Raw genomic sequence first — 288358 nt, forward strand, 5'->3', positions numbered from 1 at the left:
CTTTGCCCTAGGATGTAAATGGAAATTGCTCGCCAAAGGCACGCGCACAGTGGGAGGCCCCATTAGCGAAAGCGCACCTCAGGGTAAGAATGGTTTCAGGTTAAGAACGGACCTCCGAAACGAATTAAGTTCATAACCAGAGGTACCATTGTAATTAAACTCCATTGGTGCAGGTCCTATCCTCTGGGGCAGCCCAAAAACAAGCTTTCTCCATCTTTCATGGGACAACCCTATAGATATTTGAAGAGGGCCATTAAAACACCTCTCAGCCTTCTCTTCTCCAGGCTAAACATGCCAAACTCCATCAACCATTCCTCACAAGGCTTGGTTTCCAGGCCCTCTTATTATCTTGGCCCACCCTCTTCTGTACATGTTCCAGCTTGGATTCAGACCACACCTATGTCCCAAACGCCTTGTTGAGCAAATACGTCTTCAGTTGATGTCCGAAACGGCTGTACTTTCCCAGGGATGGGTGCCAGCATACAGAAAACCCTATTCTGTTTCACACACCAGCTATGTCAAGGGCAGGAACTCCCTAGCCCTTCTCCAAGATGAGGTGGTAACTATTGGGAGAGGCAAGTACTGGGAGATCAAAAAGTTGGGTACTAAAATGTTTAGGGCTTTGTATGCCACTACCAACCCCTTGAACTGGGCTTGGGAATTCAGAGGCAGCCCTCATGGAACATAGACATATTTCACCTAGAACATCCAAGCTCTTGCAGCAGTGGGACATGCTGGGCTTAGGTTTCCCAGAACATTATTTTGTCTCTTAATCTTGGAAAAGCTCTGATCCTGACTCTGACTTGCTCTAAGGCCCTGGGAGAACCACCTTGCCTTATCTGAGCCAGCTTGCCTATCTATAAAAGCTACTATATGCTTACCTCCATCTTATAGATTTTATAGTGACTATCAATTTTAAAAAAACGCCTCTGTTTATTGCTTCTCAAAAGCTAGAAGTCAGTGCAGTGTGCCATTCTCTCTTTGTTTGGCTTGTATCTTCTGCTGGCGTGTATATGAATTATTGAGTGCTTGATAAACCGGAGAGTGCAGTTCATGGAGAGCTGCACAGAGTTGTTGTTGTTGTTTTTTTTTGCTGCAGTCCCTGCTGCCCCCGAGTCACATATCTTAGCTGAGCCTCTTTCTGTAAATAGTTGCAGGACCTCTCTATCTCCAGGCCTAGGCTCTGGAGCCTTTTCAAGTCAAACAGGATGTATGTTTGCTAATTAATTAATTTATTTATTCTACTCTGGCTGACACTCCGGTGTGCCATCTCATCTCACCCTCTTCTGCAGCTTTTGGCTGGAGTGTTTGTTTTCTTAACTATGGGTGAATGTAAATGGAACAGCTTCACCAAGATAGAGCTGAGCAGGTTTCTTTCAGCTCCACCTCAATATTTCAAAAACAGAGCCATTGTTTATTCACAGGGCAGAGAGAGAGATTCCTGGTATGGGATGAAGTGGGAGGAATTAGAGGTAACAAATACCGACAAACCTCCGTGTTACTAAGATCTCAGAATAGAGACGCGTCAGATGTGATGTTTCGTAACTGTGAAACTTCTCTTGCCCTCCTCTAAAGCAACCCTGCCATGAGACACTGTGCCCTCCAACATTTCTCTGATTAAAATAGGGATGTCTCACGCCATCATAATAATGATGATGATGATTTTATTATTTGTACCCTGCCCAACTCACTGGGCTGCCCCAGCCACTCTGGGCAGCTTCCAACATATATAAAAACATAATAAAACTTGAAACATTAAAAAAAACTTCCCTATACAAGGCTGCCTTCAGATGCCTTCTAAAAGTTGTAACTTATTTCCTTGGCTCCTTGCCTTCAGATGCCTTCTAAAAGTTGTAACTTATTTCCTTGGCTCACATAACTCCATACCCTCCAACATTTCTCTGATGAAAATAGGGGTGTCCTAAGGAAAAGCAGGACATTCCCAGATAAAATCAGAAACTGGGATGGCTTCTGTAAATCTGGGACTGTCCTTGGAAAATGGGGACACTTGGAGGGTCTGTGACAGCCAACAGCAGTCATCATTTCAAAACTTCAACATTTCATATGGTTTTTCTTTGGCAATAGGGGGTTGCTATCCTGATCAAGATTTGTTCTATTTTAAAGCAGTGAGGTCAAGAGAGGAAAGGAGTATGGTCCAAGTAGCAGGGGCGCTGACTTGCCCCCCACATTGAATTCACAACCCCTGAATTGAATTATGTTTATCTGTATTGGGTCACTGTTTGGTGGTGATGGTTTTATTTTAATAGCTTTTGAAGTGATGGTTTCTGAATTGATAACAATAGTACTGATTGCCTTTCATTTCATGTTCTATCAACTAATATTTATTTTAAACTAAGTGAAGTGACAGCATCCATATTGATTACTTTGGAGTTTAATATTTGTGAATTAGTCTAAAAACTAAGTGTTTTTAATAATAATAATAATAATAATAATTTTATTATTTATGCCCTGCCCATCTAATAGATAAAACATATTATTGAATTATCAGTCTTTGAATTGTCTGTCTTGGACTTGAGGGAATGGGAATCTAGTTTTGGAGTGAATTTTGAAATGGTTATTGAAGGGATTGTTGTATTTTATTTCATTTGCAGTTTTGATCACCATCATATTAGTTGTGGGCGGCACAGCCATAATTTGAGTTGGCTGATGAACTTTTTTTTTATTGTGGATTTCATCTTTACCATAACTTATATATCAAGGGTGAATATGAGTAGTTAATTGAGCCACCAAAGGGTTTTTTTTCCTGATAGAGTTTGTCCATTAATATTATTAATATTATCATTTGTCCATTAATATTATCGTTTGATTAGCTTATAAAAAATCAGAAAGCTGAAGCTCAGATCTGAATGTATTTAGAGAAAATGGGTCTGCAAATGTTGATTTAATGCTTGAAACAATGTTGATTTAATGCTTGAAACAATGAATGAAGTCTTCACAAATGATTGCAATAATTTGAAGAAAGAAGCAAGCAGAAATGTTTAGAGAGTCAAGGAATTAGAACAACAATGTTAATATGATAAAGGGTGGGGTTCACGTGATGTGCCTCATCTGTGGAAGCCCTACTCAATGATTTCTGCTTGTGCAGTGGGCTTTCTGCTCTCCCATCCCCTTCTTTCCCCCAAATTGATTGGGGGAAGTGTATTAGGAAAACCCTAGAACAGTGTAGGGGGAGGTAGGGGGAAAACATCCCGTCTGGTAAGCTGTAATGCTAGCACAGCTGGATCGTTCGTGATAGCGAGACATTGAATTCCACCCATAAGGAGATTAGATGCTAAATAAAATATTGCAACCAAAAAAACAGAGCAAGGCAGGCTTGAAGTTGAGAGAACTGGAAATTAAGATAGGTAATCAGGGAGTGCTCACTGGAAGGACAGATCGTGAAGCTGAGGCTCCAATACTTTGGCCACCTCATGAGAAGAGAAGACTCCCTGGAAAAGACCCTGATGTTGGGAAAGATGGAGGGCACTAGGAGAAGGGGACGACAGAGGATGAGATGGTTGGACAGTGTTCTCGAAGCGACCAACATGAGTTTGACCAAACTGCGGGAGGCAGTGGAAGACAGGAGTGCCTGGCGTGCTCTGGTCCATGGGGTCACGAAGAGTCGGACACGACTAAACAACAACAACAATCAGGGAAGTAAAATATAAGACTGTGAAGGTAAGACACAAACAATGGGGAACAGTAATTAGAGAATTGAAAGCAAAAAGTAGAACTAATGAACTAGAATTGAAAAAAGGGAATTTTGAGAACTGATAGTGAATGAAGAAAATATAAGAGGTGTTTTTTCCCCCGGAAGGCAATTTACAGCTATATTATATGGACTGTTGGCATGGAAATGCCTATCACATTTATTCTAGCTATTCAGTGTGATTGGATAAACCAAGAGATGATTCAGTTCATAACATTACGTGTGAGGGAGGCATTATATTCAGAGGAGGAACAACCGCTAGGAGGAGTGCAGAAAGAAGAAACGCCATAGTGCATCTGCATCAGCACAACCGAACGCCTTCATCTGCCCCAGCTGCAACAAAACATGTCTCTCCTGTATTGGTCTTTACAGGAGACCAATGCAGGTACTGTATACTCCAACAGTTTGACTACACCCTGAAGTCTTCCATTTTCTCCTGAGACAAGACGGATGTCAACCAAAGGGTTGTTGCTGTTTAATGAAAATGCTGCAGAAAGCAAATAAGCAGTATAAACAAGGAGTTCCTTCCAAATTGTGGGCCTTCTCTAAATGAGAATTGGTGGCCATTAATGCAATTGAATTAATACCACTTCACCAGATTGTCCACTGAATACACAAGGAAAAATATCGGCCCTTCAAGAATACATCAATTTATGGGGATGGGGAATGGTTGTTGTGAACCCAGGATGTTGTTGGCAGTCCACTTTGGGGACCCTTGGAGGGGGCTGGCTGCAATTTCTTCATTCTCCCATTCAAGTAGTTCTCCTGTGAAATGAATTGCTGAACAGGTGTTCTGTTGATATTGTTGAAAGTCTGGGTAGCAGAACAGAATAACCAAGAACAGACAAGCAGCAGTTTATGTTGCTCAGTGCCGAGTCACAAAAAAGAACAGTAGTCAGTGCACCTGCCCTTCGGGGAAGAGTATTGTTCTAAGCTCATATTCTACTTGAGCCAGCAGGTGCATATAACACGCTGTGATGCGCAAGAATTGAGGTTCCTCATCATTTAGTTTCTAGCTGCCACTGATGCACCTGTTATTCTTATCCTTGACACCATCCGATTCCTTTTTTTTATTTTACTAAGCTGTTTAAGTCAGTGATATCCCATGGTGCTAAGTGCCCAGTGTTAATTACATGCTCCATACAAAGTCTGACCTATCGCTTAATATCTGGTCTGTTTTAATGTCAAGCAGTGATATAGCTCCTGTGCCCAAGATCAGGCAGTACACCTGCTTGGCATCACTTACTGTATAGGTTTTGTGAAATATTTTGGGCTTCTGCCCATTAATCCTTCAATCCCAAGCATGCGTCGTTGGGAGTAGCCTCCAAGGAACATGATGGAACTTATCCCTAAGTAGATAAACTTAGGATTTCACGGCAAGGAAGGCTGTCACCTTTGTTCGTCCGATGAGACTGCATTGCCTTTGCCTAACAGGCAGAAATTCAGCAAGTATATTTCCCCATCATGATAATGTTGGAACTTCTGAGAATTGAGAGGATGGCATGTGACATCTTTGCTCCACCTAGCACCTCCTGCATCAGCCACCAGGGCCAGGTCTGTGTCAGACATCAGCCACCCCACAATGAGGATGTCCTGTCCTGTCATCTAGCTGATTCAACAGCCAGTAGATTCAGCTGAAGAACTGCATTTGTTGGAACATCAGAGAACAAGGGGAGTGGGGGACTTATATACACCTTTGCCCTGCTGTAATGACAATTGTATTATTGTGTTTTAAATACATTGCAAGCTGCCTTAGCAGATGGGTTAGAAATGCTCCTGAATAAATAAAGCAATGACGAGAGATAACTTCACCTGCTACGTTCTAGAGCATGGGTGTCAAACACAAGGCCCGGGGGCCAAATCCGGCCCGCCAGACCTCGTCATGTGGCCCGCCGAGCGCCCCAGCCAGCGGGACCCAGCAGCGGGACCTTGCTGCTGAAGCGCCGCGCCGACAAAGCACCGACAAACAGCTGGGGCCTGGGGGGGTAGAAAGGCGGCTGGAGCAGTGCTGCATGGAGCACCCCGAGCCACAGCAGGAGAAGGAGGAGGTAGCTTGCCAGGTCAGCGCCCAGCAGCGCCTCACGGAGAGTCCCGATCCTCTGCGACGCAGCAGTGCTCTGTAGCACTTTGAATCCTCCTCCTCCTGCCACGGCTCGGCGCCTGGAAACGGCTGCTGCTGCTGCTGAAGCACAGACAAAGCACCCAGCAGCGCCGCGTGGAGGAGCAGGAGGATTCAAAGTGCAGCCAGCAGCAGCAACGCTCCCAGAGACTCGGGGCGCTCTGCGCACGCTGCTGGGTGCCGATCCAAGCCTCTGGGAGCCGGCAGGAGGAGGAGGAGGCTTGCCGGGTCGTCACCCAGCAGCGCGCACGGAGCGCCCTGAGTCTCTGGGAGCGTTGCTGCTGCTGGCTGCCGGAGGCTAGGGGCGCTCTGCGCGCGCTGCTGGGTAACGACCCAGCAAGCCTCCTCCTCCTCCTGCCGGCTTCCTGAGGCTTCGGGGCGCTCTGCGCGCGCTGCTGGGTGACGTCCCAGCAAGCCTCCTCCTCCTGCCGGCTCCCAGGGGCTTGGGTTGACACCCAGCAGCGCACGCAGAGCGCCCCGAGCCTCATTCAAACCAACTTTAAAGAACACATTTTTTAAAAAAAAATCAGCAGTAACATGGTCATAAAACCACATCTAAAAAGTCTGGGGTAATTCAACATTTTCACCTGGTACCAAAAAGAAGAAAAAAAGACTCAGGTCCAGATGAACCTCTGCGCGTGCTGCTGGAACCACTTGCAGTAATAATAATAAAAAGACACCCACCGAAAATAAGCCACCCTGTGTGTTTTTGAGGAAAAAAAGTTATAAGACGGTGTCTTAAAAAAGGGAAAACACGGTAGGATGCTGCTTTATACTTCTGGCCCTTAAACCCTGGAACCAGGAGAACAGCTCCAGTGAGTCAACCTCAGCCAGTCAGGGTGGTGGCTCACTGGCAGAACATCTGTCCTGCATGCAGAAGGACCCCAGCATCTCCAGGTACTAGTAGCTCTGCAAAGGTCCTGCATGAAACCCTAGCGAGCCTCCACCACCCAGTGCAGTTACCAAAAATCATTTTTCAATAAATTGTACAATAATTGTACATTTGAATATCTACTTGCCATTATTCTGACTGTTGTTGTTTAGTCGTTTAGTCGTGTCCGACTCTTCGTGACCCCATGGACCATAGCACGCCAGGCACTCCTGTCTTGCACTGCCTCCCGCAGTTTGGTCAAACTCATGTTCGTAGCTTCGAGAACACTGTCCAACCATCTTGTCCTCTGTCGTCCCCTTCTCCTAGTGCCCTCAATCTTTCCCAACATCAGGGTCTTTTCCAAGGATTCTTCTCTTCTCATGAGGTGGCCAAAGTATTGGAGCCTCAGCTTCACGATCTGTCCTTCCAGGGAGCACTCAGGGCTGATTTCCTTAAGAATGGATAGGTTTGATCTTCTTGCAGTCCATGGGACTCTCAAGAGTCTCCTCCAGCACCATAATTCAAAAGCATCAATTCTTCGGCGATCAGCCTTCTTTATGGTCCAGCTCTCACTTCCATACATCACTACTGGGAAAACCATAGCTTTAACTATACGGACCTTTGTCGGCAAGGTGATGTCTCTGCTTTTTAAGATGCTGTCTAGGTTTGTCATTGCTTTTCTCCCAAGAAGCAGGCGTCTTTTAATTTCGTGACTGCTGTCACCATCTGCAGTGATCAAGGAGCCCAAGAAAGTAAAATCTCTCACTGCCTCCATTTCTTCCCCTTCTATTTGCCAGGAGGTGATGGGACCGGTGGCCATGATCTTGGTTTTTTTGATGTTGAGCTTCAGACCATATTTTGCGCTCTCCTCTTTCACCCTCATTAAAAGGTTCTTTAATTCCTCCTCGCTTTCTGCCATCAAGGTTGTGTCATCTGCATATCTGAGGTTGTTGATATTTCTTCCGGCAATCTTAATTCCGGCTTGGGATTCATCTAGTCCAGCCTTTCGCATGATGAATTCTGCATATAAGTTAAATAAGCAGGGAGACAATATACAACCTTGTCGTACTCCTTTCCCAATTTTGAACCAATCAGTTGTTCCATATCCAGTTCTAACTGTAGCTTCTTGTCCCACATAGAGATTCCTCAGGAGACAGATGAGGTGATCAGGCACTCCCATTTCTTTAAGAACTTGCCATAGTTTGCTGTGGTCGACACAGTCAAAGGCTTTTGCATAGTCAATGAAGCAGAAGTAGACGTTTTTCTGGAACTCTCTAGCTTTCTCCATAATCCAGCGCATGTTTGCTATTTGGTCTCTGGTTCCTCTGCCCTTTCGAAATCCAGCTTGCACTTCTGGGAGTTCTCGGTCCACATACTGCCTAAGCCTGCCTTGTAGAATTTTAAGCATAACCTTGCTAGCGTGTGAAATGAGCGCAATTGTGCGGTAGTTGGAGCATTCTTTGGCACTGCCCTTCTTTGGGATTGGGATGTAGACTGATCTTCTCCAATCCTCTGGCCATTGCTGAGTTTTCCAAACTTGCTGGCATATTGGGTGTAGCACCTTAACAGCATCATCTTTTAAAATTTTAAATAGTTCAGCTGGAATATCATCACTTCCACTGGCCTTGTTATTAGCAGTGCTTTCTAAGGCCCATTTGACTTCACTCTCCAAGATGTCTGGCTCAAGGTCAGCAACCACACTACCTGGGGTGTACGAGACCTCCATATCTTTCTGGTATAATTCCTCTGTGTATTCTTGCCACCTCTTCTTGATGTCTTCTGCTTCTGTTAGGTCCTTACCACTTTTGTCCTTGATTATGGTAATCTTTGTACGAAATGTTCCTTTCATATCTCCAATTTTCTTGAACAGATCTCTGGTTTTCCCCATTCTATTGTTTTCATAGTCATTCATAGTCATTCATAGTCATTATTCTGACTATGTTACTTATTACTTACATTATTACAAAAAACAGTAATAACTGAATGCAGTGACAATAATTTATGATAATAAAGAGTGGACACATAGTCCTACAGATACTACCGGCCCTTTGAGGGTGACCAAACTGCTGATGAGGCCCCCGATGAATTTGAGTTTGACACCCCTGTTCTAGAGTGTTGCACAGCTATTAAAAGCATAGGAGCACTGCCAAATAAAATACAGTAACCTTATTTATCTGCTCCGTGCAGCTTGGCTGAGTTCCTAAGCTCACCATTCGGATGCCAAACCTCGGTGGCTGATGCTGGGAAACAAATGAAGATTTGCATGATTAAGGACAAGATGAAATATTGGGGCTCTCCAAATTACTTGCACAAGACACTTTGTGCAAAACTCCTCGCATCAATGAAGGAAAGGCGATGTGACCTTTTAACTCAGATAATAAAGTTGCCCCTGCAGCATAGGGATCAGCAGCTGGATGCCTTGTGACCAAGTTTTAGAGTTCTGAAGAGTCCCACTTTGGCTCCTCAGCTCTCAGAGAGATATAGGTAGGGAGTGCAAATAGAATGGCTCTTTGGTAAAGCAGTTGCTGACCAGCACTCCATTTGCCTAGCTGGGCAACTAGGTAGGTAGTGTATTCCTTGTTCATAAGGCCTGATACCTTCAATTAATTAAGAGTGTACGTAAACCCTTGTACTAGGTTAGAAGCACACACATCTCTGCAAGTTAGCCTGCCCAGAGCAATGTTCAGGAGCTGCTAGCTAGAGTTAAAGTATATCTGATGTAAAGAAGCCCTTCTCTGGAAGGAATCTGTGTCCTTACGTGCATGCCTTGAAGAGCAGGCTCAGTCCCCTCTCACTAGGTCAGTCTCCTAGATTGCTGGAGTAGAAGAAGAAGAGTTTGGATTTGATATTCCGCTTTATCACTACCCGAAGGAGTCTCAAAGCGGCTAACATTCTCCTTTCCCTTCCTCCCCCACAACAGACACCCTGTGAGGTGGGTGGGGCTGAGAGACTTCAAAGAAGTGTGACTAGCCCAAGGTCACCCAGCAGCTGCATGTGGAGGAGCAGAGACACGAACCCTGTTCCCCGGATTACGAGTCTGCCGCTCTTAACCACTACACCACACTGGCTTCCCACACTGGGAGTAGGAAGGAAATGGAGCATGGAGACCTGCAGAAGGGAAAGAGGGGGACATAGACGGCCACTTGATGAACACCAGTTCCTTGAAAGCAATCGTTTACTTTTCTTTGTGGTCTCTGTGCAGGCACACAGTCTGCACATACACCATATATGTAAAGCAACCCCTGCCGCCCCAATAATTATGGGAACCATTGTTTAAGGGTGCTCGGAAACGTAGCTCTGTGAGGGTAATCTCCAGAAGGCAGTGTCCAAGCAGATTTTGACATCCAAGCATTTATAGAAAAAGAGGTGCCAGAGCTCACCCTTGTTCTCTTACAATAGTGATGGCATCCACCTGAGAGGTGCTGGGACTGAGTTCTGGTGAGTTCCGGCTGAGGGAAGAAAAAAAAGCCCCAGTGTTTGAATATGGAAATCTGAGGTCAGAGAGCTACTCAAAACAACTTCCAGGACCAGAACCCCTTCACAGATGGTGGTAGAAGCAGTCACAGAGGTGGTAGCTTGTAGGATGGCAGCAATGGTCTGTCAGGCCAGTACACAGCAGAAGTCTGACCATTGCAACAATCCAGGGTGCCAATTGCAGAGGTGAAATTTAGTAGTCCTTGCATACTATAACCAACGAAAAAGCTGGAATCCTTATGAAAGTAGGTGTGCTGTTCTATGCAGGTAGAGGCGCTAAGGCCCTCCTGACAGCCAATAAAATGGAAGGAGACGTCTTGAATCCTTATTGGCCTGGTGATTATTGGCTTGTGGTAATGTGGAGGTGGGCATTATCCATGATCCCTTGACATAAGCTTCCAGTTTTAATTGTGTTGTCTCTCTATGTGTTTTCATCGTGAATACTTATATTTTCATGGCCATGCTACAGATTTTTTTAAAAAAAAATACTTTGTAAACCACTGAACAGCCTATTCTGACAATAAGAAGTGTCATATATATATATATACTGGTAATAAGGGGTGAATCAAATCCTGATTCAGGTAGAAAAGAGATGATTATGGCTAGAAGAAATATAACATCTGGTTGTAACAGAGATTCAGCCTTGTAAAGGGAAAGAGAGGACAGATTGGTTTGTACAGTCCATTTGCTCATCTAACTGATGTGAGTGCCAGTGGCAATCTCCAATCACCAAGAAATGAGGTTTTGGGGGTCCCAGCACATACCCTGGGCTTGGTTTCCTTGAGTTAAGGTCATCAGAGAATTAAATAAACATAGTTTATTTAAAGATATATATAGGCCGAGTAAGAGATGGGAATTCGTAGCATTAATGCTCCCATTACATTTTTAGGGTCCCCCCCACCCCCCAAATGCCATAGCACAGGACTACTGCAAAGAGCAATATTAAGCATGTGACTTTGAGAATCAATTTCAGGATTGCCTATTACTTTCTGACCATTAGCTTCAATGGCAGTAAATTCCCTGTACTTGGCAAGCTCTTCAGTTTTGCAGAGAGAAATTCTCCCAACAAAAGGGTATCTTCTTCCGCAGAACAATTATATTAAAAAACAGGACTGGAGAGATCTCACACCCACCCACCCCACACGCTGACTAAAATGTGTAACGCCCATGCCTTTACCCAAATGTTTTGTTAAAACATTTGTTTGTTTTTATGGAGAAGGGGACTACAGTTCAGATTTTTGCCCCCTATGGCAAAGCTTATAGATCTAGCAGACCCCTACTGACCATAATTGCTGTGACTAACCCCCCCAGGCCCCGTTTTAATCCATCACTTAACTAAAAACAAAGTAATCTGCACATACTTGTCAGAATATAAGGTTGATAAAAAAAGAGATGGGGATAAATAAAAACAGCCTTACTGTGTTAATGTAAATGTTACTATTTTGAAAAACAAAACAAAAAAACAAAAAAACTTAGTGTAAATGCTAAATGTTATAGTTGCAAAAACTTAAATTTTGCTCCCTGTGGTTGAGAAAGCTCATTTAAATGGTAGTGGACAGTAGGGTGAGATGGGATGGGGAACTGGCCCTGACAGGAGTGATGGATTGGTGTCTTTTCGGCACACTAACCTGACTTCTGCCTTGCCCTTCCCACTTCCAGTAAGCAGAAGTGACTCACCTGCCAGGAGGTGAACTTCCTTTTCAAAATGCAAGTAAATTCTAAAACACAGGAACAAAAAGCCCTCCCTTTAAGAGAGGCAGTCTGGAAATTGTAAGTTAAGGCACCCACCTTAACTTCCTATGCAGCTAACAAAATTCCTTCAGTAGCACCTTAAAGACCAACTAAGTTTTTATTTTGGTATGAGCTTTCGTGTGCATGCACACTTCATCAGATATCTGATGAGGTATCTGATGAAGTGTGCATGCACACGAAAGCTCATACCAAAATAAAAATAAAATATAAAATATTTTATAAATAAAATAAATATAAAAATAAAAACTTAGTTGGTCTTTAAAGTGCTACTGAAGGAATTTTTTTATTTTGTTTCGACTCAGACCAACACGGCTACCTACCTGTAACTTCTTATGTAGCTGTAAGTAAGCACATTCTATCATCTCAAATGTAGTACAATTTAGTGTTTTCAATTTGCATGAAAAACAAGGAAGAGCCATTTGGTTGTTTTTTTTTGAGCAATTTTATAAGTTCGATAAGAAATTCTCTTCTCTAATATGGAAAATTAGCAGCTAAATAAAAACAGATGAAATTTTCATTTTCTTTGGCTACAATAATGGGGGGGAAGTGTTGGGTTTTTTCTTTCTCTGTCTACGTGGGCCTTTTGGTTTGTGGCAAGTTCCTTCAACCTTTGTGTTTCCACTTTTCTCTGCTGCTCCTCTTCCCCTGAACTGGATCAGGGTTGCTGTACAGGGGAAGGATATTATCTTTTTATTATTATTTTTTATCATTATTAACATATAAAACACATACATTTATATTTACACAAAATACATACACATACACAACACACTACTGGTACCTTATATTCATAGCATAAAACATACCTACATTGTTGTTTAGTCGTTTAGTCGTGTCCGACTCTTCGTGACCCCATGGACCATTACTCTATATAATACCTGCCTATACTATACATAGGGACCCAGGTGGCGCTGTGGGCTAAACCACTGAGCCTAGGGCTTGCTGATCAGAAGGTCGGTGGTTCGAATCCCTGTGACGGGGTGAGCTCCCGTTGCTTGGTCCCATCTCCTGCCAACCTAGCAGTTCGAAAACACATCAAAATGCAAGTAGATAAAATAGGAACCGCTATAGCGGGAAGGTAAACGGGGTTTCCATGTGCTGCTCTGGTTTGCCAGAAGCGGCTTTATCATGCTGGCCACATGACCTGGAAGCTATACGCCGGCTCCCTCGGCCAATAATGCGAGTCGGTCACGACTGGACCTAATGGTCAGGGGTCCCTTTATCTTTATACTATACATATCAACATACCTACCCCACACGGACACCCACCAACTAACTTAAACACATTTCATTATTTCTTTAATCTCTTCTTCTATCTTGACTTTACTCTCCTTTCACTCTAGTGTAATCATTTTCTAGATTCACTCAAGGATATTATCATGATGATGACGATGACCATTTCTTTCCACACTGCTTCCCCAGCCCTAAATTCTTATTCTCACCACCTTCCCACTGCTGCTTCTATCTTAAAATGCACCAGACAGGTCTTGCTTCATATTTGGCACTGAGGTTGTACATCCCACACAATGGTTTCGATTATTTATTTTATGGTTTTGTATTTTGATTTTGTTCTGTGAACCGCCCTGAGACCTCCGGTTATAGGGCGGTATATAAATTCAATAAATAATAATAATAACGGTTTACCACTTCTGGTGAAAGCTCTGCACAAAAAGCTACTTAAGACCCGATCTGGCTTTCTAAAAGGCATCTGCTGCTTTTCTGCAGTTGCTGAATTTGCCGCGGACTGTTATTGGTTAAATGCTGTTTTCCTGGGTCGGATTATCGTGGCGCTTCGGCACTAGGTTTCATTCTGCATCCATTAGAAAGCCACACCAAAAGCCCTTTTGGCTGCAGAGCAGGGTTATTTCATATGTGTGCGTGTTCCATGATCAACCTCATTGGCTACGATACTGCCCCTGCGCGAGATACAGAACTCGTTTCAAAATAATTGCGCGGGTGCCCTCTGCACCTGACCTGCTCGAGTGCCACCAGCTCCCCCGTTTGCAGACCCTGCTCTGTCGGAGAAGCGGCTTGGACAGCCTTCCTGTCATGGCAACGGCGTTCCAGGCGACGAGACCCGCCCCCTTGCCCCCTCCCCCGCGTTCACCAAGGCGCATCCCGTCCAGGATATGCAAAGCCAGAGTCACCAAGCGCCTGCAGCCGTCTGCTCTCGCCGGATTGGCGCGGGGAACCAGCGCGAGGCAAGGCTGCGGTTCGCAGCCTCTCGTGCGCGCGCGCATAGCTTAGAAAGACGGCGGGAGACAGCGGCGCCCCTCCTGCCAGTGCAAAGGGGGGGGGCGCCAATTCTCTTTAAAGCTCCCATGGGGGGGGTCAGATTGTGTCCTGCCCCACGTTCTGGTGAGCGAGGTGGCCAAAAAAAAAGCTGAACTTTCGCCTGGAAGTTTTTAAGCAGAGGTTGGATGGCCACCTGTCATGGGTGCATTGCAGGGGGTTGGACTAGACTAGAGGACCCTCAGGGTCCCTTCCAACTCGACCATTCCACGAGCCTCTATAGAAGAGACTCCTATCCGCCAACCTCCGAAGCGACTTGAGGAAAAAGCGGCTGCCCGTCGCCTCACGCCTCAGAGAAGCGCTGCCGCCTTGCGCTTTACTTGGTAGCGACGCTCGCCGAGCTGAATAGCGCTTCCATTCGAGGAAGCTCCGCGCGCGACCAGCGTACTGTATCTCTACCTCCTGTCTGTGAGGCGGAAGGCAAGCAGTACTTTGGGCTGCCGAGACTGGGGAAGGCGGGCTCCTTCCCTGGGAGGAAAGCGAAGCAGCAGCAGCAGCAACCGCTGCCGCCTCACGCAAGCGCAACCCGCGCCCAGCTCCTCCCTTGCTGGCGAGTCTGCCCGCGCTCCCTCCGGCCACACCTATGGGGAGGGAGGGCTGGCTGGTAGGCGGAGGCAAGGAAGGAGGGCGACGAGACGAGGGAAGGAGGCGGCGGCGGCGTCTCCTCCTCGACTCCCTCCCAGGGAAGAAGATCTCGCGGTGCTGGGCGCGCTCAGCCTCCGACGCCGCCTCCTCCGCCTCCTCGTCTTTCTGCGGGGAGCGGTGACTGTGCGCAGTGAAGCGGGCGGGAGCGCACAGCTGGGCGGAGAGGCACGCCGGCACCAGCTCCGCGAGGAGGAGGAGGACGAGAAGGTGGAGACGGAGGCCGAAGTAGTGAGAGCAAGGGAGGAAGAGAGGAGCAGCAACTCCTGCAGGAGACGACCGTCCCAGCCCGCGCAGCCCTCGGAGCCTCGCCCAGTCCGATGTCCCTGCGGCGGCGGCGCTGAGCGTGCCTGCCCGCCGAGCCTGCAACGCCTTCCGCAGCGCGAACATGGCCTCCCCGGCAACGTGCACCCGCTTCACCGATGAATACCAGCTGTACGAGGAGCTCGGCAAGTACGCAGCCCAGGCGTTCCTCGCCGGTGTCTTTCTCCTCCTCCCTCCTCGCTTTGGCGCAGCTCCTGGCAGCCGGGCTGTTATTGCGGCCGGGCGCTGCTCCGCCTTCCCCCTTGGATCCTCTCTCGCCCCTTCTCCGTCGAGCCTAGATCCCGATCCTGGAACCCCCCCCCCTTGGGGGGCTTCTCTTCCCTTTCCCTCCCCTCCCTTCTGGTGCTACTAACTGTAGTTTCTACTCAGGAAGTCTTTCTAGCAAACTCTTCTCTGCTCGGAGCCTCTCCCTCCCTCCTTCCTCTCCGATGCGGACTTTCCCTTACCTGTTATTGGAACGGAGCCTTATAGCCCGTGCCATCCGCGCACATGTAGGCCGTCGTGTTGCGGCTCCGTTAAACCAGAGCAGAGGCGCTTGGTCTCCGGGCTTTGCAAAAGCGAGCCCGAGAGGAAATGTGCTCCGCGCTATGTTATGCCAAGGCAGTTGGAGGAAGTAGCTCGAGGGAGGGAATGAAGCCGGGGCAAGCAGTCCAGAGGGTCTGCTTCCCCCCACAGGATGGGGGCACGCTCCGGGGCTATTTCTGCCCCGAGAAATATGGGATTCCACCTATTGCTGAGCTGGATACTGCTGCTTTAACCCAGGAACTGCTTTTCCGTCTGAATGCCACCCTCCCTGCTGTTGCTGTTGCTGCAGCCTGCAACTTCCAAGATTCTTCCTTCCCCCCCTCCTCATTTCTGCAAGGGACATTGCTGCATTTCTCATGCATCAAGGGAGGTTCCCTGTGCCAGTGCTCCCCCCCCAAAAAAAAATTACTCCAGAACTGATCTTAAACAGACACTGTTTTTGTTTTTCCTTTCCTTCAGTATTCTGCAGGAGATTTGCCCAATATTCTGGTTGGGATGAATACATTGTGTGTGCCGTTGGGGGTAGATGCACCCCAGGTACTGCTGCATTTGAGTCCTCCTCCTTTCTTGCACCAGTCCCTGAGTACTGCTGTATCTCCACACACACACACCACCTCTTTTAAGCCACTTCTCATCTTCCTTACTGGCCTTGCTTCTTTCTGACTTGCATACAGAAATGGATGTTGGTGAGGATAGGTGGAAAAGAAATGTATCTCCTTCCTGCCCAGACCAGGCCATTTCTGTTGGTCTTTGTTTCCATGAGTGTTTGTGCTTGTCTGCTGTTCTAGCTGGTTTCTCGTTTCAGGGTGCAGGCAGGCTGCCTTCTGCACCTGAGGAACGTTCCCCCCTTTGAAAAGGCTCTGGTGGATTCCCCCCCCATCTTTTGTCCTGCACTTACTCTGTCCTCTCTGTCACCATTCAATGGAGGCTGTTTTCCAGACTCTGTTGCCACATCTCCCTTCTTTTCTGGGAATTGGCATCTTTTCCTTACCAGCACACCTACTCACCTTTTCCTCTCTCTTCCCCCCCCCCACAAACACCTTGCTGAACTTGCGTTGATAAATATGTATTAATTAGAGTTGCGCTACAGAAGAGGTAATGCAAACACTAGTAAAGTCCTTCCTCTTGTCTGCGTATCAGATTACCATTTTTATTTAGATTTTACATGTATGATGCTGGCGTGTGTCTAGGTGATGTAATGAGCTCCTGCAAAATAACTTCATAATCAAAGCTATACTCTCTGTGGGAACCAAATCTTCTTGCACCCACCCTAGTCATCCTTTCATGCTCCTCTGTTCTTCCTCTTCATTTGGAATTCTTGAAGTGCTGTGTTTTCAATTCTTTTAAAATACTTGTAGCAACTCTGTAAGGACTTTGGCTAAATACTTTGATGTCAACAATGAGTTTTTGGTTTGCCTTCAGTTTATAATTATTGATTTGGACTTCATGTTTAAACCAGTTTCACAGGTTCAGCCTTTCTTTTTTGTTCCAGGGGAGCTTTTTCAGTGGTCCGGAGATGTGTGAAAAAAACATCATCCCAGGAGTATGCTGCAAAGATAATCAATACCAAGAAGCTGTCGGCCAGAGGTGAGTGCATGAACGCTGTTTTTGATCAAGTTGTCCTGCAGCTCCGTGACATGGAATGGATCATTAAAACTTCATTTGCATCGTGTGAAAAGCGCCAGCTTCTGGCCCTTCTTTGTGTCATTGTTTAAATTTAGGGTTTTTTTTTGTGTGTGTGTTTTTTCAGATTTGATAGCAAATTAGATCTGGAATTAGGTCTTTTACTTTGGATTGGCACCTATAGTATTGCACTAGTACTGCACCAATAGCGCGTTGAACATAAGACGAACCTGTTGGATCAGGCCACTGACCAACTTGTTATTGCAATGGCTATCCCAGGGATCCCCAAACTAAGGCCCGGGGGCCGGATGCGGCCCAATCGCCTTCTAAATCTGGCCCGCGGACGATCTGGGAATCAGCATGTTTTTACATGAGTAGAATGTGTCCCTTTATTTAAAATGCATCTCTGGGTTATTTGTGGGGCATAGGAATTCGTTCATATTTTTTTCCAAAATATAGTCCGGCCCCCCCACAAGGTCTGAGGGACAGTGGACCGGCCCCGTGCTGAAAAAGTTTGCTGACCCCTGGGCTATCCTCATTGCCTGAAGCACAGCCTGAACACTCCCTCTTCCAGCGGTTTCCGGCAGCTGGTATTCAGAAGCATATTTCCTCTTAGGTTGGATGTAGGGATGTCTGAGATGCAGTAGTAGTCACTGAAAACCTTATCACCCATGAATTTGTCGAATCTTCTTTTAAAGCCATCCAAGTTGGTGGGATGTGAATTCCATCGTTTAACTATGTGAAGAAGTATTTTATTTTGTCTGCCCCAAGTCTTCTCTTAACATTCAACTTCATTGGATGCCCTTTACTTCTAGTGTTACGAGAAGGGGATAAAAGCTTTCCTCTGCCCTCTTTTTCTCCATGCCCCATGCATAATAGTTTATACACTTCTATCGTGTCCCCTCTTCTCAAAGCTTAAAAAAACCCCAAATGTCGTGAACTTTCCTCATTTGGGTTGCCATTTTCTGATCCTTTTCCAACTCTCTGATATCCTTTCTGTGATGAGGCAACCAGATCTGTGCACCACATTCCAGGTGCATTTGCGCCATAGATTTGTATAATGGCATTGTGGTACCGGCAATTTTATTTTCAGTTCTTTCCTGTTCACCCCTAGCGTGGAATTTGTCTTTTTCACACCTACCAAACACACTGGTTTGACATTCATTGAGCTGTCCACTGTGACCCCCAAGTTCTCATTCCCGGTCAGTCACTGCTAGTTCAGACCCCATGAACGTTACATGTGCATAATACAAGACTTTTCGCCCTGATGTGCATCTCTTTGCTCTTGTTTGCATTGAACTGCATTTGCCACTCACCGTTCCCTCAGTTTGGATATATTCTTTTGGAGCTCCTTGTAATCCCTTTTTGTTTTAACCACCCTGAACAATTTAGTATCACCGGCAAACCTGGCCACTTCACTGCTCATCCCTAGTTTTAGATATACTTACGAATTGAAAAACACGGGACCTAATACCGATCCTTGGGGGATTCCACTTTCTACATCTCTCAATTGGGAGAACTATTCATTTATTCCTACTTTCTGCTTCCTGTTGCTTAACCTGTTCTTGATCCACAAATGACAATTCCTCTTATTCTCTGACTGCGAAGCTTACCTTGGTGTCGTCTTCGTTGTACTTATTCTGAAAGTCCAAGTACACCCTGTCAACTGGATCACCTCTATATGCTTGTTGGCATTCTCAAATATATCTTAATAGGTTAGTGAAACAGAACTTACCCGTATGGAAGCCATCCCTGTTACAGAGTTAGTGCTGTTTTTGTGGTTATTCTGCACTACATAGGAATTGAGACATTTGTCTTGCAACTAATTGCCACTGAACAAAGAGGGACCTACTTCTGAGTAGGTATGTATAGGTTGGGTTGAAAGTATTTATGGAGTTGGCACATGCAATTCAATATGTGCTCTCAAGAACTGCACCTAGGCAAGGTAGCATGAAGTAAAACACCCGTGCATTTAACAAACAAACAAACAAACAATTGAAGCAGTCCTCCCTGTTGGCAGCAAAAAGAGAAGCTCCTCTGAAGGAATCTAGGTTTATACATAGTCTTTTGTGGAAAATTAATTTTATAAGGGTACTAATCTTAATGGTGTTGAAAGCGATGAGCTTTTTGTTTTTCCCAGATCTAATGGATATAATTCAGCATTGTGGTGCATCTTTTAAAATATATATTTAAGCATGGAGACTTATTTCTATGTCAAGAAGTCTGTATCATGTTGTGCATGAAGGGCTCAACGAGTCACCGTGAAGCATGCATATTATATCTTCCAAATGATTTAACAAACTTGTCCGTAGCCGTAGACCATAACAGCAAAGGACTTGCACTAAAACATTCCAATAAATCTCCCTGGAAAATATAACAGGTGAAATAGATCTTGTGTTATGCCTTTATAAATGGTGGTATTATTCTTATTCTTATTTATTCTTATTTATTGCATTTCTTTATCACCCTTCATTTGAGGATCACACAAAAATACATAACATAATAACAAACAAAACAATTACCTTCCCCATCCCATTTAAAAGGCCATTGATTGTTTAATTAGAGGCCTGGGAGAAGAGGAAGGTTTTTGCCTGGCACCTAAATGTTCTGTAACATTTGACCATCGATCCAGGATCTGCTGCCTGTTCCTCGTAGGGTAGATACATTGGTGCAACCATATTAATCAGATGCTAGAAATTATGCAGCCTTCTTCCACTGTCATTTATGGCAAACTGTTATTTGTATTGTCCAGTAATCAGCTATGTGTGGCAAGCATGTTTTCAGTTAAAGTCAGAGTATATATTGCCAGCCTTGATCCGAGTTAATTTCAAGAGATGAGAACATTCTGGATGAGAAGCAGGCACACACTTCAGGTTTTAGTGTAACTAAAGACGTGCCGCAGCCTTCATCTTCCGCAGAAGGCTTTGCCTTTTGTAAAATACCGTTTCTATTCTCTTTGCAGTTGCCCCGCAAGTGTTCTGCAACTGCACTGCTTCCATTTAGGCATTTGGATTTTCTCCAGGTTTTTAAGCAGCTCCAGCAGTTATAGCCTTGGCTCCTTTTGCAATGGAAGTTGCCTGACTTGAGCTCCCCGCCCCCCCCCATCCCCACCCTGGTCTTAAGAACTGGCTTAATGGCTCGAAGCCAGGAAGCCCCCATTGAACTTAGTGGCCTTAGGCTAACTGCTCTTCTCCCTGCTTCAAGTCTCACATCAGCAACATGGGAATAATAAAGCTGTACTTAACAAGGTTTCTGTAAGAATTCCTCACAGATCGCATGTGAAGCCCTGTGAATACTCAATAAAAGTGCTATTATAAATGCTAAGTTGTTATTACTGAAATGAATCCATGCAGGTGTTAGAAGAAGATGGGGGACTTGGACCAGAATTCTGGATCTGGTGCTCTTGTGGCAGAGGAACCACTGTGGGCTGAATTTGATGCAAATGCTCTGTCTCGGTCTCCTATTGCAAAACAGGAATATTGTTGAACCTCTCCCACTGGTACTCTGAAATGCTTATGAAATGATGATTTACAGGGCAAACCTAACCATATCTACTCAGAAGTAAGTACTACTGAATTCAGTGGGGCTTACCTCCCAGGTAAGCAGGGTTAGGACTGGAGCCTTGGCATCTCAGTGTGCAACTGGATAGTAGTGCTGTGTTGCATTCCCTTTCCTGCTTTCTCCAACATAACTTGCTCACAGAGATATTTGTAAAAGTGGGAAAGGGAATACAGTGGTGCTTCGCTTAACGAATGCCCTGCTTAACGAAATTTCTGCTGAACGAAAGTTTTTTTCTAACGGAGGTTGCCTCGCTAGACGAATTTGTTTTATGAAAAATTCATCTAGCGAATCGCGGTTTCCCATTGGAATTCAATTAATGCGTTCCTATGGGCAAAAAAAAATTCAATGCATTCCTATGGGATTCGCTAGATGAATTTTTCTTTATAAGAAAAGACCTGTGGAACGAATTAAATTCATCTAGCGAGGCACCACTGTAGCTCAGGATGTGCCGAGTGATAGTGGAAATAGCAAGTAATTCTCATTAATACCTTGGTATTTTAAGTGTAACTTTGGGTGACTGAATCTAAACCAGGGGTGACTAGCCCTTTTTGGCCTGTGGGCCACATTAAACCATGGCCAGATCTCTGGGGCCACATCCCCCCCCCCCGGTACACTAGCTAAGTAAAGGGCTTTTTGCCATCTTTCCACTAACCAGCTGATCAATTTGATGGTGGTGATTTGCATCTCCATCTGGGTGCTGGTATAGTGTCGTGGCTATTTTAACCTCCCTCCCCTTTTTTCTTTCGGTGCTGTTGTCACCAAAATCACTATGGTCTTGTTAGGATGGGGGATAGAGAAGAAAATTGCTTGAGGGGTCAGGGACTGGCTCGGCTACCTGAACTGGGCTGGGTGTCAGCCACCCTTGTTCAGAAAAGGATGGTGTCTTAGCCATATTGCAGCAATGCAGAGCAGGGGTATAAGAGAGATAGCCTGAAGGGTATCGCAGTCTAAAATTAAATGGGAGTCTTCATGGACACCAGTGACAACGGTACAAAGGGAAATCGGTAGAATCCATGTATAGCCTTGGGAACAGTGAAGAACGAGGGTTGGCATTAAAGGATCCCTTTAATTTAATTCATAATTCAGTCTGAGCAAAGGGAAAACTGGAAACCAGTAGAGCTGTGAATAAGGGAAGAATGTGTGGATGTTTGGGAAAGATCCTGTGCAGCAGTAATGGACATCCTTTCCATATTGAGTCACCTTCTCTTGCATAGGCAATTGCCTGGGCTTTGTGGTGGAGTTGAAGAGATGGGCTGTGTTGTGGAGGTGAGGGATTTTAGTAACTTGGCGTGTGCTCTTTTTTTTTTTTAAACAGATCTCAGTACGTGTTTTGTTTATAGGTTATGAGGTGTGGAAAGCTACTTTTTTTTGCTAAAGTAAGCAGCTTCAACAGACAATTGGTTTTGTTTTTTGTTTTTGTTTTTTAAAAATGGCTACATATGAATTCAATAAAACAGACGATGCAGCACAAAGCAATACATATTGTAACAAAGCAGTCACAAAGCAACTCAAAAATCCAGCCAAACGTGAGAAAATAAAATAGTTTTAAAATCACCTACCTGTATTCTATGAAGCAGGTGCCAGGCAAATATCATTTCATGCATTCTTAAAACATTGGCAGTACATATAGGTTTGTGAGGCTGGTGGGAGAGCCTTCCTTTCTTCTTCCCTTTTGTATAAAAAGAAGGGAGACCAGGTTTCATCCAAAGCATTTTCCTTTATAACTCCATTAGCAATTCTTCTAAGCCCACTTAGTTCTGAACTAGCTCTGTCCCAAATATTATTGAACCACATCTCAGACCGTTGTAAAGGGGAGAGGGGAATAAAGATGTGACAGATATTTAAGAATGAAAATAAGAATATATTCTCCCAAGCAACTCCCGAACATTTAACGTGTTATTTATCATTTAACTGTTGTGCATACAACAAGACATTGGGTAAAATGACAGATTGCCTATGGCAGCAAGAAGCATGGACCTGACCTGTCTGCTGTGCCCCTGGATGGAGGAGGGATAGATAGAAAATCAGAGGGTGGCAGCAGCGCAGTCCTTGCTGAAAATATTATTCCAGCTTTTCTTGCCCCCTTCTCCCCAAATAGTGACGTGTTGGATTTAGCATGGTGTATAAGAAGTTTTCCGTGCGACTGTTCCGTGTGAATCTCTGATTGCAAAGTAAACCTCAGGAAGGTTGCCTGAGTCCACCCTGGGTGAATGTGCAAGTTGGGATAGGAGCGTAAAAACTGGGGCGATTCCAGGGAAAGTAAATATCTGTCACTCAGTTGCCATGGCATCCGAAACCATCATATAATGTGCTCGCCTAAGATTTTAAGTACCCAGACAGCTGTTGGGTTGCAGCAAACTGCGGCCCGTCAGCGTTTGCCAACTACATAGAGGGCAGACTAATGAGCTTGAAATCAGTGGAAGCAACCAGGGCAGGATGGCTTTGAGGGACAGCATCAGTGTCATAGGAAAATTCTGTGTGATGGTGACTGTGAGTTAATTAAACTGAACATTTCTGAGAATAGCTGCATGGGGCTTGTGGGTTTTGTGGGTGCCATGTTTGGAATGGAAGGGAATAAAACAGGAGAAGTATAAGGCCGGCAGAGGAGGGAGGCAGAGAGAGAGGGAGGGAGGCTCCTTGAATCTGTGTCTAAGGAACCTGTGCTGGAAACGAATGGAATCTGGCAGAGTATGTAGGATCAGATATAGCTCTCGGTGACCTAAGAGGTGTTCAGTTTCTGTGGTGCTGCAAGGCAGGCATGTGAATCAGGGCAGTGACTAAATATTAGGCTTGGAAGGTATTGGAGCAAAAGTGACACCAAATAATGTGGTCAAACTGCATACTGGCAGTGAAGGAGGCCCCAATTCACTGTCCCTATGAATTGGAATGGCTTCTAAGTAGCTTTCTAAGAAAACTACAGAAGCACAGGGCTATGTCTCTAGGTCATGAATTTACTTTGATGGCTGCTGGTTCCTTAAATAACTACCGTTTCCCATTGCTGTAGCTTGCTGCATCATAATCTAGCTCTGTATTATTTTATGGTGCACACCTATGGACTTTCTTGTAAAGCTACACAAAACCAGTTTAGAATGGATCAGCTTATACCACAGCAAATGTTTGAGTGCAGATTCTCAGGGACACTCAAAAAGGAGATGATAGCTTGCTTCACTTGCTTCAGCCGTTGTAATCTTTGTTCCAAGTTCTGACTGACTAGAAGTTAGAGAAGGCATGGCTGAAGACCTGTCAGCCAGTGACTTGATAAAAAGAGATGGGGAGGTTGGCGGAGGATCTCCCTGGTTTCTGGGCTGGCTCCTGCTCTCTGCTTGACTCATGCTTGCAGCCAGGCTTCCCCTACCGTACGTATGTCTACCCGCTATAGTTAGTGCTCAGCTAGGACCAGGGACAACCAGGGTCAGATCTGTACTTGACCATGAAGCTCATCCGGTGACCCTGAGGCCAGTCGCTCTCAACTGAACCTACCTCTCAGGGTTGTTGTAGTGATAAGACACAGGATACAGCGGGAGAATTAAGCATTATGCACATAGCTGTCAGCCACTTGGAGGAAAGGCAGGATATGAATGTAGTAAAGAAACATATACAGTGGTACCTTGCAAGACGAATGCCCTGCAAGACAAATGCGTCTTGCGATTCTATGGGTGACTCGCAAAACAAATTGAGTCGCGGAATGAATTAAGTTCGTCTTGTGAGGTACCACTGTAATTAATAACATAACAGCACAGAACCTCACACTGCCAAAACTTAAAAGAGTACCACCTTCCAGAATTTGAACCACCAGTGACCTTGGCACAAAACCTATTGCTTGGCTTAACAGAATGTTGTTGTTTACACTGCAACATTGCAGCAGATAAGGGCAAGTTCTTCAGCAGCATCTAAAGCAGCCTTCTCCAAGCTGGTGCCCTGCAGGTGATGTTGGAGTAGAATTCCTGTCATCTTTGAGCATTGGCTGTGCTGATGGGAATTGCAGCCCAAGATGCTTGGAGGGCGCCAGGTCTTGGGGGAAGGCTGGTGTTAAAGTGTATGGACACTTATTTGGTTTGTGATGCTGCCCTGGTGATATGGGTGGGAGAAGCACATCACAACTCTCTTACAAATTCCTTAATACCAGCAGAAGCAAGATGTAACTGTGTGGAATTAAAGATGGCCATATTTATCAGCATTTTTTTTCTTACCAAGTAGGTCTGCTGCTTGGATAAAGGGGAATGACCCCAACTCAAGTCTTTATTGGCAGCTCTACTCTAAAATGAAGCTGCCCCCCCCTACTGACTTTCAGTGTAAAGCATATAGGGCCTTTCCCACTAATAGCTATGCCTCTCTTTGCCCACAAGAGAATCGTGGTCAATCGTGGCTTTCAGTTTTTGCCCAAAATTCTAACTGTGTGTGACTTTAGGCTCTTCTTTTACACACACACACACACACACACACACACACACAAAGAGAGAGAGAGAGACAATCTCTGTGGCTGGTAGTTTCCAGCTTTTGGCCTGGATGTGGGGCCTCTCTGTTCGTTCTGGTTGAACTCAGCTCAGCTGCTCCATCCCTGCTGAGCTTTGGCGAGCGTCATTTTGGAACGAACCTGTGGGGGCAGAGGGGAAGGTTGTGAGTTTTTGTTGCTGGAAATCAGCCTTTCTCAACTCGGGGTGTCAATATGTTGTTGTACTACAGCTCCCATCATCCCTAGCCAGCGGGACCAGCGGTCAGGGATGATGGGAGTTGTAGTCCCAGCAACATCTGGGGACCCAAGTTTGAGAAAGGCTGCTCTAAATGGTTTTCTCTCTTGGTTCTTTTATCTGCTGCCGGGGGCGGTGGCGGTGGCAAGGCAAACAGTGGTGGAGGGGCTGCTAGCCTGGGTGTGTAAGACCATTAGTGCTTAATATGGCATACAGACTGTCATGAAAACATATGAACCCAAGAAGAACCTGCTGGATCAGGCCAATGGCCCATCTAGTCCAGCATCCTGTTCTCACAGTGGCTGAGCAGCTGCCCATGGGAAGCCAGCAAGCAGGATTCAAGCACAAGAACACTCTCCCCTCCTGTGGTTTCCAGCAGCTGGAATCCTGTGTTCAAGCCTTGTCTGCCTTTTTCATCTTTTAAGGAAGGTATGGAGAACCTGTTGCCTTCCACATGTTGTTGGGCTCGAATTCCCAAAACTCCCAGTCGGCGTGGCCACTGGTCAAGGATTATGATAGTCGGGAAACACCTGGAGGGCCAAGAATTCCCCATCCCTGTTTCATGGGATGCCAGACTTGCTTCTCGGCCAGTCAAAAGAACACTGGTCACTTTGCCACATGGGCAGCAGTTGCTGCTTGTCCAGGGCACAATTACAAGGCAGCATTATTACTCTGTGGTGAAACAAGGGTTCTGGTGACTTCATGTTGCTTTTTCACTTTTTTATTTTTTTATCAAATTTGGGTACCGTTCTTCATCTGGAAATCTCAGGGTGGTTTACAACATAAAAATACAATATAAAAGCACAATATACATCATAAAACAAAACAAAAAACAAACAAACCAATAACCCCCCCCCCAAAAAAACCTCCACATTTAAAAGGGCTATAAGACTAATCATCCAAAGGCCTGGTTGTATGTGTGCTTGTTTGTGGAATCCAGTATGTGGAATCCAGTATTTGTAAAGTGTGAACTTATCTGGAAGTGAGCAACTGGATTTTGTTTGCCGCCAATAAATGCCTGAATGTAAAAGGGAGTATACCGTGTGACAGAATCTCAGGAATATTGGATAGAGGAAATGACATCCATCTTGGGCGGTCAATAGATGACTTCTTATTTAAGGAGCTTTGTTTAATATGCACGTTAATATCAGAAGTCATTGTGCAGCAGTAACTTGCCGCTCTTTTTGTAGCACTTTCACCCAAGCCCTAACAGCAAATATAGTACTGGGGTCTTAAAAAACAGCGCTAGGAAGCTAGTCTGTTCAAACTTGTTCTCTTGACGGAATAATAAAGCAAATTTTGAACTCAGTAGGGAGGAACATTCAACTATCCAGATTCTGCTGTTAAGCAACTAGAAAATGTTTACTTGGAACAAATTTTTGGCCAGCCACCTAATTTCAAAGTTAGTGGGGGACAGGGGCACCCTAAGTTTCACCTGGAGAATGTCTGAGCCAAGGATGCTGAAAAAGTTCATTTATGAAGTAGTTTTATACAGGTTTGTATGCAAGGGATAAAGACCCACTTTGCAGAATATTTGGCACTTAGCTAGTCCTGAGACTGACTTAGTAAAATCGAAAGTTGGTCTTGGGAACATCTGCAAATCAACACGACTGCATCTTGAGTTTAGGAAGTATAAACGAAAGTCCATGACCTACACTGAAATTGTGGGGAAGCTTCTTGCTGAATTGCACGCAACTTCTTTTTGAAGGTGGCTGTCAATGTTTGGTAAATGCATGGAACAATAGAGCTGGCTGTTGGATGGTAGTGAAGGGCGTGAATTGCCAGACCTCCATTGCTGTTGCTTGAGGCTCAGGTGGCCTCAGTGGCGCAGAATGCCTTCCATCAGTTTCAGCTGGTGACCTTGCAGCACCCATATATGGACAGCGATAGCCTAACATCTCTTGTCTATGCTCTGGTAACCTCTAGGTTAGATTATACGTGGGGCTGCCTCTGAAGACGGTTCGGAAACCTCATCTGGTTCAGAATTCAGCAGCCAGGTTGCTCACCAGGGCATATTAACACCGATCTTCAATATCCAGCCAATATCCTGCAGCATCAGCCCTTACCTTCTGCAAAATGGAAGTGACGATAATGGTATACCTTATAGGAGAGTGTTGAGGGTCTAGGAGAGCATGCGAAAGGGAGCTGAGGTTGGTGTGGAGCTTATCTTAGCTTATCACCTTTAGCCAAAAGGGTCCCCAGGCAGCTGGACTGGGAGAGACCTCCATTCAAGTGAGCCACAAGCAACCAGATCAACGCTTGGCCAGAGGCACCAGAGGTCTGAACCAGTTCAAGGAAGCTTTATTTGCTTGCGGTCCAGAAAAGTGCTCTCTAAATCAGGGTGTAGAGCACCCTGAGAAATTGCACCTTTTTGGCTTTTCTTGAAATGCCTCAGACCTTATTACCCATACATACTATTTTTTTTTTAAGTCATATTTGCGTTACTGCGGGACCCAGGTGGTGCTGTGGGTTAAACCACTGAGCCTAGGGCTTGCTGATCAGAAGGTCGGCGGTTCGAATCCCTGTGACTAGGTGAGCTCCCGTTGCTCGGTCCCAGCTCCTGCCAACCTAGCAGTTCGAAAGCACGTCAAAATGCAAGTAGATAAATAAGAACTGCTACAGCAGGAAGGTAAACGGTGTTTCCGTGCACTGCTCTGGTTCGCCAGAAGTGGCTTGTCATGCTGGCCACATGACCTGGAAGCTATACGCCGGCTCCCTTGGCCAATAATGCGAGATGAGCACGCAACCCCAGAGTCGGTCACGACTGGACCGAATGGTCAGGGGTCCCTTTACCTTTTACCTTTACGTTACTGCAAAGCATATGGTAACTTTTGGGGAGGAAAATTATCCATTGCTAATCCCCCGCCCCGGGAAATGGCTCCATTACGTTTAAAAAAATATTGCATTGTTTCATAACGCTAATTAATAATATAACAAACACATACAACACCAGTTTATTTTAGGCTTTTTTGAAGTTGTGATTAGCTGTTGACATGGCTGGTAGGAATTAAAGTGAAATCTGGGCTGAGTATTGGGAAGTGGGCGGGTGGCGGAATCAGTTTGCGATCCCTTCCTTGTCGATAATTCTGTTACAAGGCTGGAGTGAAGTCAGCCTGTTCCCCTCCTCTCTCTCTCTCAGTGCACACACAACTGAATTGGATGCAGGCAACAGTGTGCTACACTGCAGGTTAGTTAGGCAAGTCTGCCTTGGAAAAAGAATCCACAATACAAGTTTGCAGAAGCCTGAAACACAGTTTCTAGTACAGTATTAGTGTCCAGAGTGCAAGGATACAAGCTGGTCTGCATACAGGGAAGCCGGGTGGGAATAATGTTCTTTGCCGATAACATACCAAACCTGCCCACCAATTTACACACTTGTGCCTTAGATGCTGTCTTAATTCTCCCAAGATGAAGTGCAATATTGGCTTGTTTGTCAAAACTGCCTTGCAGTCGGTGTGGTTTGCATTGCCCCCCTGCTGCTCAGCCTCCTCCTAGCTTGTGGAGCCCGTGTAAGAGCTGCCATAACATTGGCAGATGAGTGGATATTTCCTTGGGCTCAGCCTGTGTGTTTCAAGAGGACGAAAGCAGAAACGGCCACAATAGCGTTTTCTCGACTTGTGTGTGTCTTGGGTCTTTTTGGCTTAATGTTAGCTAGAGCAGGAATGGATACAGGTCAATAAGCAGTGATCGTGCTGTTGGGCAGTCTTTTTCTTTTTCATGGGTACACTGTGTCGCTGTGATGCTGGAAGTCTTGTGCTTTGTGTTTTGTTGCACACACCTCCCGGCTCCAGGGATAAATGTATGTGAGGGTGGAAGGGGGGGGAGTAGTAGTAATAAGCTGATGTCATAAACTGCAGCCTTCCCCTTGTGCCAGCTGCCTTTTGCCTCAACTCTCTCCCTCGCCTTTCTGGGGTTGCCTGCTTATAACGCAACGTTGCAATATGATGCACACTGTAGTGATAGAATCTTTATTTATTGTTGGAACAAATTGACTTAGAAGGGATCACTGCAATAGAAGAGCTTACGTGATGGAGCTCCTGACCTTGCCAAAAGCTCGGGAACATATTTAACGGAAACGCTATCTCTGTGGTGCTGGGAATGACTTTTGCAGAGAACCAGGGGTCTGGGCAAGGGAGCTGCCGCGCTGTGGTCTCTCTCAGCAAGGAACTGGTGCTCTCTCTCTCTCTGTATAGTGAAGTGCGTGGGCAGGATCAGCCTGGCTTACAAGTTGCCTCTCGGTTTACGCTGTATATTTTATAAATGTGCTACAGCAGGCAGGATTTCAGTCTGGTGTTTGTCTGTCCTGTTTGCAATCGTGTCGAGTCTAGGATTACCTGCTCCAGAAGTGGGGGGCTGAAGGATGGGGACTAGTATCCCTTGCACCGGGTTTTCTAAATTTTTGACCAATACAGTCTAATAAGGCTGATGGAGGGCAAATAATTCTTATTGCAAACCTTTTTCTCCTGGTTAGATTAGGTTTGAACAGGTGCCCTCCTGTTCATTCTGGAACTAATCCAGAACACACAGATTACTCAGGATCTGGGTTAAAAGCCCTGGTTTGAGACAGTGGCATTCTACTGATGCATTGTATCCAAGAAGAGTAGCACCCCCCCCACACACACACGTGAGCTCATGATTTGCTAGACTTGTGTTTTGTTTGCATAGATATGTTTGTTGTTATGGTCTTTATTGATGGTGCTTATTGTAATTGGTTATTTGTATTTCTCTAGTGCAGGCTTCTTCAACCTCGGCCCTCCAGATGTTTTTGGCCTACAACTCCCATGATCCCTAGCTAGCAGGACCAGTGGTCAGGGATGATGGGAATTGTATTCTCAAAAACATATTGAGGGCCAAGGTTGAGGAAACCTCCTCTAGTGTTTCTACATTGCTTTGAGTCATATTTATGAGTAAAGTAACAGGACTTGGTGCAGGGATAGGAAACAGTCCAGGCAGGGATAGGAAACAGTCCAGGCGTTGTTGACCAGTGGCCAGGGATGATTATAGTAGTAGTGCCATAATATCTGGAAGTTACCCTCAGGTACCCCATCCCTTCCATTCTGACCAGTAGTGATGTTGCTTCAGGCTGAGGGATAGAGATCTTCAGTCGGCCAAGCTCTGTATTATGAATGAGATGCAAACTGCCAGCAGTTTGGGGTCAGATCTGAAATGGATGCATGGCTTGCTCCTGAAATTTGGTTTAAAAAATGAGTAAGCCTTGGTTTGCTTCAAAAATGAAACTGGAGACAATGCTATTCAACCCCTAAGTTGGGGTTATCTAACCAGGGCCCATTTGAGTGGGCTGGAGATTACTGAGGCCCACCAGTCACAAAACGTTAGTGGATGGTGGTGGAGTTTGGCACAAATAGCTAGCAATTACTTATATCATTTTCTGCTGTCTAATCCCTCTTTGGACCCCCCTCATCTTGGCCAGAGCTTACTGGTGAAGAGGCATTAAAAGGCGGCTTCATCTCCTTCTTGCTCTTTTTCACATTCACTTCCTCCCCCTGGAGCGTCTTTCCCCCTCATGTCATCCTTTTCTGTTCCAAACTTTATCAATTTTTCTAAAATGATAACTTTTTTGTTCCTCTTTTCTATTTCCTTCAGTGTCCCCTCTGGCCCTTTCATAGGGAGGAGAGGCTTCCTGTCTTGACAGGAGACTGTGCAGGAAGGAGGAGGAGAGAAAGAGAGAAATTGGGGTGTGGAGCAGCCACTGCCTGGGCCCTTCTCAATTTCCTTACCCTCAGCCGCCCCCACACTTTCTCTTTCTTCCCTCACACTCAAAGGGACCCCCCCCCTGCTTAGCATCCATTTCCTCCCCTACTTAGGGTGTTACTGCCTCACTCTGCTCTCTAACCAGCTCCCACATGTAGCTATGGATTGTGCATGTGGGGAGCTGGGAAGTTGCTGGTGTTGACCCAACCAAAAGGCTAAGACAGGGCAGGGGGGGAAGCAAGGGTATGCTTTGCTGAGACCCACCAGTGGTCCACAGTCTGAGAAGCACTGTGCTGCCTCATAACTATTGCGAGTAGGACCTGCTCAAGCCGCATGCTTTTTGGCTGGTTATTGTGCAGGCACTCTCTAACTGAAGAAAAGCCACTGCCTGGTAAACATTATGGGCGCTTTAAGTAAAGTCAAGCTTGTCGCTTTACCCTCCCACCCATCTTGGTAAGTCAATTATAACTGTCCACATGGACTTGGACAGTAGTGTTACTGCATGATGTCATTAAGCAATGTAACTCAGCAGCCTTCCAGGGAGAGGAGATAGTTGTAAGAGGAAGTAGATATTTGAATCTATATTGTTGTGTTGGTGGCCCAAGTCTTGTACAATTCAGCTTTAATGGAAACACATACAGGAGGGCAGACAAGGAGTGTGCACAAATAGGCTTATGGTCTTGAAGAATTAGGTACAGTGTTTTATTAGTAGGGCGATTCCCCCCCCCCCCCCCGTGAACAGAGATGCAATAAAAAGAGCTCCAGACTATTATGTACATTGATATACAGAGAGTTGCTGCTTGATTGACACCATAACTTTGCTCAATGTATGACATGTAAAGAATGGGTACACCCTTGTTGGGCTTTTCTTACTGCTTATGGAAAGAGGGTGCCTTTTCCTGATAAGGACAGGGATCCACCAGTCCAAGATGCCTTTGTTGGAGAGATTCATATGTACACCTTTATGTTGTTGTTGTTGTTGTTGTTGTTGTTGTTGTTGTTGTTGTTGTTGTTGTTGTTGTTGCTGTTATTTTCTCTTAATGAGATAATGTTAACTCTGAAAAGTTTCATCTCTGAAAAACAGTAGGAGTTGTAACGGATAACATTGCTTGACAGGCTAGGACTTTTTCTGCCTTTATTGCCTCTATCTGTGCAGTTTTCCCAAAGCCTTCAGTAGAGGTCCCACACATCTCGGTTGATTATGGTCACTAACTGTTGTTGCTGTGACTATCTACCCCTCCCACACCTTGGGGGAGAGTTTTCTTTCTGACTCTCTGCTGATGTTCTGAAATGGTCAAGTATCCCCAGAGGATTGGGCATGTTCCACTGCCTTCTGTCAAGCTCAGGAGAAGAACGGGGGTTTCTCATGTTCTCCAGTGTCTCCAGGGAAGAGCCATCTGCCATGGAGAGTTAAGATCTGGCACATCTGTCATATATGTCAAGACTTTGGAGTCTTTGGTATCTAATATGTCAAAATGATATTATTCCTGGTCCACCCTCTGCAGCAGAGACAACTTCTTGGGCAACTCCAGATGTTGGCTCATTATATCCTGTACTTAGGAAATATAATCTTTTCCCATTGACTTTTCTCTTGAGGTTGTTAGCCCCTGGAAAAGGCAGCTCCTGAGCCAGTTGTGGTATGCAGGTTCACTCTGAAGCTGTTTCTCCAATCATGTTTACTTTGGAGTTTTCTTGTCTTGCAGCAGGAACTGCTTGGTACCTATTGATTTACAGCTTACCTTTCTTTGTATAATGTTGAAACTGGTGACGTTTGGCACAAAGAAAAAAATGTCTGTAAATTACCATTTTGGGTTAGTGTGAATGCACAGCGAATAACTATTATTTACATATTACTACATTTGTCCTTGATATAAACTGTCCAGAAGAACCAGACATATTGGGGTGGGACCAGGGAGTGGGACTTAGAGAAGTATAAAATTTTGCATAGAGTTTAGGCGCACCAGTTAGTACATATGTATGTTATACCTGTACGCACATGTGTGAGGATTTGCAGATGCACACACACACACAAATATTTTAATAAATTCGTTACATGCTCCCTACTTATAAGTAACAAGGTATTTCAGGGAAATGACACAAGATCTTGTTTTCTTTCTGGTGAGAGAGGACAGGGGCATGTCTTTGTTATATTTGTTCCATTTACAAATACATAAGCAGAGACAAACAGTCACCCCTACAGTAGGCAACATTTAAGACAACCATTCAGCACCTTGAAGCATTATCTTCCTTCCTATGTTTGAATTTAAAACTTCAAATAGGCCTCCATACATTTTATTTGCCCCTCCTGCTAAATAAAGGTGTCGTCTTCCAAATGTGGAGAACAGAGAGATTCTGCAGCCATTAACATTTTTTAAATATATTCCTGGTATAACCATTGAAGGTATATAATTTCTGACACTATATATGAGAATGAAATATTTCCAGCAATGGCCTGTGGGTGTTCTGGGGGTGTTCACAAGCAGAAGGCTCTTCCCAGTATCTGCCATTCTTTGCCCCCCCTCCTCCACCCATGTCTATGAGATGAGACTGCAAAGGAAAGGGTCTACTTGGTGGTGGCTCCCCTTGTGTTGAAAGCTTGTTTGGCACCTGTCTTTTTGTCACTTTAGTTTCAGGCACAGAAACTTTATATTTATTAAGTGTTCATTTTTAAATTCTGCTGACTTCTTTTTATTCTGCCTCCCTATAGTGAGGAGTGGTTAGAGTTCTGGGTTTAATTTGTTTTATTGTAATTTTAACTTGCTGTAGTCCACCCTGGGAAACCTAATGAAGGGTTAGTTATAAATCAAATGAATAAAAAAATATTCATGGGTGTACTGCCACTAAACATGATGGCTCCATTTAGTGCATCTGATCACAAGGGCCTTAGCTCCTGATCTTCCATTGCATCTTTTATGAAGCCACATGTCTAACCTTTTTGTTGTTGTTGCATGGGTCTTTGGCAGGGCAGAGGGAGATTGGGATTGTGCAAAATGTTCTGCCTTGGATGTATTTAATCTCCAGCATTGCTTAACTGGTTGCTGCTAGAGGAGGCTTATCCCTCTGATGCATAAATGACATTCCTGAAGTGATTTTCTTCTTCCACCAAATGGCATGTCATTATCACACAAGTTCTTGAGGAAGTGATGTGTTGGGCTTTTTTAGCTCAAACCCACCCTTGGTAATCCCCCCCCCAGATATATATATTTTTTAATTCCCTCCCGATAATATGATTGAAATGCTGCCTGCATTGAATATTTCATTGGTTGGAGGGACCACTGAAATGATTCTTGCTAGAAAGAAAAGAAAAGAAAAGAAAAGAAAAGAAAAGAAAGAAAGAAAATAACTGAATGAACTCATTCTACATCATGGATAGGCAAACTAAGGTCCGGGGGCCAGATGCGGCCCAATCACCTTCTAAATCCGGCCCGCAGACAGTCCGGGAATCAGCGTGTTTTTTCATGAGTAGAATGTGTCTTTTTATTTAAAATGCATCTCTCGGTTATTTGCCTGGTGTTTTTACATGGGTTCTTGCATGCAGTCATTTTGTGCTGTGACTCCAGGCTTAGCTATTAAGTCAGTAAAGCCTATCTTTTCTGACTGCTCCCAGATTTGTATGGCTTGCCAACCAAAGGTGTAAAACCATTGGTTTTGTTCATTTTGATGCAGGGGACCACTATTCCAAAAAGTTCTTCCCCATTGCAGCTTGGAACTAGAGCTGCAGATGGACGTAAATAGGAGGCTGCGAATTAGTTTCTGGGCCCAATTCAAAGTGCTGGTGCTGACCTATAAAGCCTTAACACGGCTCAGGACTTCAATACCTTAAGGACTGCCTCTCTTCAAACGAACCAACCCAGACCCTACATTTGTCATGCGAGGCTCTTCTCAATGTCCTCCCTCGGTTCGGAGGGTGGCAAGACGAGAACAGGGCCTTTTCTGTGTTGGCTCCCTGTCTGTGGAATGCATTCCCCAGAGAGGCTCGTCTGGCCCCGTCATTACATCTTTAGGCACCAGGCGAAAACATTCCTCTTTACCCAGGCCTTCAGCCATTAAATAATCTCTAGCTTGTTAAATGCGGGGACGACGATGACGATAGTTATTATGATTATTTTGTTATGCATTGTTTTATGCATAAATTATGTTCTTAATGTTGTACACTCCATTGGGATGTTTGGAGATAGATAGATAGATAGATAGATAGATAGATAGATAGATAGATAGATAGATACTTGGCAAGAACCTGGTGGTAGAGAAACACATCTAACACATCTTTTCCAGAAAGTTAACTGTGGGGTTTGTATTGTCATTGAGTTCAACATGTTGTTCCTTTATTCTGTGCGTTGGATCTAGACTGAAATTGGTTGACTTTCATTCCCACTAACCTTAGTTCCTGTGGAACAAAGTCCAGCTAACCTTGGCCACCCAGCAAGGGAAGTGTCAACTACTTGACCTCAGATTCAGGGGAAACACCTTCCCTATTCCACATTCTTTCACAGAGGTTTCACTTTTCTCCCACCATCTCAACAAATGGTTGAGATTTTAGGCTCCGTAGTAGGCAAGCACCTCTGTCCGACAGCGAAGAAATCCCACCAACTTTCCCATCCTACCTTTTAATTAACTTTTGTTTTAGGGACGTTGAGGGTGCTATTCTTGGGCTGTGACTGTTTCTGTACCCAATGCACTTGTAAAAGTTCAGAAATCGCACATCCTTGGCTATAGTTTAAAAGTTGTGTTTGTTCCCCTGGGGGATGGGAAGTTAGGTAAGAATCTGTAGTTCTGTTAATCTATGCTTAGATCTCTCTAGAAGAGTAATGATACTGGGTTTGGATTTGGAGTTCATATGATGGGTGCCATAATTGTGGTGTGTGTGTGTGTGTGTGTGTGTGTGTGTGTGTGTGTGAGAGAGAGAGAGAGAGAGAGAGAGAGAGAGAGAGAGTGAGTGTGAGTGTGTGAATTAGCTAACCCAGTGTTCAAAATTAGCCAGGTGCCAGGCACATTTTGCACCTGACTTGTCGGCCACTTGTGGCCAAGTGAATGCCTGGGCACCAGGATGTGTTTGGCTGGATGTAAGGTAGATTTTCTTTTTTTAACATTTCCCCCCTATGTATTCAGGTTTGTAGTCTATTTTTCATAGTCCTTCTGTTTTTAATACTCCTTTTATTCCACATGGGCTTGCAGTTGGCAGGTGAGACAGCATCTGAGGGATTTCCTTTTCTGTGTTGCAGTTTGCGGCATGGATATATAGATGACGTGTGTTCAACCCTTCTGGCTCCTTGCCTGGGACTTGATGCTGTGCATCTGATCTGATGAGTGAAGCGTGACCTGAGGGAGAACTGTCAGTCATGTGTTCACTGGGAAAGAACACATGGAGAAGAGCAATGGGCATCTCTTAAACCCTCCCTGCAGTCTTAGTGTCCGGTGATTGCTGGATATGTTTTAGTGTTTCTGCTTCAGTGCAGCTGTCCTCTGCTATGATATTGTGCAGTTATGTCAAAAAGTAATATCATTTCATGGGTAATAGAAGTAGCATTTCCTCTGGGCCTGTGGAGGTTAGGGAATTGCAACCTTGCTGTCCTGTTAGGACACACTGAGTTTAGCCAGAGGGGTTGTTCCTTTAGGCTAGAGTTAATTGTTAATGTACTCTGGAAGGTTTTTCCTGCCCTGGAGCTCCCAGGGAGTCTGTATGCAGTTCGGGGATATGAACTTTTGGGCAGTTAAAGTTGCACTAGCTCTTAATTGCTGACCTTTAGCAGCCCTTTGTTTTTCCTGATGAGGATGTATGCTGTGAACTATGGGTCATGCATTTGTTAGGGTCAGCCAGACTGGAAGGATAAGTTGTCACCTTCCATTCAACTATTCATTAAGAGTTGGCAATATATTTATATGAGTATAAGGGTATGGGAAAATATGACAGTACAGTGGTGCCTCGCAAGACGAAATTATTTCGTTCCGCAAGTTGTTTTGTATTGCGAAAATTTCATTTTGCGGTTTTCCAATGTAAGCAAAGCAAAAAAAGGGGGGGGGATTCGTCTTGCAAAGCGCGGCCATAGAAAACTTCGTCTTGTGAGTCAACAAAAAGATCGCAAAACGCTTTCGTCTTGCGAGTTTTTCGTTGTGCGAGGCGTTCGTCTTGTGAGGTACCACTGTATTTGGTCAGTTTTTCTCTATATAAGCATCACAGTTGACAGTCCAGTTCAGAGCAAATCAGGAACTTTCCTTTGAAGTTTGGTCACCTGATGTCATTGTGATGGCTCCACTCACCAGTCAGTGGCAGTGGAAGCTCAGAATTTGGCCCACTGGCCAGATTGAGCTTCCCACCCTTGACTACCCCTTGAGCTGTAGTAGAAACTGCCAACATAGTACTACCTAAAAATACTTAGGGCTGTGGCCAGGGAGATTCCCAAGGATCAGACAGAGAGGCCAGGAAAATTGCACACACACACTCCGAGCTGAAGTTCCTCACCTTGCCTTTATGAAGACCCACCAAAATTCTGCCTCTGGGACATACCAGCATATTCACAGTTCCTGATTCCATTTTCTGATTTATCTTATGCTCTCACAAGGCATTATTTAAACAGTCAAAGTGACAGGTAGCTCCCTAGCAACAGGGAATTCTCCCCACTTCTCTAAGGAACCGTTGCTTTCAGTTGTGGTGATGTGATAATTTGTGCGCTCACTACAAAGATTAATATAAAAACCTAAACCATTTCAGCCTAATTGGCTATCTTCAATAGCAATACATTTAAAACAGCCATATTTGGATAGGTTAAGTCGGTAGAAAAAAAATATTAATGCTAAGCTGAAGCTTGTTTAATAAACCATGAGTTAAACTACGGTCTGTCGCATGTCAAACCATGGCCTTTTCTTTCATGGTTTGATATGTTTTCCATCGGCTATTACCTTGTACCTTTGTAGCTTAGTGAGTATCTGAGGTGGCCAAATAAACCATGGTTAAGGAACCATGATGTGGGGTTTGCATATAATGGCAAGCCATAGTTAAAACAACCATAAGCTAACAGCAAACCATGGTTTCAAATGTTGCTTTGTTGGCATTGTAGTTAAGTTGCTGGGAAGATTCAGATGGCCACAAAACCAATGGTTTAATAAAACCTGGCTTAGCAGCATTTGTGATCCAGGCCATTGATTCGACTAACTTATCTAGGTACTTGGGCACAACAGTAGCAAGATATCAATTACTTCAACCCATACGTGTGGCTTTCCTTCTTTCCCTTAAACGTGCTAAAAGCTTCTGAACAGTTATATTTTTATGCACCTCTAGAGGCTTCCATCCATTCTTGGTTTGTGTAAAGCTGTGAAAGGAAGTTTTCTGAAATAACCATATTATTTCAGGGTGCGGCAGTCTTTATTTTTTGAATGCCCCACTTCTTGCCTATCAGGGAAGGGTCTTCATGCAAGAAAATTACACCCAGGGTTGGGTGGGTGGGGGGAATCACCTGCTTATCCTATACCAGCCTTGCCTATAGGATTAGGCATCTTTTGTTTCCAACCCTTGTGATGCCTTACATTTTCTTTCTGAACATTTCTTCTCTATCCTCTCTTTCTCCCCCTACCCATTTTAGGCAGGGTTTTAGGCTGTGAAATTCAAAGATACATAGTGGGGGGGGCATGAAGACAGATTTTCCCATAAGATTTCCAGCTGAACCAAAGGAAATAAAGGACGCTCCATCTAGCATCCATCCAGTGACCAGTGATAAAATCCCATATAATTCTGCATTCTCAATTTATAAATTATAGCTGCCATAATTGGACGTTGTAGTTAATAATAATAATAATAATAATAATAATAATAATATATTTATAGCCCACCCTCCCCGGCAAAAAAAATAAATCAGTAGCAAGCGAAGAACTGTAAGATTTCTACAGTTACTCATTCCGTTTCCTCTTTTAACCAAACTCCATATATAGATGCCAAAATAATTCTCTCACACAACTGGCTGTTCATCTGCCCATTATTCATATAGTCAATATCGGTGCACCTGAACCTAAAATCTTTCTCTATATGAATTTTAAATCCACAAAAATGTTTCCCAGTACTGTGGGTATATACCTTGCTGTAGTAGAATTCCTGTGTTCCAAAATCTGTGTTTCAAATTATATGGGATGACAGTTTGACCCAGACCACATGGGCATGCTATCACATAAATTGCCATTGTAGTGCCGTGGTTAATGAACCCTTTAATACTGTATCCTGTTCTTTAGCATTCTGTATTTGTTTTGGGATGTGTCTGTTCACAGTCATTGTGCTCTTTTGAGGCATTGTTTGAAAGTCAGACTCTGAGATGGCAAGAGAACTCTGAATCTGTTGGTTTTTGGAAGGTGTTCTACATGAGATGACAAATGGGTGCACGGTCTGCTCGTGGTGGTTTGGATGAGATCAGGATTACTATGCTTATTTCAGGGGGGGGGGAAGCTGCCTGCTTGCTTTGCTGTAGCACAGTGCCCTGCTGACTGGCTTAACAGTGTGTTTGGCCACTTTAAGAGGGTTCATCTGCAATGCAGCTGTTAGCTGGGAAGTTCTGTAAACCAAGAAGGAACAAGCGAGCCCTGCGTTTGCCTGCAGTCGTGGCGAACTCCTTATTACAGCGCACACACACAGAGGGAGAGAGAGAGAGAGAGACTGGCACACAATACGTTTTCCATAGGCCTGGGGGAGCATTAGCCAGAGCCCCCTACTTGTGCATATTCTGCACTGGCTGAGCAGACTGAAAGGTATTTGAATAGCTTGGTGGCCCATAGTTGTGGAACTGGGAAATCCTGTTGCGCTCAGTGCTTCTCTCTTAATAATCTGGTATCTTGATTTTTAGCTGATACGTCAGGATTTCTGTGGCACCCATATTTCTTGGAAACTGACTACATATCCGATCGACCACATCAGCAATTCAAGCAGCAATTGGAGAGTTCCTTTCATTCTCCTCCCCCCTCCGAGCCCCCCCCCCCAGTTGACAAAAGAACATTGAGAGCTCTGAAGCTTTAGGCAGGAAGTCTATTGCCAAGAGTGTTGTGGGGCCTTGGCAATGCTGTATGTTCCCATTTCTGCATGGTGGTTGCATTCGCCCTTGGCCCCAGTGATGTGGGGAATGGCAAGGGGTGATTGCACATATCAGCTATAACTACTTTTGGGTTATAGGTAGGTAGCCGTGTTGGTCTGCCGTAGTCGAAACAAAATAAAAAAAATCCTTCCAGTAGCACCTTAGAGACCAACTAAGTTTGTCATTGGTATGAGCTTTTGTGTGCATGCACACTTCTTCAGATACCAGATACTTCAGATATTTCAGATACGTAGCTTGGGGGTGGTGGGGATGAGGAAACATGAGAGAGTTGCACTTCCTGTTTTTTCCTGCGGCTGGTTCAGTGTTCAAAGAGGAACTTGTGCTTGGAAGATGTTGGAAGTTAAGTGTCCCTGTGAAGAGTGAACACCTCCCTGGTTGAGAGTTGATTTTTGAGGGTTATCATAGGCATAAGGTAGCAGGAAGTGCAGCTCTTTCAAGCTTCCATCTGCCTCTTGCAGCCAGGTAATATCCAAAGCTGATCAGAGAAGTGGTGGTTAAAGTCACTTAGGTTAGTATCCACCCCAACGTATAATGCATCTGTGGAGATAAAATGGAAATGGGGAAGCAGTGCTGAGTCGGTGTCTAGCATTGGTAATGGGCTGGATGAGAGTGAACAAACAGAAGCTTCATCCAGGCAAGACAGAGATGCTTCTTGTCAATAGGAAGGCTGGTCAAGGAATAGGGGATCTATCTTGCTTTGGAATGGGTAGTTTTCCCCATGAAAACTCAGGCTTAGTCTTGGATTCAGCCCTCAACTCAGATGCCCAGGTTTTGACAGGAGCTTTTTGCACAGCTAAGGCCCAATGCAACAAGTCCTGGGCACACTTCAAAGCCTTGTTCATGACTGTAGCTTCAGGACCAGGTTAGAAAAGCTGTATTCCTCCATATGAACTTATCTGGGTTTTAAGACAATCTTCCATCTGTGAAACTCCTTGTCAAGGGAGGCCCATCATTCCCCTTATCTGATGACCTTTTATGAGCAGGCAAGCATGTTTTCAGACACGCCTTTGGCCTTGTGAGCTGACATGTTATAGTTATTTAACTGAGAGTTGGTTTTATTGACGTGTTTTTTACCTGCCTTCTTTCTGTGTATTTTATTGTAACCTGGCTGGGGCACCATTCAGTGGAAAGGTGGGCCATAAATGTTACCAATAATACCAGTCTAAAATTCTTGAATAAATGTAAACACAGTGCTGTATTCTTGGTTTTGTGTGCTCTCTTAAGTGCAGAAATTTGGGTTTTTCTTGGTACTGCCTTGTAGTGGAATGTTTATCATAATGGCCCCTCCATATTTGTTTTGGGTACGTTAATGATCTTGTGCCATGCTCTGGCAATACAGAATTAAGTGTAAATTGGGCTGGGCTGTATATAAGCCACATGCCCCATTCTCTCTTCCTCCCCCCTCCCACTTTGCCGTAAGAGGCTATTTTTAGGATCTGCTTCCTGGGATATGCTGTTCACAGCCGGCTATCTTGATGAAAATGTCACCGAGGCATAGAAAAGGGCTCCTAAACCTTTTGCTAGTAGCTTTTCCTTCCAAAATATATGTGTGTACAATGGCAGTACTGGAGAGAGCTAATGTTCTACCAGCAGTTGGAAGTTGTAACCCAAAATGGCAAAGACCCTTTGCATGCAACTAGAGATATGAAATTAGGTACAAACATTACCAAGGAACACTGATTACTAGGAAAATTGAACATGAAGCTTACTTTGTTCTCTGCTGCACAGGATAAGTTAACATTATTCTATAGTTTGCTCTACATCATGTGCTTAGTTGGTGAAATAAGCAGTGCCAGTTTTCTGCTAAAAGTTGCCACCCACTTGGTTGCTATTTGCCCCCGAAGTTCCCATTTGCAGTAAACAGTTCATATAGAGGCAAAAAGCAGCCAGGAGGGAGTCATTTTCAGCAGAAAGCCTGCATGGGCCCCCGATCCCAGTTGGGAAGATATTCTGGATCAGGGTCCCACAAATGCCTTTTCACCAAATAAAAGCAGCCACCTTAAGCACACTGGTTTCAATGTGTGACTAATGGCATGTGTAGTTTGGCCCTTATGTGCATGGATAGGAGGTCTGTTGCACCTTCAGCACACTTGAATTGGCACACTGGGATAAATTTATAGATGCTTCCCTCCCTGCTAAATTTACTGCTGTGCATATATGCTCATGTGCGCAACCCCTTACCCATCCCTTAAGTCTATATCACACCTTTCCTTCCACGTCATTCAATCAAATTCTAAACTACCTATCGACCAGTCTTCTGGGCTGCTTACAAAAAATGTAGCTTAGACATGAAGTCATGTGAATGATGGAAATGTGTTGTCTACTCTCACCTACCTCACAACTTTCTTTGCGGGATTGTTAGTGACTTGTCTGAAGCCAATGGCAGTGAGCTTCATAGATGAGCAAAGACACCTGATTCAAGCCTACCACCTTTTCCAGTACACTACAGTGGCTTTGGCTCTGGTACCCCCTATTCACTTACAAGCCAAAAGAGGGGGGGGAGAGATTACCGTACATTTATTCTGAATGTTTTGCACTAAAAATCCAGAGATCTGAAAAAGAAACTTATGCCTTTGATACGCTTTGGGCAGTGTTCAGAGGTGTTGGGGGGGCAATTTTTAGCTTGCTTTCTCTCATTCAGAAAGGAAACTCATGGGCATTGCTTGCAGGACAAGTATTCAGAGAGAAGACCAGTGCTGACCAAAGCAAGTCTTGTTCCTTGAAAATCCCAGCTACATGCCTTTTCTTGTTTCCAAGCATGTAACATAACAGGTTTATTGAAACCTTCAAAGCTCAGAATCGTCGCTGTTCAGTGGTAGAGCTCACATTTTGTGCCTTGACTTCTGTGTGCTCGTTCCTTTCCTCAGCCGGCTTTGTAATGTTTTTCTCCAAGCCTGTAGAAGTGACTTCACATTCAAAGCACCTTTTAGGCATTTTTGTTGTTGTTTGATTTTATTTTTAAGGTGTAAGTAAGAGTGGTCTTTTGAATTGTTTCCAATCTTGCAACCACTCATTTTAATGAGGATAAGGTCTTTTCCAAGAAAAAAACCTCTCATCCTAAAGCTGTGTTTAAAATGATTGCGACACTTGGTAGTATTCAGAAGAACGTTGGCTGGCTGAGATAAAGCCTTGCCATCTTTGGATAATCTATAAGTCAGATATTTGGGAGTTAAAGTCAGAAACATCTGGATAAACGTGAAGATGGTAGTGACATAAATTGCATAACAGCTCAGATCCACATAAGCAAGTAAAAACTCTCATTTTGGCTATTACAGTGCATGCTGTGTTGGGCTGTCCTTGAAAATGGTTCAGAAGTTGTAGCCGGCACAAGATGCAGAAGCCAGAGTCCTGCTGGGTCTGACGTCTAGGGACCATATAAGACCATTTAATTGGCTGCCAATTAACTAAGGTGCCCAGTTCAAGCTTGTGGTCTTTCTGCAGAAAGCTCTAAATCTCTTGGGACCTAGCACCTGAGAGACAGCCTCTGTCCATATTCACCCTGCCATGGCTTAAGATCTACTGGGGAGGCCTGGCTGGTAATCTAGCTTTAAGGAAAGTTCCTGTCAGAAGGCTGTCTCAGTAAGAGGACCCAGGTTGTAAAACACACTCGTCCTGGAGGTTTGTGCCCAATCGTAGAAAGCAGAAAAAGGTTATGTTTTACTATATTATTCTTAAATTATTTTTTCCCTTACTGACTGTTTTATATATGTACTGTTGTCATTCATGCTGGGCTCCCAGGGCAAAGGGCAGTTCACAGGTTTAAAAAAGCATAAGTAAAACAGCCCAGACTCCTGGCTTCCCAAGTTTGACATCCATATTTAAAGACTCCTCAAGGGGCTCTTCGACTTTTCCCTTTTGCTCTCTGCTCACAGCTTCTTGTACCTTTCAGTGAAGATTCATCCCTTCTAAATTGCAGTATTTCAAGGATAATTTTCCTGGGAATTTGCTCTGTATTTACAGCAGAGTCCACTTAATTTGAAACAACCCAAAGCTGCTCAGGGAACTCTGCCTTAAGGAAGATGGCACGTTTTGTTTAATTACAGCAATCCCCCAGAGATTTCTCTCCCAGGCTTGCAATTGTCTTGATTATGCTCTGGCAGACTTGTGTCTTGTCTCTTCTGAAGGATGGAAGTGGAAAACCGGTACACTCTGCTGCGGGTGTATGTTGTGCAAGTTACATCTACCAGTGATGGTGTTTTATTTTTAGAACCTAAGAAGCTGTTGGAGCAAATGTCGTGCCAACAAAACTTTTTCCTTCTTACAAGAGCTGAACCTAAGCTTCCAATATGTTTTTAACACTCCAGCACAATCCTTCTGCATCCTTTTGGCCGGGACTTCATTGTACATCTGATACTGGGGATTGTGTCCTTTCTTTGGCCTTTTGACACAATAAACTACAGCCAAGAAGAGTGCGGTGCTTTGCAGAAAAATGATCTCCTCATTGAGCCTGTGGGTGCACTTGAGTAGCTTCTCTGACTGCATCCTCAACTATGTTTCTGTAATAATAATTCTGTAGAATTGTTTAGAGCAGGGATAGTCATCCAGCAGCCAGCAGGCCAAATCCAACCCACAACCCCATTTCTTCTCCCTTAGTAGCATTACCAAATTTTAATCAAACTAATCAAAAGTTTGTTCCCAGATCTACATGCAAGGGAGAATGCCATGCGTCTCCATGTATAACTTAATGTGAATTATGTATTGCTATTAAACACATTCTGGAAAGGCAACAGCTCCCGCTGTCAATCTGCCCCTTGAAGGAGACCTTACATGATAGACATTTGTTCACCAGCCCCTACAGTTGATGACCTCTTGCGGTCCAACTGTACATGCTCAGAATCTGTAGGTGTGCATGTCTGGAACTGTGGGTTAAAGCAGCTGTCTGTAAGAGTTTAGCATTTGGAGCAAGCAAGCTTATCCTCCTTATTCCACACCTTGAAATATGTACTTACACACACACACACACACAAACAAACACACAATTCCCCCACCCCTCTTCCAGTCCCAGAAACACTCACTTTGACCACCTACAATTTCTAACTTTAATTCAGGCATCTAATCTTACGTGGTTATGCTAATTAATGTGACATTTTCTCTACTAAACAGATTCTTGAAACACCCGTTCAACTTTTGTGACCAGTAGATTTGCACTGCAGAATTAGTCGGCCAAATAAAGTAAGAGGGATTCTATGGCTTCCTGCCTTTCATTGATGATTGTTCAAAATAAGTTTGTATAAATTGTGGCTTTGTCGAGCAGAGAAACTGTGTGTGAGGGGGATGGCTCTCTTTCCTTCTAGAAATCTGGTTGTCATCAGCACTGTGGAGCATACATGGGAGAGATGCTACTTGCAGCATACAGAGCCTTGTATGGAAATCTGAGCCTTCAATAATGTAAGAGTTCATGTGGGGTGGGGGTGGGGAGCCCTATGGCCGAATAATTTCCATTGGTTGGAAATCAAAGCATGGTTCACTAGTGGTTCCAATAATGGATGAACTTCACCACTCCTGTTTGTGCAAGTCACATCCTTTTTATTTTATTGTCCCTATTGTTCTTCTGCATTATATGATTCATCCTTCTTGCTCAGCCCAGGCCTAAAGAGACAACCAAACATTCCTATTTATCTCATTCCTCTTTTCTGTTGATGGTATATGGTATATTTGTATTTATTTATTTATTGCATGATAAGTAAAAAATAAAAACAGTTGCATGCCCAAAACAGTACACTGAAAACTTATATGGCCTCCTTCAGCAGGAATTGGAAACGGAGCACTCCCAGCAATTACTTTGGACTCTTAACTAAGTGCTCGTGTCTCTATTTGATAAAGGTGCACCACGTAGCTATGCACTGCCTTTTGGCACATTCTTTTGGAGTTGCACTTTCAGAGAAGGATGTGTCAAGTTTGGGTTCAATAAACTGGATGCCAGTTAGTAACATGGGTTGGTGTGTGCACATGAATGTACCAGTTTAATGTGTTTTTTAAAGGAGGTAAGAACAGACAGAGTCCCAAATAGTGGAGGAGGTGAACTTTGCCAAGGCCATGGGATTGCATGGGTGGGGTATACAAGAATACTCTGCTGGATCAATCTAAGCTACAAATGGAGGAAGGACTTGGAAATTTCCATAAGCATTTTCTTCCAGTGTGAGGGGGAAATGGTGTAGCTTTCATTTCACCTCAGTGGATCCAAATTTGGTACCAGAAGAAGAGAGGGGAAGCTGAGTACATCCCAGGAGATGTTTGATAAGGAAGCACAATTGAAATTGCACACATTTTTGGCTTGAAGGCTGTTGGTGCTATTTGTTACAAGTGTGAAGATACTTCCAAATTGGATTAGTGGGGTTGGGTATACAGTATATGCCAGGCATCCCCAAACTTCGGCCCTCCAGATGTTTTGGACTACAGTTCCCATCTTCCCTGACCACTGGTCCTGTTAGCTAGGGATCATGGGAGTTGTAGGCCAAAACATCTGGAGGGCCGCAGTTTGGGGATGCCTGGTATATGCTGTTGCTCTCTTCATCCCCATATAGTGAGAAGATACAGGACTAACACTGCTTTATTTAGTTTCACTTTGGAAATAAATACACTGGGAGACTTGTAGCATCTTTGTAATATTTGCTTTAGTTACAAATATACAGAGCATAAGCAGAGATAAAAGGATCTCCTGAAAGGCAACATTAATGCTACCAGGGATCATATTTCGAGACACACTCAAGGTCCCTTCAGCCAACTTGCAGTCTCTCTCTCTCTCTCTCTCTCTCTCTCTCTCTCTCTCTGATCTGGTTTTCATGTTAAAAAGTCCTGTTCTCATGAATGCTACATCTTCTTACACACATCATGATCTGTAAGTTTCTGGTAGTATTAGTTTGCTGTCTAAGATATAGAATGGCAAATGGGAGATATGAGTGAGACCTACAACACCAGGATGCATGATCATAGAGTTCATTAATGTTAATGCTAAGCCATGCCTTTCACCTACACCTTGAGTTTTAGGAAGGTATAGATCAGACACACAGATATCACCGTACAATCATTGGAAAACCATCTCCTAATGGTTGGGTCCCATTGAAGAGGTATTGGCCAAGCAGTTTGGAGCAGTCTGACTGACCAAGAAATGGTTGGCTAGCTGTCAGGGTAGGGGAAAAGAGGCTGTATGCAGAGACCCTGGATCCAGCAAGTGTTTAAGTATGGCTAGCTTCCTGTTGAAGCAATAGCCTGGGTAATGGGCCATTAAGGGAACAAAGGAAGTGGATCTGTGTGAGAGCCTTCCACTGCAATTGGCTGGTAGTTAGGAAAAGAAAAAAAAGTGAGAGTTGAGAGTTTGCAATGATGTGACCTAGAGGTAAAGCAGCAAGCTGGAGAGAGAGAGTGTCAGAGTAATGTTTGATTTCTGTTTGAATCCAAGACTGCAGCTATGGGAGAAACAAGACCCCTTTGGGGTGTTGATGCTATGAGCCCCTCTATTGCAGGCTCAGGTTGTGTATATGTGCTAATAAACCATAAATCATAAAGACACCACATTCTCTGCTGTGCCTCAATTCCAAAAGGAAACACAAATTCTGGGTAAGCGCCTGGAGTCCCTTGACTCTTGTATGGGTCAAAGATTGGAGTGGCGTACAATGCTATTTAAATTGTAGGTCTTGAAATAACAGGAGCAAGCTCTGTGAATTCAAAGGGTGGCAGGGCTATTTGTCCAAAGTTTCCAATAAAATTCTTACCAAGGAGTCTACAAATTCATGCTTATCATGTCCCACTCTCAGTGTCATGAACTATTGTATCTGACACTGCGCTGAATTACATTGGCAATGAAGCGTAATAAAAAGTTGAGGATGAACCTTCATCTCTCTCCCCAGCTCCAAGCTGAACAGAAGGTTGAATGATTGCACGTGCCACGCTGAGGTCTGGACAGCAACCCACAAATTCTGACCAACCTTGGTAGCCAAACCAAACTTTCCATCTTTCAGGACCCTGCCCCCTCTTCCTCAAGGGGTGGGTTATGCGCTTTGCCTCAAAAATCCATATACAAAGTGATTGTCCTGGCGTATACAATGTATACTCCAGGGCAATCACCTTCTCCCCCTTGCCAGTTTCAGGCTTGGAGGAAATTGTTCCTGCAGTTGTTACTGCTCAAGTTCCACACTGCAGTTCCCTTAAGTTTGGAGCTGGGCAGAACTACGTTGCTGCAGTTGTGGTGTAAATCAGAGCCCCCACGCCCCACCGCCAACTCCCTCCGTCGGTGCATGAAGAAGGCCTTGTTACACTTGCCAGAGGGGAAGGAAACTTCACCGTGGTAAGCAGACTTTTGAATCCTCAGGGTAATATGCAACACTAGCTGATCTATATCAGCTAGTGCAAGGACTTACAGGTGCACAAAGGAACTTTCCTTCCCTCTCCTCTCCCTTTGTGCATATCCCATGCTCCCTAAATCCATTTTGGGTTTTACCCAACTTTCTGGGGGGGGGGAGCAGAAGTTCCTTTGTGCAAGCGGAAATCCTTGTGCTTGCAGTTCTGTTTGGTTGAGTACTGCCTCTAGGCTTGTGCTCTTAAAAAAAAAAGTATAGGATTTCACCATATTGGTGACTTCTCTTGTATGAAAGGATAACAATTTTAACTCGTTATCTGGTTTCCTCCAGTAGGCACTTTGTTGACAGTTGACTCTTTCTTAATAAGAGATTTTGACATAGCCCCAGAGGCTCAATACCGTGTAGTGGTAGGCTGTACCTTATAGTCCTGTGGTGTTTTAAGCTGCATGATAAACACGAGTACAGATGCTCCCCCCCCCTTAATTGATAACTGGAATTCAGAGAATGAGCTTCGTGTGTTGTTTAGAGGTGCAGAGGAAACCCTCAAGTTTTTTCGGGGTCAGGCCTTCTGGCAGACCTTTGGAAGGCTCAGAGCTGAGTACCATCTTCTACGTCAGGTGAAATTCAAGGTTCTGAGCAGCAGAGGGGCCAGAAACTGGCAAGTAGTTACGGCCAGGCAGTTTTCAGATTCTTTAAGGTGGCAGTTTAGGGGAAGAGAGATCATGCAAGCGGAGTGTGTGTGTGTGTGTGTGTGTGTGTGTGTGTGTGTGTGTGTCTATCTGGCTACTTGGAGCAACAGGTTGCTCAGATTGACAAAGCAAGCTTGACGTAAGTGGTATAAACAAACCAGCCATGGCCCCTCCTGCTGTTTGCTCGGATCACTTGCTTTGACTGGGCTGATGTGCAGTAGTAACCCTTGTTGTTATTTGCATGATGCTGCAGTGCAGCAAAGATCGGGCCAATAACTTCCTTTGCCTGAGAGCTGCCTCGATGGTGCAGAGGGTAAGCCGCCTCCTGCCAGAGTCCCCAGACAAATTACAGAAACTGTGTTGTAGGCCCCTCAACATGTAGACCAAATGAGCCGATGTTTGTTTTGAATTGTTGACTTTCCCCCAAAGCAAGAAAAACAGTGTTTGCCAGTGCTCCAAATCTAGTGGTGTTTAGGTACCAACATATCCGTATTCTGTTGAACTGTATTATTAATTTGTTTGGATTCATGCTCCTAAATATTTAACTTCTATCCATGGCCAGCTTTTAGCAGGTGATGATTTGTAAAGCAGAATGTGAGATGAGTTCCTAAAGCAAGCTGTTCAGACCTTTCCCACTTAATAGTTGAAAATCCAAATTTTGTGGGGAGCTGTAATACAATTTCAGGGTTAGAAGAGGGAGAATTTGAGCAAGTTCGGAATCCACCATTGACACAGAGCAGCAGCAGCAACACAAAACTGTGAGTCTCTTATTTTAACCCCTCACATCTTCATAGCCTCTAATTGCACATGCTGTGAGCTCTAGCGCAAGATCAAAGAATAGAAAAGAGGTAGCCCTAATTCTTAATTGTATGCAGTGAAAATGATTTGGATAATCCATTTATAACCACTCTAGATAATGGAACACTGTAGTAGAGTCCATTTAATGAACTGTTCAGGCAGACATGGCACTCAGAAAAGAGAACTTGTCAAAATGCTTTCTTAGCATCAAATGTCAGAGATGCTGAATCTGGCCTATAAGTCATACCATCAAAAGGATCATAGACTGGATTGAGAATGATGGATATGTCGCCTACAATACAGATTGAAGGGAAGGTGCTTAGGTTCCAAGGCCTCCTTGAATGGTGTTTTAGGTATGGGCACCTAGTGAATAAATGAAGCCCTTTATACAATTCTTGCTCTCAACCATCAGAGCTTGACTACCATTTTTTAGGCCCTTTAATTTTGATTTTTTTTCTTTAATTAAAAAAAATCTGCTGCTGTGGGAATGGCCGGAGAATGCCCACCCATGACTTGCTAAACCAGGAAGAGAAATCTTTTGAAGAAACTTACCTTGCCTTTCTGAGAATTTCGCCTTGGCAGAATTAATTGATTCTGAATGCATGGTTTGAGCATGGCTTTTTTTTCAGCCCGCAATAGTTTTAAAGCTAGTTCTGTGCTGAACCTGCAGCAAGAAGTTCCATAAAATTCTTCATTTCTGGTAGTTTTTTCTGCTTCTTTTTAAGAAAGCGGTGACATTTTTGGATTCGCTAATCTTTAAATCATTACGAGGTGGCTGAGAGATGTGGGTATTCTTGTTTTTAATTTTTTTTAAAAAAATAGCACACACACACCTTTGGTGCCTTTCAGGTCCCGTCCCCACCCCCGGCTAGCAGACCTCATGAAATGCACATGGAAAGATGTTCCATCAGGGCTCTTACTATATTGTTTTTCCCAATTTTATATTATCTGTAATTATTATATTATATTTTTAGCTCTATATTTCTTTTTATTGGTTGTAAAGCAAGTATGTCTCGTCGTGCCTATTTTCATGTGTATATGAGCTTAAAGCTGGAATAAATTATGATGATGATGTTCCATCAGGAATAATAATAATAATATAATAATAATTTATTATTTATACCCCTCCCATCTGTCTGGGTTTCCCCAGCCACTCTGGGCAGCTTCCAGCAGAAAAATAAAACACAGTAATCTATTAAACATTAAAAGCCTCCCTAAACAGGGCTGCCTTCAGATGTCTTCTAAAAGACTGGTAGTTGTTTTTCTCTTTGACATCTGATGGGAGGGCGTTCCACAGGGCAGGCGCCACCACCAAGAAGGCCCTCTGCCTAGTTCCCTGCAACTTGGCTTCTCGCAATGAGGGAACCGCCAGAAGGCCCTCGGTGCTGAACCTCAGTGTCCGGGCAGAACGATGGAGGTGGAGACGCTCCTTCAGTCCTTCCACAGGCATTCAAGGAAGTGTGTTGGCTGGTGGGCTTCCAGGAGATATGCTGGCTGGGGGAAGCAGTGGAATGGTACTCAGATTTTGGTGGTGGTTGTTGTTGTTGTAAAAAATAAAAGTAAATGCCCACACCTCTTGGCTACCTTGCACCATTAATTATGAAAACCTGAAATTTCACAGGAATTCTCTCCACCATCCCCCTCCTGAGTGATATCTTCTTTTTTTACCTCTCCCCCTGCAAATGATAGGAAAAATTCCCGAGTGAAATTATTGGACCCACTCTAGTTTAAACTAGCCACAGTTCAGCCTTACTCTGATGAAAAATTGCAGTTAGCTAATACAGGGAAGCAAATACTTTCCCTTCCACCATGTCTACCTCTGAGGGGGGGAGAGGAAGGATTAGCACAGGAGCTCAGAGCACGACTGTCGTTTAGTGCGACATCTAAAGGCGGCGATAGTCGTAGCATTCACCACATTTCCCCTTCCAGGGCAACGGTGGGAAAAATATAATTTGGAGTAAAACAGTGCAAAGCTGAGATGGTAGAAAGAAATCTGCCTTCATCATCTCTGACGTTGAAACTTGCTGTGATTGGCTCTTTGCAGCCTGAGGGTAGTAATGCAGAGTCAACGGTTCTTGATAAGTGTGATGTTATGGAGCCCTTTGTGAGGGAAAACTTTTTTAAAAAGCTTCTACTGTTCGTGAAATATCATTGCAGGTGGGTGGGTGGGTTGTCAGCACTAGCATTTGTAGCTGGTGTTAGCAGTGTATGAAATTTTAGGCTTGCATGGATGGCGGTGGCCTTTTGTGTGGACGTTGTGTATGTGGGAGGGTCCTTTCAAGCAGGAAATGTTCAGTGGCAGTAACTGTGGTCTGGGTGCTGCTCTAAGAAGAACCGGGACCCCTTTTGTGTGCTTGCCTGTTAAATGCCAGAGCTGGGTAATAATAGCACATACAATGCATGGTGATCCCATTTGCTGAGCCTCACATGCTTATTTGATTAAGGATATTGATTCCAGAAGATTCTATGCCTGCGCCGAGGCTTCGCAACCTCCAGCAGTTTCTGCCTACAATTTCATGGTTGGATTGATCTGTGAGATAGGAACAGTACTGCCCTTTGAGACAAGAAAGGATTTTTTGAGCCTAGGGCTGGTCACAGTCCATTTTGAGAACCCAAATTCAAGTGGCATTTTTGTAGCCTTATATATACATGTGTGTGTGTGTACACACACACACACACACACACACACACACACACAAGCTTAACTTGCAGATTTCATTGGCATCTCTCCCTCCCTCTCTGTTTCTCTTTGCTTGTAAGATGCAATATGGTGGCAAGACTGACACCACGGAAAAGGCTAGAGACACAACGTATATTTTTCGCTCCCTAAGACGCACCTGACCATAAGATGCACTTAGTTTTCAGAGGAGGAAAGGGGGAAAGCCCCGTTTTTTTGGGGGATCAGCTCACAGTTGTGCAGCTTCTTTTGCAAAGAGCAAAAGCCCCGTTTTTTAAAGGATCGGCTCAAAGTTGTTGAGTTTACTTTGCAAAGGGAAAAAATCCTGTTCAGCTCACAGTTCTGCAGCTTCTGATAATCTAATCAGCCAGATAATCCAATCAGCCAGTCACATGTTGCTGGGGAAACAAACAGCCTCCCTCTGCAGTACATTCAACAATGGAGGCCTGGGCAAGGGGACGGGGCAGGGAAGGGAGCTAGCTTCCCTTATCTCCCTCCCCTATCTCTTGCAATCAACTGCTGAGCGGCTTCCTTTCAACATCCCTCTTTCCCTCTTGTTAGCCTTTAGCTCTTTCTAAAAAAAAAAAAGCATGATCTGCCTTTTGCCCCTGGGCAATTCAGGGACCACACATTCACTCCATAAGACGCACAGACATTTGCCCTTACTTTTTAGGTTGAAAAAAGTGTGTCTTGTGGAGCAAAAAATACGGTACTTGATAGACTGCCAATACAATTTTCTGCAAGAAGGTCTTGGTTGTAAACTTGTTAACCCTGTGAAATCTTAACTTGATGCTCCATACAGGGGAAAACCCTCATTTCATTGCATTTTAGAGCCCCTCATGTACACTATCTCACCCTTACAATAACCACAGTCATCCCCACATTGCAGGTGTTGTTGGCCTGAGGCTGAGAGTGTTATTTAGGGAGGTCATGGCAGAGGTGAGATTTTAAACTACTTTTGTAGCACAGGCTTCTTGCAATGCCACCGCGTTAGCTGCTACGGCCACTACCTTTTATCATTAACATTTTGAATAGAGAACTTGCCATCACTAAATTGTGAAAGTAGTTGGCAGGACCACCTGTCATCTTTATAATGGTGGTGGGGAGCTAATTGCTTGTAGCTTCCTTGGGAGAAATAACAATCTGGGATACTTTGGGGCATATTCAGGCTCCCCACCCCTGCCATGAAGTCTCGAGTTCACAGGGAGCTTAGTTAGCTGCAAAGGGAAAGTGTTTTTTGTTTCCTTTGCTTCAACTCTTAAGGTGAACCTAAAGCAGTAAAACCTTCTCTAAAGCTTATCGCCGCTGCCTCAACTGGGAAGTCGAGGAGGAGGAAGTTACACCAGCCATGATAAAGTGGTCTCAAGACTTTGTGTATGCTATAACAATGTCCCAATGGGAACACGTGTGGAAGAAGAGTTGGAAATTTACTACATGCTATGCCATAAAGGAAAACTTGTTAAAAATGCAACACCGGTGGTATTTAACTCCATGGAAATTAGCCAAAATGTACAAAGGAGCCAAAAGTAATTGTTGGAGATGTGGGGACCGAACAGGCTCACTGTACCATATATGGTCGCAATGTAGCAAAATAAAGAAATTTTGGGAGGAAATCCACTTTGAACTAGAAAAAATGTTAAGAATCTCATTTATTAGGAAAGCAGAGGCATATCTGTTGGGCATTACTGATTCAGATATTCCTTAAAAAATTAAAGATCTTTTTTTGTATGCAACAGTGGCAGCGAGGGTTCTTATAGCTACAAGGTGGAAGAGCGACATAATTCCTTCTAGACAAGAGTGGATACAAAAATTGACTGAATATGCTGAATTAGATAGTCTAGATAGACTCTATCTGGAAAAATAAACCGAGAATTGAAATTGTATCAAAATGGGAGGCCTTCAGAACATATCTTAAACAAAATGATACCATGTTAAAATCTGTAGCAGCTTTTGAGTGATCCCAGCAGTTTTTATTAATTGCTTATATAAATATAAACATTTAAAAATTGTGAAAATATTAATATAAAAATGGCATTTTGATATGGCAGTAAAGTTATGTAAAAAGAATTGCGGAATAAATGGGAGGTTGGGTATAAAAGATAATGAGATTTTCATTTTTATTGTAACATGAAATTGCAATCACAAATTTATGTCATAATTTTTATCTTATTAACAGAGTGTGTAAATTCTATTTTCTTTACTTTTCCCTCCCCTCTTAAGTTGTACCCTTTTCGGTGTTGTTGTTTTTGTATGTAATAAGTATGGAAATAAGCATGAAAAAAAGAAAAAGGTGAACCAAAAACAGTAGCAAACAATTGCAGATATAGTTGTATTTGTCCGCGAAGTCCACCCTTCACCATAGCTACAGCCTTGTCACAAAGGCCATGAAGCAATTATGCACCAACTTCCCTTCATTTTCTATTTTCCAAAAGATTCTCTGTGCTTGCTTCTGACCCTTATCTGTGGAACAACCCCAATGAACCATTTCTTAGCTTTGGAGCAAGCCACTTGCTCTATATCAGTGTTTTCCAAACTTGGGGCTCCAGCTGTTTTTGGACTACAACTCCCATCATCCCAAGCTACCAGCGCCAATGGTCAGGGATGATGGGAGCTGTAGTTCAAAAACAGCCGGAGGACTGAGTTTGGGAAACTCTGCTCTATATGTTGGTAGTGTGGGGGCTTCTGGCATATTCAGTTGAGGAGTCTTGAGGAACACAAAGGAGATATTTTCACCGAAGAGCTGCTGTTAGATAGAACTTCATTCAAGGCGGTTCTTTATCCAAGGCTGTTGATATCTTTACTGATAACATGCAAGTTCTTTATTTACATTTACACTGATAGCGTCAATATACAGTTCATAAATTTGGGAGTTATTGGAAGGAAGCAGTATGGTACTTGGAAGTGTGTCCAAGCGGATAAGGGCAATATTTATTATTACCATATTATTATTATTATTTATTTTATACCTTCCTTTCCTTTGTAGAGCTCGGGGTGGCTCTGTTACAACTAAATGAGAACATGATTGAAGGCTGTTTGGGAAGGAGTGCAAAGGTAGCCATGCAAAGCACATAACAGCTGTCCCCCGAGCTGCATAATCTTAATTGGATTCCATGCTAGATCGCAGATTCTTTTGCATAGCCCCGTATGGAGGACTGCCAGAGATGAACATCCTGGCTCATATCATAACCTTTTTCTCTGTTCTTTGGCACCCAGGTTTTTCCTCCTGTTTATTCTGTAGAAGTGGATGTTTGGTGCCTTGATAGTTGAAACTATAAACTTGTATCTTCCCCTGCTGCCTGCCGAGAACGCTTGTCTGCTTGTTTTAATCACTTGATTGTGTTACTCAAAAAGCTTCCATATGTATTAGTCATACAGCCAAGTGAAGAATCACTTTTAATAATCTGATTCACCCACTTGCCTGGGGACTCAGTCCATCCCTTGTAGGGAGATTAGGCTCAAAGATGATGGTCTCTTGAGTCCCAGAGATGATGGTCCGGTCAATCCCCAGAAAAGTACACAATGAATTCCTTTAAGATCCTGTTCATCCCACTTAAATAAGCAAATAATGAACATGTATGTGTGTATATTGTCTGTATGCCAGATGGCTCTGTTTACATTTTACTTGACTACTTGCTCATAGAGAAGTACCGTGCCAAAAGAAAAGCAGGTTTTTCTCCACTTCCAACGGACCTATTTAAAACTACTTCAGCTTGAAACTATTTTACTGTTTGCTACATAGCTTTTTTTATGCAGTGTTACCCTTTTTTATTATTTGTTCTAATGCTTTTGAATTTTAAAAGGTAAAGGTACCAATGACCGTTAGGTCCAGTCGTGGACGACTCTGGGGTTGCATGCTCATCTCGCTCTATAGACAGAGGGAGCCAGCGTTTGTCCGGAGACAGCTTCCGGGTCATGTGGCCAGCATAACGAATCCGCTTTTGGCGAACCAGAGCAGCACACGGAAATGCCGTTTACCTTCCCGCCGGAGTAGTACCTATTTATCTACTTCCACTTGACGTGCTTTCGAACTGCTAGGTGGGCAGGAGCTGGGACCAAGCAATGGGTGCTCACCCCGTTGCTGGGATTCGAACCGCCGACCTTCTGATTGGCAAGCCCTAGGCTCTGTAGTTTAGACCACAGCACCACCCGCATCCCTGCTCTTGAATTTTAGCTCATTTTATTCCTTCTTGTAAGCCCGCTTGGCAACTGTTTTAGAGCAGCCTATAACTGCTGTTATTTGGGGGGGGGGCACAGAGCCATTCTGCAAACTGCCTCTTTTGGCTATAGCCCTCCATTGAATTTACTTGTGGGTGAATGGCCCCTCATGGGGGGGGGGATTCTCCCCATCCCCTGCTTTAGCTTGTGCTTCCTCTAGCTGCAAACTTGGTGGTGCTGGGGGGAGAGCAGGACCTTTCTGGGTTTGGGCAGCACCTCTACCACCCAAAGAAGTCCTAACCTTTCTCTCTGAAAGACAGAAGGGAAGGCTGGGTTTCTGTGTGTTGGTTGGGCACAGGGCCGACTCTAGGTATAGTTCCGGTGGTGCAGGGTGCTAGGGCACTGGGCCGGCAGGCGGGGCACTGCGCGCTGCGAGGGGGGGCGCCGGAGCGATCTCCATGTCTCAGCGCCCGGGCGCCCGACCTGCTCGGGACTGCCCTGGTTGGGCATTAGAGAACCTGCACGGACAGCGAGACTCAACAGCTTTTGGCAGGGATCTTCCTGGAGTTGGGTTGTGCTTAGGAACCTTCTGAAGCTCACTGCAGCTGAGGTGGGTGTCTCTATCCCTCCCCAACCTCAAGCAGGGGAGGGGGCATTTGCCTAGGAGTGTGACATTCTTCCTGTATTGGAAAGTTTTTAATGTTGTTGTTTTATTATGTTTTTAAATGTGTTGGAAGCTGCCCAGAGTGGTTTGGGCAACCCATCTAGATGGTCGGGGTATTCCTCTCCTCCTCCTCCTCCTCCTCCTCCTCCTCCTCCTCCTCCTCCTCCTCCTCCTCCTCCTCCTCCTCCTCCTCCTCCTCCTTTCCAAGCAGGAGAATAAGAGGATGGAGTTGCTGGTGCTGCCCTCACCAGAGGGCTAAAGATCATTCACTACTGAGGATGGGGACATTAGTAGAATAAAGGAAGGTTGTGTATGTGAACCATATCAAAATAGCTAGCCTGCATATACTCTGCATTTGTCTCTCTTTTTTAATTAAAAAAAAAGACCTCCGTGCACTAAGGAAAGGTGAAATACTGCCACCTGTGGAGATTATACAGATTAAGCAAGTTTTCCTAAATTGCTGTGTCAGCTAGTCTCAGGGAGGGGCACTGAATCACACAAACACACACACACACACACACACACACACATGCCCCGCCCCGGCCACCGCCCTTTTCCTAGAACTGACCACCGGAAATCCTGTTCAGTTAAATTCTGTGCCCAGTACCAGTATGTACACTTGTGCAATGCCACTGGGAACTACATGCTCTGGGAATAGTAGCTCATTTTTTTAAAAAATCTAGTAGTATAGTATATCCTCTTATGTGTTTTACCTGTGAGATCCCGGGATTTGATTTCGGAGAATGCCTCTGTTCTGTACTCTCCAAGAACCCTATACAGCTTTTATGTACCCTGTGAGCTTCTTTCCAATATAAAGGTACAGTAGTAGCAGAAGGGGCAGAGGCTAGATTTCCCCCTCCCCACAGCACAGAAGCAAGCGTGTGGAGCGGCTCTATTTTGATTTTTCTTCCTGTCTTTAGGGAGATGTTCCCTATGTGCCTCGCAGCATTAGCCTCTGGCAGGGAATAGGTTTGTGTTTGATCCCTGATAGTGTCGCCACCCACACGGTGAGTCACTGGTAATGCCTTAGCTCTTATTTTTAGTCCTGTTGCTGCCATCCGTCTGTAACCATTAGCCAGTAAGAGACGTAAGCATTGCGATAAACATGTTAATCTCTCTCTGCCTCCCCCCCCCAGTTACTTTTATCTCCAGATGCAGTTTTTTCTGGGCTCTAATCACTGGCCTGGGCATCACAGCACAGAGTAATTTGGGGCATTCACAGCAAAGGTGCTGAAGCTCCTCCAAGTCCAATAGTGGCATTAATAAAGGGAGAGTGATTTTTCACAGTTAGGCGTAAAGCATTTTCAGACTAGCTTCCACCAAAATAGTACTTCCTGCTTGGATCCTTGCTGCTTTTTTTTTTGATAAGTTGCCCGTGGAATTCCACAATTCTTGTCTTGTTTTCTAATGTAGATGATTTCTATAAATTTTCATTTAGGTTCTGATACTGGTGGTTTCCTTAAATTGCTGGTTTTGTCCTTATAGCAGGGGTCAGCAAGGGGGCTGGTCCACTGTCCCTCAGACCATGTGGTGGGTCAGACTATATTTTGTGGGGGGGGGGAGGAATGAACGAATTCCTATGCCCCACAAATAACCCAGAGATGCATTTTAAATAAAAGGACACATTCTACTCATGTAAAAAACCATGCTGGTTCCCAGACCGTCCATGGGCTGGGTTTAGAAGGCAATTGGGCTTGATCCTGCCCCTGGGCCTTAGTTTGCCTACCCATGCCTTATACTATTACATTTTTTTTATGTGGGTTTTGTTTTTTTACCATTTGACGGTAGATGATGGGAAGGAAGGAATGTCTATAGAGTTCTGAATTACTAGCAATAATTTAGTTTCTATTAGTATTGATAAATTCAGTCATGTACACACTCATGCATGTGTAGATTACTGTAGGTAACAGGTGGGGTAAGTGAAATATATATACCCTCGTTCTTTTTGGCATACTGAAAGTGGGGGCACAGTGTGAGGGAGAAATAGAGAGATTGTGTCACTTCCTCAGACCATCTAAAAGTCCGCAACTGAAAATAGGCAGACAACCTGTGCATGACAGGGTTGGGTTAAGGACCGAGTTTGCTAGCCTGACAGACAATGGCACAACCATCACTATCTGGGTTTTTATCCAAGCTAGGGCTGTGTTTCTTGTATTTAATTTAAGGGTATAAAGGTAAAGGTAAAGGGACCCCTGACCATTAGGTCCAGTCGTGAGCGACTCTGGGGTTGCGCGCTCATCTCGCATTATTGGCCGAGGGAGCCGGCGTATAGCTTCCAGGTCATGTGGCCAGCATGACAAAGCCGCTTCTGGCAAACCAGAGCAGCACATGGAAATGCCGTTTACCTTCCCGCTGTAGCGGTTCCTATTTATCTACTTGCATTTTGACGTGCTCTCGAACTGCTAGGTTGGCAGGAGCTGGGACCAAGCAACGGGAGCTCACTCCGTCACAGGGATTCGAACCGCCGACCTTCTGATCAGCAAGCCCTAGGCTCAGTGGTTTAACCCACAGAGCCACCTGGGGTATAGTAGGCATGAAAAACCTCCATTGTGCTTTATCGGATGATATTTGCACTGTGTTTTGTATATGTTTTTTTTAAAAATGCCACAAAGCAGGTATGGCGAAATGGAGAACTGCAACAAGGGGAACTCCAGATGCTATAGGCTGCAAGGTTTGTAAAAACGCAAGTCAATGAATGGCAGCAGCTCCAATCTGAACTGCTAGTGTGGAAGCAACCCAGGATGTGGCCACCACATCTAAAAGAGCAAAAAAGGAGACAAAACCACCACATGTGGCCGACATGTCTGCTCCCATCAAGACACCATCAAAGGTGTGGGGGCAAAGTCGCTTACCCTGCCATGCTCATGCGCAGAGGGAAGCCCTTTGTACCTCTCCAGAATGGCATCCAGTGAAATGTGGGCTTGTTTAAGCAGGTGCAAACAGGAACTGAGCAGGAAGAGCAAACACTATTTTATGCACTATGAGTTTTTGATGGGGTATTCACTGATGCTATTCATGTGCTGGTGGGCACACTGGCACCTGTGGGTGTCAGTTTGGCAGCCTCTGTTGAATGTGGGACCTTCTGTACCCATAGCATATACTCCACAAATGAGCTATTGCCTCTTCCAAGAATCACCCATCCCCAGAATGTGGCAGGTAAAATATCTCTGGGAAAAGTTCAGAGTGGTAAGTTCAGAGTGAAAAGTTCAGAAAAGGTAAGTTCAGAGTGAAAAGTTCAGAAAAGGTAAGTTCAGAGTGAAAAGTTCAGAGTGGTAAGTTCAGAGTGAAAAGTTCAGAGTGGTAAGTTCAGAGTGAAAAGTTCAGGCAGGTAAAATATCTCTGGGAAAAGTTCTTACTACTGAATAGTCCTGTGTCTCCCTACGCACAAAGTTTAGGAGCAAATTTGTGGGCAGAGTTAAGGGACTGGTCACTGGATGGCAAGGCTTTATTGTGATATGATGTCCCCCGAGAAGAGTGGAATAGTTTACAGTGCTTTCAGACTATGTCCTGGTTCTTGAGAAGTACGGTATGTCTCCTTCCCCCTCCCCACCTTAATTTATTTGTTTATTCTTCTTTGATGGTGAACTTGATCTCCGTTGACTGTTTCTCTGTTGTCTGATTCCGTTCTTGTTGCTTTTAGGAGATCTTTTTCAGTACTGCTAACTTGGTTGGTCCTAGAGGCCAGCCATCAATCAACAGCATTTAGTTAAAAGTGAAATATGAATGGAAGAGGGAAGGGTAGTCATGTTAAATGATCATGGGTGTGCACTGTGCATAGCTGCCAAGTTATCCCTTTTTAAAAGGGATTTTCCCTTATGCTGAATAGGCTTCCTCGTGAGAAAAGGGAAAACTTGGCAGCTATGGCACTGTGGCTCAAAGTATTTTTGTGGGGGGAGTTCAGTGGGTTTTAAAGCTACATGGCCCCAGGGTGTTGGCTCTTCAGAATTGTTTGGCCATATTCAGCCTTGAGCTAGGCAGTGGGTAATTAAAAGTCTCCACACACTTAAGTTTACCTCCTGCCAATTAGCATTCTTTCCCAGCATCTTGCCTCATACTCCCCTTGCTTCCTGCTTCATTGTGGCCTTTCTTGCTTTCACTGACAAGCTTCTGCTTCAAACTTTCTGTGCAAAACAAAGCCACTATTGGCTTTGAAAAGATCTGTAGGGTGTGTGTTGGTAAATCTTCCCTAGTTATTGCAAGAAGAAAAAGGTTAAATCCTCAATTGCCCTTCATCCTCCTCCTTCATTATTCTCTGATGTTTCCCTGTGACTGGGCAGCCACTCTGAAGACTTGAGACTTTTCTTATATTGCTATTGAACAAGGGCATCTAATTAATTGTAGAGCAGATTTTCCTAACTTTTCAGGTGTTTTAATAAATTGGATCCAATTCCATGTCTAGCCTTATTTTCATTTCAATAAATTGTTGTTGCTGCTGTTGTTGTTAGGGCTTTCTTTTCTTTTCTTTTCTTTTCTTATTGCCAGAGTTCACCGGAGCTCTGACACCTCTCAGGTGTGTGCCATTCCTAGAGAGAAGTTCATGGTGAGATCTGGCACCTCTTTTTCTAGAAAAACAGCTCTTGATGTTGTTGCTGTTATTATAAAAAAGTGTATGCTGCCCTATATCCCTAGATCTTAGGGTGGTTCACAACATTAAGAACTGCAATATAAAGAACAAACAATGCATAATAAAAACATAAGCAAAGACAACCCAATAACCCCTGCTTCCACAGCACATTTTTGAAGGGCATTAGATGTCAAATCAGCCAAAAAGCCCGGTTAATTATAAGTAGTGTTACCATTTTTTTCAGTAAGTACATTTGTCATCCTTTATCTGCCTGTTCTCATCTGAAGGATAGCAGCAAGCCTACTCATTAACATAACGTGGCAAGCCTTCCTACACCCTTCTTCCACAGATGGTTTAATGTTGTTCTTCCAATTCTTGGCTATAATTATTTTGGCAGCTATTAACCAAAACAAATTCAGTCTCTCTCTCTCTGTTGCATACTTATCTCCATTTAGGAGGACATGTGGTACAAACAGAACTCTGTTTTGTCTTTACCACCTCCTTTTATAACCCCATATCTCCAACCATTACCACAAACATTTATTTATTTTTTAAAAATCTGGGTTTTCAGTGCCTTATTTACCCATCCACAAGTGGTACTGTTTGCATATTTTTATTGTTTTAAGTGTTTGTTGTTGTTTAGTCATTTAGTCGTGTCCGACTCTTCGTGACCCCATGGACCAGAGCACGCCAGGCACTCCTGTCTTCCACTGCCTCCTGCAGTTTGGTCAGACTCATGTTTGTAGCTTCGAGATCACTGTCCAACCCTGTCGTCCCCTTCTCCTAGTGCCCTCAATCTTTCCCAACATCAGGGTCTTTTCCAGGGAGTCTTCTCTTCTCATGAGGTGGCCAAAGTATTGGAGCCTCAGCTTCAGGGTCTGTCCTTCCAGTGAGCACTCTGGGCTGATTTCCTGAAGAATGGATAGGTTTGATCTTCTTGCAGTCCATGGGACTCTCAAGAGTCTCCTCCAGCACCAGAATTCAAAAGCATCAATTCTTCGGCGACCAGCCTTCTTTATGGTCCAGCTCTCACTTCCATACATCACTACTTGGAAAACCATAGCTTTAACTATACGGACCTTTGTAGGCAAGGTGATGTCTCTGCTTTTTAAGATGCTATCTAGGTTTGTCATTGCTTTTCTCCCAAGAAGCAGGCGTCTTTTAATTTCGTGACTGCTATCACCATCTGCAGTGATCATGGAACCCAAGAAAGTAAACTCTCTCACTGCCTCCATTTCTTCCCCTTCTATTTTCCAGGAGGTGATGGGACCAGTGGCCATGATCTTGGTTTTTTTGATGTTGAGCTTCAGACCATATTTTGCGCTCTCCTCTTTCACCCTCATTAAAAGGTTCTTTAATTCCTCCTATATAATATCACTAGAGAGCATCTTATCAAAATGTTCTTTATTTGTAAAATTTAAGGAAGTTGTTAGACTTGGTTTACAAATATAGTGTTCCTGTATTAAAATATTAGTTCGCGGATTCTGTTTCCTTCTGTATTTATCATTTAGCTGTAACTTTTTTCCAATGAGATGTATGTGTCTTCTTAAAACCCAGTTAAAAACATACAGATTTGCATGTAACTTTTTGCCACCAGGTATATTTGTGGGTACTGGAAAACAAAAGATTGTTTGCTTCTCTTCCTCACCTTGTTACATGTTTGCAATCTCTCCCCCCCCCCCCCCGCCTTCAATCTTGTTGGTTTAGTTGGTTACGTTTTTTGGCTACAGAATAATCTCTCTGAAAATTCACTGACACAGTCAGTGCCGATTCCTTTTGATAGTTGTCCCATAGGTTTATAATAATCATCTTTTTTATTATTGTTTGTGAATTCATGTTTTGATCTCTTTCTAACATGACCTGAGCTTTTAAATGCAGGAATATCTTGCTGTTTTGTAACCCAACGAAAACACATAGTCTCTGTTTCCCAACTATGACACATTGCAGTTAGGATTTTCAGGGTGATAATGTTTTGTAATATTTTGCATTGCCAAATCGTCTTCTAAAACCTTCTGCTGTGTAGCACTCATTTTTAGCTGTGAAGGCTTATTTTTTCCTAAATGAAATGACTGATTAGAGACCGAATTAGTTTTAACTTCTGCTGTGGCATTCTTGTTACCATAGTTGGAAAAAAAAAGTATAGACATTTTGGCAGTACATTCAATTTTTTTGCAGCACTGCAGCCTTTTCCCCAGCCATTATATTTTTAGCTTCTTCAACTATGCATTTAAATCACATCTTACCAGTGTTTCTATATCGCCTTTAAGAAGATTATCCTTATATACTGCAAACTATCCAGTTTTCCTTACCTTCTGCATAGCACTATTATTCCGTCCTTTTGCTGCAATCCTGTGCATGAAAGCCACACTGAAAACACTGGGAGTTGCTTAGAAGGCATCTTTGGAAAAAGAGGGTTAGGCCCTATGGAAACCCTGCTCCAACTGAAGAACCCACAGGAGACCAAAAACAGCCCGAAGAGCCGTATTTCAGAGATTTCTCACCTGGACTCCTAAGGATGCCATTCCAAGCCCTGTCTAGATCCTATATTCTCCCCCATTACCCCTTCCCCAATTACCCCTGGACCCAATGCAAAGCTCAGGGTCATAGAAGGTGTACCTGTTAGCTGCCAGAGTGTTCTATTGTCAGGGCTGTAACATGGGAGAGAATCTTGGAGTAACTATACTCAGTCTCTTCTGGACCTTTTCTGGGTGAACATCTCCCTAGCTCTCTCGTTCCTGCTCTGGAACTCACTGGTTAAACCCCAGATCTTCCTAGCTCTGTTCCTGCTTGCGTTCTGACTCCAACCTACCTACCCAGTGCTAGTCAGGGACATTAGGGTTGCAGCCTTATCTGTATGCATTCATAACCAAAACCTGACCTGTTTACTTTTAGACCCAGCTGTATTTCCAGATGCAATGACCTCATGGTCCACTTTTTGTCCTTGAAACTATAGTGGTACCTCTGGTTAAGAACTTAATTCGTTCTGGAGGTCCGTTCTTAACCTGAAACTGTTCTTAACATGAAGCACCACTTTAGCTAATGGGGCCTCTTGCTGCCGCCGCACCACTGGAACACAGTTTCTGTTCTCATCCTGAAGCAAAGTTCTTAACCCGAGGTACTATTTCTGGGTTAGCGGAGTCTGTAACCTGAAGCGTTTGTAACCTGAAGCGTTTGTAACCCAAGGTACCACTGTATTAGTCTTAATCTACATCCAGTGTTTTCGAAACTCCCCTTGTTCTAGGCACAAGCAGTTTGAGCTCTGGGCGCAGTAGTACGCCTAAGATTTCAGATTGAAACTGCAGAGTGGGAGGAAAGGAGGACCTTTTTCTGCCTCTCCACTTCCAGCTGCTCTCTGAAGACTGGAGAAGAGACCCTCTTAAAGATATTAGGGGGGTGGGCATGGGAAGGACTAGGCCTTGTGAAAAATGAACATAATATTTTAGCTGTAGTACATTCATTTTCAGGCTTGTATTCTTATTATAAAAAAGCACGCCTAGACATTCAGTTGTTGCACCCTAGGTGCCATTTAGCTCCTAGCTTTCATATCTCAGTTTCTAACACTGTCTATGTCACCCACACAGAGCACTAATTTCATAGCTGAGAGCACTTGCATATGGCAATGGAGAAGGCAGTTTAAGCATAAACAAATTGTGGGTTGCCTGTACCGGTGCGAGTTGGCAACTTAGTAGAGTTTGAAATAGGGATTTTGAAAAGAAAATGTGATGCCCAGGTGTTGGCAAGATGATCGTGAATGTAGAATCATATGAAATCTTCTTTAAAATGGATTTCCTTGACATTGGTTTTCCCTGCAAATGATGATAATTGTTGGGTTGAAGAGAGAGAAATCATTAGAATGCTGACACAGCCAAGTGTAAATTCCTGTGGGCATTGCAACTTCCCACATGGACTTGGTGCAAAGTTGCAAATTGTGAGTGCATAGTAGACTGATGTATACACAGGGTCTTGCTTTGGAGGCATTTGTTTGATTGTGTCTGGATTGTCAATGAATTTTCACATGTTATGTCTGTCATGTTATATTGGTCACAGGCCATTTGCTAGAAAACTCTTTCCCCTAACGCAGTTTCAAATAAACATTACCATGAATTTGACACTTGCCCCTTAAAACGTTAGCTGTTTATATATATATATTGCTGCAGATGCATACTTTAAGAGAATATAATTGCCTGTGTTACAGATGAATTCTTGAGGTTGCAAAACTGTTGTGTTGGTCACATCTTTTAAAACAAAATAAAAACATTTAAACTACCTGTGGCACGCTTCTTGATTATTTTTGTAGGGAAGATCTATGTTAACACACAAATAGTTTAATGTTCATTGGAGTTCAAATAATCTTAACACCCAGTGTGTTATGTAAAGTTTAGTTCTGAAGGGTGGAATTGCTTTCTGGTTCTGTAGATAATTATCATGTTTTTACTGCTGCTGCTGTGGTATGGAGGTCTGAAACTGAATAATTTGTTTTATTTCATTTATTTAATAATTTGTTTTATTTCACTAAGCTTGTGCCATGCCCTGGGATCAATTTTTGATGAAGGGTGGGCTCAAAATACTTTCAAATAAACAAATACCACTGTCTTTGCCTGGGTGGGTACAGTTGCAGAACACACAGAGTCTCTCACACACATACACACAGCCATATTACAGTTGGGTGGAAGACCTGACCTGACCTGTGAGATTGCTCTCATTATAATCTCTGCTGTGCTGTTCTTGCTGCATATTGCAGAATTGGACAGAATGCAACTGAAACAAATCCCCCTTTGGTATGTGTGTCCCTAGGTGGGACTCATTTTTGCCTCTGTTCCTTGCAGCAGCAACAGAAATGCTACTAGTGTGTTAATGAGGAGCAGGGTGCTTTGGTTTCTCAGGGGGAGCCGACAAGAGCTGCAGACTCCCAAGAGGTTGGTAGCAAGTGGATTGTAGGTTAAGAAGTTCAAGAGAGCAGGTCGTAATCCATTTTGCTGTTTTTAAACTGTTGAGTCTGGCGAGGCGTGGAAAGCAGTTGTTGTTGTTGGGCAAGTTTAAGAGCCCTCTTGCTCTGTCTGTGCGATGGTTTCCAGCTGTCTCTTCTTTCATCTCCCATCTACCCCTGCATTTTCTGAAATGCTTCAGAAAGGTGCTGCATCTTTGTTTCTGAAGAGCCCTTAATCTAAGGTTACCAGATTTTTTTCAATGAATCCGGGGACACATTAAACAAACAAATAAATAAATACTACATGTTCGGGACATCGATGCTGCAGCGATGGTGGTGGCAGAGGGGCAGCCGCCGCCTTGACCTCAACTGCCACGTTTCCCCTTCCTCCGAGGCTTCTATCTCCTTTCTCCATGAGCCTGGGCAGCCCCTGAGTTGTTGGTTCTTCTGTGGTGGTGGTGGTGGCGGCGGGGGGGGAGCGGTGTGCGGTGGGTACCTAGGATTGCATGGAAGGTGGAGGAGAGGGGCCGAGAGTGGCGGTGGCAGCGAGGCTCGGGCAGCGCGATCCCTCCCTTCCCATCGGAGCAGCTCCAATCCCGTTCATACTTGCGTGCAAGCAGGAGGGGGTGGAGATCCCTCAGCTAGAAGGGAGGTTTCCCGTTGCCTAACTGAGAGAGCCCTGCCCCCTCCTGCTTGCACACAAGCTCTGATAGGCAACGTGAAGCCTCCCTTCCCAGAAGTTGGGAGGCTGCTCCGATAGTCTGCATTTCCCGGGGACATTAGATGAAATCCGGGGACATTCTGGGGATGGAATTTGTCCGGGGACTTATTCGCAAATCCAGGACTGTCCCCTGGAAACTGGGATGTGTGGTAACCCTACCTTAATCCCATCCATCCTTCAAATGAATGTGTAATTGCACTGCTTTTTCTTAAGGGCAGAGTAAAATGATTTCTTTCTTTGGAAGCATGTGGAGGAAACAACAAACTTGAATTTGAGCTGTGGGTTAGTCAGGTGGGAAGAGAGATGCCTGCAAGCAGCTACTCACACCTGGTCACCTGCATCAAATGCGAGAATCGGCTCTGAGCAGGGGAACTGTACAAATGGAAGAACCAATAAAGTCGCTGCCCTAATAGGGATTATTTTCTTTATGGGCCAACATAGTTAGCTTTTAATTTTCGCGTGGCCAGTAATGCCAACTTTAGTCATAAAGCAGCAGGATTCTAAAGCTCAGGAAGAGGATTTCATGCTTTCCCTCTTATTGCAAGATGAAGCTGCCCAATTTGGCTTATGTTGACTTTTGTTTTTCAAACTTAGCACAACTCCTAAAATTATTCTCTACCGTTGTTGTTGTTGTTGTTGTTGTTGTTGTTGTTGTACACACACACAGGTTTCTCTTATTCTTTTTCTACCTGCCAAGACATTTGTATGCTTTGCCTAAAGATGGAGACAAACCAGGATGACAGTGGGGTTATATATTGTTAAGGATGGAGAACGAGCCATTGTTATGCTCCTCCTTCCCAGCACCCATAGGTGCAAACTCAGACCTGTGCAGCACTTAGCAGAGTCCCTCTGTCCCATCCCTTCCCATGCCATCCTAAAGCCTGTGATCAGTGGCAGACACTACGACTTCACCATCAGCCAGCCGTGTCTCTCTCTCCCATCACCCTCTTTGCCATCTATCCCAGTGAGGAGTTCTGGAGAACGTGAAGAAACTCCCCAACACTATTTTGTGACATTTATTTGGTTGGCCTAATAAATATATTGCCCTAATATGGACGCGCAAGAGTTGTTTGCTTTTGTCTCTCAGGCTGCAAATGGTTGGTGGCAGATGGGCTAGGAGAAATAATTTCCCCCCTTTTTTTCCTGTGGGCGAGGCCTGGCAAATCCTGTTTGCCTCATCCTTTCCCCCAGTGGTTATCCCGCACAGAATCTGTTTATGTGGAAATGTGCGGGCCTAGAAAAGAGCAGACTTTGAGAATCATCAGAGAAGGTAGAATTAGTCACTGTAGCCAGAACTAGAGAGAAGATGGATGTAGGAATATTTAACTTTGCTTCCCCCCCCCCTTCCAAAAAAGGATTTGACAAATTCTTGAAGGGTAAGGCTTTCAATGACCACCAGTCATGATGCATTTTGCTTTGTATGTGAAAAGTCCCAGGTAGGGGACTTTCCCAGGTAAGGCAGGGAAAGATTCAGGGGTTGCCTGAAACCTTGGAGAGCCACTGCCAGTCTGTGCAGATAGTATTGAGCTAGATGGACCAACGGGTTCCAAGTGGTGGACGTTTAAGTCCCTAAAAGTTTCCTTACTTGCTTCTTCAAAGGCTGCAGCACAGGGTGGGAAGTCTTGAGCAGAGAAAAATGGGAGGAATATATTGTCTCTTTGTATAATGTGTGTGTGTGTGTGTGAGAGAGAGAGAGAGAGCCAGTGACAGTCCATGGATGCCAGTATGGCTGCCAGTACCTCCTGTGGTGTCTGCAAAAGGTCTCAGTAATTGTCCCCTCAAAAATACAAAACATTAAAATTACCTCAACTTCCTAAGCATCTGGGTAGGCTTGTTTAAACAAAGGTGTTTTTAGTGTTGCTGCTGACCTTTAAAGCTCTAAATGGCCTCAGTCCAGTATACCTGAAGGACCGTCTCCACCCCCATCGTTCAGCCCGGACACTGAGATCCAGCCCAGAGGGCCTTCTGGCGGTTCCCTCATTGCGAGAAGTGAGGTTAGAGGGAACCAGGCAGAGGGCCTTCTTGGTAGTGGCGCCCGCCCTGTGGAACGCCCTCACATCAGATGTCAAGGAAATAAATAACTACAGTCATACCTCGGTTTAAGTACGCTTCGGTTTGAGTATTTTCAGTTTAAGTACTCCGCAGACCCATCTGGAACGGATTAATCCACTTTCCATTACTTTCAATGGGAAAGTTCGCTTCAGGTTAGGTACACTTCAGGTTAAGTACGGACTTCCAGAACCAATTACACTCATACTTTGGGTTAAGTACGTTTCAGGTTGAGTACTCCGTGGACCCATCTTGAAAGGATTAATCCACTTTCCATTACTTTTAATGGGAAAGTTCACTTCAGGTTAAGTACGCTTCAGGTTAAGTACAGACTTCCGGAACCAATTGTGTGCTTAAACTGAGGTACCACTTTTAGAAGACATCTGAAGGCAGCTCTGTTTAGGGAAGTTTTTAATGTCTGATGTTTTATCGTATTTTTAGTATTCTGTTGGGAGCCGCCCAGAGTGGCTGGGGAGGCCTGGCCAGATGGGCGGGGTATAAGTAATAAATTTTTATTTTTATTTTCATTATAGCAGGTGCCGAAAAGAGTACAGTGAAAGCTCCTGCTTGATATCAACAGGCAGGGAGTTCCAAAGTGTAGGTGCTGCCACACTAAACAACCCAAGTTCTTAGAAATGCAACATGTTCTCATGCTGCTCCTGAGGATCAATGAAATAATATTGATTGGTGGCCTTTGTTTTAATTAAATGGCTTATAGATTTCTTGGACAAAATGCTTTCCAAAATGGTGTACCGAATGTCTGATGCAATGAGCTACTTATACTCTGAAGGCTAGAGCTGGTGGACTGGAGGCTGGGTTACATAATGGGGTAAACTAAAATCTCGTGGATGGTTTATCAGATTTCTGCATTGCAGGGAGTTGGGCTCCTAGCTCTATGATTCTAAATCGTTATGTCGCCCCTTAGTGGTCAAGAAAGGCGTGTCTCTATGTAACTGAGAGCTCCTGTAGGGTTATTTGTTCAAATTGCTTCTAAAAAGTTCAGATTTGGACAGGCGCTGGACAAGACATTTATGTGAAGATAAAGAAGTGTGGTAACATTGGATGTGGTTTGGGAACAGACCCAAAGCCGGAACTTGCAAGCAGCTCCTCATGTTGCAATTTTAAAAGCTTTCGTGCATGTCCCCAAGTCACACCCTCCCCTGAAATTATGTACAGATGTAATGTGAGAACAAATCATCTGAAAAGATAAGACCCAGGAACAGAGTTGTTTTCAGACTCTCCCTATTCACGAGTCTTCTCTTTGAGCTTGTTTGTACATGCTGTTCCTCTGTCAGCTTGCTTTTCTTTGCCGCAGATGTCACTTGCGTGCGTTTGAAATATAAGACGAGCCCTCATGTGTAGTGACAAAAGTGTGGCCATGAAACAGGAGGGCCGGCCAGTGTGATCTATAAAAGTGGTCCAAGAGAAAAGGGTACTCAGAGGTTAGCCCCACTGAGTTCAAAGGCAGCGACTCCTAGGTAGGTGCTTATTGGACGGCAGCCTTAGCAAAGAGAGTCTTGCAACAGTGATAAACATTTGCAGTCTTTGCTATTGTAGGCACAAAGATGGAAATATTAATTATTATCAAGAATGGAAGAATGGTTGTTAAAATTAATGGACCTAGCTGAGATGGCCAAATTGACATGTTTAATCGGAGAAAGGTTAACATTTACTAAAGATTGGAAACCTCTCATAGACTTTTGCGTGAAAAAGGAAACGAAACAATGATTTGGGGATTGAAGATAATGTTGGTTTATAGAAGGTGGTTTTGTTGGGCGTTATATTGGGGTGGGTGAAGTTTCTATATAGTGGACAGATGAAAAATCAGAAGTTGTTTAATTTCTGTATTTAATTTTTTCTATTCTCTTAAGTTACGGTATGTTCTATCTCTCTCTTGTCGTTTTTTCTCTTCTACGGTACCCCCTTTTCCTTTCCTTTTCCTCTATGTTTTTATTTTATTTAATGTTGGATTTAAAAAAAAGATATTTGGTATTCAGGTTTGTATCTCTCTTTATAAACACTAAGAAAATATATACCAAAAATAAATTTTAAAAACCATTTGCAGTCTTTTCCTATTACTTGTGTAGGCATAGGAGAGCCTAGGTCTAGTGTCTCTTTTCAGAGAATACCTGACCGGTGTTGCTTAACTCCTGATGTACCTATAAGGAGGAGTGCTGTGGGGTTTTCTCCTCCCCCTTCCGCAGGCAAGCTAATACAAATCTGCCTTTAGCAACAGATGTGTAATCACACTAAGATCTGGTGACGTGTGTTCCGTGTTCCCGAGGCAGATGCAGCAGAGAAGTTTTAAGCACAGATTAAACTGCATTGCGATTGGAGGAGCCAAGTCATCTGACAGGAATGTATTGCATTTCAGCCCCCTGCTGCCGAGCTAGCGTGGTTTTTTTCCCTGCCATCTGGCACTTCCGTCCTTTTCTCAGTGGCAGCAAAGGGGCAGGTTCTAGGATTCTGTGATTGGCTACTAGGCTCTTAATTGCTTTGGGATATGGCAGGGTAGTATTTAAGCAAAACGGACACTTCCCAAACCATTACGCGATTTCAATCAATGCAGAAGTCCACAAATTTTGGCTGGGCTTGGTAGCCTGGTAGTGTTTGTAGCAGTTGGTGCAGCTTGGTGTCTGCTTCACAGAAGCAAGTGCAATCTCTTTCGTACCTGTGGCTGGATAGTAGAGATGGGAGAGGTTGTCTGGCTCATTCCTGCCTTTGCTTAGCTTGTGTCCCTGTAATAAGATTCTTTTCCTACCAGCTTTCTGTTGATGTGCTTGACATTTTTATATGTCCCCCCTCCAACTTATATATCACCTTGCAGTACCGTATATTCCAGCGTATAAGACGACTGGGCGTATAAGACGACCCCCAACTTTCCCAGTTAAAATACAGAGTTTGGGATATACTCGCCGTATAAGAACTACGACCCGGCGTATAAGACGACCCCCGACTTTTGAGAAGATTTTCCTGGGTTAAAAAGTAGTCTTATACGCAGGAATATACAGCATTTTATATGAAAGTGCATCTGACAAATATTTAAATAAAAATAAATACACTGCTGATCTATCAAGAGTTCCTCTATCTCTGTGGATTTGACTTTCTTTAAGCTTCTGCTGAGGCTGTGTGTGTGTGTTTGTGTGTGTGTGTAATGTCAAAGTGGGATTTTATGAGGTTCACACAATTGTTCCTGTGTGAGTGCGAGTGAGTTGGGCTTTCCAGGCTTGCCCCCTCCCCCCAACTTAGAAGATGTATTTGTACTTAATGGGCGGCATCTAATTTACTTGCTCTGTCAACACACAAGGTCTCCCCCCCCCTCTATGCCCAACCCACATCTACTCCAAAGGATTGGGGGAAACCCACAGAACAGATTTAGGGGGCAGAAGGAGAAGTGGGGAGAAAGTTCTGTTGTGGAAGCAGAAATCCTTGCACAGATTGAACAAGTTGGCTGGATACTGCCCAGTACCTTCACATAATCGCACCTGGTCCTCCTTTTGCGATACTGGTTTGCTTCTGTTCATTTTGCATGCAGGCATTGTCCACTGCCTGCCCCGATTTCTCTCTTCCACCCAACCTTTCCTTGTGTACAGCTATTCCATAGTCATCGCTCTGCACCATATAAGAGTACGGAAGTTGCTGTGTTTTGGTAATAAGGCTCCGGCCACTTCCTCCTGTACAGAAAGGTACACCAAGCACTTACTTACAAATCCTGGGGCCACAGTGTGCCTTTTAAAAATACTCATTATCCTAGGTGTCTTGGAGCTGCAACTGGAGTGTTAACTTAATTGCATATAGTGCTGAAGTGCAAACTCTACTCTTAGGAGAGTTGTTTCTGTCGCTGTTCAGGAACAGATCAGTAGCATGAAGTTAATGCAGCCCTACAAATAAGTTTGCAAACGGCAACGAGTTCATAGGATGGGTCATCAACTGCCCATTCCCATATTAGTTGTTTGTGGTATGTCAACTGCTTGAAAATGAAAACGACAAAAACCACCACAACTGAAACACCAGACTTTGTGCCTGCATATCTGGAAGCAATTCTGACTTGCTACCATAAGCAATCTACCAAGGAGCCATTTATGTGCCTGGGCTACTTAGTTCCTTGGGTATTATTGATATCCATATGGCTTCCTTAACTTATAATCATGCACTTAACTATTTCTGAGTAAATTCCAAGAGAAGCAACAACATGAGAAACAGGTAAAAGTAAAAAAAAAAGGACGCTTGGATGTTTAACATCCAGTTGAATTCGACTATGGGATGTGGAGCTCACCTCCACTTTCAGGCCGAGGGAGCCGGTGTTTGTCCGCAGACAACTTTTCGGGTCATACGGCCATCATGACTAAACCGCTTCTAGCACAGTGGGACACCGTGACGAAAACCAGAGCGCATGGAAATGCTGTTTACCTTCCTGCCACTGCGATACCTATTTACTTTCGCTGGGATGTGAGGGACAGGGGATACCGGGAAGTCCCTCCCATCTTAAGTTCCAGCCCATCCCCAAGCGCTGGAGAGAGTAAGGAGAGCTCTGCCTCCAGCGGAGAGTCAGGAAGTGGTGTCCGAGGCTCAGGCAAGGTTGTGGAGCCCATGCCTCAGGTGGGACAGGAAGTTGGACGCACGGGGGGGAGGCCAATCCCCCCAACTCCCGAATTGCGACGCAAACGTAGGGGGAAGAGGTTGGGTCTGCCAAAGCTTTGGTGCTGGAAGAAAATGCGCCAATCGCCATTTGGAGGTTCTGACACCTCACCTTAAGGATGCATTTTTACTGCTCTGAACACTGTAAATAATCAGCACTTAATAAAAGCCTTAAAAGACCATGCTGGAGTCGTTACTCTAGAGTAGCCATATCAGGCCCTCTGACAGTATGCTTTTGAACTGCTTTGTTGGCAGGAGCTGGGACAAAGCAACAGGAGCTCATACCATCGCGCAGATTTGAACTGCCGACCTTACGGTCGATGAGTCCAAGACGCTCAGTGGTTTAGACCACAGCACCACCCACATCCCATTATGAGAACCAACCCTTATAAGAAATTTCTAGTTCTCAGAAATAAGACCCACTGATTTCCTCTTAGGACATTGCGGATAAGTTTGCAGCCACAGGTTGTTCCTAAGGTCAAAGGGCTGTTAGCATGGTCATGTCTGGTAGCTAGTGGATGATGGTGTCCACACTGGGAAAAGGAAATGCTGCAGCGATATGGATGAGACCTGGATGTACATTCTTCAGTTTTTCGTCACGAGAAGACTGATAACTTTGTGTGAATATGCCTGTTAGCACCAGGAGTTCCGTTCTACAACTGGGAGCTCCATTGCTATATATCTTCAAATGGTCTCCTTTTCTACCTTGGTCCTTACCACTCTTGTTTTCATCCTTCTGAAAGACAGACTTCTGAGGTCTTAGGAAGCGAACTTTTCTCGGCGCCTGCCATCCGTGGCTTGGGTGAAACAAAGAATTTGCTGTGGGCTGACGGCTAATGTGCCTCCTGCTGCTGACTCACTCTTTGTTGTGGAGGGCATTGTGTGGGCCTTGGGCTGGCTGGGAGAGGAGCAGCTAGCATGCCACAGGCTAGAATAGTTGGTTCACAACTCCCTTGTTGAGTGGCAGCAGTGCTAATCTAGGCCAGCAAAGGGATTCGGGGGCTGAGTGACTCATCATAGGAACTTGCGTCTTTTGCTGTTGCAGCAAAGATTGGCCTGCTTTATTTGGTTCCTGCCGGCAGTTGTTAGCTGCAAGGGACTCCTGAACCAAAGGGGAGCTCTTTTTAGTACTTCCGCTTGGTCGCAAAGATAATGCCATCTTCATTCCATTCCTTTATCACTGGTAAGGCAAGCCAACTGTGGAAGTAGGACGACTTGAGGTCACCCCATGTTCCATAAGTGGAGATGGCTTCTTCCATTCCTGGAATGGGTCGCAGGCAATGCACTTGAAAATCAGGCTGTTGTTAGCAATGGCCTCAAAAATGGTCGCATCCAGTGAACTCTGAGGTTGGTGGGGCATGGGCGGAACATAGTGAAGTTGTTTTGTACTTTTAAGCCACTGGTTATGACCAGCGGTGACTCTCCCAAGTTGTTGGTCACAACTTCCTTTGCCAGCTCTGCTATTTGGAGAGCCTACCAGGATATCGTAATGGTTTTGCTTGGGGCCTTCTGTGTGCAGAAGGGATGGCCTCTGTTCTGAACATAGCTGCTAGATTACTCATGGGTATTACTCATGTGTAGGGCAATCATGTATCAGAGCGGAAACTGTGTCCCTCCCTCCCCTGATGTGATACTTCCCTAACCCCCACAGGTGAAGATGTCCACAAAGAGACATCTGTGCATGTGCAGCTGCTTCTACATAGGGGTTTTCATGCAGGTGCCAGCTAGGCACGGTTAGCCCAGGTATGTGGACGTGAGTAATGCATGAATAGGACTACTGTAACTTTGCATTTTCCTCGGTACACTGAGTCTCTGCATGACCCAAAAGACAGAGTGGAGCTAAGAGGGCCTCAAGCTCAGCGCAGTGCATGTGCAGCCTGGTGAGAGAATACACAGCCCCCAGCATGTTTGAGGAAGAAAGCAAACGCTGTGATATAAAATCCGGGAAATGCAAATATATAAGCAACACCCAGGCAGAAATAAGGTATCATCTACCCAAAGCTAAACGGCCTAGAGATGCAAACCGAGCACCACCTCTGGTATACATTCAGCTAAGGGCTCCTGAAGTTCAAAAGGTTCAAGTTGTTTGCCTCTGAGAGAGCCAAATGGGGGACTAAGCATTTTGTAATAATCAGGCTATGGAAGGCCTGTGCTGAAATAATTATTATACTTGATTCTTAAGTAGAAGTGAGATTTACCTTCTGATTGTGTATGCATTTTGTAGTTAGTACCTCAGAGCTATGTGAAAACTTGAGTGTTTCAAGATACAGGTTTGCCCTTTATCTCAGTTTTTCTTCTTCTGAGTAACAGGTGGGAATGATGGGGCTTGCTTCCTTACCTTGCTTGGAAACTTCTGAAATGAGAAATGAGCACCTTCCCATTCGTCCTTCTGTGGATTTCCTCCTGATAATTCTCCTTCGGCTGTACGTGTCTGTTTCCTGGGCCCACAGCGTTTATTTATTTCTTACACTGCTGCTGGCCTTAAAGGTGAGGTCCAGCCTAGTGTTGATCACCATGATTTGTGTGTAGAGTCCAACAATAACTATTAGATGATTAGGTAGGTGTTTGGAGAAGGGAGGCAAGATGGGATCCTGTGCAGCCTCTTTAAAGTTTTCTCTGCTCTGCCTATATTCTGCCTCGAGAAGAATTTGACTAGAAAGTGGTGCTTTGTATTACAGCTGCCCCCAAGCAGTAATGAAAACCCTCCTTTGCCATCACTCTGAGGAGATCCATTGGGGCATTTATGAATGAACTTCTGGCTGGGTGGGGAGAGCAAGGCTCTCTGTATGAATGCATGCAAGGGCCTTTATTGTGTGGTGTGTCATGGCAGGAAGGTCATGGTATCGCCAGTTCACCTGACCAAAAATCTGTTCCCCTCTCAAGTCATTTGAGCTTGGCCTCATTTTGTGTGAGATTGATCACTTTTTATTGTGACTTTCTACTTTTAACTCGGTTCACCCTTAGGGAAGTGGGAGGTGGCCAAGATGGATGGCTTTTACTTGTCCTTTTTCTCCAGCCATACTTGTGTTCTTCTCCTCTCCTCCACATGACAGCTGATTAGGCACACTGACCTTTTTCATCATATCTCTTTATTTGTGTTACATAAATGTTCCTAGTTGACAGCTCTGAGGTCATCTGGGGTTTGCAGATGGCCACTGATTTTGTATGTCTGTCTGAAAATATTCTGCCCCAGGCTTCCTCCCACCCCATTAAAAGAAAAAAGAAAAAGCTCTCTAAGGAACTCCGGTATGCTTTTTTGCAGCTAGAATGAGGGCTTCAGAATTAAGGATTCGGTGCTGCTGCAAACCACCTTCACCAAAACTTTGACAAATTTATATTGCTATTCGAAATACATAATTAAATAGACGGTTAATTTAGTGTCCAAATCCTTATTTTATATGAAGTTTCGTATTACTGCAGGTCATAACATAAAGCCTGAATGTTGAATGTGTTTAGAGTTATGAGAATGAGCCACTGTGAGACTTAGGCTTGGGTGCTCCCTCTTCCCTTTCTTCTCTAAGGAGGAGATTGAATGCTTTTATCTCCTTTTAATTTAAACATAGTTTAGCATGTTATCTGAACTTTAAACTGTTGTTAATCTTAGTATGAATAGTTGGAATAAGCCACCTTCATAATTTATGACTTGAAGTTGGCTTGTTTCTATTAACCATAGTTAAGATTAACTACAGTTTGTCCAGGGATGGGCTTGGACATTGCTATGCATTTATTTTATTTATTGTTTCCTAGCAGAAAGTGCCCGTTATGGCCTGGTAATTTTAAGAAACCAGAAAATATAGAGGTTTTTAAATGGATTGTGTAAGTTGTGAGTTTTAGGGCTGTGTGCAAACACCCACGCACCAACCCAGAACTCTGCCCTGACCCAGGAAGCACCTGGCTTGGCCCCAAATCAATGTGTGTGTGTGGGGGGGGAGAGAGCTAATGTTTAATTAGGCTTAATTTGGTCCGCCATCTTGATTCCACAAAGACCTCATCCTCCACCTTGGGAACCCTCAAGCTGAGTTTAGAGATGATACCTTGAGAGGTGGTCAAATGTATCGAGAACACGTGGGCAAGCACACAAACCACTTTGCAAAGTATGGTTCACAACAAAATTATAAAGAGGAATTCAAAGTTGCATGAATGCTCTGTTAGCACAAGAGTTTAATGCACTAAACCTGCATTGTCATAGGAATATGGCTGTTGTGAGAATTCAGACCTGGGTGGTCGCATGCCTTGTTTCTGACAAGAAGAAACAAGGTATGCTCACTTCCATCCTGCTCAAACCTCTCTACAGCTGCCCTGCCCCACTCCTGTCCCAGGAATAAATCCATAGATCCCAGGAATAAATCTATATTGGTCGATTGCTTTAATGAAAATAAAAGTTTGCAGGTGGCAGCCTGGGCATGAACTGCTCAGTCCATTGCAGGAGCTGGGATGGAACCCATGGCCCTCCCAATATTCCTTTTGTGGGCAAGTACTTAAAATTTGAAATGCGTTGTCTCAAAAGCTGATATGGAAGGGGGCAGCCGAGTGGCTTGTTCTGAGTTCGGTTTCAAAGTCTATAACTACAGGCATTCTGGTGGTCACATGAGCTTTTGGAATAAGCATTTGGATTGATGATCTGTCTGCATTCCAAGTGAGTCAGTGATGGGGATCCCGAAACCATTTTTTTCTTTTTGTGCCTGACCTTTTACAGTGCTTGGTGGCTGATGCCATGGAGTTCCAGGAGGAGTCCCGCACAACCAGAGCGAGCTTGAATTCTTCGCTTTGTGCTTGTCCGCCTGTTTTGTTGCCCTGGAGACAGAACAGCGTGGAATTCTTTCCCCCTGACCAGAAATAGTTTTCCTGTACCTTGTGACTGGAGTGCTTTCCTTCTTGGTTTGCAGCCAGCTGTGTGTATATGTGGGGGCATGCATTTAGATGAGGTAGGTTTCAGGGAGCATAGAGGTCATGGCTCCTTGTTGTAAGCTGTGCATGTGGGTATCGCTATATTCTACCCTACATCTCTTGCCTCCTGCGTCTCAAGAGGGTGTAAGGTTCCCTGTAGCAATTGCTCTTGATTTACATCGCCTATGGCATTTCACTGGTTATGTCATGTCTGCTGAGGCTGTGAGCTGGTCAGCTGTCCATCTTGGCTGGCTAGCTGAACAGCACGTGGTGAGTCTCCATCCCTCTCCTGATCAGCTGTTTGCTTCCTTGCATTGTTGCCCTAAGAAACAGGTTCACTGCAAACATAACTCTCTCATTGGGCCAACACGATCGCCATCAGCTTATCGGAAATTAGGTTTTAAGCAGTGGACATCATCTGCAGATTTTTGGGTGGGAACAACAGGCGCAATTCTCCTCTAGTGAGAGAAGGGTTTTACAATTGATCATCAGTTTCATCAGCGAGATTCTTAAAAATGGCAGCTGAGTCTTGACAGGTGAGCATTGAGAGAGGGTTCAAAGTTGCAATAATAAAGTTTTTAGGAGTAGGTGGGTAGAGACTTCTTCATAAAGTGCTTAAAGTCATCCCTTTAGCATGTGCTGTATTTTCTAGACTTCTCCTTTCACGTGGCTGGCATGTACTGGTTAAGTTTTTAATCCCCTTACTGTCCAGCTCTCCTTTGGCCCAATCTTATTTATCCAAGGAAAACCTTGGAAACGTTCCCTTTTATGGCTTTTAAAAAAATAGCTGGGTGTAGGAAGTAGGAAATAATAATGCAGAGGACAGATTTATATGCAGGTGCATGTTTCACAAAGGTTTATAAATAGGAGCTCTTCATTTCTGTAGCATATTTCTTGCCCTTATAGTTTGTGTGGTTAATGACAAATAGAATATGCAATTTTAAAAAAATGTTTGGTAGGTTGTGGGACTCTTGTGGCCTGTTGTTGGCGCATGATCACGTCTCAGTCCCTAATCTCTCTTTCCATAGAAGCAGGTTTGCATTTGTTTGTGCATGCAGACAGAAAAGGTTGCGGGGGGGGCAACATTTAACCCCCAAGAGCAGGTTGAAGATGCAGGCCATGCACAATGAATTAGGATGCTAAGATGACCACATCAGATTCCGGGTGTGGGGAGTGGCATTAATATTTTTGCAACATTCACACTGGCTACTTCCTGCCTTAAGAAAACTAACCCACGAAGAGGGGGAAGTATCCTAGCAGGGTCTTCTCACTGAAGACCTACTTTTGATGGCTTTGTCTTTACATACGGATGGTGGTGTTCAAAAGCATGCCCCCCCCAATTTGTTGTCTGAAGTGGAAGCATCCAGAATTCTACCACCTTGTTCTGTGTGACACATAGATCAGCTCTGCATCCAAGTCTGCAGCCACGGCTACATAATGTGCAGAAAGGCTCTTACACTATATAAAAGATTAATCACTATTTTTCTTCCACTGTGCTGGAGTGGCAAAGAACTGCATTGCTCTGCTATGCACTTGCTGTTCTCATGCTTGGTGATCATTGCAGTAGATCTTTTGAGGTTCTGCTTGCACAGTTTGCAGCATCTTTTGGGTGCAAGGGAGGAGATCTCTGATACAGAACTTCTGCTCTGTGCTTCTGAAACGCTGCATTTTGATGCCACTCAAGCACTTTCCCTTCCTCACCCCGGGATGCTTGCTGTGATCCTTAGGACTAATTCATAGTTTGGGGGAGAAGTATTGCTATAGGAAGAGTTTCAGAGTGATGAGACTTTGTTCTGCAGTGGTAATAGTACTACTACTGAAATATTTTGCTTCTGAACAGTTTTTGAAGGTGCATGAGACCTCCTTGTCTTGTGTGAAACGGAAGGCCTTCCAAAAATCACTAGGCACAGTTAACACTTTTTTGGTGGTAGGTTTTCTCTTACCCATAACAGCAGCTCTTTCCTGGGGCTGGAGGTCCTTTTGAAACCCCTCTGCAACCCAGCTTGTTGATCATGAACCCCTGACTTTGATCTCTCTGAGCTGGGAGAGAGCAGCAGGCTCAATATTGGTGCAATAAACGTGTGTGCATGCCGAGGTTGAAGGCAGTCTCCCTCCTTTACACAAGCAGACAAATCCTGGCATTAACTCTCTACCATTGGCAAGGGATGAAGCTACCCAAAGTCAGCACCAGCATTGCTTAAAAAAAACATGCCAGTCTTCCTCCTTGACTTTCAAGCCTTGTTTTCACCTTGCTTGATGATCTTCTCCTTTTTGCTGCTGTTAGAGAAGGGACGTGATCACTGAGTTGACAAATCACTTCTCTGTCTGATCCTTGGTGACTAGAAAGGGCCCTCTGGCATCTTCTCCCTCCCTAACCTCCCCCTCTCCCCCCACACATCATGTCTGATTTTTCAGGGTTATGGAGAAGCTGCTGCCTCGATGCTTTTTCTTTCTAGTCCAGATGACAACCCTGTTGGAACTGACGTTGGTTTTCTGTTGCGATGAATGTCCTCCTTAGGATATAAAGATAACTGGCAGCACTTCTGTGTCCCCACCTCCAAGCCATTCCACATTACGATTGTGGGTTTAGATTGTCCAACCTAACCTTCTGTGTACCTGTCCTAGAAACAGGTTGAGGGTGAATTCTTTGGCTTTTGATACTAGACTCGTTATCCTACTCTCTTCTGTAAACCATTTCCCAATATATTTTATTCTTAGTCTTACTCTTACTCTTTAAATTTGTATACCGCCCTTCATCTGTAGATCTAAAGGCCGTTCACAACAAAAAATTACAATATAAAAACACAGAATACATAACAAAAACAAAGCAATAATCTCCCCTGATATCAAGTTCAGTTCATGTTTTGCAGCAAGGAAACTTAGTTCTACACCCAAATTATACAAATCAACAAAAAGCAGGGGTGCCCCACACATGAGACCAGGTGAGGTGATTGCCTCAGACTGCAGGACCACCAGGGGCAGCAGATCCCAATGTTGATCTCCTCTCCCCACCACCACCTTGTTCCTGATGTCAATCTTCACTCATTCCTTCTTCCCTGGTGGGAGGAGGGGCTGCCATTTTGGGGTTTGCCTCAGGTGCCAAAATGTCTTGGACTGGCCTTGACAAAATGTTCATTCAACTGCTTATTCTGAACCCAGAATAATTGGACTTTTAAAGAAAAATGGTGATATGAGAGAGAGAGAGAGAGAGAGAGAGAGAGAGAGAGAGAGAGAGAGAGAGAATAAAAAGTGCACACACTTATTGAGGCAGTAAAATAGTCTCAGTCCCAATGTGTTTTGAGCAATGCACCTTCAGAGGAGTATCTTGATGTGATTATTAATAGAGGAGATTAGCAGAATATACCTAAACACACATTTAAGTATATATGGCTTAGGGAAAAAAATACTCAGGTCTTGTGTATAACTACTGAAAGTGTCACACAATGAAAGAACGGGCCGTCTAAAGCAATTCTTTTTGCATAGAAAAGTAGCATGTCATTTGCGTGTTAACGCCATCTCTGCTGGCCTTCAATATAAATATTGTCAGAGTTGCTTGCCATCCTGGAGGAAGGCATGTTCTGGGAGAGAGAAGGCTGCTCTCAGACATCCGCCACATTCCGTTTGCGGCTGGTCTGTTGGTGTGTCTGTCTGGCTTTTTGTTTAGATCAGAGTAAGGGCCCTGGAGCAGAAGTTGCCAACTAACTCTTTATTTTATTTTCTCCTACTCTTAGATCACCAGAAACTGGAACGTGAGGCTCGAATCTGCCGATTATTAAAACACCCAAATATTGGTAAGTAGCATGGGAGAAAGGTCTTCAAATTATTCAGCTCAGCAGGGACAGGAAGCTTGTTGGAATTTCCTCTCCTGCAAATGGTGAGCAAGCCTCAGATGTCCATTTTGTGAGGGCCAGAGCCAGGTGGGTAGAGAGTGATAATTTGTACTAGAGAAACATTTTGGGTAGCCTACCTTAGGGTGAGGGGCAATTACCTCTGTCCTCCACTTCAAAAGACATTTCCTTAGAGAAAGTGCATTTCACCACTATCGACCCATCCCCTGATCTGTCTCCTCAACTCCTTCACACCCAAGCAGAAGAGAGTGGTTGCCATTATAGAGTGGTTGCGCTCCCTTTGGCTTGTCCCTGACTGCTTTCTTGGTTAGCTCTGCTCTAGGGTATATTCAATGAAGGGATCCATTACATGAATGAGAACTACTTGCTGGAACAGACCAAAGTGCAGCTAGCCAGAAGAAGCAAAGCATGAAGCTCACATACTTCCTCTTCCCTCCCCAGTAGGTGATATTCAAAGGTATACTGCCCTTAAATATGGAGGTTTCATTTAGCTGTATGACTGACCACTGTTTATAGGGCCCCTGTCCTTGTACATGCACGTGCACTATCTCTGAAATGAAAAGTGTTTTCCTAGAAGGGCGTCTCCGAACTTCATCGCAGCAAACGGGAACTTAAAGGTATTGGGCATCCCTACTAAAGCCTCGTAAGCCCAAGGCTTGTGCTCTCTGTAAATGGCATTCCAGTGCCCTGTACAGCTCCTTACCCATTTCCATAAGGACTTAAGAAGAGCCTGATGGATCTAGTTAGAGGCCTGTCTGGGCCAGCATCCTGTTCTTACAGGGGCTGAACAGACACCTGCTTTGGGAAACCAGCATGCAGGGGCCAAGTGCAACAGCACCTCTCCCATCCTGTGGTTTCTAGCAACTGGAATCCAGAAGCATATTGCCTGCAACAGTGGAGGTAGAACCTAGCCTAGTAGCCTTCTCCTCTATGGATTTGTCTAATTCCCTTTTAAAGCCACCCACGTTAATGGCCGCCATTGCCTCTTGTGAGGGTGTGTTCCACAGTTTGTGTGAAGATGTACTTCTTCTGCCCCAAATCTTCCAGCAGTCAGCTGTCCTAAGTTGTAGTATTGTGAGAGAGGAAGGAAAACTTGTATCCCTCCACTTTCTCCATGCCATGCATAATTACTTGCCTTTTCTCCAAATGAAAAAGTTCTAAAGGGTGAAGCTTTTCCTTCCCCATTGATCATTTTGGTTGCCCATTTCTGAACCTTTTTCAATTATACAGTATCCTTGTTGAGATGGGGTGGCCAGAACTGTACACTGTACTCCCAAGTGTGATCGCACCATACATTCATATAACGACATCATGATACTGGAAGTCCTAGTTTCAATTCCTTTCCTATTTATCCCTAGCATGGAATTGGGCTTTTTCACAGCTGCCGCACAAAACTTGACATTCTGGCTCTGCTTCAACAAGGCTTGTTCTTTTGTATGCTTGGCTATTTTATCTCTTACCGCTTTCCATCAGTATACCTAGAACTTACGTTTAAGTTCACTGGCCTGCAAGTTCCAGTATCCCTACTGGATCCCTTTTTAAAAAATCAGTGTGAGCATCAACCATTTTCCTATCTCCTTGTATGGAGGCTGATCTTCTGAACAAGTCATTTATTTTTGTTAATCAGCAGTTTCACCCTTGAGTTCTTCAAGAACCCTTAGGTGGATGGCATCCAGACCTGATGATTTGCCAGTTTCTATTTTGTCAAGAAGGCTTGGGATAGTCATTTCCAATGTTTTTTGTTTGTTTGTTTTTTTGCACCATGGGCCACTTGAGAATTGCTGAGGATCTTGGTGGACCACTTAATGATTTTCCCACCACCACATCCACCCATTGTAGTGATGCACTGTCATGTGCTGTGCTAGATGCTGTATGAGTCTTAATTATAATTTTATTGATCCTGTTGTTTATTGCATCTTGTACCTTATTGTATTCCATGGAATTTAAATTGTAATACTATAAGATGCAACATAAGAAATAAAAGAAGCAGTAAAAGTGCAGCTAAAATCAATATGAACATTTAGTGTGATGGATGTGCTGTCTCCCATTTTCAGCCACAAATCCACAGACTCCGGTTGGGTCACCTGAATGAATATGGCAGACTGCCGTCGGAGAGCCTCTGGCCTAGAATTTAATCCCACCACAATTTTGCCTCCGTTCCTCAAACTCCCTGTAAAAACGTTCGTTCAGGCACAGGGATCTGACATGGCTCCTTTTTCTGGTCATGGTGTTTCCATCTCTTCAATTCCCCACACATGCCTCTCTCAGCTAACTCAGTGTTTTTCCCCTTTTTAAAAACAACAACAACAAACAAACAAACAAACAAATTCTGGAACTACAAAGCAGGGAACTTTGGAGCCTGGCTTGCATATATTTCTGGCTCCAGGAAAATAATTTCCTCTTCTCCCAGACATTTGATTGATTTTCCTGCACAGCTTTGTCTGGCATCTTTTAATTAATTAATTTGATGGTGATCATTCTGATGTTGGGGAATGTGGTTTTTTTATTGTTCTATGAAGTTGTGTGTGATCATGTTCGGTGCTTTGCTGCTTGTGTTTTTAGTCTCGTATGTGATTCCTCCCCCCCGCCCACCTGCCCTCCTATTTATATTTGTATATTTACTTTTGCCTTGAGACTCTTTTGTATGACACGATGAGCAACTAAGTAGATAATTATCAAAGGCCAAAAAGGGCTATGGTGCCATATGCTTGTGAGACCTTACTGTTACCCTGCTTTGGAAATTCATAGCTGCTTGCTCCTTAGGTTACAACCCAAAGATCTAGTTTGATTTCTCACTAATATGTGGTGAGGACTTTGCACTAGTGATGGTGCAAACTTCTCATGCAGATCTCCTCCTGCCTTCCACCTACTGGCCTATGGTATCAGTCTTTCTGCTCTGGTGGTGCAGATATGAGATTGAGACAGAGAAACGTACCTCTCTCCTGGCTCCCTTCTCTGGTGCCTCCCATGTAGCCATGGTTGTGAGCCACTAGCCTGGACTATTGGGGGAAACTACATTTCCCAGGGCTGTTAATAAGTGCCAGCAGCACTGGGGGAACTGCATTTCCCAGTAACCCTAGTTGGAAGCTGTAGAGAGCTGGAGAGACCGATTTTTGAAAAGTGTCTGGAAACCTCTGCTGGCTCAGAAGAGCTGTCTGGATCCAGTTGTTTTCACCATGCAACTTCCTTGTTTTCACCATGCAACTTCCAAGAATTATACCATCTCCAATTCAGACTGGTCATTACGACTCTTGAAAGACTTCTTCCATATGAACCCTGCTCCCTCGTTAAGAATTTCTGGAGGGGCTCTCATTTGTGTCCCACCACCATCTGAGTTGCATTTAATGATTGGGGCCTGAGAAAGAGTTTTCTTTATGGCTGCACCGAAGTTGTGGAACTGCCTTGCCTCCTCCCCAAAGGCTTTCCACCACAGTGCAAAAATACGTTTTCTTCCCTGCCAAGCATTAGTTCTGGCAGCCTAAGCTTTCTGTCCTTGGCATTTTAATCTAAATTTGTTTTATCTGCCAAACCCCCCCCCTTTTTAGTTTAGTTGTTGTGTGTGTTTCAATTTTTTGTACGTTCCTAAGGCATTTTCCAAAATGTAAAGGCAGGTAGAAATTTCATTAAAATAAAATGGGGAAAAGCAGATGAGTAAGTGACAGTTGTAGAAGAAAATGTCAGACAAGGAAAGAATTAAGCATAGCCCTGCAGATATAACAAACACTATCTCCTCACCTCACTCAATGCTTTGCATGCCATGAGGTTGGAAATCCTGTGTTTGCTGCTAAATAGGCAGTTGACAAACCTACTCCCCAGCAAAGGTTATGTGCTGTGAAAGAACCACATCAGTGAGCCATTCCCTATGTACACATCCATTGCTGCACAGTCGAAACTGTTAAACAGGGAACTTGTTGCCTGACATAGTCTGCCTCCACTGAACTCTTGGGGCTCACCCCACATCCAATCCTTGGCTCCTCTCCCTGAGCATTGATTCGAAGGCTTGCACTCAGAATATCCAGAAGTCTCAGATGCAGAGCTCTTAAACTGCCAGATCCCTGGCCCCTTTGACCGTTAGCTTCTGTAAATGGGGAAAGCCGATTGTCTTTTATTTCTACTCCGCAAGTTCCTTTGTCTGTTGCTGGAGAGCTCCACTCACCCTGGGCCTGTGTTTCCATGGTTATCATCCTGTGAGCAGGTTTATTTCCTGTCACCCCAAGGAACAGGGAGCAGGATAATTGTTCGCTTGGAGGGTTCGCTGAAGGGCTGCAACAAGTGGTGGGATCGTGGGAACAAACTTCAACTTGAACTGGGAAAAAAGAGAGGAAAAAATAAAGTTAGGTTTTGGGGACAAAACCACGTTATTTACTGAATCTGCCAAACAGCAGTAGGATTGTTGCTTGTTCCACAGCTTTGTGGAAAGCTGCCCATCATGTCAGTCTCTTTGTGGTGCAACATTGGGAAGGGTGAGGGGAATAAAGCTGTCTCTCTCTCTCTTCTCTTTTTAAGCAAGGGAAAATAAAGCCCCGATTTGGATTTCCTCTGTTGCTTTGGAAAGCTAAATTGGCAGGATTATATTTCTGAAGAAGATCACTTTGAGTCACACCCAACCTCGTTTATGTCTGGAATAAAGTGTTGCTAGAAAAAGAAGGCTACCACTAGAAGAAGAAGCCTCATTTCCCCCCTCTGAAATACCAAATGCAATTTACCCGAAGGCCTGGCATTTTTATGCCAGTGCCATGCCTGCTTGCCAACAGTAGCCAGTGATGTGGAGCCAGAGGGAGAGGAACACTACACTGCATGAATTGTATACTAGGTTTTTCAGAGGGATGAGGGAACGCTGCATGGGGCTGCAGTCATGCCAGCCGAGTTTACAAATGGAAGAGGACATCCGAGTTGGTTTCTGTCTAGATTTGTTCTCTCTCCCCCTCTTTCCTCCTGCCCCAACTGCAGGATTGTAATGTGTGGGGCATGCTGATTTTAAGCGGTGGCCCTGTTCTATTTGTAACCTTTTAGTTTAACAACAACAACAACAACAACAACAACAACAACAACAACAACAACAACAACAACAACATTTGTACCCTGCCCATCTGACTGGGTTGCCTGAGCCACTCTGGACAGCTTCCGACATATATAAAAACATAGTAGAGCATTACACATTAAAAAGCTTTTCTATACAGGGCTGCCTTCAGACGTCTTCTAAAGGTTATATCACATCTCCTTGACATCTGACAGGAAGGCGTTCCACAGGGTTCCACCTTCAAGCATTGCCACCATTACGTTAATTCCTCAATGCCGTAGGCGAGCTAACCTTGAGCTGATGCTTTATCTCTTCCTGGGAAAATGTAAATTTGTTTTATTAAGCTAGCTGTGACATTTAATGCTTGCCTAGGAAGAACTTAGTGCAGGCAACAGGTCCAGGTATGATGCCTTGGGAAACCAAATGAGAAACTTAAGTGGACTGAAGCTGAGCATAATTGGACCACGTTAACTAGGAAGCTTTGACTGCTGTTGGGCTTCATGTCTCTTCAACCTCCTTGTGTGCTCTTGAATGGGGCATCCGTCCAGTGTGTGACAGAAGTGGTTCTGAATTTTAGATTTACTGAGCATAATGGCACAGAGGTCTTTCAGCCTTCCAAAAAAATAATAATAATAATCATTTGAGTGCTTCAATTTCTGCATATACCCTCATATTCTATGCAACGGATGTTCATGAAGGTTACATATAGTGAATAGCACTGGAACTGCAGGAAGAGGTGGCAGCAAATAAATGTTTCAGTCAGTTGCATGCATGCTTTTTAACCAGCGATGATTGAGGCTGCACTCATATACCCATGTACCTGGGAGCAAAACCCCATTGAACATGTATAGATTGTGCTGTGAATTTACATACTGTGAAACATCTAAGATGATTTCTGAAGATTTGGAAAGAAAGATAATTCCTCTGGAGTGTGAAATAACTTGATGAATCAATAATTCAATTGAAAAGCAGAATATACATTAAATAAATAATCAGCATGGTATTGGATGAAATGCACTATTGCAAGGATTAGCATTAGTGCAGTTGAATGTTCTTCCCTTTCCCCCCACGCTCCATGCTACCCCCAAATATGCTCTGGCGCAGAGGGGGAGAGCATTCAGTTGCGCAAGGAAAAATCATTTTGCCGACGGTGTATTTTCCTTAGTGTTAACGTTGAATACAACCCTCAATTTCTATTGTACTGGCCAAGCCACCAATTTCCTCATTATTTTTTCTGAGTCTAGAAATGTGATCTATTGCTCAGCTGGTTGCTGTTGCTGTTGTAGGGCCCCTTTCACTTTGGACCCTAGTGCACAGAGTACTTTGTAGAATGGTTAATCTGGCTTTGCACCATAAACGTTGAACCGTAAATTGGTGAGATGTTGAAAATGCAAGAACAACATCTAAGGATTCAACACATTTTTTGCTCTGGGAACTCATTTGACAAAATACACTTGGGGTATTACAGTTTCTCCTTTCCCCATTTTTTCTTTGCATCACATAATTAATACTTATATTCCAATTGGAACAACTCCTGTGGTCAGGAGTCCTCAAATTGTGGTTGACTTTGGCAGTTTACTACAAAAAAAGAGTGATTGTCAGGCCCCCTGCCAACAGCTGCCTTGCCCCTTACTTATATCATGTTGCACCTTTAGAACTGTGAGGTCACAGTCCCCTTTTCTCCTCCCCACCTGCAAAATTAAAGCTTGTGAGGGATGGGCATGCAATTGCTGCAATGGCACCCCACCCCACCCCACCCCCAGCATAAGAAAAGCCGTAAGATTTATGCTTGCCATGTTGTGTTTTTGAGACACTTGGAGTCTCTCAGAGGTACAGTGTGATTGTGGCGGTGATTGCCCAGGATTCTAGGGCACTCATCCAGCACCCAGACTTGCCATTAGACCCTCTTGGACCAGAAATATGATAAAATTCAAGTTCCAATTAACCCTTGCTTGAGCAACAAAGCTCTTCCTGTGCCCTGGTGTTCTGTATCCTTTGGCTGTCTTTGGTCCTGACTTTCAGCTTGCCATTTGCTTCTGCTTCCTGGTTTTGTCCTTCAAGCCTACTTTTTAGTTCTGAATGTTGGCTTCAACCCACAGCGACTGGTTCCTGGCTTAATGGAGACTGCTGCTCAGAGCCCAGCCCTGACAGTCACAAATAATGATAAAAATGGATAGCGGCACATAAACCAGTTTGCACCAGCTCCCCCTTTTAACATACAGGAAGACATAAATAGCCCATGTATATATGCAATAGTTATGAATATACAATGTGATATAGCGATTTTACACAACAATTACGAATTTGCACCCTAGCCTGCAGAGATACCTTCCACTTAAGTCTTCATCCTAAACCATTAGTGTATTATGAAAACAAGGAAAATACAAATATCCTATTGGAGTAAGCATCACTCAGTTACTGTGTTCACCTTTGTATATATCAGTGAAGTAATTTCTGAACTGTTCATGCAAATTAAAACACTGCCAAAAAAAACCCACAAAACACTCAGATGAAGGGTTGACTGCACCAATAGATCGATCTTTTCTGATGAGTTCAGCTAGGAGAGCTGCAAGTGTACGCTCTTCTCATTCCAATTAACAGACTGCAAATAATACCTAGCTTTAGGGCAGGGATGGGGAACCTGTAGCTCTCCAGATTTTGCCAGACTATAGCTTTCATTGACCCTGTCTATTGGTCTATTGGACAGGCTAATGGGAGCCGGAGTCCGAAATCAACTAGAGGGCCACAAGACCCTCTTCCCCACTTTAGGGTATAAGAATTATACAGTATTGATGGTAGAATTAAAAGTCCACATCCAGTATTCTTTAGAAACGATGATGATGAGGCAGCAACCAACAGATGCTAGGAGTGACTTGCTGGAGATTGGCAAGTGATCAGCCAGTGGACCATAATCTACCCATCTCTGTGGAAGGACAAGAAGGGGGTGGGAAAGGAGCTATGGCTGGTAAAGGCAGCTCAAAAGCTGAGTGCATTGTTTGCAAATAAGTCTGGGGGGATAAATTCTTCATTTTGTGGATAACTTCACTAAAGTATGATTGGCAACCAGTTCACTCTCGCATTCCTCATGAGCACTCTCTTGCTGGCCACCATCCAAATGGAGATTATTTTTACTACATTCTGTTTCTTGGGTTTGAGAAGAGTGGAGAGACTGTCTTCCCTTATCCCTTTATTTTTTTATTTTATTTCAATGTTGGGTACCTCCTGACCCTGTGTAATTAATCTTGTAATATCAAGACAACAGCGCGTATAAATAAGTACATGGTTTTTGTGTGTGTTCAGTTCTCCAAATGGGCGTGGGAACATGAGTAATATCCAGACAGTGGTGGTGGGAATAATCTCTGAACATTTGGGAAATACCCCTTGACTACCCTCTTGTCACAATGGCAGGTTAAAATAATTAACCTTGCCAGCTGTGAGGTTGCCCTTCTTAATGGTGGATCTGGGAAGTAGTGTGTATCACAGCACAACATGTTGGAAGCATTCTTTTCTTTCTGGATTAGAAAGCAGGGCTAGAAAGGGTATCTGTGCTACTTCTCTAGAAGCCCACAGTCATAGCTGCCAAGTTATCCCTTTTTTACAGGGATTTTCCCTTATGCTGAATAGGCTTCCTTGCGAGAAAAGGGAAAACTTGGCAGCTATGCCCACAATGCATGATGTCTTGGCCATGTCATGCTGGGCCCTCCAAGATCATCTCTGGCCAGGAGAGCTTCTTGCCAGTGAGAACTCCTGCAGGACTCTCCTTCCTTGGGGGCTTTAAAGCAGAGGTTGGGTGGCCATCCATCATGGATGCTTTAGTTGAGATTCCTGCATTGCAGGGGGTTGAACTAGATGACCCTCAGGGTCCCTTCCAACACTTCAATTCTATAATTCTATCTATGTTCCCCCTTCCTTCAAGTAGCTCAGAGTTCACTCCTCGCAGCTTTTGTAATCACATCAAGAATCCTGTGAGAAAAATTATGCTGAGAGATGGTAACTGGCCCAAAGTGAGCTTCACCTTGGTCATAATCCAATCCCCTCCAGTGGAACATAATCCAATCTCCAGTGGAACCTGGAATCAGAAAGCAGCAATAACCCAAACTCGTAACATACAATTTTAGAGACCAGTGCTTCTGTAGGTAGAGGGGAGTGATTCATAGGCACGAATCCATTTTCCAACCTTGAGAGTTTGCATGGAGCCTCTTCCTTGAGTTCAGAGTGTCCAAACTGCATTTAAGATGGATTCAGAAGCAGAGAACTTTTGAGAACAGCTTGGAAAACTCTGGCTCTTGACATCCTTCAGTTTCGTGCCCCCAGTTTCTCCCTTAGCAAAGCAACATCAATGGACTTTAAACATGCCAGTATGCTAAGCCAGCGTTTGTGCCCCATGCTTTCTGCATGGGGTGACTCCATTTTTCCCGTGTGAACCTGGAGTCATGAGGGAAGGGCACAGGACCTGCTATTGAGTCCCTTTTGATAGGAGACACAGTTTGCTGTTTTCCCAGCTCCTGCTTTGAATAGTTGTGCCTTGGAATGATCTCACAGCTGGTGAAGAGAAGGCTGGGTTGTCATGGTTCCAGGAGTTGTTTGTAGGGTAAAATAGTAATCTTCATTCCCTCCCCTACTTTGTATCAAACCTCCCCCTCTGCAAAAACACTTCCCAGGCAACACATTGCGCTGGGGGATGTGGTGGAGATATCAGAACAAGTTGCTTGAGGAAGTTTTGAATTCTCCTTTCCTGGAAGTTTTAGGAGGGTGGCCAATGTAGCATAGTAAATAGAACTCTGCTTGTTGGGGTGGGAGATTTGACATAGTGAGATTGGAGGTACATTGGAACTCTAATTTGTGGGGGGCTTAATAAGGTTTGTTGCCTAAAAATTAAAGAGTCCGGTTCCACACACACACACACACACACACACACACACACACCCTGCTTTTTAGCTCAAGTTCTTAACTGGTGGTAGGCAGGAGTAGCTTTTGGGTGGCACTGATGATACCACCCTCTCTCTTTCATATTGAAATTAGGTTTCTTTCAACTACTTTGTTGGATCCGTACATCCTTATTTTTCTTCCTTATCTCCTCCATTTATCTTTGTATTCTTAGTATGGGAATTATCTGTCTTCTGATTGAGCCTTTGGGCTTCTGTGTAATTTCTTATCTTGGTCTTTGCCAGAAGTTTATGTCTCAACTGCTCAGCATCCCTGGGTTGCTTCTCTTCCTGCCTTCCAAATTTTATGGGACTGCTGAACTTAGCGCTAGTCTTGCAGCCAGCAGACAAGGTTTCCTTAAAACCATAAGAGAAGGCAATGTGGACTTTCAACATCTATCTTTTTTTGGCTGAAACAAAATAAAAAATTTCCTTACAGTAGCACCTTAGAGACCAACTAAGTTTGTTATTGGTATGAGCTTTCGTGTACATGCACACTTCTTCAGATACACTGAAACAGAACTTTTTTTTGGCTGGGCATCCCAGGAAGAAGAGGCTATCAGAAAGTCTAAAAGAAACGTAAGCTGAAACACTACTAGCAAGGTAGCTGCGGCCTCCATCACTCATTTGGTCTTTTCAGTAGAGATGTAGAGACCATTCGTTTCCACAGTATTTATTTCTTCCACACATTTGGGGCACTTACCAACAAAACATGAGAGGCACCTATGCTAGCCTGCTTTATAGAATAAATTGGTTAAAAGTCCCATAGCATCTTAAAAGACTAACAATCTCCTAACAGTACTATTTTAGGACAGACATGTGTCCTATTTCATGGTAGAGAAAGTGTGCTTCTTTTTAAGATGCTGGCTGCCATCTACAGTTCTTGTAAGTACAGTGGTACCTTGGTTTAAGAACAGCTTAGTTTATGAACAACTTGGATTAAGAATGCTGCAAACCTGGAAGTAAGTGTTTTGGGTTTAGAATAAGAACATGTTTCGCTGCCTGTTGAGTGTGTTCCATTTGTAAATTGAGTCCCCCTCTGCTATGGGAAAGCACGCCTTGGTTTAAGAACCCTTTGGTTTAAGAACAGACTTCTGGAACGGATTAAGTTCGTAAACCAAGGTACCCCTGTACAGTAGAACCTCGGTTTTTGAACATAATCCGTTCCAGAAGACCGTTTGACTTCTGAAATGTTTGAAAACTGAGGATCTAAGGACTGTCACCAAAGTCTATGGTGAAAATTGAGAAATGTGCCTCAGAAGCCTTTCAACGTCCGGAAGCATTCACTTCCAGGTTTTCAGCGTTCGGCTTCCAAGACATCCGAAAACTGAGCTTCCACTGTACTGTGGTACCTCGGGTTACAAACACCTTGGGTTACAAACACTTCAGGTTATGGACCCCGCTAACCCAGAAGTAGTACCTCAGGTTAAGAAGTTTACCTCAGGATGAGAACAGAAATTGCGCTGCGGCGGCAGCAGAAGACCCCATTAGCTAAAGTGGTACCTCAGGTAAAGAACAGTTTCAGGTTAAGAACAGACCTCCAGAATGAATTAAATTCATAACCAGAGGTGCCACTGTATGTCTCTCTCCCCCCCCCCTTTTTAATAAAAGTTTTAGATCTGCCTTGTTTAATTCAGGGCATATTTTGAATTTATCAAAATGCTTTAAGTCACTTAGTTGATTAAACACTGGTGCCATAACTTTAATGCTATCTAACTGATGCTCTTTGGGCTAAAGCTACCCAAACAGACAACAAATCGAAGGAAATGTTTGCCATCTCTTAACTTTCGAATCATGTTTGCGTCTTCTAAAGTTGCTGCATTATAAATTGAATTATTTTTCTTCGTATTTTTCCACAGGTGATTTCTTAGGTGATAATTTCATTAATTTTGTCTGCAGGAAGCTGGTTGCCAAATGGTTCCAGTGTCTTTCAGTGAACCTCCTACAAGGTCCACCCTGCTTTCGAAAGTGTAGCATTCTATTCTAGCTGGCCAAAAGTAATTTTGGTGCTGGAGGTGAAAAATGCACCCCTCCCATCTCTTTTATAATTCTCCAGAACGTTACCCCTACATGCTTTTGTTCTTGTTTTTATTATTAATCAGATTTATAACCCGCCCTACAACCCAAGGGTTCTTGGGGTGGTAAGCAACAGTTCATAAAAATATGACACATAAATGCAACATTAAAGTATTAAAACTAACAATATTATATAACAGAAATCCAACAGCAAAACATGTCCCATAAATCAGCATCTCCAGAGACCTGAATAAAAAGATTTGTCTTGATGTCTAAAAGCAGCAGAGGGGAAGGGAATTCCAGATCCAGAGTGCCACAACAGAGAAGGCCCTTCTCTGCACTGTTACCTTGCAAACTACAACTTCTCCTGGAAGTGCAAGCAGGACCTTCCTGCAGATCTTAAGGCACAGGTTGGTAGGGACTGGGAGAGGCAGTCCTTCAAATAGCTGGGCCTCAAGCCATGTACCAGTAGGCGCCAAAGGTTTGATTTGGTTTGATTTGGGCTGGCTAGCAAAAATAAGCAGGATTGGCTGGGAACTGACCCCTTACACCAACAGCAGTGATTCTGACTTGACTCCCCCTTTGCCACCCTCAGTGGTGTCCCAAATTCTCCGACTCTTTTTTCCCTTATAGTAGAGGGCTCTTCAGTTGTGTCTTGGGTGTTTCTGCTGTCAATGGTTGCTTTAGCAATGGATCTCTTATGTGCAAGGATTTGCTGAAAAACAGGATGAGTTTCTTCAGTTTGAAAAGGCAGGCAGTACACGTTTTGTTTTGTTTTTTTGGCATGGAAGACAGGAAGTTCTTAACTGCCTTTTTATCCCTGGTGTGGCTCGGTTGGTTGGGGTGCATGTTGGGTGGGGGAAAGAGGGTTAATCCCAAGGAACTAGTGAATAATTGCACACGGTGTCCTGTTAGCTAACCATCCTTATGTCACCCGTTGCCACTCCAGCGAAGCCCGTCATTAGCTGTTGGAGCAGATGATTTACAAAGGATTATTTGCATTACACATGCTAATGCTTTTTAATAGCAAACTTTTAATTAAAAGGAAAGTCTTTCTGGAAGCTGCCTTAGCAGCTGCAGCAAAACTCTGCCCGTTTTAATATAATTAGGGAGAAGCTGGGGGTGGGAAGCTGAGCTGCCCTTGACAGCCAAAGCTGAACGGTGAACTCCTACTGGGAACCTGTATCTTGGTGTGTGGGGAGTCTTGCTGGCAATGGGTGTTGTTGATGTGGCGGGGCTGTTCACAGCCTCTTCCATGCGCGTTTCTGGCTGTGTTGGGATAATGAGCAGTTGGGGGAAATGGCGAGTGGGTGGCGGCCATCTGTGTCAATGTGTGTATCAGTTGCATTGCTGATGATGATAGCACTCACTTTGCCTTCTGTCAGCCTGTGTGTATTCTATATTTGTAGCTTCAGCACATCCTTAATGCTGAGTGTAGTATTTTGAGGTGGGGACGGTGGCAGTGGAAGGGTGGGCGGGGGGAGTAGGCTGGAGTAAATTCATTTTGGTTGTTCTTCTTATCCCATCTCCACTCAATTTGCTGTGGTAGTTAGGTAGGGCAACTGCCTCCCCACCCCCCATAGCTAATGCACGGGGGCAGCGAGAGAGCCATTACGGATATGGAGAGATGCAGATTCTGCCTAATGGCAGCCTGGCATGTGCCCAGGGATGAGGTTAGTGCTGACTTTGAGTACCTGGCATTTATGCAGAGTGTCTTGTTGCAAAAGGATCCCCAGAGCAATTTGGAGACTACACGACATGGGGAAAGAAAGAAAGAAAGAAAGAAAGAAAGAAAGAAAGAAAGAAAGAAAGAAAGAAAGAAAGAAAGAAAGAAAGAAAGAGTGTTGGAGTTACTGGGCAAGAAATTAAGATCCCCATTTCAATGCTGCCTTGTCTGTTTGCATCAGCATTTATTTCACCTAAGCAGCCTAAATGTTGCAGAGAGATTCCTACAGTATTGAAACCTGCCCATTTCTCCCCCCCCCGTGTGTGTGTGTATGAGGGGGGGGGGCTTTGTGAACCTCAAGGTTTTGGTTTGTGGGGGTGGAAGAGAGCACTGTGTCTGATTGAAAACGCGGAGGTGATGGCGGTTGGCAGAGTTTTTGTGGTGGTTTGTGTGTTGTTGTTGTTGTTGGTGGTGGTGGTGGTGTGTGTGTGTGTTTTAAAGATGAAAGGAGGCCAGCAGGCTTAATTCGAATTGGAGGATAACCGATGTATTAGGCATGGATTTATTTTACTAATTATTCATTAGTACCGTCGACATTTTCTGCTTACAAATAACCCAAAACAACATACTGCAGTTAAAATAAAATATGATAACAACAGATTATTAAACTATACAGGTTGTGAAGAAAGATAGATGTCTGTCTGCCAAGCCATTTAATTGGTTGACCCTGAGTATTAGGACTGTGACTGGGGAGCAAAATCATTATCTCTCCGCGCAGTAATTCTGTCTGCTTCTGCCATCCTTATCACCACCACCAACCCACCGCACCTCAAATTTCCTCTCTGAATCTAGAACACCTAAAATACTTCAACATTTTCTTGTAGGGGAGGTGCTTCAGCCTCTATCTTATTTTTGGTTGCTCTTTTCTGTACCTTTTCCAGCTCTCTATCCTATCCATTCTGAGATGTGAGCAAACGGAACTGTTCACAGTATCCCAAATCCATAGATTATATGAAGGCATTATGATATTGGCAGTTTTATTTTCAGATCCTAGCTTGGAATTTGCTTGTTTCAAAGCTGCTGGCTTTCATCAGTGCTATTTTTTAAATAATAATAATAATAATAATAATAATAATAATAATAATAATAATAAGTGGCAGAACTCACAATGAACACCTCCCTTATTGTCTTATAATAGCAACGATGCCCACCTGAGAGGTGCCAGAACTGAGTTCTGGGGAGTACCGGCTGAAAACTATATCCCTGGTTTTCATTGAGCTATCCACCAGAACCCAAGTACTGTATCTTCTTCTCGATAGGTGTAGCCAGTTCAAATCTCCCGTGGAGAGGGTTGGGCAACAGCAGCATGGTCCCCATGGCTGTGCCTCCTCACAAGTAGGTGCAGGAGTGCTCAGGTGGATCTGCAATGCCTGTGTGGCCTCTCCTTGCACAGCTAGCAGCAGGGGAAACTCCTGGCACTTCGAAGGATTATGACTTCATTGGCATGTCTAATGATATGGCACCTGTTTCCCCTTAGCCCCACCTCCTCCAGGGTCAGCTAAGCATAGCATGACCTCTACTATGGACAGCCACGGGAACTCCTCACCATCCCAGGGTCACAGCCTAAGGAACACTGCCTTGTTAGAAGATGGTGATTCAGGGCAAGGAAGGCCAGAATCATACCTCCAAGTATGGTTTTGGTGCCAAATTCCTGGGGGTGCAACACAGAAAATGCTGTCCCGGGCAGCTCCTTTGGCCACACCTACTAAACCTGACATTGTACCCTTTGCTTTAGAGACTCTTTCGCAAACAGACTCCTTGGCACCTATGACCAGGTCTTTGGCACCCAATGCCACCTTTTCAATAGTCTGCTGCACAAGAGGCAAAGTCTCTTGTAGCTTGTCAAGGCGCTGGCAGACATAGGTGTTTGCTGAAGCAATCTGAGGTTCAAGCCTATTCAGGGGAGGCTGTGCCCCACTTGCTGGCAAGGAGGCACGCTTTTTTACTACAACTTCTGCCATAGCACAGACTGATTAGATCAGGCATCCCCAAACTGCGGCCTTCCAGATGTTTTGGCCTACAACTCCCATGATCCCTAGCTAACAGGACCAGTGGTTAGGGATGATGAGAATTGTAGTAAAAAAACATCTGGAGGGCCGAAGTTTGGGGATGCCTGGATTAGATAGCCGAATGGGACCCCTTTGCAGTGTTATGAATAGCAGAAATGATCTTGTAGGTTATGCTGAATGCAGCTTTCTCCCCTTCTCCCATTGCAGATTTCCCCAGGGAAGAGGATTTTTCAAAATTCTTACAGTGGGTTAAGGGGCTGGTGTCAAGAGAGGCCCAAGGGTCTATTCCACCTGAGTCTGCTAGCCTCTCCTACTGCACTGCCCATTTCCAGGGTAATAAACACAAAAGGAGGAAGCACAAATCCAGAGGTGGGTTTCCCCATAAAGGGGGACCAAGCCAGCTAACACTGTTCCTTCCTCTTCATCATCCTCTGCTGTCTGTACAGAGAACATTTCCCTTTTCATCTACACACACACACACACACACACACACACACACAGGGGGGGTTGTTCCTTCCTTCCTTCCCCCTTTCCATTTCTTTCTTCCTTTCTTTTTTGTTTGCTGCAGCCAATCAATACTGGGGCTGTTCCAGTTTGAGAAGAGCTGGAGCTCAATAGGCAATTAAGTGAAAGGAGTGCAATTTCACAGAGAGAAGATGCTGCTTTTGTTTTCAATTAAGTTGCTCTTCCGCTGTACATTGTCCAGATGACCTACTTGTTGAATATTCCATTCTAGCGGCAACCACAAAGCCACCATTCTGCTCTTTACCCCGTGCCTCTCTGCTGTGCGCCTTTGCATGCCACTCACCCGCTGCCCCACCTAGGCTCTCTGCCCCATCTTAACCTTTTGACTTGCAAAAGTGTCCTTGTTTCACATTGCCTTGGGCTGTCAAAAACTGGCGACTCCTTGAATGCCCAATGAAACTCTTTCCTTCTTCCTCAGCAGTTTACAGCAGCAGCAGCAGCAGCAGCAGCAGCAGCAGCAGCAGCAGCAGCAGCAGCAGCAGCAGCAGCAGCAGTGCTAATCCTTGCCCTGACTTTTCCATTTCATGTTTTCTTTTCTTCCTCCTCCTGTACTTGCAGAATTGCTGACGGCTGCATTAGTTGGGTGTCTCCTCTCGATCTGTTCACTTTGCATCTGTGCCCATGTTCACGTTCACCTTGACTTTATGTCTCTTGCGTGTGGCCTTTGGGGAATCTGACATATGGATCCCCGCTCTCGCTCTGTGGAATGCTGCTTTTTCATACTGTCACTGCAGCAAGGCCTGCTTGGCAGGTTTGGACCAGAGCTCCGTTAATGATGATTTTACCACAGCATGGTTTCCTTGATCTAAATGGTCTGTGGAAGCTGCTAATTGTGCATGGGGCAAAACATACAAGTCTCATACCAGCTTTGCGGCATGGCAGTTTAAATTAGGGAAAACCCCTTTCCCCCCCACTGGCAAAGCCCTGATCGGATCAGGCTTCTAAAAGAGAGAGAGAGAGAGCTTCAGTTTCCCATTTGCAAAATGGAGATGAAGCTTGCCTTTCTTACTACGTTGTCTTACAGAATACTGAGGGCACATGTGCACTTCTGAATACAGTCATACCTCATGATATGTCCGCTGCGGGTTGCGTCCTTTCAGGTTACGGACGCGCCGAACCCGGAAGTCCTGGAACAGGTTACTTCCGGGTTCGGCGCGACCATAACCTACACGCATGTGCAGAAGTGCTAAATCGCGCTTTGCGCAACACGTGTGCGCAGATGCGGTGCTTCAGGATGCGGCCTTTTCATGTTGAGAACGGGCCTCCAGAACAGATCCCGTTCGCAACAAGAGGTACCACTGTACTCTAAAGCACTATATAAATGTTTGTTGGTACTCGCTTATTAGTGAATAACAACTCACTACAGCAACACCAAAAGGGAATGTAAATATATCCACAAACAAATCCATAACCCAGTTGTGCGGTTTTGTGAAGGGAGCATTGTGGTGGGCGGTTCTCTACAGGTTTGGTCCAGGTCAATACACTTTGCTTCACTTCCTCTGTTCCTCAGTTTCCTGCTGAGTTTGTTCTGTCTCTTTTTGTTGTTTGCAGTGCGGCTCCATGAGAGCATTTCGGAAGAAGGCTTCCACTACCTCGTCTTTGATCTGTAAGTGCTTTCTGTTTAACTTTGATCCATCATCACTGACAAAAATGTGTGGGCTGTAGAAGGAGTTTCTAAATAAAATATATCTCCAGGTGTTCTATTTTCTCCTTCCTTTCTGTTCCTCCAGACATTGCTACAGCAGTTGATCGATTCAAGGGTGTGTGGGGTTGTTGTTTTAAAACCCAAATTATGTGTGAATTTTGCACACAATACTACACTGTGTATTTTACTAGAACCTGCGCTGGCACCCCAAGTTCCACTACCATGCCAGTAGACCTTCCACCCTATACTGGCAATGATACATCGTTTTGGACCTTAAAGTTTTCCAATCATAAAAGCAAAAATAACCAGAGCAATAGGCTCTTGCCAACTGCAGGGATATCACATTTGTCTCTGCAGTTGACGAAATAAACCGGACCCAGTACTTCCTTGTACTTGGAACCATTTTTTTTGGTCAGGAGTTGATAAGTCTAAAACCGGGTTTCCCAAACTTGGGTCTCCAGCTGTTTTTGGACTACAATTCCCATCAACCATGGCCACTGGTCCTGCTAGCTAGGGATGATGGGAGTTGTAGTCATGAAAACAGTTGGAGACCCAAGTTTGGGAAACTCTGGTCTAAAAACACAAGCAAGGATTGTTTCTACCATTTGGGGATAGGCTTATCTGAGTTGTTGAAATATGTTTGCAATTCCAATATGATGTTGGACATTCAGCAAAGGAATGTTTCCAGACCTGGACAACGTTTTCAATTTTCAACGTTTTCAATTTTTTCATCTTGCGTACAACCAGAAGGCATAACAGGCACTTTAAATCAATCTAAAATAATAGCTTGGCTTTAATCTGTGTATATGCCCACCAAGCAGCAAGTTTTTATAGTTTCTGGATTGCTCTGAATTCTTCCGAAGAGTATTTAGGAAAGTCTGTTGGAGGAATCCCATCTGCTTTGACCAGGAAGTGTGAATTCTAACAGCCTCCAAATGAAAAGTGGGTACTTGTATCCTCATGAATTTATATCTCTTCCTAGGGTCACTGGTGGAGAGCTTTTCGAAGACATTGTTGCTAGGGAATACTACAGTGAAGCAGATGCCAGGTAAGAAGAGCTTGTCACCTAGTATGCCCCCTGATTTGGGTTGGGCAAACTGAATTCTCCCAGTGCTGTTTGTGGAGTCTGTACTGTGTACAGTGCAAAGTTTTATCCCATTCCACTCCCTGTTAGTCCTATATTCTGTTTGGCACCTGTTCCCCTGAGAGTGGGTAAACACATGGATGTATTTAATGTTTGGACTTCCAACTACTGTCTCATAAAAAAAGAGTAAAGGACCCCTGGGCCGTTAAGTCCAGCCAAAGGCAACAATGGGGTGTGGTGCTCTTCTCACTTCATGCCGATGTTTGTCCGCAGACAGCTTTCTGGGTCATGTGGCCAGCATGACTAAACCGCTTCTGGCGTACGGAACACCGTGATGAGTGCCAGAGCGCATGGAAACACCCTGCCGCAGGGGTACCTATTTATCTACTTGCACTGGTATGCTTTCGAACTGCTAGGTTGGTAGAAGCTGGGGCAGATCAACGGGAGCTCACCCCATCACGGGGATTCGAACCGGTGACCTACCGATTGGCAAGCCCAAGAGGCTCAGTGGTTTAGACAACAGCGCCACCTGCTCCCTTAAACCATACACCTAAGCTGCAGCATATTTAGTAGGGTGGGGTAGTTCTGCTATAGCTGTTGCATTTCTTTCCTGTACCTACAGTTTAGGCACAACTTTGGCAGGGTTTTCAGATGCCTGCATAAAGCCAATCTGAGAGCAGCCTACTAGCAAGAACATGCTTAGCCTTGCAGTTCAGCTCATCTTTGCATTTCCACATCACCTGGGCCCAGGGGTTTACCGACACCTACGGTTAGGAAGTGTATTTGGAAAGCTTCGCCAGAAGCTGCTGAAACCTTCCTAAATCTCAGTTGAAAGAAATCAGAAGGCCATCTGCCTGACTCTGACTCTGCGTCGCAAGGCAGGATAGTCTACTGCACCTCCCCCAGCAGAACAGTCTGTGCAGTCATGGCCATAATAGGCTGCAACTGAAGAGATGCAGACTAGTGCCAGCAGAGCAATTAGCTCCACATTACCTGGTCCTCTTAACTTTGATCAAGTAAGCAGCTCAAACCACATGCAGTGGAGATGTCAGGAAACCGGTGCTCTCATTGCAATAATAAAAAGCAGGTTCTAGTCTTTATGGTGGTAGGGAAGGCTGTGGATACATTCAGCTAGATGTGTGCAAGTGAGAGGAGACTTGGGTGCATCTTTGTTGTATGGACCCAGGTGGCGCTGTGGGTTAAACCACTGAGCCTAAGGCTTGCTGATCAGAAGGTTCGCGGTTCTAATCCCTGTGACGGGGTGAGCTCCTGCTGCTCGGTTCCAGCTCCTGCCAACCTAGCAGTTCGAAAGCACGTCAAAATGCAAGTAGATAAATAGGAACCGCTACAGCGGGAAGGTAAACGGCGTTTCCATGTGCTGCTCTGGTTCGCCAGAAACGTCTTTGTCATGCTGGCCACATGACCTGGAAGCTGTACGCCGGCTCCCTCGGCCAATAATGCGAGATGAGCGCGGAGTCCCAGAGTCGGTCATGACTGGACCTAATGGTCAGGGGTCCCTTTACCTTTACCTTGTTGTATGGAAGCCTTTAATGGTTGAAGGAAGCTGGCAGCAAAGCAAGGCAAGGATTCCTCCTCCTCCTCAAATAAATGCAATGTATCCCAGCCTGAAATGTTGCCTTAAAAGCAATTCATGGGAAATACTGTTATTAACACCACACTTGCCACCCCCACTTTTTTTTTGGCTGCAGAAGGAGAACAGTGCCACTTAAGCAAAGCTTGGGGGGGCAGGGTAAAGGCCCCTGTAAATGTCTCTGGGTGGTCATATTCCCAGCTTATCTCCTGCTACCCTGGATCCCCCCTCCAGCTTGAAGAGGTCTAGCACTTCCTTGCTTAAGTCATTGCTAGCTTGTCCCCTTGCTGCTTCGAGCTGCATTCCAAAGCCGGCTGGAGAGAGCTAGCAAGTGAGAGCGGAGTTTGTGCCAATCTGACCTTCCGAGAGACTCCTTGCGCTTTTGCCATTTTTGGCCAGAAAGTCTCTTGCTGTGAATTTGGCTCTGTCCTAGTTACACAGATCCCCCCACCCCCACCCCTTTTCTGGGATTGAGAAGCTGTAGTCACAGGGCCTGGCAGAGTGGTTTACATTGCAAGCCCCTTTTACTGGGTGGGGGAAGCAGTGCCTTGCACAGCCTTGTTCTTTCCTACAGCAAGCCTGTGTCCTCAACACTTAAAGCAGATTCTGAAAGTGCACACTCCCCCCCTCTCCCCCCCCCCAGGCATTGTTGTTGCTACCTTTTCAAAGGGATTTGCACCAAGATGGGTCTGACTCCTGCAACGTGAAATTGCCAGGGGGGGGATTGAACCCTGTAACTTCCTAGGAACAGATTCCTATGGTGTGGCTCAGGAGCTGTTAAAATACACACTCCTCCGTACATCAAAGAGACTTTGCTACTTGCAGTAAGTCGCTTACGTACCAGCCGCCGTGTCTGCTTCCTTCCAAGCGCTTGGAAACCTCTATCTGGTTGAGCATTCCCAGAAATCTGTGTGTGTTGCCTCATGCACAGGCAACGTGGGTGTAGTGTTGTCCTGACATGATAGGTGTAAATGACATGTTGCTCCTCTCTCTGCAAAAAGAGGGAGAAACAAGAGGCAGCAGATTTTCATTGAGCTTGCAGGAAGCTTGAAGTGGGAAACAGGGGAACTGAAAATGCACTCTGAGTGGGTTCTGTACTTAAAAGGTGTCCAGCTCCTCTCTGCAGACACATCATCTTTGCAATGTGGTTGCATTTATTGCTACTAAAACCTTTCCACGCTGGCAGGATCCCAGCCTTGAGACTGATGGAGGAGGCTGCTGATTGATTAAAGTCTCGAGGAGGCCTGCCAAATGTAGGCGAGTGCAGTTTGTAAGCTGGCCCAGGGCTCGCCACTCATATTTTGTGGGGTGCGTGGTGTTCTTTTTTGGGTACCTGTGGACAATTCAGGGACCGGTTGAAGCTTTGTGTTGCTTCCAAGCACTCCTCACTGCAGCAAGTTGAAATGCAAGGTACTGCGATCTACACCATCTTCACAGTAGAGCAAAAATAGGTAACAGTTACGGCATAGGATTGCACCAGAACTGCCCTGTATTTACTGGTTGCATTATTTATGTATTACTGCTCCCTGGTTCCACTGCCTTTGGTCATAGTTATAGGTGATGATATAATCTTGGCACTTGTGCCTTGTGAGCCTTGACGTTATCAATAAATAAATACATTAATGAATAACACTCTCGCTTTTTTTCTTTTCTGCAGCCACTGCATTCACCAGATTTTGGAGAGTGTCAATCATATCCATCAGCATGATATTGTACACAGGGACTTGAAGGTAACCCTTTCTTTTGGTGAAAATGCAGAGTTGCTTTGAAGCTGTCGTTGGTAGGAATGGAAATGGGATCGAGATAGCATGAATTACAGTTTACTTTTGGGGCTGCTCAGTCACTTACTCATATCTTTGCTCCTGTAACACCCAGTGCTCTACCTAATTCTGCATTTTATAGAATCTCAGAATATTCAGAATAGGTACACTGCATAATATGGAGGTAAGCTGCATTAGGTACCCTGAAAATGCTCTTCGTTATATGACTGTTGTACGTACACATCTTGCTGTTCTTTAACCCAGTGCTAAAGTTGGTTCTTTAGCTCTATGCCAACTCTGTAAAAAAGGCCACAGAAGTTATTAGCCTACCAAAAATTTTAATTACTAGCCTGCCTGAGAGGGCTGGCAGAGGAGGAATGGAGAGTGAGCCAAATTCTATGTACTCACCTGCATGTAATTCCTTGTCACCTATGGCAGCCACATTATTGCTGAAATACAAGGTTGCTCTATGTCTACTTTTTGAACCTACTCATGATGGTGCATTATTACATGTTTTAGCAAGTTCATCTTCTCATATTTCTAAAAGTACTGTATGCACACATGAATGGCACCGAGTTCGTGTCCACCCATTTAGCTTGCAGGTCATTTTCCAGCCTGTGTATTATTACAAAACGAAGATGATTGTTCTACTCCTGAGTGGTTGAGGCTGCTTCAGTGGCAGATTCCGTTAGCCCTTGCCATTTCCATTGCATTGTAGGTGAGCCTGTTTATGTGTGCCCTGTTCAGTTTAATGCAGCCTCTTTTGCTGAGCCTGCTGCTACCTGGTGCACAGGTGACTTGTGCCATTACTTTCCCCACTTCCCTAGTGGAAACATGCTTGTGCTAGCTTGCCCACTTTACTGCAAGGGAATCTGTACTGGTTACTCTATCGCAGTGTTTCCCAACCTTGGGTCTCCAGCTCTCTTTGGACTACAACTCACATCATCCCCAGTTAGCAGGACCAGTGGTCAGGAATTATGGGAATTGTAGTCCAAAAATGGCTGGAGACCATAGCTGCCAAGTCTCCCGTATTCCCCTGGAAACCCGTTTTTCCTGCTGTTCCCAGCCGAAGAAACGGATTTTTTTGTTTCCCCCCAGTTTATTCTGGCGTGGCGGCCATTTTGGAACTGAGCGGAGCAAGTGACTTTTGATGCTGCTCTGCTCAGTTCCAAAATGGCTGCAGCGCGACTTCTGGTGCAGCGGCCATTTTGGAACTGGGCAGAGCAGCATCAAAAGTCACTTCTGAGCATGCTCCGCCCAGTTCCAAAATGGCGGCAGCGCGACTTCCGGTCTGCTACTTCCGGTCCGATCCCTTATTTTTCAGGCAGGAACTTGGCAGGTATGCTGGAGACCAAGGTTGGGAAACTGCTCTATTGGAAGTGGAGAGGGAAAAGGAAGTCTAGATCACCCCCTGAGAGCTCTTCCTTGCATCAGCTGAAGCTGTTGTTAAACTTCAGCTAGACAGAAAGGATTAAGCTGCCACCGTCAAAGAGTTTTCACCCAGGCAACCATTGCGTGTTGATAAATGGGGCAGTGAGGCAGATAGACAACCCAATCTTCTGGAGAACCCGTAAAAGCTGTGGCCAGATTGGGATTTAGGTTTGCCGCTTCCCGGTGGTCGATAGGCAACATTGCAAGCTTGCAAAAAATAAAATAAAGAATTCAAGCAGGCAGGAAGCTTCCATCTTAGCTCCTCTGCGCCCCTTCCCACTTTGGTTTTTTTAAAAAAAATTGCCTCACAGAAAGCATTCACTTCCTCCTAAAACCCTTGGTGTTCTCCTTTCAGGCTGGTTTTTTCCCTTATTTCTTCTTCCTCTTACTGAATTTCTCTGTGTGTTTAGCCCAGGGGTCCTCAAACTTTTTCAGCAGGGGGCCAGTCCACTGTCCCTCAGACCGGGGGGGGGGGGGGCGGACTATATTTTGGGGAAGAAAAAAAAGAACAAGGGATAATGAGAGGCGCGTGAAAGGGCTCTGGAGAGGGGCTGGCACCAACAGAGCCCAGCCCCCTACCTCCTCTAGGCAGGGTGGGGGAAAGCCAGGAGGAGGGAGGGAGGAGGCTCCACTGCTGCCATGTGAGAGAGAGGGAGAAGGAAAGAAGATGCGCACTGGCAATCCATGCGGCGATTCCCGGACCACCCGTGGGCCGGATTTAGAAGGCAATTGGGCCTGATCCGGCCTTCAGGCCTTAGTTTGCGCCCCATGGTTTAGCTTCATTGTTAGCCAGGGCAGTCTTGAGCAGGTTGCGCACCCTGGTGCTGAGGGGTGGAGATCGCTCCGGCGCCCCCGCCCTCGCAGGGTGCAGCATGGTTTCTGCGTGGCTTTGCTGCGCGGCGCCCTGCATACCGGCCCGGCACCCTGGCTCGCCGTGCCACCAGGGGTCTATCTAGAGCCGGCCCTGTTGTTAGCTCCTCTCCTCAGCACTCCTTACCCGGCTCTGATGTTTTGTGCTCATTTTTTGAGGCTTGTTCTGTAGTTGGTTTCCTTATCTACAACCTCTTTAGACTCTGTATTGTCCTCTGCTTTGCTGACTGGATTCTACCCCCACCCCCCTGTCTAGTCTTGTGCTCAGTGAAGCTAAGGCTTTTCAAACTGCTAGTCATTAGCTCTCAGTGGGGAGGGGTTAGCCTCCATTTGCTAATGATCAGCTAAGAATCTGCTATTGCTCCTGGCTTCTTTGCTTGCATTTAACTGGAAAGGCATAGGAGAAATCCACACTCTCCTGCCAGGAGCAAATTGCAGCAGCAAAATTACAGCCCGTAAAGGCAATAGACATTTTTACAGCTAGTTCTGCTTCTACTCAAGTTTTGGCTCCAACAGCCCCCCCCCCAAACGGCCGCCACTTTCAGCTCTAATGATATCTGCCCTACAAAGGATGCAGTGGACCATACTTCTTCACTCACTTGTTTTCAGCCCCTTTCCTAGCATGAAATTTGCCTTTTCCACAGCTGCCACACATGTCGTAAATACCTTCATTGTCCCGTCATCCACAATCTTATTTCAACTGAGCTATCTACCACAAATCATAGAACTGTAGAGTTGGAAGGGACCTCAGGGGTCCTCTAGTCCATTCTCTTGCAATGCAGGAATCTCAACTAGAGCATCTGTGACAGAGGGCCATCCAGCCTCTGCTTAAAAACCTCCAAGAAAGGAGAGTCTACCACCTTTTGAGGGAGCCTGCAAGATCTCTTTCCTGTTCAGTTTCACCTCCCTCAGCTCAGTTCCCATCAATATATTTGTGAGGCTATGATTTTTTTGCCTTAGTTTGCCATCATTTTATACTAGTGTTCATTGACTCGCATTTGCCCTTTTATTGCTCATTCATTCTGTTTGGAGACACCCTTATGGAGCTTTCACAATTTCTCTTTTATTTTTACCAACCTGAATAGTTTGGGGTCATCAGCAAGCCTGGCCACTTCACTGCTAACCCACAAGACTCAGTCATTTGTGGGCAAGTGGAAAAAATACAAGTTGCAATACATAACTTTGAGGGACCCCACATCTTAACATCTAAGCACTGAGAGAACGGTCCATTTATTCCTACTCTCTATTTTACATGGCAACTAAGGAGTGGTGCACGTGTTTGTGTGTTTGTCGGGCTCTCTGTTCACATAGGATGACAGCCTGGACCAACAAACCTGGCTGGCATCCCCTATGAACAGTAAGCATGTCCTTAAGCATGCCCCCCCAAAGCTCTGTTGTGTTTCGGAGTTCCACAGCAGGTGATCAAAGGTTCATTGGCAGAGAAATCAATGTGGACAAGGTTCCCTGCAGGTGAGAAGTTTGAAAACTGCTGGCTTGCCAGACTGTGATCCAATGAAAGCTGCCAAAATAGGTTTTGACTTTTGTCTTCCTCAGCAGCTATTTTATATAACCACGGGACTTTTAATTTCTTGTCTGCAGTATGTGTTCATTGGCATCATTCATAGCTTATACCCTCACTTAGCAGAGAAGCTTTGTGCTAGCATGAAGCTTTAAGATACTGGAGCCTCCAGGTTGCATCTGTGAGCCAGAAAATATTTTGAGGTCTATTGCAAAACCAGAAAAAAGAAAATTAGTTCCCATCATGAGAAAATGGCTCTGACCCCTTTTCTCTGAAAAGACCTATAGTCAGTGCGGGGGCCTGCCTCATCAAAGTATCTCTTTGTGCCACTGCCTTTGGCCATGAAGAGTTCAGCGCAATGTCTGGAAAGTTCTTTGAAGTGGTAATAAGATTTCTCCTTTCGCCTCGGACATTTGTATGCTCCTCCAGCAAGGCTGTCCTTTGTGAGAGAGTGTTAACTTCCCGCCTGCCTTTTTTGTAAACCTTTGCTTGAAAACTGACCACAGGAGATCTGAGTTTGTTCAAGACTTGTTCAAGATCTTTGATCTTCCTAATCAGTATCTGTTAGGTAAGAGAAATGTTTGAGCAAACAGGGGGGGGAAATAAGGAAACTTCCAGCTGGGAGCTTAAGGAAAAGGCAACTAAACAACGCATATATAAGTTACTTTGCTGGGAATCAAAGGAGGAAAACAGGCGTAGTATTATCAAAGTGGGGAATTACAAGAGTGCATTAAAATGTGTACGATTCATGGATTTGTATCAAGGAACTACATTCTATTCTTAAATCTGACACTTGCTTAAATACTAATATTTAAGTGTTAAGTATTGTAAATACTAATGCATACCATTGCTACATCTACCATTTACTTAAATATAAGGCCAAACTAAATGTGACGGAGCACCCATGTTCTTTAACTGATGTCTGCAGGGACTGTGTATGTATAACGGAGCTGGGGGGGTCGTGATGTTTAATTTTCACCTGAACTTCATGCCCCCTTCTCAAGCCCCAAATTATGCAGGGGTATGCAGGTTAAGAGAGTGGGATCCTCTCCCTAGCCTTACCTCCTCACCACTTGTTACCTGAGCTCTTTTCTCCAGCTGAACTCTGATACCAGAAGTGAATTGGGCTGTGAGAAGAGTGCCTGCGGTGATGGAGCAAAGGGTGGTAAAGTGGGGACACTACTTTGCATGCTAAGTTCATGTGCCCTGATATGTACTTTTTTCATCAGTGAAGAATGTAAACACCCCTACCTTTTGGTTTTGGAATTCGGCTGAATGTGGAGCCATTTGAATCTGCCGCTAGTCAACCGTAAGGGCCATCCTGCCCAAGGTGTTAATCTGTCTCTTGTGTGGAAATGCTTGTTCCATACTTACGATTGCCACTGCTCAAGGATTCACTGTTAGTCACTCACATAGAAACTAGATGCAAATTAGGAACCGCCCAGAACTTTCCTGTATTGGCTCTCCCACCCCATAAAAGTTCGGAGGAAGATAAGTGCCCCGTCAGACCTTTGGTAGCGTCCTTTCACTGAAGCACCGTTCAAATGGATGTTTACTACCGGAAAGCCATTTGCATGAGTCATGTGGTAAACCACTCATGCAGTGTTATAAAACTACTGCAAGAAATGCTTTAGGGAGTAGTTTATTCCAGGATAATGTTTAAGTGCATGCAAAGTAGGGGTGCATCCTGCATTAGCCAATGGTGCAGATGGATTCAAATGGAAGTGAACATCACTTTGAGATGCGTTTTTCCTCACCTTTAACAAGACCCCACAAGTGTTAATATTGCTGCTCTCATAGAAAATCAAAATCTCTGAACAGTGAGTATCTTGTGCCAGGATACATCCTCCTCCTCTTCCTCTTCTTCTTTTGCCATGGTTCCATCTCTTACATGAAAGCCAAGAGCTACAATGAGTATTTTGAACATGTGCCTAGATTAGCAAAATACAGTATAGCGTTTTCTGTTGTCATTGTGGGAATGGGGAGAGGCTTATATAGAGGCTGGAGAGACCAGACCCAAACCTAGGAACAAACTACTTTGATTGGGCATAATACCACCACTTTGTCTCCAGTGAGTAAAACTTTCTCTTCGGGGTTGGAATGGCATCAATGTTAGGATCTAGAAACTAGGTAATTCATGGTGGTTGTTGAGCTGTGCGTTGACGTATTTGTCTCTGCTTACAGTCAAACCAGTATGTTGAACTCCTTTCCAAACCATCCCAAATCTGTGCTTACTGATTATGCAGGCTTCTTATGGAAAAACTGGACAGCAATATTTTTCGTCATGACCAGTTTCTGGAGGGAATGTATGTGCAAGTGATGGGCAAGCAAGGCAGAGGAGCATGACCGTAAGCTATGAGGAACCTAGATGTTGACAAAGGGGCATGTAGGCTTTGACTGTACACATTAGACCAAGGACACACTTCTAATCCAAGCATGCATTTGGGGGACCCATTTCTTAAAATTTTGCTATATATTTGGATGGTGGCAGTGCTCCTGTTGACCCATCTTGGATCAGTCCACAACCCACTCGTAGATCCCAACCCACCAGCTGAAGACCAGTGCATTAGAGGGTTTTGCGGATAACTTGGCCTAATTTCAAATATATTCTCTCAACCATGAGAGTGAGAACATTTAAGAAATACAAATTGGCAGAAATCTAAATTCAGCTCTTATATTGGATGTATGTTAAAATTAGATCAATAGTACACAGGCCTTTGCAGAAATTATCTGTGAGGGATGGAAATAATTACCTTAGCCATAAGTCCAGGGAAACTAGCTGATCCACATGGTCTGTCACCTATCTTTTACCCAGTTCACCCAGTTCTGCTTTAATCTAGCTTTTGACTTCCATAGGTGATGGTTTAGATGTTTTTTTAAAAAAGATATCCAAATGCAATTACATACTACCTTTAAGGAAATCCAAATAGCAAATGAGGGTCAAATAATTCCTACGGATAATCTGTTTCAGTTGCACTGTGCCTGGTGTCAGCACCAGCAGAGAGAGTGGGGTTGGGGGCGGGCGGGTTGCACACCACTTCCAAATCCTCCACCCCTGCCCCTCCAATGTTTCATGGGGAGGTATGTTTGGTGTGTTTGGGGAACCCTGTGTTGTTAGGGTTCTTGAGCACGGCGAGTCTTCTAAGTAAGTTTAACCAATTTTGGGGAAGCTTCTTCATGCATTCCATTGAATGTGCTTGGAAGACCCCTTTGGACCTTCCTGCTCAACACACAGAAGGACAGGGACTTTGGGGTGGTGCATGTGGTTCCACGACTGATTCCTGTTAAGGAATGATTCCGGAAAAGAACAAGCGCATAAATCATGACAGTTACATGCAATGAAATCTGGCTGGTAACAACTTCCAATCAAAAAGAGAACTTCAAAAGGTGCCAAAGAATATTGTTATGTTTGTAGACACCCACCCACATCCATTGCAACATGCTTATAGCATGGTTGAGAAATCTCTGGGACTCCAGATATTATCGAACTACAGTTCCCATCATCCTTGCCCATCTGCTGTGCTGTCTGGGGCTGATGGGAGTTGGAGTCAAACAGCATTTCCCTGTTCCTGGCTTTAGAGTACAGCATAGTTTTTATCAGAAGCAGTGGTTTGCTTCCTTGCTTCATTTGTTTTTAGGATATTACACCACCTCTTCGACTTTAGAAATCCTGCATGGCAATTTACACAGCAAAAATCTTAACTCTGTGTTGCTGTCTTCAACCATCACCAGCCCGGGGGGGGGGGGAGCCCCATGGCATCTGGCTTCTCCCAGGCAGAGATTAGACAGACATGGTCTGTAGGACAACAGACAGCTGCAAAACAAGCAAGTTGTTTGGATAAAAGCCAAGCTGAACTTTTTTTTAATGGGTGCAGGCTCTGAACTCATGAGGTTGAAATGATACTTCTGAACATGCTGCCCAAGTATTTTTCTTTTTTGCAGGAACCATGGGGTTGTAGTTTTCTCTGTCTAGAAAAACAAGGGTAGGGGGATGACATTATTTCTGGTTCAGGAAGGCCTCTCCAGTGAGCCTTCTTCACTACTTGCCATTCCCTCCTCATTCACATAGATTTTGTTTATGAGGAGGAGGTTTGCAGGGGGCCATGAAAATCACCTTGGCATTTTTTGAGTATTCAACAGGAATGCTTGTCAAGAAACAGGTGAGCTTTGATACAAGTTGGGGTGGGTGAGTCATGCACCACTAATATTGACAATATCAGCATAATCTTTGGGAATAAGATGATTAAACTGGAGCTGGTTATCAGACTGGGCTCCAACCAAAGAGCTACTAGAAATAAGTGTATAATATCTGGACACTGAAGTTATTACACAATTGCTTATGAAAGTCCAGTCTTCCCTAGGAATTGAATTGCTGATAAACTGTTTCATTGTTCCGTTACGTGACATACGTTCGTGCTCAGCCTTTCTGGTTCATTTTTAATTTCAAAAGAGGTGCATTCCCTATTCGTATGTTAAGATAGCAAGGCCAATGATCCCACCATGAATGCTGAAGCTCTCACAACCAGCCAGGAATCATAATCCAGATGCAGAACAGAGTTGTGATATGCACCAGTGGAATGGCATGTCTTCAGCCTTGGCATGAGGCTTTGGCTGTAAATATCTCCGGCAGTTATATATAGAGAGAACCAGCTGTGTGATGTGCCAGGGAAGAGAGTGGGAAGTAGACAGGTTTATGGGGAAATGGTGATGGTCAACTCATTGCCCTTAGCTGCTGTGTGCATTACCCCCCTTAGTCTGATTATTATGCACACACGTCTTTCAAAGCAAGAATATTGTGCACTGCCTATCTGTAGTATCATATCTGGTGTACTTGCACAGCAGTGGTTGAATTTTAGTTGTTGTTACTTACTGCTGGTGTAAGGGCTTGCCAGTGTTGATGGAGCCATATAAAGCACTTGTGGAGGACTGTGTCTCTTGTTTTACACACACACACACACACACACACACACACACCCTTACACCCTTGCAGCAGCCCCATGATTTCTAACCAGAAGGAGGGAAAAAAGGATTGTGAGAATTGATGCATTAATCAGAATCTAGAGGCAGGGCATTTCTGAGGTCCAGTGCTGAGGGCCTTCTGGCGTTTCCCTCGCTGCGAGAAGCCAAGTTACAGGGAACCAGGCAGAGGGCCTTCTCGGTAGTGGCACCCGCCCTGTGGAACGCCCTCTCAACAGATGTCAAAGAGAAAAACAACTACCAGACTTTTAGAGGACATCTGAAGGCAGCCCTGTTTAGGGAAGCTTATAATATTTAATAAATTATTGTATTTTAGTATTTCTGTTGGAAGCCGCCCAGAGTGGTTGGGGAAACCCAGACAGATGGGCGGGGTATAAATAATAAATTATTATTGTTATTGTTGTTGTTGTTGTTATTATTCCTTGGCTGGACTGCCTCTCCCTGCAGGTGGAGATGGGATGTTTGGGTGCTCCCATATGGAGGAATGCCTCCCCATTTTTAGAAATCCAGTATGTTGGGAACACAAAATGATTCAGCTTGGACCTTCTGTGTCAAAAGACCCAACAGCTTATTTCATGTTCATATGTTAGTCTGAAGTGGTTGTAGACCAGGAACATGGTTATCGATCTCTGCGGGCTGACAAAGTGAAGAGTAACTCTACTTAACATTTGGGAATATGTTAAAGTTAAATAAAAGTCTAGCAGGAATTGAAATATACGCATCCGATGGGAAATGAAGGGGGGGGAGAAAAATAATAATGGCAAATTGCTAAATTATTACAAGTATTGAAATAGAATTGGGAAATGTATGCAACATTGAGCAGTAAGTAAGGAAGGGAAGAGAAACATCAAGTTAGCAGGATGGTAGGTCAACTTTTCATTTTGTATAAATTTGATGTTAATTTGTTGCTGTTGTTTTGAAAAGCAATAAAAATTAATTTGCAAAAAGAAAAGAAAAAGGAACATGGTTACCACCTGATTCAGATTAGAGCAGAAAGTAGCCCTGAAACTAGCAAATACTAGACTTCAGCTCAGACTTAAATGTGTGCCTTCAAGAATACCTTTTCTAGACACTTGGTCTCTTAGTGGATTATGGGTGCGAGCTTTGCAACACTTAAATCCTTCCCACCACATTGTGTTCCTCAGGTATGTTTAACCTACTCCTGCCATGGAGCACAACAGAACTGATCCCTGAACATCCACCTGGCCTATTTTCTGGGCACCCTGTCAGTTCTAAATCCGCCCGGAACAAAAGCTTCAGTTGCCACGAATATCAGAGGCCATGGAAAATAAACATTCTCTCTGTGTGCTCAGTGCTTGCCCCCAAATAAGGATCCTGTTTCCTAACACCATGGGGTACCCTCATCAACCCTCATCAAAGAAAAAAAATGTTGCATTGGGTGTGGTTTTTAATTACAGTCCTTGGACCAGCTGCCCTGTTTTTAAGTTGAATTTCATAGTCTGCTTAGTTAAGAGTTTGCGTGTTAAGATACAGGATCCCGTCTCTCCAGAAGTGGAATGATGCCATCCCCGGGCGATCCTTACTCCAGTCTGTTTCTGAGCCTCTTGCTTCTGCCTTCTCCAATTATCTGCATTGGAGTTGTTTTAGTTTTGTCTGCCAGGAGAGAGAAAGGGGAACACAATCTCATGCCCTGAGCAAGGAGGGAAGGATATAGTAGTGGCTATTCTCCTCCACCTCATGGCAACAGAGGCCTCGTAGTAATAAATCCTTGCAGATGAAAATTTCCAACAGAGCTCACATTGAATCAGCAGACAAGAGTGCTGCAGTGACTACATAACCATCCCCATCTGGATCTCTCCATTCAGCAGTCCTTAGCCGGATGCTCTGCGTTCCGTGAGGGACTTTACAATTGAGCAGAGAATACAAAGAGAACTGTTCTGTGATGGAAGAGTTTCTGTCCCTTAAAACTGCCCAGCATAGGCTTGAAAGAGCTGAACCGGCTTCCCCATGGCAGTGAATGGGCTTGCCCAGCTTCCTGCCCACCCACCCACAAAAGCGGGGTAAATTACGCAAATGTGTGTTAATTTGCATAACTTAGACTTTCTGTTCTTTTTTGGTGCGTAACTTCAAATCCCTTGCTCTATGCAAACAAATCACTGTGTACATGGTCCTGCATATTATCCCCCCCCCCTTTGTGCCTTGGGGACCCAGTATGATGTTCATTGGGAGTTGTATCACTGCAGTTTGCTGTGTCTACTGCATCATTATTTCTCCACATAGATGCTGTCTCAAGCAAAAGTGAAGGAAGTGGACCGCCAGTGCCACCTACTGTCAATATATTTAATAACTTGTCTTTGATTGCAAAGGTTGCCAAGGAGAATTCTATATAAATACACTGCATGATCTTCGGGGTGGGAGTGGGGGAACACGGTTTCCTTTGCGAAATGCCACCAATTGGAGCTTCTCATAGGTGCAAGTTTGAAGCTGGCTTTTTAAAGACAGCTCTTCTATTGGGGAGGACATTTGTAGGTGTGAACTTTTTTCAACATATAGACCAAGCGTTTGCAGAGAGAATATATTTACTCGAGGTTTTCCTTCTCTTCTTGTTTTCTCTCCTCACCACTTCAGCCTGAGAACTTGCTACTTGCGAGTAAGTGCAAGGGTGCAGCTGTCAAGCTGGCTGATTTCGGACTTGCGATTGAAGTTCAGGGGGAGCAACAGGCATGGTTTGGTAAGTGTTTTCTCCAAACCGGAAGGAATGTAAGATGGTCGAAGGGGTTGTGCTGTGATTGAAGGGAATATCGATGATGGTATCCACTGTGGCAATGGAAATCAGTGATGCAATCTGTCTAGGCTGTGCATCAAATAAATTCCCCCCCCCCCCGAGAGGTATCTATCTTCTGGGTGTTTTGCAAACTTCCATGTGTGTACAGCTCACACCTGCAGTGAACAGCTAGTAGCTAGAAATGCACCATTTTTGCAGTAACACAGTGAGAGTAGTTTGACTGCCACCAAAAGCAGCAGCAAAGTACATTGGTCATCAGCCAAGTACTGTCCTCCTGTCTGAACTGGAGCTCAAATGATGCTCTCCCGTCCTGCTAGAACCAATGTTCTAAAAAGTGAAGACTTTCTGCACCACTTAGACACCATTTTCTGACTTCATTTGTCAGCCCCTCATGCTCTTCACCTCCACCTCCCTCACCCACAAAGCCTAGTAACCCTAAAATAAGAACATGAAGTTAGATCACTGCTCACTTCTACTGGTGGTGGTTAATTTCAGTGGCAGCTAAACTACTCTAATAAATCCTATTGCTATCCTGTTCACTCTTCTTGGAGCATCCCCCCCCCCAGTATGGGACCCCACCTACAAACTGAAAACTGGCACCTAAAACATTTCCAGGTGCCTTATTTGCTTCCCTCCTTCCTTACTACCTTAGTGGCATTTTCTGTTCCAAATGCTCCCTGTGCATATCTGGAAATGGATGAATCCTGCATTTTTGTTTGGGTTTGTTGAACATACAGTAATAATATGATATGGCTCAAGGTTTCCTGGTCTAGGAGCCAATAGGATGTCGTCTCATTTGCTTTGTTATCGATAGCCTAGCATCCCTCACACTTTCTCTACTTTGCCTGATATCCTAGTTTTTATGTGTGCGCGCGTGTACACACAGACACAGAACAGCCGCTTTGTGTGAGAATGGCAACATTAATTTGAAGCTGCTGAGTCTGTTCTGCATCTTGTGTTTCGACAGGGTTTGCTGGTACTCCAGGCTACCTGTCCCCCGAGGTCTTAAGAAAAGATCCTTATGGAAAACCTGTGGATATATGGGCATGTGGTAAGGCTACCTAACATTCATATTGTTTGAGGGTGAGGGGTATGCATGCTTAAAATCTGACATCGTTTTAAAATGAGTTTTACATGAGAGGGTCTCCACCATACCTTGCAGTGAATTCTGCAAGTTAATTATTCATTTTGCAATAAAACAGAAAGGAAGGGGGGGACGATAGTTATTTTTAAAAATAAAGCTAGGGTGGAATTCACCTAACGAGTCCCATCAGCAGGAGTCCTGCACAAGGACTTGATTGATTGATTGATTGATTGATTGATTGTCTTTCTATGCATCCTTTCATTCAAATGAATCCCAAAGCAGCTTACAAACAATGAATAGAACTAACATCATAGAGCATAATATGACTTCACAAGTACAGTATAAATCGTATAAAATAATTAACAAATCATCAGTAAAACAATTGCTATCTATAAAAATAAGCTAAGCATTACAATTACATCAAAAGTCATATTATATGATAAACAAATCGGTACAACATTTATAATCTATAAAACAATATCAACAACAAAATAGCGACTAAAAAAATAAAATAAAGCTCAGAACTGTTAAGTTCATACACACATTCTCCACGCCCCCATGTCTTTTCACTCTTTTCAGTTCATTAAAATACACTTTCCACTTGTGCAGTGGGGCTTTCCCCTAAACATGCCCTCCACAATTCACTACTGAAGTGAGTCTGGTTATGAGAACACAGGAAGTTAACATCAAGCACTGCCTTACATAGAGAAGACTATCACACAAGGGCTTTTCCAGCACTTGGGGCTTGCAGTTTAGTAACCACTGGGACATATTATGACTGACGAAGCCAGAAGTACTCTCTGATGACCTGTGCATTAGTTTTAAAATTGAGCTCTTGGTGTTCCAAATGAATTACAGCACTTAGGACGGTGGCATGGCCATGGCACAAAGTCCCTCCACAGAAGGTGGGCTTGGAACTGTCTAGACACATATGCCAAGACTGCATTGTGAGAATGGGCTGCAGGCCTAATTGGAGCAAGCCAATGTAACTGCAATATCTTTTCTTCTCCCCCCCAGGTGTCATTCTATACATATTGCTAGTGGGGTACCCCCCATTTTGGGATGAAGATCAGCACAAACTGTACCAGCAGATCAAGGCAGGAGCCTACGATGTAAGAGAATTGTTTTCTATACAGTTAATTCCAATCAGTTGACTGAAATAAGCCAGTAGAGATAGACTGTGGGGCTTCACAACTCCTCCCTGCCCTAAACCAATGCTACTGCCTCACTCGCCTTCCTGCCTGTCCGTTCATTATGCTGCAGTCGGTATGGCTGCCCAGCTGCAGTGTGACGACATTTTACATTTTTATGCATGCAGGAAGATGTGTGAAGTTCGACACCTGCAGGGCTCTGCAGTCCACTAAAGCTGCGCCATGCGTTGCCTGTGTGTGTCTGCATTCAGTTCCCCCCAAAACGCAAATCTCCGAATGCCCTCATATTCGCAAATATGCCAAAGCTGCCAGCTGAAAGGGTGGAAGGTGGCAATGAGTTCAGTGTGGATCATAAGCAGGAGAAGCCACCTCGGTACAGCAAAGGGGCAAAAGGCATTTCCCTGTCTCCTCTCTCGCTTCTAGTTTCCATCTCCAGAATGGGACACTGTGACTCCGGAAGCGAAGAATTTAATCAACCAGATGCTGACAATAAACCCAGCAAAACGTATCACAGCTGACCAGGCTCTTAAGCACCCATGGGTCTGCGTAAGTATCTCCCTTCCCTGTCTCCGCTCTTGTTGGAGGGGTAGTTTCAGTCATTTCCCCCCTGCACTTTTACAGTAGTGTTAAGAGCACTGCTCTTGACAGCACCGTTCAGGGCTGAGACAAAAAAAAGGGGTGGCAGATATTTTTTGCAGATAATTATTTTGCTTTCCTATCAGAGATAACCTAACAGTGTCCTTTGCTTCCCTCCCCAGCAACGATCAACTGTGGCCTCCATGATGCACAGACAGGAGACTGTGGAATGTTTGAGAAAGTTCAATGCCAGAAGAAAGCTGAAGGTGGGTTGAAGGCAACAGTCTTTATGTTCTCACGGTTTGGGATTATGGTAGGTGGTGGTGCATATTTGGGGTGCATATTTGCTTCTGACACAGACATTGGGGTTCATGCTGTACTCAGGGTTGTCAGGGCCTTTCCATGGGGTGAGATCAAGGTTTTGCATTGTGTACTGGACACATTTCTTCTTGCAAAAAAAGTTGAAGTGAAATAGTTTCATTCAAGGAAGCTTGTTGTGTATTGTTAGGGTGGGCCTGCCTTACCTTTGGCTAAGATTTGCTGTTTACAGGCTACAGTAAGCATGCATGTCTGCTAACATGGTGTAGAATATCTCTCAGGAGCCTGATATCAAATGCAAATCATTTTCTCTCTCTCTCTTTAGGGTGCAATCCTCACAACAATGCTGGTGTCTCGGAATTTTTCAGGTAAGTATTCCCCTCCCTCTCCTTTCTCTGTTCCTCCTTCCTCATCCTTTTTTAAATATAGGCCTTAATGCATGCGTTAAACAAATGCTGAAGAGTCAATGACACAGATTGTATCCCAAGTTGGTTAAAGAAGGGTCTCCTTTCAAGATTTTCTGTAGTCATTATAAATATAACTCAAGGTTAGAAAGGTGTAGTCATTCTACTTGAGAGTTGGTTTGTTCACCTGAAGACCCTTTATTACACTCGACTTTTGATATGGATTACTCCACATCCTTCAGTTTTCCATTAGGAACTCGGTTCTTTAGAGTTTGTGGTGGCAGGCTTATTTCTTTCAGCTCAGAAGTGGGAGCTTAATTCCGTGCGAGAGCAAGATGCATTACTGGAAGAAATGGAGTGGTTGGTCCCTCAAATCCCATTGCAGAGAGTCCTAAAGCACTCGGGCTGCTGCCTGTTTTCTTCTGATGTGTTTTGAAACAGGTTTTTAGTTCACAGCCAGAAACTGGGCTTACTCTGATCTGTACGGTATTAAAATAACAGTGTCCTAAGGGTTGCAGTGGGGAGACAATCTGCACGCTGGTCCTGCCTAGCAAGCAGATAAAAGTTGTGAAAACTCGGTAGCTCCCACCCTCCTTGATATCCCAGCAACCTTGACAATGCCTGTAGCCAAGAGCTGGTGCTATCCCAGATATGATAATAACCCATCTGCAACTTCAGAAAATGGGAATTTACATAAAGCGGCATTTCCCCTTTTTAAAAAAAACAGATGAATTTGCTTTTTTATAACCACCAAGTTCATTTCTACCCAGATAGCTCCTTTCTCATGTGCCTGGGAGGGGGTGGGGGCGCGTCTTGGGCCATAATACGTCACTTTGTGATTCCTCCCCTCTTCCTGTGCCTTTCTCTTATCCAAGAAATGTGGCTCATTTAGGGGGGGGGGAACGGAACCATGTCATTTTTTTCCTCCTAAAATGTTTCCTTGACTGTTAACTTCTATTATTTATATATATTGTTGGGGGGTGAGTTTGCTAATAAAGCAAGGGATGCCTTCCTTTTGTGCTGCTGCTGCTGCTCACTTTTATGTGATTTATTTCAGGAAACAAATCTTGTCCCCTATGGGGGATTTATTATTGTAAGGGGAAGAGAGTATAGAGTCCCTCCCCTCGCAGTCAGGAAGTGGAGAGAGAGGGACAGGGCTCTCTCAGCATGGGAGAGCCCCTGCTACACAGGAGGGAGGAAGAGAGAGGGGGGAAAAGGGGGGAGAAGGAAAACATGGAGCGTAGACCCTTTCCTCCGGTTCCGGAATTACGCAGGAGAAGGAGGGGAAAGAGGTTTGCTGCCCCAAGACTCTTATGTTGGAGGAGGTCAAGGGGCGGTTCAGTGCCGGATTCTGCATCGGACTGACCAGACATGTTGTACATACCCAGCTCACTGTAAATAGCCTGCACTAATAAAAACTGCTGAAAGACAAGCATGCGGAAGGTCGTTACTCTAGAGTAGTCGCAAGAACCTCTGACAATTATATATTTACTTTTTGTGTGCATCGGTTGCTTGCTGCGTGGGGGGTATGCAGGCGTGGTTGGGAAGATAGGATAGTGAATCTTAGCCTTTTCTCTCTCTTTTTAAAAAAGAGAGTTTTGCTTTCCTTTGGAAACCATTTCGAACGGGGGTTCCGTTCCCGGCCCCTGCGTGCATCACTGGAGCACGCATAAACGTCCCCTGTCCTGTTATATCCTGCCCCCATTATGTCCCAGTTCTCCCCTCTTCCAGGTATCCAAAAATACCCACGTGTCAGTAACCACACACCAATTAGACGTGCCTAAAATAGTTGCCACCTGCACTATTTTTGAGGATGGCTACGTGCTTTTTTAAAAGTAACTATACAACCTTTAGAAGACATCTGAAGGCAGCCCTATACAGTGGTGCCTCGCTAGACGAATTTAATTCGTTCCACGGGTCTTTTCTTATAACGAAAAATTTGTCTAGCGAATCCCATAGGAATGCATTGAATTTTTTTTTAATTTCTTTTTGCCCATAGGAACGCATTAATTGAATTTCAATGCATTCCTATGGGAAACCGCGATTCGCTAGACGAATTTTTCATAAAACGAAATCGTCTAGCGAGGCAACCTCGGCTAGAAAAATCCTTTCGTTAAGCGGAAATTTCGTTAAGCAGGGCATTCGTTAAGCGAGGCTGCATCGTGCCTTTAGAATACAGAAGCTACAACTGAGGCGGTTGTTGCAGCTTTAATCTTTAGCATTGCTTGTAATTGAAAAATACCTAATGTTAATAGTTAGCTTCACAGAGCTAATTTCCAACAAATACTTATAGAAAGAGAGAGAAGTCACAAATTTCCTGCTCCACAACTTCTTACTTTGTTTAGGGATGTTTTGTTGTGCGGAGATATTTGTGGGAAGAAGATCTTCTTAGCTGTGGCAAGAAAAACAGGGTAACCACCTGCTTTTAAATCTTAAAACCGCCCTGAGATCGGTGGTATGAAGGGTGGTATACAAATTGAACTAATAATAATAATAATAATAATAATAATAATAATAATAATAATAATAATGAACAATGATAATAATTTCCAGCCTGAGGGCTTTATTCCTAGCGAGCAGCGTGCCAGTGTTCGGTAGGGGTCAGAGGCAAAAGTAGGTGGGTTAATAATAAATAAATAAATTTTTAATTATATCCCGCCCTTCCCGGTTTAAAAACCGGGCTCAGGGCTGGCAACAGCAAATATAAAACATTGATTAAAATGCGATTTAAAAACAGCATAAAACAGCATAGGATACAACATAAAATGCAGCATCAATATCAATAAAATTCAATAATTCAGGGTTCATTTTTGGGAAAAGAAAAAGAAAAAAACAAACCTGGGGGAAGCAAGGGAGGTAAATCCAGCCACCCAACCCTACATGCACATCTCTTCAGCCCCCATCCAGGCAAGCAAGAGGCAATATACTCAAGCCCCATTAAACTCAGTGGGGCTTAGATCTTCTGACTGCAAACCCACCAAGATGGGGGCTTTGTCCCTTACATTGAGTGTTAAACACACAGTTGCTAATCTAGGTATGGTTGAAGTGCATGTACAACATTTCATTCTGTTCTGGTTGTTTCAATGGGTCTTAATTATATCTGTTTGGGAATTGTACACATTTTTCCCTGTTATGCTTTATGCATGAAATATGAGTGGGAAGAATCTTCTCAGCTGAGAGAGACCAAGGGAAAAATCATCCCAAAACAAGTTACAGTACTGACCCATCTTTCCATTTGTATAGAACTTTTGGCACAGGGTGTTTTAAAATGCTTATTTTCCAAACATGGAATCTTTAACACTTCTGGTTTCCCCCAAGGTAGGACAGGAGGACCTTGTGGGAAGGGATATGACAACTTCTCCCTTTCAGTCTTGATCCAGTTGAGAGCCCCCTACAGCTGCTTCTCAAGAATTTTTTTTGAGACGGGCCTTAATTTTCTTTCTTGGGAAGAAGACGGATAGCTCCATCTAGCGTCTGTATAGAAAAAGGCTCTGCAAATTAATATTCTTTGACCAATAAGTTCTTATCTCAGCCAACTGACTACTACCTTATTTGGGAAGCAACAAACTACTGTTGTTAAAGGGACTACGGGGAATGTTTTTGCTTTAATGTTTTTTTCTTTTCTTTATGTTTTTCTCTATATATTTTAAGTTCTGTGTCTACATAAGTCAGTGGATTCCTTTGAAGCCCTAGCCTGACACTAGTGAATGAGCACAAGTGTGCATTGTTTAAGGGGAAACCCAAAACTCCTTGTGTCCCAATCTTTTCTTCCATGAGATCTACAGCTCCCTTCTTTGACCTTTTACTCATGGCCACTCTCTTGATGAACTAGCAACCAAGCCTTACTCAGTTAATTGCCATGATTCTTTAATTTTATCTCTGCCATGCTGAAAAAGCTGCCAGCCAGAAAGGTTAACATAAATTCCTAGAATGTAAAAGGCCTGGGACACCCAACAGAAATGAATGGGTGCACGCACAAAATGCTTAGATGAAAACTGGTTTATTAACTAGCAGGTGGTGCAGCCCATAGTCTTCCAGCATTAAAAGAGTGACTGAGCAAGTTCTGGAATCTGCCTGGAAATGGCAAATCTGACTGAACAGATCTGGGAGATCATTAACAACATATAGAATCATTTGAGAGTTCGTCGCTGCCCTTTATTGACCGTATGAAAACAAGATATAATTTGGATATCAACCACACCAAACTTAGTAATTTTAGACAGTTTAACTTACGGCAGACCTTTAATGCATGCCACTAAGATGGGCATGTGTCAGTGCCATAGGATCTTCTGTAGGGTGCAGTGCAGTGCTACAAGTAGAATTTCCCCAGGTGGTCTAAGTGACCCTACAGATCTTACAGGGGGGGGTGAGCTCCCATGGCTCTGTCCCAGCTTCTGCCAACCTGGCAGTTCGAAAGCACACCAGTGCAAGTAGATAAATAGGTACCGCTGCAGTGAGAAGGTGAACGGCATTTCTGTGCGCTCTGCCACTTGTCACAGTCCTCCATGTGCCAGAAGCAGTTCAGTCCTGCTGGCTACATGATCCGGAAAGCTGTTTGCAGACAAACACCGGCTCCCTCGGCCTGAAAGAGAGATGAGCGCCGCAACCCCATAGTCGTCTTTGACTGGACTTAACCGTCCAGGGGTCCTTTGCCTTATCATCATAATCATTATCATCAGTGCTTTTTTTCTGGGGGGACGCAGGGGTGCGCATACCCCTAAACATTTCTGAAATGAAGTTGGGCCTCAGTGAGGGGCAGTGTTTCAATATGAGTAGGAAAATGAGAGTACCCCTAAACATTTTTTAATCATTATCAGTAACAACATGAAATATAAAGTAGTCCCCAGTTGTTCAGGGATTTGTATGTTAACAACACGACCTCCATTCAACCTGGACACAGCATTCTGCATGAAGGGAGGCTCCACGTAGTCATATTACAGTAGTCCAATGCAATCCAGCCAGATAGGTGGAGTAGTAGTAGTAGTAGTAGTAACAGCAGCAGCAACAACAACAACAACAACAACAATGTTGATGTAGGTGGTGTACCAACTTAACTTCACCAAACATCTGACCATGACGACAGGGTTAATTCATATACCCTCAAAAAAATTCAGACTACTCACACACACCCTGAGGTTAATGCTAAATCATGGGTATGCCCTGCCCTATGATGCATGGTTGCCATGCAGCCCATGATGACCCATGCCAGCCAAGGGAGTCAAGGGAATAAAATGATGGCTACCTTTTGAAGCAACCACATTCTCTCCCCAAATGCTCAAAAATGATGCTTCATCTAGGGCATTATTGGGAGAGGGGATGGTGAACGTCGCCAAGAGCTTTGGGGTTGCAAAACAAAGAATGCTGCTGCTCACCACCCATTTGCTAAGCCTCCCAACTTACCGACTCCCCTCAGTTGCAGACCCCTTTCTACCCATCTGTATTTCAAGCTGGAAGTGTGAAAACAGCTCATTCTGGCTTGATCTTGCAACAGGGCTGGTGCTGTAGCTCAAAGGATTGCTATTTGTCATGTTGTAGTCTTGCCTAAAGAGTCTTCATATTGGGTTAACATGGCAACAGAGTTTAAATTGGTATTTCCAGCAGCAAATGTGTTGAGGGTGTTTGTTTTTGGTGTGCTCTGTCTAGTTGGAAGAACCTGCTAGACACCAAAGCAAGAGGATTAGAAGGGCAGCTTTAATTGCAAAGCTGGATATCCTGCAAAGCTTAATTGAATCATCGACCTGAAGAACTATTGGACTTCGCACAAAGGGAATTGCTTATTTCTAGGTAGGACCTGTAGCAAAATCTGCAGTGTCTGGCCATCCTTTAACAGGAGACTCTCCTCAGGTTTACTGTGTGGGTTGGTCAGGCAGGTTGTCCTACTTTTCCACTAGTTGCTGAACTATGGATGGCCGAATCAGTCCATTTCCTGTCCAAGTCAGTTCTGCAGTTCCGCACTCCGTACGTGGAAGTTTGGGTGACAAGAGACAAAGTCTTTGCAGTCTTGAAGATATAGAGAGAAACTAGGGGCAAAAAGATGGCATATTCCTACACAGATATTTGAAATATATCAAAAAAATATGTCGTTCGGGCCTTTTTATGCTGCTTTGTGATAGGGTGGACGGTAGTAGTGGATCCTATTTTTTGTTTGTTTGTTTCTGTTGTAACAAAAGCCCAGGGTGTAGAAATATCAAACAATGCAGCAGGCTGGACTATTATTTAATTGATTTATATACCGCCCTTTATCCAAAGATCCCAGGACAGTGTACAACACTGAGAACATAATTTAGCGAGCATAATAAAAAATAACACAGAGCATAATAATACATAGCATAGTAATAAAAGTAGCGTAATAACACAATAACTTTTATTTCTGATGTCTATTTTTTGTTTTATTTTTTTGTTTCGTTTTGCTTGCTGGAAGTATTTTGGGGGGGGTAGGGCGTTGGGGGAACATTCCAAAATGTGGGCTGGGGAGCCTCAGGCTAAGGGGCTGAATGTGACCCTCCAGTGCTATCTGTCTGGCCTTTGAGACTCTCCAGGCCACACCCATCAGTGGCCCTGCTCTACACCCTTCCAGACTGCTTCTGCCTAGCTGGAACGCATCCTTTAAGCTCTGATAATGCCCAGGTGGTGCTGTGGTTAAACCACTGAGCCTAGGGCTTGCTGATCAGAAGGTCGGCGGTTCGAATCCCTGTGACGGGGTGAGCTCCCGTTGCTTGGTCCCAGCTCCTGCCAACCTAGCAGTTCGAAAGCACGTCAAAATGCAAGTAGATAAATAGGAACCGCTACAGCGGGAAGGTAAACGGCGTTTCCATGTGCTGCTCTGGTTTGCCAGAAGCGGCTTTGTCATGCTGGCCACATGACCTGGAAGCTATACGCCGGCTCCCTCGGCCAATAATGTGAGATGAGCGCGCAACCCCAGAGTCGGTCACGACTGGACCTAATGGTCAGGGGTCCCTTTACCTTTACCTTTAATGCCTCTTTCCTGCCTGGACGGACGATGGAGAAAGGGTACATGAGCTTGTGTATCAACCAGCCCACTGCAGAAAGTTATTTTTTTTGTTGAAACAAAATAAAAAAAAAATCCTTCCAGTAGCACCTTAGAGACCAATTAAGTGTGTCATTGGTATGAGCTTTCGTGTGCATGCACACTTCTTCAGATACACTGAAACAGAAGTCACCAGACCCTTATATATAGTGAGAGGGTGGGGAGGGGTATTACTCGGAATTTTTTGCCTCTCACCCCACCCTCTTTTGCCTCTTGCCCCACCCATGGCTGGCATGTGACCCTCCATCCTAAATTGTACTCAGGACCTGCTGTGGGATGCAAGTGCTGTTGAGCTGGTTCAGAATATGTGACCATGGTTTGCTGTCAAATTCAACATATGTGTAAGTGGATGGAATGAGAGGAGTGTGTATACAGACCTCTGACTTTTGTATGGAATGCAGCCCACTGTACAAGAGCAAAAGCTTCCTCCATTGCTCCTCCCACTTTTGCCTCTGTCCCTGCCCGCCACTGGCATGTGAACCACCAGAAAACAAGGGAGCACAGCCCTTTTTCAAAAAGCTACAGCCTGAAGTGGCACAGTTCTGCTGTAATGTCGGGACTGTACCACTTGGTTTCCACTTCATTCTGCATGCTCTCTTTGTGTGTATATATAGACCAGCACTTAGTTTTTGCAGAGCAGAGACACTGCTGCCATTGAGACACCACAGGGGTCTCTTGACCCCCTCCAGCACATGAATACGGAAGGGGCTTGCTTTTAGAATTCAGCTTCTGATTACTGCTTTGATTTGGCTTGGGCCCATATATGTGGATTTAATCAGTCTGGCCAAACTGAGATACTAAGGAGGAGCTATTTTAACCACCGCACCAAAGGATAAATCTACAGGTTAACTGCTATTTGTTTTTTCTTGCCTGTCTCCAGTTGCTATCTCTTGGGTCTCTTGGATTTTGAAATGACAGCTGTTTTTGTCCTGTTTTACCTTCATAACACAGAATCCTGACAAATCCTTGTTTCTGTGACTTCATCCATACAAGCAGAAGAAGCGATCAAGCATAGCATTCCTGCCCCCGCCCCCCATGCTGGCTGTAGAGCTTTCTGTTTTTTCATTAAGTGCTCATGTACTCTGGTTATTGGATATCCTAAGCATGTCTGATATTTCTCAGCGAAAACTGGAGTTTCTACATGCATATATTTGAAAGCAATCAAATAGAATTTGCTGGAACTTCCCTATGTTTCATTTAGTGCCAGGGCTGTGCATAAGCCAATATTCGGCTGGAGAGCAGAAAATTTATTTCATTACAATTTATTGCAATTGTTTATTTTATTACAATTCATTGCAATTGTTTACAACTTATTGCAATTTGGGATAGAATTCCTTCCAAGAAATAATAAAATATAACAGTGTGTCAGAATCCTTCCCATAGGGCAACTGGTGGTAGACAACCTGAAATGTGGTACAGTTCAACTGGTACAGACTCTGATGTATTAGTTGCCTGCCCCCCCCCTCTCTTCTGAAATTATCCTCACAGGGCATTTGTTGGTCAACTGTCTTGTTTTGAGGAGGTGTTGGTCTTTGCCCCCCATCTCAGTGGGTAGAGCATGAGACTCCTCATCTCAGGTCCATGGGTTCAAGCGCCACATTGGGCAAAAGATTCCTGCATTGGACTGGATGGCCCTCAGGGTCCCTTCCAACTCTACAATTCTATGATTCATCAATCTCTCCCTGTTCTGCAAGCCACAGTGCTTGTACAATATGACTTCCTGAGAATTAGAGCATTGATGATTCTTTTGTAGAAGTAGCCTTTGTGGTTTCAAGATATTCATGGTCCTTGGACTAGTATTGAAAAGCTTTTCCCCAACCTGGTACCTTCCAGATGTTTTGGAGTGGAGCTGTGGTGGGAGTTGTAGCCTAATACATCTGGCTGGCACCAAACTGGCAAAGGATTAGAACCAACAGCTCAGAGGCTAGCACAGTGGGAGGGAGGTGATAACCATCTTTAGATCCTTCATAAAAGTTTAGTACCACAATACAGCTGTTGACCATGGGTACCAGTATTGCTTCCAAATACTTCCCCTTCATCACATTGTTTTTACCTTTCATTATATGTGCAGGGTGAGGTATGCTACGTATGCAAGATGCACGACAGACCATACCTGAAATGGTTTTCTAGAGGTACAGTTGTGAAGTATGGATGTGGCAAATACGTTTGCAGGTGTATGTGTCATACAAATATATTTAATGGAGGCAAGGCTAACTGAGGCTCCCCGCTGAGCATAGTTTCTGGCACCACACCTCGGTTCAAATTACTTTTGTTCATTAATGATAATGCAGGGGAGTGAGGAAAGGTTTCACAAAAAACCTGGTTCACTTTTATGATATTTAATGTCACTCAGGTGGACCTAATCATCATCTCCCTGGTACAGCCCCTCACCAACCCTAGCTCCAAACAAACAAACAAACAAACAAACAAACAAACAAATATCTAGTCCCCACTCCAGAGCAGATTCTGGGTGTGTTCCAGGGTGAAGAGAAAGGGCAAGTCCCATTGTACAAGGGAAAGGCTTATTTGCTTGTGAGTGGACACAGTTGGATGTCACCCATGTTTGTGTGTGTGTGCACACGCACCTACTCAACAAGTTAATAATAATAATAATAATAATAATAATAATAATAATAATAATAATACCCTGCCCATCTGACTTACAGCAGGCATGACCAAACTTGGCCCTCCAGGTGTTTTGGGACTACAACTCGCATCATCCCTAGCTAACAGGACCAGTGGTCAGGGATGATGGGAATTGTAGTCCCAAAACATCTGGAGGGCCAAGTTTGGTTATGCCTGGCTTACAGCTTATCTAAAAACATCAAGTGTTAAAAACCTCCCAAAATAGTAGTAGTTGTAGTAGTAGTAGTAGTAATAATAATAATAATAATAATAATAATAATTTAAGTGTGAAACCTTTCTTTCTCCCCCCCCCCTTTGCCCCAATCCCAGCTTTCTATTTCAAACCATGTATTTTGGTACTAAACTGTTTGCCACCTTTTCACCAGTAGTTCTCCCTCTGATCTAAAGCTTTAGCGCTTTTACAGAGCGGAGAATGAAAGAGATCCTAGCCAGCCTGGACATTGCCACAGTGTCACCTCATCATGCATCCAATAGAATATGGTGGTTATATGGTGGCCAAATCAGAATGAGGGCGCTGCTTCTTGCCCTCACTTGGTTAAATAGGCTCAAGGGTCATCTCTATAGCACACCTAAAGACTGGTTCAAGATTCAGATGGCCATCTGTCATGGATGCTTTAGCTGAGATTCCTGCATTGCAGGGGGTTCGATTGGATGGGGCTTGCCGTCCCTTCCAACTCTATGATTCTGTGATTTCTTGATGCTCCAGTCTTCGACTAATTAATCTGCAAATGTGAACTACCCGTGAGACTGGACCTATTTATTACACTGAATGTGTGTGAGAGAGGGGGGGAGGGAGAGCGCACTCGAATAAATACAGATACAGTACAGTGGTACCTCGCAAAACGAATGCCCTGCAAGACGATTTTTCGCAAGACGAATGCATCTTGTGATCTGATGGTGACTCGCAAGACGCATTCATTTTGCAAAAAAATCGTCTTGCGAATCACGGTTTCCCATAGGAATGCATTGAAATTTAATTAATTCGTTCCTATGGGAGACGAATTTTTCACAAAATGAATTGACTCACGGAACGAATTAAATTCATCTTGCGCGGCACCACTGTATAGGTATATAAAATGTTGGGCAAGATAGTGAACTAACTAGTGACTAACTAACTCATTAGTCTTCTGAATATGCAAGGCAGGAGGATTAGATTTGGGAAGATGACTAGTTTTAATTTACTGAACCTGCTATCCATTCTCTATATATCTCTTCCTTTTCCAGACTGGTATAGAGTAGCTGAGATCTTGCGATGTGAGGAGCAGGTTCCCCATTTCAAATCTCACCTCAACCACAAACTCGCTAGATGGCCTCAAGCACGATTCAATCCTTTGCACTCAAGGAGCTAATACTTCCTGATTTTACATGGCTTTTGTAAGGATCACTGAGATAACAGTGAAGTGCCCTGAATACTTGAAATGCATTGTATTAATGGCGTCTTCTTCGCAGTTGGTTCCCTAAGAGCTTATCTTCTTAGTTTTCACTTTGAGGAAGATTGAGGTCTGGTCTTTCCTATAACTTAACAAGAAACTCTTGAGTTTGCAAGTCCAGACTGCCGGGGGTTTCCTGCATCACTTAGAACAGAGCTTTCCAAACTGTGTGTCGGCTGCAGTGTGTAGGTGTGTTATGCGAATACACCCCACACTCCTCCCGGGGCTGGAAAGGGGTTAGTTTAACCTCCGGTTTGCTAGTAAAACTTAATTACTCTGTCGGGAAACAATGCGTGTCTAAGAAGTGTGTCACCAACATGAAAAGTTCGGAAAGCTCTGACTTAGAAAATGGTGCTACTACTTCCTCTTCTCCCCTCCCCCCCCATAAGTCCATGTTCTCAGGCATGTTTTACTATCCTGTTGCTTTTAGGTGGGTGTTTGCCCTTCCTGTAGAGCCACCAAGACACCCAAATACTTCATTGGTCTCTTTCTGAGTGGTGGCATAGAATTGCATACTTTCTTCTTCCGTTTTGTTTGACATCATCCGGGTGGTTTAACCACATCTTAACTTTGTTTTCTCATAGACCATTTTATTAGGAAGGTGGTTTTAATACTGCATGCTATGGCTTGCCATGGCTGCACAGATGTGTGGGCTCACAGCCGCTTGGCTCTTCCATGATCCTTTTTGCTCCCGCTGAGCTAAGCTAAGGTTTGGCTTAATGTGCCATCCAAACCCAGGCTCATGGCTAAGCTGTCTCCTCGCTAACCACAAGCTGTAGCCAAGAACAGAACTTGGCTGCAGCTCATGGTTAGTGAAAAGAGAGTTTAACCACAAGCCCAATTTTGGACAGCGCACAAAGCAAAACCTTGGCTTAACTCGACAAAGTGGAGCAGTAAAAAGGACTGAGGAGGCTGCAAAGTGTGCAGCCCAAGTAAGTCAGAATTTGCCTTACTGTTTTGTGTGAACCAGGGCTATGAGAAAACTCAGTAAATGCGTATCAGAACTCTTGGAAGAGAAGTATCCAGACCCTCCCAGTGCTTTTCAGTTTGGAAGGGGATGCTTAAGAACCTTGAGTGCTGATGAGACAAACCACTATCTTTCCACTCTGGAGAGCTGTGGGAAATGCTACTCTGGAAAATGTTCCTAATAAACTACAGCTCATACCATGTCTGTACTTCCCATGCAAAGGATGTTGATTTCCCTATTACCGAACTGACTTCTTCTTTTTTTAACTGAACACATGTTTGGCACACAGTGGCTGAAGATGCTATGGTGTCTGTGAACCCAGACGTACCAATTGAGTGTGTGGTATATATATATATATTTAAAAACCTCACAATTTGGTCTTTCATAGTACAAGATGTTGCAATGACGTTTGGATACAAGTCTTTAGCACCCTCTGACTCCTCCCCCTCCTCCCCCAAAGCCTTTATTACTGCCTCTTTGATGTTAATGTCCCTCTTCTTTGACGTTGTTGTCCCAGAACTCTGGATCTGAGACCCTGCTTTTTAAAACACTGTTTACAGCTAAGTCCGTTCCTGACGTCCAACCCTCTGTGCTGGATTCTGTAGTTCTATCTTAATGTTTTAAGGGGAATCAATTACCTTTTTTTACCCCCTGTAATAGTGTGTTTCCCTTCTTCGATCCTTTCTTTCTTCCTACTTTTCCTTTCAAAACTAATTTACTTGCACCTTGCTCTCTCGTTGCTGTTGGGCCTTTTTGCTTCATTATGGCTCCTCCCACTGAATGATTGTGTCCAATCAGTTGGCAGGCAGAGCTCCGCCCCTGCTTCGGCCGCCATGAGTGCTGCCGGCCTGGCTGAGCAAGGTATGTGGCATGAGTCGTATATCCTGAGTGCCTGAACCTAGAGTTACCTATCTGCCTACCCTCCACCAATTCCACAACCAGTTAAAACCAGCATGCCAGTGTTTGTGAACCCAGTGAGAAGCCATCCATGCTTGCTGGCTGAGAAATGGGCATGTACTAAGGTATCCATCTAACCAAGAACCATAACCACGTGGATTTTAAGTCTACTAACAAAGTATGCATGTTGGGTTCTTAACCCAGTCCTGCAATGAATCAGCACATGAGATTTGGAGGCAGGGGTTGCTCTGGTGTGGGGTTACCAGTGCCTGCTGTTTGAAGGGGATTTCAGAAGGTGAGTGTATCTTAGAGTCAGGGGACCAAACATGCCAGCAAACTGGCTTGGCAAGGGTGGGGGTTCTGTTGTATAATGAAGCTTTTTCCTAGCAAAGTGTCCTGTCCTGTTACAGGAAGAGGAGATACAGGGTTGTCTTGCCATTCATCCACACGATTGGGTATCAAGCAATAGCTTTCAGTATCTTAGAAAAGTTACATTTTGTAGTTCAAAAATTGTGGTTCCGAACCATCTGTTTGGAGCACCTGTGGGTTTGAATACGGGGGGGGGGGGAGCGAATAGGACAAGAAAAAGGCCTCTTACAGTGGAGGAGATCATCAACATGGATGTTGGAAACTGAAGGGGAACTCCCTACACCTCCAGGACTAATGCCATCTGAGGTTTGTGCCCTCTTCCACCAAAATCCCCGACAGCAGAGAGCAGTGTGTAGACACAAGTCTTCAGCCAGCTAAGGATCAATGTTCAGCCAAACTTGAGCCCCAAACCCATTACACTGACAGTGCCTTAGGCTCAGAATGAATGAATCTGCTGAGCTGAAGCCAAGCCTCCACATAAACGGGCTGAAGTGGACCTAAGGACTATCAGGCTGAAGTGCCAGACTCCCTGGGCTCCCCTTCCCTGCTAGGCTCCATGGAGCCCTCAAAATGCCTGGGACCACATCCCCTGAGCTTCTTGGGACAGAGCAATAGCCTTTCAGAGGCCTCATGCCTGTCAGCTGAGGAACCTGCAGGGTGGGGGGAAGGAAGGAAGGAAGGAAGGAAGGAAGGAAGGAAGGAAGGAAGGAAGGAAGGAAGGAAGGAAGGAAGGGGGAGGGAAGTCATTGTCACTGTGCCCTACTCCCCCACAAGTTCCTCACAGACCCCCATTTGTTCTACTTAATTTGCATGCTTGTTTCTGGGTGCACTATGCGTGTGGTGTTTCATGCAATATATATACAGGTATATATATATATTCAAATCACATTGCAGAATTTAGACTTCTCGCGATCCAGTGTTTCTGCCACAGAGTTCGGTGGGTGGGGAGCAGGGTTGTGCTTTTTATGAATGATTGGTGATAAGGACTTCAAGAAAGCAACCACGTATTTTACCTAGCAAAAGTAACTACCCAATTTCACTATACATGTATGTTTTAGTCAATGTGCCTTAGGTGGGATGATGCTTAAGATCCAGGAGTGTGCAGGCAAGGAAATGAGAGGAAGTGGCGCACAGCCTCTGGTGTCCCAAATAAGGGGCCTTCCCCCTACTTTGCTGTGACACTGGCAAAGTTTATTTCTCCTGCCTCTGTTGTTGGCACTCAGGCTTGCAGACTAACTGATAATTTCCCATGAGTTAAACAAGAGGGAAATGCAGAGGAATTCATCCCTCCAGGACTGCTTGGAAAATGTTTTGTCATTATATACCAAGTTATTTCTGCAACCATGACAGCTACCCTCTCTGCCCATTAGTTTAAAACCAGGATGATCAGCCTGCCGGATAATATATACGTTGTCCTCTGGGGGAGGGAAACTATTCCCAAAATTGATATCAGCAGAGAACTTCAGGCATCATTAAAGATGATATTATTATTATTATTATTATTATTATTATTATTATTATTATTATTATTATTATTTAAAAAATAAACCTGTATCAGACTCTCTTAGATGAGACAGATTTAGGGGCCATAAAGATTAGAAATTTGGGGTTCTTGCTTTCATTGCGGCTACAGAATTTTTCACATGCTTTCGTGACGTCAAGTTTAGCAGAGTCTGCAAACTCTGGGTCACTCAACCCTGTGGTAAAATTGTGAGTAAGCATTTTAATATTCATTTATTTTTAATGTTAAAATAGTTTCTCAAAGCAGAACCTGACCCAACATCACCTGGGGAAGGGTTGAGAGGGGTCAAGAGTGGATGACAATGTGCCCCATGTTTGGGAATCTGCAGAGCATGGATGCAAAAACATTTCTTTACCCGAAAGGGACCTCCCAGGCAGTTTTCCTGGGGTCGTCCCTCCTGTCGCCTTCTGCTGAGTTGTGTATTGTGCCCTGTGCTTTTGTTTTGTTTGTTTTTTTGGAGTCATCTTAAACCATGTCTTGTCCCTGTGTGTGGTGCTTCATCTGTGGGAATCCTCCCTCTGCATTTCTAGTGTGTCGGCTGACACCTGCAGGCCACAGCTCTGAGCAAACATGCATCTTTGTCTTGTCTTGTGTGCTTGGGATGTCTGCTCTTGTCACCGTGTTGTAAATTAATTTATAAAAGTCTTCCCCAACCATCTTCTATTGCATGAGCTGCTTTAAATGAGTAGCAAATTTCTTCTCTTCCTGCAGTCCTGGGCCAGTAACTGGGTTGTTGTTTTTTTCTGGGGCTGTGTGGGTGAAGCATGTGAACTGTGGAACATTCATTAGGGTCAGGATGTGAGCAGATTTCCACAATTGTGTTCAAGCTAGCATTACCAGGCTTCCTGGCTGTCCTTTGCATCTCTTCGCAGTGCACAGTAGTTGCATAGAAAGTTTATTCCCACTGCTTCTCCTACCCAGCTATTTTTCTAGCCCCACTATAAACGCAGACTTATTTCCATAATGCACATGTTAAGAGTTTCGGGGTGAACGGGGAATTAATTAAATGCATTTTGCAGCCTGTTCACAATCAGTGATGGTCTATGGCATTTGCTGCTCTTCCTATCCCCCGCCCTCGCCCTTCTCCAAACACTTGTGGGCATAGTTGTTTTTTTCAGGCATTGAGGAAATTGTGATACCTATTACCTTGAGGTAGCTCCAAGTGCTCTAGAACCATGCAAATACTTCCCTGCTTTCTGTGTGGTGTTGGGGCATAATTTCTGACAGGGCCAAAAGGAAGTTGCGAGACAGGTAAGGAAGTGCCCTTTCTTGGTTGTGATTTCCATTGTTAAAAGCAGGCCACACGTTAGGGTTATGCAGAACAAAGCCATAAGGTCTGTGTAACTATGCAGCTTGCTTACTCTTTCATCATTATTATTATTTCTTAAACCTTTGTCCTGCATTTTCCCCAGGGATGGAAGCAAATTCCAATAAGAAGCATTGTGTTTTCCTGTTACCTCTCCCTTGGTTTCCACCCCCTCCTCCATATTGTCTTCTGTTCCAGACAAAACTAGAACTCACACATCAGAATTTTGTGGCCTAACTCTGTGTATGTCCACTTTGGGTGTGCCATGTGCTGTATAGTATCTCTTTTTGCTTTTAACTCTCTTGTTGAGACCTGTTTCATATGTTCTGCTGGTGGCGTGATAGAACCGGAAACCCACTTCTGCATAACCAAGGTACCACGTTGTTTGTTGTTGCAAAGCCACTGTAAGCAACACATTCCGTGGACAGAGCAGCTTGTGTGAAAAGTGTTCACTCCAAAGTGGTTTTCCATGACAGCTATGCTATCCATATTGCAAACGACACAGGCTGTAGTTGAGTAACCACCACCCCACCTCTTTAGCCTGGAAGACTACTCAGAGAGGAATTTTCTTTCGTGTTCGTCTCTGTATTCAGTACAACTGACCACATAAGGTACTGCCTTTCTCCCCAATATGATAACTTCACAGGTGGGGAGGAATCGATATGAAATTGTCATCCAGCATGCAGCAGAGTTGTTGTGCACTGCAGTTATGAACTGTAAAAAATAAATTCCAAGCATGAAGTCTCAGTTTCATAGAGTGGAGTCAGGACTAATTACACCAGGGTAAAAAATTGATTTCAGTCCATGCAGTAGGCCTCATTGGATTCATGTGTAGATGATGTCTCCTTCATACTGTCTCTGCTGTTAACTAAGACAGTTAACAGAGTTCCCTCTGTTCATTTGTAGCCCTGAATTCTCCATGAAATGTAGTGGAGTTCTTGGAGAAACTTGAGATAGTATGCCTTTGGGGCAAGTGAAACTTCCAAGTGTCTATGAATGCAGTTTATGAGGGTGGTGGTAGCAGCTGGGTCTTTTATTTTTATTTTACTTTGTCCTTGTGTATAGAAAGTCAGAAATTTTTTGTTTCGTTTTTGTTTCTACATTTTTTTACTCATGTAAATAGGGAAGCAAAAACACCTCCTTTTTTGTTCGTTTGTTTTCAAGGTGGGCACAAAGTTTCAGAGGAATTTCAACTTCCATACAAACCTGCCCATATTCAGGATAATCTGGGATTCAGGGTTGAAATTCCAAATTCAGTGAGCAAGAAATCTTAACCCTGCTGATTGGTCAGATTTCCTTAGCCTAATATGTGGGTTGCATAATATTTCTGTTCAAGTCTTGGGTTTAAAACCTCCTTAGGCACACAGTAACTGTGTTGAGTGCAGTTCTGGGCCAAATTACCATGAGTTACATTTGTTTTATGCAAAACATGGGCTTTAGGAGTGCAATGAATTCCTCTAAAGGAAACCCTGCCACCACCACTACCTCAGTGGCCTCTGCAAAGTCTATTTCGTACCTGTTTACAGCCCCAATATGTGCTACCTTACCACTACATAATCCCAACCAGTCTCATAATGAACACAACAATATCCCAGTGCTGTATAGCAAATCAGATTTGGCTATATGATGAAATCACTGGGGATGAATTCCTCCCATAGCCCTTGCTAAGGGGAAGGGGGAGAAGAGGGAACACACTGCTAAGGCAACCAGGTTATATTTCCCTAACTTGCTGTACTAGAATCCTAGATTTGGGCGAGACCTCCAAGGCAACCCAATCCATTCCACTGCTGATGCAGGAATTTTCTGCTGCAGCACCCCTGATGGGTGACCATCTAGCTTCTGTATAAAAATAGTTTTACAAGGAGGGACAAGGAAATGTTCATGAAGCCCACCCCATTTTTATCCCAACTCTTTTTGAAACGTGTAGGAGATCCTGTATGCCAGAGAACCCAGAACTTGGCTCTCTTGGGATTTTAAAGCAGAAACTTAACTATGCTTTCATGGTGACCACAAGGGCTAGTATTTTGACACTTTTAGAAATAAAGCAGATGTTCTCTGGCTGCCATTCTCTGCATTGTAGGGCTTTGATCTGTGCTGCAGTCCCAGCCACGGAAATTTCACATCATGCTTTCGCCTTGACCCTATTCTTGTACCTTCATGTGGATGTGACCTAAGCAGTTTTTAAGAGGCATTAGTATAAATTTGCAACTCATTTGTCCTACCGTGTCCCTAGAACCCTCCACCAACTGCAGTGTACAGTTTGTGCGGCAGTACCTTTATGCCAGTAGGCACCTGTTGGGTGAATTTGTTGGCCACAAAGTTGCAAGCAAATGCTGCTTTGCTGTTGTAAGTAGATATGCTGAGTTGTTGTCCTTGGGCATGTATAGGTGGTCTCATGTGTGCACTGGGGGTCGCCCTGTATCCCTCTGCTACACATGCATCCGCAGTACATGTATACTTGTGTGTGACGTGTTTGTATGTCTGCAAGCTAGCTGTTCATTCAGACAAAGGTGACATGGTCTTGCCTTTCTGAAGGCAAAACAGGTAGCCTGGATCTTGCTCATAGTTGTCTCCGTTGCATTCTCCCGCTTGGCAGCTGCCGGTGCTGCCTTGCTTTTGTTCCCCATTCCCCACCCCGGAACGTGAGCCATCTTCCCCTGGTTCTTTTTCCACGTGGATTCTTGCTGGTAGATTGGATTGGTCAAAGCACTTGGAATTCCCAGGCGTTGACCATGCCCATTGACTATTACTTTTTAATAGGTAATATCTATGCATGAGCCACTTCACAGGCAAAATTTTCTGCATGGAAATCATACGTGTATTTCGCCATGTGTACGTGCAGCAGGAACTTGCAGCTGGTCGAGACGACTTTTGAATTCATTGCACACAACCAAACTACATGTGAGATTCGCACTTTTAAATTTTTTTTTTAAAAAAAGTGCTGATGACTTCCGTGAAGAAAGTTTGCCTTGTGTGAAGCAGCCTTAACAACTGTATTCAAGGGGTAACATTCAACTTTTGGAATTTAAAAGACCCCCCTTTCTTTTATTGTCACTGTTAACTTTGAATATTGAAGGGATGGGGCAAGCAATGAAAGTAAAATATTTGAAACCAAACTTCAAGAGCTCTCGAGGCCTGTTTTACTAAGCAGTGTCTTTGGTGTGAATACTAGGCAGGTTGCATAATTTGTTGTTTTGAACTAGCAGGAGCCTGAGATGGATACAGCTTGGCCTTTATAGCCATCCTAATTAGCAAGGGAAACTTTCTGCTAACACTCCCATAAGACTGAGTTGAAGGGCAAGGGAACAGGCGTTCACAAAATGAAGCTTATTTGTGTCTCCTATTTCTCTCTGCAGCTGCCAAAAGCTTACTGAACAAGAAGTCTGATGGAGTAAAGGTAGGTTTTGGATTTTAGCCCACCCTCTTCCTTTCCAGTCTGTTCGACTAAAATTGCTGTCCTTGACCAGAAGCCCACGATCATTCCTGCACCAGAAAACAACTGTGCTTCTCCTCCTGTGGCTGTCTTCACCACTTTCCCACCTCAGTTCTGCTGTTTTACTGTGTCATTGATCTTTCTGTCTCTCCTAAGCCAGGGTTGTGTAAAAGATAGACTGGGCTCTAGTGGCAGATCCCTGGGTGATTTTGCAGTAGATTGGCAAGGGTTTCTGACTCCCGACTGTTTAAATATAGCAACACAAAATTAGTTCCCACCCAAAATAGGGCACTGAGAAGAAACAAGCTAAATAGGGGTTATGTGTGAAAGTACTGTAACAGGTTATTTCCTGAAGAAGTGTGCATGCACACGAAAGCTCATACCAAAATAAAAACTTAGTTGGTCTTTAAGGTGCTACTGAAGGAATTTTTTTATTTTACTTCGACCCAGACCAACACGGCTACCTACCTGTAACCAGGTTATTTCCTGTTATTGAAAATAAATTCCTAGGCTCAGAACATGCTCAGAGGCTCCCTTGTTCTTTAATTCTGCCGGCTATGTTTTTCGCTTTGGTTGGTGAATCTTTGGGTTCTAGTATAGTAGTAGTAGTAGTAGTAGTAGTAGTAGTAGTAGTAATATCTGGCAAGTCTGAAGTCTGCCCAGCCCTGCTATACAGCTTCTGGAATTGATGTATGAGTGTGTTTATGTTTAAATATATAAATTAAAATGGTATGGAAGATTTCATATGCTGTGAATTCACTGTGTCTCATTGTGGAGTTTGAAAAGAAGACAATGGTGATGTTGACATATTGGAGAATAAGAATCCATAAAATGAGATTAGTAAAGCGTTAAGACCCAGTACGTAATTCAGTTTCCATAGTTGATCAGGGTTTTGTTGAGAATGCGTATACATTTCATTTATTAATTACTTTTATAAAAAAAAATTTATAAGCCACCAATTCATAAGGAAAATGTCAAAGTAGTTCGCAACAACTGTACATTAAACCATACCATAAAAACCATACAAAAAAAGTTAAAATCAGATTACTGTTGTGGAAAGGTGTATTCTTATTTGCATGCATAAGCCTAATGGGACAGGAAAGTTTTCAGCAGGTGCTTCAAAGTTGAAACAGGAGAAGCCTGCTGAACTTCTACTAGCTGAGTATTCCACAGGACAGGGCTGACTCTAAAGGCTTGGTTCCTTGTTCTCAAATAATCCTCGCTGACTCAGAGAACAACCAGCAACATCTGTGGCAGATGATCCTAGTGATCAAACTGGAATGTAAGGGTCAGGCAGTCCCTGAGATACCCAGGACCTGATCTGTTCAAGGCTTCATAAATTAATACAAGATTTCATATTTTTCTCTACAACGAAGGACGAGAAGAATTCCTCCTGCATGTTTGTTTTTAATTTAGGCTTCTCTTATTTTTGAAGCCGCTATTAGATTTTCTGACCCTTGCACTCATCAGATCAGTGGTCGGCACAAAAGAGGAGCCAACCAAATAGAGAAATTAGCTTTACAGAAACTTCTTCCTTTTGGGGGTGTAGGGAAGTGAAGTTCCATTTGGGGGGGGGATAGAAGTCTCCCATTGCCCATGAAATTGTCTGAACCTCTGACCCTGAAGCTCCTTGCATGTGTGTGAAGAAGTCTGCCCTAACTGTACATGTTTCCCAATTTTGACTCTGTCCTGCTACTGCTAAATAGGCAGCGTTTCCTTCATTTCATCTCCACAGTTCATATGTAAGATACAGGAGCGTTGCTCCTGTTCCATACAAAGTGAAAGACATCACCCTAATATGATACCCCTGTGATGTTCTAATGAATTCTTGACTATTGATTATTCTCCCCGTTTGCTTTTCCTGTGAGTATTTGTGTTGGCTGCAAGTAATTGTGGTTGTGCTTATCTCACAACAAGTGCAGCAAATGAACTGCTTTCTTTGGGATAATTAGCTTTTCTGTGGAATTTACCATCCTGAATGCTGTTTCCAAATTAATTTCAGTGTTCTTTTCCTATAATCTCTGCTGGTTATTTTAGCTCCTGCTGGGGAAAGAGGCAGGGAGATAGAATAGGATAAAGCTTCATAGTAATGAGGAGATAATTTAATGGTGTGTGATGTACTGTTCTAGAGAGGAAACTAGATGTTCACGGGTGTGATTTCTCTTAGAATTCCATTAATTTTCCTTTGTCTGTGGATTTCTTTGTTGTTCACCTAGGACTCTGGGTTGTTGTTGTTGTTTAATCGTTTAGTCGTGTCCGACTCTTCGTGACCCCATGGACCAGAGCACGCCAGGCACTCCTGTCTTGCACTGCCTCCCGCAGTTTGGTCAAACTCATGTTCGTAGCTTCGAGAACACTGTCCAACCATCTCGTCCTCTGTCGTCCCCTTCTCCTAGTGCCCTCAATCTTTCCCAACATCAGGGTCTTTTCCAAGGATTCTTCTCTTCTCGTGAGGTGGCCAAAGTATTGGAGCCTCAGCTTCACGATCTGTCCTTCCAGTGAGCACTCATTCACCCCATTAACTTATTTATCCTGGTTTGTTGAAATACTTCATCTGAACTAGAGAGAAGTGTGTGTGCTTTTGGCAAATTCTTTTTAGCTCTTGTAGAAATGTACTCTTCATCCTATATAGTTGTAGAGAAAGCAAAGTAGCTAGTTTTACTCACAATTTCTGCTTTCTTCCATAAGTCTATATTGGGCAGCTTAAAAAGTAACTTACCATTGAAGCCAACACTTGTTGAGCAAGGGATGAGAAAACCTGCCTCGGATGCGCTGGAGTTAACAACCTAGAAATTTGAGTTTTAAAATGTCATACTGGAAAGGTTGTGTGACCTGGTGTTGCAAAGGAGCCAAGAGACTGGATTATGAATCAATAGTATATCAATCTTAATTGACGCATCTACTATGAACGCATCACATGATTTTAGCCAAGCTACTTTCAACTTCAGGATAATGCCAATTTACTCAACATGGTTGTTGTAAGGATTGTAACAGGAGAATTTGTACGAAGCACTCTGAACACCCGAAAGCAACATGTAAAACTATTATTGCGTATTTATAAACATTGTGCAATATATAGAAATGTGTTACTGTTATTGTTATTGTTGCTTTTAGTAATAATCAAATAAGGGGGGAAACAATTCGCCCTATTTGAGGATAAAGGGAAAAGGCAGTGGTTTTCTCTCAAGTGCGGATAGGACACACTGGCAAACAGCCTGGCTTCTCCAGGCAGCAGACAGGGTCAAAATTAATGACATCATCCAGAAGGAGGGGGCTCCTACTTGCCCAGACTAGCCTTGCCTCAGTGACAGAAGTCAAAGGGCTCGCATTTGTCTGTTCAGGTGCGTGTACCTGAACCATCCCACAGAATGCACGGAGAGTAGAATTTTGTTGCTTAAATTCCTTCACTTTGCGGTGGAATGTGGGCAGACTGCCTCACTCTTAGTTGTTTTGGAGTCGTGCACCCAAGCGAGAGAGCCATTGTGGTGTAGGGGTTAAGAGTGGTAGACTCGTAATCTGGGGAACCGGGTTCGTGTCTCTGCTCCTCCACATGCAGCTGCTGGGTGACCTTGGGCTAGTCACACTTCTCTGAATTCTGTCAGTCCCACCCACCTCACAGGGTGTTTGTTGTGGGGGAGGAAGGGAAAGGAGAATGTTAGCCGCTTTGAGACTCCTTCGGGTAGTGATAAAGCGGAATATCAAATCCAAACTCTTCTACTCGTTGACTCTTTGGGTATTGCCTCTGTTCTGTATTGTGGTGTTTTGCTTTAAACTGTTATGGCTGGCAGCCTTCTCAGAAATATAGTTGGTTACTTTTCTTGAATTTGTGCTCTGCATGGAGGGGTCTTCTTCTGGCACTGCTCTAGCATGGTTGAGGCAAGCAGGAGCCAACTCATCCTGGATGATGCCATCGGTTTTAATCCTGCCTGCTCCTAGGCGGAACCATCCCATTTCTCAGGCTAACCTACTTCCACTAGGAAGAATTAGAATTTACAGATAAGTGACAAAACCCCACCCTTTCATTTATATGCAAGCCAGTTTAGGGTAAATAATCCCTTGACTATAAGAGCAGTTCAGCCAATGAGACGTAATTCCTAGGGATGTTTAGGACTCTGCTTCCTCAACGGAACGTGATTTTCTGTGCTTCCTAAGTAATGGTAGTTCAGTCATGGTGGTGTTTTATTTCATTTGTATCCCATCCTCTCTGTATAGTGTTTTATTCTTGAAATTAGCCCATGAAGTAGGTTCAGTTGAGAGGTGGTAACTGGGCCTAAGGGGAGCTTTATGCATGACTCGGAAAATGAAGCCAGGGTTTCCCTACCATCCTGTCCTCTATGTCATCCCCGAAGTGCTGAAACTCGAGTCCTGTGGTCAGTTCTGGACATCCAGAAGAATGTGAATAAGCTGAAAAGGAATCGGAGGAGAGTGAACAAATCAATTGAGATGCTTAGTAAGAACATTATTGGGGTTTTTTATGTTTTACAAGACTACAGAAGATAAAATGAGTAGTTGTCTTAAATCTATGTAAATCTCAAGGGAGGGGATTAGCTTAAATGTTAGGGAGAAGGCAGCTCGTGAGGCTTTTTCAGATAAAAGCTAAGGCTAGGGGGATCATTTTGATATAGGAGATCTATGTTGAGTCAGGGGATTAAATCAGGTAACACTTGGGTCTAGAACCCCTGTATTTGTTAAGGAGAAACTGATGAGGTAAGGGCTTGCATTATTTACATTTTTCTTTTACTGAAATCATTGTAGTCTACCAGTAATCTACCATTGTAGTCTGCCAGCGTGTCTTCAAAGTTACAAAGAGAGCAGATGCAGGATGTTTAAACAGTAAAGGTGTAATAAATAGAGAATAATAATATACTAATAATGTGTATAATAATTGTTGTGATGTAGCAGGATTCTGATAAACCTTCCAATTTGCTGACGGAATGGAGCTGTCAGAATGTTTGCACACAAGCTTCTCTGAGTGAAGGGGAGATTGCCTGTCTATGATTAAACCTTACAAAGGCCCAAGTGCCAGAAGAAAGTCTGTGTGGCAAGCCGAGGCCAGGAGGAGGTCCCAGGAAATAGGGAAGCTAAGAGACAGGGAAAACCCAGTCAAGTTTACTGAAGTAAGTGTGCACTGAACTGAGAAAGAGGAACCTGCAGGGGGTGCAGAAGACAGAAGATGGGTGGAGGAGAAGGATATGAGGCAATGTCAACTCCTGACTTGAACTAGCTAGGCAGTTCCCAAAACCCACACTCAAAATCTCTTAAACTGCCATTATTAAGTGTAAAGCATCTAAAGTGTTTTGTGGCACTGTGCAGAGATGAAAAAGCAAAACATAACTCTGACCACAGACTTGAATCCAATAGACTTCATACAAACGGAAAAAGTGACGGGGTGGGAAGAAGAAAATGATAAAATTTAGACAGTGATTCTTCACAAAGTTGCATAAATAGTTCATGATCAAGTGGAGTGGCCTCTAAGAGAGACTTTTCTGTGGGATGAGGAATGAAGTGCCGTTGGTCCCTGCCAATCCCCTGGAGTGGGTCCTGCTGTCTCCCCTTCCTTCTCCCCTTGCTCTGTGATTATTTGTGCTAGTGTAATGGGGCTGTCACACTGAAGCTATTTGCTCTGCTTTTCCTTAACTGCCCGTGATAAGGCATGCTTGAGAAGACCCACTATGGCATGCTTTGAGAAACTCCGCATGGCTTTGTATTCTACCTTGACAATACACTTGCAGTTCTGAGAAGAATTCCCATGTCACAAAGCACTAAATCAAGAAAGATGTTCTGAATGTCCTTGGGTAGGGTTGGGCAATATCCAGTTTTCAACATCGCAATATATCACCAGCTAAACATCATGATATACTGATATATCATGCTCTCTGAAAAAGGAGCTATGTAGAGGAATTGGCTGGCTTCATGGTTTTTCTCACATCGTGATTTTTGCATCACACACACACACACACACAAACTGGGCAAGGTATCGGTATTTGAAGTTCACATTGTGGTAACGATTTCATACTATTCAGCAGGGCGATATATCGCGAATCACAATGTGTGCATGTGCTATGTAAAAAATCGCAATGTGGGGAAAACCATGAAGCTGGTCATTGCTTGCCTCGTGATTCCTTCTGCCCCTGTTGCTCTGTACTATAAAATAACAGTTGCAACAATATGTTAAAGGTAAGTAAAAATGTCTCAGTTTTAGACCCCTAAGTAGCAGCAGTTTTTCAGGACATTACTTTGTTCACCTCTACATAATTACATCCTTGTTTCAGACATCATGATATATGGGTATATCACAATGTTTAGCTGGTGATATATTGCGATGTTGAAAGCCAGACATCGCTCAGCCTTAACACACATCATGATTCACAATACATTGCCAGGTCAAAAATTATGAAACCGATTATCACGATATGGAATGCAAAACTGGTTTTGGATAATATATCGCCCAACCCTATCCTTAGACACGAGGTGTGTTAAGAACAAGACTGCAATGCGGCCAACTTATGGCCCCATCCAGCTTCAGTGCAATGCATGCATTGAGGCCATCAAAACAATTAATTAATTGATGCTTTGTTCCATAGAAATCCACTTTCCCCATGCAGATTCGGATACTATAAGGCAAAACCACAACAAAAAATGATAAAACAAAAACTAAACAGAATAAGCCCCATTGGAAATCAATGGGACTTCTGAGTAGACATGCATAGGATTGTGTATGTAAACCTTTTAGTAGCAGCAGCAGTCATCAGGCAGTATCCCCACACACCACGATCCTGCTTTTTGAAATGCATGTGTAATTGCTTAAACACAATTAATATGATGTGCAATTCAGTGGCCATTATGTGGGTTTCTCTGCAGAGTCAGAACACATATCTACATGCCCCCAGAAGGTTGTATAACAGGCAGCTGGGAAATGGAATTATCTTGATTTCTTTATTGGTGCAGAGGGAGGGAGCAGGGGGTGAGAGTAGGATTTCCAAATGAGACTGTGGCCGGTGCCACATGTGGGTAACAGTTGTTTCCAGAAAGGAAAGAGGAAACATAATCTGGGTGGATCGCTTAAGCAGTAAGCATGGTGCAATGCTAATCATGCTTCTTTCCTGCAATCTCTGGCTTTCCTCATCTTCTTCTCTTGTTGCCCATCAATCATTGCAGGCTGGTACTTAATCTTACTCTCCTGCCAATGTACCTGGGAAGTGCCTTGCACATTCTCAGCCATGCTTGTTTTATGCTTCATTATTTTTTATCGGAATTGTTTCAGAAAATGCCACATTTCTCTCTTTTTGGAGCAGGCAAAAAAAGGGGCTCATAAACTCTCTGGTCTCACTCGATGAAACCTAGCTGTTTCCATTCACACAGACCCCTCCTGCTGAGCGTGCCTAAGTGCCTTTTTCTCTGCACTCCTGTTGGAGCACACACTTGACATCTTCTTGTCTGACCCATCGTGCATCTGTGCGGAAGTGTCTCTGATCTAGTTTCTTCTTTTCTGTGCAAGTTCCCAGGGCTGTGCTCTGTGAGTGACATCTGCCTTGATTCTGATGACAAGAATCAAAAGGGTAGGGTGTTGTTACATGCTCAGTCAGTCTCTTTGGCTCATCCTGAAAACTATTGCTATGGGCAGAATGCTGAAATGCTCCTTTCTCTGGAAGATCACAAGCATGCTTTCTAGGTCTGTGGGTGCATTTGTGCATACCTTGGAATTGCAGCTGTAATTGTCATTGTAAGCCACCTTCCCAGTACAGGCGAATTAAACATTCCTTATTTGTGTGAGGAAATATATGCTTGCCACCTGACCAGATGAGGGCAGTTTTGAACAGAAAGACCAAGGCTAAGGGGTTGAAACGCCAATTGTCCATTGCCCATCGTTACCATATTGAATAGGCAGTTCAGAAGTGTGATTTCTTTGGATGGAAACTGTGTGGTTTACGGGGAAACTTTCCTCATCCTTTGCTAGATTGGGAATATTTTGAGAAGAACATATCGCCAGTTTCCGTATCTCCCATGTCACATTGGCTGCATTTTTTTTTAACTCTTGCTCAGTTTGGAATGCTGTCTCGCCAGGTTTATGATCTCTGCCTTCCATGTGCCCAAATGTTTGTGCCATCTTGATCCTTTCTTGGAGGAGCATGATTGGCAGCAGGGTCTGTGCTGACACACAAGTGCCAACATTTCCTCTGCTTCTCTTCTCATCTCTTTCTTTCCTTCTTTTTTTCCTCCTCTCAATGGTGTGTCCAGAAAAGGAAGTCAAGCTCCAGCGTGCATTTGATGGTGAGCACCTCCCATAAAACTGCCTGTGACCCTGTGCAATCACCATTCTCATGCCATGCACGTCCAGCTTGTGCTCATCACCCCCTTCACATAGCATGTCTGGGCAAGGGGTGGGGCTGGGGGCTGGTGGGAAGGGGAGACATCTTGCACTTCGAAAGGTCCATGTTCTCACGGAAAGGATCATGCTGTAGACAAGGCCCTTGGGTAAGGGTTTGACTTGGTTCTGAAAGATGGGCACCTTAAATTCAGCTTTTGATATTGAGTGAACTGATAAACAGCCTCCCAAGCTGGATCAGCTGTCCGCATAGCCTTACCCTGGCCAAGAAGAGCATGGTCTCTGCACTCTCGTCTGGGCATGGAACCTTGGGTATTTCATTGCAGAAGTGCTGAAATGGACACAGGAGCCGGCATTGCACTGCGCTAGCGCTACCTTCCTTGGTGGTGAGCAGCCCTGCAGTGCAGAACAGACGGCCTTTTCCTCGTGTCCTGGGTGAAAAGATGCAGCACCATGGTGTGGCTCACACCCATCATTAACTTCCTGTTTCCTCCCAGAATTCTGTGCCTAAGACCCTCTTCCGTAACACAGTTGTTTTTCCCGTCTTCTCCCTTCCACTTCAGTGCTCCTCCCGCACCAAAAAAATTCCAAAAGTATATGGTTGGTATTAATGCCAAAATGAGTTGGCATTAATCACATATCTGACAACTGTTCCCATTCATTTCCCCCTTCATAATGAATGTGTATTTCCCCCCCGGATGTGCTGGATATATAATGCAACCAAATGTCAAAAGAAGTAAGTCTCATTCTATGTCGCTCGTCATATGAAGCTCTCGCTTCCTTCAAGCAAAATTCTGATTACATCAGCACCCCTCTCCTAGCTTTCCTTAGGGATTGCTTTGGGTAGCTTTTGGGAAGGGTAGTGGCTGAGCCAAAGCTTTAGACTTCCTTCATGGGGGGGGGAAGACTTCCTGCACTCTCAACAGCTCCATCTACAGACAAGAAACAGAGTCTAGGTAAAGCTCCTGCTATGCTCACCTCCTCAGGTTTTAATTTTAGGGTGCCCCCCCGCCGCCGCCGCCCCCATCAGAGTCTCCTCTTTCTCACTTCCCTGTAAATGAAAGTCAGCTTACAAGGAGGGTGGGGGATTGTAAGTACTACCACTACACTTCCAGCCAAGATTTTGCCTTCAGGACCAAAGCAGCGTATAACTCAGAGCAATATATAACACAGAGCAAGAGCAACCATGAGGCAGATAGAGGGCAGTGTTACAGTCTGTCACAATGCAGTACCTGCTGAATGTGCCATGATGATGATGATGATGATAATTTTATTATTTATACCCTGCCTATCTGCCTGGGTTTCCTCAGCTACGCTCGGTGACTTACAGAATACATGAAACATAATAAAGCATCAAACATTAAAAACTTCCCTAAACAGGGTTGCCTTCAGATCTTCTAAAAGTCAGAAAGTTGTTTATTTCCTTGACATCTGATGGGAGAAGGTCAGCACCAACACTGATGAGTGCTCATCCAAACCTTACCACCACCCGCCAATTCCTGGACAAGGAAGAAACAGCACCACAACCTACCTAGTAGAATGGTCCTAGCTACTTTCCAAAGTGCACAAGAGGATGCTGCTCCATGCTCCCCCCCTCAACAGAGATTACCAGCTAGAGTAACACTCATTGGAGTCAGTAGATAGTGATTGGCCTCAATGTTAACTTTCTGCCGAGTGAGGCTTTCTACATTAGGCAGGGAGATCGTCACCATTTGGCCTCAGGGTTTTGTTATCATTCCAAATCAAGATCCCAGCGCACCATGTGTCCATGACACAGGTACTTGCTCCCTGTCTCCTCATTGGGCTGGACAGTACCTGGCCTAATCTTAATGAAGGTGGGATATCTGGTTATAGCCTAGCCATCTGACACAGCAGGATGACTCCTGGAGAATACAGGTGGTCTCTTCATCAACAGGTTTTGTGCTTGCTACTATAAAGTAAAAACAGCAGAGCTGGCCACGTCGCCATTGAATGCTCAGCTGGAGAAGTTCATGGTAAAGCATCAATGCAAGTACACCATAGGAACAAATGGCCTTGATGCAAGGTGGCAGGTTGGGCTGTTGTCTTCTCACTTATACCTCCTGAACCCCTTAGTTAGTACTTCTGATGACACAAGAGCAGAACAGGAGGTGGACATTGTTCCTAGTGGCCCCTGCCCTCTGTAACAGCAAAGTTAAAATTTTGTATATCATGATAACTGCACCAAAGTTTCCCTCCATATGTGGGCTAAATGATCTTAAGGTCATGTTCTCTATAGGAAACCACTCTCTTCCGTCTTGCTCATTATCAGCAGTGCCCAGCTTGTGTTTCCAGTTGCTGCATTGGGAAGATAGTAAATCAGCATATGAACGAACTCTATGCCTGCCTGCCACTATTTCTATTGTGTATGCCAGTTGCTGTCAAGGCAGACAACTGGCTGCCCTCTCACATGTCTGTTAATAGCAGGTTTAATGTGAAGGTCCACTTTCTCTTGTGAATTCTCCGCATAACCTATGTGTATGTATTTGACCTGTCCTCAGTCTCTGATTTGGAATACTGCTACTACTGATTTCCAATGCATTCAGCCCAATCCTATGCACACTAACCTGGGAGTAAGCCTCACCGAACACAGCAGAGCTTACTTTCAAGTAAGCATGCATAAGGTTGCAATGTTAAGGTAGCTCAGGTGACTTTCCCTTCTGCATCTCTTTGTGAGAGTCAAAGATGTGGCAAAGACACCACAAGGTCCCTTGCATATGGTGAGTGCTTTTCTTGGCTGCACCGTTGCTTAATGAGATTTTGGGTTTACTTTGTTGGGGTGCAGTTCTTCATTATAAAAACAGGGTTGGGTTTTCCAGCTTGAGAGCTGTTTTCCTTTTCAGGTGGAACCAGAAGCAAAAAAATAGTGGAAGCAACGGATGGGTGTCTTAGCTTTTTGTACAGTAGGCTGTGTTCCAGTCAGTCAGGTGTCAGTGGCTTCTGCACCCCCACAATAAACACATCCCTCCACCCAGAGGGCACAGAGTGCAGTGGATGAGGGGCTTGCCCTTGTCCAGAGACACCCATTGGACTGCATTCACGGCCTAACAAGACCCTAGGTTCTCCACTCCTGTTTTAAAGTATTAAGAATAATCTTCAATAGGAGCTGAGTGGGCCGTTTCCACACACACACACCCATGAATAGATTTTATTAATTTATATATTTTCAAAAAGATCTTCATTTGGCATCTATCCCGTGTTAAATACCAGAATTCTTAAAGAAAAGAGAGCGAGAGAGGTGCTTGCAGCATAGCAAGGAAGAAAATCAGCGGGATCCTAAGTGTGGGAATTAAGTCTTCATTCACAAAGACTTTGTTTTTAGGAAAAGCAATGAGGCAGCAAGAAGATTTGCTACTGGTTTTATTTGTAACCATTATATCTGCTGTGATGTGCACATTGTCCCATGTGGTGGAAGGTACAGAAACACACGTGTTACTGTCTGTTTTTAATTTGCATCTCGAAGGTATGTGAAACGTCAGGCCTAGCTGGTGCAAATGAACATATGTTGAAACCCAGTTTTACACTTGCTTTGTCTTTCTCTTTTTATCATGGGTTATGGGGGGAGAAAACGAGAACTGGATTAACCAAAGCAGAGCTGTTTCCCTGTGTAGGGTTGCAGCCACGAGGGGATCTGGGGCAGAGATACCACCTCCCCAGCCAACTTGGAGGCATCTCATGACCTCCCTTGGGAGAGGTTAATAGTTCTCATGGACCTTTTAGAACTTGAAAACCTCTAACCCACATAGCATAGTGAACAGTTTCGATATGTGGGTTAAGGAAGTCTGCCGGTGAGTGTGCCCTGAGCATAATTCTAACAGAGCAGAATTCTGGAAAGCACAGCTTCAATGGCTTGCATGTCGGTTCTGCTTACACATGCTACAGAGTGGGCGTGGTTAAAGTCGGAACATGCTTAGGGTTGGTTGCAATGCCTCTCCATGAAGCTGAGATTTGTGTGGGGTTATTTACAGGGTTTGCGTTCAGCTTGTACTTGTTGCACCTGCTCAACCCATTACTCACACTTGGCGGTGTTAAAGCGACATTCCCATGATGCAGTGCCACACTGGTGCAGTGTGGGAGCGTATGTGTGTGTGAGAGAGGGGGGGACTCAAAGAACCATGTTGGCAGGGCTAATTAATTGGAAAGGTCTTTTCCCACCCTATCCTCATCTTGGTGGGGTTGCTCTCCCACATGGTTGCTTGATTTCCTCTCTCAAACACAGCAAAGTGACATTGTATAATGGGGAGCCATCTCCAATGCCTTGGAGTTTGTATTTGAAGAGGGCTCACTGTGTCGGCCAGTACCTGTCAAGTAAATAAATTAGTTGTGGGTTATCCCAGGTTACAAAAATCTCCCCAACTTTGTCTGTAATTTTCTGTTGCCCTCTTCCTATAGACGTATATGCTATCATTACAGGTGATCCTTGACACTTCTTCTGAATATCTTGATGATTGCATGGTTGGCCACCATGAAACACTGTGTTTTTTCTAACTCGTATTGCAAATTGATGTGTTAGTGCATATGGAACTACTGCAAGACTACTGCCCCGGGGGGGGGGGCGGAGCTTGGTACCAGTTGAAATGCATAATAGTGGAGCAGCCATGGTGCTATTGTGGCGAAGGTGCTTGATAGAGCAGGTTAATAAGATATTTCTGTGTCAGTATAATTCTGTTTTGCCAAAGGGTATCTGCCTCTCCCATTATTTTATCATGTATTTATTACACTTTTTCTAAAGAGCTCAGAGTGACTTTCATATGCTTCCTAGGCAGTCTCCCAACCAGGACCAGATTTGCTTTTAGTTTCAGCGGTAGAATTGCATCATGTACCTTCAGACTACGCTCTGGGCCTGTGCAATACATTGTGAACTGCAAATATACAACTTCCAGTTGTCTCAGATTTCCAAATGACTTCCCTGTGGATACTACAGACTAAATAAGTTTCAGCTCGACAGTGACTCCCATAGTAGGATAGTCATTCGACTAGTTCATCTTATCTGCTCCTTTCTCAGTCTGCTCTTTGGCAGCCAGGAAAGGGTTGGGCTGGCCTCTGCTGTGCATCGCCAAGGAGACCAAGCATCCGGGTTTGCCTGCTTCTTGAAAAACATGCTTCTAGACCACAACCTATACATTTCTGGCTTACCTGAATTCGAGCAGGATTGCTCATACTGGGAAATAATTGGGCTGGGAGTCTTCCGCTCTTTGAGAGAGGCATATGAGTCAACTAGCCCTTGCAACTTCTAATGCTAGGATCCAGAACTGCGGGAAAGGAAGGAAGGAAGGAAGGACATAAAGTCAAGATATTTTAGTGAACTAGGTTTGTGTGAACATGAGTCCAACTTATGTCCAACATCAAAAACTTACGTGGAATTCTGGGAAGGTCATTGAACACATTGGTTTCTCTGGCCCACTGAGGGATTAGTCATTAATATCTTCCTTCTGCTCCCGCCACAAGGTTTCTGAATGTGACCAGCCACCAGGTTGTTCCATCCAACATATTGCAGTTCATCTGAATGTATTCCCTTCTCTTATCTCCTCCATCCCTTGGCTAAGTTAACACTCCTATTTAAGCTACTCATCTTCCCTTAAGTTCCTTGCCACTTTGCTTTTGGACTAACCCATCTATACGCATCTCGTTCTTTTCCCAATCCTATTTAATCTTCCGTGGGTATCTGGGTGCATCTTTGCCATGAAAGGTGGCAAACCAGGCATGACCTGTTCCACTACACCTTCTCCTGTTTCCTTTCCCCTCCACAGGTGACTTTGGGAAGGGACTGAGTTGAAATGTCTTGTTTGCAGCAATAGCAATGTAATGTTTTTTATGACTGTTTCCCAGCAGGGTGGGGGGGAAACTAAACCATCTGTTTTTCTGTCTTAGCCGCAGACCAACAACAAAGCCAGTGTAGTAAGCCCAGCAAAAGAATCACCCCCAGTGCAGATGTCCATGGTATCTTTCCCAACCGTTTATCTGCCCTTCTTTGGTTTTTACTTTTGGTTCTTACCCTTGCCCAGAATGCTGCTTGCTGCTGCTCCGTGTTTCTGCTTAATTCTGTCTGCAATCTCTTGCCCCTGGCTCTTATCCCAAGCTCCCTTGCAAGTGAGAGGTGCAGAAGCGCTGTGGTGTCTGTGTGTGAGGCCTGCAGTTTGTCCTGACAGATCTCGGTCCGTGTGCCTGATATAATTTGACCTCAAGGAGGCCATGATGGGGTGGTCAACGACATCCAGTCTCCAAAGAATGATGGAATTGGAAACTTCTGCCCTTGTCTTACTTGCACCGGGTTTTTCACTCTTCCCGATTAACATGCTTGCAGCGGGAGCACACATTCCTCTGTTTTTGACAGCTCAACCAATGCCCACTCTGGCCCTAATTTTAAAGACTTGGAAGTAGGCTGTGGGCCACAGAAATGGATGAACATTGTGGGCATTGTGATACTGTCATAGAATGTTGGAACAGAACTGGGCAAGTTTCTCAAAAATAATACAGGAATGACTGCAAGTTAGGAGTCTTAAGAGACTGGATAGTTGCTTTCTACTCCGTGTAATGCTTCGGAGAGGTTCCCCCTCCTCCTTGGGATGTTTCATAATTTTTAACCCCGTCCTCTACTCACTGTACCTCACCATGCGTTGGCTTTTAAAATGCTGCTCTTGTGACGCTCAGCTGCTCCCCTCCTCTTTTTGTTGAAAATGTCTCATTTTGGAAACTTCAGTTCAACCAACTGTGGGACTTTGCAACTTACCTACTCGAGCAGTTCTTTGCTATGGAGCTTTGGCTGCCATTTTTGTGGGGAAATTGCGAATGTCCTTCCAGAGTCATTTGTGGGGGAAACGTGGAGGCAAAGCCCTGCTTCTCCTCTCTGATCTGGGTGAAATGCTAATGCTGGCTTTTAAAAGTAATAAATAACCAGTATCCTCCGTGATTCACTAATTCTTGGGCACTGCTGGAAATATTCTAAGCTGAGGAAAGTTCACAAAGAAAATTGGGATATAGAGAGGCTTGTATGTATGGCTTTGTCTCCTTGCAAGTTTATCTATTACAATTGGATATTTCTCTTCCAAAACTCTTGAGTGGCCCTTTAAGGTGGGTGGGATGGGGTGGGATGTACTTACACCGTTTTAGGATAGAGGTGTTTGTGCTTTGGTCTTGTCACTTTGCTCTCCCAACAGGCACTACACGGAGGGAGAAAAGTTTTGGAGCTGACATCTGATACTTGTATTTCTGTCCTCTTTCAATTAGGAACCGCAAACTACTGTTGTGCACAATGCTAATGATGGCATAAAGGTAAGTGACAGATCACAAAGGACTTGTGTAGTCCCAAACACCCTTTTCACTGTCCCCCAAAACCGAGTCTAATAGAGTGCATCCAGACAAGCAGCGTCATAAACGAGATCTCTCCCAGTTTCTGTAACACATAGGAAACCTTACCTTGTGCCCTGAGATCTTTGCATTCTCTGTTTCCCTCTCCCTTACCCACACCAATGTGGGGTGTGTGAGTTTGAGGGTATGCACAACATAAGCTTTTGCTACAAATTCTGGAGAGAGCTGGGGAACTCGGTTCACCATCGAGTTGAGGTTTGCGTTTATACCCCTATGGCTTTCACAATATGTAGTTGCAGCATTTTGCTGTCCTTGTTCCTGGCCATTGTCCTGCTACCTCGTCTTAATTTCCGTAGCCTTTTCCTCTTTCAAATGTGGCCACATATGTGGTGCCACTTTAAAGCCCTGCCCCAGGCACCACTAAATTCTACCTCTTAAAAAATAAAATATCTAGGGCAGGGTTTCCCCTGGTAAAGGTCAGAATCCGAAGGTTCATATGAGAGGAGACACCTGTCACAGAATCATAGAATTGGAAGGGACCCCCAAGAGTCATCTAGTCCAACCCCCTGTAATGTAGGGGCCTGTGACCCTCTGATTTATTAATGAAGCCCTTTAAAGAATCATAAACAGTGCCTTCAATCAGTCTTGGAAACATTTTGTTTATTTGCTAATTTGATTTATTTCACAATATTTATGCACCATTTGATTGTTTTAAAAAACAACAACCTCAAAGTGGTTTACAAAAGATAAAGCAGTAAGATCAAGAAAAAAATGCAACCCTACTTTTAAACATACAAACGTTGACATACTAAAACAGATCGAAATTACTTCAACTGTCCTAAGCAGGCTTATCTAAACAGGAATGTTTATAGCAGGTGCCAAAAAAAGTACAATAAATTGAAGGCATGACCCATTTTTCTGAACATCCCCTCTAGTACCTTGGGGTTCCAGATGCATTTATATACAAGAAACTTCCAGAAGGCATGTACTACTTGAGCCCTATACTTTAATGACACTTCTTCATATTACGAAAATGAGTCTCCCCCCCCCTAACCCCCCCAAAAATATTACTAGCCAAGTATCTTCCTTTAAGTCACATTCCAGATCGTTGTTTCAGGGTATTCTTACACCTGTTTGGTTGTCCGGGTTCATATTTGAGCAAAAAGAAATTATAAATATTTGAAATTATACCTTTTGAACAGTGTGGAGAAATAAGAATTTAATTTCCAAACTCAGAAAGATCACACGTGGCAGAAAAGTGCTGATTTGTTGCCATGCGCACCAAGGGATGTGCATGTTTCCCCATTTCTCCTTTAAATTCCATTTCTTTGATAGGTTTCCCATTTATATAGAAATCTCTCAGCCTATAAAGCCCCCTGTCATGCATGTTTCGATACTTCCATCTACCAATCTTTCTTGCAGGGTTCTACGGAGAGCTGTAATACTACCACTGAAGATGAAGACCTGAAGGGTAGGTTCCTTGGCTGCAAGTGGGCAAGATAGCCCAGACTCACTGGCAGAGACAGAGCAGTTTTCCATGCCAGGCTCCTTGTTGACTGGTCTATGTTCCCCTCCCCTAGTTGTAGTTGGAGGAGTAAGTATAGTGGGGCAGTAGGCTGGCTGCCATAAGGATTTTGCTAGCTGAAGGACTTCCTGTTGTCTAAGGAAGGCATGTACGATTCTCTGCCTTCTTAAAAGTTTTTGAGATTTCACCTAATCCTGGGAGTTTGGGGGGTGCGGACTGCTATATCACCGCTCCTTACGCAAGTGCAAGGAGCTATTTGTAGACTAGTCCCACCGGCCAAAAATACGTAAGGAACCAACTTGCATTCTCTTCAGCTCATCAGAACATTTGTGTGAAATGGGGCCCGATCACAGATGGCTCACCATTTGGTTTGGAGGGAGGATGCTCTCTGCATTCCGTTTGTGAGAGATATTTGCCTGCGAGAATGTCTTGTATTCAAGCCTGCCTACCTCACCTAGCAGCTGTGCAGGAGTAAGACTCAGTACTAGGGGGCCACTGAATACAACAGCCTTCCCCAACCTTCAGTCCCCAGATGTGCCCAACTGGCATATTTAGTTAGTCTCCCATCAGCCCCTCCCAGCATGGCCAATGATTGTGATCCTGGGGTTTATAGTTCAGCAGCAGGCTTGAGGTTGGGGAAGACTGTGCTGTGATGGCATATCCCTCCTAACGTGAATGAAGGCTTAAGATGAGCAGCCAGAAGTTATTTGCTGGTCAGTAGGGCTTTCTCAAAGGATTTACCCCCATTTATAGTTCTTATATAACTCTGCCTCTACCAGTACACCCAGATCTGGAATCCCCGTGACGGGGTGAGCTCCCGTTGCTCTGTCCCAGCTCCTGCCAACCTAGCAGTTTGAAAGCATGCCAGTGCAAGTAGATAAATAGGTACCACTGTGGCTGGAAGGTAAACGGCATTTCCGTGCACTCTGGTTTCCGTCACGGTTTCCTGTTGCGCCAGAAGTGGTTTAGTCATGCTGGCCACATCACCCGGGAAGCTGTCTGCAGACAAACGCCAACTCCTTCAGCCTGAAAAGCGAGACAAACGCCAGAACCCCATAGTCACCTTTGACTGGGCTTAACTGTCCAGGGGTCCTTTACCTTTACCTTACCTAGATCTTGACCCATATGGTCTTTTATAGGTCAACAGACCATATGAACAAGTCTCATAATTTAGGCCAGCAGCGCCACAAGACTGCATCGTAGCAGTAGCCATCAATGTAACACTGACACCAAAGAGCATTTGGGGTGGAGGGCACTGCCGAATTGGTTAAGCTGTTCGAAACCCTCGGTGCATTCCACAGTGACTCTTTAATACTCAGCAAAAAGCCTTTCCACACAGGAGGCCGTGCCTCATCAAGGATCAGCCCACTTTCATTCGCTCATATGTGTGAGCAAGTCACACAGTGAAATAAAGAAGGGATGGGGGCTGACAGATCCAGAAAAAGATTTGAGGGTTCTACAGGCACAGGTACCTTTGAGAACACCTTTTTGAAATGTCCCCTTGCCTTGGCTAGTTCGTAAGACTGATCTATTAGCCCTGAGCCATTAATTGGACCTGCTACCCTGAGGGTAGTGTTAGCAACTTGGGGGAGCCTATCCTAAATCTAGCCACCTGAAAAGTGCCAGAGGGGAACAAAGAGATGTGGACAGCCAGCATCTATGAATGGACCACAATAGCAAGTATGTGCTACTTCCCGCTCCTTTGTTGGAATACCAACAAAACGTAGCCTAGTGGCACAGAAACTGGTCACAGACCTGGTATGTGAGAGTATTCACACTCTACTCAAGGAAACAGGCTCCTAAGAGAGCAAGAGAGCTCATAACACAGAATATTTTTTGTCAAGAGCATTAGCTGTTTTTGCCTGTAGGCAAAAATAATACATGTGCATGCTTTAATAAGGAGTGGTGTGGTGGTAAAAAGAGCATCATTATGTGCTCTGAAGTGAGAGCCCGAAGCTCAGTTATAGAACACATACTTTCTGCGCACCAAGTCCTAGGATCAGTCCCTGGCATGAGCACCTGGGTCTTTGGAGAGCTGCTGCCAGTCAGAGTCGAACAGTACTGGGCTACATGGGCAAATGGCCTAACCTAGCATATTGGCTTCAAATCCCATATGTGCCAGTGTATTGTAAACATCCGTATAGGAAGTGCCCTCTTAAGAGCATCTTGTAATTCTGAAGTGTGTATGCAGAGCTAAAAGAAAGGTACGGGTTGCAAGAGAAATTGCATGTGGGAGCTTTTGATAAATTCCTTTCAAGAGAAGCCACTGTATGCTCCATTGAATGAACCAAGCTCTGATTTCGCTGTCTAGTCCCTTGAAAGGATAATTTCTCCACCGTTGTCATTTCTTTCCCATTCTCTCACGCATCTGCTTTCCCCATGATGAGCTGCTCTTTGCCAGAGTGCCCTTTCACAATCCACTCTTCTGCCAGAGCTGAGCCACTTATCCGCCGTTGCTACGTGAGTGTAGTTTATAGATGAGCTTGGTGGTGGATAGTGGATTCATGCAGGTAAACATGAAAAAAAAATCGTAAACAGACTCACGCAGTTGGCAGCTTCAGTGTTAGCTATATGAACAGGTGTAGGGACAAGCAGCCAACTCTGCCCTTAGCTGTGCACGATACCTGATAACGTCATGTCTTGGCAGGATTCACCGGCAAGATTTTTTTGTAATGAGTGTTGTACTTGTTTTGATGTCCTGTTCCATTATCTTTTTTTTTTACTGAATGTACATTGTTTTTTATTTTGTTTTGTTATTTGTGTGTGTATGTTTTGTGTGTGTGTGTGTTCTGCATCCTTTGCCATGCAAGCGCCCCCTCTCTCCATCGGGGATGGCAGCTCAGTGCTCGAAGGACGGAGTCACTGTGAGAGCAAAACCCAGACTGAGTCCAGGCAGTCCCAGCTTTCTCTCTGTTATTCAGCCAGTAAGTCCAGGGTTTACAGTCCTCCACAGCATTCCTTTCCCTACTGTGACTCTCTCTTCTCCCATTTCTCTGTCTTCCTCGGCTTCTGCAATATTCTTCCAGAATATTGGTTCCCATTTCCAACACTTCATATTTTCAATCTGATTCATCTCCACCCCCGAACCATTTCTGCTCATGTAACACTTTCAGAGAAACTCCTTTCCCTCCCCCTGCCACAATAAAATGAAACCATGACCTAGCTAATTTCATATCCTCTTTTCCTTAGCCAGATACCACATACTTCCTTTGCAATTGTTTAAAAAAAGTGCTTATTGATGTGTATTCTTGGGCATGACACTTTGTTTGGGGGTATATATGTATCTTATCATCTTACTATTTTATTTTAGATTTATGTACCGCCCTTCATCGTAAGATCTCATGGTGGTTCACAGAATAAAATAGGGGATAAAAACAAGTACATAATTTAAAACAAAACAGCAAAATGAAATCTCCACCTTCCCGCAGACACATTTAAAAGGCTGTAGAATGTTAATCAGCCATTGTAGGGCAGAGGTTCAATTCTGCACCAGCGTTCAGAAATATTCAGTAAACCGAAGTCTTCGCTGGCTGAGAAGGCCTCTACTAAAAAGTTTGTTAGGTTACAGCTCTTATGGACACAATATCCCTTTCCTACATTGGTGCAGGGACAAGCATGAGATAAGGTCTTTCATGCCACAAGTGGTGATTGCAGATGTATACAGGAAGCCCTGATTGGCTGGGGGTCTTCCAACTTTTGCACATGGAGCAAACAAACACAGCACACCATGGGTGAGAAGGGACCACAGCACACAGCACAAAACCTTCCATGCAGGATTGCCCACCAGTGTGGAAGGAAATCATTGGTATATCAGTTAAAATCAGAAGACTTAAACTGCCGTTGTGTGAACCCATGCACATCACTTGCACACACAGAAAAATCAGAACTCAAAAACCCATTTCTGATATATTTTCTCTGTCCAGCAGCACCTTGGGGATAGTATAGCTGTCTAGATTACTCACTATCAGTCTTGAGAAACTTTTGCTGAGATGTGTCAGAGCTGTGGTTATGATCCTGCATAGGGACCGTATGAGAAACACTTGCAACTTGACTTCAGGTTATCCCTCACTGAAGAGGCACACTTCAGCAGGGAATTGGAAACACAAGCAAATTCAGCCCCTTTCTAGTAAAAAACAGATTTGAAAACCCTGCCCCCCTTTTCCTACTCTTCTCTTGTTCACCTGAAATTATCTGCTATCAATCCTTCAGAGACTTCTTTGTTAGTGCCCCTTGGTTTTTAGAGTTGAAATACTCCATTCAACTGTAGCATCTCGGCTCATATTTTACTCTAAAACCAGGACTGGACTGTTTTTAAGCAGCCAACTTCTGTAATGAGATAAGCAAAATTTTGTCTTAAGTCATTTTGTTTCTGTGAGTCGTACGTGTGTGTGAAGCTGAACGTGGGCAGGCGGATGGGAGGAAAGTGATACGGAACAGCTAACAAAGCATCATGATTTTTGTTTATTACATTTGTATTTCAAAGCCTATATGGAGATGATCTTTATCTCCTCTCCAAACAATACCCTCTTCCAAAATCTATAGGTTTGGTGAGAAAGTATTTGGGGGGTTGGATCCCAGCATTGCCTAGTTGGAATGAACATTTGACCAAAGGAGACATCATCTTCCATTCCAAACTATTGCAAAGCCTTTGTTCCCCTCCTGTAAAGTAGAACCACAATGAGGCATGTTAGGGTCATGTAGAAATCCTGCTCAGGGGGAGGCAAGGGAGCCCTGCTTCTGTGCTTTATCTGTTGCTCTTATTATTTGGAGTTAGATTCCTTCACCTTCTCCTTCCTCAAATCTTACTGTATTTCTTAGTTGCTGCTTTGAAAGACTCTCTTTGTGAGGATCCAGTTTCCCCACTTGGTTTGCATTGCAGAAGTTGGTGGCATTGCTGCATCTGGGAGGGGTGTGTGTGTGTGTGTGTGTGTGTGTGTGTGTGTGTGTGTGTTTTCAATGCAGTCCTTATTTTGTTTTCTGGTTTTTATTTTTGTTTTAATGCTTGCATTTGTTTTGCAGCTACCACTACACAATCTTGTGAAGAGAAACTACTTGCCTGGGACAGCCCAGGGCAAACTGTGGAGTTGGACCGCGCTCAGTCGGAGCCTGTTCTAACTCCTGTAGTTCCATTTGCACTTAACAATCCGCCATGTAAGTTAGCTTTGTAGTAGCAGGAGTAGAAAAAAACAACACCTAGTACTTAGCCTCCTTACTTATCTACCTTTTCTGAACCTTTTTCTCTCATTTTTCCAAAATATATATTCCCCTCCCTCACTCCCTCTCTTTGAATTATTTCTTTCTCCTGAATTGGCTAGCTTGGAGCAAGAAGCCCCAGTTCAGACCTCCGTTGGGCACATGAAAACATCAGCCCCAAACAGCAAGCACAATTCTCAAGCTGCAACTGCAGACAAAAAAAAAAGGTTACGCCATCTAAAGTTTCCAGCCTTAGCAAAGTTCCAAACTTGGAATAAATGAATCCGTACCATAGGTGTGCCATCTGTCACCCTTCCATCCACTTCCACAGTTTTAATGCATTGGAGATTGCTGTGTGGATGTTTAGAGAAGTACCAGTATTTTGATCTCATCCAGCTCTCCTTGTTCTGTAGCCTCAATTCCTGTATGTTGACAGGCTAGGAGGCGTTCTGCATGTAAAACATCAATCCTGGTGGCTCCACTGAAAAGGTTTTCTGGCAGCAGTGAGATGTATTCTCAGTCAGTGTAGACAGTGCTGTGGTTGGGCCTGGCATGGAGTGTATGTATTTGTATATTCATATAACATCCAACACTTCTTGTTATGTAGCCGCAATTCCTAAGCATTCACCACGGTAGAGGACTGGAAGGCAAGTATGCTAATTCCAGGTGAATCCAAGCATCGCTGGAGGGAAACGGTTCAGCGGCTTGCATGTATGATGTTGAGGGTCTAAGAATGGCCTCCGTGTGCTTCCGAACCATTTCTGCATTGAAAATGCCAATGTGGTAATTACAGGGGTGTCTTCTCTCTGATTTGGCCAGCTGCAATCTGTGCAGCTGGGACATTGAAAGGAGACAAAATAGAGCTGCCTTTTGCTCCTTTTTTGGAGGATACAGCAGGAGGTGAAGGTTCGAAATGTACATGGCATCTCTCCATGTGATGCACTGGCCGCCTCAGCACATCCATATGCTCCCCCTGTTGTTGGGACAGCATTTCACTTGCAAATGTGAAAAAATAGGTCCCGTCATAATCACTTAAGACTAGTAACAGTAGCATCCATACAGAAAGTTCATAAGGCATGTGAAGTTATTGATGGCCTTGTTGATAGAACTGTTCTTTCTGCTCTGGGAAATGAAAGCATTGATAGATGGGGTATGAAGCAGTTTTTCCCACTTTACAGAGGTCTTGTTGCTGTTATTGGCTATTCATTCATTCATTTCTGCCCTGCCTTTTGCCTCAAAGGACTCCAGGGAAGCTTAGTGACTATATGTCTTACCTGTGTAAATGAAACATTCTTATGAACAGCAGCCAGTGACTTGCAATGTGTGGTGCCTTGCACCAACAGATTCAGCTCAGACCTGAATCCTAGAAACTATTTCTTGTCCTGTTCCCATATGGTTCCAACAAGAGCTTTTCTGCTGTCACACTTCTGTAATTAATATGCGCAACAACTGTGTGCATTTTGAATTCGGTGGAAGTATACACATTCTCAAATTAAGTCTTGAGCTCTATCTCTTTTGACCAAAACAAGGGCCAAGGGCAATCACAATCATGGAAATGTCTAAGAACAGAGAAAGTCAGCGGTTTTTTCCATCCAGGTAGCATATCTTTATGCATTCAAGGCCTGTAGTTGGTCCAGTTCTTAGAACTTGCTCAGCTTTGTTTTAATTGAATTGGAGTAAAGGAGAGGCAGATACTGCTTCCTGTCTGGGATTCAAAAATCCATGGGGTGCCTCAGTGCCTCTAAAAATTGGGGGCATTCTGCTGTACACATGGCTATTTTGGAACAAGCTCAAACTCGGGAGTCTAAACAAATCCCCCTAAACATTGGAAAACATGTTTTTGCACCCACTTACAAAACAGACTGGAAAAAACCACAAAGTTGTCTGCGTGCAAAATTCCTGGCAAGCTACAATACATGGCTGGTGGTCTGCATTCAGCTTGATGGTTCACAGTTCCTAGTGAGAACACAGGAGCTGTGGCTGATTGTATGGCTGAGAATAGGTTCCAGTGTGCCAGAATCATTCCTGCAAATAGTGTGTGTAGCAGTATTTGATAGTAGCACAGTAAGGCATAATCCTATATAATTATGCAGTAGGAGCAGATACTAAGAAGGTGGTTTGTGTCTTGAAAGGTTGTCCAGTGAAAGAGGAAGGTGATACTACAGCTAGGAACCTTTCATTGGCACAGCATCTTGATACAGGAAGGCTCTTGGGAGCTGTTTTGGATCCTCTGCTGGTGGGAGTCTTGGTTTAGAACATCTGAAGGGCACCAAGTTGGCAAAGGATGGTTCAAGCCATCAAACAGGCACTTATAGGCAGTTTCTGTAGACCTGTCAATGTGTCATCCTTTTGTTGTTCTCTTTGGGGATCTGTGGAACTGAAGCCCACAGTTCAAAGAAGTGAGGGACTTCTGTGGCCCATTGCAAACATAATGCAGTTTGTAAACCTCCGGTGCAGGCACCCTTTCCTTCCCTGAGCTCCCTCTGGAATGACTCCCACATTCTTTCCTTCGCATCTTTTAGCAATGGCTTCGTATTCTCCGTGCACCCCGGTGCAAATTACAGCGAACGCAAACCAGGTTCATTGGAAACGATGGTTTGCACACCCACTTCAAAGCATGGTTCCACTCCTAGGTTTATGAGGGAGCCATGTTTTGCATTAAGTACCCTTTGTGACAGTGGGCATGCAATAAGGGACGGAAAATTGAGAGGAAAGTTGCTCAAGAGGTAGAGGGAGCGAGCACCTGAGCTCCTGGCCCTGCTGCCATTGCTGTAACCATGATTGAGGTCAGGATCATCGTGCCTCCAGTAGACCCTCCCCCTCTTCATATCTGCACCTCAGATTTGAATGATGCAGTGGGTCTTTCCACCCTAGAAATAGTGTAATGGAAATGTGACGGTAGTCTGATCCTTGGTGCTCTCCACATACCTCCTGCACAGATTGTTAGAGCTGAGCCTTTTCTTGGGTGTAGCAGTGCTGCTGTTCAAACTGCCGCCTTCTCCCTTCTTCCTGCATTCCTTCCATCTTCCAGACTCCATTCTTTCCAATATGTAGCTGTCATTACTACTGTTCTGGGATTCAAGAGAGCAACCACCGCTGCGAACACTGCTCTGTTGAATCTCCGGAAGGGAGCACTTGCTTGCCATATGTTTTGTCCCAACTCCCATGTGCTGTAAAGCTGCCTCTTTTTTTATTCCCTTCTCCAGTGCGTAAACAAGAGATCATAAAGATAACAGAGCAGCTGATTGAGGCAATCAACAACGGAGACTTCGAGGCATACACGTAAGTGGAGAAACACAATTGGCCATTCGAAGCCAGATAATTTGGGTCAAAGACGACATAACCATGGGGTGGTGAGGTGGAGAAGGGGAGCAGAAAATAGCAAAAACGTAAATATAAGTAGTCTGATACACGTACAGTTTCAGTCCATTATATTTATTAAGTCATATTAAAAAATAAATGAATTTCAATAGTCAAGTGTTTATCAATCATCCCAGTACCTGTGTGCTTATGAGGGAGGGCAATAACAAGTCTCTCTAGTTGCTGTGGTTTGATAGAGGCAATGAGGATCACACTTGTTGGTGTGAATCTAGGAATAACATTTACTGTCAGGCTAAGTAAATTTCTGCTGGACTGTACCACTTCACAATGCAGGTGGGGACTCACATAATGGCCTCCTCCTTCATACAAACAAACATGTGAGCAGAAAACTAGTATGCTGGAGAGAAAGTTATTCGCCTAACCTCTGTGGTATGCTACTTTTCTTTATTCTGTCATGTGAACCCTCACCTACAGTCGACACAGCCCACATGCAGGTTTACCACCTAAGTGAAAACTAGGCCTTAGTCTCAACATAAGATGTATTTGGTGTTTGATCGCTTGGTTATATGGAATCTTCTCACAGGAACGAAGTAGGATGTAAATATGGCAAGTGTGTGTGTATTTGCTGCTGTATGGGCAGTTTTAAATGCTCTCTAAGGTGACAACTTAAAAATAAAGAGTTGACTAGTTTTCTAACTAGGCAGGAAAGGAAGTGTGGACAGAGCTGTCTATGAACCTGAATTTGCATTTACATTGGGAGTGCGGAATGTGTGGCCTCTTAGATGTTGACTCCAGTTTTTGTTTTCCTTGGCTACTGGCCATGCTGGCTGGTATTGATGGGAGTTGGGGTCCCAACAACACCTGGAGGGCCAAAGATTATCTGATTTACATGAATAAATGCAGCTACTTTAGTAGAAGTGCAGAGGTGAATACTAATAAGCACTCTCTGTTGCATAGAGGAGTGTGTGCAAGCATGCACATAAACACAAGCAAACAAGCTTATTTTCCCAACATATAAACTTTAGTCAGTGATTAGTGTTCTTTCCCCCCCGTAATGCATTGCAACCTCTTCCTGGTGGCACATTCTCTAGGAAGCTAAAAGGGCTATCATAAAGTAGGGCTTAGGAAAATGCTTAGGGCTTATTATAATACTTAAGGAAGCTCAACTTTCTGTTCCTGGTTGGGGAGTCCTTTGAATCAATACTGCATGGTGCAAACAGTCTATATTGACACAGGCTGCAGGTTCAGATACCAATGAGATCCTTTGTACTTTTGTTTCTTGCAGGAAGATCTGTGACCCTGGATTAACCTCATTTGAACCTGAAGCACTGGGGAATCTCGTGGAGGGAATGGATTTCCACAAGTTTTACTTTGAGAACTGTGAGTGGTAGAGAACTGGCAACACCAAAATTACCCTTGACCCTGCTTGCTTAGGTAGGAAAGAACTGCAGTTTTAAGACCATCTCTGGACTTAGATTGGCAGTGGGGAACTTACTGTAAGTGTATTATCTTGGAAATTTGCACTCCAGAATTCTCCTCTTAGTTTTTCTTTTAATTGGATTTTTTGTATCAGTTGCCTGATACACCATCAAACGACAACCCTGAGAGCCTGTCCATAAGGATACTGATTGATGGTATTGAAAGTTACAGAAAAATCTAGAAGAACAAACAGAGTTTCTCCTTATATGGGCTATCCATTTGGGACACCAAGGCAATTAATTTCTGTGCTGAAGGCACACCTGAAACCAGGTTGAAATGAATCCTGATAATTGGTGTAATTCAGCAGTGTCTGAAGATTCATAGCAGCCCCAGAAGTTGGATATTTGTGACTGGCCAATTAGTTGTTAAAATCCCCAGGATCCAAAAAAAAGGGTTTCTTCAGTGGTGATTTCACAACCATCTGATTTATCAACCATGTGGCTTTGACGATACCTTGGTTTCCACCCTTCTCCCACCTTTGAGTCCATGTATAGAAATGAATATAAATGAATATAAATGAATAAATTATTAGAGATATGGGGTGACCAGAATTTCCTGCAAATAAGCATCAGAGTGCAGAAGAAAGGGGGAGGGGAATAGTAGAAGGACACAAATGTGAACTCCACCTTGTCTACTTCTTTAGAAAGTAGAAAGCATACATGAATAAATAATAATAGTATCAAGCAAGATTCAGGTTCTTTCCTCCCTGCTATAACCAACACTTGAAAGATAGCCACTTACAAGCAGGCTCTGACTGTTGGAATCTCTTATGGCTCCCCAGAGGCAGGCGGAGAAAAATGATGGCCCCTTTCTCTGCAATCTGCTTATGTTTGTTTTATTTCTCCTTAGCAGTCAACTTTGTTCCTTGATAAAACCATTGTTTTTTATTTTCAAATAATCCTTTAGGTTCACACAGCATAATAATAATAATAATAATAATAATAATAATAATAATAATAATTAATAATAATAATAATAATAAAGTATCCTGGTTCTCTAGGAGTCTGAGATTAATTCATTTAAAGAAAATTATTTGAGGGACTGGAGCATAGAAGCAGTTAGGAAAAGGAAGGAGTTTTGTGGGGGCAGTTGGTCGGACTGCTTCATTATGGTCTGACTGGGATGGAAAGAAAAGCAAAGGATGTGTGATCTGTTGGGGGAAGTGACCAAAGTAATGAACGAAATAAACCTGTTTCTCTTTGCGAGGTTAGGGGGAATGCTGATTGTTTTACATGTCTCCCCAGTATTGTCCAAGAACAACAGCAAGCCAATCCACACCACCATCCTGAACCCCCACGTTCACGTTATTGGTGATGACGCAGCCTGCATTGCCTACATCCGCTTGACACAGTATATTGACGGTCAAGGCCGACCCCGCACCACGCAGTCGGAAGAAACCCGTGTTTGGCACCGCCGTGACGGCAAGTGGCTGAATGTCCACTACCACTGCTCTGGGGCCCCAGCAGCTCCACTCCAGTGAAGCTGAAAGATGGGTATGTTGGGCCAGGAATGTCTCTCCAGTACAAAGAGGAAGTATAGAATGGCAGAGGAAGCCTGACCAAGGAGACCTGTGGGTGGGAACTTGCAAAGATACATGGCAGTTCAAATCTCTTGGCTAAGTAGATAATGCTCACTACTGTTTTCCCAGCAGTGAAGCACAAAGCATGCTGAAGGTGTCAGACCTATCAGGTAGGGGTGGGAAAGGCAAAGGAGGATGATGAACAAGACAAATGTCGTTTTCTCCCCTTAGTGTTGTTTCACAGTTGTCATTGTTCGGCCTTCTTGAAGATTGGTGGGAGGTTCCAACTGCCTCAAAAGAGCTTTTTTAGCCTTGCGTCTCCAGTCCCAGAAGGTGCAGGCTAACTCAGTGCTGAATTCCCTCCTGTCTACAAGAATAGGAATACACCAAGCCAGAATTTTATTATCTATGCCTGGTGTTTCTCATGGTCTTCTGTTGAAGACCGTGCTGGGCAAAATCATGCACAAAAGGCGGTGTGTCCCAATGTCTGGAATTGTTGAAGATTTAGCTTTGACAGCTTCAGAAGAGTGTTGAAGAGTATACTGAGGCCTACATTTATTGGCTCCTGACTTGATCCCCTCACTTCCTGTATTCACACATAGATAACAAGGAAATAAATTGTTCCAACCTGTTCCAACAATTTACTCCTGATATCATCTGCAATGATAAACAGCATAGTTAATCTGCTCATGCTGTTAATACATTTATATTTTTATACATCTAGGAACATGTTCTCAATTCTGTGCACAAGTGAAGTACTGCATTTTAAAGGCACCTAACCCATCCCCCAGTTCATTCTCTTTTACATGAATTCCTTTTGGTCTTTTTCCACCACTGAATTTTGAACCATGGTTAAACAGTTCATTGACACCACCATGAGACATTGCTAACCAGGGTTCATTATTGAACGGAGTTTGCTAACCAGGTTTCAGTCTTGGGGAATGCTGACTTCCACTAAGTGCAGTGCTGAGATTACAGTTAACTCAAGTTAAAATACTTAATGGAAGCTTGCAAAAACAGACCCCCCAAACAAAAACAAACCTGCCTAATTATGCCAGCTGCTGGGTAATTCCAGTTTTCCCTCTGATAAAAGTAACAGAAAAAGAAAACTGATCTCACCCAATATGAGATTCTGCTCCATTACTTGCTGCAGGTTTTATTGTTCGCTGTGAGAAGTGACTTCAAAGCAAGTGGGTCGGATGAATAGTAACTTAATTGGGTGGTGAGAGAGATGCCTTCTAATGAAACTGTAGTCTCTCTAATTGAATCCCTTACCCCACCTTAAATCAAGGTGTATCCATCCAAGAATTCCTCATGTAAGTTGTTCCATTAACCTGGCTACGTTTCCTTCTGTCTTCCCACCCTTCAAATCTATCTCCCCTTTCTGACTGCAGCAGCTTTCGGAGATACTCAGCGGGAGGGCAATATCTTCTCAGCAAGCAGCTCTGGAGTGCCTGAATTACAGCAACGGTCATGTTCGTTTTGACGTTTAAAAAAATAATATATGAATTACAAACCGGCAGCAGCCAAATGCACGAAACCCTGCATGAATCTGATGCTCCGGGCGCTGCCGCCTTTCTGTTGTTTTTCCATGGATCCATCGTGTCTGTTTCTGCTGTATGAAGGTGTCTTTTAAATCTCAAGAGAGAAAACCCATATTGTTTGTATAGAAAAGAGATCATCATCCATGATGGAGTGTCCAGCGCCTCCTCTCCAGGGCTGATGATGAGGCAGCAGCTGTGGAGCATCTTTCAGAACCGGAGCAAAGAAAGGGGAAAGAGAAAGCAGCTCAGGCAGCAAAATGCTGGAACCTGTGCTCTGTGAAGGCACAGTGGGAACTAACATGTCCGGGCTATGCTGCAGCTTTAATCGGCGAGATATGGCTGGCGACGAGCTCTCAGGGCCAGCGTGGAGAAAAGGGGGCAAGGTGGAAGGAGGACATTTCTCAGCCCTTTGCCATACAGCAGACTGACTTGAGCCCAAGGGTCAGCGGTGGAGATGTGCAGCAGTCAGCCGATTGCTCGGCCACTGGGTCCCACTGATGGACTGCGTTAAAATGAACAAGAATGTTTTAAGGAACAAATGTGAGCTGGATTAAATAGCGTAGGAGCTTGCTCTTCAGAGGTGCACTGATTTATTTTTATTTTTTTTAAAGAAACAGCCGCTCCTTGGAGGCATGAAGTCAGCTTATAAGGGCAAAGTTTAAGAGCAAATGATATTAGGGGGAAGAGGGTACATGAATGGCTTGGTTTTGTTTTGTTTAGAATAGATGGGATCCAGATTGCTGCAGAATATGTGCTGCTTAGGAAACAGTTGAAAAGCTTTGTGTTAACATCCTGCCCTGAAGTTTTGCACACACATGCGTTAGCTTCCTGTATGGTGTGTAACTTAGTTTGTGTTTTATACTGAAATAGATTATATATATATATATAAATATATATATGCACCCCTGTAACTATGGGGCTTGCTGGTTTCCCAGTTTTATTTGTTTTCTGATAAATAAGCAAAGGGAGCCAGCGACTTCAGGCAAGTGCTTTTTCCACTAGCCCAGTCCCTCTGACACAGCTTTGTTTCCTGTTGTTCCATTGGGTGTATTTTTAAAAAAAATCTCCCTCCCATCATCTGTGGTGGTGTGTTTACTCAGTTAAACGTTGAATCAGAACTTTGGTTTTACTTTATGTAGAAGGTTCTCCAGTTTCTGCTGTAGTTACAACTAGGAACCCAACACACCCATTTTGCATTGGCCACAATTGTCTCCCTTGCCACCAAGAAAGGCAGGCATTGCTCTTTATTCCCTACATGGAAAATGTTTGACAGTTGTACACCTTGGCCATTGTTTTACCCATTTTTATGTAGTAGAGGTGGGATAGAAACCTTCCCGGTAAACTTTGACGTTCAGATTGACTCCCTGTCCTCTGGACACGGAGGACACCAAATCTCTTTTGCATGTACGGTCACTTACATTTGAGAATATGGGATTCCATTAAATTACACTCCACCCCTTTGCTGCCTAAAAAGGACTAAGCAGAGAATAGCAGGAAGACAACCTTTTGATGGAGTTTTAGGACAACAGAAAGTTGCGACGATCCCATGGAACGGAAGGAATGTGTTTTCTACTTTGCAGTGAACATCCTAGCTTCTGTTACTGCTAACAAGGCTGATAGCTCAGTCCCACAGCATTTATCACGGCATTTATCACAGCTTATCTTCAGCACAGCAAAGGGAATTTACCCTTTGCGAGGTTTGTCTGCGCAAATCCTTCAACCTTTTTCAGCCTCGTCTAGAGCCAGGTGAAGGAGAAAAGGAATGCTGACTCAAGTAGAGGGATAGAAGTGAGACTTTTAATGTAGAACATCCTTAGATAGCACTAAGCTTAGTGAGTGAGGCGACAAAGAAAATCCTTGATGATTTTATTCAGGTTTTTAACAATAAAGCCACCATGTGGGGAACAGGAAATTAGTTATGCAGCTTTTTAAAAAATGACAAATTCTGCATGCTTTTAGGTCTGATCTTTCCTTGTCTCTTTATCTGAAGATTATTAATGATAAACCCTCTCTGTATTAAGTATCTGCATCTTTCAAAAATATTTTTTTTGGAACAGTTTTGAGTTGAAGTTTTTTGTCTTTGTTTTTGCACAGTCTTTGAGACATGTTCTAATTTAATGAGAACCTTAGCTTGGTATGGCCATTATCCAACACAGCTATAAACCTTTAGCATTCTTAATGTTCTCTTATGGGGTTAATGTAAGCATCTATATATAATATTATATCAAGTTTTAAACAGGAAATGGAAGATGTTTGATGCAAAAATTTTGCATGATAGAGAATTAATTGAAATCAAGTTAGGCTTTTTTCTGAATGTTGGTAGAACCTTCATAGCTTTGTTATAATGAAACCTTGAACCGGAAATATTTAATAAAATAACATTTAAATGGTGCAAAGTCACATAGTACTCTTGTATTCTCCTGAATCTTTGGGAAAAACAGGCCTTGGGCTGTTTAGACACACACTGCTTTCTCAAATCTGCTAATAAGAGGCAAATTCATTTGATGGCATTTTCAATTTCTGGTGAATCAGCTCGTTTTGGATATGTGTATAAATATGATAGCTGACCTATAGAAAAGGAAAAAGAATGCAAAGCAATTGGTGCATCCAAAAATATTGGTGGGATGCAATAGAATTTTGTTGAATTACTGCTGACTTGCTACACATTAAAAATCATGTTGTGTTACACACTCCTTTTTGTTTTATGCCACCCAAGTTATTGCAAATCTCTTGCCTTTTTTATGAGGACAAAATAGGTATGAAATCTAGTGTGGTGTGATGCAACTAAATCATGTTGTGTTACATTAGACCCAGTGTTGTTTGATGATACATCAGATACCTTGTCATTCTTTTTCTTTTCTTTTTCTGTGTTCAGTTTTGGTGATAATTGATTCTGGAGATCTTGAGTGGAAAACGGGGAGAGCTGGCTCTAGGTTTTGGTGGACCATTGGTAGGCTTCTCTTCTCTTTATTTTAAGGCAAAAAGAGAGTGTAAAGAGCTCTGAAAGGACTTCTCCAAACGGAATGAATGGACGTTAAAATGGCAAATGCAATTCAGTGAAAACAGGTGTAAATCAATGCATGCCAGGGCAGAGAATTTTCATTTCACTTATACGCTCATGAGGTCTGAACTGGTGGTGAGTGACCAGAAATGCACCTTGATGTTGACCCAGTGTGTAGCAGCTGTGAACAAGGCAAATTCAAATTCCATGGTAGGGATCAATAGGAAAGGAATTGAAAATAAAACTGCCAGTATAATAATGCCATTGTTATTATTATTATTATTATTATTATTATTATTATTATTATTATTATTATTATTATTATTATTTACAGGCAGCTCTGTATGAGGAAGTTTTAAAAGTTTGATCTTTTATTGTGGTTTGATGTATGCTGTAAGCCGCCCAGAGTAATAATTATTAATAATTATAATAATTATTATCTGAAGAAGTGTGCATGCACACGAAAGCTCATACCAAAATAAAAACTTAGTTGGTCTTTAAGGTGCTACTGAAGGAATTTTTTTATTTTACTTCGATCCAGACCAACACGGCTACCTACCTGTAACTATAATAATACAAATCTATGATGCGACCACATTTGGAATACTGTGTACAGTTCTTGCTGCTCCACCTCAAGAAGGGCACTGTAGAGTTGGGAGAAGGTCCAAAAAAGAACAGCCAAAATTACTAAGAGGATGGATCAACTCTTCTATGAAGAAAGGTTGCAGTGTTTGGTACCTTTTAGTTCAGAGGAAAGGCAAATGACATGACAGAAGTTTATAAAATTGTGCATGGTATGGAAAAAGCAGGTTTTTTTTCTCCCTGTCTCACAATACCAGAACTTGCCGACAGTCCAATAAAGTTGAATGTTGGAAGATTCAGGACAGGTAAAAGAATCTCTTCATGCAGCACATAGTACAGCACATGTTAAAATTATGACCCTATCTCTCACAGGAGGCAGTGATGGCCACCCACTTAGATGGCTTCAGGAGATTAGCCATGGAGGACCAGGCTATCATTGGCTACCAGCCATGAGGTCTATGTTCTACCTCCACAGTCAGAGGCATCATGTCCCTGAATACCAGCTACTAGAAATCACAGGTGAGCAGAATGCTCTTGCACTCACATGAAGCTTGTAGGTATCCCCTAGGCATCTGGCTGCCCACTGAGAAAAGGATGCTGGACTGTGAGAACAGGATGTTAGATGTGCCATGAAGCTGATACATCATTCTATTCCTATGTTCCTCAGCACAGTGTGGTCCCTCGCCAAGAGATTGGACAAATGGCCAAGACTCCTCCTTTCTGCCATTTGTTAACTCTTCTATAGAGACAAGAGTGTGAGTAGATGACAGTAGTAGCAAGGAACAGCCATTACTTGTTCTCCAGTCGTCTTTTGGGCTGTTATACGAATTCAGCACAGAGGGAAAGAACAGGTGAAAACGCCTTGGGGGGCTGTTCATCCCACCGACTCACCTGCTCAGGAGCAAACCAGGAGTCAGCATTTGGGCCTCTGCATCTGCCTGAATAAGCCAATTACTGACACTACCCCTCGGGGAAATGATTAAGCATCGATTTTATCTGATATTCCTCTACTCAGAATTGTTGCCTGCCAGGACTGCTTTGTTAAAATACAGAAGAAGAGGCCTCATTACTGGTTGTAAAGGTACGTTTGGAAGACAAAAGCATGTCCTCTTGTTCTTCTCCTGAGCATCCACTGAGTTGAATGAACTTGTGTTGGGCTACCATGCACTTTTTCTTTTTTTGTTCACCCAAACCTACTTGACCTATTGCTTGCAAAATGGCTATCCTGTTTCACCTTCATACACTATTATCTTAACAACCGTTTGAAAAGAACGGTGGGTGTGTTTGTCGATTCATTAGTGGGACATATACCTCTGCTTGTTGGTTCTTGCTTTTTTCCCAAAGACTCGGGGTGGATAATAAAGTTTATAATGACAATATTTTCACCCAATACCAAGGTAATCACATATAAGCTGAGCCTGCACCTTCTATTGTGGTAGTTCCAAGTGTCCCTCAAGTTAAGAGGAGACATGGAACTTTTGCAATCTCAACATTATTTGGGGTAAACTAGATGCATTTCTTCCTGAAGAAAATACTGAGAATTACACCTAGGTCTTTAGGATCATATGTCCAAGGTTTGTATTTGGCAACATGTTTAACTTGCCAGAAAAATTGAAAAATTAAGGTTGCTGGAAAAAGTAGTTGAATTGAAATGAGGTTCATAATTGTTCTGTATCTTTGGTCATAAGGTACTTTTGTATAGCTGATAACACCTTCCACTAGATTGCGCTAACCATCTTGAATGCAGCAGTTGCCACCAGAAATGCTGCATTTAATGCCAATGTAGACTGTTATCAAGTCTTTTTTTAAAGAGAGGGGGGGGGAGAGAAGCTGTCATGGGCCTGGATTTCCTATGAATATTTCATGCATTGAGGGTAACCCAATTTATGTGTATTGAACTGTAATCCATTGCATAGTGCATATATAAAATGGAAGGCCGTCGGGCTTGTTAATGAAGTATTGGTGCTAAATGCTAATAATTTTGTACTTAGAGAGTTAAAAAACATTGCACTGAATGAAGCCTGTTCTTCAGGGGGGCGGGGAGCATTTATTCACAGTGGTTTTCCAGGAAGCCAAGTATGCGACCACTGCCCAGACTGCTGCAATCCTCAGGCCTTTTGCTTCTGTTCTCAGAGTAATACGTTTCATGAGATTATCTCCATTAATCCAGAAGTATTCAGAGTAGATTAATTTGCAGAATTAGTTGGGAACTAATAAGATGGAATTCTAACAGAAGAAAATGAATGAAGCCTCTTGAGTGTTCTATGTCGGGATTGTATAATCTTGAATCAACAAAGGAGCAGGGAGGATATTGTGACTGCAGAAAATAATAGCAGATGTCGCCTTTGACATCTAAGGAGCTTATTTAGTTCATTTTAGCCAAATAAAGTGCAGAGAGGGTCAAGGAATACCACTGAGAGCCAGTGTGGTGTATTGGTTAAGAGCAGTAGACTCGTAATTTGGGGAACCAGGTTTGTGTCTCCGTCCTCCACATGCAGCTGCTGAGTGACCTTGGGCTAGTCACACTTCTCTGAAGTCTCTCAGCCTCACTCACCTCACAGAGTGTTTGTTGTGGGGGAGGAAGGGAAATGAGATTGTTAGCCGCTTTGAGACTCCTTAGGGTAGTGATAAAGCAGGATATCAAATCCAAACTCCTCCTCCTCCTCCTCCTCCTCCTCCTCTTCTTCTTCATTCAAATCCAAAAGTGAGTGAGTTTTATTTATCTGTCTCAAGTAACAGCATAACAGTTTTTACCCCAAAATAAAAACTTTTTAGCCAAAGGGTTCTCAAATCTAGATAACTTTAGAATGAAAATAGCTTTGGAATGCTAACAGAAAAGGTTTGACAGCAGAAATGTTTGAGAGCAATGACTATTAGCCACAATAGTGAATCTTCTATCTCCACTGTGCCTCGGAATACCAGTTGTTGGGAACAACCAGTGCAGAGAGTGTTGCTTGCAGGCTTCCTGCGGGCAACTGGGATTGGCCGTTGAGAGAACACAGCGCTCAACTAGATGGGCCTTTGGCCTGATCCAGCAAGCTATTATGAAATGGGCTTAAAAGCTTCTTCCCCTCCATTAAATTGATGTGTAATGCTGTGCTTTAGGAAGGGTGATGAATACATGAATTTTTCATGCATGGCAGATAAAAAGAAAATGCATTTCTTGGTCTGGTTTATGTATGATGATACTGAGTCACAGAACTCATGGTTTCCAAACAACCTTTTAGGAACCTAGATGCAGAGGATGTTGGAAAATGGACCACACACTTGTTTTATCCTGGTTCTCGGCTCGTTTTTCTTTACACTGTCATATTGTATAAATGACTCTCTTCTTGTTTTAGTTGCTGACAGACTGAAGCTTTTGCAATGTACGCAGAAGGCTTTCCTTTCCAGAGCCACGGAATACTGTATGAGGCATATTGGAACAAAGACTGCACACTCAAAGTAGGCTTTGTGCCATCAGTTTTGCACCCTATGCCTCCAAAGCTCTTGCAGCATGATACATAGGGGTTTCTCATTTCAGTCCAACAGCCGCCTTGTGTGGAAGGCTAGGTCGGGAGCACACTAGTTAGCTTCATAGGAACACGCAAGCCCACTCACCACGACAAGGTGATGATCCAGCAAGTAGCAACAATCGCAGGTGACAATGGCTCTCAAAGTGAACCATTCACAGTGTGATCAGGTGTTAAACAGGGTTGTTATTGACCCAACTCTATTCATTATTTTCATTGCCATGATCCTACACTTTGTCGACGGGAAACTCCCCACCGGAGTAGAAATCATATATCGAACAGATGGAAGCTCTTCAATCTCAGCAGGCTGAAAGCAAAAAGTAAGGTTACCATAACTTCCGTCATAGAGCTTCAGTATGCTGATGACAACATAGTGTGTGCACGCTCAGAGGATGACCTCCAAACCATCCTAAATATCTCTGCAGAAGCTTACGAAAGGTTGGCCTATCACTCAACATCCAAAAAACCCAAGTGCTGCACCAACAAGTATAAAACAACCCCTCTGCAGCGCCACAAATCCAACTCATTGGTGTAACATTGGAAAATGTTGATCACTTCTCCTACCTAGGCAGTTATCTTTCCACAAGAGCCAACATTGATGCCGAAATCCAGCACCGCCTGAGCTCTGCAAGTGCAGCTTTCTCCCAATTGAAGTGCAGAGTGTTTGAGGACCGGGACATTCACAGGGAAACCAAAATGCTTGTTTACAAAGCTATTGTACTATCAACCTTAGTATATGCTTGTGAAACATGGACCACTTATAAACGCCATCTCCAGCTCCTCGAAAGATTCCATCAACGGTGTCTCCGAAAATTTTTATACATCACTTGGGAAGACAGGCAAACTAATATCAGTGTACTGGAAGAAGCAAAGATCACCAGTGTTGAAGCAATGATTCTTCAACATCAACTTCGCTGGACTGGTCATGAAGACCTGATGATCGTCTTCCAAAGCAACTACTCTATTCCAAACTTAAAAATGGAAAGTGTAATGGTGGTGGTCAACAAAAGAGGTTTAAAGACTGTCTCAAGGCAAATCTTTTAAAAATGTAGTACAAACACTGACAACTGGGAAACACTGGCCTGCGAGCACTCCAGTTGGAGAACAGCCTTTACCAAAGGTGTCATTGGCTTTGAAGAAACTCGATCTCAGGATGCAATGGAGAAACGTGCTAAGAGGAAGGCACGCTTGGCAAATCCACACCGCGACCAACTCCCGCATGGAAACCAATGTCCCCACTGTGGAAGGACGTGTGGATCCAGAATTGGCCTCCACAGTCACTTATGGACCCATTGTTAAAACCGTGTTTATGGAAGACAATCTTACTCAGCTACGAGTGATCGCCAAAGAAGAAGAAGAAGTTAGCTTCATGCCTAAGTGGGAATTTGAATCTGAAATTCCCCCTTTTGTTGGCATATCTGTATAACTTTGTTTTAATCTTTCTGGCACCAAATACGACTACCGTGTTTCTCATATTATAAGACACGTCTTATATTTATTTATTCCTCAAAAAAACACACTATGGCTTATTTTCAAGGGATGTCTTATTTTTTTCCTCCTCCTCCTGCCGCGTCCGGCATTGCTGCTGCGCCTATCACTATGTCTTATTTTCGGGGTATGGCTTATATTCCTTGAATGCTTAAAAATCCTGCTATAACTTATTTTATGGGTATGTCTTAAAATATGAGAAACAGGGTAGATACATATTGTGCAACAATTCCAGTGTTAATGCATGCTGAAATTTTCATCCCATTTGCCCACACTGTCCTCTTGTTATTTTTAAGTTCACATTACATTTGAGACAGAAAGAGGTTTTCCTCACACCCATTGCTATCAAAACTGTATAAGTAATTGATAGCATATCTTTTATTTTCATTCATTGTTCAGATGTTTCTGATAAATGGTTACCACACAGTTAAAAAGAATGCCTTCTAAACTTCATAAAATGCACAGCATCAATTAGTTTATATAAGAACTAATATTAAGCTTGGTGTCAAGAACTTATGCTACCATATAACACTGGCTTATCCAAAATCAAACAGCTCAAAAATGGAGTTTCTCATGCACTTCCTTATCATTTTCTGCTTCTCCTATTTCCTGTTTCAAATATACTTTGATTGCAATCCTATATCATTTTCCTGTGAGTACAATTTCTACTACTTTGCATTGGTATACTCTTGCTATTTGAGACACGCATCAATGCAGGAAATTCATTGCGTTTAAGTAACCCCAGTGGGCCAGTGCATTTATAAGTGAAAAGTGCTGTTGTAATACAGGCAGTGATGTGCAGGGGGAAGGATAAGACCCCCAAACTTTCTCCATCCTTGACAAATTACAGTATCAGAATCCTGGTTACAAGGCAGTTGGGGTTGTGAACTGTTGCCCATTTAAACATGTTCCCTTCCCACTGCACCTTTCATTTTTTAAAAAGGCAGCCTTCACCTGTACTGAAAACTGGAGTTCTGATTACAAAGTTGCCATGGAAACCTCACCTTTCTAATCTAAGCTATTCATTGGCTGCCTGACCTGGCACAAACCTTTTCTTGTTCTGTGTTCTCCTTATGTGACATGGCAGGGCTATCAATGATCTGCACCACCAAAAGGTAACAATATGTTTTTAGGTTAACACTATCAGTTTTTCACTCGGAGGTACCCATAAATGCTCAGCCACCAAATCCCCTCATGCTACAAGGTTGCTGAAGGATTACTATGGAATACAATCTTCCTTACCCAAAAGCATTTTATATATCCCACTCCAGAACAGGAGTGTCATTCCATGTTTCAGTATAGCAGGGGAAGGCAAGATTTCAAGGTTCAGTGTGATTTGGCCTAGGCTTGAATAAATCCAAGATTTATTCTATAGAGATACTATATGGATTTACATTTGCAGGGAAATTGGAAAAGGTCAGTGTAATTTAGGAGCATTTCTTATGGTACCTCCTCTTCACCATATCTCATGACCAGCAAGAGATTGAGTTGGTCATGAGATATGGACTGAAACACTGGAGGGAGTACATACTTCCTGCACTCTCTAAATTTATTATTTGCCCCCCACCCAATCCTTTCTCTGTATGATTCTACCCCACCACCACCACCACTGCTTTATGAATACTTATTTTAAACAGTTTTAATAAAACCCTTCATCAAACTGTTTCTAGGTTCAGGAGTGAGGTGTGGCTCTTGTCTCACGTATTTCTGATGTGTACAAAATCACAGAATTGTAAGTTGGAATACAAATACAGGAAATCCTACACACAGCTCTCTCGGTGGGCTTGAACCACCAACTTTCTGGTTCACAGCCAGCCACACTGACCTGTTTGTGCCACCTGAGATGCCTCACATCCAGTTAGAACATGAAATACTCCTAGTGTCTCAACTGTCGTATGAACTTCGAGTGATGGGCAAGGCTGCTGCTGGATGACTTACTACAATAAATAAATTTTAACACCTAAAGTGCTGCTACCTGCTGAATGAAACAGTTTGTCATCCACCCCTAGAAGTTTTCTTCTGTTCCTCTGAACTAAAAGCTGGAAACTGTGTTATTATTGAACTCTGTAATTCACATCTGTGGCAGTGTCACTACCCAATGTATAATCATGACCTCAACAAGTTGTCACATTTTCTTTTCCACTGTTCTTGTGGCCAAGTTTTTATACCAAGGCACACCTCTGAAAGCCACAACCGGTACCTTCTGCTCTAAATAAAACCTGGTGTTGGCCAATTGCAGAAATGCAGCTCAATTCAGACAAATATGGTCATCCATGGCAAGCAGACACTGGTGGGTTTTATGATGATTAACCTATAGACAAGATCAGTTCAATCTACCTAAAACCAAATCAAGCAGACAGCTACGTTAATTTACATGTGTCCAGAGGTCAACCAAAACAGGTTGACAACCCTCTCCAAACGTGCTCAGGTTTGGGCTTTGGAGTGCCTATGCTGGAAGTGAAAAAATGTCTTCCTGCCCCTGTACTCTTGCGTATGCTGCCTGCACCTGCCTCTAAACCAGGGCTCCCCAAACTAAGGCCCGGGGCCGGATGCAGCCCAATCGCCTTCTAAATCCAGCCAGCAGAAGGTCCGGGAATCAGCATGTTTTTACATGAGTAGAATGTGTCCTTTTATTTAAAATGCATCTCTGGGTTATTTGTGGGGCATAGGAATTCGTTCATTTTTTAAATATATATATATATATATAGTCCGGCCCCCCACAAGGTCTGAAGGACAGTGGACCTGCTGAAAAAGTTTGCTGACCCCTGCTCTAAACAGTCACACATTAGCAGGATAGCATGGTTTGCAAAGAAAAAGCTCCTGTATATGGGCTTCCATGCTACTGGAACACCAGATTGGGAATACAGTAGACTTTTCCTTTGCAGGGCTAGGAAGCTTGCCGGGCGCAGGAATAAGAGCATGAGTGTGTGATGCTCCCTTCATGAGTTAATCTTGTGCTAGGTTTTTCTACTTACAAGGGTCATCTAGTCCAACCCCCTGCAATGCAGGACTCTGAGCTAGATCATGCATAACAGATGGCCATCCAATCACTGCTCAAAAACCTCCAAGGAAGGATGGTAGAATGGAGAGAATCACTTCACTGCAAGTGAGGGCGGTGCAATTAAAAATAATAATTTCTAGAACACACACACGCCACAGAACGTTTACAGACCAGCTCCAGCCCTGTTGTGCTAGTTTTCTACTTTCAAATCGATTTCATTCTTTGAGGCAGAAAACATTCACACAAAAATGCAATCAGCAACCCGACCTACATCCTGTTGTACCACCTCCAGCCTCCTTATTAAACATTACCTGACATAATTCAGAAAGTAAAATTAAAACCCTATGTGCTTCCCTATGTGCTTCTTCCTCAAACGCAGGCATACCAAGCTAAATGTCCAGGCACAAAACATAATACTGTAGCCGATTTGAATTCCTCACAGTGGGAAACATATTTTTAAGACGCCTCGCCGAAGGAAATTGCAAAAACTAGTCTCACACCCTACTGTCGTGTGGGGCTTATTAACACATATTAACAAACGTGGTTCACAATTCACAACCTAAGTGCAGAGGCTGCAGAATTTCCATCTCAAGAGGGGCTTGTCCTTCGCAGCAGCTCAGCATTGCATGAGGGGGCCTCCTCAGCGCCATCTCTGCCTCTGCTCCATCTCGTCACCCCAGATCTGCAACAGTATTTAGGGAGACATAAAACGATAACACACTCCAACAGTTTGACTCCATCCCCCAAAGGGGGATGATCCCGAGATCATAGCATAGCATTGCTAAAACTTGGAGGGTCGTATCTGAAGTCCAAAACCCTTGGGCTAATAGCAAAAAAAAAAAATAGTTTCTTGATAGTAATACCCCCAAAAAAGAAAGAAAAAAGCTTTTTGGGGGGCGGGGAGTCGATGCCTTTTCACAACTCCCTTTTCTATATATATATATATAAAATATTCCTGACGAGGCTCTGTGGAGGGTGAGGAGGCACTATCTCCCTCCGCCGGCTTCCCGCTTGAGCCGCCAGGCCGTCGGATGGGGATTCCTCTCCCCTTCGCGGCGGCTTCCGAGCGGAGGCGGGACCGGGAAGGCGGGCGAGCGGGCGGGGGTCTCCGCCGTCTCCTCCTCCTCCGCGGCCTGACCTGCCTTGTTCCCTCCCACCCGCCCGAGTGGAAGATGGCGGCGGAGCGCAGCGGCAGCCGCGGTCTCGGCGCGCGGCCTGAGGGACCCGAGCAGCGGCCCGAAGCGGCCCGGCCCGTGGGCCGAACCTAGCGAGGCCGGCGAGCGTGCGGGCGGGCAGCTCCGGCGGCTCCAGCTGCTGCTGCCCGGTGTCGTCGTCTTCTCCACCGCGGCCGCAGGTGAGGGGAGCGGCGGCGGGGCCGGCGCAATTAATACCAGCCGGGATTTGTGTTAAGCGCTGAGGGGGAGCCGAGCGAGCGTGGGTTGCTGAGGAGGCCGCGAGAAGGGAAGGAGTCCGCGCGGCCGGCGCAGCACCACCGGCTCGGTGAGGGTAAACGCGACGGAATGGTTTCGCCGGGCGCCCGGGTTGGCGGTTCTCACGTTCTCCCCCTGCGCCCGTGTTTTTGCCCCCGTGGCCCCTCTCGGGTCGGCTTGGCGTATCGGCTTCCAATGTCGGGAGGGGGAAAGAGAGTCGGGTTCAAATCCCCTGCTCAGACCCAAAGCTGACGGGGTGACCTTGTGGGGAGCCTCGGTGGCTTAGCCTAAGCTACCTTGCAAGCTTGTTTTTTTATTATTTATTTTTATTATTTATTTTTATTATTATTTTATTATAGATATATAGGCAGCCAGACTCGTTGGGCTTCAGCCCAAGTCTATGGACAGCACTGGGGAATTGGGACAGCTCAATAGGTTATCTTTTTAGCTTTTAGGCGTCTTGGTCTCAAGCTGCTTAGGACTTTGTATCTTGAGCAAAGGGGCACCTTCTATATAAAGAGAGAGCGGATTTAATTGATTCTCAGTTACAAACGAATCCGATAGAGAGGGGAAAATAAACAATACCCACAGTAACCCACAACAGGTTGGAGTACAGAACCCTCACCAAAAAGGGGGGATATATACGGTAAAAGAAGCAAATCCCAATTCAGGTTCATTGGATGTACAGCAGTCAGATAAAAGTGTCCTTTCACAGGCTTGTTGTGAGGAGGAATACTCATATTTGGGTAATATGGCTCCTGGAGCAAGTACAAAATTGCCCACCCTCCAAAAATATCTTAAACATTCAGTAGGTACCTGTATCAATATAGGTTTATTTGGGGCTTTTTTCCAGCCGGAAGTCACCGGAACTCACTTCCCGCACCTCTCAGGTGGGCGCCGTTGCCATTATCAGAGAAGAAGGTGAGTTCCAGCACCTCTTTTTCTGGAAAAAAAGCACTGGGTTTATTACAGTGGTACTTCTAGTTACCAACCTAATTCGTTCCAGAGGTCTCTTCTTAACCTGAAACTATTCTTAACTAGAGGCGTGCTTTTGCTAATGGGGCCTCTTGCTGCCGCTGCACCACCAGCACACGATTTCTGTTCTCATCCTGGGGCAAAGTTCTCAACTCGAGGTAACGCTTCCAGGTTAGCGGAGTTTGTAACCTGAAGCGTTTGTAACTCAAGGTACCACTGTATTATTATTATTATTATTATTATTATTATTATTATTATTATTATTATTATGCACCCCCTTGGCTCAGCAACTGTTCAAGAGAACCTCCCGCACTGCCCTAAATCTGGCACTGAGAATCCAGGCAAGCTTTATAGCTGAGTTATGTTAAAAAGGGATATTCTTTTTTTCCCTAGACTCAGATTGATCACATATTATTTATCATTTATAGTGCAGTTAATATTGGCGAGCAGACTCAGTTGCAATTAAAAAGAGTCTCTTGCCATAAACTCACTGGGTGACCTTAGGCAGTGGCGTAGCAAGCCCCTCGGCTTCCCACAGGGGTGGGGTGTCCCTCCTGGGTGCCCTCCCTGCGCTATACCCCGTGCTGTTTTTTCCAGCAACACTGGACCCGCTGGAGGACGGCCTGTTATTGGACATGCACATATAGGGAGAGGCACTCCCTCAAATATTTTAGGTGTGTTGAGCACCAGGTAAGAGAACTGAGAGAAAACAACAATCAGGTGTGTAGGGAATCTGATTGGGTTTCAGTGGGTGCGTGAGGTTACTGAGAAAAAGAAACATGTATGAGATTAGAGAGAGTGCAAGAGAGGAGATATTGCTCATTGGTGGAACACATGCTTCGAAAGGATGTCTTTGCAATAGGCCTTGTAAAGACTTTAAAGGGTTGCTGCCAGTTTGGGTGTGCTGTACAGGCCTGGCCTAGATTAACCAGTGGTCTGACTCTATATGAGGTTGTTTGATATTTTCATAAATGTTTTAGATTAGACATTTTACTTCCTTACAATGCAATCCTAACCACGTCTACTCAGAAGTCCTATTGAATTCTAATGGGGTTAGTGGAATTGGAATGCAGCTGTACTTATTTAATATAGGAATTCCTACTCCACATTTAAAATAATTCCCAGGGGGGGATTGCAACACAGAAATCAAAAGCAAAATAAAAACATTAAACACACCTCTGGAAGCATCAACTCAACATCTGTAAAGTAGTACAATCTGAAATAAAACTTGATTAAATTAAAGGTTTTTGGGGGGGGAATTCTTTGGCTGGTGCAATAATTACATTGAAGTAAGGATGGGGGCAGCCTTCCTGGGAACAGCATCCAAGTTGTTGCCACAAGAAGACCCTATCCCTGGTAGCTACCCATCTCCTCAGATGAGGTGGGAACCTGGAGTAGCGTCTCCATTGAAGGAGGACAACCACACGTGGAGATAGATGATCCTTCAGGTACCCTGGTCCCAAGCTGTAAATGGGTTTAAAGATCAACACAGCACTTTGAACTGAGTCCACAAATGACCCAAAAGCCAGTGCAGCTGATGGAGTTCAGTTATGATAATAATTTCCAGACCTATATAGCTACAACTGTTACGTGTGTGTGTAGTGGCTTATTGGACTGGATTCAGTTGTTGTAACCACAACTGAACTGTTTACTCAGTCCTGCTTTGCTCGCTGTCGGTCTCCCTATCTTTTTTTTCTTGCCTGAGAACACCAGCTTTACACTGCTGGCACGAAAAAGCCTGGCCCTGCTGCTCTGACTGACAACTGTGTTAGTCTTGGCTTGCAGGGGAGAGCAGGAAGAGCCCCAATTGCAGTTGTTCTGTGTACGAGGAGGGTTGGTTGTGGGAGAAGGAGCAAACCAGGTAAAGGAACATAGAGCCTGTTCTGTATGCTACCCCCCCCCCCTACCCAGCACTTTGAGGACACAATGGTAGCAAAGAATAAGTGCTTTTTCACCTTCATCACTGCCACAGAGTAAGCATTATAATCGCTTGCTATGATTTCATGAGACTTGGAGTGAGTTTTCCATCTCTTCTGGCCCAGCCATTTGTGGAGATAGGCACATGCTCTTTTAAGTTTTTTCATAGGTAAGATGAGGGAGTGCTTTCCATCTTCTGTTCTCCTTGAGGGTTTTTTTTAAAATAAAAAACCCTGATGCCCCATTAGTACAATCTTGGGAGTTGTGGTTCCAAAGGAATGTGTTGGGTGCCATTAGGCTTGGGATAAGGTAATGGTTCTTGATTATTATTTGAACTTCTAGCTTGCCCCAGGACTTGGGATAGGGAGCATAACTAGAATAACCAGCAAAACCAGAATAGATTCTAAAAGAAAATGTTACCAAGTTGTGAACTAATGAGCTAAAGTTTGTTCTCTTCTCCACCCTCCGGGAGGACTGGGATAATTTGTCTCTGGGGATTCATTTTAAAAAAAAAAGGATGCTATGCATATATACAATATTTGTCTCATCTCTCCCTTGCCCCTTTTGAGTTTTGCTGATATATTTTTACCAGCCTATGTTTTCAGCAACTAATGAGCTCTGATTTGCTGCTGTTTCCTTTCATCAGGTGCTTTTTATTGCTTTTCTATGTTGCTTTTTTGGGGGGACGCAGGTGGCGCTGTGGGTTAAACCACTGAGCCTAGCGGTGGTTCAAATCCCTGCGACAGGGTGAGCTCCCGTTGCTCGGTCCCAGCTCCTGCCAACCTAGCAGTTCGAAAGCACGTCAAAGTGCAAGTAGATAAATAGGTACCGCTACAGCGGGAAGGTAAACGGCATTTCCGTGTGCTGCTCTGGTTCGCCAGAAGCGGCTTTGTCATGCTGGCCACATGACCTGGAAGCTGTACGCCGGCTCCCTCGGCCAATAACGCGAGATGAGTACCGCAACCCCAGAGGCGGTCACAACTGGACCTAATGGTCAGGGGTCCCTTTACCTTTATGTTGCTTTTAGTTCTACACTTTAAATATAGTCTCTCGTTGTAGGAAATAACATCAACATTGTAGCTTAGATGGAAGTGCTTTGATTTGAATTTATATTACTGTATTTAAAATTGTTTGGTTACTGCATTTCCTAAGCATGTGTCATAACAGGGGAGACTTGAAGGAATTCAGAACAAATGCTTGTATGGTGATATTGTTGTTGTTTAGTCGTTCAGTCGTGTCTGACACTTCGTGACCCCCTGGACCATAGCACGCCAGGCACTCCTGTCTTCCACTGCCTCCCGCAGTTTGGTCAAACTCATGTTCTTAGATTCGAGAACACTGTCCAACCATCTCGTCCTCTGTCGTCCCCTTCTCCTAGTGCCTTCAATCTTTCCCAACATCAGGGTCTTTTCCAGGGAGTCTTCTCTTCTCATGAGGTGGCCAAAGTATTGGAGCCTCAGCTTCACGATCTGTCCGTCCAGTGAGCGGATAGTGATATTACACATTTCAATTACAACTTTCTTTTCATTTGAATATTTGTGTGGATGTGCCCTCCCCATCCCCTTTTGTTAGATGTGGTTCATGGCAGCTGTAAATTCTTCACAGAAGGATATAAAACAAAGAACTTGATTCTAGGGTTGGCATGTAAGTCAATCAGTTGCCTATTTCCCCACTGTCAACCTTTCTTTTCTTATTTAATTATACTGTCTTTTGTCTGCAATAACAGGAGCGAGTTTTGCTTGTCTCCTAGCCTTGCATTAGTTGAGGCCATGCTGAGTAGCATAGTACTGTATAGCTTCTACAAGCCACATGCTATAACTGCAAGCATCTCTGCAAGATACAGTGGTGAAAAGTCATGGCTTTAAAGGTCACATTTTAAAAAGGGGGTTGTGTCAAGTCTGCTCCAGAATAAACATGAAAGGGTGAAATTCTGTATCTGTCCATCAGTAGAACAGATTAAAAAAAAAGTTTCCTCCCTCCTTCAGCTCCCACTGTGCTTCTCAGATATACTCCAGATAGCTGGTGGACCCTTCAGAGCAGATGCAGGTGGGGATTTGGGGAAACAAGTGGAAATTGAAATGCTATTCAGAAGTACTTGAAAATGTTCATGTGAATGTCATTCTGGTTTTAGATAAAGAGTACTGCTCTTCACTTCATATTTCTATTTTGTTTGTGAACATATAGGGACCTCATGTGGATGACACTCACATTTTTTCACTCTTGTTAAATTCTGGATGTATAGTTGGTCTTGGAATGAATGCTAGAAGATGATACGGAATCAATGAGGGATGAAATTGAAGCCTAATTGGGACAAAACAGGTTATGTTGGTAGGACAGTGTAGCTCTGGAGGTTTGTAGTTTTTTGCTTGCCTGGGCAAGGTTATACTTTCCTTGAAGGATAAGTTGCATAGAAGGGTTTCCTGTGCCACACCTTTCTCCTGAATTGTCCATGGTATCCTGAGGGATGAAATGGAGGCAGTGAGAGATTTTACTTTCTTGGGTATATAATCACTGCAGATGGTAACAGCAGTCATGAAATAAAAGGCGCCTGCTTCTTGGGAGAAAAGCAATGAGAAACCTAGACAGCATCTTAAAAAGCAGAGACATCACCTTGCCGACAAAGGTCTGTATAGTTAAAGCCAGGCATCCCCAAACTCTGGCCCTCCAGATGTTTTGGACTACAATTCCCATCTTCCCCGACCACTGGTCCTGTTAGCTAGGGATCATGGGAGTTGTAGGCCAAAACATCTGGAGGGCCGCAGTTTGGGGATGCCTGGTTAAAGCTATGGTTTACCTAGTAGTGATGTATGGAAGTGAGAGCTGGACCATAAAGAAGGCTGATCACCGAAGAATTGATGATTTTGAATTATGGTGTTGGTGGAGACACTTGAGAGTCCCAACGAATGCAAGAAGATCAAACCTATCTACTGTATTCTGAAGGAAATCAGCCCTGAGTGCTCACTGGAAGGACAGATCGTGAAGCTGAGGCTTCAATACTTTGGCCACCTCATGAGAAGAGAAGACTCCCTGGAAAAGACCCTGATGTTGGGCAAGATGGAGGGCGCAAGGAGAAGGGGACGACAGAGGACGAGATGGTTGGACAGTGTTCTCAAAGCTACGAACATGAGTTTGACCAAACTGCGGGAGGCAGTGGAAGACAGGAGTGCCTGGCGTGCTATGGTCCATGGGGTCACAAAAAGTTGGACACGACTAAACGACTAAACAACAATCCTGAGTTGACTTTCCTCTATAACAGGGACCTGAGCCCAGTCATACCTTCTTTGGTAACACCACATATTGATACCTGTAATGTCAGTTGCACATGGGGATGCCATTGAATAATGTTTGGAGGCTGCACCTAGTGCAGAACGCTACCTTTCAGCAAGTTCAGGCCTGCCTCAAGGAACATCAAGACTTCTCTGGTGACCCAACTGCAGTGACTATCTATAATATATGCTTCCAGTGAAGGCTAGCCCAATACTTTTTGGCACCTGAGGTGAGCCACAAAAATTTGCGCCCCCTCCCTAAGTCAGGGAAGATTATGTGAGTGAAGTTCTACATTAGGAACAAGATGCGAATAAAGATATACAGAGGGAACAACAGTGGAAGGAGAATAGCAGCACCTCCTATTCGCCAAGAGGCCTCTTTAAAGGCCAGATCTGCTGCCCCTGTGGGTCCTGCCACCTGAGGCAGTTGGTGGCAGTCACTTTGTCTAATGGATGGGCCTGGCCCTGGCCCTGTTCCAGGCCCAGTTCAATGTACTCATTACAGTATCTTTAAATCTCTTAAAGATCTAGAGCCTACCACCCATTTGAGAGCACTTCATTCCCTTAAATCTGTAGGGAAGGCATTTTTCTTTTACCCTGGGAAGTCTGCAAAACCACAGATTTGTGCCCTCTTTGTGGCTGTGCCCATGCACTGAAATGTGTTTCTATCAGAAGTGTGTCTGGCCACTTCACTCAGAAGGTACATGGAGGGTTTTTTGGGGACTGCAGCTGGAGGTGGATGGGAATTTGGGGAAATGGCATGGGAGAAAGTTTAAATCCATCTCCCCCCAGCACCACTGTACTGATCAAATTCAGAGCCCCTGTGACTGCTTTTAGTTAAAATTGCAGCATGATGCCCAACTTGTCCTTTAGCTACTGCTCAAAGCAGCAGTTCTCAAAGGCTTTCCTTAACCGTTGCCTTTCCTGCAAGAGTATAAGAAGAATCCTGCTGAATTAGACCAAAGCATACTTCAGCATTCAGTGGGAAGCCCCAGTGCAGAATACAAGCATTCTCCCACTCTCCTCGTCACGATCACCAACCACTGGTTTTCAGAGGCATGTTGCCACTAGTACTGCAGGTACAGGCAAGGAAAGCTGGAACTGGCCTCAATGTGTGGGGAGCTTTGAAGCAGCAACTCCCCAAACTTTTCCTTGCTCCCACCCACCCTGACTGAAAAAGGCAAGGTAACCCTCCTTACTTGGGAGCTTCAAGGCACTTGGAATACAGTCATACTTCCGGTTACGGCCGCTTCAGGTTGCATTTTTCATGTTAAGAACGTGGCAAAGCCGGAAGTATTTACTTCCGGGTTTCGCCCCCGCGCGCATGCGCAGAAGCGTTCTGCACACTTCATGCATGCGCAAAAGCACCGCTCTAGTTATGAACTTTTCGGGGTGCGGCACCCCGGAACGGATTGAGTCCGTAACTAGAGGTACCACCTTACCATGAAGCAGTGGTTCCAAAATGGGCAGCACATTCTTTGGCACTGTTCAGCTGCATCCTGCTAAACTAAGGGAAGGATTATGAGAGGGGGAAGTTTAGCCTCTTGTCCCAGTGGATCTTCTCTAACCCTTAATGCCAGGCAGACTGGAAAATAGCTCAGCAGCAGTGAAAAGGGGGAGGGGTGCTTTGCTGGGGTTCCTGCTCAGCTATATGAGCGTGTGTGGGTGTAAATGTTTGTGTGTGCTGTGCAGGGTGGATTTGATTTAAATCACTAGTCAGTAAGGCTTGATTTAAATCATAGTTTTCTACATAAAGACTAATTATTGCTGGTATAACTTTAATATGCAAGTAGATGAAGATTTTCAAAATAACTTTTCATATTAGTTTTTTTATCCCCAGTTTAATAGGTTAATCATTCATATTTGGACAACTTTACTGTTGTACTTAGGAAGAAGAAAAATAATCATTACCTTAATAATAACTATTTAAATAGATTTATTCAACTGAAACAATAACATTACAGCATATGTTATTTGCTTAAACAAACATCCATGCTTGTTAACTAATTTGGCTAAACAAAAACAAAATATATATATTTAAAGAAATTTAGACAGTCAGCCCAGCCTACACATGAAAAACCTAAATACTGTCCACTCCAAACAATCAGAAAAATATTGTTTCTATTCTATTCACTGAACTTCTTGAAACTTAGCACTGAAGGGGTTGTTTCTGTATTCATAGGTTTGTAGAACAATAGGATTAAGGTTTTTTTTCTCAACTCTGTTAATGTTATAACATTTTTGCTGTGAAGAAGAGGCATGTGAGCTCTGTTGAGTCAAATTCAGTTTTGAGAACTGCAAAAGTAAACCAAGCATCTGTGATAATATCTTGTAGGCAGAGAAACTGCCCAATAATCTTACAAAAACCTCTGGAAGAGCATGACATTGTGAATGGATTAATGGAATTTATTTACCCCAAAAATTAAACATATACAACCTTATTCTACATAATTAAAAAACTAATCTTTATTTCATGATGGAATAACCTTTGGATGGTAATATATTTTCCTCGAAAAGCATTTTATTTTAAAAAATCCTATTTAAATTTTAAAAAATCGATTTAAATCAAAAAATCCGATTTAAATAAAAAAAAATCCGATTTTTTTGATTTTTTAAAAAAAATCATTGATTTTTATCCACCCTGGTGCTGTGTATGGGTGTATGCATGTATTTGCATATATATGGGTGTGTCTGGGGTGCCACCCCCCGGAAGGTTGGCTGCTCAGGATTGTTGCCTCTCCTTCTTTAACCAGTGTAATAGGTTATATTAAATTGATTCCAACCCCTTTTAAATCAATGGTTTACAGGGGTGGCAATCTTCCAAGAGACTGCGATCTACTCACAGAGTTAAAAACTAGCAGTGATCTACCCCCTTTTGGGGGGTTCAGGTTGAGGGTGTCGAGTTTTTTTTAGGAAGGAAATCCATGTTTTGGGGGGTACGGGTCAAAGTTGAGCTTTTTAAAGGAAGGAAAGTCCTGCTTGGTGGGCTTCAGGGCAGGCAAAGATGTAGAGCTCTTTTTAGGGGAGCCAAAGTTGCTGAGCTTCTTTGGGAGGAGCCAGTGATCTACCACAGATGTCCAGTGATCTACCAGTAGATCACAATCTACCTGTTGGACATGTTAAACATTAATAGATTTTATTACTAATTAACATATTTTACTGTTAGCACAGCCTCCTGGTGGTGCAGAAATTAAAAATAATTGATAGCACATTTTCAAAGCTAAGCAGGGTCCAGTACGGTTTCAAATTGGGTGTGGGACCATGTGTTGAGATTCCTGTATTGCTGGGGGTCTGGCTAGATGACCCTTGGGGGTACCTTCCAACTCTACAATTCTATTATTAATTTGTTTTATTCTCTTATTTTATATATGTTGTCCTGAGCTCCCTTGGCAGGAAGGGCAGGCTGAAAGAAGTAACAAATAAAGAAGTAAATGGGCAATACATCTTAAACTAATGTGTTCTGCTTTTATTCTTTCATTGGAGGCAATGCCTTTTAACATATGCAGCCATCGTTCAAAAATTTGGTACTGCTTTTTTCTCTCCAAAACTATTGCTTTAGTCATATATAATCAAATAGAACCAAGGTTTATTTAATTTGGTCATACACCTATCCATTTGATTTGTGCTTTTTTTCTTTAAAGAATCATGGTCAGAAAATGTCAAATTACAATGTAAACATCTAAATCTCAAAAAATGGAATAGCATTGCTTAGCACCTTCACTGTGATGATGATCAAAATAAAAATAAAAAATCCTTCCAGTAGCACCATAGAGACCAACCAAGTTTGTCATAGGTATGAGCTTTCGGGTGCATGCACACTTCTTCAGATACCTTGATGATGATGATTTATATAGCCTGTTATTTCTGCTAAAGTCACAACAATTTCAACTGAAACATTAAAAACAGTTAAAACATATTACAATCACAAAAGTAGGGTGGGTCTGAGAAATTTACATCTCATTGATATACATGGTATGTTAATGCCTTCTGGAATAGCTTCTTTGAATCTGTTTCTAATTGTGCCATACAGAATTGCTCTCTTCTGATGACATTTAGGTTGCTGTTCTTACTTACTGCAAAAGTGGAGGCTAATTTGTTGTCTATGGGCATATCCCATTATTCCCATACAGTCTTAGATTTCACTTTATAACAAATGCTGACTGTAAAAAAGAAAAAGAAAAGGCCATATTATATTCTGATAGACAGTCAGTAGCTATATACTAGTTTGTGTGTTTGTAGACTGTGCAGGATTGGTGCACACATGTCAGGAAGTAGCTACAGTGAGCCTCAGGGTCACATAATCCCACAAAAGCTGGGAGGAGGTAATTGGAAGCTTTTGCTTTTAGTTAGCCACAGTTTCCTGTGTGATCCAAACTGTGAACTATGAATAACACAAACTATGGTTAGTTTAAAGCCAGCCAGCCTCAGAAGCTATGGTTTGAAATTGGCTTGTTTTAAAGTAAAACTTCATTTCCTCAGCTGTGAGAAAGGACCCTGGGGGAGCTCACGGCTCATTGTAGCTCATTCCTTCTCATTCAGGAATGTTAGACGGTTTAGTATAGCATGTTAACTCTTGTCCTAATTGTCTCATATTGGGACACGGCATGAAAATATCCTCATTAGCAGGGCTGTTCAGAAAGTGCTCTTTGTTTGACCTGATGATCTCTATGTCTTTTAGTTGAATACCTTATTCTTGCATTGTTTATGGCTTGTGATATAAAGGTAGTTCTTCAATTCCATAGCAGCATGTTATCAAATAATTAGACTTATCTCTTGATTATATTGAAAGAAATTGTTGTTAGGGCTCTAATGCTTAATTGATTATTTTAAAAAAATGAAGGGTTTTTAATCAGCTGAATGGTGCTCCTGGTAAATCATTTTTAAAGCCTATTATTTTGAGTACAAGTACTTGTAAAAACTGCATATGGCAAGTACCATCTTAAGAAGAATTTCCTCTTTCCCCTTCTATAAACTACCTTGCATTTCTCCTAAGACTGAAATAGCTAATAAAAGTTTGCATTGGGGTGTTAAAAATTAAAGACATCTTTATGGTGGATTGATGACATTAAAAGGGGCATGTTCACTGTCTTGGTTAGTCCTAAAACCTTTTTTTGTTGCCATGCTACATTGTTCCTGTTCAATATTTCTGCATGGATCATTTTGTGTATATTAAATGCTAATCTATTGCAAACATTGTGACATCTTTGTATTGGATTTGGCTCCATTCCCAAATGTGCCTGCATACTTTCAGTGCAGCTGTTGTTTCTTCAATAGGAAAAAGATCTGAATTGCAGGTGAAAATATCAGCAGAACCTAAATGCGGTCCACCTACGTACTTATTTGTGTTGCCTAATGTTGTAGTACCTGGAAAATAAAATTAGGATTGTGTGTACTCACTCAGTAATTGTGTTAATTCAAAGAGGGTGATTTTGCTCCCACATAGCTGTGCATAATACAGGTATAATGTGTTCATGGACCTAATTATAATGTGTGCTCTTACAGTTTCCCTTATAGTACGTATTTCTGGTACATCTACCCTTACATGCACTGGGTTTGAAGTATGTAGTAAACTGGCCAGGGCAATTGAATGCTGTGGGTGGCAGGAAGCAGATTGCTCTGCACTCCCCTCATAATTCTTGGTGCCACAATTGCCACTTCTATGCATTCAGGTGGTCTTTGGGGTTGAAGGGAATATTCTTTGATTTGCTTTTTTCCTTAAGGTTATGTATGTTTAGGATGGGGGGGGGGAGTGTAGAGCAGATTAGGAAATATTTTGTTAGGTTTCTGGGAGCAGTGAGGCTAAGAAACGAATGCCAAGGACTAGGTGGAGAACTAGTTTTAGCCACAGTTTTCATGCAGCTGAAAAAATATTGTCTCATACAATATTACTAGTTACCCATTGAACCTGTTTTGTGGGTTGAAAGCTATTTCTGGAGTAATAGGTTAGTCATCTTAAAATTATAAAAAGCACTTTCCATAAATATGTTTGACTTCATAATCTCAATATAAAAGAATTACCTTAAAAAACACAACTTTTTATTGAACAACTCCAGACTCTGCTAGTAATTTTCATTGATCTGAAACCCTGGTACTTTTGAAGCTAATGTCCAGCAGTTCCAGAATGTGTACATAAATTGAAATTTCCAGGTTGATTTAGCCCTCCATTGATAGAAATAATTGACTGTATCAGTCCAGTCTTTAAATTAAAGGCACCCTAAGGAAGCCAGTGGCGCTGTGGGTTAAACCACTGAGCCTAGGGCTTGCTGATCAGAAGGTCGGCGGTTCAAATCCCTGTGATGGGATTGCAACCCTTCCTCCTCCAGCAACGAAGCCCCCACTTTCGCTTTCTTTCTTTTCCCCTCTTCTCGCAGATTCTCTCGAGCCTACGATTTTTTGGACAGGCTATTTCCAGGGTCTCTGCATCAGAGTTCGAACTGGAGCTAACAGTCGGGTATAGGGCAGTATAGAAATTAAATGAATGTATGACCAACCCTTGTGGTCGCTTACAACTCTACAGTTCTATGCTTATTTCTTTCTCTCTAATACTGTAATAATTTTAACAATTATATATGTGCAATTATCATGTGTTGTGAATACTGGTAATCACAGATCTCATAGGCCTTGCAACCATACCATATGCAGTTTGATCATCAGATTTCACAACTGCATGTGTAGGGCAGACAAAATAGTAACATGAAACACATTGATTCCAGACCCTTTTTGTGGTGCTGCGGGTCGGACTGCCTTTCTTGAAATTCCAAGAAAGTGAACTAGAATCAACCCAGGGTTGGATGAATTCTATACCCAAATCTACTACAAAGACCTGCCTTTTGGGATATTCTCTCCACCATGGGTTGTTCAGCTTCCAAACAATATAGGCATTTAAGCAAGCAATGTCTTACTACATTTGAAAAACAAACATTGGCTATTATTTCATCATACACTTGGAAGTGTATGTGGATCACCATTTGGTCACAGATGTCTTGACCACCTTTAGTTTTGATGTAATAAGGAATAATCTCAGGCTTGGAATTGTGGTCTAAGGTTGGTGCATTGCTTTGCATTGAAGAAAAGAGAATCACTGTCCTTCCATTTGTTGGTTCATACCGGTAAGTCAAATCCTCTTGAAAACAAAAAAAATGCTGCTGTTGTCACTTATGGATTTGTTGTCAAGGAATTCAGGGGGGATTTCTAGTATGTTTTTTCAATGTGCCAACAATAGTCATAAGTGGAGTTTTTAAGATAATCCCCTGGCTAGCAGCGCACTGGTGACAAAGTTATCCATTGTTCTATTCTGCTGGAGCCCTGCAAGCGTGTTGTTAGTTTCTTCTCAACCACTAACTGACCTATTCTTTGACCTGTTGGGCTTAGTTTGTTTTAGAGATGTCTGAGCTTTGAAATTTGGAGTTTTTATTGGTGATATTTTTACAATATTATAAACTGCTTAGAGATTTCTTTGAAGCATGAAGCAATATATAAATTACCTAAAGAAATAAAAATAATGCACTATGCAAATATTTCTGTTAACAGAGGAAAGGGATCAGTTGAAGGTCTTTGTCTGATAGTTGCCATTAAGGGCTCACTGTGGATTTGAAGCCGCTTGTGTGTTGTGTGTGTGTGTGGTGTCCACACAACATCTTCCTCATCCAGTTGGCAGCCCATACCCACCCTCCTCCAAATTCAGATTTTCCCAATTTGATAAGAACCTGAAGAAAATCCATATAAAATTGCATCTTGCCCAGTTGCGGATGCACTGAAGCACATTGTGTGGTCTGGATTTCTTTTTCCACATGCTGTCTGTTGCCACACCCACTCCTTCCATTTTCTTTCCATCAACCCAAAGGAAAGGATGCAGCCTTCCCCTTTCCACTGGTTGTTGCTGAAGGCACATTTGTGGTATTTTTATATTTAAAACAGCTGATTTGTGCGAAAGGGTTCTTGCACAAAACAGCTGTATTAAAATTTGCCCTAGAAGATACAGGAGGGAAAGGAAGCTGCAGCCTCATGCCAAATCCTTGCCTGGCTTGGAGTGACGAACACAATTATTATTTTTTACTGTTCTTTTATGCAAATCTAATGTATCACAAAACCTGTATTTCAGAAATAAATAAGAAAGGTGTTCTGGCACAGGTAAGCAGATACCTCCGTGTAAGCCCACAAAGGACCCCAGGCTCCCTGGCTTGGTGCATCACACATATTTTAAAATAATTATTTTTTCTGACCTTTTCTGCAAATTTGATCTCTCTCTCTCTGTATGTGGGCATGCCTGAAAAGGTAAACAGATACCTGATTATTTGTGGACATCTGGTTTTGGAACATATATATTTATTATCAGTGCCTTTTTTCTTAAAAAAATGTTTAGGGTACTCTCATTTTGCCTCAAGAAAATCACCATTTTATAGTTCAAATTGGGAAAAAGAAATACAGTAAATGGACAGAAGTACAGAGATTCAGAAAATGTTTAGGGGTATGCGTACCCCCGCGTCCTCCCGGAGAAAAAGCACTGTTTATTATCATTGTTATTATCCTACTTTTTAATACAAATCTGCCACTTTGGAAAATAAAATAAAACAAAACCTCCAAAATGTTTTCAAGTTGCTCACACAGCTAAACAGATACCTGCACACCTACACTTAAGTCCTCAGATTTCCAGAACATCTGATGGGAGAGGACAACAGACAGCACAAATGTTTCCCATCAAATCCCACACACTAGTATGGATATAGGAAATATCAAGATAGATTATGGAGGCATAATATTGAAAGTGCTAATGTGTGGATATAGGTGCAAAAGTGCACACAAAAACAGTGACCCATGTAGACATGAATGACCTAGTGTAGACACAGCCTATGTCTGGCAACCTGCTAAGGTGAACATGCAGGTAACTTGTAAACATACAGATGCAGATGAAGTCACAGTAACCGAACACCCAGTTAGTAAGTATTGTGCAAAATGGTCACTCTTATGGGCGCGGGAGTGTTTCTAACCTAACTGGAAAAAAATACGTAAATAATTCAGGTTTATAATGGAGTTTGGTAAGCTTGTGGGTTTCTGTTGACCCCAGTACCATTTCTAGTGATGTTAAGGAAAGTGTGTAGTAATTTGTCTAAAAAAATAATAGACAAATTATTGTGCAGCAAGCATTTCTAATCTCCCTTCTGCTATGCACACCCTTGCCATTTCACCTTCTGTGCTCCCTACTTCACAGAAATTGGGGGCAGGGTGGGGCAGGCTGCGGGCTAAGTACAGTATCTGTAAACATGAAGAATGACGAAACCGTTGCAGCATGGTATTATGGGGTCACTTTAACCTTCAGCACCCTGTGAGTCTGCAGCCTGTGATACCTATGTGATACCTTTCTCTCTCTGGAGCTATATTCGGGTGGGAGGGAAATTATTTCTATATTCATCTGTTATAGAACCTGCCTGATTTTTTTCACAGCAGCCAGTTGGTCAATGATCAACAGGTGTGAAACAAATGTGTTGATCGTTGACCAACTGGCTGCTGTGAAAAATCAGGCAGGTTCTGTAACAGATGATTCTAGATGTCTCTCCAAAGGTTTAATTGTGTTCGGCTGCTGTTTTTGCCTTCCAGGTTGATTTGAGTTGGCTCTGGGTTACTCTGTCTCCTGAACCCTTGCATGTCTGGATCTTGGAACTTTCTTGCCTGGATCTTGGAACAGTTTGCCTGCAAACTGTTTGCCTGCAAACTGCAAACTGTTCACCTAAATCTTTGATTCATTGTATGCTAGTAGCCTAAACTGGCATGCCACTGAATTTGTTGATCAGTTATAGTCAACAGATTGCCTTTCGTTTGACCATGGTAGGTGACAATTTAACTTTTTTATTTCATTAAGGTGTCGGTAAGGGAAGAGGTATGGGGAGATTGCTCCCTAGCTTTTACAACATTTGGTGGCAAACCTTGTAGCATAGTAAAAATTACCTTGTTGACCATCTGCTAAAACTTTTTTTGTGATTAGCACAAATATTTGATTGTATTTTTCTTGTCCTAATAAAATTAACACTTAACATTAGTATTAATTGATATAATATGGATTAATTAATATTAATTTTGGACCATTATTTCACAAAATTGACTAGTCAGTTGATTTCATGAGCCCCTTGACTCCATCAGTATCTGACATTTGGCAAGCCCAAATGGAAGAGGAGGAAGGAGAAGGAACAGATGGGGGGCTGGAAGACTGGCATCCAGGGGTGGAGGGAGGAGATGCAGGAGTCCTGAGCAGCACCAACAGCAGCAGTCCTTATGAGGCCCCTTATGAGGCCCCACCTGGGCCAGGTGGAGAGAGGCAGGGACAGGGCCTGTAGGCACTCACGGCATTCATAAAGGGACATGCATTGCAGGCCCTGGACTAGATATTCCGGGGTTGTTTCTAGGCTGTTAAGCAACTGTGCCCAACCAGGCCAGCCGTTGTCTCCTCCTACCTGGGAGAACCATGAAGGCTTCCATATGTAAGGCTGGAACATTGCCTAGGCAACAAGAGTCTCCACTGTGTCTGACCCTTAGCTCATGATTCCTGGCATCTGATTCTTGGCACTGACTGTAATTATTTTGCAGACATTTCAGATTTAATGTAATTGTCACAGTCTGTACCTTTTGCGTTTTACTTCCCTCTGACCTCACTGCTTGGATTTTCTTTCTCTCTTTCTACAGTTGTGTGTATATACCTGCCAATTTAGGATAACACTTCATGCATGAGTGTGACTGTCAGATCGTTGAGTCGCACAACTAGGTAGGACTCTGTAACATGGGTCGCAAAGAATCTGTTCTGGTTGTCTATTTGCTTCAGGGTGTTAACATTGACATATAAATATGCCAGTGTCTTGGAACCTAAAAAACACCCTTTCTGTCTACTGAAATAAAATATTGTGTTCATTTTCCGCATGGTCTAGTCCTTCCCCTGTCCACCCCGTAATATTCTTAAGAGGGTCTCTTATCCAGGCTTCAGAGAGTAGCTGGAAGTGAGGAGTCAGAAAAAGGTCCTCCTTTCCTTCCACTGTGCAATTTTAATCTGAAATCTTAGGCATACTACTGCACCCAGAGCTCAGAAACTGCCTGCGCCAATTAAATTCCCAGTTGCAAAATGTGCCTAGGCCCTAGAACAATAGGAGTTTTGAACAGTGATTTGAATGATGGTTTTAGGTTTAACAAGTTCATTGTAGAGATATGGGATTTATATGATGAGGTTTATAAACATAATCAAATAAGTGCATCCAAGAGGTGAATAGTGGGACATGAAAGCTTATGCCATAACAGGCTTAAATGTCCCCTAAGACTTAAATATTTTTGCAACAACAGACTTATCACTTCTACTCTGGGAAAAATTCAGCTCCAGTGGCTGCTATTTGGCAAGGGTCATATCCATGCTGATTGGGTTTTGTGTTCACTTGTGGTGCACATAGTACTGTGATGTGTCTGCCACTGACTCTCTTAAATTGCTTGACTTTCTGACCTTTGGCAAGGGGATGGGAGGGGAATAATTTCTTCTTTCCTTTGTTGTCAGGATGTATATATGCGTATTCAGGAAACTACTTAACACATCTGACAAAGTAGGGTCTTATCCTCAAAGGTTTGCATGGTACATGAGCCATTTAATAGCAAAATTAGTTATCAGTGTACACAAATAGTTTAATTCAATTCACAAACTTATATAATTGTATAATATCCATCATGTCATTCTTTGTGTGGATCTTACTAGTAATAACATGATGGTCACCATCACAAAGTAAGACATTTCACTAACTCATTATTTATTTGACCAATTTTATTCTGTAAACTCTAATTGGAAAGGAATTTTTATTGGCTACAAAGCATGTACTACTATTGTGCCCCCCTTAAAAAGTGGATTGCAAAAACTGTTTACTTAACAATAGTTACATACCGCATAGTTGTAAACGAAACCTCTAAGCGGTTTGCAAAGGATAAAATGTGGGTCACAAGCACCATTTTTACTTTATTTTTAGGCATTGCGAATCAGACTGTTTAATTACAACACATGTGATAATAACATTTAGGAAATTTGCTGTAGCTCGATTCCATTATCTTCCAGCAAGATTTAATAATTCGAGCAAACGCTTCTGAAAATGATTATGTGTGTAAGAAGTAACAGACACGATCTTGTGTGTTCACAAGAAAATACATAAGAATGATCCTTATTATGGCCCAGGAGAAACTTAATAAACAATAGATAATACAGTATAGCATAATGCAGCAATGTGAAACCATGTTTTTTAAAAGGAAGAATAACCCATATGCCAGGATGAAATGGTTTAATACACATCTGTGTCCCCCCCCCCCCAAAGAAAACCTCCCTCATGTCAAAAGCTATTACCCACCCGGATATGATACACAGTGCTTTCATTGTATGAAATTTCCCCACATCTTAGAAATATCTGTTCCATCAATGTAGCTAATGACACAAATCACCTCAAAGCATACCGTATAACTAATTCATCAGGATGTAAGTTTCAGCATCCATGAAGATCATTTCTGGGCATTAAGTGCTCCACAGTTTGTAAAAGTTTTATGCCTTATGCATTTTGTCAGGGGCAGGCAGGAGTCCACAGGGGTGGGTGGGCAGAGGAGGCAGGGGAACAGGAGGATGAGCCAGGGGAAGGAGCCAGCAATTGGTGAGGTTCTGTGAAACAGGTGCTGAGGTTGGTGGAAGAGGGGAGTCACTGGAGGGAGACCAGGAGCCTGAGTATGGGGGAGGGACAGGAGGCAGGAGAAGCATTTGAGGGAGTCTCAAAGGCAGAAAAGCCCTGCCTCTGAGTAAAAACCTCTGTACAACCTAAAATTTCTCTTCATTTTATTTTTATTACTTTGGAAAACCTGATACAGTGGTAACTCTACTTACGAATGTTTCTACTTACGAATGGAGCTCCGTCCGCCATCTTGGATGTGGTTTAGATAGGATTTTTTCTACTTACGAATTTTTTGATAGGGTTGCTTCTACTTATGATTTTTTAGATAGGGTTGCTTCTACTTACGAATTTTTTATCCCAATGCATTCCTATGGGATTCGACTTACAATATTTTTCGACTTACGAATGTGCGTTCGGAACGCATTAAATTCGTAAGTAGAGGTACCACTGTAGTCAGGTATAGGGCAGTACAGAAATGTTTTTCAAGCTTCTGTGCCATCTATCAAATGATGCATGTGGAAACCTTGATAATTTTTCAGATGTATTTCTCCCCTCCCCCCGTAAGTTGTAAGCATTCATTCATATTCTTTCTTTGCATTTTTATATAGTGGTGATACGTTTGTGTGCCTCATTTATCTCCTTCAGAAAAACACATCAGCCCTTCTTGAAATTGCTTTTGTTTCTTAAAAGGAATTATCTGCTCGTTTTGAAACTTTACCCTAAGCTTCTTTGTTTCAGAAGAATGCTTGGGAGTTTGCCCTCGTTCTTGATCACTATTGGGTAGGTTTTCTTGTTTTAAGTCAGGCTTCCACCAGTATATCCCGAGTCATAAGATGGCTAGATTGGCCTCTACTAGAGCCAGGGCCTTTTCAGTACTGGCCCCAACCTGGTGGAACGCTCTTTCCCAGGAGACCAGGGCCCTGCGGGATTTGTCATCTTTCCGCAGGGCCTGCAAGACAGAGCTGTTCCGCCTGGCCTTTGGGTTAGACTCAGCCTGACCCCTGTGTTTTTCTCCCTCATGGCTTGGATTTATGGCCTACTTGAAATGAGGCTGCACTTTAAATTTTAATACTGTATTTTAATCTGTATTTTAACTAATTGTTTTTATGTTTTATTGTGGTTCTGTTGGTGTCAGCCACTTATGGCCTACTTGAAATGAGGCTGCACTTTAAATTTTAATACTGTATTTTAATCTGTATTTTAATTAATTGTTTTTATGTTTTATTGTGGTTCTGTTGGTGTCAGCCGCCCTGAGCCCGGTTTTGACTGGGGAGGGCGGGGTATAAATAAAAATTTATTATTATTATTATTATTATTATTATTATTATTATTATTATTATATTTCCCCATCCTTCAGATCTCTCAGGCAGTAATCCTATACACACTCACTTGTAAGTCTTGTTGAAGTCATTGAGATTTATTTCTGAGTAGACATACACAAGTTAGTGCACTGGAACAAGAAGCATAATTTCCATAAGGGATTGACTCATTGGTGAGTCTTTCCAGTTCCCTTCAGCAGTTTTCCAAGAAGTTGTAAAATCTTTTTACATTGATTATTAAATAAAAAAATATTTAAAGTGGCTTCTGGCAGAGATCTGTTGATCTTTTGTAAAGTGTTTGGCATGCATTTGGTACTATATAAATCATAATTATGTATGGGATTTTTGAGAAACACTTCAGTGGAATAGGGACTCAAAAAGAACCAAGTTACTGAATAATTTCTGAGGTAGCATGCCAAATCTTTATTTGTGAAGATGTTGGAAGATAAAGGCTTTATCCTTGCACACTTAATATTTAAACTACTGTTTCAGGTTTGGTTTTGTAAATCTGTAATATACTTGTTTAAGGTAATTTCTGTTACTGAATTCGGTGAGCTGTCTATGTGTTCTGCCTTCATTCACAGCTCTTAATATCTTAAGTGGTCTAAAGCAGCTGTCTAAAGTAAATAAGTATAGTTGTAAAATATAATGTTTACATTTCTAGTGTTTTAAAAGTCAGTGCTCCCTTTGGTCATACCATCCAGGTATGGCTTGAGGGTGGTCAGTTGTCTTGAATGGGCCTACTTTTTAGAAATTTTACTAGAGAAGAGTATATGAGGAGCATGTGCTCTAAATGTAATCCCAGCCTCTATAATTCCTCCAACATCAGTCAGCTTTTTGGGGTCACCTCTGCTTTATAAAATCAAGCAGGGAAAATTAATCAAGAATGCTGCTTGTCCCCTTTGCTCTTTATCCTTTTAATGGAGCCCCAAAACACATAATGGCTTCTCAGTAAAGTGTATGATGATTGCAGGATCTGGGTTGATTCATGTGGAGAGAAGAGGTCCTTGCTGTTAATTTCTGTACATGTCCCCCTGGATTCTGTTTGTTCATCCTCCAAAATATTAATTGTATTATGTATGGTGTTGATATAGGCAACTACAGTATTTAGAACATAGAACACAGTGTCCCTGAGAAGGGGCTTCTTGAAACACAGCAGGCTTTAAAAAGAACTAATACTTTTTCAGAGCATCATTGCTGGAGCACAGTAAAATCAATTTTTAAAAGCTGGGGGGGGAATACAAAGGTCTTTATCTGCTGCTGAAAACATGAGAGCTGGCACCACATGAGCCTCACTAGGGAGAGTGATCCAGAGATGGAATTCCATAGCCCCAAAGGCCCCTTTCTCAGTCTCTCCCCATTCATTCTTAGAAGATGGTAGCATCTGGATAAGTGCTCTGACAATTATCTCGGTGCACGGGCCGGTATAGGAGAAGGTCTCCTTCAGGGACCTGTGCCCCAAACCATACACCATTTACTTCAGAAATGGACTGGCAACCTACAGGACACTGCACTCCACTGTGTTGTTAAGATAGTGCTCTGGCAGAGCACTCGTAATTATAGAAAGCCAGCATTGCTTCCCTATTCCAAACTTCACTCAGGAGAAAATTGACTTGCAACATTTTTGCCATCTAAGTTCCACTGTGCTTAGGTCATGTGACCAGAATGAAAAGGGTTAGGAACAGGTGTACAGTAAGTCTCTCTTTGCCTAGTCCTATGCCTACCTCACTTCTGGAACAGCCTTTGGGCGGGGGGGAATTGGGTTGGCATAAGTTCTGTCCACTGAGTCCTTCCCCAGCTGCCCAGAGGCGGTTGGAGGATGGATGGCGGCTAACAGATTGAGGTTGAATCCTGACAAGACAGAAGTACTGTTTGTGGGGGACAGAAGGCGGGCAGGTGTGGAGGACTCCCTGGTACTGAATGGGGTAACTGTGCCCCTGAAGGACCAGGTGCGCAGCCTGGGAGTCATTTTGGACTCACAGCTGTCCATGGAGGCACAGGTCAATTCTTTGTCCAGGACGGCTGTCTCGCCAGAGTGGTGCATGTTCTAGTTATCTCTCACTTGGACTACTGTAATGCGCTCTACGTGGGGCTACCTTTGAAGGTGACCTGGAAACTACAACTAATCCAGAATGCGGCAGCTAGTCTGGTGACGGAGTGGCCGCCGAGACCACATAACACCGGTCTTGAAAGATCTACATTGGCTCCCAGTACGTTTCCGAGCTCAATTCAAAGTGTTGGTGCTGACCTTTAAAGCCCTAAATGGCCTCGTTCATCTCCACCCCCATCGTTCTGCCCGGACACTGAGGTCCAGCACTGAGGGGCTTCTGGCGGTTCCCTTGTTGCGAGAAGCCAAGTTGCAGGGAACCAGGCAGAGCACTTTCTCGGTAGTGGTGCCTGCCCCGTGGAATGCCCTCCCATCAGATGTCAAAGAGAAAAACAGCTACCAGATTTTTAGAATATATCTGAAGGCAGCCCTGTTTAGGGAGGCTTTTGATGTTTAATAGATCGTTGTATTTTATTTTTCTGTTGGAAGCCGCCCAGAGTGGCTGGGGAAACCCAGCCAGATGGGCAGGGTATAAATAAATTATTATTATTATTATTATTAACCTTGAATCTCTATGAAAGAATCTCTATGAAAGAATCTCTATGAAAGAATCTCTATCTAGGCTCTAATTTTCCTGCTCTGTAACTATCTAATCCAAGTTGTCCTTTCTTCCCTCTTTTAGCTGAAAGGAGTGACTTTGTTCTTATTACAAATCGGCTTACGAGTTTTGTTCTGGCTGCTAACCAAAGGGGTTGTTGGAAGGTGAGTGCTCAAAGTCCATATGTTTGAAATATATTTACATTCCATTGAGTTGCAGAATGTTAGACCTGCCAATATCAGTTACTTCAGAGTGCAGATTAGATTTTGCCCACTGGAATATGAACTATCGGCTCATAGAATGTTAAGTGTGATCTGTCAAAGCACTGCAATATTTTTAGTCATTTTCCAGAAGCATGGAGAAGAGAGGATCTGAAAGGTACGGGCTTTTCAGCTTGTATCATGGAGAAGTGTTCAGGGCGTGAAGTTGCCTTATCCTGAAAATGTATAAAAACTGCAACATTGCAGTGTTAATATGATTGCTGCTAGAGTGGCATATGCCATGTGTTTAACACATACTACTAAGCACTTGGATACAGAGCATTAACAGTTGGGGCAATTGACCATTCCAATGTCATGGTGTGACAGTAATGTGCTTTTGCAAATTGAAGAGATCTAGTTGTGAGATTGCAAACTGAGAGTGCCAATCCCTCCTTTTATGTTACCGTCGTATGGAATTGGCTTTTGAGCAGTGATTTCCATAAAAGCCTATTTGAACTGTAAGAACTGGGATGAAAACTGAAGGGGAATATGGGGCATAACAGATCACAAGCAAACATGGAGGAAAACTTTTTAAAGTGTATTGGTGTATCTTAGCGCAACACATTTTGATCATAAATATCAAATCTCATTAGCTCAGTTCAGGTATCATGCCACACCATCATAGCTGCCAAGTTATCCCTTTTTTTCAGGGATTTTCCCTTATGCTGAATAGGCTTCCTCGCAAGAAAAGGGAAAACTTGGCAGCTATGCACACCATGGTTAAGGAAGCTTTACCACATGGCTGAGTTTGATGTCAGAATTGACAAAGCACGAGTTGAGAAAACCAAAAGTGATAGTTTTGAGTTAGTTTGCATACCATAGTTTGTGTATGATGTCTGATAAGAGAAAACCCTAACAAGTGGGGTCTAGTCCAGTCCTCTGCAATGCATGAATCTTTCACACAACATGGGGCTCAGAATCACGACCCTTAGGTTAAGAGTCTCATGCTCTAAAGTTCTGTTTCTGTCTCTACAGCTGTGCTACATCATAGCCTTGAAGCCTCACAGAATGTAGGAGCTCAAGTAATAGTTCAGAACTTAGTATATAATAGCTCAGCTGTAGGATCAATCTAGAGGATTGGAGTGATGCTCCAGGATTGCCCCCTCTGCTCAACAACTATTGAGTGGAGACAGTGATTTCTAAGCTCCTTTTTACACTTCGGTACGTACTGCTGTGAATGAAACTTAGTGTGACATGGTGGCATATAGGTACTGCAGTGCGAAAGGAACATTAGAAATCAGGACAGAAATGCTGCCATTATAATCAGTAAAACTTATGCATTAAATACCATGCCTGGATGAAGCCTAGCTGGAAGGGTGGGGGGATTTGGCACCAGAAAATAATAGAAACCACCATTTCCTCCTTTTGTAGCAAGAATAAACAGGTCAGTTTGATATGGCTATCTTTTCTAGTTATCATATCATGGGACGTGTAGAACAGTAACTGAAGAACAAATATCTTGCAGTGTTTTATCGCATGAAATCATAACCTACCCGTGAGGCTCCAAATAGGATGTGATACGCTTTATCAGTCTTGTGACAATCATACCCCAAAATTGTTTTGCAGGGGTTACTTGTATTATGTATGATGCTGGTATGTTAGGGTTGTTCTATGTATCCTGCTTTTAACTTCTAAATCTAACTAAAGCCATATGGCCAACACTATCCATGTAAATCTGTGTACATGACATAAAATGGCAGTGGTTGTTTCCCCCCCCCCATTAACATTGAAAAGTACAGTGGTACCTCAGGTTACAAACACTTCGGGTTACAAACTCCGCTAACCCGGAAGTAGTACCTCGGGTTGCGAGCTTTGCCCCAGGATGAGAATGGAAATTGCTTGCTGGTGGCACAGCAGCAGGGGGAGGCCCCATTAGCGAAAGCACGTCTCAGGTTAAGAACGGTTTTGGGTTAAGAACGGGCCTCCAGAATGAATTAAGTTCGTAACCCGAGGTACCACTGTAATGGTTTGTTCTTAGGTGTGTTTGGAGGGAGCATACCGCAAGCCCAGGTTTGGATGTAATGCTAAGCTAAACTATGGCTTAGCTTCTGGCAGCATGGCAGAGAAGTGAAAAGGCTGAAATTTTAGCAGTGTGCTCCAGCACTCTGTGGAGTTCACCTTTGAACCATGACTTAAAGCAGCAGTGGGGGACCTCTTGGTTACATGCCTATTTAGACCCACCAGCCTCTCCTTTTCTCCTGCAAAGCTAAGCCACACCTAACTGCCCTACACCAAAATCATATAATGTTAGGTGTGGGGCAGGTAAGATTGGGGCTGGGCCTGTAAGGGTGTTTGTAGACACCTCCACTCTTGCTGGTGCCTGCAAAGCCCCTTTCAAAGTGCTGTGGAAAACAGTGGGCAAAAAAGCAGGGAAAACAGCTCCGCTCACCTTTCAAACTTTGCCCACAAGAGGTTGTGGGAGATAACAGTCTGGCTTGCCATGCCGTGTGAACGAGGCCAATATGAATTATCCAGTCATTCCCCAATCCATCCCCCCAATTTGCAACCATTTTGAAAAAAAGCTTATCCCATATTGGTGTTTCGATCCCTTATCATGCAACAAAATTCATTATATCAACATGCTAAATGTATACTTCCCTTATACAGATGCCCAGTTAGAGCACTTACTAAAACCCTTGGTTCTTCAGCACTCAACTCCTTTGGTGTTTCAAATGTCAAAGATTTTAAATGTAAAATAAATCTGCCAACTGGAGCAAACACAGTAGCTAGCTCCCTTTAAGACTCTCTGGAGTCTAGGAACTGTAGTTGATTTGGAAGGTGCAAAGTTATTGTGAACTATTATTTCTGTACATGTGTTTCTAGCAAAGTGGAGTAAGCCATCAGCAACTGAAAGTAGTACCATCTTTTTCTGGTATTCATTCTTCATTCATATTTGTTTGCTCCCTTTTTGGCATACTTATTGTTTTGCATCCTTATTCCTCTCAAAAAAATTTTTAATCAAATACGGGTGGAACACAAGACAAACCAGTGCTTCCTCCATTCCATTTCTCTGCTCCAAATTGCTTCCTCCAAGTTGCAGTTTTCATTGGAAGATGTAACTTTTGTTATGCATAACTGTGTGCAACATATAGCAAGTGCCTTCTAAATTAGGAGTTCTGCAAATAGAAAAATTGTGCAAGCTGGACAAACTTAGTACTGTATTGAATTAGCATACAGTTTTGACTTACAGATTTTGCTAAGGACATTGACTGTTGAAGGGAAGGAAGTTAGGAATATGTTGGCAATTTGGAAATTTGCTGTATGAGGGACAAAGACATGTGAACAAGTTATCACGGGGTGGCTACAGGGTATAGATATTGCAACTAGAAGAAAAATGTGTTTTGCATTTATCATGGATTTTGTTGCTAGAAACACAAATGCCTCAAACTGAGGGACATTAGCACACATTTCTTAGGTATACCCCCAAGAGAGTGAACTGCGACAAACATGTATCATACAGGTACCGTACGTTTATCATAAATATACCACACATTTCTGTTATGCTTATACTCTAGTCCAGTGTTTCCCAACCTTGTGTCTCCAGATGTTTTGGGACTACAACTCCCATCATCCCTAGCTAGCAAGACCAGTGGTCAGGAATGATGGGAATTGTAGTCCGAAAACAGCTGGAGGCACAAGGTTGGGAAACACTGCTGTAGTCTATAGCAAACCCAGATCTGTTGTTTTGTAATATGCAAAAGGCCTGAATTGTGAAATCAGATGGCTAAAAGTTCTGTCAGCTTTTATATATATTGATTACCACTATCCTAATTTCTAGTTTGATATATTTTTTCATTTTCTTTTGCTTTTGTGCCACATCAGCCTGAAAGCAGAGCAGATATGGCTTGTAACTCAATATCTTATGGTATCTACCCACACCTCCCACCAGTATTTGTCTTATTAATCTTGGAAACTAAAACTGGGCAGCACATCTAATACAACATCTCTCAAACCGTTTGACAAAGGAAAGAGAAAACAGTTACTTCTTCCACCCTGCACATAATCATGTGAACAGATTTACTTGTTTCATCTTGTGAGTTCCTTTGTGAGATATTCTAGAATTATAAAAACCATGCCTTGTTCTCTGTATTATTGTGGCCCTCAATCCAGCACATGCTTACTTGAGAATAAGTCTTGTCAAGTTCAGTGGGACATACTTCAGAGTAGACATGAGTAGGATTGATTTGTTAAGCTGTATGTAGTTCTGCACACCCTTAAAGGTAAAGGGACCCCTGACCATTAGGTCCAGTCGCGGACGACTCTGGGGTTGCGGCGCTCATCTCGCTTTACTGGCCAAGGGAGCCAGCATACAGCTTCCAGGGTCATGTGGCCATCATGTCTAAGCTGCTTCTAGCGAATCAGAGCAGCACACGGAAACGCCGTTTACCTTCCTGCTGGAGCGGTACCTATTTATCTACTTGCACTTTGACGTTCTTTCAAACTGCTAGGTTGGCAGGAGCAGGGACCGAGCAACGGGAGTTCACCCCATCGTGGGGATTCAAACCGCCGACCTTCTGATCGGCAAGCCCTAGGCTCTGTGGTTTAGACCGCACCCTTACTGGGACATAAATACCATTGAATATAGTGACACATAGTAAATATGAATATCCTATAGACCCTTTATTTTTTCTCTGCTGGCTTAACTATCATCAGCATTCAAAAATTCTTGCCAAGCAGTTTTAAAATACTCTCTCTGTGTATTTTCCTTTGGTTTTTATTTTATTTGCCTCTTTTAATTTCAAAACTTCAACACTTCTTTGCACCTGGGGGGGGATTCTTACATACTGTATAAGGATGTAGGAAACTTGTTGGGGTCATTTAACACAGCCATCTGATGTTGGTATTACAGGGATTTAGATATCTTATGATGTTAGCAGTCTTATGTAGTGTGAGTTAAAGGTTCTGGTTTTTAAGCTCCTCTGTTAATTACTTGTAAAGGTTATGTTGTCCCTATACAGTGGTACCTCGACTAACGAATAACCCTACTTACGACAAATTCTACTTACGAACGATACAAATTGGGGCCTGCTTACGAATTTTTTCGACATCCGAAGGCTGGATCGGGCCCCCGCCGCTGCCACTAGCAGCCTCCCGCTGCCTCGGGCACTTGGCCCACGGCCGAATCAGACCCTTCCGCCTCCGCTAGCAGCCTCCCACCACCTCAGGCCCTCGGCCCACGGCTGGATCGGGCCCCGCCTCCACCGCTAGCGGCCTCCTGCCGGCGCTCGGCCCACATCCGGATCGGGCCCCGCCTCCACCGCTAGCGGCCTCCCGCCGGCGCTCGGCCCACGGCCGGATCAGGCCCCACCTCCGCCCCTGTAGCGCTCGCTCGCCTGCCTGCCTGCCTGCCGATGGCTTCTCTTTCTCCTTCGCCTGCTCCAAGCGCTCACAGAGCTCGGAGCAGGCAAAGGAGAAAGAGAAGCCATCAGCAGGCAGGCAGGCAAGTAAGTGAGCGCTACAGGTAGGGGCCGGGCGGCTGAGGCCTCTGCCTCTCGCTCCTCCGTGGCCCCGCTCGCTGCAGAAGGCCGACCTCGCGGCGGCGGCAACGAGGGCCTGATCCAGCAGTGGCGGCGCGTGCGGGGCAACGAGGCCAGTGAGGGCCTGATCCGGCGGTGAGCGCAGGGCAACGAGGCCAGCGAGGTCCCGATCTGGCGGCGGCGGCAAGCCCAGGGCAGCGAGGGAGGTAAGGCTCCGGAACGAATTAATACGTTCCCAATGAATTCCTATGGGAAACATTGTTTCGATTTACGAATGTTTCTACATATGAATGTGCATTTGGAACGGATTAAATTCGTAAGTAGGGGTTCCACTGTACACAGGAGTGCCTGAGTGCTATGTTGAACAAGACACGGAAGCCTTTTGCTATTCGGACTTCTTCCTCTCCTTCGTTGTGAACAACGTGAAACTATGGGATGTTTCCGTGTCGCCTTGCCAGAACAAAGAGAGGAAAAATAGTCTCCCTTTTTGGGTTTGCATATAAGATCGCCATAAAGACTTGGATCATAAAATATTTTCCCTGCAACCTCCATGTTGCTTTTTAAGTGCCCTTTTTAAAAGAACATGTTCCCATCCCTGAAAAGATTTTTGTAACAAGTTAGTGATGCATATAACAAAAGACCCATGTGATCTACTCTCATCAGATGGAATGTGCAGAAGAGGCAGTATCCAGTGGAAGCTTAAATGGATGATTATGGTAACAGACTGCTTGCCTTGCGGGCAGTGTTCAAGTGACATGGCCGTTGCGCATTCTTCCATTTCATCTGAGTCCTGAGAGTGGAGGCTGAATAGTGAGGGTGGGATGGAATTATAAATCTCGTTCCCTGCAGTTTCATTATATATTAAATCCCTCTTTAAAAAAACAAGGTGGTGTTCGAAATGATAGAATAGAAATCCATCACAGTGTGCATTCAGTGCAGTGAATTGATTAGATATAAATTATTTGAAGGGAAGTCTGATTAATTTTTTGTGCTCAAGGTGTTTCTCTAGATCAGCGTGAACCAGTGCTTTTATTAGCATACTGTTTAGGCATCCAGCTTTTTTAGCTTCCCTTCCCTTCCCAGGCTCCCAAAATTTCAATTTTATGAGGTTTAATTTTAGCTGTTAACATGTTTTAGGTTGACCAGCATTTCATATCTGCATTACTGGTCCCAAGATGAGGGCAACACAAGGCCTATTCAGGCATGCTTAACTTGTATATTTGGCCCCTGGCCCCTGACCACCACATGTTAAGTGGGAAGGTTTGGAGGGAGAATGCAAGCAGCCAAATGTGCTTACTGTCCTTCAGACCTCCTTGGTCAATGTAGGAAGGTCAGGGATGGAGAAGAGAAGAAATGTAATGTTCCGTTCAAACCTGTAGAATACGAAAACAGTGTAGTAATGTGACTGCACAGTGTTTTTGAGTTTTAAATTGCTTAGACTTGCAAATATGGACTAGAACTGGCATCCCCAGACATCGGCCCTCCAGATGTTTTGGACTACAATTCCCATCTTCCCCAACCACTGGTCCTGTTAGCTAGGGATCATGGGAGTTGTAGGCCAAAACATCTGGAGGGCCGCAGTTTGGGGGTGCCTGGACTAGAATTACTCAGGCTATACAGAGCCATGGTGCAATACCTCTAGAATGAGTAAAACTGAATCGGAGTCCCAATATAAAGGAGTTTGGGCTACAGAAAGGAAACTTTTGAGATGCTGAGAGGGAAAGGACTCTGATAGAAGTTCTCAATATAGTATATTATCGGCTGGTGCAGCCTGAATTCATTGTGTTTTTAATTCCTCTGTATGGTTATTGTGCATTAATCTTATTCCTTTTGAAACTCAGTAGCTTTGTAGGGTTAGGATGTTAATTTGGGCACAATCTGCGTGAAATAAGGACTTTTGTAGTGGCTTTTCAAATTTTAATGTACAAGAGGAGGATGCCCAAGGGTCAGAATGTTATTATAAGCTAAATTGTATGTGGTTCTTCTTAATGTGGGTCAGGTGAAGTCTAGCTTTTCAGTATTTAGTGTCTGCTTTTCCTTCAGTTAAATTTTCTGGTTTTTGAGAGCACTTTGCTCATTGCATCAGATAATGTTGAGCCACGTTCAAGAGGAGATGGATGTGCAACCTGATTTTCAGGCAGAGGAACACCTGTACTGGTAGCTCTTTCATTGTAAGATGAATTTGGTTTATGCCTGTTGGCTGTCATGGCAAAATGAGTAACTTTGCTGAAAATGGACAAAATTTAGTTGAACCTAGCAAAGATATTACCCTGCTGTTAATGAAAGCTGAGTGTTATAATGAATTCTTTAATCCTTTTAATAGTAAAGGATATTGCATCCTTTCAGTGCCAGGTTCAACGTTTTTTATTTGCCAAAGCGTTTAAATTATTGTATTTTTAGCTGGCTGAATACTTTTATTCCTCTCAGTTTTATTCTGTTTTCATTTAAGGTTTTATCTCTAGAATCATAGAATTGCAGAGTTGGAAGGGACCACAAGGATCATCTAGTCCTGCAATGCAGGAATCGGTTGTGCAATGTGAGGCTCGAACTCATGACCCTGACTAAGACGCCCATAGTTTTATGCTCTACCAACTGAGCTATCCCAGATCATATGCTACTATAGTATTGTAGATGTCAAATTCTTGTGTATACTGCTCAAAGTTATGGCTTATGAAATAGATACATTTCTGTATGTCGATCATCAAGAGAGCATGAAGCAGTTGATAGCAGTTGCTCCTTCAATAGCAAATGGGACAGCTTGCTTTCCATTAGCAGTACTTAGAGCAGCAAATTACTTGGTTTTCTGCACCCCAAGAGGAAAGTGCTTTTGCCTGAATACCAGGAAATTCTGCCACCCGGAAGAAAGAGGTGGAAGCTGAAAGAGACCTTTTATTTTTCCTTCCTTGTAAGCTGAAGGCATGGGCTGGGGTTTGGAATGCTCCCATCCTTTTCTTAATGCCACTTTCCCCCAGACCAGCTCAACGTGCCTCTTTTTGCGTTCTTCCCATCTTCCTTCCATCTCCAGTTACCATGGAGAATGAAATGCCGGCTCCATTCAAGCAGTTTGCTGAATAGGTTTTGAGGTTGATGGATGGTGAGAATCTCTTATCCCTCCACCTCCCTCCTTTTCCAAACACCGCCCCTGCCTGGTTCTTGACATTTCACTTGCCAGAGAATGGTTGTCAGTGAGAGGGCTCTGAAAGGGAAGCTGGCAGTGTCCTGCTGAGATGCTCTTTCAGTTTCGTGGATGAGATCAGCGGCCGTGAGAAGGTCTTGGGGACTTAGCTGCAAAGCTTCATCTGCAAGCTGGCTAGCTGAAGCATGAATGCTCACTTGCCTATTTGCTCCTTCCACTGCCCATCCACATTTTCCAGAACACACAGAGAAAGCAATACCTTCCTGTATTTCTTGTGCTTCTGTTTCTGGAGAGGATACAACCTTGGACAGTTAAAGGAAAAGGTAAGGATTTCTTTATCCAAATGTCATAAGTATGTTTAATTTATTATGAATTAGCTCTGCTTTCTTACCCTACAGCACTGGTGAAGCTGTATTAGTGCATCTGTTGTTAAACAGCATATGGTATGTCTTAGTGCCAAGCCCTTTACATGATATTAATGATGTGGTGTTTGAACTTTAACTTGCTCTTTCTGCTGTGTGGCTTAGGGATGGAGCATATAGCAATCTTTCACCCCCAGCATGAATTTCTAATCGGTTTGTGTAGCTTTGTTATCACTTGTGATCGAATGGAAATTGATATAAAACTCAGTAGTGTGTGTTAACTTTGTGGTGGTTATGAGCATATCCATAGTCAAGAATTGAAACCATACTGTGTTTTTATTCCAGCTAAGATCTCAAGGGAAAATCTTTGGAGAGGTACGTAGTTGATTATCTACTTAGATCACGTTTGTTAGTATCTGCCTCTCCTCCTGTTCCATCCCAGACGCGAAGTGTGCAAGAATTTTTATTTCAAGTCAATATAAATTCATATTGTTCATGTACTAAGGAATGATAGGTGCTATTTCACCACCAGGGCTTTTTCATCAGTTCCTCGGAGTTTTGATTCTCACTGAGTTTGCAAGTTTTGTTTGATGTTTCATTGTTGGCTTCCTGCTAGGGGAAGCAAGAATGTTTTCTGTCATGCTTCCAGTGTTGTTAATTCAGTAATGCATCTACCTCTTGGGAATCGGAGGATTTTGTGTGTGTGTGTGTGTGTGTGATATCTGAACAAACAGAGCATATTTGGAGTTCCAGAGGGATTCTCCCCATATACCCAATGTGAATTATCCTCTGGAAAGGATTATGACTTCATTCTAGTCAGATATTGAACTGACTGAAAAATCTTCAGTCACCACCAGCTTCTCTGTATGTGCAGTCTTCATTTCCCATCTCGTTTTATTTTTTTGACTCTTTAACTTCCCTTGTTTCTGATATGGGAATATTTTAAAGCAAACATACTTTTGTATTTCTAAGCTTACATTTTTATTGCAATGTACAGATTCTGCTTTAATATCCCAATTTTGGCTCTGATTCTTTTTTTAATAGCTGGATGCTTCCTTCTGTTAAAGTCACCCAGATTTAAACATTTTCCATTACCTACTAATTTGCAAAAATAGCTCTCACTCTCTAGTTTAAAATTTAGTGCCATTGTAACAATATCCAGAATGTATTTGTCTATTGATACAAAAAACGAAGAGATTCATCCTTGTTTTTACTTTAAAATCTACCATTTAATCTCACAAATAATTCTTGTTCATGGAATGTATTAATGAAGTTGCGACCTGCATTCATAAACTGTTCTGCTTTCCCATTCCATATAGTTGCCCAAGTCAATATCCCTGTCTAATGTTGTGTGTTGACTGGCATTGCTTTTCACTTGGTAGACTTGAGTTGAAGAGCCTCCCGCTCCAGTAGTTAGTGTTTCCATGAATCAAAGCCTGCACAATCTCCATTATTGTGGGAAGTATAATTTACAGTCTTCCTAATTTACAGTCTGCTTTGCTCCTTGTATTGTACATACTTTTGCTGTAAATTAATTTGAAAAAGTGGTTAGTGGACACTGTGTGTGTATGTGTGTGTGTACACACACACACACACACACACACACACACTATTTGGAGCATTTCCAAGAATTTTGAACAGAAGACATATGCACATACACAATATTTCACACAGTTCTAAACTCTGCTCGGTTTTAAAAGAGATTTGCAATGCAGCCTGTGTCAAGAAACACAGGTCCAAAACTCCTTAGCTGTGAATGTGCAGAATTAGTTGTTTGAATGCAGGCTATAATCTTTGACTCACCTATGTAGGGTTTTTTTTTGGGGGGGGGGTGGGAAAAAAAGCTGAACAGTGATTCTTTTCACAGCAAGGAGTGTTTGGGGAAATAACCCCTTTCCCACATGTTCCAGCCCTTCTCTTGCATATTCCTCTATTACTGTTGTTATTTTCAGTCCTGCTTCTGCTAATGAAGAGCAAGTATGGAGGTGAGAAGACTCTTCCTTCTTCCCTACATAGCAACAATGGAAGCATTTAATTAAATATGAAGGCTTCCTATCTTCTAATAACACACATTTAATCAGGTGTAAGTAAACCACACATGTCCACAGCTGAAGTGCATTATTTGGTATAGAATTTTGGACCCTGAGTATCTCACTTTATAAATAAAGAAATATAATATCTGATCTTCAAATTTGGCATCCCTCTGAGAAATTAAACAGTAGGGGGAATTGAGTATCCTGGAGGGAGGGAGTGCATGGCTGGCTGAAAGCAGCCCTGAATAGGAAAGCTGCTAGCAGGAGAGGATATAATGCAATTTTTTCCTGCAGGTCCCACATATGTGCAGGTATAGGTACCTAAAAATTATGTTAGGGGAGCTTCTCTTATGGAAAGTAACATTCACAGTTGAATTTTCACATTCCCGCCTCATTTGTGATTGCCACAGCTGGTATAGCCCTGGGCTTTGCTTCCCTCTGCAAAAAGCCAATCCATGCTTTGACGTGGAAAATGCTTCAGAAATTCCAATCCGTGTGGTTTTAGTAATGGGCGGCTCCAAGCAATTGCCTCAAATATAGCCATAGGATACAATAGTCCTCAACAGATGTATGTACAGTACAATCATATACATGTCTCTTTAGAAGTAACTGCCACTGGGTTCATGAAAATGAGTATATGTGACTGCAGTCTAACCTCCCAAATTAAACTTAGTTTTATTTCTGTATTCAAAGCATTCTGGATTAAACCAGGGCAGGGAGATGGAACAGATTATTTTCAATGACTTTCCAATTATGTCATCCTAGGATTAGGATTGTGTATTGTTCCAGTTACTTAGTATTTACTGCCATAAATCAGTTCTTCCCTTCTGAGTCCTAAAAGAAAATTATTTAAAATACATCCATTCGTTTTTCTTCACCAGCAACTTTTGAATGGGTAAACACAGAATGGTTTCAATAGTTATGAACCCTAAAAACATTTATGTTTATTAACAAATTGTTCACCCATTTTTACCCATCTATAGAGTTTTCAAATGAGCTTCAAAATAAGAATCATTCGGATGGAAATTCTTCAGCTTTCAGATTTTCCTTTCCCCACCCATCTCTCTCCTACATTTCTGAATGCAGTTCGCCATCAGTTCACCAACTGTAGCCTGCCAGGTAACTGACAGTCTCCCAGTTGTTGGCAGGCAGCAGCAGGTGGTTTACTGAGCCTGTGCCATTCAAGACTGGTCAACTGCATTCAGTTTGGTTGTTGTTCAGACTGGCTGGGGGGACTGCCGTTGGCAAAATAGAGGTCAGGTTGACTTGATTTCCCATAAGGAACATATGCTGTTAGAGTTGAAGTGATCATATCAGCAAGAAGAAAACCACACAGGGTTGTATTCAGTGTACTGCTAAGGAGAATGTTCTGTAAGCACTAGGATTTCTCATTGTGCAACAGGACTGCCCCCCCTCCCCCAGATACCTCAAAATCTGTTATGGGTTCTTCCCGCAACCATCCGGAACAGTTTTGGGTACAGTGCTGGGGGGGGAGAGAAGGTCCCCTGTTGCACTAGCAGTAATGATTCCACTCATGCAATTATTTAGTTTAATACCAACCACAAAGTTTTCCATAAGACTATCATAATGAGAAGAGCTACCAGATGGAAATATTAAGGGTTTGGACTACCAAATCCTGGGCATTTCAAGCATGCAGCTGCTGTCTTAGTGGAACAGATCTCACACCTTCAAATCAATACTGTAAACTGTACCAAACTCAGGAAGGGACATTCTCTCTCCTTCCACCACACTGTTTTTGTACCATTTTAGCTGTTGCATTATTTCTGTAAGCGTGAACTTTCAGAGTACTTGGCAGTGTCAAAGCTTTGCAAGTGTTTCACACATGTTCTTGACATGAAAATAGGATCTGGATACTACTACTTCTAAAATATGAAGACCATACACTTTTATTTATTTCTCTTTTTTGCAAAAGTGTGGTGGTGTGGGCATGGAGGATGAGTGATCTTGCTTGGGATTCAAACTCCGAAGGGTGCACCAAAGGCAGAAAGTTTGCTGTTAGCATACCTAGATACTGTACTGTATAGTCTAGATAGGAAAATCTATATCTTGAAAGTTACAGATCTCTGCAGCATCCTTTTTAATAGCTACTACTCTGCATATACAGTAGTTTTAGATGTATATTCAGAAGGTCTGGTGCTTATATGTCAAAAGAACTTTACTTTGCGGGCAGACTTTTATTATTTCCCCATATATCTTTGAAACTACATGCTTTGCATTTTAAGACTAAAATTTAGTATCTTCCAATCACACACTTGTTGAACCCTTTTTTATATTTTTAAAGTTTTTAAATAAAACACTTGATTAGTTGGCTGTAAAGTACTTTAATGTGACAATTGTATACTAGAAGAGTGTCTAATTCAGCTTAAGATACTAGCCATGCAACCTGTATTTTTTTCAGCACAACAATTCATTTAATACCTTTAACTCTACCGAATGTTTTCATATCTGAAGAAGTGTGCATGCACAGGAAAGCTCATACCTATGACAAACTTAGTTGGTCTCTAAGGTGCTACTGGAAGGTTTTTAAACATTTTCATTGTTGTTAATCATAAGCTGTTCATTCTTGCATCTCAAAAGTCATTTATGGGAATCTATCTTTTGTTCTCTGGAAACATTGGACTGAATTACATGGATATAATTAAAACACAAGATGGAGAATATGAGAACTGAAAATAAAGCTAGATTTCTGAAGCTGTTTCTGAATTTGAATAAGTGTCCATGTTTGGCTTGTTTTCCTGTTGTACTAAGTGTTCTGCACATGTTTAAGAGCTGCTTTAGCTGAGTTTAGCAGCATGGCAGTGCCTCAGAAGCAGAGGTGCCAGCAGGATTTTCTAGACCCAGTTCATTGTGTATGAATTGGGCCCTCTAACCCATTCACAAAAGAGGACATACATGTGCATATTCATTGTGTCCAATGCAGATTTGTCTTCCCTTTTGAGGGTAAGTGGATGGTTGACAGACAGAATGTCTCCTGTAATTTTATTCCCATTCTGAAAAAAGGCATATAACACCTGGATTCAATCTGGGGTTGAAAAGAAAGAAAAATATAGAACACACTTAGGAAAGTTTCCTTTCTGCAGATCCATCTTCATCTCCTAATTAAAAATAGTTGCCCATGCACTTCGTATTAAAATCTAATTTATATCACTTCCACTCTAACTTATTTGCAAATAAGGTAATTCCTTAAATTCAAGGGGTGATATCCAGAGTAGACTAACCTTTTTGGACCTGGGGCCATATTTGGAAATCTATGAAACTGTCGTGGTTACCACAAAGTACCATTTCACAGAAGAAAAACTCATGATGCTCAGAGACTCTCCAAAACAGTGTGCAAAACATCTACAACCTTTTCTAAAGTACAGGGGGTAAGGAGGCAACACCTCGCCCAAAATAAGCAAAACACCCCCAACAAATAACATTTCAAATGAACAAAGAACACAACCCTAAACACAAGCAATCAGTTTAGAAGTCTATTTTGGCATTAAGCAGTATATAACTTAATAAATCATCATAATCATGGTGGCTACTACCACCAAACAAAAAGGCAAGTGATGCATTCTAGAGGGAAGGAAGGAAGAATGCTGTGTGCCCAGTGTCACCCATGGCAGAAAAAAGCTTTTAAAAATGTTTATATATATATATATATATATATATATATATATATATATATATATATATATGAGAGAGATGCAGGGTCCTTTGTTGGCATCAAGGGGGTTATCTGAGGGCACAGCCCAGAATATGACTTTATTTGTGTATTGTGTTCTCAGTTATATAAACTTCTTACTTCCCTCAACATTCATTTTAAATGAGGAAGAGCTAACATTGTCTTCAAATAAATGATGCTTGGACACATTTTATTTCCTTATTTGTTTTTAGTCCTCCCTTCACTTTGTGGGCCCCAAGGGAGGTTACATACAGCTCAATACAATTAAATCATGTAAGATATTTCACCTCCAGTGGCTTGTGCAGAAGGAGAATGGGGTTCCCTGTTTAGGGAAGTTTTTAATGTGTCATCTTTTAATGTATTTTAATCTCTGTTGGAAGCCGCCCAGAGTGGCTGGGGAAACCCAGCTGGATGGGCAGGGTACAATTATTATTATTATTATTATTATTATTATTATTATTATTATTATGGTGTTTTTGTTCTTGTTTTTATTATGGATTTTCTTCGTTTTTTATCTTGTATTTTTATACTGTGAATTGCATAAATAATAAATAAAAGGGTATATTGACCTAATGTCAAAAAGTATACAGTGACAAGGCCAGAGGCAACTTGGGAGAGGCATTCCACAGTCTGGGGGCCACCACCGAGAAGGCCCTCTCATGCACCACAAATTTCACAAGGCAGCAGAACTATGAGCAGGGCCTCTCCCTCAGATCTCAGCACCTTGGCAGGTCTTTATGGGAGAGGATGCTCCTTCAGATATTGGGACCCAAGTCATTTAGGGATTTATTTGTCAATTCAGGCACCTCGATCTGGGCTTGGAAGCACATTGGCAACCACTGCAAGTCTTTAAGAACTGGTCCAATATGTGTCAGGCCAATAGAATGCACTCACAATCCTCAGAGCCACTCCAGGAGGAAACCATGGCCCATGGTATCACAGCTGACAAGGCCAAGGAGAATCAATAGAGTAGCACTCCTCCATCCTTTCAGCAACGCACATCAAGCCAGGTGACTAGTGCCAATTTGGTGCTGTATCTGGGCCTAAATTTGGATTGAAGAGGGACCAGATAATTGCTTCTTCCAAGCATGTCTACAGTTGAACTGCTGCCATCTTTTCGAGAGCTTCTTGCCTAAGAAGAGAATATTAGCAGCTGGGCAATCCTTTAACATTTCCAGGTCCTCCCTATAATTTCAAATAATACTAGAACCTAGGTTTGTTAAGGCAGGAGTGGGGGTATCATACAATGTCAGGTGATTCTGAAGAAGCAGAACTCACATCTCTGTTAACCACTGGTGACATAAAAGCTATTTTTGAGAGCATATTTGAAGGACTGAATCAAAAGGCAAAGGAAAGGGGTAAAGGCTAGATGAAAGTTTTAAGGAAATGTTAGATCAGAGGCATAGATATACCATATAGCTGTGTCTTCTAGCCCTTGCATTGGACCGATCAGAGGCTGTTTTACGATATGTGAAAGTATAATTGTCTGACAGTTCTATTTCCGGTGTTTGTGTGTCAGTTTAGCTTAGTGCTTTGATTTGGCTTGGCCTATGTTACGAGGCCATAGCTTGCTGCCTTTTACTTTTGATGTTGCAAACTACAGTGCGTGTAATGATGTTGAACTTAATTTCACTGAATTTTAATTCTGTGTAATTCATTTGAAGTCAGAGAATGCTGTATCTCCTCTGCCTTGACGCTGCTCAGCCTGCCATTGCCTAGATTTGGAGCACTGCATCAAAACAAATAGGAAGTGTAACAAAATGCAGGATTAATCCCTTTAAAGTAAATACCTCGTTCTTCTAGGTCTGCGTTTGATGTCAATTTATCACAAAGCCTGGAAGCATCAGCCTAGTGTGGGAGGGAGTCATATTTGGGTGCCACATGAAATCTGCCTCTGTTTAATGCGATGCTGTTGGGAAGACTGTATTTCAGAGGCCAGCTGCAGGGTATTTAAAGTTTCTCACTGTGAAATCCTGTTCTCTAGTCTTGTTCCAAAAACTGGTGCTTGACTTATTCCTTCTAAAATCTGGTTGTTCTGTGCTGGCTTTTGATTTATAAATATATTTTATAGGCTTAGGGCATAAACAGGAAGAATGGAAGATGTTAAAGTAATGCAAATGGGAATTTTCTTGCCTTCCAACCAGTAATCTTCCACTATCCACGATTAGAAATGTGTGGGGTAGTGCTTTTGGATCACACCTCTGCTTCGTGATTGTCAAGTTTGTATATGAAATGCTCCGATACTTTGTAATTCTGATGGGAGGTGGGGTTTTTTTAAAAAATAATCTGTTAGAGAAATCTGTGCCTGAGATCCATATACTTGCTGTTCACAAAGTATTAACCCTTTCCATGAAGGGTTATTCTCGAGTACCTAGTACACGTTGGGCTTAATCACCCTTCAGCTTTTGAAAACAAACATACAAGTATCTATCAGTCATGCCTACCTGTGCATATGTGTTTATAATTTCATATAATTTCATATTATCCTCATCTGGTTAAGATCACAACCATCTCTATCCCTACTTTTTAGAAAGTGGGGGTAAAATGAATATTGCAGGATTTTGACTTCTGGTGAGAATTGTAGTAAAAAGTGGTTCTCATCAGCCCATGGAAAAGAATACAGTGGTACCTTGGTTTATGAACAGCCCTGATTACGAACTATTCCGTTTACGAACTCAGCAAAACAGGAAGTAGTGTCCTGGTTTGCAAACTTTACTTCAGTCTAAGAATGGAAGCCGAACAGTGGAAGGGCACTGGCGGCAGGAGGCCTAATTGGGGAAAGCGTGCCTCGGTTTAAGAACGGTTTCGGTTTAAGAATGGACCTCCGGAACGGATTAAGTTCGTAAACCGAGGTACCGCTGTGTTGTCCAGAGAGAATGGCTTGGATCCTAAGAGGTTAATTTAAGGAATTTCCAGCGTGGTGTAGTGGTTAAGAGCAGTGACTTGTAATCTGGTGAACCGGGTTCACTTCCCCGCTCCTCCACATGCAACTGATGGGTGACTTTGGGCTAGTCACACTTCTCTGAAGTCTCTCAGTCTCACTCACCTCACAGAGTGTTTGTTGTGGGAGAGGAAGGGAAAGGAGACTGTTAGCCGCTTTGAGATTCCTTAGGGTAGTGATAAAGCAGGATATCAAATCCAAACTCTTCTTCCTAGAAGAAAACCTTTCCATCCCATCCTTCCCCTGCAGCTACCTGCACTGAAAAGCCTCTCTGGAGTTTCAATATCTTAAAAATTGTAGAATGGAGCAAGGAGGAATTGCCCAAATTTAGGCAAGCATCTGCCCAGCTTGGGGCAATTCTCCAGCAGAATTAAATTCCTCTGTGATAAACGAGCCTTACTCCCAGCCAAGTGTGCTCACAGTTGCAGACTAACATATAAAGCTTCCTTATGGGGAGTTATGCCAAAGAAATCCAAGTGCTAGAAATGAGATTTGTTCTGGGCCTAACACATTTTAGGGGGAAATCCTTCTGAGGCTTGTTCATAGCTGCAGTTCTCAAGTGCAAAGGACACCAGTGACTCATAATATTGCACTGTGATTGGATTGTAGGGTGGCTGCCAGACCCAACCACAGTTTGTAAATACTTGTGTGTGAAACCTCAAAAGACATACAGATTAGAGCCACTAGAGACAAGTCCAGCTTATATTGTCTTTTGTTAACATAATGAATATGATTAATTTGAAGGCAAGTAGGTTAATAGAGGAGGTGAAAGTCTTCTTGGTAGCTTTTGTGTTAGGACAGTGGTTCCCAAACCTTTCTCCCTACAGAAAACTTGAAAATTGCTGTGGGTCTTGGCAGATCATTTAATAAGTTTTCTTCCTGGTGTAGAAACTGTAATATGCTGTGCTAGATGCTGCATTGTTTTGGTTGTATTTCTTATATTGCATTTTACTGTATCACTATTTGAATTCAGATTATAATACATACCCCAAACCACCTGAATGGAGCTTCTGGACCATTGCTGGTCCGTGGAACTCCTATGTTAAAATTTACTCAAGGCCTGTTTTCCTGTCATGGTTTGCCTATGCTGGAAAATGAAATTGCCAATTCATTAATTGTTAGGAATATCAATTAACATTTTTAGCAGCTGAAAGTGTTTTTTTTCATCTTTATGTGACCCAACTGCTGTTAAGTAATCAATAAGCCCACACTGCTGACATCATTCGCGCCCGCCGGTGAGTGTGCTGACATCAGACACCCGCACACCCACAGCGTGTGCGACCCCAGGCACTCACGGTCCCGCAGCCAAGCCTGCTGGCCTGTTCAGAATTATGTCTTTGTTGTCACATGCCTTGTTTCTGAATGGAGATCTTTCTGGCAAGTGGGCCCCACCACAGGAATGATCAAACTAGATTTTTTTAAAAGATGTAGCTTTAGAAACTTCTAACAGTATTGAGCAGGAAGGAACCCATTCTACTCATGTAAAAACACTCCGATTCCCAGACCATCCATGGGCCAAATTTACAGTAGAAGGTGATTGGGCCAGATCCAGCCCCCGGGCCTTAGTTTGCCTACCCATGATTTAGGCAAATGGCTCTGCTGAATCCCTGTGAACCCAAGTAGGTTGTGATACAAGGAATTGTCCCTTGACTGCAGATTTAAACAATCATCACACTTCCACTGCCCAGGTACATTTTCTGCAGGTAAGGGTGACTGAGTGGTGTGCTTATTGTGATAAGCTTCTTAAAATAACTTTCCACAGCAGTCATCTGTACTTCCTGTGTGATAGAAGACAATCAAAATGAGGTAGAATTTCTAACATTTGCCTTCAGTGCTTATCTTGATGTATTTCATCTAAACAATATGACCCCAGACCTTCAACCTGTGTTGGGTGGGTTTTCACCCTCCCTAAATAAAAATTCAGGTCTGCATCTTTGATTCAGCTCATGTAGCTTGTGCTTTGTATAGATGCATCTTAAAATTAGATCGCATGGCACTTCCTTTTCTTGCAGTTTGAGCCTAGACTTCATTTGAACTTCAATACTCTTCATGTGAGCTGTCCTCATTTTTTAAAAAACTTTAAATTCATAGCAGCCTAAGCATTCATTCATTGTTTATTAGGTGCCATATTTTGGAGGACTGTCTTCAAGGGCAGCCCCATATAGAGCACATTGCAGTAGTCTAAACTGAGGTTGCCAGAGTGACTGTTCCAGCATGTTGGTGTTAACTAAAGCACATTATGCCCAAGCATATTGGCTCATGACCGCTCACTCAAGCACCTTGTCAAAATAGGGAATATTTGCACCTGGCAAGTTAATGCAGTCCTTGAGATTCCAAGAAGTTGTCTCTAGGGTTAATATTATGGCCACCTCCTTCAACCTGCTCAGGATCATCCCCTCTCACAGGGAAGCAATAATTCCATTCTGGACCCAGCTGGTTAGCCCTGTCTCCCTAGATCATGCATCGTCAAACTGCGGCCCTCCAGATGTTTTGGCCTACAACTCCTGTGATCCCTAGCTAACAGGACCAGTGGTTGGGGAAGATGGGAATTGTAGTCCAAAACATCTGGAGGGCCGCATGTTTGACATGCCTGCCCTAGACTGTTATAAGGTGGGGTATGAGTGGTACAAATAGGCTGCACCTTCCACTTTTGCAAGCACCTTGTCCACATCCTTGGGTCATAACGACTGAAATGAATCCATCAGCATATGACTGCATTTTGTTCTGGACAAATTCACCGAGTGTACTGCCGACACAGTGGTGTCCAATTCACTGTAGATGCAAGCTATTTTATCTTCCAAGTGCTTAGCAAATAAATCATAGGTGAGAGTCTCAGGGCCAAATTAGATGTGATGTTTGTCACGTAGTTCTCCTTATGTAACTCATTTTTGTGTAACAAATTGTTAGCACGGGGAGGTGGGGGGGATTGCATTGGGATTGTGGCAGTGGGAGGAGGACTTTCCTGTTTCCCCTTTGTCACTGTCTCAGTCAGGATTGGGAGACCCTGCACCAATTATTTGCAATGGGAGCTTTCCTTGGTCTGAAATTACTTGGCTTGAAAGGACAGCATTAAGAATTGGAAATTTTCCTTGCATGAAAAATATGCCAAAGAAAGCTCCCCAGTCTTAAAAGCCTTGTGGCTACAAGACTGGTGAGCAGAGCCAGTTTCAAGTATGTATGTATGTATGTATGTATGTATGTATGTATGTATGTATGTATGTATGCATTTGCTTAGTGGTTTTTTTACCTGCCCTTCACCCTGAGGTCCTAGGGTAGGTTACAATAAATTACCGAAACAACAACCGCAGTTAAAATTGTGTCCACTTTAAACATCCTGATATTTACATATAAAACCCAAAAAAACTCTGGACTAGGTTACCTGAAAAAATCTCTCCCCCCCCCACTGTCCAGTAAGCACATGGAACATGGTTCACTTGCACATGGCAACATTGTGGTGGAATGTTCTCCCTGCTGGAATATAAGAAGCTCTGTCAGTACAGTATTGGCATTTTCCTGGCTCTTGAAGACACACATGCTTAGACAAGCATTTCCCTGATCTCCTGACTTGATCCTCCAGTTTCACTTGGTATTTTACCTATTCTAATTGTTATGCTGGTTTAATGGGTTTGCTTATTGTAGATTTTAATTGTTGCATTTTAATTTCAGCGTTTTGATGGAACTGTTTTTTTGTAGATGTTAATTGTGTGCAGGCAGGTCCCTATTTGCACAGGGGGTTGTGTTCCAGGTCATTTCGCACGTCAACCCATTCCGCCCCCGAAAACAACACATGGGCCAGCAGTTGCACATCAACTGGACGAGCGCAAAATAGTTGCTGTCTGTATTGCTATATTCCTTTTAGTTGGTTTTATAATTGTAAACCACTTAGAAGCTGCTTTTTTTGCTAATAAACAATAGATAGATAGATAGATAGATAGATAGATAGATAGATAGATAGATAGATAGATAGATAGATAGATAAAATAATAATAATCCGGTAGCACCTTAGAGACCAACTAAGTTTTCTGGGTACAAGCCTTCGTGTGCATGCACACAAAGGCTTGTACCCAGAACAAACTTAGTTGGTGTCTAAGGTGCTACCGGATATTATTATTATTATTATTATTATTATTATTATTATTTATTTCAACTGTGTCCAACCAACACGGCTGCCTACCTGACAATGATTGATAGATAGATAGATAGATAGATAGATAGATAGATTAGATTAGATAATATTGGTGCCACCTCACTCCAAACCTCCTGATGACCTCTCCCAGCAGCTTCTGAAAAATAGCTTGGGGTACAAGGTGGAACCCTAAGGGGCACAGCAGGATGTGTTTTGCTCAGCTTTGCACATTTCTGGTTGCAGTTTAAGATGTTCAATATTACCCTTTAAAGCCTTAAACAGTTTAGGGCCAAGATAGTTTAAGGGCAGTTTGTTCCATTTATAATTCTGCCTGTTCCTTACAGTCAGTTTGACAAGCCTCCCTATGTCCCTTGAGTAGCTGAAGTAGAGTTAAATGGGGGGTGGGGGTGGAGACATCTTCTCTATGGATTACGGATCTCCCCGTCATGAAAGATTCATTTTGCCTTTTCTGTTACTGTTGCATTTTACTATCAAGTAAATATATCTTTGTTTAGGCAAGTTTCAATTTGCCCTTCTGTTAGACTTGTAGTTATATTGCTTTGCTGTGCTGTGCGTCAGTTACTGTGATTTCACTATATCTTTTTAATGGGGGGTTAGTAAATTTTAATCTGCCTTCAACAGTGTTAAGGTAGAGAGGCAGGGTAAAAATGGGGTAGATAAATAAAAATGTAGCTTAGGAATGGAAATGCAGCAAGAAGATTTTGATTGTTTTATTGGGGATCCATTTTAAATTTATCATATTAATGGAACTGCTTAAGGCACTCTGTTCTGTAGCCTTATTTACACAACAGCAGTGCAATATTTCAGAAGGCAGAGGACAACTAGCTGGCTGCTAAAGTTCTGTTGACCGTTTTTCCTATACCATTTAAATATTTATAATGTAATAGAGGAAATGGAAGGATTTCTGACCATACATACATCTGCACATTTTCTACAGGGAATTGAACCATTAAAAATTTGGGTTCAGTTCCAATTCATCAGCATTTTTTTTAACTCTCCAGTTTTGTTCTGGTTTGGACATTAACTTTAAAAAGAGGTTTAGTAAGTGGTTCAGACATGTTGAACTGTTTGAAGTAATATTTCATGCAGAGTAATTTCAACCTCTTACTTTCAGTGTAAGCCCTGAAAAGGGTTAACTTAAGATGAAAGTTTATTTGTAAACTCTTCTGAAGGTTTTCACATACAGAAATACAACAGGATAAAAAGAGGAAAATAAAACATTGACAATGAGATAGACCAGGCTTCCCCAAACTAGGGGCCGGGTGCGGTCCGCGAGGCTCTTTTATGTGGCCCCCGGCCCCCTCCGCCGCCCACTGCTGCCACCTGCTCTTAACAGTACGGCTGCCCACTTCCAGGTCGCCGGAGCATTGGAAATAGCTTGTGCGCATGCACAAGCGTCATTTCTGGCGCGCTTCTGGGTCGGAGGAGGCCCATGTGCATGCGCACAAGCTATTTCTGGTGTTCCGGTGACCCGGAGGTGCGCTGCAAATCGCGATTGGCGCTGGCGGCACCGGCCCTCGGCGACGCAAGTTTGGGGATCCCTGAGATAGACAGTAAAAGGGAATGGGTGGGAAAGTATTTGTGTTTTTTTTTTTTAAAAAAAAGTGGTATTCTAAAAGCAGCCCTGTTTAGGGAAGCTTTTAATGTTTAATAAATTATTGTATTGAATGTAAGGAACTGTGACTCTTTCCTAGGCCTTGAGCATGTTGTCACCTAAAATTGTGCTGTTAGATGGCCACATTGTAATTTTGTGTCTGTTCTGTATTTTATTGCATAAATTTTAACCAATTTCAGATACAGAATGAAGGCATATACAATTCCTGAGCTTCATTTTTCAAAAATGCCAAAGCAATAGTTATTACCAGATTATACCAAAGAGTTTTTTAGTTGTATCTCACCTCTGTTACTAATTATTTCTAACTAATGATAGATGTATTACATCTCTTGATTTTTATGTCTTTGAAATATTCCAAATTAGTGCCCATCATATTAGGGGGCCCTGCGAAATGGCTGCTTTAGGCAGGAGTAATTCCTAGTGGATGAGGCGCTGCAATTGGTTCCATTACATGCAATCTTTTTGAGGAAGTGGAGCGTATGCTATTCCCTTCTGAAGTCTTATCAGGTTACAGCATGCTTTCAGCTCAAAACTATATTTTGAAATGATATGTCCTAGAATAACAGGGATGAATAACCACAGTCTCCTCTTGTTCTTGGACACTTAGGTTTCCCAATACCAACGGATTAGAAGAAGGCATTCTTAAGACCTCCAGCCTGGTACCTTTATAGTGGCTGCACTGTCCTGAATGTCTTTCCTATGCAAGATCTCCTTCAGACAATACCTACAAGCACCACCGACTTGTTTGTTACATCCCAAGCTACTGTGTGTGAGATGTGCTCTTGAACAGCATTTGCAGGTAAGCAACTTTCACTAGTATCTGTTGAACTGGAAAGACCTGGTCCTGGAAGACAGAGTGTATGGGCCACCCAGCAAACTCTAATGCATGGGCTTCTGCTTGCTCAAGGGACCTCAACAGCAGTCTTTGTGTGAGCGTAAGGTTTCTGGATTTGCTTGGAGCAGGGTTGTTAAAAATCTCTGGCAGTTGCCAGGCTCTTTGGATGGTTACTTGAAATTGTTAAAATATGGGAACCTGGGGAAAGGGAGCCATTCAGTCAGAATGTACTTGCTTTGGTTTTGCTTTTTATTAGATTAAGGTGGAGGAAACCTTTTCTAGCTTGAGAAACAATTTAATTGTTCTGTGTTGAACTTTTTCACCTTGAGCCGTAATTATATACCACAAACCACATCTAAACAATAGGTTGTACATTGGGAACCAATCAACCTTTTCCCTTCTAGCGAAAACAGCAATAGACCATGTATGGACTCAGGAACCCCAAGCCTGTCTCATCCTCAGTCCTTTTTGGGTACCTAGGGGTCATCTTCTACCTTAATCGATTAAATGACGTTGCTTCATAATTTTTTTGGATCTGTTTAATTGGGCATTGCCCCAATACCACCCAATCTTTCATTTTAAAGCCTTGTGACTCTTCTTTCCTTTCCCTGTCCCTTGTTCCTCCAGAAAATGGAAGGTCTTTTTCACGCTTCCATAGACACTTGAGAATCATGCTCTGAATTCTCCTCTGAGAGTTCCTCCCATTTCTTAGTAGGGGGCATTATTGGAGGAAGCAGCACAGCATGACTTTGCTGCACTCATTTTTCGCCTCCCTGGTGCTGTTTTATAAAGTGAGGATAAAAGAGTTGTTCTCCGCTGCTGTTGGGCACCTTTCCCATTGGGAAATGGATTACCCAGAGCCCTCCGCAATGATGCTGGGGCCTTGTGCTAGTATCCCTATTTCTGGTGGGAGAGGGAACCCAGCCAAGAAGGCACACTTCACTGCTGCTGGCACAACCTTTGTGTGTTTTTTTAAATTGGTTCCTGCTTTGTTGCCTGGATGGGCATAAAAAAGGAAAATTTATTCCAAGATGGTCTTTGGGAAGAGCTGAATGTATGCCTGCAATTATGTGTGAAAAATCATATATTGAGTTCCACTGTCCACCTGGGGTTTGGAGGTGGGTAGGTCTATATGCAGCAAACATTTGTCTTGCTAAATATTAAGAGGAACCACAGTAAAGAGACAGATGTAATACTAAGTGACTCAAACAATTTTATAAGAAAATATTATATAATCAGTAAATTAACCAACTAAAATATTGTAAATAATCAGTTTTAAAGCTTGTTTAATTGGGTTGCAGCCCTAAGAAATACTCAATTTTAATGTGCATTTAATTGGCTTGCAGCCTGAATATCTACACTTATTTTAATGGAGCCCTGACTTTAACAAGATAAGCAAACAGCTTATTGTGAGTGTTAGAGAGGTGTTAAACCCATTCCTTATCTGTGATTTATTGACTGCACATTGCACACGCATCCCAGTGAGAGTCCAGATCATACCCTCTCTTCCAAACACACGCACCACAGGATCAAAATACACATTTTTAAGCTGGGTCAGAGAGGAGAAGCTGTAAACAGTATAAGAATCAAAACACCCACCACATCTCTGCCCTGCTGCTTCCTTGTTCAAAAATCCTTTAAGCTGCTTTCAATTGCTGTTTTAAACTGGTATCAGGAGGCACTTTCAAGCTTGTCCATATTGCCACCTCTTGCTTGTAAGTGGTTGGTTGGTTCAATAACTTTTTATTATGCAATCCTCTACAGTAGACAGTCCTGGTCTACTCAGAAATATTTCTTTTTTTTTTTTTCTTTTTTTTTTTAAAAAAAATATTTTTATTAATTTTCCAATTAAAACCAATTATATCACATTCAATATTTCAAATTATACACATATATATATCAATCAGACCGAATGTTATGCCAAATCATCTAAAGAATTTTTTATTTGGGTTCCCATGCTTCAAGAAATTGGGAATTCCTCGCAACTGTCCACTGCCGTCTTTTTTCTAAAGTTCAAATCGTCCTTCAAGTTCATAATAATCCAGATCTTCCCCTTACAGTCACATAGATGTTTTCCACTTTCACGATTGTTTCCCAGCTGCTGATATAAATATCAAACAAAGTCTCACAGATGTTCTTTCTCCTGTGTGAGTTAATCAGTCCAGCCTCCCCATAAATCTTCTTAATGGAGCTCCTGTTGCGTTGAAGCAATTCGAAGTAGCGCCATCTTAAAAAGCTCAAATCACTTTCGCTTTTCTCCATAGCCATGAAGATTTACGATCATTATAGAATTTACAGCTTTTCCAGGCAGGAGACCCAAACATCAAACCATAGACTCTTGGTAAATTAATGGATCTCCTTGCCCTATAGCTGAACTTAGCTTCAGGTCGCTGCTCCAATTTAAAGTGCGTCACAGCTCATAAATCCTCCGAACGCATTCAGAACTCCTTCCGTCCGACTAGGGGGGGGCTTTTCTCATCGGCAACTCCACATCTTTAAAAAAATATGCTCAGTAACAACAGTTATAAGGTTCAACTCACACAGTCTTTTGCTTCTCTTTCACTCCAAACAAGCCAGGACATCGCGTCCGGGAAGGTACGAGGCAACAATATGAAGAAAAAAAATAAAATAAAAACTCACTCCCCTTATCGCTCCGTCCCCATCAATCCTTCTTCCAGATGCAGTACAATCTTTGACTCCTCTCACTCGGCAGCATAAATTTCTCAGCAGTAAACAGCGCTTCTTTCCCTCCTTCTGAAGTATGTCCATAGATTTAAGCCTAATTATCTTCTTTAACCATGGAAATCCCCGCCATGCAGATTAGCGTCCGGGAGTCCTGGCCCTTGTAAGTGCTCAGCCCAAGCTCCCCCCACTCCAAAAACAGTCGGAGTGGGTCTGGGGGCATCGCGGGCCAGCGGCCCCTCTCCGTAACCCCCGGAGAGGGTAGGGGGTTGCCATTTACTCCCCTAGCAACCGCCAAATTCCTTACAAAGGTCAGAGAGATGGAAAACAGGTCCGCCATTCCTGCAGGCGGAAACCGGAACCCTACTCAGAAATATTTCTTAGTTACTTCAATGGGGATTATTCTAAAGTAAGTGAGCTTTCATGATGCCCTTTCAGTTCTGTGCCTGGAAATAAACATTTTTGAAATGCAATGCATTATTCACTTCCTAACAACTGGTCGACCCTTTTTGCAATGTTGTAGTTAATGCTAACTTGGCTGAAATAACTTCTCTTTTTCCAAGAAAACAAATTCAGGCTGTGCTAGTGAGTGAGCACCATTGACTTGCCTCTGAGTTAACATGTATAAAATTACGCTGCAAGTGAGTGTTGAACAAGATCTTTGTTTGGGAGCCATTGTCCACTGTAGATGGGAGGCAACATAAGACCTGTAGGTCATAGTCAGCATGTTCTGCTTCCTGTGTGTGTTTGCCAGCAGGGCTTTTGTGACTTTAAAGCCAGCTCTGGTGCTAGTGTTTGCTTAGAAAGTTAGAGAAAGCATTTGTCACGCACCGAAACATTTCTAGATCTTGAAACTGACTGCTGTGCTCTTCAGAGAGCCAACATGTTGTGGTGGCTTCAGTGTGGACTATGACCAGGTTGGGCAAGGTTCAAATTGCTGCTCATTGAGTGACCTCCAACAAGGCACTCTCTTAACCTAGTCTCACAGGAGTTGTGAGGATGGTGGGGGTACATTTGTGAGAGGGAGGAAAATGTTATAAAAGGTGGTGATTAGGGCCACAATAATAAATGTATACTTCACAATAATCTAATTAAATTATGGTGGGCAGGGGGCAAGGAGGTTAGCAGATGGTGGATATTATTTTAAAATATATAAGACGTCCAGTTAGTGATCGATTGATTTGCAGAATGTTTTAGTGGAGATTTATTAGTAATGATCCAGGGTGGATAAAAATCAATGATTTTTTAAAAAAAATCGGATTTTTTTTATTTAAATCGGATTTTTTTATTTAAATCGATTTTTTTGATTTAAATTGGATTTTTTTAATAAAATGCTTTTTGAGGAAAACATATTACCATCCAAAGGTTATTCCATCATGAAATAAAGATTAGTTTTTTAATTTTGTAGTATAAGGTTGTATATGTTTAATTTTGGGGGTAAATAAATTCCATTAATCCATTCACAATGTCATGCTCTTCCAGAGGTTTTTGTAAGATTATTGGGCAGTTTCTCTGCCTACAAGATATTATCACAGGTGCTTGGTTTACTTTTGCAGTTCTCAAAACTGAATTTGACTCAACAGAGATCACATGCCTCTTCTTCACAGCAAAAATGTTATAACATGAACAGAGTTGAGAAAAAGACCTTAACCCTATTGTTCTACAAACCTATGAATACAGAAGCAACCCCTTCAGTGCTAAGTTTCAAGAAGTTCAGTGAATAGAATAGAAACAATATTTTTCTGATTGTTTGGAGTGGACAGTATTTAAGTTTTTCATGTGTAGGCTGGGCTGACAGTCTAAGTTTCTTAAAATATATATATTTTGTTTTTGTTTAGCCAAATTAGTTAACAAACATGGATGTTTGTTTAAGCAAATAACATTTGCTGAAATGTTATTGTTTCAGTTGAAGAAATCTATTTAAATTGTTATTATTAAGGTAATGATTATTTTTCTCCTTCCTAAGTACAACAGTAAAGTTGTCCAAATATGAATGATTAACCTATTAAACTGGGGATAAAAAAACTAATATGAAAAGTTGTTATTCTAAAAATCTTCATCTACTTGCATATTAAAGTTATACCAGCAAGAATTAGTCTTTATGATTTAAATCAACTATGATTTAAATCAAGCCTTACTGACTAGTGATTTAAATCGTGATTTAAATCAGTTTGATTTAAATCAAATCCACCCTGTAATGATCACAGTGGCTTCTCAGATTAGGATAATACAAACAAGCTATTGGGAGGGTTTATAAATAGAGCAGTATTGTATCAAAGAAATGCCAAGTATGCATGACTGTGTTTTGAATCAGGCTCTTGCAAAGTGGCATGTTTCCTGATTTATGTATGTAGTGTCTGATATGTAAGGACCATCTTCACCCTTAGAACTTGCCCAAAACCTACAGTCGCCCTTGAAAGCCCTTTTCTTTTTCCCACCACTAAGGATGAGCCTATTAGTGGATATTAGGGGCAAGGATTTTCAGTGGCGGCCCCTCAGTTGTGAATCTCCTGGAGAACTCCACTGAGCTCCTCCCCACTAGTACACAGGAGAAACAAATCATAATCCGTTCCTTGGTGTTATGTCCAAACCAGGGGTTGTGGTTCATTTTGCTTAAACACACGACTATAAGTAAACCCAAACTAATTGTGGTTTTCTTGGAGTTAAAAAAAACCCATCATCCCTAGTTCAACCATCAGGCTAAACAAAGGATCATAGCTTGTCCTTTTCCAGTCACAAGAGTGCTTGCTAAACTAAGGCTATAGATTGGAAAGCCTCAGGCCTGATTCTTTATTTTTTTATTTTTAAGAATGATGTTTTGGTATTTGTGAACCTGTTTGGTCCGTTACTAAGATATTTAAGACAAACAGTCACTAGTGCATGTTACTTGAGTGTGATTGACAGCCCTCTTGAACCACTTTAGAAGACAATGGAATGTGCACCTTGAAGGGAGAGAACATGCTTGACTTCCTACTTGTCTAAAGTTAAAAGGTTTCATGAACAGCATTAAGTAGCTTCACAGTGCAGATCAAATAGCGATTATGATAGAGAAAAAACGTGACTTGGAAATGTTGAGGAAAGTTATTTCTGCTTGATTCATCTGTTTTTAAAGGAGTAGTGAAAAGAAGATAAAAAATAACCAGCCAATTCTACATAATCCTCTAGGATCTTTGTGACTGGCTTGACTTTTGCACCTACTCACGAGCCAAGCTTTCCCACGCGTGCTATAAGCATTCTGTTACTTCCTGGCTTGGATGTGTGTGGAGTTGGGCAAGCAGTTTAAACTCCCCAGGATTCCAGTGTTAGCTTCTAGCCCTTGCAGTTACGGGGAAAATCTGTGAATGTTACCTGATTACATGTTGGCTAATCTCCATGTGGACTGCAGGAGGAAAATAAGCAAATTTATTTATTTACTTACCGGTATTTATTTCATATAATTTATCCCAGCTCCTGCCCACCTAGCAGTTTGAAAGCACATCAAAGTGCAAGTAGATAAATAGGTACCGCTCCGGCGGGAAGCTAAACAGCATTTCCATGCACTGCTCTGGTTTCACCAGAAGCGGCTTAGTCATGCTGGCCACATGACCCGGAAGCTGTCTGTGGACAAACACCAGCTCCCTTGGCCTATAGAGCGAGATGAGCACCGCAACCCCAGAGTCATCTGCAACTGGACCTAACGGTCAGATGTCCCTTTACCTTTACCTTTTATGTACCACTTGATTGGTTGTTTGTTTTTTTAAACCTTCAATGTGGTTAGCTAAGGAAAAAAGAATATACATATCTGACTGCTATGTATTTAAACGTACATCTAGTTTGGCCCCTACATGATCAGCCCTTGGAAATAGAGGAAAGCACTGCTATCTCACAGAAGATTTTCTCCAATTAGTGTTGGACAAGGCAACTCTTCCATTGTTTCTCAAAGCCCTATCTCATCTGACAAACAGGCATGCAAGAGCTGAGCCATAAGTGATGACTGTACAGTATTCAAATTAGAGAATGCATATTTTAACATGCCAATTCACTGCGGTGTACCAAGTATCAAAGTATAATAAAACTGAGGTCCCTTTCTGTCATAATTTGTTGCAACCAAAGTGTTGTAGCTCCTGTTGTCCCTACTGGAAATGACTACCCAAGTGTTCTTTCCCCCTAAACCTATGGGTAGGATTCTACAATAGTCGGCTCGTAGAACACTTAGAAATATCATCCTCATGAAAATACATGTAACATTACTCAATTAACTTTGTTTAATCAAGGTCATGGCTTAATATCAATGTCTTGTTACAAAATAATTGAAAAAGATTTTGCCATAGTTTAAATCTTCTGGGTTGTACAACCTATTGCTCCTCTGCTATGTATGTGATTGTTCTCTCTGCGGAAAGTAGCAGTGAACACAGCTGGTTTTCTGTCACCCTCACCACAGGCTTAACAGAGTGCCTGCTTGACGGATTGTGATTGCATACATGTGTGTCTGAAGGAGGATACAAATACTAGGAGATAAAACACTCAGTGGTTCATTTAAGGTGGATGCAGCAACGCTACTTTGGCATGTGCAAAAAATAATTTCAAAGGCAGTTTATGATATGCTATCACTAATATGCTGCTTAATCCGTTATAACACACCCAGTCTAATAATTCTCAAGAGCTTAGAAACAGCACAGAAGTTTGTACAAGATTAGAGAAAGGAAAAACTTTAGAGCCATTCCACTTCCCTATGTGATATTGCCACCTCTGTCCTCATATTGCCAACCCCAAACACAACACATTCTGGTGCTTAGCATGATTGCAGATGCAATGTTTCTTTGAGAACGGATTATTATTATTAATAATCCTTAGGGTTGGGGAAGCAATCTTTTTAAAGGTTTAGACCTTTTAAAAAACCGTTTGTTGTTTCTAATATGTTTATATTATCTGATTGTAAGTTGCTTTGGCGGGTGCAAGATGTAGGGTATCATTGTTTTTAATAAATATATGTTTAAATCATGTAGACAAGAAGTGTAAAAGGTCTAGGGCTAATTGTGTTTTGCATCTATATATACTTTTCTGTCAGGTGTCAATTGTAACCTGTTAGCAGGATTAAATATTTAGGAATCCTGTACTTTTCTAAAGGCTGTTTTGTACCATAATGGAATTGGGTTAAAGACTTTGGGTCACACAGAGAGTAATACATGTGCAATCAGATACCGCAAAGCACCTGTTGCACTCGGGTTTCTGTCAAATCATTGCAAAGTGGAAATTCAGGTCTGATTGATGCTCAAAAGTATGAGGAGGTACAAATCCCACAGATCTGTTTCTTATCAGGTGCTCTACACAGTAAACAAATGCTGACTGATGGCAGAGCTTTTGAACAGATGAGTTTCAGATAATGGAAAGAACCTTGGCTGTTTCTCATCTCCAGTTTGGCAGCTAGATTTATAGAAGCTGAAGAACACCTGAAATTAGTTGTCTCTCTCGTGATAATGGCAGTAGAGTCAAAACAGGCCTGTATAGTGCGGGTCCTGGGCAGGTATCTGCCATTAGTATTGAGTTTAGCGTGTATGCTCATTTTAGCTTTCTGTTGGTGAGAATTCAATGGTTCCTGTTTACACTGCTGCTGTTTCTAAGTGTGTCTGGTTTATCTCAAAGCTATGGGTTAGTTCTACGCAAGTTTAATCAACCCAGGCTGCTGATCCTGTGCCTTACCTATGGCAAATCTCAGCTGTTTTTCAGTGGCGATTGGGGACCTGCAAGAGCTTGGAGGTCCTTGGAACAAGCCAGTTTAGTGCCAAACTTCCCTTTTGGTTTGTCACTCACTCATTGTTAAAAATTGTTTTGTTGTAACTGAGTTGAGAGAAACTGACAAGCAGATGGCAGTAACTATGGATTCTTTTTCACATCACATAAGAAAATCAGTGTTGACACATTTCAACTTTGGAATAAAAGCATTAAACTTGCATTTTCCACACTTCATGAGAACTGTTACAGTGCCATTCAAAGTCTGACATTTTTGTTGTTTTCTTTGATGTAATTCTACCAAGGTATACTATGGAGCCCTCTAGGTTTAGATCAGTTGTAGCCTATGTGGTTGCTTCCAGATGTTGGACCACAATTCTCATCATCCCTGTCTAAGTATGGCATATGCTGATTGATTCATGGTGGTAAATGTTCTGCCTGGGTTTTTACTATTTTACTTACTGATTGCAATTCATTGACCATCTCTTTTATTGGAATGTATAAGAAATAATTTTTATATCGGGATTTGTAATCTTCGGTGTTATGTTTTCATTTAGATACATAGTGCAGCTTAGAAAAGCCATGTTTTGCCCTGGATATTTTAAACTGTGGAAATGTTTGTTGAATTGTCAGTACATCTAAACAGAATGTCTTAACATATAAAAACTCCACCAAGCACATCTATGAACGTTGTTGTATTATAGTTCCTCACTTACATGATCTATGGGTATCTCTGCTGCTAAGAAGTGGATTCTGTTTAAATATAAATATTATCATTAATTTATACTTTTATTGCATTTTGGGGTTAGATAAAAAGTTGTTTTCCTGGCTAGTCAGCTACTTCAGGATGGCTGCACTCTTGATGACCCATCCTTACTGAACTTCTGAATCAGACCTGTGTGGCTTTCCACCTTCTCATTCAGCACTTTCATCAGGAACAATCGATCTTATTGTTTGGGGTGTGTGTGTTTATCTTCTACCTATAAATATTGCTCTCTGTGTGTACACCACAGAAGCTTCAGTATGGAAGCTCGCCAACACGAAACTGTTGCTTTAAGTGGAGTTGTTTTGCTTGGCATACACAAAACATACACTTTATATAGGTTACACGAAGACTTTTCTCCCTCTTGTCCCAGAGGGGTTTCTGTACTTCAGAGCCCTTGCTGAACAAAATCCACACACTAGTTCTAATTCAATTTGCACAAAGTCCTGCAATAGCTTAGAGCAGTGGTTGCCAACTGGTGGTTAGCGGAGCCCATGGGGTCCACATAACCCACCCGGGTTATGTGGCACCACTCACATAACAAAAACTACCATAGAGATACCATAATTTTCAAAAGTAGGGGGCCCATGGCTTGGCTTATGAAAAACGGGGCGTTTGCAATACTGAGCTAATTGAGAACTATTGGCGTAAAGTTTTCTGAGTCCTGAAGTCTGGCAATTCTCCAAGTCCGTCTTCTCAAATGAGCTCTTCTCAAAGTGTTCAGGTTGTTCCACGGCAATCCACTCCTTCCTGATAACCACCCACTACCCACACCATAATCAGAGCTCTTTTATACAGAGGTTACATACCTAATCTGCCCTGGAATTCAACCAGGTGCATCTCAGGAACGAATCAGCTCTTTCCCCATTACTAATGGAATTAACCCATTAACCCATAGCTTTTAAAATATACAACCCTTGAGCAGCCATATTCCTGGTTTCCCAGTCCTTGGAAGCATGAAGAGATCAGAATGATTTTATGATGTGACAGACAGTCACCTAGTAGCATGGCTCTCAGTAGATCTCCTTAGTGTGTGATTAAGTGGTGTGAGGGCATAGGGGTTAGCAAGCCTGTGTTTCTCCTTAAAACAGAAGGGTGAAGTTTTGCTGCCTTCTCCACAGATGTTAAAAATATCAAATAATCCATACTCTGGCCCTTATTGCAATCATGGAAATGAATGATTTATCAAAGCTCTCCCTCGCGGATACCATCTGTCAAGTACAGAGTGAGAGTGATGTTTGCCTCTGCTTCCTTGCAGTCCCCATCTATGCTGTATAAGAGATGACAAGTGTCAGGTGCAGGGAGAGCAGGGAATTATTAGTGCAAATGTCAGCCCTCTTGGGAAAAGATGTTTTAACTCCTTTAAAAGGACCTCCATCCCCTCCAGTCAAGTAATCCTTGTTAGAAAACCACCATCTGAAATGTCACCACAATAAAAATACTAGTCCAGTAATTTTGAACCTGTATTAATTATTGTGCCATCTCAGATCTGCGCATTTGTAGTGAGACTGGAGCGATGACAACAGTGACAAGGTGGGATATCACTGAAAATCCTTTCTTTTTCAAAATACGAGTCATAGGCAAGGTGAGGGCACACTCAAAATGGTGTTTCTTAAGGGAAGCCGAATAGTGCCCATATTAGCAGATGCACAAAGAATGTAGTTATGTTTTCCCAAACAAAACTAGAAGCATAATCACTTACAGGTTTAGCAAAGTTGCTAAGTCAGATTACCTGGTTCTTGCAGAAGACATTTGAAAATCAGAATTATTATAGAATAATGAGATAGTCACAGTGAAACTTCTTGGTTCATTATTGATTGACAGACAGAATGTGACAGAAGATGCCACCTGTAGCTTGGCATTGACATTTTGGGGGTTTAAATGGGTTTCATTGGGTGCTAGGTAAAGGTTTATCTATCTAGAGAAGTTTTGTGCTATCTTTTTACCCTTACTGTTGTGATAGAAGTGCTGACTTGGTGTCCTCATAATGTCATTAGAATGAGCACAATGCCATCAAAGTTAAGTGTTCTTAAATCACATTGATTTTGGTGGGAGAGTTAAGCATCTACTTTCTGGTCACTTTGAAAGGGAATGAGAAGTGAGTATACTTGGCTGAATTGTTTCTGGTATTTGTCACCTCATCCAGTAAGATTCCTTATCCATAAGACAGGAACTTTAGTTAAACACATGTTAAGGAGATCTGGAGCATGAAGTACCACAAACTGCATCAGGAGCTCCAAGGCAGTATAACTGGAGTTACCAAACCATACAGTAGGAGCATGCTACTGGTTCTTGTTAGAAGGTGAAGGGCAATAGCCAGTTTGTAAGTATTGAACTCTGATGGCATAGTTCCCTAGATCAGGCCAAGTGTTCTGCTCAGGTTTTGCAAGAGGAGCCCATGGGGCAAGGCAAGTCAGTTGTTGTAGCACAAAGGAGGACTAGAGTCAAGTCTCTGGTCTGAAGATAGGCACTTCCTCTGCCTGGTTAACTCTGTGCCCTGTTGGACTGGCAAGTTAGTATGGAAGGTGCACAATTCACCAGGGGAAGGTACCCATGAAGAACCTAGCTGTAGTATCCTGGTCCCTGGTGCTGTGACATCTAGTTCCATGGCTGCTATCGGTACCTGTCAGCCTCTACTTCAGTGACCCCCTCAACACTAGCATCAGAGCCAGGAACCCAGTCTGGCTCCTTAGCCTGTGTATTGGTCATTGCTGGATTCCAGAGCTATGACACCAAGATCCATCTGTCCCAGGACTCTGCTTCCAGCAGTGGCCAATCATATACCTTTGGGAAGCTAACAGTGCATGATACTAATCCAAACTGGGTGTAACCAGGGAATGGATGATTGTGGCCAAGCTATTCCTTGTCTCGGAAGGGCTGTAACTGACAAATCCAACACAGCTGCTGAGAGGAACTTCATGATAGCAGAAGCCTCTTGGGACACCAAAGACAACTCTAGATATGACAGTATCCCTATACTGTAACCCTGTCCAGAATAAGCTGGAAGCTTCCTCCCAGGGGAGAAGAATTACTCACCAATGTTTTTTCCTACTTGTCTGGATTGAAAGGGAGGGAGCAAAATATAAGGAAGGAGAAGAATTGGTGTGTGTTTCAGAGAGAGAGAGAATGTCCTAAATCAGTGGTTCCCAATTAACTAAGTACTGTGGACCCCCTGTTTTTCAAAAGCCAAGCCATGGACCCTCCCTACTTTCAAAAATGTTGATATCTCTATAGTAATTTTTGTTATATGAATGGTGCCACCATCGTCTCAAATAGTGCAAAAACCAGGATGCATGTCTTCCAGGCTGTACTCCTGTGCAAGTCATGTGACCCACGCGTGTGTTTTGGGGTGTGGCGATCTCGCATGAGATCCGTATCTGGCCATGATCTCTCAAGCTTTTGGGCGCTGTGCTCTCACATGGAGCTTTAGTAAAATGTGTGTTCTCTTCTTGATAGTGCTCATAAATCAAACCTATACTGAATATTTCCATTTTGCTCTGTCTCATTATGTATTCTGACTTTTATATAGTTGCTAGTGGTTGACCACAAAAGCATTTCAGGTTGTGTAAATACATACGGTTGCTGTTCTTTTGAGTCTTCTTGTTTGTTTTTTTACAAGCAATGTTTCTATCAGAACAGTTAATCTTTCAACATGAAAACTGTCATTTTCCATTTTAATATGCCACTCCCGGCTCTCCATTTTGTTCTGTTTAGTTTTTTGTTAAGTAATGGAGAACGGCTTTTGCATAATTTATTCAGAAGACAAAGTATAATTAGCTGTTAAAAGCAAAACATATCTGTAGTGGAAATAGGAAATGCCTATCTTCATGATTCTTTGGGGCTATATTATTATTATTATTATTATTATTATTATTATTATTATTATTATTATTTTCTAAAAACAATTTATCTCTTAGCAGAGGTATTTCCTTGATTTTAGAGCCTCTATCAACTAAACTGGATATTGCCTGGAGATACAGCCATGCCAAAGAGACTTATTTTCCTTTGGTGAATAAATCTACCAGGGAACTCTTCTTACTTTGTCATTTTCATGTCTTTAAGCAACTGTGAGCATGTGACAGCTTGAAAAAGCCAACCTCTCCAGGCAACTTATCAGTGCATACCACAGTGTAGTGTCAGGTGCTGTTGTCTGTCTGTGTGGCCTCCATTAGCCCCCTCCTTTTCTTCTCCTTCCCTCCCTTCCTCCTCACCTTATTGATGTGGCTTTTTGAGTTGTTATTCTGCTTGGCAGTGTGTTATAGCGTTCTTTTTTTAATTCTCTCGCCATGGAAACAAAAGGGAAAGTCGGGGGTGTTGCCTTCCCCCAAACCGTGCAGCACTACTACAATGTGCTCTTTTGCAAGGGATAAGGTAGGATTTGCTTCATCTGTTCTGTGTGTGAATCAGCGGAACGCTTGTTTAGTTTTTTCTATACAAGAAATGCTTTTGATTTGCTGCCAGGTTCTTTTTGGGTGCTCAGCGAATGGAGTTCAAAGCCTTGCCGTGGTCAAATGTTTGGTGTGTGTAAACTGATTTGATAAGGACTGGAATGGATCTGCAAATCCTTAGTCAGAAGAGAAATGTGAGTTAGTTAGCTGTCGTGATGCTAAGTGTGGAATTCTGCTATGCCCAGCCTCTCTTTGGGCAGTACCACAGTTCCTACTATTTCTGGAATTTCAGTGAGTAATGTGAAGACTTTCCAGAGTTGTTCCGGGCAAAGGACAGGATCCTTCCTTTCATGTCCTTTAAATCTATGTAGACCTTGCTGTGTTTTACTGGAGGTGTAAGTCGTTGTATACACATGCAGTCTCCATCTCAAATAAATGGCAGAGGAGTAACAACATACCTCTGTATACGATTTAAGGAACTGTGTTTTCAAAAACAGCAATGGCATTTAATGACTGCTAGGCAATTTAGCAACTGTGTGGTCAATGAAAGAATGAAGGGAGGGGTATTTCACTTGAAGCACTGGTCATGTAGAGCTAGCAAGTGCTCCCTTCCCTTCCCTTTGGGACCTAAATAGTTTGTTTTAGCTGACAGAAGCAGATATTGTAAACCACATAATGGGCGCAATAGATAGAGAAAATGCTTGGGTTTCCAACTTGCAAGGTAAGGTATTTGAGGTATTTTACATTTAAATGTGATGATCTGCCTGTTTGGCAAAAGAAAATCCCTTCTTGGTTTTGAACACTTCAGATCCATTTTGTGGATTTCAGAGATATCTTTTACTAAAATCAGGGGCCATGAAGAGTCTTTTAGGGCTTGTCTGCACTTACCTTTTGCCACACACTTCCCAGACACAGGTCTGCGGTTAAGAACTCTGTGTCAGAGCATACTTTATTTTTATTTTTATTTTTGCCCCAGAGCTTTCCCTGCGAAAACCTGCTATTTAGTGTTCAATCGGAGCAATGTCAATTCAAGTTTTAAATGGATTGCCATTTGCTCCAATTGATCCTTAAAGAGTGGGTTTTTGTGGGGAAAGTTTGAGCAAAAATGGGGAGGGGGGATTTGGACATGGAGCTTTAAAGCGCCTGGGGAAAGTGTTGGAAAGGTAAGTGTGGATAAATCCGTCATTGCTTTTTCTTATCGGCTCTCTGGAATGTTTTTATTATTGTTGCTTTTGATTTTCTGGTAAGACTTTTATCGAAATAGTTCTATGCCCACTTTTCTGTTTAAAAATACTCCATCTTTTTGTTTAAAATACTCATGGTGGTTTACAGCTGCAATGTAAAAATCAGCTCATGTTCCTACAGTTCATTGTGGGGAGAATGCATATGCTTACATTTTCAGCTCAAATTCGCTGAAAATTGTTAAAGAGCTTTAAAAGAAAATGGGAAAGGCTGAGATTGTTACCTGCTTTGGGAATTTGTGGTACCTGTTCCATGACTTCTGAGAGTCTACTTCCCCTGGATTGTCAATTGTTTTAGCTGAACATGTGAACACTGAATACGTGTTCAGTGGCTCTCTCATGATTTAAATTAACCAATAGAATCCTGCTACATAAAATAAGTATGAAAAAATTAGGGTTCTGTAAAGTTTGCCACACTCCACATTGGCAAGAATCCACAATTTGCCAGTGGTTAATACAAGTGTTCATTCTTCAAACCCAGTCAAGCAGTGGATCAAAATGAAAGTGGCCTGGTTTTGTTTTGTTTTGTTTGTTTTTTCAACAAAATCTTTTATAAGGTCATAGATAGAGGGGAAGGATGATGCAACAGTGCTGTATTGCAGCTGTCATCTTGTTAGTGATAGGAAGTAGTTTGTTTGCAAAACTGACCTCTCAGCCACTGAACTTATTGTTGATAAGCTTGCAAAACTGATAGCACTCAGGTACTGTGCTTCTGCTCCCGTTGCCATTGTGGAGAGTAGGGAAAACAGCTCTGGAATTCATACTAGAGCCCCCTTGAACCAATTTTCATCCCTTTCTTTCTACTGGCCAGTTGACCTGATGAGTTAGTGGAAGTGGGAGAACAATCGTCTAAAAGGAATTGTTTACAAGGAAATCCTTATCACATTTTTAACCTGTTTGCTAACCAAAATGTTATGGGGGACTTTGTCAAATGCATTACTGTAATAAAGATAAATTATGTCCACAGAATTCCCATAATCCGTTAAGAAAGTAAACTGATGACAAATAGAGAGAGAGATAAGATTAGACCAGCAGGGTTTATTTTTGCAAATCCATACTGGCTCCTACTAATCCCTACATTGTTACCAATAATCTGAGCAAGAAGTGTCATTGCAAAAAAAAAAAAGTGGTTGGAATAGCAGACCATGTTTTAGGACCCAGGAGTCATAGCTTTAAAAATCACCAGCTTTAATATAAATGAGTGCAAAACATAATTATTTGGGTTTGAGTTCCATGCAAGCAGCCATGTGATACCAGTATTCAACCTCTTTCTCTTTCAGCTGCTGTCACAGCCTCATTGTCTGTTTACAAGTACTGTACCGGTAGGTTAGTGAAGAACTCTGTTGAATAGGACTTGTTCTCATTAATGATACAATTCCAGAAGCTCCCCTTCTAGATTTTATCATATCAGAACTCAGGATTCTCTATCGCTGCAAATACAAGAACACTTAATTTCTGAATATGGGTATGTAAGGATGAGGTTGATTCTATAGCAGGGTTCAGCAAACCTTTTCAGCAGGGGGCCAGTCCACTGTCCCTCAGACCTTGTGGGGGGCCGGACTATATGGGGTGGGGGAGAACGAATTCCTATGCCCTACAAATAACCCAGAGATGCATTTTAAATAAAAGGACACATTCTACTCATGTAAAAACACCCTGATTCCCAGACTGTCCTCGGGCCGGATTTAGAAGGTGATTGGGCCAGATCTGGCCCCCGGGCCTTAGTTTACCTACCCATGTTCTATAGTGTTCTTTAAGAGCGAGTGAAAAAGAGGTCACAGTATTACCCTTACAAAGTTATGCAGGAAAGGTGCACAATTATTCATAATTTGCCCACCCCTCCAGTGGAGAAAGAACTGAAATTGAAACATTGCATTGGAAGGTTTCTTCAGTATTGAATTACAGATCAATTTATCAAACTGATAGCACAGTGCAGTTGAGAAAAGTGAAGGCAGGGGATATGCATGCCTTCTCATAATATTGAGGAATGTCTCTTCCTTTCCACTGTGGCTCGAGTCTTTAAGATGAAAGGCATACATTCTTTCAGAACTTGACAGGTGCTCTCAGGTGAAGAGCTGGAGCCAAGACGCATTCCAGCATTGAAGAGGTATCTTTAAAATGATGCTGTCATGCGAGTCAGGCTGGGTTGGAAGGTTGAATAAAGATTGAAATGCTGGAAGTAGTACAAGAACATTCCTATATATAATGCTAGATGGGGGCATTTGGTTCTTGAACCCGGGGGGGAAGCAATTTTGCACACATGTGAATGTGCTTGGCTCCTTCTTCCTTCAAATGCTGTTGCTTACCATTGTATTACTTTGCTCCTGGACCACTCCCCAGGGCTCTCCTAAGAAATTCAGGGTGGGTGTCTAACGATCCTTTGTTTTCCATTACAAAATGCTCAACTCTGAAGGTAACAGATTTTATTTGAGCAGGGGTCTTGCTGAGAGATGCTTGTCTATTTGTAAAGCTAATATCTCTCCCGCTACACCTGCTGCCTTCAGTGAGAAATGGTTAGGAGAAGAAGAAGTGGTGAAGAGAAAGGAGCAAAGGAGCTATCCAGCCCTGGGAAAGAGAGACACAATTTTCAGATCTGGCTTGCAACTAACAGAACCTCTCATTTCCTAATCTCTCTCTCCCCCCCCCCCTCATACCCAAGTCCATTGTACCTACAGAAATTAATACTACATACTGGACACATTTTTAAGTGCTCAGATTCTATATTTGCCTGAACGAAGTATACCTGCCAGAACAGCAAGTTTATTTCATTTTGGAAGTTATCACTCAGGTACAATGGCTCTATGGATTCACTAGCCTGCTGTCTGAGGAGAACATGCATTGGCCTTCTCCTTCAGACCTTTTAAACTGCTGGAATCCTGTTGCATGCATTTCAGATAATTCTGTTGCCTTCTACCCTCCCAGGACACTTGCTTCTTGAGCCTCAACAAATGCAGCCTTTAAATTGAGAGGCTCTAAGGAGCAGCCACAGTTACCTCCACAGGTCAAGCTGCCACTTCTTTCGGCTGTTACGGCATTTTTAAAAGAACTGTGTAGCAGCTGAAGGCAGTTCAGGGCAGTGGAGAGACACAGGGGCAAGGCAATTGATGAAATATCTGTAGGGACAGGTGCAGCATCTCACACACCTATTACTACTTTTTTCTGTTCCAACAGGTATGCTTTATTGGTTTGTTTGTGACATGCTGAAATTTGTGTTCATTGCAAATCTCTGGGGAGCTGCTGTGGCTAAAAAGGTGGTTTGGCTCACACCTCACGTCAAACCCTAGTTAATGTTTAATGCGAACACGTAGCTTGGTAGCACAGGCTGCTTTATTCCTCCCCCATTCCTGGCTGCAGCAGGATGAAAAAGCCACAAGCTTTGTTTAGTCGTGTTGACCAAACCTGGACTTCTGTTTGTTCTGCCTCACCTCTCTAAACGAACCAGAAGCAATATCCAAGGTTTGTTAACCACTTGTGGTTTGTGTGGGGAAGACAAACCATAAGCCCAGGTTCAGATGTTGCAAGCTAAAACTTGTGGTTTGTTGCTCCCAGTGCAACTTGGCCAAAAGTGGGGAGGGAGTGAAGCAGGTCACACATTTACATTAAACCATAGTTAAACATTAGGTATGGATTGGTGTGATATGCGAACACAGCCAGTAAATAAATAGCAATAAAAACCTCTCCTTCCTTGTCTCCCTTGCGAATACAACTTACCAGCTATTTTTTGCTTCACTTTACCTCTATTAAGGAAAGGGACAAATCTGATATTAGCTTCTAGCTCCTTTTGCTGTTGTGTCTCTCTGACCAGAGCAAATATTTTAATTACTGGCACGTTTCTCCTTAAGCATGTGATGACTCCCTTGGGGCAGCCTGTGGATGGCTGCATAGGAATGCTTACCTGGAAGTAATTCAGAAATTATGACTGCTCATATTCAGTTTGGTTAGTAAAACAGCTATTCCTGGATTGGTATAGCTTGACCACAGTTGTGCATGCATTAGTAACCCTTGGAGAGGCTGCGGCTGGTGCAGAAAATGAAAGCTAGGTTGCTTGTAGAGGCAAACTACTGTCAACGTACAACAGCCTGCTTTAAGGATTCACACTGGTTGTCAATATGCTACTGGATCACGTTCTGGATGTTGGTACTAACGTATAAAGCCCAGGACCAGATTACTCGTTGCTGTAGTCTTTGGGAAAGTTTCTTCTGCAAGTTCCAAAGATTATGGAGCAGGGCTTTCAGCATGACTGCCCCTGTTCTGTGCAATAGCATTCCTGTTGAGATACAACAGGTGCCCACTATCTGTACTTGACAATTTGTTCCGACAGAATTTCTCTGCTAGATAAACGAGTCTTTGCCATGATTGTCTATTTTGTATGGTTTTAGTTTTGTTCTAAATTTAATTTTTTTAAATTATGCCCAAATAAAGGGTTTGTCAAATTTAATCATAATTATCTCTGTTTCTAAGGTTGAGAAATGAGTGTCAAAATGGCACCTTCCTGATGAGGGAGGTGTCAGCAGGCTTGGGAGAAGCAACATTTAGAGCATAAATACTATTGAGGAAGAAAAATCCAAAGCAGCCAAATGAGGACTGAGCATGCTCAGTGACTGTGGAATGCTGACTGATAGCAGGAGTAGGGATAGAATGGAATGAAGTGGTTGGAAACCTGAATAGGAAGATTCCACGCTGCAGCATTTTGTTGCAGCCCCTGCACTATCAATTTAAATATGATCTTTTGAATACAAGATTTTGATTTTAAAGTGGTATAGAATTCCACCAACCCACTGCATATCCCTAATAGTGTCTTTTAAGAAGCATCCATATATTTGTCCTCTTGGGTGATTCAAGTTCTCGTGTCTGAAGCAGATGCCTAGTTCATTTAGGTCCCTACCACTGTGGATGACTAGACCTTGAAGAGCTGTGTTGCATCACTCGAATTAGAGCAGTGACCTTTCTGTGCACTTTGATTGTCAGGACATGAGGTCTCTTTTCTCAGTCTAACGTCTGCAGTTGGCACTCTGCCTGCTTGTGCTGCTTCCAGTCAGTTAAGGTGGACTCCAAAATTGCTGAATGCTGAAGAATATGGTTTCTAAAAGGAAACAACGATTGATATTTTAGAAGGAAGGATACAAATCTCAGATTTTACTAATTCTGTCTGCGGTTTATTAGGCAGACAGTGAGCAACTCCAATTAGAATGTGTATGTGCCTTAAATGTTAGGTTTGTCTACGTAATTCTATATGTAGATGGATAGAGACACTTCTTTTATAGAGCTCTTGAAGATTCAAAACGATGGGATTTTTTTCTTCTGCTGCCAGGATGCAAACACATTACAGTGGTACCTTGGTTTACAAACTTAAATCTGTTCCGGAAGTCTGTTTTTAAACCACAACCATTCTTAAACCAAGGCGCACTTTCCCTAATGAGGCCTCCCGCCGCCAGTGCCCTTCCACCATTCAGAGTCTGTTCTTAGACCAAGGTAAAGTTCTCAAACCGGGACACTATTTTTGGTTTTGCGGAGTTTGTAAACTGAATCGTTCTTAAAGTGGACTGTTCTTAAACTGAGGTACCACTGTACTATTTTTGTATTCCACCATGTGCCTTTGAAGGGTAGTAGAGCTTTTTACTTGTGTAACCACACAAAAGTCCTATGTGGACGTAAGATTGGTTTCTCCTAGTAACCCTTTGCACTGGGAAGGAACCACAAAATTTCTACCTTCCATGGTTCGATTTAATCGGAGTGTGGTGTCAAGTCCGCATCAGTTGTGACCATGGCTTTTACACTTGTTAGGTTTCCACCACTATCCATAACCAGAACTAAGGCATCTAATTTGAGTTGGCCATGGTTTACAGTGATGGGAATGGGGGTGGCCCTGTGGTCTAAACCACAGAGCCTAGGGCTTGCCGATCGGAAGGTCGGCGGTTCGAATCCCCGCGACGGGGTGAGCTCCCGTTGCTCGGTCCCAACTCCTTCCAACCTAGCAGTTCAAAAGCACATAAAAGTGCAAGTAGATAAATAGGTACCACTCCGGCTTAGTCATGCTGGCCACATGACCCAGAAAAACTGTCTGCAGACGAACGCCGGCTCCCTCAGCCAGTAAAGTGAGATGAGTGCCACAACCCCAGAGTCGTTTGCGACTGGACTTAACTGTCAGGGGTCCTTTACCCTTACCTTTTTACAGTGTAAACCAATGTAAACAGCGACACTGATATAGATATAAAGCAACATCATGATTGAAGCAAACCATGGAAGGGAGGGGTAAATTTCTGCAGAAAAGAGGATGGGGGGAGTACACGAATGCGTAGCCTGCTTTTGTTTCTTCACCTTGGTTAGGCAATTGGGGTGTTGTATTTGTACCAGGTTACAGACAGAATGTTGAATCCATTGATTTATTGCAAACAACACACATAATACTGGAAAGGAGCAGAACTTCCATGCTATCTTTAGACTTCAGAATGATCCTCCTGGAGAATACACGCCTGTCAAGATCTAAACCAAGTAGCCTTGGAAGACATGACACTAGTTACCGTACTTCTCTCCATAATACAATGTTTGCTGCCCAAATAAAATAAATGCAGACTGAGTTTCAGACAACAGTGCTTTCTTCAGGCCTAGTAGGGGGTATACTTTTACAGTATGCCACTGCAAATTGAGTGGAGATGTTCATCTGTCTACAGAAAAGTAATGCTTCTCTCACCCTTTCTCATTTTATAGCTCCCCTTTTCAGGGCTGCCAGCCAACTGGAAACTTTCCCACCATGCAGAATGTATGCAAAAAGCCTTCCCTTCAGACAAAGATATTCTCCATAGAACCCTTTTCAGCAGCAAGACATTATTATTGGTATGTTGTGCTTGACATAGGCTCAGCCCTGATTGGGCTCCATTATTATTATTATTATTATTATTATTATTATTATTATTATTATTATTATTATTATTACGACTATGACTACAACTACGACTACCAGTAGTTGAGAGTGGGGACATGTCAGCTCCCTCATATCAACTAAGGTTCACCAAGGGCTAAGACGTGCATTTCTAGTCCTTCTCTTCTGCTTTTTAATTGTACCTAATTTGGAGTAAATTGACTCTAGAGAAGTCATGCTCTTCTATAAGGCTTTTGGTACTGATTGAGGTTGGGTTGTTTCTATAAAGGTTTGTTTTGGTTACCTCTCATTTGGTTTTGTTACCACTTCCTTATAGTGTGGCTTTGTAATGGCAATGCTCTCTTGACTTTGTTTTATATCTGGTTCACAAGTTGCCTAGAGTTCATTTTACAAATAAAGGCAGCTTATGAATTTTCATGGTCATAAACTATCTCCATTGCCACCCATATTGTAAATTCTAATAATGACACAGCCAGGGAGGAGGAGGAAGATGAGTTGCTGCAAAGATTTCAAAGAAGCCTTTGTTTTTATGGGAGCAGTGCTTAATGATGTGTTACTAAAAAGGAGTCAGAGGAATAAATATATAGCTTAAACCTGCCCCGGCTGCCATAAAAACAGTTCCTTTGCTTCCCTCACAGTGTCAGATACTGCTGCCTGGTTAAATTATGTACATTAAGCATTTTTGTATACATTGATGCCTGTTTTACCCAATTCCATTCTTGCTTGCTGTGGAAAGGGACAAGAAGTTCTGCAGGAGTCTTACTTTCCAAGCTCTGGAAGTCCCTTTTTGCTTCTGGGAGGCCACCAGCTTTTGAATACACGGGTGCAGGAGGCTGCTTACGCAGTGCACTGAAGTGCCTTTTCCATGACTACCCAGTATGATAGTGGAAGCATTTATAAACAGTATATCTTGGGGGGAGGGAGGTTTCTGGCAGAAGCTGCAGTCTTAACACAACAGAGATTACCGATCATACCTGATAGTATTGCTTGCTTATTACATTTTCTCCCTGCGTTTTCTTGAAGTGGCTCACAACAGCCAACATGGACTTGCAGTAATGAATCGCTCAAGGCCACTCAGAGAGGTTCATGGATGAAGAGGAAGAACCCACTTCCAAAAACTGGCCATAACACACACTCCACCTTCTCAATTTGCAGTCCTTGCCACTGTCATTAAGACTTCCTGCTTTGTACCACTGGAGCTCAAGCCGTTCTGGCCACCCTACTGCTCGGAGATGCCAATTTTCTCCATAGACAACATGAAATACTGTATCTGGTCATCTGTAGATTTAATTATGTGAGATGGAGCAATGTCACTTCTTTTGTTTTACGAGCAAGCTGCTTGCTGTCTGTTCTGTAATCCTTTGCAGGGGAAACTTGTCTGGGTTTAGCAGTACAGTCGTACCTCGGGTTACGACCACCTCGGTTTGCGAACAGTTCAGGTTACGAACTGCGCAAACCCGGAAGTGTTTTTGCCCCCCGCGCGCATAAGCCGCGCGCGCGTGATCGCGCGATTTGCGCATGCACAAAGCGCGAAAATCGCGCGATTTGCGCATGCACAAAATGGCGGCACCCATCGCGCTCGGTTTGCGAACTATTCGGGTTACGAACTGCGATTCGGAACGGATCGCGTTCGTAACCCGAGGTATTACTGTATAGGTATATAGATTGTTGCTGGGCACTGTGCTCTCCTTCACCATGTCATTCTGCTTCCCTCCCCCCATCCCCGGGCCCATGCTGACACAGTTCCAAAAGTGTTTCATGCACCTTGTGCCAGCTGGCATACCCTCTGGCACTGAGGCCTTGTTAAAGAGATCAGAGCTGACAGATTCTTGAGCAGCAATCTGATATAGGCCTTTAATTTGTGTGTGTGCTCATGCTTGCATGCTTGTAACAAACAGAGGCTTGTTAAGAGCTTTGCAGAGACTTCAAATGGTGCATTTGTTTTGCGCACTCTCCTGGCTCTCGCCGGTGTGCCACAGGGACCTTTGCTTCTGCATGCCACTCAGCCAGTGTTTGGGCACTCCATCCCTGCATGCTGCGGAAAGGGACGAGGAGCCGTGCGGGAGCCCTTGCATTCAGATACTAGCAGGTAGTGTCAGTGCCAGTCTTTGTAAACCAGACACAACATTCAGCACTAGAAAAGGTGGGGTGATGATAACATTTGCCACCTCCTGGACTGCTACTGAGAGGAAAGATGCAAAGAAACACACTTTGTTCCCATGAGCACCCCGTGTCTTGTATAGTATTTAGTGCAGTTCAGCTTCACCATAATTTCTTTGATAGCTTTGGTCCAAAACGTTGCAATTATGTTGTTGCTCACACACCATGCTGCCTTCTGGCTCCTATTTTTATTTTTACAAAGACTCATCCCTGCGAGACTTAACTCAGAGTTAAATTATTGTCAGTGGGACATAACACTCTCAAAGCTGAAGAGAATGATGAGATGGTGGAGTTTATTATTGAACTGGTTTAGACTATTTTCTGTGAAAAAATTGTGTATTATTGTCCTTCTAGTTGAAGATTTATTCTCTGTTGGTCAAGTACAAGACCGTTATTTTTAGTGGTTTTTTAAGGTGAGATAAATGCTATGCACAGCAGCTATATTTTAATTTCTAAAAGAATAAATGCTTGGGCTTATATTTATCTAGAACAGGGGTAGTCAACCTTTTTATACCTACTTCCCACTAATGCATCTTTCTTGATGGTAAAATTTTCCTACCGCCCACCTAGAATCCTGAGGCGCCCACTAGTGGGCTGTAGGGACCAGGTTGACAACCCCTGATCTAGAACATCTGCCCCCTGATCCCAAACAGTGACGGGGTGTCTTGCTGCATTTGTTCATTGTGGAGGGAAAGTTCCATTGCACATAATCGAGGCACCCATATCTCTTAGATAAACAAATGAGGTAGATCAGGGGTCCCCAAACTAAGGCCTGGGAGCTGCGTGCGGCCCAATCGCCTTCTAAATCCGGCCCACGGGCGGTCCGGAAATCAGCATGTTTTTACATGAGTATAATGTCTCCTTTTATTTAAAATGCATCTCTGGGTTATTTGTGAGGCATAGGAATTTGTTCATTCCCCCCCCCCCAAAAAATATATAGTCCGGGGCCCCCACAAGGTCTGAGGGACAGTGGACCAGCCCCCTGCTGAAAAAGTTTGCTGACCCCTGAGGTAGATGGTAATAAGAATCCCTCTCCTTAAAAAAATAAAACAAAATCAGCTTTGAAAGTAAGTCTACAGAATTGACTTGCCTATAAAATGTTTAGATGCTTGCCTATCTACCCATACTTAACAAATTATTATTATTATTATTATTATTATTATTATTATTATTATTATTCCTCTTCCTCTTCCTCTTCCTCTTCCTCTTCCATCGTCCTTCATCTGAGGATCACAGGGTGGTTACAATATTAGAACAAAAAAATACATAACATGGTAGCAAACCAAAACAATAACCCCACCACCACCACCCACTGTTTTATTACTTATTTATTAAATTTCTATGTAACACTAGTCATTTATGTATGGTATGTAGATGGCCTGAAAAACACCTCTCTTCCCTTAGGAAAAGCTCCCGACCTGGTTGCTGGGAGGGTTTCTGGTTGCTGGGAGGGTTCCTCTCTCTAATCTGTTTGCAAGTCTGTTTAAAATGGTTATGTTGCACCCTGCCATGTTAGGGTGGGGAAACATGATGTGAGAGCAAAAGGATTTATTCTTGCTAAGGGCCACTCTCCAGAGCAGCACTATGTTGTTTGTTTGTTTTTTTGTTGTTGGTTTGTTTGAAGTTACTTTTCTGCCTGTAGCCACTTGAAATATTCTTTTCCTGTGTTCCTGAGCCCGTCCTATTAGGTTTCCTTTCATCTCACCTAGCATTTTGTGTGCTTTACATCCTTGTGAATTGGGATATTAAATTTGGCACCATAATCACTGGGCAGTTTTAAGTAGTATAGACCTAAATTTAATGTTTGTATTCTTATTCTTTTTCCTTGTGTCTAACAGAGACCCTTTCCTACCAATACATATTTTAACAATTTCAGGGGGAAATCAATCTAGTAATAAGGGTTTATCGTGGGTTTCCCCCCAAGACCCATTTACCTGTGCCCAAGTGGGATTAATCAAATCCTGCATTTTCAGAATGAAAAATCTATGCAAACTTGGCACTTCTCCTTAAATGTTGAATATTGCAAAGTGCTGAGTGAGTGATGAAATTCCATAGGTTCTTTTTTCTCTACTCATAGTGGCAGACTTTGGAAGGCAATATCTACATGTTGGTAACATGAATGAGAAAGTATTCTAAAGATGCAGTAGCTAAATAACAGCTTGGGAAATCCAATTCTTCTCTGGGACAAGAGTCTTTTAATCTGTTTTCTTGCCTGACTCATCACATAGCCCTGTAAATGTGATACCAGATCAAGAGCCAATAACTGACCTGCTGAATCTTGCAGATTCGTGGTAGAGATGGACTATGAGCCAAGGACACTTTACTTTTCATATCCTAAGTTATGATGGCTATATACCCAAAATGAGGCTTCTGAGACACATGAAGGGAAAATCACCAGAAATAAGAAGGGGGGGAGAAACTTCAGGATGGAGAACCTTAACAGGGATGAGGTCCCCAAACAGCTGAGTCTGAACTGAGAATGCTCAGTGGTCACAGAATGTCATGGGAGAGGGAGAGAGGAAAAGAGGGAGAAATGGAATGAAATCCCCTGAAAAGGGTATGCTAGGCTGGCTGGAACCCTGAACAGATGTGCCCCCGCATGCAACATTTTGTTACAGGCAGGAATGGGGAGTCTGTGGTCCTCCAGTTGTTGTTGGGCAACAACCCCCATCATTGACCTATTGATCATGCTGAATAGGGCTGATGGGAGTTGGATTTCAATAGCATCTTGAAGGCCACAAAGTTCCCATCCCACTTGTTAGTGAGTATATCAGAAGCAAAATGATGTGATTCTAATCCGCAAGCACACTGTCCTACTGCCCTCTTCCCAAATCCCATCCGTTTGCCTGCCCTTAACAAGTAATTTCTTTCTTAATTGCAGGTTGCTGTCAACGGTGACTATCATGTGACGGGCAAGTCAGCCAGCTGAGGCAGCTCTTCAGTTTCGAATGCTTTCCCTACCCCTGATGCCTGAAATTTGCATCTGAAGCCAAGGAATTCAGAACTGCACATGACCCACCACCTTCCTAGGACTCTTCTGAGCAAGTGGAGAAGCGAAGGAGGAGGGCAGCAGCACTCAGAGGAGCAATGGGACTTGAAGGCCATGGTCACTTGAGATAAATGGCAGATCACTGGGCATCTAGTATTGTAGCTGCTTGCTTAAGCTTTATCCCTCTCTGCAGCCCACATTTCTTCTCTGTGAGCTGCCACTGGCTCTTCCGGTGGTGGCGTTGGAGACACCGAAGGCAGCTTGGTTGGTGCCAAGCTTGAGTAAGGGATAAGCCACGCACCTCACCATGATTCATCTGTGGAAAGTAGTGAGGCATGTGCGACAGCTGGAGCTCCACAGATTGATCCTGCTGCTCATTGCTTTCAGCCTGATTTCCATGTGCTTCCTGGCTTACTACGTTACCAACAGCCCCAAAATAAAGGAACCACCTCCGTTGCCCTTCAGCGATTGTAGCAACCAACACAGGGTTCTTATTCAACCCCAGGCAAGCTGGAGGCTTATGAAATCAGTGGACAACTCACGCACAGACCCTGTGGTGCTTGTCTTTGTGGAAAGCATCTATTCCCAACTGGGTCAGGAGATTGTGGCTATCTTGGAATCTAGCCGGTTTAAATACAGGACAGAGATCGCCCCTGGAAAGGGAGACATGCCCACTCTGACAGACAAAGACCATGGCCGCTATGCTCTTATTATCTATGAGAATATCCTTAAATATGTGAACCTGGATACCTGGAACAGGGATCTCTTGGACAAATACTGTGTGGAATATGGAGTGGGAATCATTGGCTTCTTCAAAGCAAATGAGAACAGCTTGCTCAGTGCTCAACTCAAGGGCTTTCCCCTTTTCCTACATTCCAATCTAGGGTTGCGAGATTATCACATCAATCCCAGTGCCCCGCTGTTGTATGTAACTCAGGCTAATGAAGTGGAGCAAGGCCCCCTGCCTGGTGATGACTGGACAGTGTTCCAGTCAAATCACACCACCTACGAACCTGTGTTGATGGCCAGCACCAAATCTTCAGAGTCAATCCCTCATCTGACCACCCACAGAGCTCTGCATGCTACCGTGGTGCAGGACCTTGGTCTGCATGATGGCATCCAGCGGGTCCTTTTTGGTAATAACCTCAACTTCTGGCTTCACAAGCTGATATTTGTTGACGCTATTGCTTACCTGACTGGGAAGCGTCTATGTCTGACCCTTGATCGCTACATCCTTGTGGACATCGATGATATCTTTGTGGGCAAAGAGGGCACACGCATGAAGGTGTCGGATGTAGAGGTAAAGTTGGGCATTTTCTGCATTTTCATGCCGATGGCAGTCAGTGGTCTGGATTAGGGGCAGGGGAACATATACTGTCATGAAATATAAATAGGGGTTAAGATCTACTAGCCATTACGGTATGGATTAAAAGGTTCTTTAATTCCTCCTCACTTTCTGCCATCTAGGTTATGTCATCTGCATATCTGAGGTTGTTGATATTTCTTCCGGCAATCTTAATTCCGGTTTGGGATTCATCTAGTCCAGCCTTTCGCATGATGAATTCTGCATATAAGTTAATTAAGCAGGGAGACAATATACAACCTTGTCATACTCCTTTCCCAATTTTGAACCAGTCAGTTGTTCCATATCCAGTTCTAACTGTAGCTTCCTGTCCCACATAGAGATTTCTCAGGAGACAGATGAGGTGATCAAGCACTCCCATTTCTTTAAGAACTTGCCATACCGGTAGTTTGCTGTGGTCGACACAGTCAAAGGCTCTTGCATAGTTGATGAAGCAGAAGTATATGTCTTTCTGGAACTCTCTAGCTTTCTCCATAATCCAGCGCATGTTTGCTATTTGGTCTCTGGTTCCTCTGCCCCTTCGAAATCCAGCTTGCACTTCTAGGAGTTCTCGGTCCACATACTAGTGAAACCTGCCTTGTAGAATTTTGAGCATAACCTTGCTAGCGTGTGAAATGAGTGCAATTGTGCAGTAGTTGGAGCATTCTTTGGCACTGCCCTTCTTTGGGATTGGGATGTAGACTGATCTTCTCCAATCCTCTGGCCATTGCTGAGTTTTCCAAACTTGCTGGATACTAACCTAATCTAAATCTCCATGTAGGGAAAAATGATTGTGTGAAGCAGGCCTAAGAGGAACACAGTAAGAAAGGCAGAAATTCATAATAACTTGTCCCTTTGTGAAAATGGTCAGGGCATGCCTCTATAACCATACTTCAGACTCTGAAAATCCTATCTATAATCCTGTGTTTATCAGTAGAACTTAAACCCAAACACCAGGACAATCCCTCCCAAAGCCGAGCAAGCAACACCCCTGTTTATTTCTGGAAATTGCTTACCCTCCTTGCATTACTCATTTTATTTATTTTGTGCTGTATTTATATGGCTTCCATTCTGCAAACTAGCTGAGATTGGATTCCCAGCCAGGGACCAGACCCACAGCTTCACAGATGCAATTATATCAGACATCTTCGGCCCTCTATTTGCCCCAGAAGGAAGACACAGTATAAGGTTTCTCAAGTGACTGCAAAACACACACACACACACACACACACACACACACACACACAACCTCAGACCAGATCATTCTAAAATATATTTTGTTTGGAGGTTTAGTAGAGTGAAATGGAGCAATAATTTGAGATCAGTGAAACAAAATTTCAGGCAAAGCAGATAAAGCTCAGATTTATCCATTTAAAAGAGGCTCTGTGGGTGCAGAGCTGGAAAGGTTAATGAGTTTTCTTTTTTTAAAAAAAAAAGCAAGAAATAATTTCATGGGTTTGTTATTGAGTTCTCAGAGGGAGAAAGAAGTGGAGGGGAATTTCCCGGTGAAAAAATAGCTGGTGTGTTTTCCTGACAAGTTACATAAAAGGGATTCAGGTTAGTCTAACCAAATGCCTAATCAAGTTTAAATATGATAGATCCTACTGCCTTGTCTCCGATTCAGATTGTGTCTTGGTGATGAAAATTGTTTTGGGGAAAGCATCTTTCTTTAGTGTTGCATATTGGACAGCAGCTTAAATCAGCAGTGCAAACTATGTAAAAAGACTTAGCATGCATGTTTAATTTGCTTGCATGAATTAGTTTTGCAGAATTTTGCAATCTATTTTTAAGGCTTTCTTAGTCAATAATTGGCAAAGGATTATTGTAGCTTAGAAAGCTGCAAGGCAACAGATGTATAGAACATGGGAAGAACTGGGCTTGTGCTGAGTGAGGATCCTGCCACTGGAGCTCCTCCTGAGCCAGCGCCTGGGGAACTTTCAAGTAGGAAATGGTCAGCTCTGCCACAAAGAACACCCCCCCCCCAAAAAATGGAAGTTGCCTGTCTTTCTCTTAACAAGATGTTTCCAAGATTTGCTGTCACTACCAAATTCTGTTTCTAGAAAATGCATGTTTTACACATCATCTGGAATACAGTAATGGATGTGTTAATGCAGCTGCATAGCCAACCAATCATGCACTTTTTTCTTAAAAGTCCCAAACTTACTTGTCTTCTAATTGGTTTCTGGATTTTAACTACCGTATGTTTTTATCTGCAGTTGTCATTGTGCACTGTTTGCAGAGCTTTTTCATCAAGTGGTTTGTAAATCTTTATACTATTTGTGTGCTAATACATAAATCAGGCTTCCTCAAACTCGGCCCTCCAGATGTTTTTTGTCCTACAACTCCCATGATCCCTAGCTAGCAGGACCAGTGGTCAGGGATGATGGGAATTGTAGTCTCAAAACATCTGGAGGGCTGAGTTTGAGGAAGCTTGGCATAAATAATTCTAGATTTTCTAGCATGTGACATTGCACATGCGCTGCTTGCAAGGCTGATTGAGAATGGTATAGCAAGGCAGTGGCTTGGGTAATTATCCTGCACTTTTATAAAATAATGCCCACAAATAATGACAAAGTGTTCTGTCCTGTGAGTGCACAGAATAATGCAGTAACGTGCAATTTCTCAGGCACAAGGCAGGCCAATATTTGATGAGCAGCCAGGTAACAACAGGACCTTGACTATGCAAGCAGTGCTCAAAGTGGTGTTAGGACTAGTATTTCCCCCTTCTCATGTTCACACCAAAGTTGAATAGCAGGAGGAACCTCTCTGCTCAGTAATCCTTCCTCCTTTACTGTAAGAGCAGGAAGCACTGGATATTATGTCCTGGTAAAATTTATTCCTATTTTTATAGGTAGTTAAAAGAAACAATTCAACCAGACCTAATGATGAGCTGAGTAGATGTGGCTAGTAAGAGGGCTTAAGGGTGTCCCCCCCCCCCACACACACACACACATACACTTGAACTGGATGGGACAAAATACTTATTCAAAACACTTATATATATGAAAACAGGGGTGTGTGTGCATTTTTAATCTTTTCATAGGCAAAGTTGTTTTGTAAGATAATGTAGTAAGCAACGATATTTAAGTAATCTGGCTGCAGAAAGCACATGGCACTGTGTTTATGTTATTGTTGATATATCTTGTACAATTCAGATATTTTGTGAGGGGGTTACAACACTGGAGTGGTTAAAAGGACCAGGTAAACTTCAGTTTGGGGAAAGGTATAAAATAAAATGTTAATAGGTGCAGACTTGTGTTCAGTATTGTAGAATGTTGGGGAAGAGGTGGAGTGGCCTACAGATAGAAGATTATATACATATGAATATTTCCCGCTTCCCTTTCTGTCTTTGTTAATGATTATGCATTGTGAATCTTCTTGGTACTTTAATATTACAACTGATTTTTTTTAGGTCAACAGTGAGCCTGCAGAGGGTGCTTGTGGTTTGGGGAATCATTAAAAACACCAGGATGAAAACATCAGAATGGGGGCTAGTTGGTACTAGCTGCCAACAATACAGTTGCAGCTGCCACAAGGAACAGGGTTGTTTAGGATTTATCAGCTGGCAGATATGTTGTCATAGTAACCCAAAGCAAGGCTTTAAACCTCCCTCAGTGCACAAAAGGGTAAGCCTCTTAGCGTCATCTCTTTCTCACTCATCTTCACATCAAACTTTCGCAGCAATTGGAGTCTGCTCAATAATGGTAAACTCAGGTGGCCAGTGCTGACAGGACTGTAGCCAAAATGGGGCCACCGAGAATCAATTGCTTAGTACAAAAAGAGAGAGAGAGAATTAATCCCTGTTGGGGCAATCCACACCCACCCACCCACCCACCCACCCCAAAGAACAGTCAAAGCAGGGCAACAGAATTGAAAATGAATTGGGAAAGTAAAAGAAATACTGGTGGGATAGAGAGGAGAGTGAAATATCTTGCTTGGAGGGAATGGCTGACTGAAATCCTAAACAGGAACATTTCTTTTAGGGCGGAAGATAGGCTTCAGCATTTTGTTGTATTTGTCCTGGTGTGGAAACAGGCAGGTTTGCAACTCCTATAGTTGCAGATCACCAAGAAGCACCCTTAGAAATGAGATGGTGTCACTTCCAACGAGGCCTGCGCTTGCACCTTTATTTTTCTGCACACTTGCCGTTTTTGCTTAGCCCTACAAGTGGCATACATGGCATTCTCATCCAGATTTTGGTTTGGGCAGTTTTACTGGAGACTATAAACTTGTCATGTATTAAATAACTATATTCACTGGATAATAGATTCTGTACTTGCATGGGGAATGTGTGAAAGTATGTGGCATATAGGGGAGAAATGTGTGGTCCCTACCTCCTCAGAAGCACATGAAATTAAGAAGAAAGTGCATTGTGCAGGATAGGACAATGGTCCTCAAACTGGTCTGCAGGCTTCATTCAGCTGGTTCATGGGATAATTGTAGACAAGGACAAAAAGGGGGGAGCAGTCCCACTCTACAACATCACTGAGCATGCCAGCCTCAACCCCTCTAATCCCAATCTTCTCACTTGAGCATGAAAGTCTGAAGGAAGCTTCTAAGCATGTTGAGCTAAATATTCTTAGAAGCCTCCACACACTGATAACTCACAACTTCAAACTGCAAGAGGGCATTCGGCCAAACATCTGAACTTTGTACTAAGTGTGTGAAGGCTGGGAGTGTTGGGGTGGGGGTGGGCATTAAGATAGTGGCACATGCATCCCAGGCCCCCAACATACATTTTCCCCTTGCATGTTCAGGCTACATATCCAAAGGGGAGAACTTTCGATGAACTGGAGCTTGTCGAAAGCAGGGCAACTAGGATCAAGAGAGAAGCTAGACTAGCATTCAGTCAGTCGAAATTATATCGGGTAAATGTAAAGTACCCTTTAAAAGGAACAAAGTTTAATTTTTCAGGTTTACGTAATATAAAAATGTGTCGTTCGGCAATCTGTTGTTATGGCAATACATTTAGTAGGCCAACCAACGTATTGCACAATAGTGCACAAGCTTTCAAGTTCTCCAGAACTCTTGATTAGATGGCTTAACAGTCTTCCAAGAAATGACAAAAGGTTGCTTCACTTCTTTTTCATTTTGGCTGAAGAGCAGTCCAAAATTATTTAAGTCAATAAAATTAAGTTTCTCTTAAGACATGTCCATGTTCTGCAAACTTGTAAATGTAAAATGAAACAATTATCAGGTATCATTATGAGGGGATTATAGCTTAGACACACTAGAAAACCTTGTAAATGGTTCAGGCATTCTTATTTTGTTATCTTTCTGTTGTGAACTGCCCTCAGATCTTCAGATGATACAATTATTATTATTATTATTATTTGTTGTTGTTGTTTAGTCGTTTAGTCGTGTCCGACTCTTCGTGACCCCATGGACCATAGCACGCCAGGCACTCCGGTCTTGCACTGCCTCCCGCAGTTTGGTCAAACTCATGTTCGTAGCTTCGAGAACACTGTCCAACCATCTTGTCCTCTGTCGTCCCCTTCTCCTAGTGCCCTCCATCTTTCCCAACATCAAGGTCTTTTCCAAGGATTCCTCTCTTCTCATGAGGTGGCCAAAGTATTGGAGCCTCAGCTTCACGATCTGTCCTTCCAGGGAGCACTCAGGGCTGATTTCCTTCAGAATGGATAGGTTTGATCTTCTTGCAGTCCATGGGACTCTCAAGAGTCTCCTCCAGCACCATAATTCAAAAGCATCAATTCTTCGGCGATCAGCCTTCTTGATGGTCCAGCTCTCACTTCCATACATCACTACTGGGAAAACCATAGCTTTAACTATACGGACCTTTGTCGGCAAGGTGATGTCTCTGCTTTTTAAGATGCTGTCTAGGTTTGTCATTGCTTTTCTCCGAAGAAGCAGGCGTCTTTTAATTTCGTGACTGCTGTCACCATCTGCAGTGATCAAGGAGCCCAAGAAAGTAAAATCTCTCACTGCCTCCATTTCTTCCCCTTCTATTTGCCAGGAGGTGATGGGACCAGTGGCCATGATCTTAGTTCTTTAATTCCTCCTCGCTTTCTGCCATCAAGGTTGTGTCATCTGCATATCTGAGGTTGTTGATATTTCTTCCGGCAATCTTAATTCCGGCTTGGGATTCATCTAGTCCAGCCTTTCGCATGATGAATTCTGCATATAAGTTAAATAAGCAGGGAGACAATATACAACCTTATCGTACTCCTTTCCCAATTTTGAACCAATCAGTTGCTCCATATCCAGTTCTAACTGTAGCTTCCTGTCCCACATAGAGATTTCTCAGGAGACAGATGAGGTGATCAGGCACTCCCATTTCTTTAAGAACTTGCCATAGTTTGCTGTGGTCGACACAGTCAAAGGCTTTTGCATAGTCGATGAAGCAGAAGTAGACATTTTTCTGGAACTCTCTAGCTTTCTCCATAATCCAGCGCATGTTTGCTATTTGGTCTCTGGTTCCTCTGCCCTTTCGAAATCCAGCTTGCACTTCTGGGAGTTCTCGGTCCACATACTGCCTAAGCCTGCCTTGTAGAATTTTAAGCATAACCTTGCTAGCGTGTGAAATGAGCGCAATTGTGCGGTAGTTGGAGCATTCTTTGGCACTGCCCTTCTTTGGAATTGGGATGTAGACTGATCTTCTCCAATCCTCTGGCCATTGCTGAGCAAACTTGCTGGCATATTGGGTGTAGCACCTTAACAGCATCATCTTTTAAAATTTTAAATACTGTAGTTCAGCTGGAATATCATCACTTCCACTGGCCTTGTTATTAGCAGTGCTTTCTAAGGCCCATTTGACTTCACTCTCCAAGATGTCTGGCTCAAGGTCAGCAACCACACTACCTGGGGTGTACGAGACCTCCATATCTTTCTGGTATAATTCCTCTGTGTATTCTTGCCACCTCTTCTTTATGTCTTCTGCTTCTGTTAGGTCCTTACCACTTTTGTCCTTGATTATGGTAATCTTTGTACGAAATGTTCCTTTCATATCTCCAATTTTCTTGAACAGATCTCTGGTTTTCCCCATTCTATTGTTTTCCTCTATTTCTTTGCATTGCTCATTTAAGAAGACCCTCTTGTCTCTCCTTGCTGTTTTTTGGAAATCTGCATTCAGTTTCCTGTATCTTTCCCTATCTCCCTTGCATTTTGCTTGCCTCCTCTCCTCCGCTATTTGTAAGGCCTCGTTGGACAGCCATTTTGCTTTCTTGCATTTCCTTTTCCTTGGGATGGTTTTCGTTGCTGCCTCCTGTATAATGTTACGAGCCTCCATCCATAGTTCTTCAGGCACTCTGTCCACCAAATCTAAATCCTTAAACCTGTTCCTCACTTCCACTGTGTATTCATAAGGGATTTGATTCAGATTGTATCTTACTGGCCCAGTGGTTTTTCCTACTTTCTTCAGTTTAAGCTGGAATTTTGCTATAAGAAGCTGATGATCTGAGTTACAGTCAGCTCCAGGTCTTGTTTTTGCTGACTGTATAGAGCTTCTCCATCTTTGGCTGCAGAGAATATAATCAATCTGATTTCGATGCTGCCCATTTGGTGATATCCATGTGTAGAGTCGTCTCTTGTGTTGTTGGAAGAGAGTGTTTGTGATGACCAGCTTGTTCTCTTGACAGAACTCTATTAGCCTTTGCCCTGCTTCATTTTGAACTCCAAGGCCAAACTTGCCAGTTGTTCCTTTTATCTCTTGATTCCCTACTTTAGCATTCCAATCCCCTGTAATGAGAAGAACATCCTTCTTTGGTGTCATTTCTAGAAGGTGTTGTAGGTCTTCATAGAATTGGTCAATTTCACTTTCTTCAGCACCGGTAGTTGGTGCATAAACTTGGATTACTGTGATGTCAAAAGGTCTGCCTTGGATTCATATCGAGATCATTCTGTCATTTTTTGAGATTGCATCCCATTACAGCTTTTGCCACTCTTTTGTTGACTATGAGGGCCACTCCATTTCTTCTAAGGGATTCTTGCCCACAGTAGTAGATATGATAGTCACCCGAACTGAATTCGCCCATTCCCTTCCATTTTAGTTCACTGATGCCCAGGATGTCTATATTTATTCTTGTCATCTCATTTTTGACCACATCCAGCTTACCTCCATTCATGGTTCTTACATTCCAGGTTCCTATGCAATATTTTTCTTTACAGCATCGGACTTTCCTTTCGCTTCCAGGCATATCCGCAAGTGAGCGTCCTTTCGGCTTTGGCCCAGCCGCTTCATCAGCTCTGAATATACTTGTACTTGTCCTCTGCTCTTCCTCAGTAGCATGTTGGACGCCTTCCGATCTGAGGGGCTCATCTTCCAGCGTCATAACTTTTATATGCCTGTTGTCTTTGTCCATGGAGTTTTCTTGGCAGGGATACTGGAGTGGCTTGCCAGTTCCTTCTCCAGGTGGATCACGTTTAGTCAAAACTCTCCACTATGACCTGTCCATCTTGGGTGGCCCTGCATGGCATAGCTCATAGCTTCTCTGAGTTATTCAAGCCCCTTCGCCACAACAAGACATTGATCCATGAATTATTATTATTATTATTATTATTATTATTATTATTATTAAAGAGGTGGTGAGGGCTGTGGGGAAATATAACTCTCCCAAGCATAGGCATTATTTGGGCATCCCCATATCTCCAGCATGGGCCCTCCTCCAAGTAGCAGGATGTGACTAACACTATTTCAGGGAGTAATCGTTTCTGTTATTTAATTTTGAAAAGTAAAGTTCTTGTGTTGCTTTCATACTGTTAAACCTTTGTCTTATAGTGGTCTGTTGACTAGATACAAATAAATGAATCTGAATCTACTAATAAATCTCAGCACATGAAAGCTCATACCAATAACAAACTTGGTCTCTAAGGTGCTACTGGAATGAATTTTTTTTGTTTTGTTTCGACTACAGCAGACCAACATGGCTACCTACCTGTTCCTAAAATAATATTTCTGTGCTACCATAAAGACTTGGTTAATGACTCTGTGTGTAATATTATTGTGAGCGTACTTATAGCTGCTAAAATGTGCATAGCAACCAACTGGAAGAAGGCATTTGCTCCATAAGCTAATTTGTTTCATTTCATTTCATTTTCATCCCACTTTTCTACCAAAAACGGATCCCAGAGTGACTTACGAATCTCAGTAATAACCAAGTAAAAAACACATTACGTAAGGAAAAGCGTTGGGGAAGAATGTGATCAAAAGGAAACTGGCACTATTTCTAAGCTACAGAAAATATATTTGATTTATATATGACTACAATTCAAATTTTACAATGTAAACCACTTCTGAATTGTATGGATTTTTTTGAAAATTGACCAGTTATAAAATAGTTATTAATGGGCAACAGGTGCATATCTTTATTGAAAGATGGGACTTTTATTTGCAGGATACAGCCATAAAGAAGGCATAGAGGATATGCTTTGGTAGTTAAATTGGCCACTGCTTTATTTTTGACTTTGCAGAAAATTAAAGGTAGACAAACATGGGTTACTATGTAAATAACAATAGCAGGTCATCACATTCAACTCTGGTTCCCTAGACAACATTTTAAAAACTGAGGCGGAAGCCTATGGTCCAGCTGGCCAACCTAAACATTTTGTGGATTAGTTGATCTAGCTTAGGGTTTGCCATATCTGAAGAAAGCTACGGTATGCACTATCTTCTCCTCAAAAACAGAACCCGAGGGCAAGACCGGAACAGGGTTGGTGTGTGGTGCTGTGCTCTCCTGGACATGCTTGCCAAAGACAAGGATCAGCCTTTAAAAAACCAATGTTTGAGGATGCTTGTGCATTGCTGCCAGCATGTAGGCTTTGTATGGAAGTGCCCTTCTTGTTGAAAAATCTGATTAAGAATCTGTTTTCAAGTTTCTGTCTCCTTCTCTTCCCCTCCTCCCCCCCTCTTATTTTTCAGGCTCTAATGAACACTCAGAACAAGTTGAGGACTTTAGTTCCCAATTTTACTTTCAACCTGGGATTTTCTGGGAAATTCTACCACACTGGTAAGCTGCCTTTGTTCTTTTCACCTGTATCTTTTCATATTTCTTAGTTAGATGCCATCCACACAGTCAGCAGCTGTGTAAAGTCTGATCTGGATCAGGATCCTGGTATCAAGTAAAAGAAGGTTTGTTAACCCTCTGGGCCTCACTGCAATTTTTTTGTCCAGGACAGATAAGTATCTGGCTTACAGGGACATGTAACCTCTACAGAATTTGAATTTGAATTCAGATTTGAACCTCTATTTGAATTCTTTGATTTGGGGAACTACTGGATCCAAGTGGTGTTCTGACAGCTCTTGGGTGCTTTCAGCACAATGGAGCAAATGGGAGCTTTTTATGCCAGGGAAGATAGCAGGTGTGGAAGCAGGGGGCTAATTTGGATCAGCATGGGGCAAAGGGTTAATGCCCCTCAGCTATCCGAATCATTTCCCTGGTGTGGATGGGAAACTGGTGCCTGCTGTCTGCTTTTAAAAGCCATTCATGCAAATGAAATGTTGTCTTTTCTGGTTTGGCTGTTTAGTGTCTGTGATGACTGACAATTGACCACTCCTTCCTTCCTTCCTTCCTTCCTTCCTTCCTTCCTTCCTTCCTTCCTTCCTTCCTTCCTTCCTTCCTTCCTTCCTTCCTTCCTTCCTTCCCTCCCCCTTCTTTCTAGGTACTGATGAGGAAGATGAAGGGGATGACATGTTGCTAAAGCATAGGAAGGAGTTCTGGTGGTTCCCACACATGTGGAGTCACATGCAGCCACATCTCTTTCACAACGTCACTGTGCTAGCCGAGCAAATGAAACTCAACAAGCAGTTTGCTTTGGTAAGGAGCAAATTCAACTGGGGATGTTCCAGTCTGTGAGAAGTTTGACCCCACTGATCCAAATATTGCCACCTCAACAATATTCTGCCAAGTTTTCTTTAATTTTATCCATGCATTGTTGCCTAGAGGCAATGTTTTACTCTTCACAGGGAATTGGCTGTTTACAAACCTAGTATAAATGTGTTATGTCATATACCCCAGACCCAAGTTCCAATTTACTAACTCACTTATTTACTTTTTGTTTTGAGATTTCTGCCTTCCTTCCATCCAGCAAACTGCTACCAATACAGGGAACAGAGGGTTCTTACCATTTGTGTTCTTCTTCCAGGAGCATGGGATCCCCACAGACCTGGGCTATGCAGTAGCCCCCCACCACTCAGGGGTTTACCCTGTCCATGCACAGCTCTACGAGGCATGGAAAGCTGTCTGGGGCATCCAGGTGACCAGCACAGAGGAATACCCACACCTTCGGCCTGCACGGTACCGGCGGGGCTTCATCCATAATGGAATCATGGTGAGACAATGAAGCCCCTGTTGATTATCTGGAGGAGAAACATGGCCACTAGCTTATTGGGTACTCATCCCTGCATTTTGAATGCTAATCTTCCCTGAAACTCTCAAACACGAAAGCAAAGGGAACACAAGAAAGAGTCCTGCTGGATTTTACCAAGGTCCGTGCAGTCCAGAGTCCTGTTCTCACAGTGACCAACGATGCCTCTAGGAGGCTTGCAAGCAGGGCATGAATACAACAGTACTCTCCACTTGTGATCCCCATCAACTAGAATCCTGAGGCATACTGTCCAACAGTGGAGGCAGAACATAGCCACTGTGGTTAGACACCCTTCATAAATTTGAATGAAAGTCAGTTCTTTGTAGCAATCATTAAGACCAGTGTAGAATTCCCAGTATGTAGGATCTGAGACAGAAGACCTTCCAAGTGAAGCCATGCAACTGCTCCAACAGTTGTGTCGCTGTTGGGCAGCTGAGCAGGAGAGGCTGGATTGATTCACGCCTTTAACTTTACATTACGTATTAATAAAGGACTCAGTTCCCTTGAGTGCCAGTCCTCACATAGCCAAAAGAGCTGCCTCTTGTGCATGGATGGTGCTCTCGGCATGCTTAGGAGAGCCATGGGGTTTGTGGAAGTGCAAGAAAAGGTTTAGGAAAATTTCTTGGGAAGGAAACCTCAGAACAGCCTCACAAGGACTAAATATGCTGAGTAGCTGCAGAACACCAAGTGGTGTGTTTTTTCTTACTATCTTTTTGGAGTGGGACTGAAAATGGCAGTTGGGAATGATAGCAGAATATGATGTTGACACCATCTAACCCCAGTGGAATTGCCTTCTCCTTTGGCTGCATGTTCCCACTGTTGGCTGCATGTTAAAATTCACAGGGATAATCCATGGCCATCTCTAATTTTCCTCTCCCCCGGCTCACCCAGGTGTTGCCTCGACAGACTTGTGGTCTTTTCACTCACACCATATTTTATAATGAGTATCCTGGTGGCTCCAAGGAGCTGGACAAAAGCATTCGCGGTGGTGAACTCTTTCTGACAGTGCTCCTGAACCCAGTAAGTGCTGCAGCATGGGGGGGGGGGGCAATGTTTGTGATTACCTGTGTGCTTCACGAGGTGAAGGATGGGCAAAAGTAGTTGGAAATACAGTCTGTACATACGCTAAACACAGGCAGCAGTCTTGAGGCCTAATTGTCACCGGGCTGTCTCCAGAGACTGACAAATGCCAACAATGAAATTTTATTTTTTTCTACCCTACATCAGAGAGCACAGGAAAAGAAAACAGCTGGCAAAAGTTGGGCAGAAAAGTGAAGGGAAGCATTTGTGAGAAAAATTGGCCGAACAGTTTTGCCACCCAGGAACCTACTGAAAATGCTTCAGGGATGACAGAAATGTGACGGAGGTTCTTCCTAGGGATAAACCTTCTTCTCAAGGGTAGCCTACATTCTTAGACCCAAAGCCTGGAGGGGAAACAGGGCTGCCAATCACTTGCTCTGTCCCTGCCCTCCAAGTATTCAGTATTTAGATCTGTCTGCGGGAAGCTGGTCTGAACCTTTTGCTCTATGTGTACAGGGATTAATGGTGGTGGCAGGTAAGGTACAGCAGGTGCCTAGAGATTAGAGATGAGCCCAGCAAGCATGATTCCTCCCTGCCCCCATGCAGTGACTGAGTGGCAGGCTTTGGTGTCTCAAATTTCAGCAGCGCCCTGTGCACCCTCTGCCTGTCACGCTCTGTCCTCCATCATGGTTGTGGTGCCCCCTGCAGCTCAGTGCCCAGGGAGCTTGTACCAGTTGTGCTACCCTAAAACCACCTCTGGTGCATGAACTGGATACTTCCCATGTCAACTACAATTGTATCCATTCATTATGCATTAATTAGACTTGAGCATGTTGGTTATCCCACACTTTCCCTCCTTTCGTATTTCAGATGTGGGCACTGCATACATATATGGGAAAGATCTTTATTCTAATGCACAGCTCTTTGGGTATGCTAAAATTAGCATATTCAGTGCTTTTATCCCCCACTCAAATGTCAGGGCAGTTCATGGCTATCAAATTGCCATGTTTTAGAATAGTGGCAAATATTCCAATAACGATTATTTCTAAGTTAAGCTTTGTATTTGTTTAAATATTAACACTCAAACCACATTGTGGTTTTCATATTGATTCTTTTCTAGATGAATGTTTCATCTCAAATACTTTACAGCATGTAAAATTAACACAGGGTACATTTCTGGTGTGTGTGTGTGTGTGAAATAAAATTGCTGTATCAGATCCCAATCAATTTAGAAAACTTCCCAGAACATTTTAAATAAAACTTTCTAATTCATTTTTTTCGAGAAAATCCCTGACACTGCTGAGCACTCTGTGGCTTGGCAGGATGCTTTAGATGAGATTCCTGCATTGCAGTAGGTTGGACTAGATGACTCTCAGGGTCCCACCCAACCCCACAATTTTATGATTCTATAATGTCATCTCTGAAAGAGGATTGCTGGTGTTCCCAGCTAGCTACACTTGGCAAGAGGACAAAATGTATTACAGTCTCCAATACCTCCTCCCAGCCTGATGTTTCTGTGAAAACAAGTCAGTGAGCAGTTTGTTGTTGTTTAGTCGTTTAGTCGTGTCCGACTCTTCGTGACCCCATGTACCATAGCACACCAGGCACTCCTGTCTTCCACTGCCTCCCGCAGTTTGGTCAAACTCATGTTCGTAGCTTCGAGAACACTGCCCAACCATCTCGTCCTCTGTCGTCCCCTTCTCCTAGTGCCCTCCATCTTTCCCAACATCAGGGTCTTTTCCAAGGATTCTTCTCTTCTCATGAGGTGGCCAAAGTATTGTAGCCTCAGCTTCACGATCTGTCCTTCCAGTGAGCACTCAGGGCTGATTTCCTTAAGAATGGGTAGGTTTGATCTTCTTGCAGTCCATGGGACTCTCAAGAGTCTCCTCCAGCACCATAATTCAAAAGCATCAATTCTTCGGTCAAAACAATTCTTAGTCAAAACAATTCTTCGGCGATCAGCCTTCTTTATGGTTTACTTTACACCAAATACCAAAAAGCATGACCTGTGTCCCAACTCATCCTACTCCCTAGTTGTTGGCATTGGTTTGCTCTCCCATTTCATCAACAATCCGGTCCATGAACCAATTGCTTTGGTTGCCAACTGACTTAAAACTCTCAGTCCTTCCACTTTAACTGATAAAGATGTCCCACCTAAAATAAAGAGCTCCAAACAGCCTCTCCTCACTGATCCATAACAGATGTTTGAATCCCTGTGAGTATATGCAGAAATGCAAGAGTTGGAGTGTGTGTGTGCATATGTATGTTTAACTCTGCAGTATAAACACAGGATGTTTGATCTCCTGACTAGCCAGCAAAACCATGATGTCAGCAAATGAATGCAGCTTTCTGCTCCCAGAAAAGGCAGTCATTGCATATATTTGCTTGCGTTTCCCTGAAGCTATAGAGTTGCACACCTCCCACTTGACCCCTCCAGTTCCTTCTGCACCAGGCTTATTGCTGCTCTATTTTCAGCTTGCTGTTTTAATTTCTGATTGCTACCCTTTCACACTTGGGTTTTTTTAATAGTCGTGGCTGCTTAGATGAGGTGGAGGCAGGATCTTGGGGAATAAGATCAGACTTTTGTGTTGGTAACTAGTCTGAATGGTTGTCGGATGTCGTCGTCAGATGATAGGTAGACAACAGTTGCCATTCTAAGTCACTAGTTTGGGAAGGTATGGAACGGTAGCACTGGCGGGACCGCAGTAGTTACATCATGGCTTTTAGACAATCAAAACAAGCCTGGTTCAAACTCTATATATTAAGAGAGAAAGAATGATTTATCATTATAATTACTGTAATTAATTAATATACTGCTTATGTGCCAAACACCATTCAAAAGTAGTTAACAAGGTTAGTCTGGATAGCAGCTCCAATTCAGCTGAGTGGCTCAGATTCCAAGGAGCCCAAGTCATTTGCCAAAGCTGCTTCATCCAAAATGAATGGAGCGTGTAGAATGGAGCGTGATTATGTAGCTAGGTACAGGTAGGTAGCCGTGTTGGTCTGACGTAGTCAAAACAAAATTTTAAAAATCCTTCCAGCAGCACCTTAGAGACCAACTAAGTTTGTCATTGGTATGAGCTTTTGTGTGCATGCACACTTCTTCAGATACACTGAAACAGAAGTCACCAGACGCTTATATATAGTCAGAGGGTGGGGAGGGGTATTACTTAAAAGGGTGGTGGGAATGGGTGATTGACTGACTGATAGCTGTTGACGACTGTTAACTACTGCAATTGGTCTTACAAGAAAAAGCAAGGGATGAGATGGCTAAATATAGCTTTATCATGTATAATGAGATAAGAATCCAATGTCTTTATTCAGACCAGGTCTCTCCATGGTTTTAAGCTTGGTAATAAGTTCTCTTTCCAGTCTATTTCTGAAATTCTTTTGTAATAAGACAACTACTTTGAGATCTTGTATAGAATGTACTGGGAGATTGAAGTGTTCTCCTACTGGTTTCTCTGTCTTGTGATTCCTAATGTCAGATTTATGTCCATTTATCCTTTGGCATAGGGTTTGGCCTGTTTGTCCAATATAAAGAGCTGAAGGGCACTATGTAACTAGGGTTAGAGACAAAAAGAGGGGAATTTATCTTCACACTGAATTGAAAGTCCCTTAGCAATGACATGCACAAGAGAAGGGCACAGAGCCAGCATAGTTCTTGTAGCTGGTGGCACAACAGATACAATACTCCATGTTGCACAACTGGTCACCCAACAAACTTCTGCTAGCGCAACTATAGTATTAAGATTCCATATTGTGCAACCATTATTCTTGCAACGACCCTCGCTGGCGATCAGAGATAATTGAATCCGGGCCCATATTTTTCCCCATATGGCACTAGGTGCCAATGAGCTCAGCAGTTTGTGCATGAATAAAAGTACAGCATTGCCAAGAGGCCCCACGACCAATGGTTTGTGGATCAGCCCACCCTAGGGAGTCCTTTAAAACAGTTTCAGATCATGGGTGTAGGCAGGGGGGGCAGGAGGGGGCAATTGCCCCCCCTAGAAGCAGGGCCGCTGGCCGGCGGAGGGAAAGCCAGGCAACCGCTTTGTGCGGCTCTGGGGCTTTCCCTCCACCCGCCCCACAGCCGGCCAGGGAGAAGGGACGTCTCCCTTCTCCCTTGCTGGCTGTGGGGCGGGCGGAGGGAAAGCCAGGCAACCGCTTTGCACGGCTCTGGAGCCTTCCCTCCACCCGCCCCGGCGATCGCAGAGGGGGAGGAGGGGAAATCGGAGCTGCCCGATTTCGGGCTGATCCTGGCGCCCCCCTCACCCCTGCCGATCGCGGAGGGGGAGGAAGGAGTCGGAGCAGCCCGATTTTGGGCTGATCCTGGCGCCCCCTCGCCCCTGCCGTTCGAAATCGGGCTGCCCCGAACCCCTCCTCCCCCTCCGCGATCGCCGGGGCGGGTGGAGGGAAAGCTGGCAAGGGAGAAGGGAGCTTTCCTTGCCCCGCTGTGGCCCCTCCCCCCGCCCCTTGGCCCCCCCTTGCCCCCCTGCCCCCCTAATTTTCATCCTGGCTACGCCCCTCTTTCAGATGTTGGATTACAGGTTCCATCATCCTTGACCATTGAACATGCTGCCTGAGGCTCATGTGAGTTGTAGTCAATTCAAAGGCCACCAAGTTTCCTCTGGCCTAGAGTATTCCCTGGCCTAGAGTAATCCAGATCTTGAAATCACTCAGGCTCACTTCTGAGAGGCAGTGGTGTTAATGTGAAGACCAATCTCCTGTCCCAAGCCCAGAGATTCAGAAAATCAACTCCTCTCCCAAATGTGTTAGTGAACATGATAAAGCAACAAACTTGGGATATCTCTCCCTCTAGATGTGAGGCATTTAGCCAGAACTGCTAGAATCCCAGAGGCCCTCCATGAGAAGCTGGTGCATTACCCCTCCAGCCTCATAATATTTTAGTAATTCTTTTTCTCCTGGAAGCTACTTGTCTGTATTTTAGCACTTGGATGGAAATGCTGCCATTGCGAGTTGGGTGCTCTTCTTTTGATGGTTTGCATGGAGCCTCCAGGTCAGCCTCTTGGTGTGCTGTGTGCTCTTGGGTGTCAAAATCACCCCAGCCCTGAAAGGTCAGAACTTGGAAAGGAAGCATCTGGCAGCAGACCATGCCTCACATTCACACCAGCCTCCTCCAAGTGCAGGAAAGCTTTTGCTGCTAGTTCCCAAAACTTATTTGAAATTCTATATTAAGATGGTCACATTTGATGGGAAAACTGGAAACCAGGGGGAAAGACATATTGGGGTTCTCCTTGTAATGATGTACTTGATCTGGTTAGTGCCGGACAAGGCCTGCCTGCCAGAAAATCAGTCACTGTGTAATCAAACTGAATACATGACCTTGTTAATTCTCCTCCCTCTCCCCTATCCAATTTCCTCACTTGTTAAATGTTGTTTTACTAGGGGCCAGCTTCTCTGGGAAGCGTTACAGATGAGGTATCTGTTCTTCCCACACCAGACTTCTTAATTAAAGAGTTAACAGGTGTTGTTATCTGGTGACTGTCACTTAGGCACAGATTGTTGCAAACACCTGGTTTCTTTAGCCAGGTAAGAGGTGGTGTGTTTAAAAGGAAGGTTCTTTGTCTTCATTTAACCGCATATCTGCTTAGGAGCCACATTAGTTTGCAGAGACTGAGTCTGATCATGAGCACCTGGTATCACTAAAGTCTTTCTTGGAATCCAATCTGGCTAAAAAAATAGAATTATGACTGACCACAAGTGCTAATGCACTACACCTTACAAAACAGACGTTTCAAGCCTCAAAAGAGCAACCCACCCCCCCAAGTTTGGCGGCACCCAAGGACTTTGTGGCAGCCAATGTAAGATTAAAGTTATGTCCTCAGACAGGCTTCTTTGAGTTTAGCAGCCACCTGGTTTGTCTGTTGTGGAAGCTTGCTGAACCATTAATTGTCCCTGGGAAGTGATATTATGTTGCATGTAAAAGGCCATTTGCAGGATTCCTGAGGAAAAGAAAGAACCCAGATTGCATGCAATCTTTAAATGCAGATGCTTTGTAGTCCTGCCCAGCTGAATGCAACGCTTTGGAAACAGTGATTTCAAATGAAACTTTTTAATCCATCTGGATTGCATCATTATTGTATTGTGGATTTTATTGTAGTTAGCCACCTGGGCATTTATTTATTTATTTATTATAGAAAGGCAGGTTATAAGTAAATCAAATGAATAATGATAATTAAAGAACCAAAGTACAGCTGAGTATCCAGAGAACCTGCACAAGGGACCTGAATAGTGTCAACAATGGAACTATGGATTTGGAGCAATGGGTTGTTTTCATTTTTCACACGAGAGCAACTGCCGAGTGTGTGTAAGATGCTCATTGGCCAATGCTGCCCCTGCAGAACAAGAGTGGAAAGCAGATAGAATTTTCCAAGTGATATCAATCTTCCGACACTAACAAATGCCCTCATTTCCTTCTTTGTTTGTAGATCAGCATCTTCATGACCCACTTGTCCAATTATGGAAACGATCGCCTTGGGCTCTACACTTTCGAAAGCCTCGTCAAATTTGTGCAGTGCTGGACCAACCTCCGTCTTCAGACTCTGCCGCCCATCCAGCTGGCCAAAAAGTATTTTGAAATATTTTCACAGGAAAAGAACCCTCTGTGGCAGGTGAGATTCCAGGACAATTTCCCTTCAACCAGCCTGCAGCTGTAAGTTTAATATAAATAAAGGGCTTCTGAGCAGAGTGGATGTGAATGGGTTGCTACAGAAGAGAGACGTTTGTTTTTCTCCTATTGGGTCTTAAGTGAGGAATACGCAAAGTATGAACTAGTGGTGGTTCTGGGATCTAAAATGCTGTATGGTTTTTCTGAACAGAATTGGGATACCTTTGTCAGAATTTTAGGCCCAGTTTTTTAAACTTCCAGGTCTCCCCAGTTGTGGTGAAAATGCATGGCTAAATATTTCCAACAGATTGAATAGTGTCGTACTTGCAGTTGTGATTTTATTTCCCCTCTTTCCTCGGACATGTCTTCATTTGCTTGCTGATACTCCCACCCAGTTAACTCCTCCAGGAGACTGCCACAAAACCTTTGACCAACAAATGACCATTTCATCTAGAATAGAGCGCTGATGCCAACATATGCCAGCCAAGCTCTTAATGTGCTGTAGACCAGAGTGATTGTGCCTGGGGTAAACACGAACGTACTTCTATCAGGCCTGATGTAATTATTCCCCACATTATCTCATGCGTGATTTTTTAATTGATGTAGAACCCTTGTGATGACAAGCGGCATAAAGACATCTGGTCCAAAGAGAAGACATGTGACCGGCTTCCCAAGTTTCTCATCGTTGGTCCTCAGAAAACTGGTAACATAACCCACTGGCCATCATGGTCTTTTTTTTGCCATTAATATATTGTGTGATGTGGCCTTTTTCTTTTTGTGTTGGAACATGATGGGGTCTTCCAGGTGTTCTCAAACTCCAATTCCCATGAGTCCTGGGCAGCATAGCCAGTAGTCAGGCATGATGGGAGTTGTAATTCGACAGCAATTTGAGAGACGCAGGTTCTCTGTTGCTGCCTTAAAACTTAGCCGGAGCTGATTTAGGTCTTCTGGGAAATGCCAGGTGGGGGGGGGAGAAGCAATTCCAAGTTGTCAATTGCCAAAATTGTCATCTTGAATTTCTCGGGGTTGCCTGTTCCACCCAATTAATATTAAATTCCAGAACTGGCAAGCTGAGATAAGATGTAGAACGAGTACACCTTTGAGTGTAGGAAAGGTATAGTAGTGCCCTCTACAGGCTTGACTGTGTCAGGTTTTAAAAGATGTTCTTATTGACCTATGCAACTGAGCTGCATGATAACGTTTCAGTATCAAACTTTATTTTGGTCACAGACCAGCATAAGATAAAACATATGGACGAACTGAACACATGAGACTTAAAACTGCTAAGGGATAAAAACTAGTAATTAAAAGGTGATTATAACATAAAGGTAAAAGGTGCCCCTGACCATTACTGTAGGTCCAGTCGCGGACGACTCTGGAGTTGCAGTGCTCATCTCACTTTACTGGCCGAGGGAGCCAGCATACAGCTTCCGGGTCATGTGGCCAGCATGACTAAGCACGGAGACGCTGTTTACCTTCCCACCGGAGCGGTACCTATTTATCTACTTGCACTTTGACATGCTTTCGAACTGCTAGGTTGGCAGGAGCAGGGACCGAACAACGGGAGCTCACCCCGGCGCAGGGATTTGAACCGCCGACCTTCTGATCGGCAAGCTCTGTGGTTTAACCCACAGTGCCACCCGTGTCCCAACAATTATATCATACTTTACTTAAATAAAAACAAGGACAAACGGTTAAGAGACTTATAAGGGAGGGAACGTGAAGAAGCACAGGTATTGCATTTTGGGCCTAGTTTGTGGCTTCATACGCTTCAGATCTTTCCACTTTAATCAATTATATTGCAGTTGGCTTCAGAAAGAAGCCTTCGCCTGACAAAGCTCACGCTCTGCCTAGTCCAATGGGAATTGCCAGAGTGGCTGAGGGTAGTGGTTATAGTTGGGGCTTTCCTTACCACGTTGAGCAATATGGGCAACAGCTTTGGCCCAGGACAAACTATTCCGTGTGTCAAGAAGAGGTGTTGGTAGCAGTTGTGCTAGTACCAGCTTATGTTTCAGACCTTTTTGCTCCCAGACAAATCTCTCACAAAACATTGTTTTGTTTCCACTGTGTCGTTTCAGGTACGACAGCTGTGCATTTCTTCCTATCCATGCACCCAGCTGTTACCAGCAACTTTCCAAGCCCCTCCACCTATGAAGAGATCCAGTTCTTTAATGGACTCAACTATCACAAAGGAATTGACTGGTAAGTGTGTTGACGCGTGTGCTCACTGATTTGCCCTTGCTCTGTCCCACAAACTTTCAATGGGATTTTGATTCAGTCGGGTTAGGCATTCTGACCCTCATCAGAAACCTTTTAGTGGTATTAAAAATTATTTGTGCAGGTTTCGGTCAACTGGTTGCCATTGGCATGATTTGATTTGCTTCCTAATGTTGTGTATGTTAACCTGCATTGAGTTCAGTCAACCTTTAAATAGAGATTTGAAGTAAATGGTATGGTAACATTGGTGAACAGTGGCCTATTTGGCTGGTCTTACGGCTGCCTTTGTTGCCGCTCAGTTAAATCAAACTGCAGTTGCCATGGCCATCAACACAATGGGCAGTGCTTGTCTGGTCATGAGGCAGACCCTGGCTTCAGCCTCAGTTTGAGTCTACCATGGTGGTTCAGGACTTGATTATTCTGATTGACATAACAAATACGTAAGATTACTGCATGAAGGAGGGCAGAGGGAATTAATCCTCTTAACTTGCTCCTGCCACTGTGATGTGTCCCCTTACCTGTGGTATAGGTGTGTCATATTGAGACTGATGTCCATGCAACACTGCCAATCACTGGGACTGGAGTTGAGAGTGCGAATTGTGTTAGCAGAATACTGTCCTTGTCTTCATTCTCTTTCATTTGTGTCTGAAACTATCATTTCCTTCATGTTCCCCTGTGGCAGGGCAAAATGCTAGGAGCTACTAGCCTCTCCCCTATGTTCCCATTGTGTCACGCCCATCACCACTATTACACATGCCTTGTTCTCACGCTCTCCCGATTTTCTTCACATGACAGGTACATGGAGTTCTTTCCCATCCCCTCCAATGCCAGCACAGATTTCATGTTTGAGAAAAGTGCCAATTACTTTGACACCGAAGTAGTGCCCAGGCGGAGTGCCGCTCTCCTTCCGCGGGCCAAAATAATTGCCATCCTGATCAATCCAGCTGACAGAGCATACTCCTGGTATCAGGTAATTCCTTAAGAACTCCTCCTGGCATCACTGCAGGAGTATGTGCAGGACCCAGCAGGTGGGGTCATCGGGATGTGACGGTGCATGTCGTATACAGATATGCTGCCTCGTACACTAGAAAGAGAAGTGTGCTGCTAATTCACTCATGTCTCTCTCTCTCTCTCCCCCCCTCCCATTACCTGCTTGTAGCACCAGCGTGCTCACAACGACCCTGTGGCACTCAACTACACTTTCTACCAGATCATTTCTGCTGGGCCCCAAGCTCCTCAGGAGTTGCACAACCTGCAGAACCGCTGTCTGAATCCTGGATTGTATTCCACTCATCTGGAGAGGTGGCTGATGTATTATCCTTCTGGACAGGTACAGCAGCCTTTGGGTGTGTTTATAATCACATTGTTATGCAATACAGGTGGTATTTTGAAGGGGAACTTAAACCTTGATATGTTTGCTTTTGTTCACTCCTAATGAGTACCTTATTAGCTTTCACCTGTACAACAGGTAAACCTGGATCCTGTAGCTGTGTTGGTCTCACAAAAATGAGATTACAGGATTTTTATAAAAAGCATGTTTGAGCCAACTCAGTTGTTTAAAACTTGGAAGTCTTTCCAACCTTCCTCGGTAGAACGTCGGGCATTAGAATTCATAGTGGAAGGAAACTAAAACAATCTACTGTGCCTTTTGGCTTTCTGTGTTAGCCACCAAGGATGCTTCAGATGCTTGCCTGAATTTATATGGGCTAAAAGTCTATAATGAAGCAGGAGCACAAACACAAACTCTGCAATATTCCCCAGTACACTGGCTCCCCTCAGGTATTTGTGTATCGATTGTGAAGGTTTAGCATTTCTGAGCCCATGGAGGCTTCTAAAGGAATTTCAGCGGAAAGTGTGTAAAGGCCTCCTTTTGACCTGCATTCAATGCATGAAGGCCAGGCAGGGTTTGAATGTTCATGTCTCTTTTAACCCTCATGACTTCAGGCAAATGCCTGAAAATGCAAGATCTATACAGTATGTTGATTGCTGCGATCGTAGTTAATGTATGTTAAAGAAATGCCACCCCTTCCAGGAATAGAAAATGAGCAGGATAATTGTCTGATAATTGTATGTGACTTAAGGTTCCCCACCCCTGGCATAGAATCTCTGCTTTCTGGGCTTCTATCTGTTACCTAACATGATTAGATTTATTCTGAAACCTTCATTGTTTCTCCTTCAATTCAGGTTTTGGTTGTGGATGGGCAGGAACTCAGACAAAGCCCCGCATCTATCATGGAGAACATCCAAAGGTTTCTGGGGGTTACACCACTGTTCAACTATACCCAAGCACTCAAGTAAGGATTGCATGCCTGCCTTTGCTTGTGTAAATACATGGTAAATGTTTTGAGACCCCCATACTATTTCAGCAGCTTCCTCCTCTATGATCTGGACTGCTGGCAGTGTTTCCATTTCCATTTACTGCTGCTGTATTTTTGCTTTACAAGTTTTACTTTCTTGTATGCCACCTTGAAGACCACTGTGCATCGCCCAGGACTGGTATGAGGGGCACAGCACGATGGCGGCTTCACCCAGCGGTGTATCGTGGGTAAAACCCATGCTGCTCCTGAGCCTCTCTGCTAACAGCAGGACTCATGATTTACTGCTATCACGCTCTGCCCCTCATGCCGCAGAGAGAGGAGCAAGCTGCATCAACAGGCCAATACAGCTTGTTCCTCCCCCAGATTCTTTAAACTGCTCTCCTGAGGCATGGGTGGCTGTGCTCTCTTCAGCAGAATAGTTCAAAGAAAGCCTCTGGCTTGAGCAAGCCCCCGATGTGTTGCTCACAAGCCAGAGACACTTTGGGGTGGGAGGTGGAAACAAACTGCGTCAGTGAGAGTGGTGGCAGTTTTGCCTGGCTGGACCTATGCAGCTTGTTCCTTCCTCCATCTGGTGGTGACAGATCACGATGTTTGGCTGTTGAAAACCTGACATCGCCCAGCCTTAGTGTAGTCCTATGGTCCCTGGGAATTTACCCTTCTGACACTGGAGACCTAATGCCAGGGCTTCCCTCACCAACTCCTCCGATATCAGTAGGGCGAAAAAGGGTTTCCCAGAAAGCATCTTGGATTTGAAACCTCTAAAGTCCTCCTTTCCCACAATAGGCTCCCAAACCAGAGAAGTATCTAGTCATGTTCCTGAGCATGACTAAATGTTTCCCATATATGTTTTCCACGTTAAAAAAAATGTAAAGCTGAAAGAAAGGAAGCTGAATAAAAATGTTCCTTTGCCCTTGCCTGCATGCTGCTGGCTCAGTCTAGTAGGGCTCTGGATAAGGCATTTGTATTCTCCGCCACCATACACACAGCCTTGGATTGCTCTGTAAATACCATAGCTATCAACCTCTCCGTGCCATCAGAATTGGATTTGGCTGGATGTCAGTGATAAAACAGACCCCCTTATGAAGCTCAAGACAACAGTTTAACTTAACCCTCTTGCCACAGTTCACATATGAACATTATTAGGATTCAGCTATTATAAACCTGCATCATATACTAATGCAAATCATGCTACTTTTTGTAAGCCAGTACAGTGGTGCCTCGCTAGACTAAATTAATTCGTGTAACGAATATTTCGTCTAGCGAGTCCCAGTTTCCCATAGGGATGCATTGAAACTTAATAAATGCGTTCCTATAGGCTCTGGGGGACTGGCGGCAGCATGCGACGGGCCTTCGGAGAAGGTCTCCGAAGCCCCGTCCGATGCCGGCTGTGTGCAAGGGGAGAAGCTCTCTTCTCCCAGCCACCACCTTGCCTGCCTCCCCCGACATGGAGTGCAGCTTCGGAGACCTCCGAAGTTGCACTCCATGTCTGGGGTGCGAGGCGGGGGCGGGGGAAGCTCTGCCGCCTCCCGCCTGCCTTCTCCGGTATGGGGTGCAGCTTCGGAAACCTCCAAAACTGCACCCCATGCCGGCTTTTCGCGGCGGCGGGGGAAGATCTTCCCCCGCCCCCGCCTCGCACCCCAGACACGGAGCACAGTTTCGGAGGTCTCCGAAGTTGCGTTCCGTGCCGGCTGTGCACGGCGAGAAGCGGCGGGGGAAGACTTTCCCCCGCCGCCTCTCGCCCCGCACCCCCGGCATGGAACGCAACTTCGGAGACCTCCGAAACTGTGCTCCGTGTCTGGGGTGCGAGGCGGGGGCGGGGGAAGATCTTCCCCCGCCACCGCCTCTCGCCCCGCACCCCCGGCACGGAGCGCAACTTCGGAGGTCTCCGAAGTTGCGCTCCGTGCCGGGGGAGGCAGGCGAGAGGTGGCGGCGGGGGATGGAGCCGAATCGCAGCGGGCGCTGCTTGCCCCCGCCTGTCTTCCCCGAGCCAAGGGGAAGAGAGGCAGGGGCAGCCGCCGCACTGCCGCGTTTTGGCTCCGTCCCCCCGGCAAAGGAAGATTAGTTGTCAGCTTCCCGTGCTGACAGCTGATCTTCCTTTGTCGCTTTCTATGGCCGCGCTTCGTAAGACGAAGTGGCGGTCATAGAAAATTTTGTCGTCTTACGAATGCCTTGCGCAACACAAAACTGTTTCGTCTAGCCAGTTTTTCGTTGTGCGAGGCACCACTGTAACTCTTAAGCCTTGGATAGAAATGCATTTGCGAACTAGTTCTGAGGGAATCTGGTTTGCATTAGTGCATTGGTGTCAATACCAGGGGAGGAGGAACGTTGTACCAGTGTGGTACACATCTCAAGTGTGTCTACCAACTTGGAACCTATGATTTTGTAAGGAGCCAGCATCAGGTCTGCACCAGATCACCAAACTATTCTTGCAAATTTTGAAACACGAGTGCTCATGCACTTGAGAAATATTAGCAAGGCATTGCAACAACAATTAAAAGTTAATCTTTGTTTTACTTTTTTGTGGAAACTGCTTTCAGCCCCTTTCCTCTAGAAAGCAAGCAAAATATTGGAAAGCCATTAGCCTAGCCCTTCAGATTGCTCCAACTCAGAACCCATGTGTTTTCAGGTTTGATGAAGCAAAAGGATTTTGGTGTCAAGTTCTTGAAGGAGGGAAGACCAAGTGTCTGGGGAAAAGTAAAGGAAGAAAATATCCAGACATGGATTCCTCAGTGAGTAGCCAAGTGGGATTCATCTCAGTAATGTAATTGGGAGGGATGGTTGTGAGCGGTTCCTTCATTAACTCTGCTCTCCCTTTGGAACTGTTGCAGTCCCGCATGTTCCTGGCAGACTTCTATCGCGAGCACAACATTGAACTATCCAAGTTGATGAACAAGTTTGGACAGCCCCTTCCTACATGGCTCCGAGAGGAGCTGCAAAATTCTAGCTGGAGCTGAAGTCAAGGGTGCTGGCGCCAGTGCTGCCCAACATCTGGATGTGGGAGCCACTGGGGAAAAACACACACTGCTGCCATCTCTTCTCTATGAAAGGAAACTGGAGGCAGGAGCAGGAAGTGTGCTAGCCTGATTATAGACCATGCACTTTCACCTATTAATGGTTTGCTACATTGGAGATACCCAGAGAACAAAATGGCACAAGCTACTGTGCAGTCAGGGCCCTATCTAAAAAATTGAGGGTGGCTGACACAGGAATGCTTTTGTGCTATAATTCCCCCATGCCAGAAAGCCCAGAGTAGACTCCACAGAAAAACAAAAGCATGCAACTGTGTCAGCTACTGGGACATTCCCTATTTATGTCCAAAAACACTCAGGATGCTAGCAAGTGAATGTCTTAATATTGTACCCTTATGTGGTTGTTAGGGTGATGTTGCTAATAATGGTCAGCAAGTTTCATTTATTGCAGCCTTAGTTATTTCATTAACCCCTATTCTAGCGGAAAGGGAAGGGGGCAGGGAAGGTCAAAAAGGCAGCAGAAACTTGTGTTAAGTTCTCATGGGAGAGAGATTACAATTCCCCCCTCGTGTCAGGTAAAAGGGGGGGGGAATACGATGGTGCCACATTCATTCATGAACTATAAAGAAACAGTGTTCACTTATAACTTAATCAGAACAGTCTTAACTTTCAGCTGGGGTGGAAAGGGGATTCAGCAATCTCAAATAGGCTATTCATTTTCATCTTAACAAGGCTGAATGAGATGGACTACAAATCTGTGTTGTCAGTTTAAATCACTCATTTTGCCTCAAATTCTGCAGGTTGTGGGTCTCCAGCCAACTCTTTAATCTCAGCATTTCCTCATTACAACCACTATGTGAGCGGAGAGCTACAGCAGTCCTGCCCATCCCTCCTAACATGCCTTATGTAGAGTGGTCCAGCAGCTGCTCACAAGTGCCAGGCTCACTGAGGGATATATATATAGCAGCTGATTGGGGCAAGAAGAGCCCTTGGGTAACTCAGTGTGCCCACTCCAAGAGGGGGAAAGTGATTTCAGCCAAGCTTATACATGGAGCCTTAGTTATTGTGTATTTTTAATTGTCAATTTACCATTGTTTGTAAATATATAATATGGATTATATAATATTTCATCCAATGTGTCACCATGCAGAGGGAAATGTTGTGCTATCAAAAATTGAACCAACAAACCTAAAACCCTGTGGCTGAGGAGAGAAGCAAGTGCTGTGCTTCCTGCACTGGATTCATGTATGTCATTCACATTGAATGATAAGGATAAATTCTTGGCTCTTGCAGCTGAGCACAATGTCTAAATAAAGGTTAGACGTAGCATTTGGAGTCAATAAATGTACTTACTTTATTTCTCTGTGACTGTAGTGTTCGGTTATACCACACCTCCACAACAGCCAGCTATGAACGTACAAGGAAACAAAGCAGCTGCTTCAACACTGCATGGCAGAGATAGCCCAGGGGCCCATAGCTGTTTTACTTATGTGCAGGTGCCAAAAACATGCTAGGCTTTTCACACAATAGGTGGCCAGATAACCTGCCCTGCACCATCTGCTACTTCAACTAGCTCAACTTTCTCTCTCTCTAAATGGGAGCTATTCTGACACTTCAAACTGAGTATCTACAAATGAATAAAAGCGGAACTCACCAAGAACATTTCCCTCGTTCTCTTAGAATGGCAGTGGTGCCCATGTGAGAGGTTCCGGCAAGTTCTGGCTGAAAAAAAGCCGATTAAAGCCACCTTCTGTGGCAGTTAGATGTCACTTCTCTCAAGACAGCTAATTAGCATTGTGAGGATTTGAACACACCAAGTTCAGATAATGAGTTTCCTCAGGAAACAGTCGTTTACAATGGCAAGATGCTGATACTGACATCAAGTTATATCGTCAATGTTTATAACTATTAATTGAGAGCATATGCTAGTTGCTGATAACATACACATGTGCTCATTTGTAACTGAAAAAAAGTTAACCTCCACAAACAGAGAAGTGTCGCTGCACTTGTACTCCAAGCAATGCCACTGAGAAAGGCTGCACAATTCCAAAAAGGGTCCAGTCTATAATCACATAGAAAAAGAACATTTCATAGGAAGAAGCAAAATAGGGACTTAATCTAATAAACAGTAGGGGCCACCAAAAAACAGTTGGGACTATGACATATTAATGACCCACCATGAATAATGTGCTCAAACAAAAGAGGAAAAGCTGAACAGAGAAATCTTTTATGCATGTCCTTTCCTTACCTGCCCCATATTTAGCTTTTATAATAATCACTGGCACAAAAACACTTAGATGGGTGGGTGCATATTAAAACCGGGCTGGGCACTTGCTATGGAAAATGATAGACATGGTACTGATCCTTACCTGCTAGATGCAACTACTGCCAAACCACTCACAGTAACCAACTTAAATTGAAACATGCCAAGAAAGTCTGACATTTCATTTCGAGAGAGAAAACTTTGAAAAATTAAGAGGATTGATGGAAAAGGCTGAAAGGGAGACAAAAGAGCCACACTGGCAGGAATCTGCCTAAAACCACATAACAGGACTGCAAACAGAATGCATAGCACAGATGTCGAAAAATACAAACCCATTCAACAGGGCTGGTTAACAAACAAAGCCCAAGGAAACTATAAAAAGGCAAGGCGGCTTCCAAGAGTAGAAGTCTTGCTTATTTGAAGCACCAACTCTGCCAAAACAAGTATTTGAAAAAAATCTTTAGCAGATACCAACACCAGGACCTTATAGGGCAGAAACCCAGAGCAGAACCACCAATTATTGGGGGAGGGGGGGTGGAAAGCACAATGTCAAACACAAGTGACAAAAACCTAGGGCTTCCTGATAAACCGCAAGTCAGTGGATCCAGCTAGCATACACAATGTCTCCTAGAAGTGTTGCTGTTACAAAAATACAATTATTTATCATAAC

The 288358-nt window shown here is 43.4% G+C and overlaps 2 protein-coding genes and 1 long non-coding RNA gene across 46 annotated transcripts; all 3 read left to right on the plus strand.

Moving 5' to 3' along the window:
- Positions 1-14883: 14883 nt before the first annotated feature.
- Positions 14884-172683, plus strand: CAMK2G (calcium/calmodulin dependent protein kinase II gamma). 32 transcript variants are annotated; one of them, XM_035138186.2, is made up of 24 exons: positions 14884-15312; positions 17201-17295; positions 83158-83217; positions 101047-101101; positions 102123-102188; positions 105473-105545; positions 116962-117064; positions 118086-118169; positions 119220-119314; positions 119777-119899; positions 120112-120195; positions 120573-120615; positions 133541-133603; positions 140193-140233; positions 148508-148540; positions 154485-154553; positions 155841-155885; positions 157344-157392; positions 160257-160370; positions 162466-162597; positions 165846-165921; positions 167246-167340; positions 168684-168932; positions 170356-172683. In XM_035138186.2, exons 1-23 carry the CDS (start codon positions 15248-15250, stop codon positions 168917-168919), a joined length of 1899 nt encoding a protein of 632 aa, XP_034994077.1. In that variant the 5' UTR covers positions 14884-15247; the 3' UTR covers positions 168920-168932; positions 170356-172683. The 32 variants fall into 32 exon arrangements, with proteins under 32 accessions (XP_034994077.1, XP_034994076.1, XP_060131042.1 ...); XM_035138185.2 differs by having other exon boundaries at positions 14885-15312; positions 170353-172683; XM_060275059.1 differs by lacking the exon at positions 154485-154553 and having other exon boundaries at positions 14886-15312; positions 170353-172683.
- On the plus strand, positions 140242-148297 carry LOC132592182 (uncharacterized). The gene is made up of 2 exons (XR_009557643.1): positions 140242-140610; positions 140748-148297. It is a non-coding gene; the product is annotated as an uncharacterized LOC132592182 (long non-coding RNA).
- Positions 172684-183242: 10559 nt separating the features above from the next.
- NDST2 (N-deacetylase and N-sulfotransferase 2) lies at positions 183243-286782 on the plus strand. Of its 13 annotated transcripts, none has more exons than XM_035138178.2 (17): positions 183243-183440; positions 184370-184437; positions 206388-206467; positions 230570-230761; positions 257502-258909; positions 268826-268913; positions 269566-269720; positions 270049-270234; positions 271162-271290; positions 277743-277925; positions 278528-278624; positions 280000-280123; positions 280934-281108; positions 281298-281468; positions 282323-282432; positions 285083-285185; positions 285285-286782. In XM_035138178.2, exons 5-17 carry the CDS (start codon positions 257917-257919, stop codon positions 285408-285410), a joined length of 2640 nt encoding a protein of 879 aa, XP_034994069.2. In that variant the 5' UTR covers positions 183243-183440; positions 184370-184437; positions 206388-206467; positions 230570-230761; positions 257502-257916; the 3' UTR covers positions 285411-286782. The 13 variants fall into 13 exon arrangements, with proteins under 13 accessions (XP_034994069.2, XP_060131035.1, XP_060131032.1 ...); XM_060275052.1 differs by lacking the exon at positions 184370-184437 and adding an exon at positions 252289-252414; XM_060275049.1 differs by lacking the exon at positions 184370-184437.
- Positions 286783-288358: the final 1576 nt, after the last annotated feature.

This window comes from Zootoca vivipara, chromosome 5 (genome assembly GCF_963506605.1).
Source record: "Zootoca vivipara chromosome 5, rZooViv1.1, whole genome shotgun sequence".
NCBI lineage: Eukaryota > Metazoa > Chordata > Lepidosauria > Squamata > Lacertidae > Zootoca > Zootoca vivipara.

Excerpts from the sequence above, each read along its gene's own strand:
- CAMK2G (XM_035138186.2), top strand. The coding sequence starts at position 15,248 with ATGGCCTCCCCGGCAACGTGCACCCGCTTCACCGATGAATACCAGCTG. Across the intron at positions 101,102-102,122 it reads CACTACCTCGTCTTTGATCT|GGTCACTGGTGGAGAGCTTT; the intron begins GTAAGTGCTTTC and ends ATCTCTTCCTAG. Across the intron at positions 160,371-162,465 it reads TTCTCTCTGTTATTCAGCCA|CTACCACTACACAATCTTGT; the intron begins GTAAGTCCAGGG and ends TTTGTTTTGCAG.
- NDST2 (XM_035138178.2), top strand. The coding sequence starts at position 257,917 with ATGATTCATCTGTGGAAAGTAGTGAGGCATGTGCGACAGCTGGAGCTC. Across the intron at positions 268,914-269,565 it reads TGGGAAATTCTACCACACTG|GTACTGATGAGGAAGATGAA; the intron begins GTAAGCTGCCTT and ends CCTTCTTTCTAG. Across the intron at positions 280,124-280,933 it reads TATCACAAAGGAATTGACTG|GTACATGGAGTTCTTTCCCA; the intron begins GTAAGTGTGTTG and ends TTCACATGACAG.